The sequence below is a fragment of the Astatotilapia calliptera genome, chromosome 23, assembly GCF_964374335.1.
Source record: "Astatotilapia calliptera chromosome 23, fAstCal68.1, whole genome shotgun sequence".
Taxonomy (NCBI): Eukaryota; Metazoa; Chordata; class Actinopteri; order Cichliformes; family Cichlidae; genus Astatotilapia; species Astatotilapia calliptera.
In genome coordinates this window covers 1234109-1521692 of record NC_137443.1, presented here as the reverse complement: position 1 = coordinate 1521692, position 287584 = coordinate 1234109, and the positions used below count along the sequence as shown (strand labels likewise).

The following is a 287584-nucleotide window of genomic DNA, read 5'->3' as shown; positions in this document are numbered from 1 at the left end:
GACAGGACAAACATCGCAGACAGGTTGGACTCGATAAAAGATGACCACGAAGCTCTGGTAAAGTTCCGCGCAGAGACGGAGAAAACTCTGGCTGAGCTTAAAGAAAAACACGAGGACGAAGTCCAAGTCCTGCAAGGACTGCTGGAAACAGAGAAAGAAAAGGTGGCACGTCAGCAATTTCACAACAGCCAAGTTGTTGAATTATTATTGAAACGCCACAAAGAGGAAAAAAATCAGATGCAGCAGTTTTACCAGGAAAATACTAAAAAACTGGAAAACAAAGCAAATGCTGCAGACAGGAAGTTAGAAGAGGTGATCAACATGTATGACTCCAAAATAGAAAAGCTGCAGACGGCAGTAAAAAATAGTAGAGGTGTGACCGTCAATGCGGTTAAGGAACGCGAGGAAGAACGTCAATCCTCGCAGTGTTGGATTGACGGTGTTTTGTGGCATAATACAAAGCTACAAGACGAAAATGAATTTATGGTTAAAAACATGAAAGAATTAACAGAGGAGAAAGGTCAAATGGGCAAAGTGATAGACGACCAAAAGGCCCAGAATATGGCGATCAAGCAGAAATGCCAGAGTAATATTAGAGCTCTGGCCTTGGAAAAGAAAATGAAGGCTATGCTTGAAGACGAAGTTGATTCTTTGAAAAAGAAAATTGAAGACGTCAAAAAGGCCCTAAGCACAGAGCAGGAAAACCACAGAAAGACAGCAGTGGACCGGCACAAAGTAAAAGCGGCACACAATCAGGCACTGGCTGAAAAGGTGGCGCTGGAAGAGAAACTGCGCTCCACAAAAAAGCAACGGGAAAGATTTATATCCAAAGTGAATTGGCTGGAGAAGAAAGAGCGCTACTTCCAAGAGGAATTGTGCCAGTGCGTTTTGTCCTTTGAAAAGGCATTTCCACATGAAGGTCACTTGAGAGGAAAAGAAAAGGTGGAATTTAGGGATATGTTCCACTACTTAAAAAAGAAATACGTAGACGGAGTGGAAGGCACCCCCTTTGTTGGAACAACGGAGTTTCTTGAAAAACAGCTGAACTGTCTACGTATCAGATGCAAGGATCTAGATGCAGCTTTACTAGCTAAAACACGGGAGCTGGAATCATTTAAAAAGCAGTACAATGACATGGTAAAGTCTTCCGAGTACGCTTTATTCCGACAAAGAGAGGAGCTCATTGGACCAGTGAACCAGATTATCCAAAAGGCTGCCAATGAAGAAAAAGAGATAGGTCATCTAAAATCTAGAGTGAAAGACGCTCAACTCCAGCTTAAATTAGAAAAACAGAAAGGACAAAAGCTGGCATCGTTGGACCATAGAAGCATGATGGGGAGATGTTCTGAGGAGACTCCGTCTCAGATTAATCCTCGTCCACTTCCAGGGAAAACTACATTTATTCAGGTACGTCCAAGACACCCTGGCAGAAGTGCAGGTATGGCTTCCCCAGTGAATCCTCCTGTAGAGTCTCCATCAACACCACCTTTCCTCAATTCTGATGATGGATTACCACCAGTTGATTGTTAAAAATTAACTGCTAAAATAGGCCATTAGAAGTATACTTCATCTTGTCTCCCTATATCATGGGTGGGCATTCTCAGTCCACGAGGGCCGGTGTCCCTGCAGGTTTTAGATCTCACCTTGGCTCAACACACCTGAATCACATGATTAGTTCGTTACCAGGCCTCTGGAGAACTTCAGGACATGTTGAGGAGCTAATTTAGCCGTTTAAATCAGCTGTGTTGGTTCGAGGACACATCTAAAACCTGCAGGGACACCGGCCCTCGTGGACTGAGATTGCCCACCCACCCCCAACCGGTCGCAGCAGATGGCCGCCCCTTCTTGAGCCTGGTTCTGCCGGAGGTTTCTTCCTAAAGGGAGTTTTTCCTCCCCACTGTCGCCCAGTGCTTGCTCAAAGGGGATCATTGGATTGTTGGGGTTTTCTGGCTTTTACTGTAGTGTTTTCACCTTACAGTATAAAGCAGCTTGAGGAGACTGTTGTTTTGCCATGATGCAATATAGTATTAAATATGACTACATTTTAAAAACATCTATTATAGCATCAAAGTAAAACAAAAAAACTAAATGAAATGAATCAAAATGTCTAATCTGGCAAAACAAGAAAAGAAAAAAGGTTTCACCTTTAAATAAAAATCCAAATCACAAACACATTCTGATTTTTGTTGTGTGTGTTTTTTTGTGTATGTTGTCACGTATAAAATCGTTGCACTCTGTCTCGGTGTCTGCCCGGCCGGCTCCGCAAGGCTACATATGTTTATTGTGTTGCTGCTTTCTTCCACTCGTCATTCTGCCTGGGCGGAGCTCAGGCCCACGCACCTGTCTGCAATTACGCTGCAACGTGTCCTGTCTGTATGGAGACTGAGAGCTGCCAGAGTAATAATGTAGATACAGGCCTCTTTCTCCTTCTGCTGCTGTTCATGCTTTTATTCCATTGATGTTGCTATCATTTGTAAATATATTTATTTGCTCTTATTTTATCAATTTACTGTCGTTCATGTATTTAATCTTCTTTGTATTTAAATATGATTTTTTTTAAGTAATGCCGCGAGATGGACAGTTAAATAAAGGTTTCATTGAATTAAAAAAAAGATTTAAAGATGACTGGTGGCGGAAGCAGAGCACAGACTGTCTGTGAGAATCTATCGCCATCGTGTGGTGCAGAGATATATTGCCATTGAATTTAGACAACGAAAGCTTGGCTCACAGAGCAGCTGCAACACGAACAAAAAACATTAAATAGCAACATGATATATTATATTATATTATATTATATTATATTATATTATATTTATAGCTGTCGAAATTAACGCGTTAATTGCGATAATTAAATTTTGGAATTAATTACGTTAGAATATTTAACTATTTAGCGCAACACGCAGATAAGTCGCTCCCATAATTCCACTTGATTTGTTTACCGCGCCACTGAAAATGGAGAAGCAGGAATTGGATGGCCTTCTGGATGGGGAATTTAAATACAAGAAGAACATAGATGGGACAATAAACAAACGCGTTGTAATTTGCACTCACTGTAGTAAAGAGTTTCAATTTCACCGTTCAAATTCGACCTTAAAATACCACCTTAATGCCAAACACGCGTTTGTCGGGGCAGCAGCTTCACCCGGCCTGCGTCAGACCACTCTCAGTGAACGCAGGCCACTCGGTAAGTCTTCTTTGGACAAACTGACCGACAATATAGCCAAATGGATAGCAAAGGACTGCAGACCGCTAAGCATTGTGGAGGACAAGGGCTTTGCAGATGTTTTAAAGGTTGCATCTCAGGACGCGTCCTACAAGCCCCCAGCGAGAAGCACAATAACAATTCGAATCCACGAACTGTATGAAACGGAGAAAAAGAAAAAAGAAGAGGCTTTAGTTCACACAGAATGCGTGGCTCTGACAGGAGACCACTGGACATCATTGAGTAATGACAATTACCTGGGAGTTACTGCGCATTTAATCACTGAAGCCTGGGGTCTGACATCCTTTGCGCTGACTATAATGAAAACGGAAGAGCGGCACTTTGCGGAGGCTTGTGCAGAGCAGTTCCAGACTGTTGCTCGCAGGTGGAGAATTGAGGAGAAGGTGACAACAGTAGGCACGGACAGTGCGCGCAATATGATCGCCGCGGCTCGCATCATGCCATTCAATCACATGCCGTGTACCGCGCACATTCTACAGAGATGCATCACAGTGAGTCTCGCAGACAGTGGCTTTGTCACTGCGCTGGCCAAATGCCGCAAAATTGTTGGCCATTTTAAGCACAGCCCAGCAAACACAGCAGAGCTGAACGCAGAGCAGGTGTCACTGGGGCGCAAGCAGGAGCCGTTGGCCCAGGACGTGCCTACGCGCTGGAACTCCACGCTGGAGATGGTGAAGCGCTTGATCCGCAACCAAACTGCAGTAACCGCGACTCTGGATAAACAAAAGCATAAACTTGTCCTCCTGACGCCTCCAGAGTGGGACAAACTCCAGAGACTGGAGACACTTCTAGAGCCCTGCAGGTGAGCCTGTCATTGTGACCATAATTGTAGGTTTAGATTAAATGTATCAAACATACATCTTAAATCAGTTTTGTTATTATGAAAATGTCTTATTTAAAAAATAAATGAAATCAAATATTTTATTAATATTACCTAGTATTGAAAAGCTTTTTTTAATTTGCTGTCTTATCTGTGTGTGTGTGTGTGTGTGTGTGTGTGTGTGTGTGTGTGTGTGTGTGTGTGTGTGTGTGTGTGTGTGTGTGTGTGTGTGTATTCCACTGCAGATATGTGACTGAACTGCTGGGAGGAGAGGCCTACGTCTCCTGCTCTGTAGTTCTACCAGCCTTCTGCCACCTGCGCCGTGTCATGGAAGTAACTGATGAGGACCCTGCATATGTGGTGAGGTTTAAAGAGAAGTTTAAGGAAGACCTTGCTTCCCGCCAGGAACATACCAACTATGCATGGCTCCAGATCGCAACTGCACTGGACCCACGTTTTAAAGACCTACGCAGTGTGCCCAAGACTGACAGAGAAGCAGTGTGGACCACACTGGCAGGCATGCTGCATGAAGACTCTCCTAGAAGATCACACACTGCAGAAGAAGGTCCAGCCAAGAAGAGGCTGAGCCTGCTGCAGATGGACTCTGACTCTGAGTCAGAGGAGGAGGTACAGCAGGACAGAGCCATACAGCGCTACAGAGCAGAGCCCTGCACTGCCTTAGAGGACTGTCCCTTACAGTGGTGGGCAGCTCATGCAGGAGCCCACAGCCAGCTGGCCCGCCTTGCTCGCAGATACCTGGCCACTCCTGCCTCCACATTTTGCCTGTTGAATTAGGCCTATGTTCTGTGAACTTGAAGATGTATATGGATAAAACAATGTGCTAGATTTAAACGGGTGGAAAACATTCAGTAAAAATCCCTCACAATTATTTGAAGCCCTGTTCTGCTTGTACTGCTTGTACTCACAATTAATAATAAATAAAACAAACAAGTGTGTTAAACACCACTATCTGTCCCGATTTTTACACATATATACACACATATATACACATATATACACATATATTTCGAGTTGCGATTAATAAATTTTTAGGCTGTGATTAATTCGCTTCCAGCACAACACCCAGCCTACGTCAGACCACGCTGAGTGAACGCAGGCCACTCAGCGTGGTCTTAGCATTAAATAACACTAACAAGTGTGTAAAAATCCGCTATCTGTCCGTATGTTTGCACACATTTTGGTCATATTTCGAGTTGTGATTAATCATGATTAATTAATTTTTAGGCTGTGATTAATCTGATTAAAAATTTTAATCATTTGACAGCCCTAATTATATTATATTATATTATATTATATTATATTATATTATATTATATTATATTATATTATATTATATTATATTATATTATATTATATTATATTATAGTGCAAACAGTGCAGGCTTCAGCTCTGGGGAACAAGCTGTTCCTCAGTTTGGGTGGATTCCGTCACTCACAGCGTTGTTAGCCCTCTTGTGCGCGCAGACTGCAACCCCCCCCCCCCCCCCCCCCCCCCCCACTGTGCTTTGCCCTGATATCTGCAGTGTGAGGTTGGATCGCTCATTCTCATCCTCACACTGATGCCACTTATTTCGGTCTTTGTTTGACATAAAAGGGCATATTTGTCACTTTATTGCAACTATATTTGCACTCTTGAGCTCCTTCATTCACTGACTGATCATAAAGTTATTACTTGCGTTATGTATTCATCCGTTTGAACATAATTAATGAAGCCACATGTAATCACTAAAATTTGTATTTTGGGTACAATAAGAGAGTTTCAGATGGAATGCTGTTTTGTTTTGTTTAAATTTCACCAACTTGCTGATGCCCACGGTTGTGAGTGCGGCTTCTTGCTGTACATGGGTGGATGGTTGTAAATCACATCACAGATGCCAAAAACCTCTCAAACCAAGCCCCCTTGCCGGTGATGCTGTGCGCAACCTCGTGACGGAGTCAAGCATATTCAAAACACCCCCTCACCTCCCGTGTCAAACTCAAATGTCAGCCTATTTCATGTGTCACTTTTGGAGCAGTTGCCATCCCGACGAGCCATGGAGAAGTTCGTGTTTGTGTTATTTTACTTATTTGGTGTTCTGGTGTGTTTGGGCACCGGTCAGCACCATCGTGTTGAGCACGTGTTGGACCGTGGACACACCGGATTCAGTGGGAGAATAACGGTCAGGTGTACAGTTTACTGAGCACTGGGACTCAGTATCGTTTACCAGCACAGACACGGAGACGCGCTCAGCTTCTATTGAGAGCAAACAACCAAGTGAACCCTCCGGCTGCGTCCAGTAGACGAGACACACCGTCTGGGCCGGGAGCTTTCCGAGCATTCAAACTCTTAAACCGCTTCCTCGCATCTGCTTCATGAATATGAAGGGTTGTGGTGGGAGGAGGTGGTGTGAAATCCTCTTTTGTGTGGGGTGAGGAGGGGGGTGTTGTAAAAGTCCCCAAGAGCAATGATGAGAGAGTCCGGGAATGTCCGCTCCATGTGCAGTATCTGCTCCGCGAGTGCGCACTGAGCTGCCTGCGCATCCGCATCTGGCGGGATGTAAACAGCGGCCAAGATGAATGAAGCAAACTCCCGCGGAGAATAAAACGGTTTGCAGTGAATAAAAAGGTATTCCAGAGAGGAAGAGCAGTGCTGAGCAATCACTGTTACATCTGTGCACCAGCCACTATTAATGTAGAAGCAGACACGTCCACCTGTGGTCTTACCAGAGAGAGAGGCCTGCCGGTCCGCGCGCAGCAGATGAAAGCCCTCCAGCTTGAGCGCGCTGTCCGGGATGTCCTCACAGAGCCACGACTCCGTAAAACACAAGACACAGGAGGAGGCAACGTCTCTGTTCATGCTTCTCATCAGGGCCAGCTCGTTCATCTCATTCCTGAGTGAGCGTACGTTGGAAAGGGAGATCCCAGGAAGAGCAGTTCGCAGTCCGCGTCTCCTCAGACGCACGAGTGCGCCGGCTCGCTTTCCTCGCTTTCGGCGTCTCACTTTCCTGATCAGAGTCTGCAGTAAATCTGCCGCAGATGCGACAAATATTGGAAGTAAATCCACAGGTGTTGTAGTCCTGTAGTTAAGAAGCTCTTCTCTAGTGTAAGAATATCCAGAGGAGTGCCCAGACACAGAAGTTATGCACAAAAACAAAACAGAAGTAACGCACTGAAGCACCGGGGCATCCATACGCGGCGGCGCCATCTTGGAACAAGGGACTTGTCTTTGAAAGGTAGAGTGTTAATTACTAAAGCTGAAGGGATATCCCGATGAACATATGCTGCTCTCTCCTTACATCTGGATAAGAAAAGTAGTAAAGATATTGACCGTATGCTCTTTAATTTTATATGGAAAAACCGTACGCACTATATTAGAAAAACTGTTGTGATGAATAAGTACGAATCAGGTGGGCTTAACGTCTTAGACTTTTCTACTTTAAATAACACTTTCAAAATTAATTGGGCCAAACATTTTCTTAAAACCCTACCTCTATCTGGAACTTTATACCATACCACATTTTCTCTCGTTTTGGTGGCTTTACTTTTATTTGAAATTGTAATTACAATGTTGAGAAAGTCCCTGTAAAGCTTTCATCCTTCCATAAGCAGGTCCTCTTAGCGTGGACCCTCATTTATAAACACAACTTCTCACCTCACAAATACCTTATCTGGAACAACAGAGATATTTTATAGAAAAATAAATCACTTTTCCTGGAAACTTGGCTCCAAAATGGGATCCTATTGGTGGCTCAGCTGGTTAGTAAAGAGGGACAACTACTTACTTACAACGACTTTATTGCACTATATAATTTTCCAATCAGTGTTCCAGATATCAAGCGGAAGACAGTCTGGATGGTCCCCCATAAATATTTGATTGTAAATAAGGTGAAAGAAGTCTCTTTTAAAATTCGACATACATGTTATCCAGCCAGTCACTACATGGTCAAATTCAAAAGGGACATAAATACTAATTGTACTTTCTGTGGGGATCATCCAGAAACGGTGACACATCTTTTTTGGTACTGTTCTTTTACACAGAGATTCTGGAAGGAATTTAGCAGCTTTGTTATTGTCCATATTTTAAGGGAGTTTTCTTTACGATGGGAAAATGTTTTATTCTGTTTCTTTAAGTTCCCCAAGAAGTATGAGAAATGTTTTTTATGATAAATTTCTTAATACTTTTAGCTAAATTTTTTATCCATAAATGTAAGTTTACTAACAAAACACCATATTTCTGTCATTATTTTAAGGATGTGCACATGCACATACAATCAATATCAGACTGCACCAACAAAAAGGCTCTCACAACAATATATGTATGTGAATTTTTGCGTGTATTCTTATAATTGTTACCTTTTTCTTTCACCCTTGGCTTTTTGTGTTCATGTTCTGTTGTATACTTCATCTGTTCGTATGTTGTATACTCATTGTTTGTTAAATAAAGTTTTAAAAAAAAGACACGCTTTGTTTAGACCCCCAAAATCCTTTCCACGCCCACCCCCGTGACATCACGCTCCAAAGCCCTGTTACGTCACAGAACGTGGTGATGTCATAGTGACAGTCCTTTCATCCTTTGATGTTCAAGTCTATAAATAGAGGACAGCTGTCAAAGGGAATTCATTAAGCTATCGTTTTGTTGGAGTGATACAGCACATAAAAAAGCAGAAATGAGTTCGAAAGCTAACAAAGACAGAAATGTTAATTTCTCGAAAACAATGGTTAAAAAAAGTGAAAAAGAAAAAGAAACATATGCCAGACAGTTCGAGCAAAGACTGCAGCCAATGATCGACGAGGTTGAAAAGCTCAAAACTGAGCTTGACTACTTCAAAAACCTGCATACAGTCAATAAGAAACGGATCGAGGATCTAACAAAAGAAAACAATGAACTTTTGCAGAATAATAAGCTGCTGGGTTCGGTCTTGGATGACAGGACAAACATCGCAGACAGGTTGGACTCGATAAAAGATGACCACGAAGCTCTGGTAAAGTTCCGCGCAGAGACGGAGAAAACTCTGGCTGAGCTTAAAGAAAAACACGAGGACGAAGTCCAAGTCCTGCAAGGACTGCTGGAAACAGAGAAAGAAAAGGTGGCACGTCAGCAATTTCACAACAGCCAAGTTGTTGAATTATTATTGAAACGCCACAAAGAGGAAAAAAATCAGATGCAGCAGTTTTACCAGGAAAATACTAAAAAACTGGAAAACAAAGCAAATGCTGCAGACAGGAAGTTAGAAGAGGTGATCAACATGTATGACTCCAAAATAGAAAAGCTGCAGACGGCAGTAAAAAATAGTAGAGGTGTGACCGTCAATGCGGTTAAGGAACGCGAGGAAGAACGTCAATCCTCGCAGTGTTGGATTGACGGTGTTTTGTGGCATAATACAAAGCTACAAGACGAAAATGAATTTATGGTTAAAAACATGAAAGAATTAACAGAGGAGAAAGGTCAAATGGGCAAAGTGATAGACGACCAAAAGGCCCAGAATATGGCGATCAAGCAGAAATGCCAGAGTAATATTAGAGCTCTGGCCTTGGAAAAGAAAATGAAGGCTATGCTTGAAGACGAAGTTGATTCTTTGAAAAAGAAAATTGAAGACGTCAAAAAGGCCCTAAGCACAGAGCAGGAAAACCACAGAAAGACAGCAGTGGACCGGCACAAAGTAAAAGCGGCACACAATCAGGCACTGGCTGAAAAGGTGGCGCTGGAAGAGAAACTGCGCTCCACAAAAAAGCAACGGGAAAGATTTATATCCAAAGTGAATTGGCTGGAGAAGAAAGAGCGCTACTTCCAAGAGGAATTGTGCCAGTGCGTTTTGTCCTTTGAAAAGGCATTTCCACATGAAGGTCACTTGAGAGGAAAAGAAAAGGTGGAATTTAGGGATATGTTCCACTACTTGAAAAAGAAATACGTAGACGGAGTGGAAGGCACCCCCTTTGTTGGAACAACGGAGTTTCTTGAAAAACAGCTGAACTGTCTACGTATCAGATGCAAGGATCTAGATGCAGCTTTACTAGCTAAAACACGGGAGCTGGAATCATTTAAAAAGCAGTACAATGACATGGTAAAGTCTTCCGAGTACGCTTTATTCCGACAAAGAGAGGAGCTCATTGGACCAGTGAACCAGATTATCCAAAAGGCTGCCAATGAAGAAAAAGAGATAGGTCATCTAAAATCTAGAGTGAAAGACGCTCAACTCCAGCTTAAATTAGAAAAACAGAAAGGACAAAAGCTGGCATCGTTGGACCATAGAAGCATGATGGGGAGATGTTCTGAGGAGACTCCGTCTCAGATTAATCCTCGTCCACTTCCAGGGAAAACTACATTTATTCAGGTACGTCCAAGACACCCTGGCAGAAGTGCAGGTATGGCTTCCCCAGTGAATCCTCCTGTAGAGTCTCCATCAACACCACCTTTCCTCAATTCTGATGATGGATTACCACCAGTTGATTGTTAAAAATTAACTGCTAAAATAGGCCATTAGAAGTATACTTCATCTTGTCTCCCTATATCATGGGTGGGCATTCTCAGTCCACGAGGGCCGGTGTCCCTGCAGGTTTTAGATCTCACCTTGGCTCAACACACCTGAATCACATGATTAGTTCGTTACCAGGCCTCTGGAGAACTTCAGGACATGTTGAGGAGCTAATTTAGCCGTTTAAATCAGCTGTGTTGGTTCGAGGACACATCTAAAACCTGCAGGGACACCGGCCCTCGTGGACTGAGATTGCCCACCCACCCCCAACCGGTCGCAGCAGATGGCCGCCCCTTCTTGAGCCTGGTTCTGCCGGAGGTTTCTTCCTAAAGGGAGTTTTTCCTCCCCACTGTCGCCCAGTGCTTGCTCAAAGGGGATCATTGGATTGTTGGGGTTTTCTGGCTTTTACTGTAGTGTTTTCACCTTACAGTATAAAGCAGCTTGAGGAGACTGTTGTTTTGCCATGATGCAATATAGTATTAAATATGACTACATTTTAAAAACATCTATTATAGCATCAAAGTAAAACAAAAAAACTAAATGAAATGAATCAAAATGTCTAATCTGGCAAAACAAGAAAAGAAAAAAGGTTTCACCTTTAAATAAAAATCCAAATCACAAACACATTCTGATTTTTGTTGTGTGTGTTTTTTTGTGTATGTTGTCACGTATAAAATCGTTGCACTCTGTCTCGGTGTCTGCCCGGCCGGCTCCGCAAGGCTACATATGTTTATTGTGTTGCTGCTTTCTTCCACTCGTCATTCTGCCTGGGCGGAGCTCAGGCCCACGCACCTGTCTGCAATTACGCTGCAACGTGTCCTGTCTGTATGGAGACTGAGAGCTGCCAGAGTAATAATGTAGATACAGGCCTCTTTCTCCTTCTGCTGCTGTTCATGCTTTTATTCCATTGATGTTGCTATCATTTGTAAATATATTTATTTGCTCTTATTTTATCAATTTACTGTCGTTCATGTATTTAATCTTCTTTGTATTTAAATATGATTTTTTTTAAGTAATGCCGCGAGATGGACAGTTAAATAAAGGTTTCATTGAATTAAAAAAAAGATTTAAAGATGACTGGTGGCGGAAGCAGAGCACAGACTGTCTGTGAGAATCTATCGCCATCGTGTGGTGCAGAGATATATTGCCATTGAATTTAGACAACGAAAGCTTGGCTCACAGAGCAGCTGCAACACGAACAAAAAACATTAAATAGCAACATGATATATTATATTATATTATATTATATTATATTATATTATATTTATAGCTGTCGAAATTAACGCGTTAATTGCGATAATTAAATTTTGGAATTAATTACGTTAGAATATTTAACTATTTAGCGCAACACGCAGATAAGTCGCTCCCATAATTCCACTTGATTTGTTTACCGCGCCACTGAAAATGGAGAAGCAGGAATTGGATGGGGAATTTAAATACAAGAAGAACATAGATGGGACAATAAACAAACGCGTTGTAATTTGCACTCACTGTAGTAAAGAGTTTCAATTTCACCGTTCAAATTCGACCTTAAAATACCACCTTAATGCCAAACACGCGTTTGTCGGGGCAGCAGCTTCACCCGGCCTGCGTCAGACCACTCTCAGTGAACGCAGGCCACTCGGTAAGTCTTCTTTGGACAAACTGACCGACAATATAGCCAAATGGATAGCAAAGGACTGCAGACCGCTAAGCATTGTGGAGGACAAGGGCTTTGCAGATGTTTTAAAGGTTGCATCTCAGGACGCGTCCTACAAGCCCCCAGCGAGAAGCACAATAACAATTCGAATCCACGAACTGTATGAAACGGAGAAAAAGAAAAAAGAAGAGGCTTTAGTTCACACAGAATGCGTGGCTCTGACAGGAGACCACTGGACATCATTGAGTAATGACAATTACCTGGGAGTTACTGCGCATTTAATCACTGAAGCCTGGGGTCTGACATCCTTTGCGCTGACTATAATGAAAACGGAAGAGCGGCACTTTGCGGAGGCTTGTGCAGAGCAGTTCCAGACTGTTGCTCGCAGGTGGAGAATTGAGGAGAAGGTGACAACAGTAGGCACGGACAGTGCGCGCAATATGATCGCCGCGGCTCGCATCATGCCATTCAATCACATGCCGTGTACCGCGCACATTCTACAGAGATGCATCACAGTGAGTCTCGCAGACAGTGGCTTTGTCACTGCGCTGGCCAAATGCCGCAAAATTGTTGGCCATTTTAAGCACAGCCCAGCAAACACAGCAGAGCTGAACGCAGAGCAGGTGTCACTGGGGCGCAAGCAGGAGCCGTTGGCCCAGGACGTGCCTACGCGCTGGAACTCCACGCTGGAGATGGTGAAGCGCTTGATCCGCAACCAAACTGCAGTAACCGCGACTCTGGATAAACAAAAGCATAAACTTGTCCTCCTGACGCCTCCAGAGTGGGACAAACTCCAGAGACTGGAGACACTTCTAGAGCCCTGCAGGTGAGCCTGTCATTGTGACCATAATTGTAGGTTTAGATTAAATGTATCAAACATACATCTTAAATCAGTTTTGTTATTATGAAAATGTCTTATTTAAAAAATAAATGAAATCAAATATTTTATTAATATTACCTAGTATTGAAAAGCTTTTTTTAATTTGCTGTCTTATCTGTGTGTGTGTGTGTGTGTGTGTGTGTGTGTGTGTGTGTGTGTGTGTGTGTGTGTGTGTGTGTGTGTGTGTGTGTGTGTGTGTGTGTGTGTGTGTGTGTATTCCACTGCAGATATGTGACTGAACTGCTGGGAGGAGAGGCCTACGTCTCCTGCTCTGTAGTTCTACCAGCCTTCTGCCACCTGCGCCGTGTCATGGAAGTAACTGATGAGGACCCTGCATATGTGGTGAGGTTTAAAGAGAAGTTTAAGGAAGACCTTGCTTCCCGCCAGGAACATACCAACTATGCATGGCTCCAGATCGCAACTGCACTGGACCCACGTTTTAAAGACCTACGCAGTGTGCCCAAGACTGACAGAGAAGCAGTGTGGACCACACTGGCAGGCATGCTGCATGAAGACTCTCCTAGAAGATCACACACTGCAGAAGAAGGTCCAGCCAAGAAGAGGCTGAGCCTGCTGCAGATGGACTCTGACTCTGAGTCAGAGGAGGAGGTACAGCAGGACAGAGCCATACAGCGCTACAGAGCAGAGCCCTGCACTGCCTTAGAGGACTGTCCCTTACAGTGGTGGGCAGCTCATGCAGGAGCCCACAGCCAGCTGGCCCGCCTTGCTCGCAGATACCTGGCCACTCCTGCCTCCACATTTTGCCTGTTGAATTAGGCCTATGTTCTGTGAACTTGAAGATGTATATGGATAAAACAATGTGCTAGATTTAAACGGGTGGAAAACATTCAGTAAAAATCCCTCACAATTATTTGAAGCCCTGTTCTGCTTGTACTGCTTGTACTCACAATTAATAATAAATAAAACAAACAAGTGTGTTAAAAACCACTATCTGTCCCGATTTTTACACATATATACACACATATATACACATATATACACATATATTTCGAGTTGCGATTAATAAATTTTTAGGCTGTGATTAATTCGCTTCCAGCACAACACCCAGCCTACGTCAGACCACGCTGAGTGAACGCAGGCCACTCAGCGTGGTCTTAGCATTAAATAACACTAACAAGTGTGTAAAAATCCGCTATCTGTCCGTATGTTTGCACACATTTTGGTCATATTTCGAGTTGTGATTAATCATGATTAATTAATTTTTAGGCTGTGATTAATCTGATTAAAAATTTTAATCATTTGACAGCCCTAATTATATTATATTATATTATATTATATTATATTATATTATATTATATTATATTATATTATATTATATTATATTATATTATATTATATTATATTATAGTGCAAACAGTGCAGGCTTCAGCTCTGGGGAACAAGCTGTTCCTCAGTTTGGGTGGATTCCGTCACTCACAGCGTTGTTAGCCCTCTTGTGCGCGCAGACTGCAACCCCCCCCCCCCCCCCCCCCCCCCCCACTGTGCTTTGCCCTGATATCTGCAGTGTGAGGTTGGATCGCTCATTCTCATCCTCACACTGATGCCACTTATTTCGGTCTTTGTTTGACATAAAAGGGCATATTTGTCACTTTATTGCAACTATATTTGCACTCTTGAGCTCCTTCATTCACTGACTGATCATAAAGTTATTACTTGCGTTATGTATTCATCCGTTTGAACATAATTAATGAAGCCACATGTAATCACTAAAATTTGTATTTTGGGTACAATAAGAGAGTTTCAGATGGAATGCTGTTTTGTTTTGTTTAAATTTCACCAACTTGCTGATGCCCACGGTTGTGAGTGCGGCTTCTTGCTGTACATGGGTGGATGGTTGTAAATCACATCACAGATGCCAAAAACCTCTCAAACCAAGCCCCCTTGCCGGTGATGCTGTGCGCAACCTCGTGACGGAGTCAAGCATATTCAAAACACCCCCTCACCTCCCGTGTCAAACTCAAATGTCAGCCTATTTCATGTGTCACTTTTGGAGCAGTTGCCATCCCGACGAGCCATGGAGAAGTTCGTGTTTGTGTTATTTTACTTATTTGGTGTTCTGGTGTGTTTGGGCACCGGTCAGCACCATCGTGTTGAGCACGTGTTGGACCGTGGACACACCGGATTCAGTGGGAGAATAACGGTCAGGTGTACAGTTTACTGAGCACTGGGACTCAGTATCGTTTACCAGCACAGACACGGAGACGCGCTCAGCTTCTATTGAGAGCAAACAACCAAGTGAACCCTCCGGCTGCGTCCAGTAGACGAGACACACCGTCTGGGCCGGGAGCTTTCCGAGCATTCAAACTCTTAAACCGCTTCCTCGCATCTGCTTCATGAATATGAAGGGTTGTGGTGGGAGGAGGTGGTGTGAAATCCTCTTTTGTGTGGGGTGAGGAGGGGGGTGTTGTAAAAGTCCCCAAGAGCAATGATGAGAGAGTCCGGGAATGTCCGCTCCATGTGCAGTATCTGCTCCGCGAGTGCGCACTGAGCTGCCTGCGCATCCGCATCTGGCGGGATGTAAACAGCGGCCAAGATGAATGAAGCAAACTCCCGCGGAGAATAAAACGGTTTGCAGTGAATAAAAAGGTATTCCAGAGAGGAAGAGCAGTGCTGAGCAATCACTGTTACATCTGTGCACCAGCCACTATTAATGTAGAAGCAGACACGTCCACCTGTGGTCTTACCAGAGAGAGAGGCCTGCCGGTCCGCGCGCAGCAGATGAAAGCCCTCCAGCTTGAGCGCGCTGTCCGGGATGTCCTCACAGAGCCACGACTCCGTAAAACACAAGACACAGGAGGAGGCAACGTCTCTGTTCATGCTTCTCATCAGGGCCAGCTCGTTCATCTCATTCCTGAGTGAGCGTACGTTGGAAAGGGAGATCCCAGGAAGAGCAGTTCGCAGTCCGCGTCTCCTCAGACGCACGAGTGCGCCGGCTCGCTTTCCTCGCTTTCGGCGTCTCACTTTCCTGATCAGAGTCTGCAGTAAATCTGCCGCAGATGCGACAAATATTGGAAGTAAATCCACAGGTGTTGTAGTCCTGTAGTTAAGAAGCTCTTCTCTAGTGTAAGAATATCCAGAGGAGTGCCCAGACACAGAAGTTATGCACAAAAACAAAACAGAAGTAACGCACTGAAGCACCGGGGCATCCATACGCGGCGGCGCCATCTTGGAACAAGGGACTTGTCTTTGAAAGGTAGAGTGTTAATTACTAAAGCTGAAGGGATATCCCGATGAACATATGCTGCTCTCTCCTTACATCTGGATAAGAAAAGTAGTAAAGATATTGACCGTATGCTCTTTAATTTTATATGGAAAAACCGTACGCACTATATTAGAAAAACTGTTGTGATGAATAAGTACGAATCAGGTGGGCTTAACGTCTTAGACTTTTCTACTTTAAATAACACTTTCAAAATTAATTGGGCCAAACATTTTCTTAAAACCCTACCTCTATCTGGAACTTTATACCATACCACATTTTCTCTCGTTTTGGTGGCTTTACTTTTATTTGAAATTGTAATTACAATGTTGAGAAAGTCCCTGTAAAGCTTTCATCCTTCCATAAGCAGGTCCTCTTAGCGTGGACCCTCATTTATAAACACAACTTCTCACCTCACAAATACCTTATCTGGAACAACAGAGATATTTTATAGAAAAATAAATCACTTTTCCTGGAAACTTGGCTCCAAAATGGGATCCTATTGGTGGCTCAGCTGGTTAGTAAAGAGGGACAACTACTTACTTACAACGACTTTATTGCACTATATAATTTTCCAATCAGTGTTCCAGATATCAAGCGGAAGACAGTCTGGATGGTCCCCCATAAATATTTGATTGTAAATAAGGTGAAAGAAGTCTCTTTTAAAATTCGACATACATGTTATCCAGCCAGTCACTACATGGTCAAATTCAAAAGGGACATAAATACTAATTGTACTTTCTGTGGGGATCATCCAGAAACGGTGACACATCTTTTTTGGTACTGTTCTTTTACACAGAGATTCTGGAAGGAATTTAGCAGCTTTGTTATTGTCCATATTTTAAGGGAGTTTTCTTTACGATGGGAAAATGTTTTATTCTGTTTCTTTAAGTTCCCCAAGAAGTATGAGAAATGTTTTTTATGATAAATTTCTTAATACTTTTAGCTAAATTTTTTATCCATAAATGTAAGTTTACTAACAAAACACCATATTTCTGTCATTATTTTAAGGATGTGCACATGCACATACAATCAATATCAGACTGCACCAACAAAAAGGCTCTCACAACAATATATGTATGTGAATTTTTGCGTGTATTCTTATAATTGTTACCTTTTTCTTTCACCCTTGGCTTTTTGTGTTCATGTTCTGTTGTATACTTCATCTGTTCGTATGTTGTATACTCATTGTTTGTTAAATAAAGTTTTAAAAAAAAGACACGCTTTGTTTAGACCCCCAAAATCCTTTCCACGCCCACCCCCGTGACATCACGCTCCAAAGCCCTGTTACGTCACAGAACGTGGTGATGTCATAGTGACAGTCCTTTCATCCTTTGATGTTCAAGTCTATAAATAGAGGACAGCTGTCAAAGGGAATTCATTAAGCTATCGTTTTGTTGGAGTGATACAGCACATAAAAAAGCAGAAATGAGTTCGAAAGCTAACAAAGACAGAAATGTTAATTTCTCGAAAACAATGGTTAAAAAAAGTGAAAAAGAAAAAGAAACATATGCCAGACAGTTCGAGCAAAGACTGCAGCCAATGATCGACGAGGTTGAAAAGCTCAAAACTGAGCTTGACTACTTCAAAAACCTGCATACAGTCAATAAGAAACGGATCGAGGATCTAACAAAAGAAAACAATGAACTTTTGCAGAATAATAAGCTGCTGGGTTCGGTCTTGGATGACAGGACAAACATCGCAGACAGGTTGGACTCGATAAAAGATGACCACGAAGCTCTGGTAAAGTTCCGCGCAGAGACGGAGAAAACTCTGGCTGAGCTTAAAGAAAAACACGAGGACGAAGTCCAAGTCCTGCAAGGACTGCTGGAAACAGAGAAAGAAAAGGTGGCACGTCAGCAATTTCACAACAGCCAAGTTGTTGAATTATTATTGAAACGCCACAAAGAGGAAAAAAATCAGATGCAGCAGTTTTACCAGGAAAATACTAAAAAACTGGAAAACAAAGCAAATGCTGCAGACAGGAAGTTAGAAGAGGTGATCAACATGTATGACTCCAAAATAGAAAAGCTGCAGACGGCAGTAAAAAATAGTAGAGGTGTGACCGTCAATGCGGTTAAGGAACGCGAGGAAGAACGTCAATCCTCGCAGTGTTGGATTGACGGTGTTTTGTGGCATAATACAAAGCTACAAGACGAAAATGAATTTATGGTTAAAAACATGAAAGAATTAACAGAGGAGAAAGGTCAAATGGGCAAAGTGATAGACGACCAAAAGGCCCAGAATATGGCGATCAAGCAGAAATGCCAGAGTAATATTAGAGCTCTGGCCTTGGAAAAGAAAATGAAGGCTATGCTTGAAGACGAAGTTGATTCTTTGAAAAAGAAAATTGAAGACGTCAAAAAGGCCCTAAGCACAGAGCAGGAAAACCACAGAAAGACAGCAGTGGACCGGCACAAAGTAAAAGCGGCACACAATCAGGCACTGGCTGAAAAGGTGGCGCTGGAAGAGAAACTGCGCTCCACAAAAAAGCAACGGGAAAGATTTATATCCAAAGTGAATTGGCTGGAGAAGAAAGAGCGCTACTTCCAAGAGGAATTGTGCCAGTGCGTTTTGTCCTTTGAAAAGGCATTTCCACATGAAGGTCACTTGAGAGGAAAAGAAAAGGTGGAATTTAGGGATATGTTCCACTACTTAAAAAAGAAATACGTAGACGGAGTGGAAGGCACCCCCTTTGTTGGAACAACGGAGTTTCTTGAAAAACAGCTGAACTGTCTACGTATCAGATGCAAGGATCTAGATGCAGCTTTACTAGCTAAAACACGGGAGCTGGAATCATTTAAAAAGCAGTACAATGACATGGTAAAGTCTTCCGAGTACGCTTTATTCCGACAAAGAGAGGAGCTCATTGGACCAGTGAACCAGATTATCCAAAAGGCTGCCAATGAAGAAAAAGAGATAGGTCATCTAAAATCTAGAGTGAAAGACGCTCAACTCCAGCTTAAATTAGAAAAACAGAAAGGACAAAAGCTGGCATCGTTGGACCATAGAAGCATGATGGGGAGATGTTCTGAGGAGACTCCGTCTCAGATTAATCCTCGTCCACTTCCAGGGAAAACTACATTTATTCAGGTACGTCCAAGACACCCTGGCAGAAGTGCAGGTATGGCTTCCCCAGTGAATCCTCCTGTAGAGTCTCCATCAACACCACCTTTCCTCAATTCTGATGATGGATTACCACCAGTTGATTGTTAAAAATTAACTGCTAAAATAGGCCATTAGAAGTATACTTCATCTTGTCTCCCTATATCATGGGTGGGCATTCTCAGTCCACGAGGGCCGGTGTCCCTGCAGGTTTTAGATCTCACCTTGGCTCAACACACCTGAATCACATGATTAGTTCGTTACCAGGCCTCTGGAGAACTTCAGGACATGTTGAGGAGCTAATTTAGCCGTTTAAATCAGCTGTGTTGGTTCGAGGACACATCTAAAACCTGCAGGGACACCGGCCCTCGTGGACTGAGATTGCCCACCCACCCCCAACCGGTCGCAGCAGATGGCCGCCCCTTCTTGAGCCTGGTTCTGCCGGAGGTTTCTTCCTAAAGGGAGTTTTTCCTCCCCACTGTCGCCCAGTGCTTGCTCAAAGGGGATCATTGGATTGTTGGGGTTTTCTGGCTTTTACTGTAGTGTTTTTACCTTACAGTATAAAGCAGCTTGAGGAGACTGTTGTTTTGCCATGATGCAATATAGTATTAAATATGACTACATTTTAAAAACATCTATTATAGCATCAAAGTAAAACAAAAAAACTAAATGAAATGAATCAAAATGTCTAATCTGGCAAAACAAGAAAAGAAAAAAGGTTTCACCTTTAAATAAAAATCCAAATCACAAACACATTCTGATTTTTGTTGTGTGTGTTTTTTTGTGTATGTTGTCACGTATAAAATCGTTGCACTCTGTCTCGGTGTCTGCCCGGCCGGCTCCGCAAGGCTACATATGTTTATTGTGTTGCTGCTTTCTTCCACTCGTCATTCTGCCTGGGCGGAGCTCAGGCCCACGCACCTGTCTGCAATTACGCTGCAACGTGTCCTGTCTGTATGGAGACTGAGAGCTGCCAGAGTAATAATGTAGATACAGGCCTCTTTCTCCTTCTGCTGCTGTTCATGCTTTTATTCCATTGATGTTGCTATCATTTGTAAATATATTTATTTGCTCTTATTTTATCAATTTACTGTCGTTCATGTATTTAATCTTCTTTGTATTTAAATATGATTTTTTTTAAGTAATGCCGCGAGATGGACAGTTAAATAAAGGTTTCATTGAATTAAAAAAAAGATTTAAAGATGACTGGTGGCGGAAGCAGAGCACAGACTGTCTGTGAGAATCTATCGCCATCGTGTGGTGCAGAGATATATTGCCATTGAATTTAGACAACGAAAGCTTGGCTCACAGAGCAGCTGCAACACGAACAAAAAACATTAAATAGCAACATGATATATTATATTATATTATATTATATTATATTATATTATATTATATTATATTATATTTATAGCTGTCGAAATTAACGCGTTAATTGCGATAATTAAATTTTGGAATTAATTACGTTAGAATATTTAACTATTTAGCGCAACACGCAGATAAGTCGCTCCCATAATTCCACTTGATTTGTTTACCGCGCCACTGAAAATGGAGAAGCAGGAAGCGGATGGCCTTCTGGATGGGGAATTTAAATACAAGAAGAACATAGATGGGACAATAAACAAACGCGTTGTAATTTGCACTCACTGTAGTAAAGAGTTTCAATTTCACCGTTCAAATTCGACCTTAAAATACCACCTTAATGCCAAACACGCGTTTGTCGGGGCAGCAGCTTCACCCGGCCTGCGTCAGACCACTCTCAGTGAACGCAGGCCACTCGGTAAGTCTTCTTTGGACAAACTGACCGACAATATAGCCAAATGGATAGCAAAGGACTGCAGACCGCTAAGCATTGTGGAGGACAAGGGCTTTGCGGATGTTTTAAAGGTTGCATCTCAGGACGCGTCCTACAAGCCCCCAGCGAGAAGCACAATAACAATTCGAATCCACGAACTGTATGAAACGGAGAAAAAGAAAAAAGAAGAGGCTTTAGTTCACACAGAATGCGTGGCTCTGACAGGAGACCACTGGACATCATTGAGTAATGACAATTACCTGGGAGTTACTGCGCATTTAATCACTGAAGCCTGGGGTCTGACATCCTTTGCGCTGACTATAATGAAAACGGAAGAGCGGCACTTTGCGGAGGCTTGTGCAGAGCAGTTCCAGACTGTTGCTCGCAGGTGGAGAATTGAGGAGAAGGTGACAACAGTAGGCACGGACAGTGCGCGCAATATGATCGCCGCGGCTCGCATCATGCCATTCAATCACATGCCGTGTACCGCGCACATTCTACAGAGATGCATCACAGTGAGTCTCGCAGACAGTGGCTTTGTCACTGCGCTGGCCAAATGCCGCAAAATTGTTGGCCATTTTAAGCACAGCCCAGCAAACACAGCAGAGCTGAACGCAGAGCAGGTGTCACTGGGGCGCAAGCAGGAGCCGTTGGCCCAGGACGTGCCTACGCGCTGGAACTCCACGCTGGAGATGGTGAAGCGCTTGATCCGCAACCAAACTGCAGTAACCGCGACTCTGGATAAACAAAAGCATAAACTTGTCCTCCTGACGCCTCCAGAGTGGGACAAACTCCAGAGACTGGAGACACTTCTAGAGCCCTGCAGGTGAGCCTGTCATTGTGACCATAATTGTAGGTTTAGATTAAATGTATCAAACATACATCTTAAATCAGTTTTGTTATTATGAAAATGTCTTATTTAAAAAATAAATGAAATCAAATATTTTATTAATATTACCTAGTATTGAAAAGCTTTTTTTAATTTGCTGTCTTATCTCTCTCTGTGTGTGTGTGTGTGTGTGTGTGTGTGTGTGTGTGTGTGTGTGTGTGTGTGTGTGTGTATTCCACTGCAGATATGTGACTGAACTGCTGGGAGGAGCCTACGTCTCCTGCTCTGTAGTTCTACCAGCCTTCTGCCACCTGCGCCGTGTCATGGAAGTAACTGATGAGGACCCTGCATATGTGGTGAGGTTTAAAGAGAAGTTTAAGGAAGACCTTGCTTCCCGCCAGGAACATACCAACTATGCATGGCTCCAGATCGCAACTGCACTGGACCCACGTTTTAAAGACCTACGCAGTGTGCCCAAGACTGACAGAGAAGCAGTGTGGACCACACTGGCAGGCATGCTGCATGAAGACTCTCCTAGAAGATCACACACTGCAGAAGAAGGTCCAGCCAAGAAGACTGCAACCCCCCCAATGTGCTTTGCCCTGATATCTGCAGTGTGAGGTTGGATCGCTCATTCTCATCCTCACACTGATGCCACTTATTTCGGTCTTTGTTTGACATAAAAGGGCATATTTGTCACTTTATTGCAACTATATTTGCACTCTTGAGCTCCTTCATTCACTGACTGATCATAAAGTTATTACTTGCGTTATGTATTCATCCGTTTGAACATAATTAATGAAGCCACATGTAATCACTAAAATTTGTATTTTGGGTACAATAAGAGAGTTTCAGATGGAATGCTGTTTTGTTTTGTTTAAATTTCACCAACTTGCTGATGCCCACGGTTGTGAGTGCGGCTTCTTGCTGTACATGGGTGGATGGTTGTAAATCACATCACAGATGCCAAAAACCTCTCAAACCAAGCCCCCTTGCCGGTGATGCTGTGCGCAACCTCGTGACGGAGTCAAGCATATTCAAAACACCCCCTCACCTCCCGTGTCAAACTCAAATGTCAGCCTATTTCATGTGTCACTTTTGGAGCAGTTGCCATCCCGACGAGCCATGGAGAAGTTCGTGTTTGTGTTATTTTACTTATTTGGTGTTCTGGTGTGTTTGGGCACCGGTCAGCACCATCGTGTTGAGCACGTGTTGGACCGTGGACACACCGGATTCAGTGGGAGAATAACGGTCAGGTGTACAGTTTACTGAGCACTGGGACTCAGTATCGTTTACCAGCACAGACACGGAGACGCGCTCAGCTTCTATTGAGAGCAAACAACCAAGTGAACCCTCCGGCTGCGTCCAGTAGACGAGACACACCGTCTGGGCCGGGAGCTTTCCGAGCATTCAAACTCTTAAACCGCTTCCTCGCATCTGCTTCATGAATATGAAGGGTTGTGGTGGGAGGAGGTGGTGTGAAATCCTCTTTTGTGTGGGGTGAGGAGGGGGGTGTTGTAAAAGTCCCCAAGAGCAATGATGAGAGAGTCCGGGAATGTCCGCTCCATGTGCAGTATCTGCTCCGCGAGTGCGCACTGAGCTGCCTGCGCATCCGCATCTGGCGGGATGTAAACAGCGGCCAAGATGAATGAAGCAAACTCCCGCTGTCATGGTCCGGGTGTGTGCCAGTGTGTCTCCCTCCGAGCCGGCGTCTCCACCCCTGGGAGGGGCCTCAGTGTTTTTGCTGATCGTTGACATCTGTGGGTAATTAGCCGGGGGACTCATAAGGCCAGCGTTCTCAATCTCTCTTCGCCAGATTCTCTGCTAAACATCACTACACCTAACTGTTAAACCCCTGGCGAAGAGCTTCTACTTGGATGCTGGACTTTCTGGCAGTCCCTCAGGCTACCACCAAAACTACCTACCTGCCTCTCTGCCTCCACGCCAGGAGTTTTTGGATTTACACACCCGGATTACTCCCCCTCCATGTCATCTCCGACCTCCGTTGGCAAGTACACAGTACGAAGGAGGATTTTGAGCCAAACAACATATTCATATGCCTCCTTATCTATGTTTTGAACATTTGCATTCTGTTACAGTGACCCCGACCTTTTCCTGGACCTTTTGTGACTTGCTTTCCAGTCCAATCCCCGGACCCGGACCAGATCATTATTTAGTTAACGTCTACGCTCACCTTTTGTTTATGAATATTTTGTGTGCACATTAAACATTATTCTTAAAATATATTTACGAGCTGTTCGGCGTCTTGCGTTTGAGTCCTGTCACTCGTCTGAAACGGTCCCGGCCGTAACACCCGCGGAGAATAAAACGGTTTGCAGTGAATAAAAAGGTATTCCAGAGAGGAAGAGCAGTGCTGAGCAATCACTGTTACATCTGTGCACCAGCCACTATTAATGTAGAAGCAGACACGTCCACCTGTGGTCTTACCAGAGAGAGAGGCCTGCCGGTCCGCGCGCAGCAGATGAAAGCCCTCCAGCTTGAGCGCGCTGTCCGGGATGTCCTCACAGAGCCACGACTCCGTAAAACACAAGACACAGGAGGAGGCAACGTCTCTGTTCATGCTTCTCATCAGGGCCAGCTCGTTCATCTCATTCCTGAGTGAGCGTACGTTGGAAAGGGAGATCCCAGGAAGAGCAGTTCGCAGTCCGCGTCTCCTCAGACGCACGAGTGCGCCGGCTCGCTTTCCTCGCTTTCGGCGTCTCACTTTCCTGATCAGAGTCTGCAGTAAATCTGCCGCAGATGCGACAAATATTGGAAGTAAATCCACAGGTGTTGTAGTCCTGTAGTTAAGAAGCTCTTCTCTAGTGTAAGAATATCCAGAGGAGTGCCCAGACACAGAAGTTATGCACAAAAACAAAACAGAAGTAACGCACTGAAGCACCGGGGCATCCATACGCGGCGGCGCCATCTTGGAACAAGGGACTTGTCTTTGAAAGGTAGAGTGTTAATTACTAAAGCTGAAGGGATATCCCGATGAACATATGCTGCTCTCTCCTTACATCTGGATAAGAAAAGTAGTAAAGATATTGACCGTATGCTCTTTAATTTTATATGGAAAAACCGTACGCACTATATTAGAAAAACTGTTGTGATGAATAAGTACGAATCAGGTGGGCTTAACGTCTTAGACTTTTCTACTTTAAATAACACTTTCAAAATTAATTGGGCCAAACATTTTCTTAAAACCCTACCTCTATCTGGAACTTTATACCATACCACATTTTCTCTCGTTTTGGTGGCTTTACTTTTATTTGAAATTGTAATTACAATGTTGAGAAAGTCCCTGTAAAGCTTTCATCCTTCCATAAGCAGGTCCTCTTAGCGTGGACCCTCATTTATAAACACAACTTCTCACCTCACAAATACCTTATCTGGAACAACAGAGATATTTTATAGAAAAATAAATCACTTTTCCTGGAAACTTGGCTCCAAAATGGGATCCTATTGGTGGCTCAGCTGGTTAGTAAAGAGGGACAACTACTTACTTACAACGACTTTATTGCACTATATAATTTTCCAATCAGTGTTCCAGATATCAAGCGGAAGACAGTCTGGATGGTCCCCCATAAATATTTGATTGTAAATAAGGTGAAAGAAGTCTCTTTTAAAATTCGACATACATGTTATCCAGCCAGTCACTACATGGTCAAATTTAAAAGGGACATAAATACTAATTGTACTTTCTGTGGGGATCATCCAGAAACGGTGACACATCTTTTTTGGTACTGTTCTTTTACACAGAGATTCTGGAAGGAATTTAGCAGCTTTGTTATTGTCCATATTTTAAGGGAGTTTTCTTTACGATGGGAAAATGTTTTATTCTGTTTCTTTAAGTTCCCCAAGAAGTATGAGAAATGTTTTTTATGATAAATTTCTTAATACTTTTAGCTAAATTTTTTATCCATAAATGTAAGTTTACTAACAAAACACCATATTTCTGTCATTATTTTAAGGATGTGCACATGCACATACAATCAATATCAGACTGCACCAACAAAAAGGCTCTCACAACAATATATGTATGTGAATTTTTGCGTGTATTCTTATAATTGTTACCTTTTTCTTTCACCCTTGGCTTTTTGTGTTCATGTTCTGTTGTATACTTCATCTGTTCGTATGTTGTATACTCATTGTTTGTTAAATAAAGTTTTAAAAAAAAGACACGCTTTGTTTAGACCCCCAAAATCCTTTCCACGCCCACCCCCGTGACATCACGCTCCAAAGCCCTGTTACGTCACAGAACGTGGTGATGTCATAGTGACAGTCCTTTCATCCTTTGATGTTCAAGTCTATAAATAGAGGACAGCTGTCAAAGGGAATTCATTAAGCTATCGTTTTGTTGGAGTGATACAGCACATAAAAAAGCAGAAATGAGTTCGAAAGCTAACAAAGACAGAAATGTTAATTTCTCGAAAACAATGGTTAAAAAAAGTGAAAAAGAAAAAGAAACATATGCCAGACAGTTCGAGCAAAGACTGCAGCCAATGATCGACGAGGTTGAAAAGCTCAAAACTGAGCTTGACTACTTCAAAAACCTGCATACAGTCAATAAGAAACGGATCGAGGATCTAACAAAAGAAAACAATGAACTTTTGCAGAATAATAAGCTGCTGGGTTCGGTCTTGGATGACAGGACAAACATCGCAGACAGGTTGGACTCGATAAAAGATGACCACGAAGCTCTGGTAAAGTTCCGCGCAGAGACGGAGAAAACTCTGGCTGAGCTTAAAGAAAAACACGAGGACGAAGTCCAAGTCCTGCAAGGACTGCTGGAAACAGAGAAAGAAAAGGTGGCACGTCAGCAATTTCACAACAGCCAAGTTGTTGAATTATTATTGAAACGCCACAAAGAGGAAAAAAATCAGATGCAGCAGTTTTACCAGGAAAATACTAAAAAACTGGAAAACAAAGCAAATGCTGCAGACAGGAAGTTAGAAGAGGTGATCAACATGTATGACTCCAAAATAGAAAAGCTGCAGACGGCAGTAAAAAATAGTAGAGGTGTGACCGTCAATGCGGTTAAGGAACGCGAGGAAGAACGTCAATCCTCGCAGTGTTGGATTGACGGTGTTTTGTGGCATAATACAAAGCTACAAGACGAAAATGAATTTATGGTTAAAAACATGAAAGAATTAACAGAGGAGAAAGGTCAAATGGGCAAAGTGATAGACGACCAAAAGGCCCAGAATATGGCGATCAAGCAGAAATGCCAGAGTAATATTAGAGCTCTGGCCTTGGAAAAGAAAATGAAGGCTATGCTTGAAGACGAAGTTGATTCTTTGAAAAAGAAAATTGAAGACGTCAAAAAGGCCCTAAGCACAGAGCAGGAAAACCACAGAAAGACAGCAGTGGACCGGCACAAAGTAAAAGCGGCACACAATCAGGCACTGGCTGAAAAGGTGGCGCTGGAAGAGAAACTGCGCTCCACAAAAAAGCAACGGGAAAGATTTATATCCAAAGTGAATTGGCTGGAGAAGAAAGAGCGCTACTTCCAAGAGGAATTGTGCCAGTGCGTTTTGTCCTTTGAAAAGGCATTTCCACATGAAGGTCACTTGAGAGGAAAAGAAAAGGTGGAATTTAGGGATATGTTCCACTACTTGAAAAAGAAATACGTAGACGGAGTGGAAGGCACCCCCTTTGTTGGAACAACGGAGTTTCTTGAAAAACAGCTGAACTGTCTACGTATCAGATGCAAGGATCTAGATGCAGCTTTACTAGCTAAAACACGGGAGCTGGAATCATTTAAAAAGCAGTACAATGACATGGTAAAGTCTTCCGAGTACGCTTTATTCCGACAAAGAGAGGAGCTCATTGGACCAGTGAACCAGATTATCCAAAAGGCTGCCAATGAAGAAAAAGAGATAGGTCATCTAAAATCTAGAGTGAAAGACGCTCAACTCCAGCTTAAATTAGAAAAACAGAAAGGACAAAAGCTGGCATCGTTGGACCATAGAAGCATGATGGGGAGATGTTCTGAGGAGACTCCGTCTCAGATTAATCCTCGTCCACTTCCAGGGAAAACTACATTTATTCAGGTACGTCCAAGACACCCTGGCAGAAGTGCAGGTATGGCTTCCCCAGTGAATCCTCCTGTAGAGTCTCCATCAACACCACCTTTCCTCAATTCTGATGATGGATTACCACCAGTTGATTGTTAAAAATTAACTGCTAAAATAGGCCATTAGAAGTATACTTCATCTTGTCTCCCTATATCATGGGTGGGCATTCTCAGTCCACGAGGGCCGGTGTCCCTGCAGGTTTTAGATCTCACCTTGGCTCAACACACCTGAATCACATGATTAGTTCGTTACCAGGCCTCTGGAGAACTTCAGGACATGTTGAGGAGCTAATTTAGCCGTTTAAATCAGCTGTGTTGGTTCGAGGACACATCTAAAACCTGCAGGGACACCGGCCCTCGTGGACTGAGATTGCCCACCCACCCCCAACCGGTCGCAGCAGATGGCCGCCCCTTCTTGAGCCTGGTTCTGCCGGAGGTTTCTTCCTAAAGGGAGTTTTTCCTCCCCACTGTCGCCCAGTGCTTGCTCAAAGGGGATCATTGGATTGTTGGGGTTTTCTGGCTTTTACTGTAGTGTTTTCACCTTACAGTATAAAGCAGCTTGAGGAGACTGTTGTTTTGCCATGATGCAATATAGTATTAAATATGACTACATTTTAAAAACATCTATTATAGCATCAAAGTAAAACAAAAAAACTAAATGAAATGAATCAAAATGTCTAATCTGGCAAAACAAGAAAAGAAAAAAGGTTTCACCTTTAAATAAAAATCCAAATCACAAACACATTCTGATTTTTGTTGTGTGTGTTTTTTTGTGTATGTTGTCACGTATAAAATCGTTGCACTCTGTCTCGGTGTCTGCCCGGCCGGCTCCGCAAGGCTACATATGTTTATTGTGTTGCTGCTTTCTTCCACTCGTCATTCTGCCTGGGCGGAGCTCAGGCCCACGCACCTGTCTGCAATTACGCTGCAACGTGTCCTGTCTGTATGGAGACTGAGAGCTGCCAGAGTAATAATGTAGATACAGGCCTCTTTCTCCTTCTGCTGCTGTTCATGCTTTTATTCCATTGATGTTGCTATCATTTGTAAATATATTTATTTGCTCGTTTTTTATCAATTTACTGTCGTTCATGTATTTAATCTTCTTTGTATTTAAATATGATTTTTTTTAAGTAATGCCGCGAGATGGACAGTTAAATAAAGGTTTCATTGAATTAAAAAAAAGATTTAAAGATGACTGGTGGCGGAAGCAGAGCACAGACTGTCTGTGAGAATCTATCGCCATCGTGTGGTGCAGAGATATATTGCCATTGAATTTAGACAACGAAAGCTTGGCTCACAGAGCAGCTGCAACACGAACAAAAAACATTAAATAGCAACATGATATATTATATTATATTATATTATATTATATTATATTATATTATATTTATAGCTGTCGAAATTAACGCGTTAATTGCGATAATTAAATTTTGGAATTAATTACGTTAGAATATTTAACTATTTAGCGCAACACGCAGATAAGTCGCTCCCATAATTCCACTTGATTTGTTTACCGCGCCACTGAAAATGGAGAAGCAGGAAGCGGATGGCCTTCTGGATGGGGAATTTAAATACAAGAAGAACATAGATGGGACAATAAACAAACGCGTTGTAATTTGCACTCACTGTAGTAAAGAGTTTCAATTTCACCGTTCAAATTCGACCTTAAAATACCACCTTAATGCCAAACACGCGTTTGTCGGGGCAGCAGCTTCACCCGGCCTGCGTCAGACCACTCTTAGTGAACGCAGGCCACTCGGTAAGTCTTCTTTGGACAAACTGACCGACAATATAGCCAAATGGATAGCAAAGGACTGCAGACCGCTAAGCATTGTGGAGGACAAGGGCTTTGCAGATGTTTTAAAGGTTGCATCTCAGGACGCGTCCTACAAGCCCCCAGCGAGAAGCACAATAACAATTCGAATCCACGAACTGTATGAAACGGAGAAAAAGAAAAAAGAAGAGGCTTTAGTTCACACAGAATGCGTGGCTCTGACAGGAGACCACTGGACATCATTGAGTAATGACAATTACCTGGGAGTTACTGCGCATTTAATCACTGAAGCCTGGGGTCTGACATCCTTTGCGCTGACTATAATGAAAACGGAAGAGCGGCACTTTGCGGAGGCTTGTGCAGAGCAGTTCCAGACTGTTGCTCGCAGGTGGAGAATTGAGGAGAAGGTGACAACAGTAGGCACGGACAGTGCGCGCAATATGATCGCCGCGGCTCGCATCATGCCATTCAATCACATGCCGTGTACCGCGCACATTCTACAGAGATGCATCACAGTGAGTCTCGCAGACAGTGGCTTTGTCACTGCGCTGGCCAAATGCCGCAAAATTGTTGGCCATTTTAAGCACAGCCCAGCAAACACAGCAGAGCTGAACGCAGAGCAGGTGTCACTGGGGCGCAAGCAGGAGCCGTTGGCCCAGGACGTGCCTACGCGCTGGAACTCCACGCTGGAGATGGTGAAGCGCTTGATCCGCAACCAAACTGCAGTAACCGCGACTCTGGATAAACAAAAGCATAAACTTGTCCTCCTGACGCCTCCAGAGTGGGACAAACTCCAGAGACTGGAGACACTTCTAGAGCCCTGCAGGTGAGCCTGTCATTGTGACCATAATTGTAGGTTTAGATTAAATGTATCAAACATACATCTTAAATCAGTTTTGTTATTATGAAAATGTCTTATTTAAAAAATAAATGAAATCAAATATTTTATTAATATTACCTAGTATTGAAAAGCTTTTTTTAATTTGCTGTCTTATCTGTGTGTGTGTGTGTGTGTGTGTGTGTGTGTGTGTGTGTGTGTGTGTGTGTGTGTGTGTGTGTGTGTGTGTATTCCACTGCAGATATGTGACTGAACTGCTGGGAGGAGAGGCCTACGTCTCCTGCTCTGTAGTTCTACCAGCCTTCTGCCACCTGCGCCGTGTCATGGAAGTAACTGATGAGGACCCTGCATATGTGGTGAGGTTTAAAGAGAAGTTTAAGGAAGACCTTGCTTCCCGCCAGGAACATACCAACTATGCATGGCTCCAGATCGCAACTGCACTGGACCCACGTTTTAAAGACCTACGCAGTGTGCCCAAGACTGACAGAGAAGCAGTGTGGACCACACTGGCAGGCATGCTGCATGAAGACTCTCCTAGAAGATCACACACTGCAGAAGAAGGTCCAGCCAAGAAGAGGCTGAGCCTGCTGCAGATGGACTCTGACTCTGAGTCAGAGGAGGAGGTACAGCAGGACAGAGCCATACAGCGCTACAGAGCAGAGCCCTGCACTGCCTTAGAGGACTGTCCCTTACAGTGGTGGGCAGCTCATGCAGGAGCCCACAGCCAGCTGGCCCGCCTTGCTCGCAGATACCTGGCCACTCCTGCCTCCACATTTTGCCTGTTGAATTAGGCCTATGTTCTGTGAACTTGAAGATGTATATGGATAAAACAATGTGCTAGATTTAAACGGGTGGAAAACATTCAGTAAAAATCCCTCACAATTATTTGAAGCCCTGTTCTGCTTGTACTGCTTGTACTCACAATTAATAATAAATAAAACAAACAAGTGTGTTAAACACCACTATCTGTCCCGATTTTTACACATATATACACACATATATACACATATATACACATATATTTCGAGTTGCGATTAATAAATTTTTAGGCTGTGATTAATTCGCTTCCAGCACAACACCCAGCCTACGTCAGACCACGCTGAGTGAACGCAGGCCACTCAGCGTGGTCTTAGCATTAAATAACACTAACAAGTGTGTAAAAATCCGCTATCTGTCCGTATGTTTGCACACATTTTGGTCATATTTCGAGTTGTGATTAATCATGATTAATTAATTTTTAGGCTGTGATTAATCTGATTAAAAATTTTAATCATTTGACAGCCCTAATTATATTATATTATATTATATTATATTATATTATATTATATTATATTATATTATATTATATTATATTATATTATATTATATTATATTATAGTGCAAACAGTGCAGGCTTCAGCTCTGGGGAACAAGCTGTTCCTCAGTTTGGGTGGATTCCGTCACTCACAGCGTTGTTAGCCCTCTTGTGCGCGCAGACTGCAACCCCCCCCCCCCCCCCCCCCCCCCCCCCACTGTGCTTTGCCCTGATATCTGCAGTGTGAGGTTGGATCGCTCATTCTCATCCTCACACTGATGCCACTTATTTCGGTCTTTGTTTGACATAAAAGGGCATATTTGTCACTTTATTGCAACTATATTTGCACTCTTGAGCTCCTTCATTCACTGACTGATCATAAAGTTATTACTTGCGTTATGTATTCATCCGTTTGAACATAATTAATGAAGCCACATGTAATCACTAAAATTTGTATTTTGGGTACAATAAGAGAGTTTCAGATGGAATGCTGTTTTGTTTTGTTTAAATTTCACCAACTTGCTGATGCCCACGGTTGTGAGTGCGGCTTCTTGCTGTACATGGGTGGATGGTTGTAAATCACATCACAGATGCCAAAAACCTCTCAAACCAAGCCCCCTTGCCGGTGATGCTGTGCGCAACCTCGTGACGGAGTCAAGCATATTCAAAACACCCCCTCACCTCCCGTGTCAAACTCAAATGTCAGCCTATTTCATGTGTCACTTTTGGAGCAGTTGCCATCCCGACGAGCCATGGAGAAGTTCGTGTTTGTGTTATTTTACTTATTTGGTGTTCTGGTGTGTTTGGGCACCGGTCAGCACCATCGTGTTGAGCACGTGTTGGACCGTGGACACACCGGATTCAGTGGGAGAATAACGGTCAGGTGTACAGTTTACTGAGCACTGGGACTCAGTATCGTTTACCAGCACAGACACGGAGACGCGCTCAGCTTCTATTGAGAGCAAACAACCAAGTGAACCCTCCGGCTGCGTCCAGTAGACGAGACACACCGTCTGGGCCGGGAGCTTTCCGAGCATTCAGACTCTTAAACTGCTTCCTCGCATCTGCTTCATGAATATGAAGGGTTGTGGTGGGAGGAGGTGGTGTGAAATCCTCTTTTGTGTGGGGTGAGGAGGGGGGTGTTGTAAAAGTCCCCAAGAGCAATGATGAGAGAGTCCGGGAATGTCCGCTCCATGTGCAGTATCTGCTCCGCGAGTGCGCACTGAGCTGCCTGCGCATCCGCATCTGGCGGGATGTAAACAGCGGCCAAGATGAATGAAGCAAACTCCCGCGGAGAATAAAACGGTTTGCAGTGAATAAAAAGGTATTCCAGAGAGGAAGAGCAGTGCTGAGCAATCACTGTTACATCTGTGCACCAGCCACTATTAATGTAGAAGCAGACACGTCCACCTGTGGTCTTACCAGAGAGAGAGGCCTGCCGGTCCGCGCGCAGCAGATGAAAGCCCTCCAGCTTGAGCGCGCTGTCCGGGATGTCCTCACAGAGCCACGACTCCGTAAAACACAAGACACAGGAGGAGGCAACGTCTCTGTTCATGCTTCTCATCAGGGCCAGCTCGTTCATCTCATTCCTGAGTGAGCGTACGTTGGAAAGGGAGATCCCAGGAAGAGCAGTTCGCAGTCCGCGTCTCCTCAGACGCACGAGTGCGCCGGCTCGCTTTCCTCGCTTTCGGCGTCTCACTTTCCTGATCAGAGTCTGCAGTAAATCTGCCGCAGATGCGACAAATATTGGAAGTAAATCCACAGGTGTTGTAGTCCTGTAGTTAAGAAGCTCTTCTCTAGTGTAAGAATATCCAGAGGAGTGCCCAGACACAGAAGTTATGCACAAAAACAAAACAGAAGTAACGCACTGAAGCACCGGGGCATCCATACGCGGCGGCGCCATCTTGGAACAAGGGACTTGTCTTTGAAAGGTAGAGTGTTAATTACTAAAGCTGAAGGGATATCCCGATGAACATATGCTGCTCTCTCCTTACATCTGGATAAGAAAAGTAGTAAAGATATTGACCGTATGCTCTTTAATTTTATATGGAAAAACCGTACGCACTATATTAGAAAAACTGTTGTGATGAATAAGTACGAATCAGGTGGGCTTAACGTCTTAGACTTTTCTACTTTAAATAACACTTTCAAAATTAATTGGGCCAAACATTTTCTTAAAACCCTACCTCTATCTGGAACTTTATACCATACCACATTTTCTCTCGTTTTGGTGGCTTTACTTTTATTTGAAATTGTAATTACAATGTTGAGAAAGTCCCTGTAAAGCTTTCATCCTTCCATAAGCAGGTCCTCTTAGCGTGGACCCTCATTTATAAACACAACTTCTCACCTCACAAATACCTTATCTGGAACAACAGAGATATTTTATAGAAAAATAAATCACTTTTCCTGGAAACTTGGCTCCAAAATGGGATCCTATTGGTGGCTCAGCTGGTTAGTAAAGAGGGACAACTACTTACTTACAACGACTTTATTGCACTATATAATTTTCCAATCAGTGTTCCAGATATCAAGCGGAAGACAGTCTGGATGGTCCCCCATAAATATTTGATTGTAAATAAGGTGAAAGAAGTCTCTTTTAAAATTCGACATACATGTTATCCAGCCAGTCACTACATGGTCAAATTCAAAAGGGACATAAATACTAATTGTACTTTCTGTGGGGATCATCCAGAAACGGTGACACATCTTTTTTGGTACTGTTCTTTTACACAGAGATTCTGGAAGGAATTTAGCAGCTTTGTTATTGTCCATATTTTAAGGGAGTTTTCTTTACGATGGGAAAATGTTTTATTCTGTTTCTTTAAGTTCCCCAAGAAGTATGAGAAATGTTTTTTATGATAAATTTCTTAATACTTTTAGCTAAATTTTTTATCCATAAATGTAAGTTTACTAACAAAACACCATATTTCTGTCATTATTTTAAGGATGTGCACATGCACATACAATCAATATCAGACTGCACCAACAAAAAGGCTCTCACAACAATATATGTATGTGAATTTTTGCGTGTATTCTTATAATTGTTACCTTTTTCTTTCACCCTTGGCTTTTTGTGTTCATGTTCTGTTGTATACTTCATCTGTTCGTATGTTGTATACTCATTGTTTGTTAAATAAAGTTTTAAAAAAAAGACACGCTTTGTTTAGACCCCCAAAATCCTTTCCACGCCCACCCCCGTGACATCACGCTCCAAAGCCCTGTTACGTCACAGAACGTGGTGATGTCATAGTGACAGTCCTTTCATCCTTTGATGTTCAAGTCTATAAATAGAGGACAGCTGTCAAAGGGAATTCATTAAGCTATCGTTTTGTTGGAGTGATACAGCACATAAAAAAGCAGAAATGAGTTCGAAAGCTAACAAAGACAGAAATGTTAATTTCTCGAAAACAATGGTTAAAAAAAGTGAAAAAGAAAAAGAAACATATGCCAGACAGTTCGAGCAAAGACTGCAGCCAATGATCGACGAGGTTGAAAAGCTCAAAACTGAGCTTGACTACTTCAAAAACCTGCATACAGTCAATAAGAAACGGATCGAGGATCTAACAAAAGAAAACAATGAACTTTTGCAGAATAATAAGCTGCTGGGTTCGGTCTTGGATGACAGGACAAACATCGCAGACAGGTTGGACTCGATAAAAGATGACCACGAAGCTCTGGTAAAGTTCCGCGCAGAGACGGAGAAAACTCTGGCTGAGCTTAAAGAAAAACACGAGGACGAAGTCCAAGTCCTGCAAGGACTGCTGGAAACAGAGAAAGAAAAGGTGGCACGTCAGCAATTTCACAACAGCCAAGTTGTTGAATTATTATTGAAACGCCACAAAGAGGAAAAAAATCAGATGCAGCAGTTTTACCAGGAAAATACTAAAAAACTGGAAAACAAAGCAAATGCTGCAGACAGGAAGTTAGAAGAGGTGATCAACATGTATGACTCCAAAATAGAAAAGCTGCAGACGGCAGTAAAAAATAGTAGAGGTGTGACCGTCAATGCGGTTAAGGAACGCGAGGAAGAACGTCAATCCTCGCAGTGTTGGATTGACGGTGTTTTGTGGCATAATACAAAGCTACAAGACGAAAATGAATTTATGGTTAAAAACATGAAAGAATTAACAGAGGAGAAAGGTCAAATGGGCAAAGTGATAGACGACCAAAAGGCCCAGAATATGGCGATCAAGCAGAAATGCCAGAGTAATATTAGAGCTCTGGCCTTGGAAAAGAAAATGAAGGCTATGCTTGAAGACGAAGTTGATTCTTTGAAAAAGAAAATTGAAGACGTCAAAAAGGCCCTAAGCACAGAGCAGGAAAACCACAGAAAGACAGCAGTGGACCGGCACAAAGTAAAAGCGGCACACAATCAGGCACTGGCTGAAAAGGTGGCGCTGGAAGAGAAACTGCGCTCCACAAAAAAGCAACGGGAAAGATTTATATCCAAAGTGAATTGGCTGGAGAAGAAAGAGCGCTACTTCCAAGAGGAATTGTGCCAGTGCGTTTTGTCCTTTGAAAAGGCATTTCCACATGAAGGTCACTTGAGAGGAAAAGAAAAGGTGGAATTTAGGGATATGTTCCACTACTTGAAAAAGAAATACGTAGACGGAGTGGAAGGCACCCCCTTTGTTGGAACAACGGAGTTTCTTGAAAAACAGCTGAACTGTCTACGTATCAGATGCAAGGATCTAGATGCAGCTTTACTAGCTAAAACACGGGAGCTGGAATCATTTAAAAAGCAGTACAATGACATGGTAAAGTCTTCCGAGTACGCTTTATTCCGACAAAGAGAGGAGCTCATTGGACCAGTGAACCAGATTATCCAAAAGGCTGCCAATGAAGAAAAAGAGATAGGTCATCTAAAATCTAGAGTGAAAGACGCTCAACTCCAGCTTAAATTAGAAAAACAGAAAGGACAAAAGCTGGCATCGTTGGACCATAGAAGCATGATGGGGAGATGTTCTGAGGAGACTCCGTCTCAGATTAATCCTCGTCCACTTCCAGGGAAAACTACATTTATTCAGGTACGTCCAAGACACCCTGGCAGAAGTGCAGGTATGGCTTCCCCAGTGAATCCTCCTGTAGAGTCTCCATCAACACCACCTTTCCTCAATTCTGATGATGGATTACCACCAGTTGATTGTTAAAAATTAACTGCTAAAATAGGCCATTAGAAGTATACTTCATCTTGTCTCCCTATATCATGGGTGGGCATTCTCAGTCCACGAGGGCCGGTGTCCCTGCAGGTTTTAGATCTCACCTTGGCTCAACACACCTGAATCACATGATTAGTTCGTTACCAGGCCTCTGGAGAACTTCAGGACATGTTGAGGAGCTAATTTAGCCGTTTAAATCAGCTGTGTTGGTTCGAGGACACATCTAAAACCTGCAGGGACACCGGCCCTCGTGGACTGAGATTGCCCACCCACCCCCAACCGGTCGCAGCAGATGGCCGCCCCTTCTTGAGCCTGGTTCTGCCGGAGGTTTCTTCCTAAAGGGAGTTTTTCCTCCCCACTGTCGCCCAGTGCTTGCTCAAAGGGGATCATTGGATTGTTGGGGTTTTCTGGCTTTTACTGTAGTGTTTTCACCTTACAGTATAAAGCAGCTTGAGGAGACTGTTGTTTTGCCATGATGCAATATAGTATTAAATATGACTACATTTTAAAAACATCTATTATAGCATCAAAGTAAAACAAAAAAACTAAATGAAATGAATCAAAATGTCTAATCTGGCAAAACAAGAAAAGAAAAAAGGTTTCACCTTTAAATAAAAATCCAAATCACAAACACATTCTGATTTTTGTTGTGTGTGTTTTTTTGTGTATGTTGTCACGTATAAAATCGTTGCACTCTGTCTCGGTGTCTGCCCGGCCGGCTCCGCAAGGCTACATATGTTTATTGTGTTGCTGCTTTCTTCCACTCGTCATTCTGCCTGGGCGGAGCTCAGGCCCACGCACCTGTCTGCAATTACGCTGCAACGTGTCCTGTCTGTATGGAGACTGAGAGCTGCCAGAGTAATAATGTAGATACAGGCCTCTTTCTCCTTCTGCTGCTGTTCATGCTTTTATTCCATTGATGTTGCTATCATTTGTAAATATATTTATTTGCTCGTTTTTTATCAATTTACTGTCGTTCATGTATTTAATCTTCTTTGTATTTAAATATGATTTTTTTTAAGTAATGCCGCGAGATGGACAGTTAAATAAAGGTTTCATTGAATTAAAAAAAAGATTTAAAGATGACTGGTGGCGGAAGCAGAGCACAGACTGTCTGTGAGAATCTATCGCCATCGTGTGGTGCAGAGATATATTGCCATTGAATTTAGACAACGAAAGCTTGGCTCACAGAGCAGCTGCAACACGAACAAAAAACATTAAATAGCAACATGATATATTATATTATATTATATTATATTATATTATATTATATTATATTTATAGCTGTCGAAATTAACGCGTTAATTGCGATAATTAAATTTTGGAATTAATTACGTTAGAATATTTAACTATTTAGCGCAACACGCAGATAAGTCGCTCCCATAATTCCACTTGATTTGTTTACCGCGCCACTGAAAATGGAGAAGCAGGAAGCGGATGGCCTTCTGGATGGGGAATTTAAATACAAGAAGAACATAGATGGGACAATAAACAAACGCGTTGTAATTTGCACTCACTGTAGTAAAGAGTTTCAATTTCACCGTTCAAATTCGACCTTAAAATACCACCTTAATGCCAAACACGCGTTTGTCGGGGCAGCAGCTTCACCCGGCCTGCGTCAGACCACTCTTAGTGAACGCAGGCCACTCGGTAAGTCTTCTTTGGACAAACTGACCGACAATATAGCCAAATGGATAGCAAAGGACTGCAGACCGCTAAGCATTGTGGAGGACAAGGGCTTTGCGGATGTTTTAAAGGTTGCATCTCAGGACGCGTCCTACAAGCCCCCAGCGAGAAGCACAATAACAATTCGAATCCACGAACTGTATGAAACGGAGAAAAAGAAAAAAGAAGAGGCTTTAGTTCACACAGAATGCGTGGCTCTGACAGGAGACCACTGGACATCATTGAGTAATGACAATTACCTGGGAGTTACTGCGCATTTAATCACTGAAGCCTGGGGTCTGACATCCTTTGCGCTGACTATAATGAAAACGGAAGAGCGGCACTTTGCGGAGGCTTGTGCAGAGCAGTTCCAGACTGTTGCTCGCAGGTGGAGAATTGAGGAGAAGGTGACAACAGTAGGCACGGACAGTGCGCGCAATATGATCGCCGCGGCTCGCATCATGCCATTCAATCACATGCCGTGTACCGCGCACATTCTACAGAGATGCATCACAGTGAGTCTCGCAGACAGTGGCTTTGTCACTGCGCTGGCCAAATGCCGCAAAATTGTTGGCCATTTTAAGCACAGCCCAGCAAACACAGCAGAGCTGAACGCAGAGCAGGTGTCACTGGGGCGCAAGCAGGAGCCGTTGGCCCAGGACGTGCCTACGCGCTGGAACTCCACGCTGGAGATGGTGAAGCGCTTGATCCGCAACCAAACTGCAGTAACCGCGACTCTGGATAAACAAAAGCATAAACTTGTCCTCCTGACGCCTCCAGAGTGGGACAAACTCCAGAGACTGGAGACACTTCTAGAGCCCTGCAGGTGAGCCTGTCATTGTGACCATAATTGTAGGTTTAGATTAAATGTATCAAACATACATCTTAAATCAGTTTTGTTATTATGAAAATGTCTTATTTAAAAAATAAATGAAATCAAATATTTTATTAATATTACCTAGTATTAAAAAGCTTTTTTTAATTTGCTGTCTTATCTCTGTGTGTGTGTGTGTGTGTGTGTGTGTGTGTGTGTGTGTGTGTGTGTGTGTGTGTGTGTGTGTGTGTGTGTGTGTATTCCACTGCAGATATGTGACTGAACTGCTGGGAGGAGAGGCCTACGTCTCCTGCTCTGTAGTTCTACCAGCCTTCTGCCACCTGCGCCGTGTCATGGAAGTAACTGATGAGGACCCTGCATATGTGGTGAGGTTTAAAGAGAAGTTTAAGGAAGACCTTGCTTCCCGCCAGGAACATACCAACTATGCATGGCTCCAGATCGCAACTGCACTGGACCCACGTTTTAAAGACCTACGCAGTGTGCCCAAGACTGACAGAGAAGCAGTGTGGACCACACTGGCAGGCATGCTGCATGAAGACTCTCCTAGAAGATCACACACTGCAGAAGAAGGTCCAGCCAAGAAGACTGCAACCCCCCCACTGTGCTTTGCCCTGATATCTGCAGTGTGAGGTTGGATCGCTCATTCTCATCCTCACACTGATGCCACTTATTTCGGTCTTTGTTTGACATAAAAGGGCATATTTGTCACTTTATTGCAACTATATTTGCACTCTTGAGCTCCTTCATTCACTGACTGATCATAAAGTTATTACTTGCGTTATGTATTCATCCGTTTGAACATAATTAATGAAGCCACATGTAATCACTAAAATTTGTATTTTGGGTACAATAAGAGAGTTTCAGATGGAATGCTGTTTTGTTTTGTTTAAATTTCACCAACTTGCTGATGCCCACGGTTGTGAGTGCGGCTTCTTGCTGTACATGGGTGGATGGTTGTAAATCACATCACAGATGCCAAAAACCTCTCAAACCAAGCCCCCTTGCCGGTGATGCTGTGCGCAACCTCGTGACGGAGTCAAGCATATTCAAAACACCCCCTCACCTCCCGTGTCAAACTCAAATGTCAGCCTATTTCATGTGTCACTTTTGGAGCAGTTGCCATCCCGACGAGCCATGGAGAAGTTCGTGTTTGTGTTATTTTACTTATTTGGTGTTCTGGTGTGTTTGGGCACCGGTCAGCACCATCTGCGTGCACGTGTTGGACCGTGGACACACCGGATTCAGTGGGAGAATAACGGTCAGGTGTACAGTTTACTGAGCACTGGGACTCAGTATCGTTTACCAGCACAGACACGGAGACGCGCTCAGCTTCTATTGAGAGCAAACAACCAAGTGAACCCTCCGGCTGCGTCCAGTAGACCCACCAGAACCGGATCTTGGGAATTTAACGAACTCAACGGCCATTTTCAACAAAACGAGCGCAGTCAAGTGGATGCGTCGGTCCTTGGTGCTGATACGGATCAGTATATACTCGCCTCGGGACGACCTGGCACACGCAGTCAGTCCCCACCCCGCAGCCAAACCACCACAGAGGCTGTGGGATACTCCGGGTCCCTCCGGTCACAGTCCAGCAGCTCTTCAGCTCTTACCTCCGTCCAAGAGTTCTCCGGCAGCGGAGTCCCACGGGGAGGCCGTAGTGCACTTGGAGATGATACAGGTGTACAACGGGCCAGCGCGTCACAGGCAAGATCGCCGGATTTTACCCACAGCCGAAGCGGCAGAACCAGGTCCCAGAGCACGCATTCAACTGTTCGATCACCTGCCACATCAATATGGGTGACCACGGCAGAGGACGCTGGGAACGCACGTCATATAACCCAGGAGACCACGCTGGGAGACGCTCCCAGTGCGCGCGGTGTGCAAAGAGCGCACACTCTGACCAGAGTCACGCCAGAGTTAATTGTTTCTCCCACAGCACTGTACAGCAACGCTGTAGAATTACAATTTCCACGTAGCGGACCCGATGCCTCACGCACTACAGACGCGACTGACCCACGAGACCCGCACAGTATTCATCACAGGAACTCGGTTTTCTATAACGTTTACCCACCAGACCGCAGGAACAGGCTGAGTGCGCGCCCTCCACCAGGAGCCGGCTACGGGACCAGGTTCTTCCACAACGGTGAGACAGAAGCACCGCGGCAAAGACACCAACGTGTATTAACCCTTGTGTGGTGTTCGTATTTTTGTTACTCAGCCAGTGTTCATGGGTCTGGTGGACCCGCTAGAGTTTTGGCTTTCCAAATTAACACTATCAAACAATTTTATGTTAAATTACTCAACAGATGTTTACTTCATCCCAATTACAAGACATATGAACAGCAAACATGGTTAATTTTTTCCCTTTACCTTTGTTAGATCACATTTATGAATTAATGTGCTTCTCGTTTTTCTTTTATATAAAATGTTATAAATAAATCAGTTATAATCAAGTGGAGTGAGTGGAAAGACACAACACATTTACACGTGAAAAAATAATTAATTGTTTAATTTTTCTTTTGAAAAAAACTGAACACGGGTCTCACAGACCCGAACACCATACAAGGGTTAAAAAGTAGTTATGGAGAGGCACGCATCTTGAAGCTTTAGAGACATTATCACGCCCAATCAATCAAATTGGTTTGGCGCCGAAAGGAGTGCCGAGCCCCACATTTAAATCCCATCTAATGCAGATTTTAATGCATTTTAATGAGAACCGGAGTTAATGCCCCGTTATGACAAAACTAATGTCTCCCGTGCCAGAGCCTCTGAGCAAAGTTAAAATTAAATGCTTGATTGATAGACTTTGAGAGTCATTAGTGATTAGCCAGCAGTGATGGAGAAATTACTTCTGCAGCTTATGACAGTATATCTAAAGTTGTCCATTCATTATTCTTCCCAAGCAGATTCTTATTATGCTGATCTGTATAGATACAGGTTTTGTGACGTCTGCATAGTCAAATCAACACATGCAGCACTTTTCAATAAGGATGCAGTTTATTAGACAGTGTAGAACAGAGCTGTCAAACACAGAGGACAGACTCCATCAACAAAGCTTTATGTTTCATAAGTACAGGACAGTCTGGTCAGTGATCTAAGAGCACTTTTTCTTTTATTTTACACATTTATCATGTAGAAAAATTCAGATATTCTGTTAAAATTGCCCTTTGTTATCTTATATTCAGATATCTGAGGGATTAAATGTGGACATTTATGTGACTCTTGATGAGTAAAATGAGTTTGAAATCCCATTAGTGGAAAGTTGATGCCCCAGTTTTTGCCTTTAGGTTGTTTTAATCGTTTAAGTTTCTGATTTTTTTCCTCTGCAGGTCTTCCAGACTTGGTTCCTGACCCTTACTACATCCAAGCAGCCTCGTACATTCAGAGAGCACAGATGTATGCACTTCGCTGTGCAGCTGAGGAGAACTGTCTTTCCAGGTGCTTTATTGGGCTTTATATGAATCTGTCTGTCAAAAATAATTTAAGTTGTTCTTCACTGACATTTTACAATACAGGTTATTTTTGCTGTGCAGCAGAAACATGTGACGTCAGGCAGGACAAACACATTTACATCGAGATAATAAAAGATAGGACTTCTTTGAGCCTGCCTCACTGTGTTGGCCCACATCCCATTTGGATGCTACAGCTGAGTGACAGAATGACTGGACGCAAACCTGGCTGCTGCCTGAGATTCTCTCCTCTGATCTGAGCAGCCGCTCTGCCAAATAAAATAAACTCTGAAACGAAAGGCAAAGGATTTCTGAGGTGAATGCAAAAACTGCTGAGGCAAGACCAGAAACCACCTCTGCAGTAAATCATTGCGTCTGCCGCTCGGTGAGCAGGAAATAGAGTAAACTGTGCAGTGAGGCATGTATGTGTGGAGGACAAAGACTTAAAAAGGTGGTGCAAGTCGATTCCGGCTGCGCACTGAGTGCTTAAAACCCTCCGAGTGTCATCTCGGCACACAGTGAAGGTGCTCCAGGTATCTTGGCTCATTTCCTGTTTCCTTTTCCTTCAGCTCTGCATATCACCCGAGTGTGAGTGACCTCGACTATCGAGTTCTGCTGCGCTTCCCACAGCGAGTGAAGAACCAGGGAACAGCAGACTTCCTCCCGGTGAGACCCAGGCATGAGTGGGAGTGGCACAGCTGTCACCAGTGAGTTAGAAACACCATATATGTCCTCAAAGTCACACCCCAGTTCCTGCAGAGTGATGTGTGGACACAGGATTTATAACTAACAGATAAAACATTAAAACATGTCCGAGGGAGAAGTTAATTTTAGGAAACTGTAGTTTCTCAGCCAAAGATGCCTGAGGTGAGCGTTTTAGGAACATCCACTCTGACATCCCACAGAGCCAACAGTTCAGAAACAGCTGAGAGTAGACCAAATCTCTTCATCTGTTTTAATTGGAGTAATTACACGTTTTGTTTTTTGAAAAAGGGAAACATGAGATTTAAGAGAATGTTACGTACTGTAAATACAGCAGAAAGGACGGTTTCCTGAACACATTAGCAGAGAAGATTTCTCTCCTCTTCAGGCATTACCACAGCATGGAAGCATTTAGTAACTACGACCTGCTGGATGTCTCCACTGGACTGAAGGTTGCTGAGGGACACAAAGCCAGTTTCTGTCTAGAGGACACGTCGTGTGATGCAGGAGTACGGCGACGCTTTGCCTGCACTACTCACACACAAGTCAGTTTGCACTTTTGTATCTGTGCAGGATTTTCACTGGTTACGTCTTTCTCGTAAAAACGTAAAGATTTCCGCTTTTAAAGCATCGCAGAAGCAGGTTGTGTAAGTTTGGCGTCTTCTTAGGGTCTCAGTCCTGGATGCTATGACACGTACCACGCCAACATCGACTGCCAGTGGATCGACATCACTGATGTGCCGCCGGGGAACTACATACTCAAGGTGGGTTTGCAGGACGGATTTATATTATTTATATTATTATTCACATTTCATCTCTAAATGATTGTTGTTTATTTGATTTTCAGGTAACGGTGAACCCCTCTCACCTGGTCGAGGAGTCTGACTTCTCCAACAACGAGGCTCAGTGTGACGTCAGGTACACGGGAAGCTACGTCCAGGCGAGAAACTGCAGGATCGTTGTGTAAGTCGGGTCAAGTATTCTCGATTTTCACGAGTGACTCTGGAGGTAAAAATGTTTAAAGTATTTTTTTCTTTGCTTCACAGGAGCTGACCTGACAGCAGACTGAACATCTCACAGGCAAACATGTACTTAATCTCTTCTTACTGCTCCTAATGAGCAGCTGCTGATACCATCATCTGTTTGCTTCTAAATGAATCTGTATTTATATGATTTATTGTATCCAAAGCCAGGATGGCTCAATTTGACCTTTTACTTATTTATATGAATATTCATTTTAAGTGGATTTTGTGCTGTTGGCTGTTACTGTGAGACTGACTTGGTGCTGACTGTGGGGAAGCAGTGGTGCTCCAGCTTTCCTCCATCACATCTATTAGGATTTTGTCAGAGACCAGCAAATATACCCTGAAGTAAACAGCGTGCCGCTGCTCTTATTTAAAAAGTTCAAAAGCTGTCACGTGTGGATTATTTGCAATGCTTTGCTCCAGCAGCAGTTTATAGTTTTATGTATTCTACTGAAACAAGGCTCGACTTTTAAAAGCTTTTTACTTTATGGTAAAACTTATTTAGATTTCTGAAAACAAAGGCAACCCCGACATCTAATTATTGAATTAGTCTAATTACAATTGGGAGCAAATATTTCTCAGCCTGAACTCATCTGGCTGCCCATTAACACCAGTTAACACGAGCTGAGAGGCGGTTCAGTGTCGAGCGGTACATTTCCTAAATGCTTTAGGAATAACACACCTCAGAGAAATACCTGAAACGATCCCACTTTGCTCATTAACGTCATCAAAATAGCAGCGAGAGAACGAGAGCGCTGTGACACCAGTGTGTTTTTGCGTGCTTGTTGTGTTGTGTTATTGCTGGTGAGTGATTGGGAAAACATTTAGTCACCTGGCAGTGGCTCCATGTGAGACGCCTGCGAGTGTCTCGCTCTGTTTACACTTTGTCACCGAATTTAGTCGGGACCAACTGGGACGCTGTCTGGAGGACATAACCAGCGCAAAACACAATTCTTCCTCTTTGCTCCGTGTTTTTATTATTTTTTTTAATGAGGCCTGTTTGCCTCACAGAAGATTGGCAGAAAAACAAGCAGGAGGTATGTCCTGTATTGTACGGGCTTTTTCTTTGGCACTCGTCATTAGGCACAGCAGGACTGTCGTGGGAACCATTCCAAACCAAACATGCCCACTGCAGTAATTTGAACCTCAGCAGAAAACTTCTTGCAGTAAAATGGAAGCTTTTAGCAGCAGTAAGCCTAAATGAAAGAGGATTTTGATGAGATGCATATGCTAACAGGTGCAGAGCGGGGTCGCGGGAGTTTGTTCTAGGATCACATTCACTGAATCATTTGCAGAGTTTGTCTGTGGCAGCATCAAGTCACAGCCTGTCACCAACTTCTCCAGTTCCTCGCACAATAATAGTAAGAGTCTGTCGGTCCTGATGAGGTCACCTCTATTTGTTATGTTTTAAGGACACAGAGGAAATCAAATACACACACTGATGCAAGAGATGGAAAAACTACCAGAGATGACATGGAAAGCATGCTGCCTGCACCGCATCCTGTATAACCGCATCACACTGTGCTGAAACCCATTTCACTCATCCTCTTATCCAAACATGGACTCTGTGCTGAACCTACACCGTCTCTGGCCAGCGAACCATCTGAGTGTGAAAGAGGGTCAGGGCAGAGCCACCTCCTCCAGCGCTCCCAGCTGCTGTGTGCTAAGGGTGGGCCGGTGCACTAAGCCTGCAGGGTGTGGGCAGAGCTGCCGGTCGCTCCGGCTGGAGATGACAAGGAGGAGAGAAATTCCACAGATCCACTGACGGGCAGGAAAACCCGACTGCAAACTGCTGACATCAGCGACGGAGCCTTTCTTACTGTGGGCTGAGTGTCTGTGAGGCCGTGCCCAGACTGTCTGAGACGCCCAGTCAACAAGTGTCCGAGCCAAGAGCCCAGACCCCAGCGACACATGATGGACGTCAATATTCCTGGGTACAGACTTAGACTGGAACAGTGTCGATAAGCAGTCACAGACTAAAAATATGCACGTGTGTTAGTTTCACGCCCATATTGTTACGCTTGTCTTGTGACTTCACTAAAGCACCACACTTGTATTAAAGATGCATTGTCAGATTTTTACAGTCACTTAGTGGCAGCATAACCGCCTATGTGAGCACAACACTGATCATCCCCTGCACACAAACTCAGACATTTATGTGCAATTTAACTCTACTCTGTATTTGGTAATTGTTCTGAATTCATTTTTTCCTGCCACAGACTGTGGGTAAGAAAACACTCAAAGACACTAAAACACATCACCTTTTAAAATGCAATCAGATCACAAATGGACAGCACTAAAAGCTTGTGCGAAGTACCACAGCGGGCAGCTTGGAGGTGTGTGACAATAACAGGTGTGGACAATGACGCGCTCCACTTGTGTCCAGATCACTGAAACGCATTTTAAAAGGACGCATTAACAGGTCACAGACTCCACTTAATCACAGCTTTGTGCGCCACGATGTCAAGTGTTCTCTTTAATGCACTCCGAGAACATTATCACAGCGCTGACCAGCCACTTCATTAGGTACACCTATTCATCTGCATGTTAACACTGCAGAAAATGATGTTAATACGTATCACTAGAGACAATAAGAGATGCCTGTTAATCTGTTAAACTAAACCTTTTGAAAAGAGATCATTTTGGTTTTGGGACTGACTCAAACATACGCTCACTGGCCACTTCATTAGGTATACCTGGTGTAGTCCATCTTATTGCAAATGTCTAATCGGCTAATCACAGTGCATATAGTCATGTAGATATCATTCAGATAACCTTCTGAAGTTCGAACTGAGCATCAGAATGAGGCTACCTGAGTATTGTTGCTGACCATGTCTGTCGACTGTGTCACAAATCATCTCCAACTATCTTGTACATGACGGTACAAATGGCCTCCACAGTCAACGGATCTCAATCCAAAAGAGACCTTTGGGATGTGGTGGAACAGAAGATTCACATCATGGTTGTGCAGCCAACAAATCTGCATCAGCTGTGCAATGCGAGTATGGACCAGAATATCCCAGGAATGTTTCCAGTGAAAATCAGAGCCACGAAGAAATACGGCAGATCTGACAAAGTCTGATCAAGTCACTACATCTGCTGTTAACACCAAACACCAGTGGCCGCATCACGACATGCACAGTGTGATCTCTTCCTATATTCAGCACCTGTCAGTTAGAAACCACGATGCCCGGCCCACTGTGGGTCCAGATGTCCATAACAGCGTAAAACCATCACATATAACTCTGTTTCAGATCGATTGCAGACATCAGCACCATGAATACATAAATACCAAAACATTGCAGTTGTAGCCACAGTGATCAATCACCCAGAGGTAAGAAACAAACGATGCAGTTTTCCTGTGCTGGTTGTTTGTTTTTAACTAAGAGGAAGAAATTGGAAAGTTTTCACGCCACAGGGCGACTCAGCTCAACAGCAGCTGCTCAGAACTAATAAAAGCACCAAATTAACCCTGACGCCTGTAGAGTCACACACACACACACACCACCGACGTGCTGCTGTGTTGTTTTCCTCCCACTGTGTGAGTGTGTGTGTAAAGTCTGGAATACGAGCTTCCATCACGAGTGAAATTATTCGATGGCAACTTAATGTTCCCTTCCTCCATCCGTGCTCTGTGTTTGCTGTGAGTGAACTGTTTGTCTAAAGCAAAGAGTCGAAGCTATTTGTGCGAGCGGGGGGGAAATGACTGAATCATTTTCACGGCTCTCCCGCCGGCGGCGTCTGATGTCCCAAAAGTGGAAACAATGTTTACCTGGACTGGACGAGGGCTCTAAACTGGGCCGTTTACACACCGCTGTAGATTCAACAGCTTCCCCTGTTTGAAAGAGAAGGATCCTGTGTGTGGTTTCCCTCCTGAAGCAAACACTCGACAGCCCTGTGCAAATGCATGCTGTTTTATTTATCCTGTTATTGTATAATTTTGGGGCCGGGAGGAGGTCTGGATGAGGAGGTGCAGGGGAGAGAGGGCGGGGGGTCGCCCAGCTGAAGCCTTCCATTTCTTTCTGTTCTGAATGTTCATATTGTTTTATGGGTTTTACACTTGGCTGTCAGACGACGTTAGCGTGTCTCCTGCCGTGCCTAACATCTGTTCACGCTACACCGGGAGGACGCATGTTGGCTCCGGAGACATATAAAACACATCCACGGAGACGTGAGCAGACGTGAGACTGTGCTGCTGCCTCGTGTAAAACAAAATGTTACTGCAGTGTGAAAAAGACAGCTGTCGACATGTTTGCTATATGCAAGAGCACGAGAGTAGTGCAAAGTTTAATCGGAGGGTTGCCTCATGAATCACAGCCTGCTGAGGCAGAGCGGGCCTCAAACAGCGCCTAAAGAAATCTCGAGTAAGTCAAAAGCAATACCAAAGAAATGCAGTTTACACACGCCTAATTATTGTAGTGTGGATTTAATATGTGTGGATTACAAAACAAATAATCTTACTGGATTTATGACAAAGTTTTGAAAATGAACAGCTCGTTTATTATTATGTTAATTTGTCCAATTTGAGCCGCGGATAAATAAAATGACAGCTGTTCGTCAAGTGTTGATGCAGGATCTTTGTTCAACCCCTCGGATTAAAGCAGAGATTCTTCATTTGCATCTTAACTGACTCATTTCATCTGCTGCGGTTCTGTACAGAAGCGTGACAGCAACAGTTTCTAGGTCTAACTGTAACAGCAAGAGCTGTGTTTAAGTACTTATTCTTACTTTTGCACTGGAGGATACTCAGCGGTCACTTTGTTAGGTACACCTGCTCAACTCCTCATTAATGCAAATTTCTAATCAGCCAACCGTGTGGCAGCACGTTAGTGCATTTAGACATAGAGGCGTGGCCGAGACGACCTGCTGAAGTTCAAACTGAACATCAAAATCAGGAAAAAGGTTCTTTTAAAAGTCACTCTGAATGTGGCGTGGTCGTTGGTGCCAGACGGGCTGATCTAAGTATTTCATTCATCCCGCTTTGTATATGCTTGTGAGCATTGCCACAGTGTGTAATATACTATATTAAATATACTATACATGAAACTCTATAACAAAAGTTATAACTACAGCAGTATAGACAGTTTTAAAAGGGCTGTGGTACATATGTAGGCTGCGAGTGTGTTATTACTACAGGGATAGCTCAGTAGGTAGAATGGTGGCCCCATGATTGGAAGGTCGGGGGTTCGATTCCCCTGAACAGCTACCCTGAGGTACCCCTGAGTAAGGTACCGTCCCTACACCCTCCAATGGCTGCCCACTGCTTCACTGAGTGAATGGGTTAAATGCAGAGAGGAATTTCCCCACGGGGATCAATAAAGTACACTTTCTTTCTTTCTTAAATCCCAGACAGGAAATACAAACATTGCTAATTGTGGAGAAAATGTGGACACACTGGGGAAGTAACTGCAGCGTGCTTTATAGGAAACGTGTCCTTTTATCAGCTTTCATCTTAATGAAGGATGTTATCACGTTCAGTATCTGTGCAGCGAAAGAATAAGAACAATGAGCCAGCAGCTAATGCTCCTCTTAAACTGCTGCACGTGTTTGGAAAGACAAAATGTGCCCTTTGACCTCACCCCTTCACACCTGAATGTGACATCCTTGGCCAAACATTCAGGGCTACAGCCAGGTGGTTAAAAATAATAAATACAGATGTCAGCCTTGTTCTGATTGTTGGGCTTTTCTGTAGGATCTTTACCTTCCAGTATAAAGTGCCTTGTAATTTGCTGCTATATAAATTCAATTTAATTAAAGTTCTGGACACATCTGATTAATTTGGCCTCCACATATTAATATTTCTGAACATGAAATACTTTAAAGTAACTCAGCAGCAGAAACAGCAACATGTTGCTTAAACACTAATTGTTCTGTATAAGTAATCTAAAGGCGTTATATAAAATAACCCAGCATCAGAGCGTCAGACATTTTACCAATGATCGCACCAACTAATGACCCCTTTTTAGAAATTATAGATGACATACTGCAGGCTTAACTATTTTGCCTTCCAGGATTTCAATCAATTTGTACAAAGAATTTGTAAACTGGCAGATAAATGCAGCAGAGTGTCGAATTAAAAAGGTTGTAGTGGCGTAATCCTACAAATTAGCATATAAATAAGAACATGCTTAAATGGAAGAGCAGCACACCGGCTGCACGATGGGGGATGAGCAGCCTCTCTTGTCTGAGGAGGCTGAGATCATTCAGTGATCATTTTCTGCCACTCAGTTTGTGGTGATCACGGCATACTTTGCTGTGGTCTGCCGGGGGAGCTTCATCTGAGCTTTAGACACACACAAGCACCAATAAGCTGATGAAGGCCGACTCTGTGATGGGCTGCAAACTGCTCTTTTGCAGGTGTGGTGGAGACTCTTCAGTCATTTTGACCACCCCCTGCAACACTTACGGGACAGACAGCAGAGCACATTTCCTAACAGACTGAATTATCTCTACTGCCACAAGGACAAATATAGAAACTCTTTCACACCTCTTATCTCTCTGTTATTTATCTCTATTTTGTTACATCACTTGTATAATAACAACAAGTAAAATAAAATGCTAAAATTAAATTATTTCTTCGTGTTTAAATAATAATAATAATAATGATAATAATAATAATACCCTTAGTATCCCTTAAACATAAAGTACTATGTAAAATTGGTTAAACTACAGCGACACCGTGTGGCCAACACGGTCAGCGTCTCCATTAAAGTAACTTTATTCAGTCAACATTTAACACAGTTATTATTATTATTATTATTATTATTATTATTATTATTATTATTATTATTATTATTATTATTATTATTATTATCTGTCAGTCACGCGCGGTGATGTTACTCGTAGCCCTTTTGTCTCTGTTTTACAGCGTTCGTGACGTGGAGTGTGACGACACTCACAGTGGACGGGACACCGGAGGCGCTGCTCGCACCAGCTGCAGGTCAGAGGAGGAAAACATGGCTCGTCAAAGTAACACCTGCGCCGGTAATCTGGCGTTTCTGTTTGCGCTCGCGCTGATTGCAGCGCGTGTCCCGGCGGAGGCGTCCGAGGAGCAGGCGAAGACGGTGGAGTTCAACGTGAAACCGGGAGGAGTCGTGCACACCTTCTCCGAGGGCATTGTAAGTGCCTCCGCCGAGCGGTGTCTTTATTTCTCGCTGTAAATCTCCCGCTTTAAAACGAGCCCTCGTGCAGGGAAACACGGAGCTACCGATAAATCCTGAATCGTAAAATTTAATTTTACGTGGATTAAATTTGAATTCACCGCGCAGCTCACTGTAACCCACTCCAATGTGATTTATCAGTCAGTTATTAACACATTAATAGCTAAATTAATTATCATTGAGGAGCTGAGGTCTGCTTCTCTTATTACAGTCGGACATAATCGATGACATAATCGAAACAACAAAAGAGAAAAACTACAATCTGCTGGGCAGCTTTAGTCGCTGTCTGATGACGACACAGCCTGTGAGGGGCTGACACGTCGCTGTCACAATGGCGCTTTTGATTGGTTGAGAGCTTCTTTTCTTTTAACTTAAAGACTGCTCACTTTAAATTGTAAAAACAACTTTTGTCTGATTGTTAAACTAACGATCGAACTAATTATTTAATGAATTAATGTTTTTCTTGTTTGATTAATCAAAGAAAAGCTGACTCGTCATTGGTCACAGCAGGTAAAGCTCAGGTGTCCCTGATAGCTTCAGCGGTGACAAAGAGAACCATTACGTGTCTCTAATATTCTGACGTGGGAGGTGTTTGCAAAGTCGCAGTTTAAAAAAGTCAAAGTCATCTTACAAGCTGTTACATTAGATTATTACTTTAAATAGAAAAAGAAACTCGCTGACTCGTCCAGCTTTAGCTTGACTTATTATTTGTTATTTCCTCGTTTCGATGGCAGAGGTGTGACTCTGACTCACTTTCATGCTCTAAACCAGGAATGTCAGACTCCCTCTGCGTCGTTGGCCACAGACAGCCCACTTTAATCTCAAGTGTCCAGAGTCCAGAGCAGTGGAATTCCCCTTCTCTGTCAGTGGACCGAAGATTAGCTGCACATTTATTCCCACAGATATCTGAATATGAGAAAAAAAGGTGCAAATACAACCTTACCTCTCATTTCTTTCTACGTAATAGACAAATGCTGCTGTAGTAAATGAGAGGAATCTGTCAGTGAGATTTAAGAAATAAAGGTGTAAACTAATTCTGTACTACAAAGTGAAAAAACTGGAATTTTTCTTTCATTTCATTTTTTCAATCTGTTACTTAATTACTTTAGTATAGTATGAATGGTCCAGAGGAAGGCCTTCATCAGTAGGAAATGTTGCAGTTAGATGTCCAACATTATTGCCCTCATTCACATTTTCTAAAGCTTCATGCACATCTTATCTTCACATCAGGAAGCCCTGTTTAGCTCATTTAGGTCATTTCAGGACCAATTAAATACATTTAAAACTACTTTCAGGTTGGCTCAGTACACATTGGATTTACCAGATTCCTGAGCCAACCCCAAACAGTTTGTGATTCCTCCTGGTATCAAACCAAGGGCCTTTTTACACGTTAGGTGAATATGTTAACCACTACGTTACGGAGCCATTCAGTCTACGTGATGCTGAAAAGCTTAATATGAATGAACTATTCAAGCTGAAACTGGTGAAAGCTGTTACTAATGTGGCAGAAAATAACCACAGGCGTGTCTGTCGTGCTACGCTGAAATCTGAATAGAGAGAAATTGTTTTTTTAGCAGTACCCAGGCTAATTCTAAACATCTGTACCAGGTCACGTAGACCAGACTTTAAACGGCGTTCTTTTAAATGATGATCAACAAGCAAAAGAAACATCCAAAACCAAAAAGACCAGCGGTAATTTCTTATGGCTTTTTTAATCTGGCTCAACTCTTTCCCCCATAAACAACATCTGACACGCTCTAGCATTAAGAAAGGTTTTGAGACCTCAGTACAAAATAAAGAAATCGTTTCTGGGCTTTTCTTAGGGGAGCTGTCTGGCAGAGACCACCCTCGCTAACCTCCGATGCACAGACAGAACAGAGCTTCTTGGGTTCCTCCTAAAGAGTAACGTGTTAGTGTTCAGGGTATTATTGGAAAGGATGTGAGTTTACATGCAACCATATTCTGTCTTTATTTCTATGTAAGGTTAAACTGAAACCTGAGTGAGATCAGTGGAACACAGAGTTTCTCGTTTTACAGGAAAGTTTTGTAGGTGAATCCAAAACACGGCACTAACACCTGGTTTCATTCTCCTTCTGCAGGGGGAGTATGAATGCTCTTTCACGTACGCCTCTCAAGGAGGAACCAACGAGGTGAGCCCCTCCCTCTCTCTCACTGTGCGTCTCCAGCCTCACATCACTGATTACTGCGGTCTTTATGCTAAAATATTGTCCCTTTTTTCTGTAACGCAGCAATGGCTGATGAGTGTGGGCCTGACTGATGACAACAGACTGTTCTCCTGCTCTGTGTGGAGGTGAGACACACATTTTAGAGGACGCTGCACTGACTTGCATTGGCTTAATGGAGGCTGCACAACTACTGCTTACCTCATCTTAACCTTAAAGCCTGCCTTCACCCTAAAATGTCCCCATAAGGAAGTCGGGCCCCCGTGTTGTGATTGTGTAACCAGATTTAGGTCCCCGTAACTGCAGTTATACCAGGACAACACTCACAGGCCAATGAGCAGCCCGCGGAGGTACTCTTCTTCTTCAGTTCGGTGACCCCGATGCTAAGAGCACCCTCACCGCTAATGTGTGCGTCTGCTGAGTCACCTCATTGATTTTGCTTAATCGTGACAGTGGCGGTAGAGACTAGAAGGGGAAACAACACAGCAAACTTCTAACCTCTGATTGAAATGAATTTATGCAAACCCGTGACACTGACAGCAAATATTTCCTTTTCATTCCCGCCAGGCCTCAGGGGAAGTCGTACCTGTTTTTCACTCAGTTCAAAGCTGAACTGAAGGGAACCAAAATCGAGTATGCCAACGCGTATGTAAGTACAAAGAAACTGTTAGCTGAGCTTTTAGTGGGCCTGTGTTCATTCATTTGTTTTTGAGTTGTCAAATTATCCCAGTGCTCAACATGGACAAAGCTGAAAAACTGTGATTGCTGGGTTTTGTTTCTTTGTGCTGCTGAGTTTGTTATTTATTACTGTCAGTGGGCTGATCCCATTTCCAGAGGAGGGCTGTGCTTCAGTGATGCTTTTAAAACCAGGATCATACTTGCTGTGGACACTGCCGATAAATATTCCACATGATTCTTTAAAAAGCTGGCTGGAGTTCGCCTGCAGGTGTGTGGTTGGTTCACTGTTTTTCGGGCTGGTCCTTGAAGATGCAAACTATTGAAGGATGTCCACAAGGAGTCTCGCGTCCATCCTCTCATGGCCCAAAGCAGAACAACACCGTGTTAGCTGATTCCAGAACAGCGCTCCACTGACTTTCTGTCAGAATTACTACTAATAAATAACCTCTTTCACTAATCTAGCCCAGCCTGCATAGATGGTAACTAATGGTTACAGCCTAACAGCATATTAGAGGGCTATCCTCACTGATGGACATGCCCAAAACACTTCACCTAGGAGGCGTCCTAATCAAATGGCCGAGCCACCTCAGCTGGCTCCTTACGATGTCAGCTTGATTCTGAGCTCCTCGCAAATGACCAAGCTCCTCATCCCCTCTCCGAGCCGGAGCCCAGGCACCATCCGCAGTAATGCAGACGCTGCACCAAATCTCCTGCCAATCATGAATTTGCACCGAGAGTTTCTGCCGTCATGTTCGCTGTGTTTCTGTCTAAAGCGCCAGAGGTTTCTCAGACACGTGAATATCTCCAGTCAGGGATTCATTTTCCTGACATCGCATGAAAGCACTGTAAGCTCATTCAGCTTGGATTCATCTGGTTTCTTTTTCAAATTCAAGATGAGTCACGCTTAAAGCCAGCGGTTCAGTGCAGGTCTTTCTTCCTTGCACTGAAGTTTGCCTGTTGGTAGTCAAACTGCACCACAACCTGTGCAGCGTAGTTGTCGGTGCAACACATCATAACGCCTCACAGTTCTGCGGTTGGTTTGACAGGACAAACAAAAACTTTCTGCTTTGTATTGCCTCGCTGTTCCAGGCGCCCCTTCGGTGCAGAGATTAAAGCTTCATCAGCACAGTTGTCAGGAAAAACAAGGCGAAACTCTGTTGATGAGCATTTCTGCATAGCCTGCAAATAATAAAACATCCACCTTTATACCAGCAACACATTCATCAGCCTCTGGGACCAAATCTGAGGCAGACGTTTGTGTGCAGCAGCTTCTTATATGCTTTTTCTCCAGCACGTAGGGGCTGTAAGATCATCACAGCTGTCGCCATCTGCACTTTTATCTCGTCTCGTGCGACAAATAGAGAAAAAATCTCAGAGCTGTATTTAATTAAACAGTTTGATAATGACGCTTGCGCCTCATTCCTGGATATGTAAATGTCAGTGCGTGCCACGTCTCCACACGAACGAGGATTATTGTAAGTCTGACATTTAATGATTTGTGAACAGGATGAGCTGCCTTCAGACTTTTGTCTAATCGGACTCAAAGAGAAAGAAGCAGCAGCTTACCATTTTAATATTCATTTAGTTCATAATATCTGAAAAGTATTTAAAAAAACTTCCATCTCGCAGCCCAAGAGTACGTCTTCAAGTTCCTCGGTGTGATCGAATGGCTGTCCGAAGCATTTCACGGTTAATTTTTCAGTGATTATAAAATACAGCAAAGCTGCCAGTTCTCACATTTGAAAAGCTGGAAGCAGATAATGTTTTGCAGTGTTCTGTGATTTATCACCTATCAAATATGTTTGATTAATTGCTCAACTTTAAATGTTGGCACACGAGCCTTCTGCAAAAAGGGGCGGCACTGGGTCCCTCTACTTAGAAATCAATGAAAAGCGAATGCATAATATGTTGCTTTACTACAACGATGGCGCCCGTTACATAAGGCGTGCCCCCAGACACAAAGTCGATAAAGTTGCAGCTGCGGGATTTTGTAGCTCGAGGACTTGGATTTGTCACCCGAGTAGCAGAATGTACCCGACCATAAGCTAGACATGGGTGGGTTGGACATATCATCTTCCCTCCACTTGTATACAACAAACCCATAATGTGCCCTTGACAAACTAACACAAGTCGAGTGAGTCAAAGTAGCACGAAAACTTTATTTCTTCTTGACGTCACACTCGGAATCGAGTCTGTGCACTTTAATGTCTCGTGGAAGGTTAATGTCCGCGCCCGGTCTGAGCTCAGCCACTTTGCGCGGTCTGCCTGTCTGATGTGGTCGTCTGTGAAGTGGAGCGCACCTCGACACGCCTCCTTCCCACAGCAAGGACAGTCCTGACACTTTCTGTCATTAGTGCGAGCGCATGTTTCCTCCTCCCGCTCAGCTCCGTGCCCTGCAAGCCAAAGACGAACACACAGGGAAAAAAACACAACTTCCTTGAATGATGAGACCGAAATAACTTTGCACGCACAAACAAACACACCTGCCACCCCCGCGCAACATTTCCTTGACCTTGCCGTCACGTCCTCCTACTGTCCCGGCCCGTCTGTTCCAAACAAAATTGTTGTCATCTGTGCCGCCTCTCATCCTGTTTCCCTCTCTGTTTCATTGTTTCTTTTTTGTCTCTCTTCCCCTGCTCTCCTCCTCCTCGTCTTCATCGCGGCTGCTGTTTGCGTTTCCAGTCTCAGTCGGCAGCAGGAGGACAGAGTGACGTGCCTTTGAAGCCAGAAGAATTCACCATCGGAGAATCAACAGGTGAGAAATTTATTGTGTTTCCGAGTGTTCAATCAACTCCCTCTGCTTGTCACATCAATCCCTTGCTCTTTCTCTCCGTCTGCCTCCCTCCCTCTCCATCACGCTGCAAGTACCCTGCTGATTTCCCTCTAAAGCATATGCTCCAGCTGTGAGTGGGTTGTCATTTGTCCCTGTAGCATTATTTCTTGTTATTCCGTTTCCGCGCAAACCGAGGCTCCAGACTGTGATTAGCAGGATTTGACGAGTCGAGCCGACCAGCAATTTCCTGTGTCTTTTTCAGCATATTAAACGCTACAGTTACAGATGCTGGAAAACACTTGCAGTCTGGGTTTGTTTTGATAGACTGCTTAACAGTGGAGAGCGTATTAATTACAAACCTACGAGTAGCCTTTAGCATCTATAGGAAAGGAGAGCAACCGAGCTCAGACGTGCAGATAAAGACATGCTGACATGTCCTTATGTTTGTGCCACATGGAGGCAGTGAGTGTTACAGCTGGTGATTTATTATAAGTGCTGTTTTATTTTAGGCTGGGACGTGTTTTAAGGTTATGGTCAGGCTCTTAATTTGTAAGGCTTTAATTAAATCGCTTGAAGTCCACTTATTACACATTTTCCTTTACATTTGTTTATAAGCTAACAGCTACAACATGCATCAACTGTTCAGCTCCAAAAATGTATTTTAATGTACGACTCCATCAAAGTACAAAATAACTGATCATGTTTAAGCTTTTAGAGTAAAGGTGGGCAATTAATTTTCCCAAGGGGCCACATGATACACTGGGACTGTTGTGTAGGGCCGCACCAATAAGCTGTGGCCCCTTGGGGAAATGAATTGCCCACCCCTGCTTTATGGGAACTGCTTGCCTGGAATAAAAATATGTTTAGTTCCTGTATAAATATCTTCCCCAGTGTAATAAAGGTTAAATTATCATTTGCTTTCTTTGTAAGCTAAGCTCGCCACGCTGTGGTTTCTAGCTCTGCGTATAATAAACAGACACGAGATTCGTGTGTTTTTTTTCTTTCCACCCTTCAAAAAAGCAAATAAGCATTTTTTTTTAGTGCATGTCTGAAAAATGCTGAAATATAGACTTTTTCAAATACATAAAAGATAAAGATGCTGTTTGTGTGTGAGGTCTTTAACAGGATCAGCAACGTTGCTGTTGGGCTCACTGCCTGCAGGTAGCAGGCATGTCTCATTTACACCAGCTCACCTGCAGGTGGAGCTCATCAAACCTACAGACGTGATGTCCTGTTATTCTCCTTGTGCTTTGTTTGCAGCTGAATGATTGTTTTTGCTCTGTCGTCATCTGTGGCGGCATTTCATGCATTTCCTCTTTTTTTTAACCTCAAGTGACCCACAGGGATGGAAAGTTCAGCGCTCAACTCTCCAAACTGACCGTGATTGGACGGACACGAAAAGACGAGCTGTAGCTGGTCAGAAGTGAAGCGCTTTGACCAATCAGAGCATCCCAACGAGCTCCGACTGGAGCCTCTGCTTTTCCCTCAGTGATCGATGAAGGATGGATTTCTTCCTGAGTTACAACTAAAAATTGAAGAAGGATAAACTGGATACTGCCCTGACAGCACTTTGTGTCGCTACAAAAGTTACCTGATACTTTGTTGCTATAGTGGATCGGAGCTACACGGGACAAAAGGGATCAGCTGAGTAAACAACAACAACAACAACAACAACAACAAAATGCTTGCTCTGAGATGAAGTGCTTCCATAGTTGTTATTTTTCTTATGCTACAAGATTTACAAAGAATTGTGTCCTGATACACTGGGGATGTCTGTGATTGTATAGAGGATGTCTGGGGGCTTTGTGGAGTATAGATAACATATTTAGACTAGGGAAGGATTTATCCATCTTATGTAATCCCGAGAGAAAAGTGAGTATTCCCCAATATCGTCACTGCGCGCACATAAACAATTTCCCCCGTCTGGCTCTGCTCTGAGCCGCTGTTGAGCGAACTGCCTCCTTCTGTCTTCATCTCTCTCTGTTTATCCGTTCCAGATGATTGTAAGCACCACATTTGATCCCCAGCAACCACCAATCACTTCTTCTTGTGATAAATCTTTGTTTTGTGTTTTTGCCTGAAGCCATAATGCAGCAGATAGCAGCTTTTAAACATGTTAAGAGGACACGTGTATTCCCACTTATGTCTTCAAATCTTCATCATTCTGCAGCAGAAGATGCAAATCTTTCTCAAACAAATTCCCATTAACAAATGGATCTAATTTGAGTTTATTGCAACAAGTTTTCAGTTACATTGTTAACCACAGAATACTAAAATGTAGGGCATGCACAGACGTTTGGATGATAACACGCGAGGCAAAAGAGATGCCAGCAGGTATCTCTGAGTCCTCCTTGAACCCTTTACTTTCATCTTTCGGTGCCACATGTGTGGATCAGCGAGGATAATGTGCAGATTTCACAAGGACTTCATTATTTCGCCCCCCCCCCCCCCCCCCCCCTCCTTCGTGATGTTGCGAGAACCTTTATCCCCCCGTCATTGATCCAGCCCTCTCAGATCCACGCCAGTCTCCAGAGGACGATTGATTTCAGATTTGAGGATTTTGCTGATTTGATTGTGTGGTTGTGTTACCTGTTATCTCTCTGCCTTGTTTGGCCCGGGATCGGTTTCCCTCGTCCGTCCGGAGGTGATCCTAAGGAACTGAGGAAATGCTTAGCAGGAGCGTTTCCCCTTTTCCTCGTTGTCACCGCTGATGTCGATGCGTCGTCTGGAAATAATCACCTCCAGATCCTGGCGTGACAGATTTGAAAACAAACAAACCCAATGTTACTTATTTTGTACGTTTTCTTTTTCTACTTGTTGATTCTTCTGATTCATGATGAAATGTGATGGGCGTCTCAATAAAGACATTTTCTGGAGATAACTCAATGTTTGTGTCTTGTTAATGTCAGTCATGATCTCACTGAAGCTCCCACAGCTTGTTAGAGGGTAAACATAAAAAGAGGAAAGATTTGAGTGCCAGCATTGAGACAATAAATATTCGGAGCACTGTCAAAGCTGGGCAACAGTAAACACGGTGGAAAGCATTTTTATACCCCATCATATCCCATCCAGAACAACAGTAATTTTAGTAGCAGCACTAATGCATCCCTAATTTAGACTCAGTTTATAAGCACCATAAATACAGTGTACAGGACATCTGAGGCCCCGAGCAAAACTTGCAATTAAAATAAGCATTATAAGAAATGTTGTTTTAAAATGTATTCTGCTGGCGTAGGAAATTAACATATATTGTCCTCAGATAAATGTTGCCATGAGATAAAGAGCTTCTATTGTTTCTTCTTTATTTCTGGGAGAAAAGCTTTGGAGCGAGGCTCTTCTAAATCCACAGGCACAAATGGGAATCTATAGAGCTCTGATCTTTATGGGTTTATAGAGATAGAAAGTTGGTGGGGATTTATTCATTTTATGTTAAGCCAAAGAGAAAAATCTGTAATCTAGATTGTCGGCATATCGGCGCAAGTTTGTTTGAAGCGTAGCGTCAGAACTGTAACCAGCACGTTTAGCGCTGCTTTTACAGCCGTGACTATGAAACATCTGAAAATCTCAAGTGTGGCAGAGCTAAGATCACAACAAGCTGTGCGATGAAACTCCCACAGAGGCTCTTATTTGTAATTAAAGCATCTTATAGCAAAGCGGGGACATTTTCAGACTCTCGTTTCTAGTTTTGTGGCCTTGCAGGGGGAGAAAATGAGACACTTTGTTCTCGAGTTGGTTGTTCCATCGAGTAATAGGTCTCTGTTGCACAGTAGCTCTTTGATTATCATCATTTCACTCCGTCTATGGGACTCGGAGCTGCCTCGATGCTGTCATGCAAACCCTGAACACATATCGCTGCTGTTTACCATCTGGCAGCGGTACAGATGTTTACTTTCAACTTCTCCCTTTACAGTACAACCATCACAAAGAATTAATACACTCTCCTGCAAAGAATTGGCCTAGATTATGATGACGTCAATTAAAGAGCTTTGATCAGAACCCCCCATCCTGCCACCCCGATGCTGTCCAGACTGAAATACCTCTAACTGTTCAAATGTGGTGCAGACACACTGTAATGGTTCACAAAGCCACTGCAAGAGGGTGTGCAGGCCGACAGGAGAGAAACATGGAGCAAAATTAAATTCATGTGATTTAATTACTAACTGACAGAAAGTTGTGGGTTGAGGGGTACAACTTTCTTGGCTTCAGGAGGATGTTTGCCATCTTCTTGTGACCCCTTAAAACAAAGCTTGTACACTTGTTGCCTTAAGAGATGTTTGACCAAAAGCAAATCAGTGTGGTTCTGCAGCCACCTTTAGCAGCAATAACTTGAATTGTTTTCTGTACGACTTTATCAGTCTTCCACATCGTTGCGCAGGAATCTTGGCCCGCTGGTCTTTACAGCATTGCAGGAACTGAGGTTTGCAGGAACAAGGTCCCGGTGAGTTCTGGATAACACTCTGTCGCTGCAGCACCTTTGCAGCTATTGTGTTGTAGATTTGTGCTTTTTCTGTTGCATGAACATATTTCAGCCAAGCTGCTGCTGTTTGTGTTCGACTCAATAACTGTAAAGTGTCCAGTTTCTGTGGCTGCAAAACGAACCCAAATCATCACGCCTCCACCACTGTGCTCGACAGCTGGCGTGCTGCGTTTGGTTTCCCGCAAACGTGGTGCTGTGCGTTATTGTCGAGCATTTCCTTTTTGCTCTTGTATGTTCAAAGACACTGGCACCAAATAAGGTCTACTGTTGAGTAAAACTTGCTTGTGGAGATGAGATTACTCGCCTGTCTGTGTGTGCAGATGTTTCCCTGGGGGTCCAGTAGAGGCCAGGTCACATGAGTGTGGGGAATTCCTGTACATGGAGTGTTTTCATAATGGCGCTAATTAAGATTAAAATATATAATATTTAATTAGAAATAGAATATTAGACAGTGTGATTTGTGTTGCAGTTGGAAGGCTTGACTTGCCTTTAATTGTCCAGTTATTTTGCTTCCACCGTACTCTGCCTCAGCCTTCATCACCACTCATAGTCCAGTGGCAAAGGCCAACCTTGTGGTCTGTGGTTTGTGCAACTTTGCTTTCTAAATGTATTGTCATGAACTTTAAGGTGCTAATGGAGGCCCGTAGGGATTGGCATGCAGTCTTTGGGTTTGTTTCAATTTCCCTGACCACTGCACAGGATGACATTGGGGTCGATTTGCTGGGATGTTCACTTCTGGTACGACTGGCAGCTGTCTTGAATGTTTCCCACTTGTGAATAATCTTTCTCACGGCAGAATGATGGACCAGATTCTTTGAAAATGGACTTATGACCTTTTTCAGATTGATCGGCAGCAAGAATTGCTTTTCTTAGATCACTGCTGGTGTATTTCCTCCTGGGCATCGAGTTAACACACACCTAAATGCTTCAGACCTGCAAACTGCTAAAACTTCTGCTTATGATCAGTTGATCAAATGCATTTAATTAGCAGTGCCTGGCTGCAGCGCAGCTTCTCAGTTCCTATGGAAGCAGTAAGGATGTATGTAGTTTTTCCACAGGACTGCACTTTCATTACTTGAAAACTTGTTTTGTTTTTGCACAGCTGTAGTGTGGCATTTTTAGTGTGGACTGCTCATTATTAGGAAAACCATTCAGTTCACCTGCAACACTAACAAGATCTCCACTGACCTCAGCTGCACATAAGGTTTTAAGTCCTTAAAGTTAACAGGTTAGCAGATTACACTCAGGATGTGATTCTTTCTGAGCATCATGTTGGCGCTCCAGCTTTAAGCATGTAAGCACTGCACTTGTAGCATGATGGTAGACACCTCTGAGGGGTAGATCTGCACAAAAATGACTAATTACTAATAAAACTATCGCAAAATTTGCCTAAAAATGCTTGAATGAGTCACAGAGTATCACTGTGTGATATTCATTATGAACATAAACCCACATATACCATGCTGGTGATGGAAGCGCTCTCTGGAGCACCAGTGGTTATTCATTCCTAGCTGTTTGTGAGGCTGAGGAACCGCGCTAACGTTAACGCGCTAGCGCCGTCCAGCCCCAAGCACGGGGCGATCCGCGTTAACTCGCTATCGAAGATTTGCTGCGTTAATCCGGTTATTGCGTTAACGTCAATTTAACAAGATTAACGCTGCAGCACTAATATATATATATATATATATATATATATATATATATATATATATATATTAGGGGTGCAAGATACACAAAATTCACGGTTCGGTTCGGTTCGATACTTTGGTGTCACGGTTCGATATTTTTTCGATACAAAAAAATGTTCATGCATTTTTAATTTGTCATTTATTAAAATTATAAATATATATTTTAACTCAAAAGTACAGTTTTTAAATTTAACCCTAACCCTATACACAGTTCGCATGATTGCAAAGTGAAAGCAAAAAAACAAGCGCAAATTCAAACGCGACTTCAATATGTCACATATTGACAGTGGCTCACCGATGCCAATGACATAATTACCCAGCTACATTTCTGAAAGAATGCAAAAGCATTGACATATATTTTTCCTACAATAGCCCGACGGGCAGGGCAGAGAGATTTTTGTAGCCCGACTGGAAAAATCGCTAGCCCCAGGACGTCGGGCTAGCGATATTGCAAGCCCTGTATCTGATTGAGGAATCACTCATCTTTGGAAAAGAGAGTTTATTACAGAGAAATGGCTCTTTCCAAAATAAAAGCTATACTATCCGCTTCTTCTGGGCTATATTCTCAGCAGCATAAGGAGAATCACGTGCTAACAGCTGTCTAAATGACTCGGCTAAAGTTAGTAGCATGCTTGTTGTTTTTGTCTTTGCACTAGGATGATGTCGGCGTAAATGTGCAGTCATATTCGTTGTGTTCCCACTAGTGCTTTCAGGTTAACCTCGTTGAAATGACCTTAACGCCACAACACCGCAAATCTCCGTTAACGAGCTACCGCCGATCGCCCGTGCATGGGGCTAGACGGCCAACACGTTAACGAGCTAACTGCGCTAACACACTAGTTCACACCAATGTAATTAAGCATTGCATGGCACATCCAACATACTGTTTTACTTTAGTCCATGACTCGCTTACCTTCAGGGTCATACGTCACATGAAAACCAAAATAATTCCAAACGCCAGATCTGAATGAGGGTGGGGGAGGTCCATGTTGCAAGGAGAGCTTAACTTCTGTCTCGCTAGCTTGCCCTGCACTCTTCCTTCTGACAATGCTGTCTGTGTGGAGCGCTCAGTGGATCTGCGCTCGACAGTGCAGCCTAGGCGGAGTAGTCAACACAGATTCACTGAGCGCTCGACACAGACAGCATCGTCAGAAGGAAAATTGATAAAATAAATTACAAATGTTGTATTGTTCGATACATATGCGTACCGAACCGAAAGCACTGTATCGAACGGTTCAATATCGATACGAATATCGTTGCACCCCTAATATATATATATGTATATATATATATATATATAATGCTCTACAGTGTTTACCTATTTGGGGTAAATAGCTGAGTCTTTGTACAAAGACTGAAACTAGACGTCTGTTGAAGATGTAACCTCTGAGTGCCACAGGCAGTAACCATTAGGTCTCTCTATTGAGAAACAGGCTCTTTTTATCGGGCCTGTTGGTCATGAGAGAGAATATAAAATAACCTCAGCTTTATTCTTTGAGAAAAATAAAGAGCCAGCTGAAATAACCCAAAGCAACATTTCAGAGAGGACAACATAAGCTGACCTAAATGAATGAGCCATCGATTTGCTGTGCTGTGTTTATGTAGTTAATCCGGCTGGCATTCCCGTGTCTGCTTTTCTCTCTTTGCTCTCTCGCACCTGCCCCCTATTTCTCTCTCTCTGCATCTCCTGACATTTGGAGGGGAACAGATGGAGATTGTGGCTGGGTCGGTCAAGCCAGAGGCAGCAAAGGAGATGGGATTTTTGTATCACCAGGGGCCCGGTGAAGGGTACAACGAATGGCCAGCTGCCCCCTGTCTCCCCTGACGCGCACCCCAGTGCTAGGCTGGTGACCCAGTCGGAGCAGGGACACTGGGCTCGGGCACTTTCTTGCAAAGTTTTTCATATTATGACACGTTTTCTTGTCTCTAGCTCTGTCACAGATCTCTGACCTCACTTCCCCCGCATGTGCTCTTTAACACTGCAAGCCAAGGTAGCCTGAGCTGCAGTGAGACAGCAATTATCCACCTCAGACGATGCTGATACATGTGAGTGGACCTCTTTGGCTGCATGGGCTGAAGTGCACTAAGGTAATCACTTCTTGCTTTGCCTTGTCATTTTGCAATAATTGCAATTTCTCTCTAATTAGGCCTTTTCAGTCCCTTGCCCTTTAACTGTGCAGTTGGTGGGAGTCTGAGATCTGCAGGGCAAAGTGAACATCTGTATAGAGGCTCTTGTTACCAGAGCAGTTAACCAGACAGATGTTACGATGCCCTCTGTATGTTCAGTGTGTGAACCCGAGAGGTTTGTATAGAAGGAGAGAGTAAGAGGACATTAGCAGAAGCAAGCTGTTCCTCCTGACATACTCACCCCAAGTTGCGTCTGCGCCTTGTCACCTTGGAAACTTGGTCTCAGCTCAGCTTGGCAAGCCTTAAATCACTCTCCACTCTTGCAGACTTGTGGCTGGTGCTGTGAATATGGCTCCATTCGATCAGCCCCCCTCTCCTGCTGCATTGTCTCACACTGTGGTCGAGAGCAGCCTTCTTTTCTCAGGGTACGGAGGAGCTTTGCGGGGCTCCTTCACTTTCTTTGTGTTTTCAGAGAGTCTGTGATGTGGGTAAGGTGGAGGCTTGCGACCTCTGTGGCCTTGTGCCGCAGCGCATACGTGTGACGGTCCCGCTGAGGATGCTCGCCTCTCCGTGTTAGCGGCGAACCCGGTTTCAGTCTCTGAGTCGGTGGGTGGGCAGCTGGCAGACGGCAGCAGGTTGGACGATGGAGAGAGCGGCCCAGCAGATGGGAGATCGCTTTGTGTGGTCTGATAAGACCCCACTTTGGTCTGGATGATGACAGACGGGCTAAGAGCAGGGGGTGGGTTAGCCTTTGAAGACAGGGGAGAGGGAGGTGAGATGGGGCTGATCCTGATGGAGGAGGTAGCCCCAGGGGAGTGAGGCTGAGAACCAGAGCTACTGGGGAGATGGAAGTTTACCGTTAGAGGGGAAAGACCAGGAGTTGGAGGCCGAGCAGGGAGGCTTCTTTGGGGGGAGCGAGTGTGGTCGTGGGTCGTGAGGTTACTGGGGTATGGCAGCTTCCCACCATGTTTGGGTGAGGCCCCAACACTACCGGTGAGGTGAAGAGTCCAACTCCTCTCCGATAAAAGTCCAGAGGTTAGCGGGCGCAGCTGCACATTGGGTGGAGACTGGCTCCTGCTATGATGCTCTCCCCTCAGGGTGCCAGATAAATACCCAGTTTCTGGCTGGTTTGCAGGCTCTGACAGCCTCTGATGTGTGAAGCCCACAGTTGTTTCACTGGAGCTCGAGCCTGAACTGTAGCTGCTGTCGCTGGGAGGTTTGGTGCTTTCTCTTCCAGTTCCCTCCTCCTCCTCCTCCTCCTCATTCAGATCAATGGTTGATGTTAGATGGTCAATCTGCTGCACCACCTAGAAAATACATGATTGACAGATAAAGATAGAGTCAGTAAGTGAAGTCTTCCTCCAGTTTCTGTGATTGAAAAATGTCTTCTATAGTTTTTGTTTGCTTTGGGTTTTGGTGCCACTGCTCCAAGAAAGAGGATGCAGGACCTGATGGCGAGGTTCCCCTTTAGAGAAACACATATTAGCAGACTGATCAAAGGTTGCACACACAGAGTAAAACACTGAGCTTTTTGGGAGTTGCCACTCTGCTTGGCTGCTGGTCCAGCTCTGTGTGCTGAATGAAAAGAGAGGCGATAGATTGAGAACAGAGCTCTCCATTGTTTCCTTATACAGATCGGTTCACCTCTGGCAGTGAGTAACAGCCTGTGAAAACAGATGATGTCATGGTGATGTCATCAGAGTAATCTTAGACTAAACTCAAAGAGTTTTTGAGCTTTGTCAGAAAGCCTCTGTTACCGGGCAGAGAGGGTTTAATCAAAGACACCACGAGCTGCATTTTCACTTTAACGCTATCAGTGTAGCACCATCCTCTGTTTAACCTGTCTCTTGTGAGTCACTCGTTTTATAAAAGTGCTGCAATACATAATTTATTATAGAGATAATAACCCACTAGAAAAATAACACTTGCATCTCCAAATTGCTGCTTTTTCTTCTCCATAAATTCTGCATAATTGACCACCGAGAGTCAAACTCCTAAAGCAAATCTCTCGATAGCAGCACAAATTTGAGTGCAGCTGGAAACAGTTAATATTTGGCATTATGTATGATAGATATTTTAACAAATCACACTTAACAACTATTGGCTTAAATTTGATCATTTCCTCAGTTAGCTGACAAGAGGAAATATTCTTTGCCTGGACAGCAGCGCTGAAGCGAAGGGAAGAAGGGGAAAGATTCATAATTCCACAAAGATCTGAATTTCAGCTGGGAAACTGTGTTTAAATGCTTATCAGCTTGATCCCCTAATCCACCAGGATGTGAAACGCTAACGCCGCCGTTTCTGCTTCCTCAGGAATTAAGAGGTAAATAGCAGCCAGTACGTCTCATATACACGTCATTATTTTATCATCAGCAAGTTTGAGCACCTCTATAAATATGCACATATAGCACCTCTATATGTGTCGAACACAATGCTCCAATCTTTCCGGAAGCAGAGGTCAGACTGTGCAATGCTCAGAGAAACTGCAAAGAACCCAAGAGCTACTTCTCAGAGCCTGCAGGCCTCAGCTAGCATGTTACCACAAAACTCCGGGAACAAATTTCTTTGGACAGACAAAACCAAAGTGGAGATGTTTGACCATGGTGCACCAACCCCTCTACCATCTGTCAGCACGGTGGTGGCAGGGTGATGATTTTGGTTTTGCAGATCTGGGCACCTTGCAGTCATTGAGTCCACTGTGAACTCCTCCGTATACCAAAGTATTCTTGAGTAAATGTGAGGCCATCTGTCCGACAGCTACAGCTTGGCTGAAATCGAATCACACGAGGGGCCAGTGATCCCAAGCGCAGCGTCAAATCTGCCACAGACCTCAGATCTCATCCAAAATTGAGACACTGGCAGGAGCTTAACAGAGCTGTACAAAGATGAATTCCTGCAAACCTCAAATAAATGTTTCATAACATACAGAACTAAGTTAAAGCAGCGCAGCTCAGTCTGGTAAAACAAATCAGATTTGTCCTGCCAGTTTAGTAAAAATCAGACGAGGCACACGCGCACGTATCCAAGTGCGTGCAGAGCATCCACACACACAACCCACACAACAAGACTAGAAGAAACAGCCACACACACAGCCATACATAGATGGAAGAGATTGGAGGAAATTACTCTGGGGAAAATGCTTGACCCATCACGCCACCTGCTCAATGTGCACGGATAAATCCTCGGTCCGTGCTGGATTGTTTTGTTCGCCGTGTTCAATATCCTTGCTGATGTCAGTGGATGACCTGATTTGTCTCTCTCTGTCTTTTTTTAATGCTGGAGCTGTTTGAGCGAGGCATTTCATATTGCTTTGAAGTACAGCGTGTATATGCACATCCAGTGACTCTGGGCAGGTGCTGCTCGTTAATGTCAGAAATCAGATGAGATAAAAGTGCAGAGGACCCTGGTTTTCATGTGCTTCCCCCAAGGGTGTTTGTTAGAAGCAGTGTGGGGGGGTTGACCCTGCAGGTTCTCCTGATGAGTACCGAGAGACGTTTGTTGTGGAGCGCCGGTATTTAAGTTGCGTTTAGCTCTTTAAGTTCAATTCTGTTGTTGTTTCTCTTGAAGTTCTGAGTCATAGTTCAGTTTTTTGATCTATCAAAGCGCCTCAGCAGAGGATCGCTATCATATTCAAGTGCAAGCCCACTTTTGTGATGTCTTTTCCTCCTCCAGTGTGTGAGAGAGATCTTTAGTGTAATATTTGTTTAGCTTCAGACAAAGGCCTCCACTAATTTCTTTTCGTAGCCGTGATGAATATTAAACAAAGCTGAGGTTTGCTGCTCATGCAGCGGAATAAAAAACACGGCTTTGGAATAAATATGCGACCAGTCTTCTCTGGTACCTTATCTCCCTTTTCATCTGTTGTCTCTGTTGTGAAAATTTGGGACTTTTCTATTTCAGTGTCTGCTTACTCGCCCCCCTCTTTCCCTTCTTTGTGTGTGCAGTCGTTGGGGTTTTATTAATAAAGCTCACAGCCAGGATGATGAGGTTACTACCTCGGGTTTAGCTGTGACCCCACAGAGGCAGATCAAATGGCAAGAGGCAAGATTTATGTGTCACTTTTACTGTGTGAGGCAGAGAAACTCAGACATAAATGGATTATAAAAAGCGTCGGACGCAATCCAGCTGTGCCTGGAGCACATCTGTCCATAAGAAGAGCGAGTGGAGGGAGAGATCCTTCATCTCAACAACCTCTGAACGCATCAGGCAAATGGGGCATGACTAGTGTCTCATTCACCTTTATGAAAATGTGCACACGACTCGAGCTGAAGCGTGCAGACAGACGACAGAGGAAATTTGGGAAATTTTGGTGCTGCATTCATGCAAGCTGTGCTGCTGACTGTTTAATGCATGGCAAATTCTTGCTGAGGACGTGCATTTGGAGACCGGCTTGTTATTCGTCAGTGCACAGGCCCTCGAGCATGAACACTTTCAGAAAATGAATGTGAAAGGACGCAGTAACTTTTCTGTCCTGTTTTGTTTGGATTTCTCACTTCTCAGTCGCTCGAGTGAAATGTGATGATTGAGAGGGTGACGTGGCTGAATCTGACACTGAAAAAGCTTTCATCTCATTTTTTTAGTCATAGTCGAGAAAAATATGTCATGTTACCTCTTTCATTTCCTGATGAACATCCCTCAGGGCTTTGAGAACCTGCTCCAGGTTGACCACCACCCGTTTAATTTGGTTTCGCACCACCTTCCTCCTGCAGCCGGCCTCTTTCCTCTGTGACTCCCCTTCGCTCTTTGGTCTGTGCTGGACCCACGTCTGGTTCTGAGCCAGGAAAGCGGTGCGCTCTGAGCTCGGTCTGGGTTTCTCGGGGCCTTGTAGAGTTGTCGTACTGCTGAGCCCCCCGTGAGGAACCTCGGTGGAGAAGATAACTCCGTTTAGATCCTCCACAGGTGGCTCCCGCAGCGCTGTCAGGTCTCGTTGGCTCTGGGAGCTCCTGCTGTGTTTACTGGTGTAGCTGAAGTTGGAGCTGAATCCATGCTGCCTCTCTATTAGTCCCTGAGTGTCATAGTTCAGCCAGCTGGATGAACGGTGGTCTCTCTGACGGTGGGTGGTGTGGCTGGCGCAGTCCCACACCTTCCCCTCTTTGCCCTCCATACACATAACAACAGGCACGTTAAAGTTTGGCTCCTCAGAGAGCAGCGCAGCAACAGGAGCAGCAGGAGGTCCAAGCAGTGGCCCGTATTTCTTCACTGAGTTGCTACTGCTGTCACTCTGCGACTGATGGGGGCTCAGGTGGCTGCTGTGCTTCCTAACAAAGGTGTGGTTGCCCTGAGCAGCGGAGGAGCTGTTGGCTGGTCCCTGCGGCCCCTCCCCTGGGCTGGTCTGTGCGTTGCGGTCTGTGCCAAGCTCTTTAGTCCGGTTCCACCTGGCAGGACTGTCCTCCCTCTGCTTCCCCAGGCTCCCTGGCAGGATGTGGTGCCCCCTCAGCGCAACTGGCAGCATCCTCGCCTTCCCCACCCCATTGCACCGAAGTTCAGCCTTTTTTCCACGGCCCTTCCCCTGGATGGAGAAAAAGCCGATCCCCTTGGCTCTCTCCAGCGGGGTCAGGTTGTTTCGGGTCTCTGAGTTGGATTTGTACGGTCCGTTGAGCCCCAGGTCGCTGCTCTGGTGAGGCTTCAAGCTATTGCGCAGCCACGGGATGAAGTGAGGGGTGTGGGACTTGAAGCCTTTCTGCTCCCCAGGCGCCGGAGCCCTGCTGTCAGAGAACATGGTGATGGATGATGTCCGGCAGCCTGGCAGAATGAAGACGAAGTAAAAGGGGAACGGGAGGACTCCTGAGACACTGAGAGCTTCCTCCTCTTCTTCCACGAATCTCCTCCTACCTTTGCCATTAACGGGCTTTATCCGCTCTGATGTTCAGTCTCGTCTCCCCCTTCCCTCTCCCCTCTCTTACTCCGTCTCCAAAACTTTTATCTGCTTTTTCCCTCCTCGGCTCTCACCCCACTCCCCTTTTTCCTGGCGAAGCCTGCTTCTGATTGTATCGCCCTTCTTCTTTTCCCTCAGTTTCAGCTTCCCCTCCCACTCTTCTCTCCGCTGTAGTGCTCTTGAGCCCCTCGCCCCCTCGCTGGGCCAGCCGTGGAGATGCCGAGGGCCTCTCTCTCCCTCTGTCGTCTCTCTCTGCCTGCCTGCATCTCACTGGCTCAGTGGCAGTGGAGGCTTCCTGTCTCTACATCTCTCTCTCTCTCTCCCTTCCTGTCTCTCTCCCCCCCGCACTGCGCTGCACTGCCTCCTCTCCTCGCTCTTTCTTCCTCCCACTCCCTCTCACTGCTCTAACTCCCTTTCTCTGTTTCCCTCTTCTCTCCTCATCTGTGTCTCCTCTCCCTGCTGCTCTCATCTGAGAACCTCCGATCGTCCTCGTCTTTACAACTCTCGTCTCTTTCCCTCCTCTCTCCGTGTCACTATTTTTCTCCCCTTGCCCCACCTCCAATTTGCCAGGGAGAGCAGCCGAAGTTCAATCAAGACGCCAGTGTTATTAATCCCCCTTTAGTGAATGTGTGCCCACGTGATTCCCCCTGCCTCCGTTCTCATCTGATTACTCCTTCCTCGGCTCAGCCCTTCACAATTAAATGCTGCTTAGGACACCAGAGGGGGTTTAAAGGAAAAGAGGAGGATAACAGCAGAAAGGGATGAAGCAGGAATAGTAGGAGGCGGGGGGGTAGGGGGGGCACATAATTGCGACCTTCAAGATCTGAGATCAGCAGCGGTTTGACAGAAACTATAAGCTGCCTGGCTACAAACAACAGCCTGCCTGTGGCTCGGCTCTCCCCAGCTTATTGTAACTGTCAGCAAACAGTGTCACGTTACATCCCAGTTGTTTTCTTGTTTTTATTTTCTACCACACATCCAACTTCCATTTGTTCCAATTACGCAGAGACAGCTGCTATTTTCGGGTTTCTCATTTACATTCCAGTTCTTGGCTGTCTGGATTAGATTTCTTGTGTCTGACAAGCTCAGAAAAATGCCTCCTAGGTGCCTTTTCACTCAGCTGTGGCTGCATAGATGCGTCCCTCCCTCACTGGCAGCAGCCAAAATGAAAAGATGGCAGCAGAGCCACACAAAAGCCCTGACAAGTCTGCTGTCACTCAACAGCGAAACACTCAAAGCATCTGTCATTCTGTTAGTCAGCATTGCAATATACTCCTCCGGTAGTGCCCTGCTGAAACATGACTTCATTCGCTGACATATTTTACTATACAGGTACATGATGGGAGTGAAAATAGAGTCACGGGCTCGGCGTAATCTGCAGGCTAAGAAGATTCCTGCCTGCATGTCGACAGACGGCTGTCGGCCTCTGATGGCCATTAGCCGGGATAAAAAAACCAAAACAATAAAGCGTGCGAGCGATAGAGCCGCCGTTATTGACCTTACAGCTTCTTACTGCTCACGACATCCTGCTGCACGCAACCGAGTCCTGCTCCGCTTAACAGCTGGAGATTGCATTTTTATTGCACTGGATTTCACTGTGACACAAATGGTTAATCAGTCAGCTTTATTTGCGAACAACAAGTAATTTAAAGTGCTGTAAAGATTGATCAGAAGCACAGAGACAAACACTCACCAGCCAGTTTAGGTACGTTGGACCCTCTTTTGCCTTCGGAGGTGCCTTAACTCTTCAAAGCAAAGGTTGCTGCAGAGTTGTAGGCTCTGCATTCACCACATCCCAAAGGTGCTATATTGCTCTATTGGGTGTCACACAAAAGGCCCGGGGGCCACAATCGTCCCAGAAAAGACTCCAATCTGGCCCCCTGGGTGGCTTTGGAAAATATGAAGGGGAGCATACATTTTTGGACCTTTAACTGTATTTTTATGTGTTTTACAGCTTTTCCCACAGCCGTTCATACTACACCAAAGCAGTTCATTTAAAACTTTATGTTTTATTAATACAGTCAGGACAGGGCAAATGAAAGCACTTTTTTCTGTAATTATACACATTTCTCATGTAGAAAAACTGACACGTGCTGTTGAAATTGCACTTCTTTATCTTATATTAACACATCTCAGTGATTGAATGTGTAGTTGACCATCTTTACACTGACAGAAAGTGGAGTTTCACTCGTCCAGCCCACTTGAGATTAGAGTGGGCTTTATGTGTCCCTGGATGAGTGAAATGACTTTGACATCCCTGCTCTGTTCGACTGAGATCTGGTAGCTGTGGAGGACATTCGAGCGCCATGAAATTCACTATCGCATTATCCTGCTGAAAGCGCCCATCAGAAGATGGGTACGCTGCGATCACGAAGGGCTGGACAACAATAATACTCTGCTACTTTTCTGCTTGATACCAAGTGGCCCAAAGTGTGCCAAGAAAGTATCCCCAACACTATTACACCACCACTGGCAGCCTGAACCGCTGATACAAGGCAGGATGGATCCATGCTTTCATGTTGTTTACACCAAATTTTTCCCACCCAAATCCAAGGATTGCAGTGGAAACGGAGACTCGTCTTGTTCTGTCATGTACGAACTGTAGCCTCAGTTTCCTGCTGCATTCAGAGCTGCTTCTCTGCATAACTTGGCTGTAACAAGTGTTTTTTTAGCCATCCTATCAGCTCGAATCAGTCTGGCCAGTCTCTTTTGACCTCTGACATCAACAAGGCATCTTCACCCAGAGAACTGCCGCTCACTGGAAATTTTCTTTCTCAGATCGCACTCTGTGAACTCTACAGATGGTTGTGCAGGAAAATCCCAGCAGATCAACAGTTTCTGAAATACTCAGTCTGGCACCAACAACCAGTCGCTTAAAACACTAAATTCTTGACCGTGTCTACATGTCTAAACGCACCATGTTATTAACTTATTAACGAGCAGTTGAGGAGGTGATGTGGCTGGTAGGTGCTGGGACTGGTTCACCGAATGAATTCGTCAGCACCACTCGCGCTCAGATGACCGCAGATAATATTTCACAGTTTATTGTGCGATGATTTAAACCTATGAAAACGAGCATGACATTTCTGGGGTTTCATGTTACATGAAGTTTGCACTAGACAGTGATGAAGTGCAGAGCAGTTTACTATTGCACATTCATTCCAATAAACTCTCTGAGTGGGTTTCTGTGTGTGTTAAAGACCTTGAATTCAGGCCTCTTCAAGGTCTCAGCTTTCCTCCAATCAACCACCCACTTTGTGAGGTCCATAAATAACATGGCAGCCAAACACACAATCATCGCTCATTTTAAAGTCAATGCAGAATAAGCAGCTGTCACAGTTGCTGTCCATTTCAGGCTCGCTGGACAGCCTCTCGAGCGCGGTTGCCTTTATTCTCCCCATTATATTAATCCGCTGAATATGTGTTTGAGTGATTGAAGGACAAAAACAAAAAGGGAACGTTGTCCTTTTTTAAACAGGAGGCCTTTTTGTCACCATCGTACAGGCAGTCAGAGCATATGGTCTCCTTGTAACCTTGTCTACTGCCTCCTGCAGCGCTCCCTCGCTTGTTTTGAGTCCTGCAGCAGTCCGACTGCCCATCGAGAAGCAGCAGAGCGTGTGCGCACGGATACTTCAGCCTCCTGCATGTGTGTTTGCTAAACTTTACTGCCCCTGCACATACACCAGTGTCCTGGATGATTATTTTTTATACACACACACACTCACAGAGAGGGAGAGAGCACCAAGGAAACCTTACATAACTTGGTGGAAAAGATGGATGTAAAAGCAGTTCTTTGAAAGTCAAAGGCCCCCATGTCTGTCAAAATTTCCTGTGCAAAATGGCTTTTAGTCACAGTGTGAATGCCTCGGGGCACTTGGGAACTTTCTATAGCCACCTGGACAGCGGAAACGTGAAGTCTGGGGAGGATTAAACCTGTTCGCATGACTGTATTTGGTTCTGCATTCACACAAAGTGAAAATGAAAAGTTTCTCGAGAACACAATGTTCTTCTTTTTTTGCAGTATTAAATATGGAAGTGAGCAGATGCTGTCTTCCCTGAAGTGTCCAGTGTCGCGCTGGTGATAATCCTAAGGGGTTCCTCTTAGACTTCTGTGTGCGCATGCTCGTGTGTGTGTGTGCGTGTTTAACAGTGTCTTTCCCGTCCTCTCATGTATATTTTTGTGTTGTTTGCTTTTGGATTCCCCTCCACTGTGCTTTTCATCCTTGAACAACACGTCAGTCAGGTGCTCTCTGAGGACTAGAGCGAGAAAGGAAGAGATAGACGTGGGGACACCAAGAGAGGCAAAGAAAAGAGGCGGCAGACACGGGGAGAGGGAGGGAAAAAAGGCGAGTTTTGAAAGACTTCTAACTTCCAAGCTGACTGTCATAGTTGTGCTTGCCAGAGGGGAGAGCACCTTTAAGCATACTGGATGAGTAACGATGTGGAGGGACTACAAAAGCAAAGTAATACATAATAAGCAGCACTCGCTCGGCTCTGCTCTGCCAGCTAACCTACATGAGATTGGTGGCGAGAAAAAAATTGCAAGTGCTCAAAAGGTCAGCAAAGGCCTCGCGTAAAAGAGGCTCCTCTTTTACGAGCGTGCGCGCACTGTAATAAGATTAAGAAAGCGTGGAAGCAGTTGTTACAGTGGGATGTTGGCCTTGAGACGAAAAAGCCCCACAGATAATGTTGTGTCCAAATCAAAACACGACAAACTATCTTATCTGCCGTCCGTAAGCTCTGCTGCGGGGACAACAAACCTGCAGCAAACACACGTTTCCTCCGCTGGTTTTCTTTAAAATGACACAATAAATGCTATCATCGTAGAAATAGGCCGTTGATTCATTTTGCAGTTTTTTCTTCAGTGCCACTAATCCTTTGACTCCAGGCCCAGTCCCTTTCTCACTCATTAGGCCTGAAAGGCATTTTATTCTGGCATGGATGATAAAAGAAAATCTAAAAATACGGCCGTGTTGTTGTACGAGGGCAGAGCGTTGCCTGTTGTTTGAACACAATGCCCTTTGGTTTGTTTTGTTGCACCACCCACAACTCAAACATTAGGGTGTTTGTGCCCGCATTGACATGCGGCCAGGTTTTCGCAGTCTTGTGCCAAAACTAACTGCCTGTATCCTTGCAGGGATGGACCGTGGAAATGCTGCTCGGTTCGTCCTTCCTCGCGTTTGTACGCAGCCGAGCAGGGAAATCATCCCTTTTGTCATTTTTGATCGCAGAGAGAAGTGCGACGCCACAGCATCTCAGCTCAGCTGCGTTTAGTTCGGGTGCGAGTCTATAGCGCAAATCACAACTCGGTAATCTGGGCTCGAACACGAGCGGAAAGAGTAATGGTTCCTCTGTATGCCTCGTCGTTTCGGCTCCCTTCTTAGGATGCAGGCCGGCTCCTTTGTAGTCACTTCATTATGTAAAAATGATAATTATGCCCCAATGGAAGCCTCACCAAAATGTATCAGAGCCCTCATTCACATCCGCTGATAATCACGTCGTGACTGTCATTTGGAAATTTTCATTTTCAGAAAGTGTTTAAGCGAGACTCCCACACTGCAAATGAGAAAATAAGCAAACTTAAATTCCCTCACACCTCCTTCCCCCCGGAGACACTTTTACCTCTCAGGCAGCAACAGAAATTAATCATTTAAAGGGGCCGCACACCTCAAAATCACATTTACATATTTTCATCCTGGCCTGTAGCCTCACACGTGCATCGACATCATTTGGTGTGAGTTTCCCAGTTTTTCAGACATCAGAAACAGAGACGGCAGCTACATGGCACTTTGCTGTCAGGCTTCAAGCAACAAAAACCTCAAAGGGCTCATTCTACAGAAACATTTTGGCAAAAGGTCTTATTAAAATGTGTTTCTTTTTCTAACATCGAAGCTTAGACCAAGTTACAGATTTGTTTTTGCACATTTACTCCACGTGCTGCCTCTGCTGCTCCTTTCACAGGCCTCTGGAGTCACACACTAACAAATGAGTAAATTATCCTTCACTTTCAGTTTTGGTGACTTTATATTTGAAATGAAAATATCTGAAGGACAGTTAAAATGAGTAATGCAGCAGTCCTTTCTATCTTACACTTTACCACATCAGCCCAGCAGAGCGCTTTGCAGTCAGACTGCTGGCTTCCTTGTGGTTGTCAGAATGGGAGGCAGACCTCCAGCTTTCAGGCCTCACTCCTGTGCAACCAGCTGCCAGCTTGGATTCAGAAGGCGGACTCTCTCCACTTTTAACTCAAAGCATTTTAGTTTTGGGCTTGATCAGGTGACCCTTGTTATCAGATATCTTCAGTGTTCACTAAACGGTCTCTCTAAACCACATTGTGCCTTTCGCCCTTTCCTTCCACTCATCCCCTTGTGGTTGCAGCAGATGGACGCCTCTCCTCGAGCCTGGTTCTGCTGGATGTTTCTTCCTGTTGGGTTTTTACTTCCCACCGTCACCAAGTGGTTGCTACCAGCGGTTCACATAATTCTTGGGGTATTCAAATCTTGCTTTTGCTGTGGTGTGAGGATACAGTGTTTTAGTCACCCCACGTTTATTTTCTAAAGCAGAAGTTGTGTTAGTGAGAATAAAAACTGAATTTCACTCACCAACACTGAAGCCCTAATGTCTTGGATAGTTTATGCCACACAGAGTAATAATGTTGGTCAGATGGTCCATTAAAAGTGGTCCAACAGTGCAAACACAGTTTAATGATTCAAATTATTGGATGAAGTCTAGCAGATGCTTAACTTTGACCAACTCAATTATCCATTTAAATGAGCTGTAAAATACTATGAAACTAAAAAAACCCTAAAATTTCGACTTACCCGCAGCAGCAGAGCCAAAACTACTGATAGAGGCCAAACTGTATTTTGTACCAGGCTCTCTCTGCTGTAACGTTTAGGATCAGAGTTGGTGGGGGGGTCGACGCCCTTTTGGAGCCAGCCTCGAGTGGCTCCTAGTGGTTCTGCAGTTTTACCTTCACTGCCGAGCTCCCGAGGGCGCCGCTTAATTGACAGTCTGCAAACCTTGTTGTGAGACGTTTATGTAGGAACTACTGTGTTTCCACTCAACTCCATCCATCAAGCACAGAAAGCACTCAGCTGACTGATATTACAGCTCAGCTGATGGGTGAATCATCAGTGTTTACATCCTGTCAATCCCAAGGCTCTCCATCTCAAGCTGTCTGCACAGCGATACGGTTGGCGGGTGTATCCGAGTGGAAACTGTTTCTACAATAAACTGCTCATATGATGGTTTGTTTTGTGTTTTTTTGAGTCATCAGCCATGATTTCTGGAGCGACACTGCTGCTACATTTTTCAGATGCATTTCTGGCACTCTGAGCACCGCAAGGCGAGTTCCATCGAGATTCATTATGTTCAAGAGAGGCAGGCATCTCCAGAACCGGGCGACTCGCACCAAAACAATGTGCATGGGTAAACAGCACTAGAGGCTGGGAGCAAAATATGTAAATAGGGTTTTACTGAGAACTGTCCCTTTAACTTTAAAGATGTTTTTGTTTACTCCATATCAAAGTTACGGCTTTTAGGAACGGGAAGGAAAATAAGACGTGACTGAGTTGGTCACACATCTCTTTAGTCACATCGTAGAGCTTTGAACTCGAGGGTACACACACACACACACACACACACACACACACACACACACACACACACACACACACACACACACACACACACACACACACACACACACACACACACACACACACACACACACACACACACACACACACACACACACACACACACACACACACACACACACACACACACACACACACACACACGTTTAGATAATGACCGTATTAGAGGATAAATGGGCACTTGGTACTGCAGTAGCCTTTCAAGTGTGCTACAGGGAGGATCAGCAGACGTGCTACTGGCCAAATTATCATTCCAAAGTCTGAGAAGTAGCAAAGTCAATGACAGATTAAACTCAAACTGAGTCCACAGAGTGCTGCTCGTTGTACACTTGAAATTAAGCAGCAGCTGAGTCGAATGTTTAAACTTCCAAAAACAGAAGCACAAAGTCCTCTGGCTTACTCATTTCCTGTTCTACCTTTGACTGTGGCGTGGCCTTATAGGAAGTGGAAAGAAATGACCCCAAGTTGAATTGTTTGTCAGTCAGATGGGTTTGTTTTCATAGTTTCCTAACAATGCTGGGAGCTGGGGCGTGTGTGTGTGTGTGTGTGTGTGTGTGTGTGTGTGTGTGTCTGTCTCTCGACTAAATCCAGGTCAGCTGCAGTCAGATGACCCTCCTGATCGGGTCAGAAACATCCACCATCCAGATAAGGAGATGGGTGATTAGGACAAAAATAAAAAGACAGGAAATGTATCAGTTTTTAAAAAAAAGCATTTTGTATTAAATTTGTTGTGTCTGGATACAGAGAACGCACAAACACAATCCTATGTACACGAGTGAAAATAAAAACACTCACCACAGTCACAAGAGTGAAAATGCAACAAGAAAAGCACGTTTGAGTAAAATAAGTGCGACTGTTTCGAGGGCTCGTGCTGCTTTTTGGTGGATTTCAGAAGGAGTGAGATTGAAACTCGCCCTGAGATGAGGAGGATTTGGAGAAAATTGCATTTAAAGACAATTAAAGGATTTACTTCAAAGCCTTCCCAAAATGATGAGGCTGGTCTTAAATGAATCTAACAAATGAGAAGTCATCTCACAATTAAACCGGCGCAGGACTAAAATGACAACAGCCACCACCTCGGTCTTCATTTTCACCATTAAGGGGTTAGAACGATCACGTTCACACCATTTTCTGAAGTGTTGTCCTGGGGGGGAAAAAAAAAAAAAAAAAGAGTGCTTTTTAAGTAACAGCAGTCCCTTCTCTCCTCTCTCTTTGGCAGAGCTGCTGCAGAAGTTAAAGTTTCAGCAATCCTATCTGGGAATGCACAGCGCTTATTACACGGCTCAATTTCCAATTCTCTCACAGGTACACACACACACACACACACACACACACACACACACACACACACACAGAATACAAAATGAGGCCGCGGCACAAAACAATCTCCCAGACAGGCTCAGTGATACAAAAACACAGACAAAAAAAAGGAAAGATGCCCATTATGCAAGGTTGGAGAGGGCTGTAGTAACTACTCATATACTCCTTTGTAAGGGAGAAACACAACATCATCTTTCACTCCATTAGAAGGACTGGCATCGCGCAAACAGAGACGTTATCCCCATCTCATCACACGAGGCTGCCGTGCGGTGAAATGGAGTGGCTGCTCGACGGAGGCCGGCTCCCAGCCATTACGCCACCCTGGAGCGGGGAGCGATAATTGCAGTGGGAGAGCACAATCAGGTGCTGTGTTTGTCTCTGCTCTAATCTCCGTGCTCTGCCCGGCGCTCTTCACAGACACGGTGCTGCAGTCTTTCATCTGCCTGCTCACTTTTTAGTTGGGATCAGTCAGAATTTGAGCTGGAGTTTTAGTGCTTTTAAGGATAAACGTGAGGCTCCCCAACCTGAAACACAGCTGACCCCGGACTAACGGCATCCGTTACGGCGAGCGGTTCGACCGAGTTGGCGCTTAATTCCCTTCTGACAAAATGCCAGAGCAATCTTTGCACCTGGTGCCACATTGTGCACCGCCCTCGCCGCCCGGCCGTGATTTTTCAGGCTAGATGAGCGTCCAGGCGGCGAGACATTCGAGTCGGCGCAGAGACGATCAACAACACGCAGCACGCTCAAATTCCTTCAAGTTTACATTCCCCCCATGACCCAAATACTTTGCCTTTGTTGTGGTGGCTATAAACCAGGCTATTGGAAGCAAATGTGGGTTTATAAGTGGCTCCGAAACAAAAAGCCAGAGTTCAGTGCATGATGGCGAGAGCCGCAAAATGCTGGCTGAGCAGGATTACTGCCGTCATTCACATGGTTTCACTACAGTACAGCGCTTGTTTGGGATCGAGTGCAACACTGCTTTCAGGAAAAGCAAACAGACAGTAAAACTTCTTTTTGTCCTTGGAAATTCGCTCTCTTCTCCTCGTTTTGCTCCCAGACCCACTTTTGTCCATTTAACAGATACAGCTGGAGGCCTGTGCCTGGTTTCTTGCCTTTTTGAAGTGACAGAGAGAAAGCGAGCCCTTGGAACGAAGATAAAATATGCTATTTAAGGCACAGTTGTCAAGGCTATGGAGATAAGAGCATGAAGTTTTACATTCATTAAAAAGAAGGCTGGAAAAAGAAATATACTTTGGACAAAGTTGCCAAGCGAATTTCGATGTTACAGTAAACGCAAACACAAACAAAGGAAAAAGAAAAATGTTCACGATCGTTGTCTCAAAAAAAGGAGAAATGCTTCGTGATGATTCGAGGTAAACGAGCCTAACGCCGAGGCAGAGGTCAGAGGTTGCCTTCGTCGAGCATCTTATTGATCCCGTTACAGATCCTCTGCAGGTGGCCGCGATAAACCTCCGAGGGCCCGTACAGAGTCGCCAGGAAGTCACAGTCGGCAAAGTGATTGAAGACGTGGTTGACTCGCGAGTGGCTCTTGGCTGTCAGGTGGCGCTTGATGGCCTGGTGCAGCAGGTCGCGGCAATCATTCAAGATGGCGCTCATGACGCGCCGGTCAAAGGTGAACTCGATCTGGTGGAAACTGACCGCCGTCATGGCCAGAGTGTGGACCTTCTTCCTGCGAGGAGACAAGAGAGAGGAGACGCTGTCACTTTCTAATTCTGACCAGAGCAGCAGAAGTAAAAATAGAAAGTGCTGCCGCAGGAATTTCTCCAGAAAACTTTCACAACCCCCATATATTAGTTATAGTATTGTCCTGTGCAAAGCTCACATCTCCATGCTAATATAATAACCCGTCTCTGCACTGAGCGCTTGTGTCAGCTTTGCGTCCCTCCGAGCTCGGTTTTACTGGAAACACATAAACTGATGGAAATGTCCATTCCCTTAATTTGCTTCCATCAGCACACAGAAACATCCTTTAACTGCACTTCTCCCCAGAATCACATCTTCAATGTTTCACAAGGCTTCCAGCCTCCTGACCAACAATATAACACGACTTGTACTTCGCTCAGACACAGTCGAGTAACCGATCGTTTATTGCAGCGATGAGGACTCTGCTGTAAGAGCCGCATCGCTTCATAAGAAAGAAAAAGAAATCAAAGGTAAAATGTAGCATCGCTGTTAAAGAACCAGCAGGTTGATAAACTTCTGATTTTGTACAGATATTATTCCAGCAGGTTCGTCTCTGACAAAACATAAAATGACCTTCACATACTGTCTGTGTCCAGAACAGAGGACGATCCCCATTCATGTCCTTTAAAGAAATGCAACTGGTGCTCATCTGTAGCATACATAGGTGGTGCATCAACAGATGATGATCCCTAACATGCTTACATACATACATACGTATTTTCCGCATTATAAGTGCACTTAAAATGCTTTAATTTTCTCAAAAATCTACAGTGCGCCTTATGTATGAATTCTGTTGTGCTTACTGACCTCGAACAGATTGTATGTGCTACACGGCGCGCAAACATCTGTCAAAAATGTTTTAGTGTGACTTTGGTAAGCTACGAAGCCGCACCGCTTGATGGTTAGCTCGCTAGCTTCCACCTAAACATGATGTAGCATGTTCTGACTGAGAGATTTTGGAAACTAATTCAAACGTACAGCTCTGTTATCACTTCCAACATAAATGAAGACAGAAACTAAACAGCAGTGATGTTTGTAGGGTTACTGAAGTTGGGCTAGCTGGTATATAATGATGTGCTACGTCAGCGGTCCCCAACCTTTTTTGCACAACGGACCGGTTTATGCCCGACAATATTTTCATGGACCGGCCTTTAAGGTGTCGCGGATAAATACAACAAAATAAAACCAGTACCGGTACCGAAAAAAAAAAGATTTATTCATAACACACGTGAAAAGACCCGGTACCAAACGACTCACGGACCGGTACTGGTCCGAGGCCCGGGGGTTGGGGACCGCTGTGCTACGTGATCGCTAGCGACACAGCTATATTAGCATAGCATAAACACAGTGAAGCTGGAGGATGAACGCTAACTTTTTCCCCCTCGATAAAAGTTAACGTGAGGGTTCCTGATGGTTAGGGACAAATGCAATCGCATGGCAGGATGCTGTAAACGGACCAAACTTCAGTCAGGAGAACAGCTGAGATAATCCATCCACAATACGAGGTTAGTCATTCATATACTGCAACAACATGGGAATAGAGCCACTGGAGAGAATTCAACATTAATGAATCAACGGTACAGAAGTGGAGGAAGCGCAGTTTTTGGCTTTCTCCATATTCAAAAACGTGCCTCGTCTCTTTGCACTTACTGTCGCCCGCCATCATTTGCAGGTAAATTCATAGTTTCTACCGTATACTGTTTATACCACCCACCTCTACAGAGGATGATCCCCATTCATGTCCTTTAAATAAATATAACTGGTGCTCATCTGTAGCATACGTAGTTGGTACATCAGCCAACATGGACCCTAACATGCTCACATACCAGGAAACTATAACATGGCTTTGAAGGAGAAGCAGCAAAGTTGGGCTTCGGTCTAAACTGCCTCGTGTAGACACGAGAGCGATAAATGACGGTCGTCACCTGAAGTTCTCCACCAGGATCAGCTCCTCACTGTTGAACTGGTTGTTTCTGTAGAGCACTCCCAGCTTCACCACCATCTTGATCAAGTTCTTGATGATCTTCTGGGACTCTTTGCGGTTGCGGGTGTACTCCTTGGTGACGCGGTACAGCTCGTCCAGCACTTCGCTGCTGGTGTCGTCGATGAAGAGGCTGGCCACGCTCTTGGTAGCCATCTTGCTCATCAGCTTCTTCTGCGCCTGCAGGGCCAGGCTCTTGGTGCTGAAGGAGTCCATGGTCAAGTCTGGGTCGAGAAGAGACAGAGAGAACATGCTATCAAGCCACAGTCTTATCGATAAACCCCATCAACGTGAAAACATCTTGAAAGTTTTCTAAAATTGGCACAAATTGAGAAATAAAACAAGAACTGTTTCTTAGATGTCCTCTTTGACCTTCTCATATCAAAAGCAAAATGAGCCAAGAATACCACACTACCAACACACAATGTGTGAAGATATAGCATCGTCGAATTCTGTTTAAACTGCGGGGCCGAGAACTGTCCGCTTTATCAGATAATGAGCCGTGGCAGCTGTCAAATTAGTCCCAGCAACCCTCTGGCTCGGTGCCTGCAAGGTAGTTAGAGAAGAATGTGTCATTACACGTGTGGGAGTAAAGTCAGTTACATCCCGACCACGCAAAGCAGGCAAAGTAATCCGAACGTCTCATCAGCTGAATGCACTGACGAAACAAGGCGAGCAGGAGGCAGACAGAGCCCACTCTGCACATGTGTGGATTTATTTATGCATGTCGTTTCTGAGTGTGTGTTTGTGTGGCAAGTGGGGTGACTCAGTGAAAGGCTGCGCCCGTGATAGAGGCTCAGAAGGAGGGGGGGGGGTCATCGGGTCTGCTGGCTTTCAGAGCCTCGCTGAGGGGAGCGAGCGAGAGCGCAGCACGCCGTATCGTTTCAGCAGCCTTCTGCAGGTCACTTCTTTAGGCTTGAACAGTCTCCTTTTAAAGCAATAAAGCAACAAAAATCTATTTTCCTGAGCACTCCCTCTCTAACTTTCGCAGATCTCCAAGGATAACCTCAGAGCGCACGAGCGTAAACAGGCACCGCAGTCATTTTCCACGCCTGCCTTATAATGCAGGGGGAAGAATGAGGGTGAAGGAAGGGGCATCTGTGTTACGAGTTTCATTTTGTTCGGACATGTTCAACATTTTTAGAGGTTCGCACTCTCAGAAATATATAGAAAGGAACTCTAAATGAAACTGAATACGGTGTTTGGCTTTACTAAAACAGTAAACAGACGTAATCGTTGCAATCTGAGCTTCTCCTCTCTCTACTTTAGGTCTCATCATGCCTGCATGCTGAGTGCGTTTGAGCCTCTCTTTGAAACCGTTGGCCCTCATTGTGTTTATAAAGTGAGTATAAGTGATGGTGAGATGTACGAGCGCAGTGCAGAGTGTCCACTCAGTGCCTCAAAAACCCAAAGAAGCGTTTTATTCAAGTTACTGACCTATTTTATGGACACTAATTTAATTTCAGCAGTGTGAGAGTCTGCTGCAGTTTCTCTCCTCTGCTCGCCGTTTCACTGGGACTCGTGATGGAGGGGTTGGGCGGACGCCGCATCATGTCACATATTAACGAATCCACAAGGAAGAGGTGGGACAATGGCAGGAATTTATTTCTAAGTCTAAACCTTCATATAATAAAGATCCAGATCAGGGTTTGATTTTTTTTAGCCACTCGAGACAATAACATTACTCAGTTGCTTTTGGTGTTTAGATACCAGACATGACACGTGCTGGGCTCAGCGCTGGCTTCACTGCATCATGTCAGTGGTCTCTGCAGTTTAATAGATCGTTAGGGCTACTGGGAAGAAACCACAGCAAATCTAAGCTGTATTTACAAACAGAGAGCTACAGACTGTTAAACTGCACACCTGACGTGAATCTGAAGGGAAACCTGCCAAGAAAGAGTTTCCTCCTGTGGACTTGATCCAAACTCCAGTGTACAGTATGTTGTGTAGCAGAGATGCACGTGTCATCGTTTCCTCCGCCTGTTGGCTGGGCAGGAAGTGGTCACAGCGTGCAGTTAAAACGTGTCAATCTTTGCACGCTCGGATTAGGAGCTCTTGCAGGCGCTGTGGTCACAGTGGCGTCGTAATGTGTTTGCACCTTTGGACTGAAATCTCTCACATACCGTTTGATGGATTAATATGAAATTTGAACTAAATGCTCAAAATTCCTGGAGGTTCTTTAAAAATGTGTCTTTTTGGGAATATTCATGAAAATATGGTACAAATATTGCTGGTCCCTAAAAGATGAGTGCACAGCATTTCACAATCTAATACAGCACCGCCATCTGTACTCATTAGCAGACGTCACGTTTCCTACATCATTATGAACATATAGGCAAACTATTAGTCTTCAGATTTTCTGCCTACATCATTATGAACATATAGGCAAACTATTAGTCTTCAGATTTTCTGCCTCATAAATGTTTAATATTACTTAAATCTAAAGTCACCGATTTATTTTCAGTGTTTACTGCCGAGTATGTGCTGTGAAAACATGCAAAGAGTCTCCTTTGCTGCAATTTATTTCCTAATAATTATGTAAAATTATTCTGCCGTAAACAGAGCTCTGTAAACAAACACACAGGCCTCGGTTTTACATAAATAAATATTCTGATATACAGACAGGTGACAAACTAAACCAATAATGTGAAGCGTCACCTACGCGGGGACTGAAAACAGATATGAAATTGTTCTGAGCGATCACCTTCATCCTGATGAGTCACGGTACAGCACGAGGGGAGTCGGTGAACAGCTTGATGAGTATGAAGACGATGTTGGTCATATGCTTGGCCTTTGCAGTCGCTAGATGTCAACAAATTGAACATGTCTGGAAGATTTTGGCCCGACGTGTTAGACGGCGGTTCGGCGACCCCGTCGTCAAAACACCAAATGACAGAATATGTTTCAGAAAAGAGCCGAGGCTTTGAGAGCCGAGCTGTAGATGAAGCTGCAGCGGTGTCCTGACACGTTAATGACACACTTTCAATTTAACGTAAATCACCCAACAAAGATTTCTCCTGTACCGTCATCTAAGCTGTAGATATGCCAAAACCCAACCACAAACCCTCACATAACTACACCCGAGCGACTGACTGGGTTTCTCCTGCAGACGTTTTTTTGAATGGTCAGGAGAGGATGGAGCGACTCAAAGGCGGAAATCCCACCTTCACGCACGAGAGTAACGGTGCCAACAGCGTTTGCCACTGACGTAGGATCAGCCTGAGGCAACGTTTCAGTGCAGATGTACGAATCAAGCTGAGCTTGTAGGGTCGAGACTGAAACCTCAGCACATTCTGCTACTGAAAAGTGTCCAAAACAAAAAGCACCAAACGTTGGCACTCCACTTTTGGCTCCTTTTTACTTTTAGTTTAAACTTTAATACTTTAAATCTAAAATAAGAAAAATCATTTTGTCTCAAGAAAAACTGAAGCTAAAATCTTTTTGGAATATAATAATATCTTGGATTGTGAAGACTGCTATAGTCTGATGAAGACAAAGGTCAAGTGTCAAACTTTGACTTTTCTGGGACTAAAACAAACAAAAACAGCTAAATTTAGTTCCCATCAAACCACCTGAGAAACAGCTGATTAAAAATGCATCATAACCTTTGACCCCTGTGCTTGTAAAGCGTGAAGGTAAAAATTCTGCATGGCTTCATTAAATATACTGAAAGCGAGCTGATTCTGAAAGACTGGTGCAGGAGGCAGCGACTGGTTTGTGTCCAGCTAAAACAAATCCAGGTCGTTTTTGTCGGCTGACTAATCGGCTAATAAACTTATTTTCGTCCGATTGTGTAAACTGATCGCACAGCAAAAAAAAAAAAATGACAATGACTCAGCCAAATGCGAGGATTAGTGGAAAACAATGCGCATAGAAATGAGGCAAACAGTCACACCCTGTATAAATCCTCTGACGAGCCGCACGTCGCCGAACGCGTGGCTGCTGCACTGAAACAAATGTCCTGTTCGCATCATAAGTGATTACTCTTCACGCCATACGTCTCCACGTTAAAGAGGATTAACTGTAAACAAATACATGAATGGCAAATTGCCTCTCCGTAATAATCCGGATAACGTGCACACAAAGCGTGAGAGGTGCAATTAGTGCAGCCGACGCAGAGCGCTGACACATCCCTGCTGGGTGACTTGTGACGTTTGCCGTCGTTGGTACTGGAAGGTAGCGCATCTGCTGCCTGCTACAGTGTGTGACTTTCATTCCTCCCTTGCTCTCTCTCTGCAATGCCTCTTGAAGAATATCAATAAGACTCCTCGGAGTGAGTGTCAGCAGGATGCTTCCCAGAGAGGAGCGAGGAGAGGCAGAGCCGGGGTGGAGGTTTGTTGTACATCAACCCTGAAACATGCAGGAAATAACTGTGGGCGTTAGCACGAGGGGTCATTTATATACCGTCTCACGCCAAATCTAGTTTTCGCAGCGTCTTGTTGCAGGTGCTGGACATTTAATCGGGCCTCTCGCCGCGCTGATCAAGGATCACTGGCAGATCCCTATCGACCGCTTCGTAACTCTAAACTTGCCGTGCTACGCTTGTTACAGAAAATCCTGCTCTGATGCAACGCGTGTGAAACGGATAAGATGAGAAAGACACTAATGATCAGAGTGAGAGAAAAACCCAAACAAACAAAACCTGAACTTGGAATCTTTATTTCTATGCGAGTGACAACTGGAAGAAAAGAAACGTCACTTTGTCCTGTTGACACGAGTTAATCACAGAGGACGGCCTCCACAGGAGATGCACTTATCAGAACACGCGTCTGCATCAGCCTCCATCCTCTCGCTGCCTCCGCTGATGGATGTACGAGAGTTTCGAAAAGTGCAAATGGATAATGGGCAGACGCCATTTACAGGCTCAAGGGTGATTTCATGGCGCTCATTAAATTATACTTTTGCTGCAGATCTGAGGCGTCGTAGCTGTCGACTCTCCGAGGCCCGCCAACGAGCTGGAAGAGGAGGAAGGCAAGAAGTGGGGAAGGGTGGAGGGTTCGCCTGTCGTACAATTCAAATGTCTGGCTCTCAGCATTGTCTGCCTCTGGCTTCACTCGAGGCTTAAGAGTGACAAACAGACTCCTGACACTCTTATCTCGAGGACGGAAGGATATCCTCACTCCGGCTCTTAGTCCCCGCCCAAAGCTAAAGGTTTTGCGAAAACATGCTCTCAAGGGACAAGCGATGAAAAGGTTTTCGATTCAAATCCTATTTTTCTTCTGTGACTCTGCTGCACCAAAGCGCTTAGTGCCAAATCTAAATGGCCTGTGAAGCGCGGCGGCGTCCAGAGACAGCACGCCAACCCCAACACGGCGTCTCCGTAGTATTTAGAGGCAACATTTTAACGGATTTAAGGCAAAACAAGACATGACAACGGCAAATCCTGCTGAGTATTGTGGCAAAGTGTACGAGCCACAGTCATCAGTGCACGCAGACATCAGAGGAACAAACATCTGTTGGCTCACACACGTTACTGATAGGCCGACTTACTGAGCAGCTGAACATGAAACAAAGACAGATTGCAGCAGCCGAGAGCTCAGCACTTATAATTGCAGCAGTGAGACAAGTCACAAACTCATATACTCACTCAAAATGAGCTGCACTCGCTCATATAGACACTGAGCAAAAATCTCAAAGCAAAGATGACTCATGGGAAATGAAACCAGACCCCACAGAGTGTCGGATTGATGTCTCAAGACAATAAGGGAGCCTGGGTAATGAACCCAGGGACGCTCCCGCCTGCAGGTGCAGACAGGCCTGTCAAGCCTGCGTGGCAGCCTGGCTGAAGGATCGCGGTGACGAGAAGCTGTGATGACTTTTATAAAAATAAAAAAATAAAATAAAATGACCTTCCTGTCCCCCCCCTACTCCTCAGAGGACTATTTAAGCCGGATAGCCACCTTTATTATCTACATTTAATTTCCTTTGTTTGAGTTTCAGGGCAGGTGACAGCGCGGTCTGCGGTGGAGACGCGGCAGCTAAAAGCTTCTCCAGGTCATATGGGAAAAGAGGAATAAGTGGGATGACAACTCCTACTGGCTGTCACTTTCAGTTAGTGTTTCTGTAATGTGGCCACTGTGACCTTTTACACTGATACAGAGAAGACGAGCTGTAAAGACAGCAACAAGATCTTGATGTAGTGGCTACAGCCTCGACGCTCCCAGTTACCAAACAAATGCCACAATTTAAAATACTTTTTTGTCACTATAGTTGGATTTCATTGTATGATGACAGAAATAATAACTCATCGAGCCGAATGAATGTGTCATCACTAAAGCTCCCTTTTTTTCCCCCTTAAAGGAGGCCAAAGGTCACAAGGACTAACCCCCAAAAACATATGTAAGATGTTAGTAATCATATTAGCATCGGCTCATATCAGAGCCAATGCAAACATCTTACACGCGCTATGTCATCGTCGGCATGCCGTCGCCCATTTTTGGGGTTGCCATTGCTAGTTTTGCATTTTGAAACCAGATGTGCCGACTGAGAGATGGGTCAGACTCGCGGCACAAATTTGGCTTCCGGAAGCAAAGGACTATGGGGATGCAACCGAAGAAGGCGCGCTTGTGTGCAGCACACCAAACAAAAAGAAAACTCAAGATAACAAAACACAAGCATGCGTTACATAGGCCGAATGCTAACTGGCTGGAAAAACAGCATTATAACAATATTGGTATAACTGCCTGAAGAAGAGGAAAAACTAAAGTACGTTTGTTTGTGATGCTGCCCCCTGGTGGCAGTAAACAGTTGTAACAATGCTGGACTGAAGCATAACCACGTCACTCCTTGACCGTGAAACCGCTCATTAGCATTTGTGAGCTGTCAAAGACAAGTCGTTTACCGAGGTCGTGTAGTTGTTGGTTTTTCGCAAACACTGATATTGCCCCCTGGTGGCCATCAAAATGTACTAATTAATTTAAACTTAATTGTTGCCTTCACTTTTCAGGCCTGGAATCTGTGTCTATTTTATACCATCTATGGTTTCAGTGGCATTTTTAAAAAGAAGATCCTGAACCTTATCAGAAATCGATACTTGTAGCTGAAAAATAATGTAAAAATAATTTGTCCCAAAAATCTAATATCTGTCAGGCTCTGATTCAATGAGCCCAACGAAAAAACAACAACAACAACAAACAGTTTAAGTGTAGAATTTCAAAATATGCAACTTCCAAATTTATAAAACAAAGAAAATTTACAAAATCCTCACAGTGGAAACAATCAGTGTTTAACTTAACCTGAGGTCTGATGCATTAGTGATGGCACCCCAACCCTAAAACTATCACAAACAAGTTCTAAAGAAATTTCCATAAAGGCCCAAAAACTGGAAATCTAACCAAAACTATTTACATTTCCCCAACAAAGGGGATAGTTATTGACATTATTTCAGCATTATTTGATTTGCACGTGTTGTTTTATGGTCCACACGTGCTACTTGACACAAACATGTTTTTGGCTTCTGGCTGCTCACATGTAGGATGAAACCAACATGATACGAGCGCAGCATTGCTTTTCCAAAGGGGAGCGTTGTTCAGGATCCAGGCTGCAGCCTCAGCATCTGCTATACTCACCTGTCAATCAAACTAAAGCTGAGGTGTGACAGGTGAAAAAGAGGTGGAAATTGGATACACCTGTAGCTACCGCCCACTCTAAACCGTGGCGTTGTGCCTCACGAGGAAGAGGAGGTCACAGCTACCAAAATACCACCACTTTAATACCTGCTGCCAATCTAGACAGCTTGTTGGATGCTGATAAGAGCCAGCATAAAGAGAAAAACCAGTGAAAGATGTGTTTCTACACTGCTTGGCCACCAAAAGTTGCTAAAAAAGCTTTGGCAGAGTCTGTAGAACTTTCCATGACACTTCATCCTCTAAGTGATTGGTTGATGGCAGCAGAAAATGTCACGACTTTCATGCTCTTCAGGGATCGCTAGTCACATGGATTGGGGCACTGTGACCCTGAAAAAGACAACTCCATCAGCAGAGAAAAATCTTCACCGCTTCAGGATGGAGGCGATTACTGAAGAGACATAAATCATACTGAATTGTGCACTGCACAACAACAAAAAACAGCCCCATTATCTGCTCTCCACTGCATCACGTGTCGATAATTACCTCTGGCATTTCTCACTAACTATTTTTATCTGCTGCGAACACAAAATAATGCGTCCAGGTGAATTAAACACAGGAAGACTCTTTCCCGGTTTTAAGTCTCACCTTTCCAAAAGCATAAACCTCGGCGAGCATGCAAGTGACCTTTACCACATCCTCTACCACTCCAGATCGCTCCTCTCCTGTCATTTCCTGCTGTAGTCGTCCAAGTAAAATAACAGATACCACAAAAAGACAAAAGGTGCTGCAAACAGGATCGATATTTTTATCGGTTTTTTTATGAATAGCAATTTATTCTTAAGAGTTTTTAGTCTTATTTGCTTTTTTGGAAAAATATTTTTTGTTGCTCTCCCACTGGTTAAATAGTTCATCCATTCAGATTCAAACCAGCAATCAAAAAGCACTTGATTGCACAACTGACGGCATTCAGTTTTTAATTCAGGATTACTTACTGGTTATTTCCAGTAATCAGCAGTTAATTGCAATATTAGAGCAGCAGTGCAAGGTTAATGGCTGCCCTGCATTTTGCATTACAGTCGAGCATCAACAAAAGGAGCAGAGTCGAGACTTCTTCGACACAACAAAAAAATCTGCATGATAACAAAGCATTTATTGCACGGCTGCCGGACTGGACTGGACGACGCCCTGCTGTGTACACACTGGTGTGTTGTATTTGCTTTCTTGCTTCTGGTTAAACTTCCACAAGTTATTAAAAAAGATGCATCCAGTGTACCAGCGTTTCCATTTAAAAGCCTCGTAAAACTGCAGAGCTGTAAGAAAAACAAAGTGTCAGGTTTGGGGGGGAAAATCCCCAAAACATTAACGATGTCATTAAATTGATTTTTGTGTGGCAAACCTTGAATGAAAGGGAAAAAAACAGACTTCTCTACACATTCTCCCCAGCTGTATGATATAATCTGTCTCCACTCTGAGATACAATAGACAATCCAGGTTGTTATATAAGGTACATCCGTGCTTTGTGTTATGAGAGTAACCACTCAAATGAGCGCCAATGGAGCCACTCAACTGTTGCAGGATTTCAGGACAAGTGAACGCTGCAATTTCATCTTTCATCAACTTTTGTAGTGTTTGTCTCGCTCTTCTCTTGAGGTGTTGCATAACAGAGGAGGTGCTGACTGCTAATAGAGCCAGAGCTGGGAGCATTGTACGTGCTAACAGCTGTATGTCTGCGTAATGATGCTCTCTCTGCTCGCACTCATCCAGCTCAGCAGTGCTGACATGAAGAGCCATAATTGCACGCAGAACACGCGGATGGGGGAACATACATGCAACATGCATGCTTTGAATGGCGAGCCCTCTGCTTCCCACACAGTCATCTCTGAAGACTTGTGCAGATTTGCTACGAAAGGAAGCAATCAATGCCTTTCGCTCAGAAACCGCACTCCAACCCACCCCCCATTTTCTTTTCTTTTTAACACTTTCCTCAGATCTGCCAGAGCCCGCTCAACAATTAATAATTAACGCATTGGCACATAATGGATCGGAAATTAATAATTCAGTCTGCCGATATGGACTAAAATAGACTAAAGGCTAAGAGCAGTCTGCTGTGGAGCAACAGGTTCAGGCAGACACGTGGGATACGGATAAAGGGTGGGCCGTCAGCGCATACAGTAAGAGACAGCAACTGCGAGCTGCTGGCAATAATTTAGGAACATCAGTCAGTGTTACGCATGTGTAATAAGGCTGGGAATACAGTCGCTGCCGCGCTGCCTGGGGGCCAGCGCAGCACTCACTGACAACATTTGTTCTTGCATTAAAATGCATAAGTGGGTAGTTGTTTTAACTTAGAGCCCAGTTAATTTGGACCAACGTGCAAAGAGAAAGACTGGCAACAAATCGAGAGGGATAAACAGCCTGCTTGTTACTTCGCTTTAACTGATGTGTTTCAGTTTCAATTCTGTATTATTTATCACGTTAACACCGCTGCAAATAATGCAGGACATAGTCAAGCTGCTCGTGCTGTGACTGATGGCCGGGCCTGTGACATTTTAATTAAGGCCACCATAGGAGTACGACACATTATGACTAATTTGCCTTACCTCAGAGCCCAGAGAGCATAATTTGCTAACTTGATGTTTAATAAAAGGAGCGCGCCTGGCTGCAAGAACAGCAGGGCTGAGGATTAGTGAAAACAGAGGGGTCACCAGCACGAGAGGATATGATTGTGACATAACTGATACCGTCCCTCGCTGCCTTTATTTCAGGTAACGTCACGATATTTTCAGGTCATACAGCGCTGGCCTTTCATGCAGAATCACGGGTTTTAGCGGCCACCTGCGTGCTCGGCTGAGCGTCGCAGGCCAGTAAAAGAAAGGTCAAACACCTCTCTTGTCTTGTTAATGAGTAACCATGGCGTCTCCTCAGCAGGACCAACAGTGTCTCTGGGATTACTGCCGCAATTTCATGCACTGCCCTTAATAACACTGCATGGGGAATGTAGAGCAACGTGACTGCTTTGTCCTGCTCGACAAGACACGCAAAGGAGGAGATGCGCACAGATAGAGTTACACGGAAATACAAACAGACGAGGCTTACCAGCGTCTGCTTAATCCTGCTGGGAAAGCTTTATATATTATTGATTGTCTTTCAAAAATCATACAGTATAAAAAACAATGAACACAAAAGCCACGATTAATGAGGAAAACATATTTATAGTTCTTAAAACCTGCCATCAGTTATTCTGCGGCTGTCTGTAGCAATGGAGGCCAATATGATTACTTTACAGCTATAACTTATGATTATTCTCATTATTGATTGTTACACTGATTAACCAATTCATCTTGCATACAGCAAAACCTCAAAAATAATGATCCCACTTCCCAAACACTGGAGGTGGTTTTGCTTTGCATGACCAGTGCACAACCTGCTGCAGGCTTTCATTTAGAAAATGAAGGCAATCGCTTCAGGGATTTGTGGAAAGGTTATGACCTGTTATTGGAAAATAGTCCAGAAAAATGCCCATCGTCATTTCTAAAGAGTAAGAGGAGACAAATATAGCCAATTAAATATGCAGTTTAGGAGGATTTAAAGGCACAGCCTCCACCTTTCCCTTTTCAAAAACAGCAGGTGTTGAAATGAGGTCCTGCAGTTACTCTATTGTTCATTCTTTCTCGGCTCACTTGTTGCAGTTGCCACCAACAACGACGCTACAAAGGAAGGCTTTGCGACTAAAAGACAGCAGGTCGAAAAATGCCAAAGCAGTTTTGCTTGCGCACGGAGAGACGGACCTCCGAGTCCTAATCCAAGGCCATATTTCATTTAACATGCCTTCTGAGGCTGAGCGTGGTAATGTGTGCCACCACTGCACAGTGAAGCTATTCATCCACCCCCGGCCTTGTCATGGAGAAAAGCTTTGCAATGTAAACACAGCAATGTGTTACAAAACGTGCGTGTTAGAGGGTTTTTCCCACAGTTTTGATTTTGATAAGCTGAGGATTAGACTGTGAGGCTAATACATAACTGTTGCACATCTCTCCTGACCTCCATACGCATCTGTGTCCTTCACTGCATTGATGAAGAACCGTTATCACTGCACTTCTTGGAGTTCTTTAAAAATGACCTATTGACAGTCACTCTTCCACTGGGACAATTTCTGATGAGGCTTCAGCAAACAGTAGCTGGATCGATTGAAGGCCCAGATGCAGCTCTCCAGTCCTTTGTCAGGTATTTGCAGCCTCCCCCCTCATTATTTCTTAATACTGTAGGTAGTTTTTATTTTTAAGTCTGCCACTTCTGCTTTTGCCCTCCACGTGCCTCAGACTTTTTAAGGACTCACTGCAGACCATGTGGAGATATGGCAGGTTTTCAGCTAATCGCTCCTGCAGCATCAAAACTACCATTTTGAAACTGTTTAACAAATGATGCGTTTTTGCAACAGGCTGTTAGTAACAAAGTGCCCAAAGATACCATTTAAAATTGGTTCTCTGCCAAGTTGTCGGTCACGTGTAGACACAATACTGGTTTGTCCATCGATTTTGGTTCCTTTTTGTGGTTGTATGATTCACAAGTGGTTCAACAAAAAGGTACAAGGACTGAGCTTAAAACGCAGCCAGTATCCAAAGGAGAACTGTGAAAGATTACAAGGCACAGGTCCTTGTAAACAAAATGATCATGGACTTTTGCACAGTCCCACTGTAGTGTGTACAGTATGGTTACTAATAAACGTTAATGTCTTCCTATTAAATCCAGCAAACACGGTGTAAAGCCGCACAAGTCTGAAACATGGGCGGCTGGCAGAGTACACCACCCCCACAGTCAGAGCTTCAGCGGTGCTTTCTCATTACCAATCAATGACTAATAACAGCAGACACATGATCCTAATGATCCTCCGCGTGGAGAAGCACAAACTCGGTTTATCTTTCATTTCTCGCACCGCGTCCACATCTTATTAAACCAACAACCCGAGCGACTCTCCTTCGCTTCGGAAACGGTCCGTTAGCCGCTAAATCTCTTATCAGACGCTAAAGTATCCCAATCACGCACGAACTGATTGGCCGTTACTTCCGCTGAGCTCGAGCCAAACATGGAGGCTGTCAAACACGTAAAGAAACGCAGAAAACAAAAACAGCTCTCATCAAGTCCGTGTTTGTCCGAGGAGAGGAGGGGGAGCTGGCTTAACCACAGGCCGCTGGGAGGTTTCATTAAGAACTGGTCGGCCGTTGAGGTGGGACTCACCTTACTCAGCTTCACGGGGACACGGTCAGCCAGATGACAGCAAGTTAGTACTGTGAGCGAAAAGAGTTCATCCTGGCAGAGCAGATGAATTCACTTCACAGCATATTCAGGTTTTCTTCCACTCGTTCTGCTGCGTGTCGGCCGTGAAACGTCCTCGCTGCTGTTCAATTCAGGTTTTGTTCTGTAACCGTGTCCTCGGCACAGATGTGTAAATTATTGAACGCGTGTTTTCTTCCCTCGGCTGCTGCGATCAGTTACCACAGTTTGCTGTAACTCGATTCCTCCCACTCGTAAAAAAAGTTTCAAACTTGAGGGGCACTTGGAAATCACCAGATTGATGTGGGCTCGGACCAATGGAGGAGCAACGAGGGGGAGTGGTCCAGGCCCAATCAGGCCGAAAGAAAAGGGCCATTTACAGCCAGCGCAGTCCCTGCCCCCGTGCAGGGCTTCCAGTAATTATCCTCGTCCAGCTCCCACTCCCAAGGCTGAAAGTTTCCCAGAGGAAACGGTGTTAGGGGAACAATGAGCAGGAACTGTGGGAGCAACTTTTCTGTCAGGGTCAAAATAATAAATAGCCTATAATGTGTCTTTCTAGCCTGCGTTGGTGCTTCTGGTGACAGTTTTGCAGACAAAATGTGCTAAACGCTGCTGAGAGCAGGCTGTTGGGATAATGATCCTGATGTGAGAGAGGGGGAAACTATCAGCGGATGTTTTCGGGACAGGGGAAGTGTTTCCCCGTCTGTCTAATGAGGATACAGAAATTCCCAAGGTCATGTCCGTTTTGGATTGTTATGTTAAGACAATAGTTTATTTTATATATATGATGTAGGCCTGATACTCTTGCACTTGCAGTGCTATGTTCAGGTGTGATTATTGAGGCGTTATCTTACTGAGCTACAAGAACATTTTTGTATAATCTCATTTACTGTAAGATTTGTGTTTCTATGGGATGAGTCTGTGACAATGAGGATAACATGGAACAGTTGCAGTGGTGAGATTGATCTGGAGCGCCCCCTTGTGGTACAATGTGAGAAATTACTCTGTAAGCTGAAGACCTTTGCAGAAATACACACAAAGTAAATCGTGTGCTGTTTTTCTTCCATTAGTACTAAGTGGTGCAGAGAGTGGTCGGGATTATCTGTGATAGAAGGATCCTGGAAAGAGTCCAGGTTGCAGTTCATTCAGCTCTGATGCTGCTAGCAGACAAAGGACACTCAATCTGCATCATTTTGCTGCACACATTGAAGGATCTCAGCTTCCTTAGACGATAGGCCATGCTCATATCTTTCTTGTGTACAGCATCTATGTTGGTCTTCCAGTTCAGCCTATTGCCAGTGTGGATGCGTAGGTGCCTGTACTCCCTGCAACTCATCACCATCCTGTCCCAGGATAGACACGGGTCATGAAGTCAATCGTCATCTCTCTGGTCTTATTTACTTCCAGAAGCAGGTGATTCCCCCCAGACAATTCAGCAAAATCGTCTACTTGTGTTCAGTTGCTTGCTCATCACTAAAATACAATACATCCAACCACTGCAGAGTCATCAGAGTGTTTCTGTAGGTGGCGTGACCCGGACTTGTACTGACAATCTGAGGTGTGCGAGGTAAACAGGAATGGAGAAAGCACGATCCCCTGTGGAGCCCTGCACATCACCAAACCAGGCAGAGCACTGCCCAATCTCACAGACTGTGTCCTGTCGGGCAGTCTGTCATCCATATAGTTGGGGCTGAGAGTTCTCCATTTTTACACAGCCTTCAGCTTACATGCTGTTTGTTGTACAGCAGGGTTTTAAAACAATACTGATGCCCATTTATAATAAGTAATAATTATAAGCAGAAGAATGAGTATTTGTATAGCACTTTCTAAAACACACATTTACAAAGTGCTTAACAGTTTGGATAAAATCACACAGTGATAAGTGTTCATATTTAAACATGGAAACACACAGTGAGATATGCACATTAGAAGAACAAGGGCTAATCCTAGCCTGTAAAAATGACTCTTCAGCAGTCCTTTAAAACAAACCACAGATTCAGCTGACCTGAAGCCAAAGCTTAGGAGTTATGACTTTAAAAGCGTGATTGTCTCTGGATTTAAAATAGGTGCATGAAACAGTTAAAAGACCCTGATCAGAAGACTTGAGAGGCTGACTGCTGTTGTAAGGTCTCATATATAGACACTAGGGGTGCAACAATACACAAAATTCACGGTTCGGTTCGATATTTTTTCGATACAAAAAATGTTCGTGCCTTTTTAATTTGTCATTTATTAAAATTATAAATATATATTTTAACTCAAAAGTACAGTTTTTAAATTTAATGTTGCTGAAACAACAAAGTAATAAAAAATAAATCTGATGGAGGAATCCCTCATCTTTGGAAAAGAGTTTATTACAGAGAAATGGCTCTTTCAAAATAAAAGCTCTACTATCCGCTTCTTCTGGGCTATATTCTCAGCAGCATATTAAACATATCAGGTCCCCATAAGGAGAATCCTGTGCTAACGGCTGTCTAAATGACTCGGGTAAAGTTTGTAGCATGCTGCTTGTTGTTTTTGTCTGCTTCCACTTGTCTTTGCACTAGGATGCTGTCGGAGTAAATGTGCAGTCATATTCGTTGTGTTCCCACTAGTGCTGTCAGCGTTAATCTGAAATGACGTTAACGCCACAACACGGCAAATCTCCGTTAACGAGCTACCGCGGATCGCCCTGAGCGTGGGGCTAGACGGCTAACGTGTTAACGAGAAAACTGCGCTAACACACTAGCTCCCACCCATGTAATTGAGCATTGCATGGCACATCCAACATACTGTTTTACTTCAGTCCATGACGCGCTTACCTTCAGGGTCATACGTCACATGAAAACCAAAATAGTTCCAAAGACCAGATCTGAATGAGGGTGGGGGAGGTTCAATTTGCCATGTTGCAAGTAGAGCTTAGCTTCTGTCTCGCTAGCTTGCCCTGCGCTCTTCCTTCTGATGATGCTGTCTGTGTTGAGCGCTCATTGGATCTGCGCTCGACAGTGCAGCCTAGGTGGAGTAGTCGAACGCAGATTCACTGAGCGCTCAACACAGACAGCATCGTCAGAAGGAAAGTTGATAAAATAAATTAAAAATTTTGTATTGTTCGATACATATGCGTGGTGTAGGGTGGCTGTAGCTCAGGTGGCAGAAGGTCGGTGGTTCGATCCTGACTGCATGCCAAATATCCTTGGGCAAGATACTAACCCCACGTTTGCCTACTGGTGGTGGTCAGAGGGCCCGGTGGCGCCAGTGTCCGGCAGCCTCGCCTCTGTCAGTGCGCCCCAGGGCAGCTGTGGCTACAATGTAGCTGCCATCACCAGTGTGTGAATGTAGTGTGAAGCGCTTTGGGGTCCTTAGGGACTAGAAAAGCGCTATACAAATGCAGGCCATTTACCATTTACTGAACCGGAAGCACTGTATCAAACGGTTCAATATCGATACGAGTATCGTTGCACCCCTAATAGACAGGAGCCTGGCTATGTAGGGCTGATTTTCAGAAATCTTTAAACAAATTCTGAAAATCACTGGAAACTGAGGCGGGAAGCAAGAATAGGGGTGATGTGCGAGCACCTTCATGTAAGGAGCCTCACTGCTGCGTTCTGGACCATGAACACAGTCAAGGGAGGCGTCCGAGCAGAAAATGCAAGTGTGCACTAAAAGTGGCAAACTGTTGGGTTTCAGCGAAGGTTTGATTTTTGAGATGTTTCTTAAATGAAAGAAACACGACTGGCTGAGCTCTGAGATTCAAACTTGCTGTTCATAAATAATACCAACGGCCTTAATACATGATTTGATGTTGCCTGAGAGCAGGCTGGTGTAATAACTGACCTGCTTAGAGATGTCTTCAGGCCCGAACTAATAAAAACCTCAGTTTTAGCACAACAGAAGTTTTTAATCTCAGTGGAGCATTCACTGAGGAGAGGTTGTTTGTCTTGACAGAAAAATACAGCTGTGTGTCATCAGCAAAGAAATTCTAGGAAGTGCCTTTGAAGCTGTTTAGCAGAATGCCCAGGAAAGAAAACTGCACCAAGGATTGAGCCCTGAGGAACCCCACGTGTGAGGGGGGCCGATGAGGTCAAACAGGTAAGTATGATGAGAACCATTTGAACCAGAAATACCAACCCCTCCCATGATTACTGGTGTCAGAGGCTGCAGATACGTCAAGCAGAACTAAAGCAGAATAATCACTTTTGTCTAAATGCACAAGAATAAATCACATTGAAATAAGTAAAGGCGCATATAAATGGGTACAGTAAAAGGACTAGATGTTACAATCCCTGGTAATGCATTGCTTCAAATGGAGAAAGTCTTGAGGGATGGCTGTTATGAGGAAAGGCAGCCCAGAAACTTTACCAGCGGCACACATCGTTGTGTGCCTCAACTTCACAGGGTGTTTCGGTCTTTTACCCAGGCTAATCTGCCATTTTTTACCTTCCTTGGTTAGGTTTAGGGGTTAGAGATCTGATCTAGATTATCATATTAAAATTTGGGACACATTGTCAGTAGTGGACCTTGGATTCATCGGGTGTTTTGGCCATTATCACTAGACACCCTCATCCAAGGAGGCCCTGCCAGGGCTGATCAGGCCCCGGAGTGTGTCACTGGTTTATGTTAACTTGTTATTTCTCTTCTACTTTCTTCTGTTTAGTTTTCTACTGATCTAGTTTTCTCTTTATTTTCTTCTATCAATTCACTGCAACTGAGAAGTAATACTTACCTCTTTAATATTTATGGAGCCTCACTTCTTCAAAGAGATAGAAAAGGTGAAAGAGAGAAGTAAGACAAGACAGGAGAGAGGAGAGCTGGAAGGGCTCTTCTGTGCTATAAATGGGTACTACTCCTAACAAAGTAAGAAAGTGACGATCACAAAGTGCCTCAAAATAGAAATGTAAAAATTCAAAAAAATATAAACACATATAACCAGAGCATTAAAAAAAGAGTTGACTAAAGACAGCAAATTTTCAGCATGTATCACAGAGATATATCATAAATCTATGCTCTCAGCAGTTTGTTGTTGAACTCCATCTCCCAGAATCCTGAGCAAAACGTAAGCAGGTGACGTATATGTGCTACGTGTCCAGGAAGTTCTGTAGTCAACATGGCGGCGCAGCAGGGAGATGTTGATGAGCTGTTCGATGTGAAAAATGCGTATTACATCGGCAGCTATCAGCAGTGCATCAACGAGGCGCAGAAAGTGAAGGTAGGTGACAAACAGTTAACACCTGAATGCGTTTAAACGAAGCTGTCCCGCGGCTCTGTGTGAGCCAGCGTCCCGTTTGCGAGCAGCAGTGCTAAACCTGTTAGCTCAAACTTCTCTCGGTGCTGAAATGCTGCCTGTGTTTTGTCTTTGAAGCCGTCGTCACCAGAAAAGGAGATCGAGAGGGACATGTTTTTGTATAGAGCGTACATTGCTCAGGTGAGTGTCTCCATCAGAGCTCTGTCACTGCGCACCCACCGCTGTCACGGAGTGTCGATGAGACCCGTCCTCTTACTTTCTGTGTTATTGCAGAGGAAGTATGCTGTTGTCCTGGATGACATCAAGGCCAACTCTCCCCCCGAGCTGCAGGCTGTGAAGATGTTTGCAGAGTATTTGTCGAGTGAGAGCAAAAGGTACCATTTTTACCTCTTGATTCTGTTCATCTGGACGTAGCGTTTTGTGGGAGAAACGTTTCGTCACTCATCTTATAAACCTCCCAGCCCATTGTTCCTTCAGTGGGCTGGTTTCAGTCATTATGCAAATTTACTCTTTATAAGATGGGGAAACCTGCAGTCAGCTGACACTGAAGAAGTCACCTGGATGAGTGACGAAACGTTTCTCCCACAAAACGCTACGTCCAGATGAACAGAATCAACTTTTGGAGATTTACTTTCCTGGATGATTGAGATGCATCGAGACGTACCATTTGTACATCCACTTACACTAGTCCGCCACGGGAGGGACATAGGACTTGGCGATAGAGTAGATGGTAAATGGCCTGTATAGCGCTTTACTTAGTCCCTAAGGACCCCAAAGCGCTTTACACTACATCCAGTCATCCACCCATTCTCACACACACACACACACTGGTGATGGCAGCTACATTGTAGCCACAGCCGCCCCGGGGCGCACTGACAGAGGCGAGGCTGCCGGACACTGGCGCCACCGGGCCCTCTGACCACCACCAGTAGGCAACGGGTGAAGCGTCTTGCCCAAGGACACAACGACCGAGACTGTCCAAGCCGGGGCTCGAACCGGCAACCTTCCGATTACAAGGCGAACTCCCAACTCTTGAGCCACGATCGCCCCCGGATATGGATAAAACGTATTATTTTTCTGTAGTTAATACTAGTTGTCACTGTGGCCTTCCAGTCTGTATCAGTAGTAGGCTAAAGTTCACACAAGCAGTTCGATATGTGCTGGTCTTTGTGGCTCTGTGGAAAGCAGATTTAAGGTTGCCAAGAGAGGAACTGCAATGCTGTGTGAGGGTGTCAAGAGTTTATTTGAGGGTGGTGTATGACGACAGCGAGACTGTTGTGAGGGAGGAGTGAGAGGTGGTTTCAAGGTGGAGGTGGGATTACATCAGGCTCTGGCTCCGAGCGCCTTTTTGTTTGTGCTGGTGATGGACAGGCTGTCGGATGAGGTAAGGCAGGAGTCTCTGTGGACTCTGAGGATTGCAGACAACATTCTGAACTGTAGTGGGAGGAGAAAATGGGTGGAGGAGAGGTGGAGGTGTGTGTGTATATGTGCTAGAGAAAAGAGGAATGAATGTCAACAGAAAAAAGATGCATGTCTGTGTAAGAGTGAAAATACAAGGAGGAGAGGTAGTAAAGGACGATCATCCAAGGCAGTGGACAGAGTGGGTAGATATGAGTGTTAGGAGCAATTTGTGACAGAAGGATGGCAGCAAGCTTGAAAGGGAAGGTTTATATGATGGCAGTGACATGCTCTGATGTGTGATGTCGAAATGATGGAGCTGGAGGCCGAATGAAGATGCGCAGATCTCTCTCTGTGAAAATGAGTATATCAGACGGCTCAGGCTTCTGACTTTGAAGACAAAGTTAAAGAGGCGAAGCAGAAATGGTCTGCGTGTGCAGAGAAGAGGAGAGTGGATATACTGGACAAAGGATGTTGTAATATGGTAGGAGGAAGACCTCTGAGAAAAGCTGTGCAGAGGGTTGGTGTGATGGGCAGTTAATTGACTGTGTCATCCCCCGAGGGAGCAGCTGAAAGAAGAAGAAGAATTAGATGTGCGATGACTTTTAAAATGCAGAGATTTGGGTTCAGCAGAGACTTCTTGAGTGTTTGAGGGTCCCGGGTTTTCATTCGTTCTTGATACAGGCCTGATCAACACCAACAGGTCTTATATCTGTTGCCACTCCAAACTCCAGGTGTTCAATAATGTCCTGTGTGTCCTAAAGAAGAGAAATAAGTGTTGTGTTAATAATGCACACAAGATACAATAAATAATTCAGTTCCTCTGTGGTTAACAGATTGTATAAAAATATATATTGATGGTGGGACTTTTGTTTATTTCACTCTCATATAGTCATAGTTACAGACTGTTTCCTGTTCTCAGTGGAAACTGTGTTTTGTGATGTTACGTTTGCTTAGTTTTTATTCATGTTTTACTGCTTAACAAGCCTGACAGAATTCAGGAAGGTGTCCATGTACAAATTTGAATGAAGAAGACAGAAGATGGAAACAGCTTACTCTTCAGATGGTAGTTGTTTTTTCTTCACAGCTTTTAATTAGGCTTTGTTTTTGTTCAGGGACGTAATCGTTGCCGATTTGGACAAAAAGATGGCAAAGAGTGTGGATGCTGCCAACACCACCTTCCTACTCATGGCTGCCTCCATCTATCACCACGAGATGAATACTGATGCTGCCCTCAGGGCTCTGCACCAAGGAGAAAGCCTCGAGTGGTAAGAAGGGAGTGAAATTTTTAGCTTAACAAGGTTTGATTTATGATCCGCTCCAAACATTTCCCCCATATTTGACTAGTAATCACCACAAAAACAAGAACAGTTTAAATTTTAACGTTCATTTTTATTCATAACCAATATTTGATGGAGATGCTCAGTCATCTGCATGATTACTGGACTCACTGTGCTGCTTTGACAAATGCGCACAAGTGCCTACACAGCTAATATGTGGGAGTGTGAGATGAACTACATTTACATATACATCAATCATGTATTTTGTTTGACGTTTTTCTAAATATCACAGATGATTTCTGGGTTGTTTACAGTCTGAACTCTGTAACTCTGAGCCCTCGTAATTTGTTTTTGGGATGTGAAATGTGTCCTGTGTCATCTGTACTCAGTGGGATCTTCACTCCCTGCTGTTTAAAGAGCTCTGCATGAAACTGACCAAGCCCTACCCTTGTTGTTCTGTTTTTGTCATCAGTATGGCCATGACCATTCAGGTGCTTCTGAGCTTGGATCGTGTTGACCTGGCGAGGTATGACATTACCTGGTGTTTTCATCCAAGAGAAAAATGAACATGACACTAGAGAATTTCCACTAGAATTGGTTGATCAGCTTCTGGAAGCGCACATCTACAGTTCTGCACAAAAATCTTCAACCAGCTTTCAGGCGTTCTTATGATTTATTTTGATGCGGTGTCAAACAATAGTTCTCCAGGTTCTTCTCTGGATATTGGCTCATTTTTAACCCTTTATGGCCGGTCGGAGTGGGCACGCTCCGTTTTGCGTAACTATTTTAAAAGCCTGGTAGAACTGGAAGCACATAAGCTAGCGCAATCGTTTTTTGTGCACATGATACCAGAAGAGTTGTACTTACATCTTATGCATTCAGCTTGTCCGAGGTCACGGTTTCCTTCCACACATGGCTTTGCAAAAATTGCTTTAAAAGCATTTGCAGCAACAAAACCAAAATATTCCAGAAACACGCTTTGCCGATCTGATCAGCTGTTCATGACACTTCCTACGTTGGAATAGACGTCAGTGCGATTTATCTGATGTCCGCCATCACCTGCCCGAAACCAGAAGTGACGTCATTTTTGCGGAAAATATCGTTGTTTTTTTTCTATAGCGCATTTACAAAGCTATGCTGGTGTTATTAAAATTCATGTTTACACTGCTGGAAACAGTTTATTTTGATGCACACGCCGTTTTTTGTTTGTTTTTCCAAATTTGCATTATAATATTTTCGTTTTCCCTGCAGTATATAAAAAGTATAGAGAGAAGTATATAAAAACGAGTGTCTTCATAAAACTATGAAGACACTCAAAATAAATTTCCTGTGGTTGGAAACTATTTTGTGCAACTTTTTTGCATTTACGGTTTTGAGGGATAAACCTCTGAAATTTCTCTGACTGCAAATATGTGTAAAGAACCAAAAATGATTTTCTTTTTTGTAGTTTATTGCACTTTTTTGCTATTTATGTAGTTACTATGGACTTAAAGCATACATATTATTAAAATTTGGGATATAACCGCTGTATTGATGTATAGCAACTTGAAATGCTCCCAAAAATGGCGCTACAGCATGTAAAACTATAAAGATAGCTCAGGCGGACTTGGTTCTATGGTAGGTCCTAAAGGGTTAATCCAGCTCTTGTACCCGACCATTGTCAAAGGAGTTTAGCCTAAAAAAGGAGGACACAGTGCTGTATCTACACATAATGAACAACTTGTCAAACAAGCGTCTTACACAGACTGGGGGATTTTCAAAGAGCGTTTAGCCAAAAACACAGCTATCTCTGCAGGGTGTGCAGTGTATCCCAAACACAGCCGGTGTGATGAAATCCCCCAGAGTGTGGGATCGTCTTGACAGAGAACAAAAAAAAAAAAGGAGGCCAGCATCCAAAGACGAGCTTTGAATATCCTTCAAGAAGCCTGGAGAACTATTCGTGAAGTCTGCTTACAGAAATTACAAGATTATGGCAGCAGACACACACCCAGTCTCAGGGGTCACATGCTAGCCTACTCCTAGTGCCGGATAAAAATGGGAGGGTGGCGTCAGGAAAGGGCATCGTGTGTAAAATCAGCATGCGCGTACATCCGCTGTGGTGACCTCTTGGGAAATAAGAGAGCAGCTACTTTCTATCGTATGTTTGCATGTTTCAATAATAATAGCATAATACAGAGAAATGAGGGGGAGCTCAAGACTTTTGCACAGCACTCTATCAAACAGTTAAACTCAGCAGACCTGCAGTGTGTGTTACTAATTCTGTGAATTAGAAAAGCTTGCATTAACAAAAACAGACTGTAAATTGGGGCAGTCATCCTCTCATCACATTTTCTTTTTTCATAGGAAAGAACTGAAGAAGATGCAGGAGCAGGATGAAGACGCCACCCTAACCCAGCTAGCAACAGCCTGGGTTAACATTGCTGTGGTGAGGGGACAAACCTTCATTAATGTCCCTCTGTGCTAACCCTCAGTGCACAATACAGGAGTTGGTGTAGCTGCATTGAAACGAACTGAAGCAGCAGGAAATATTGGTGCAGTGTAAAGCTAACCTAGCCAGAGTGTGACAGGTGGTGAATGGACTGTTCTGCTTCTTAAACAGCTCATATCTTCAGGAGCTCTGCACCCCCGTCCTCATTAGAAAAACAATACGATGCATATAAAGCAGCTGCGACTGACTTTTCAGAATCATCACTGACTCACAGTCTGTTTGTTATTCCAGGGTGGAGAGAAGCTGCAGGATGCCTACTACATTTTCCAAGAGATGTCTGACAAGTACTCTTCTACACTGTTGCTCCTCAATGGCCAGGCGGCCTGCTACATGGCTCAGAACAAGTGGGAGGAGGCTGAAGGAGTGCTGCAGGAGGCGCTTGATAAGGTTGGAGGACCACAGGAGTTGGCTTTTTTGGTTTTTGTGTGTCTGTCTGGTCTCTGCATTTATGCACAATTCACTTAATGCTTTATTAACTTGTTTCTAAGGCAGCTTTTAGATCCACGGTCTTAGAGCTGAGAGTAGTGCCACTTTTTACGTAATGAATAAACTCATGTTAAGGAACATCTTCCTCCTTGTCGTGATCTCAGCCAATATGTGTGATAGTCAGTCAGATGCTTGTGTTACATGTACAGCCTGCACAGAAGCTTATTTTTGAACCCCATATTAATTCGTTTTCTGCACTGCTCTGGGGATGAAGAACTCCTAAAGCATAATTTATGGTCGTACAACTTAGTTGGTACGCTGCCAGACGGGCCGTCCTCGGACCTGAGCGGACTGCAAACGCGCCGCTTCTGCCGCACCATCAATTCTGCTTAACACAAGTTTAGTTAGAAAACCTGGGAATTTCTTCACACTGACTCCACGTTCGTGCATCCTGACCACCAGTGAGTGGTTCAACACAGATAAAAATGACAATTGTTGCTGATCCTCTTGTTTGTGACAGCAGCTGTTACATTTTGCGTCACGCTCAGTGAACGTGATTGGTCGTGTGTTTGGGTGGGAGGCGGGGTTCGTTTTAGTGTGAACCATATTATAACTGCTGAATCCAGACGACCTGAAGAATAAAGCATCTTAGTGTATAACTGAAGAAGTAAATGATCTGAGTGTGACAGCAGGGGGCAGCACATGCACACTTCCTGCACTTGATCTCTAACAGGATTTGGTTGGACTGTAGTTTTTATTCCTCCAGTCAACAAATGTTATTTATCCGTGTTCATTATTTAAACTATTGAATATAATCTGTTGTAAATAAAAACTACAGGTCACTTTATAAATCAAAGTCATCTGCATTTTGAATCCATCTGTGAGTGCAGATCGCTTTGATGCCAGTGGTTATTATAGTTTTTATTTGATTTTGCCTTTTTGATTCAGTTTGGTTTCCTGGGTGTATTTTCTCACTTGAGTTAACATCTTTGTTTTAAAATGTTAAGCTTTAGCTTAGCTTGTATTAGTTTCGGGGTTAATTTGAGTCCAGATTCTCAATAAACACATCAGGTAAACTGTTAGGAAATCTTAACCAAACTAACAGATACTAACGATTTGCCTGGAATAACCTTGGTTGGTGATGCCTGCTGTGAGTCTGGTCTTATCATGTTTGCAGGTATTGATTTTAGAGAGCATTGGTTCATGTTGCTGTAAGCACACATGTTTTTGCTGTGATTCATTTAAAGCAGGGTGACATTAAACTGGATCACTGCGACCTGCAGCAGGTCAATCTGAGTCTTTCAGTAAGAAACTTTAAACCTGCTGACAGTAAAGCGTCTTCCTCTCTCTTATCCCTATCAGGACAGCAGCCACCCTGAGACACTGATCAACCTCATCGTGCTGACCCAGCACTTGGGCAAAGCTCCCGAGGTGAGACTTTGAACCCAAAGCCGTCTGTGATTTAACCATTGGTTTTATCAATATCCTATAGATTAAGTCACCATCTTTCAAAGAGGTTTGAAGCAGCTTTGCGCCCTCACCCTTCATGCCTACATCGAGGATTAAAAATAAGATGCACTTCTTGTTTTGTTTTGAACCAGACAAATCCTTTCTGCCATAGAGGAGTTGCACAATCTGAAGATCAGAGTTCATGAGATAACGCTCACTTATCTTCCTTACATTATAAGGACTTCAGAGCACACAGATAGCAGCACATTGCTGACATAAAGCTACAAGTCATCATTAGATTGTTTCCACCTGCAGTAACTGCTGATTAGCACATCTCACTCAAGGTTTCCTGGAGTTGTGAGGAAATGTATTTGCAAACTATACGAAACACAGGGTCTTAATATCTGGTATTATAGAAAGGAGTACACAGGTGGAGCATTTAGAGGTTTTATGGCATTACTCTGATATTCTTTACCAGTGTAACATGTTACAGTTTGTTTGCAGACATTTTGGAAAAGTTGTTTCTCTGTTGGTAACCCTGTGTCACCTTTCGTCTGTAAACCTGCTTTTTGTGGACTTTTAAACTTTGTTTTTGGCCAACGTTACCTGTTTTTGGTACTGTGTGTCTGATGAGTTTATGATGTCCCCAGGTAACCAGTCGATACCTCTCCCAGCTGAAAGATGCACACAGAGCCCACCCGTTCCTCAAAGACTATTTAGCTAAGGTAACATTCTTGTCGTTAAGCATTCTGACAAATATAACGATTTAATGGATGTTATGAAAGTTTTAGTGCCAGGTGTCCTTTGGAGCGAAGCCACTGTGGGTCTTTAGCCCTTGTCCCACACTGGTGTCATTACATAAGAGTGCAGATGTACATAAACATGCTTAAAGTGGGTTACAGTGCTCCTGTGGTGCTGAACTGTTCCCTCTGCTCTTTGTTCTCTTGCAGGAGAACGAGTTTGACAGACTAGCCATGCAGTACGCTCCCACAGCTACAGCGTAGAGCATCTGCTCGTACCGAGGAGGCGCTCTAACAATGGATGGAGTTCACTTTAACACCACAGACCCAGCTTCTCCCTTTCATTTAAACGTGTACTGTGCTTTGGTATTTTTTGCTCTGAAACTTTGGCTGTAATATTTAAACCACACTGGATGTCACAACTCCCCGTGGGGACAGCCCAACGCGTCTTTCTTTTGCTATCCACTCTTGAAAATTGCATTTGTTTTACAACACATCTGTGTAATGCGAGCATTCCTTTGAAATGATAATAAACGTGTGACCCGGCTGTGTGATGGTGTGTGGATTTGTGTGCCTGAATGTATTAGAGACCGGAAATTCAGACATGAACGCGCTTTCTGAATTATCTGTGATGCAAATCGTGCACATGACGCTTTTTTCTTTCAAACACAAAGACAACGGTAATTACGTCACAGCCCCTCTGCTTTTTCCCCCCCTTTCTATTTTTCTTCCATTTATTTATTTTACCCGGTTTCTTTTAAGCGTAGCTGGGTTGTCTGTGCGTCTTTGAACGCACCAGTGAGCGCGGCTCGTCAAACCCTCGGACACGTTTAGTAGCCAGACGAGGAGGAGGAGAATAAGAGGAGGCGACGGGGCTCCTGGTGGGATGAGAACATCCTCATTCATCCGTTTTCTGAAGCTGGAGTAACTTGTGTTCGTCTGAGACTCGGCCGTGTGACGGGAAGCTGCAGGTTAAACTCAGGAGACGTTATATAAGGCGAATAACGGACCCCGATGAGAGCGCGCGTGTGACAGCGCAGCAGGGTTTGCCACCATCACCGGAGAAGCGACAGGAGCTTTGGACCTCTTTTTTCACCCCCCCTCCCTCTGTGTTTGTGCGCTCAAAGGCGATAAATGCTAATTCATTCAAGTCGCTAGCTAGCTTGGAAGCCCCTGCCAATGCTGCTCCATTCACTGCGGTGTGCGCTGCGATTTCATTTAGCTAGGCGGCTAACCGGGGCGCAGATGAGCTGAGTGCGTAGCGGAATGATTAACAGAAGAAACCTCCTCCAGACTGCCGCTGATGGCTCACATTAATTGTCTGTACTGGCTTCGTAATTTTTCTGCGTGATTCTCGAATCCAGCCGCGCAGTCCGCCGTGTCTGCTCTCATACCTGGCGGGGGCCCTGTATCATTCATAAACTGTCCTGGACGCAAAAGAATGGGCCCCGGTCTTAATTTGGAAAACAAAGAATTAGGCTACTGAAGAGGTTAAGCTGGTTAGAGAGGCTTGCTCTGGCTTCTTTTTTTAAGCACAGCTAGCAAGCTGTTGAACCAGTCAGTCGCCGCGTCTGGACCGCACTGCTCGCTGGTGTCTTTGCCCATATTTTTCTTGCGTGCTGGTTTTTGCGCCTCACCACAATGGATAGTCTTGCCGGGAGCGCCGGGGCGGTTGAAGTGGAGCCCATGCCGGGCTACATAGAGTTCATCACCAGATCCGCCATCGTCATGCTGGACGCATGGAGAGACTGTAGCAGCTGCGGTCTGGAGCTCAGCAAACGGACTTTCCTGGATAACGCTTACATTACCTGGACCGAAATCGCCCTGTTTTTCTTTTGCGCCTATTTGTGGACGAAGGTCAGGAGGGGACTGACAGAAAGTCTGTTTAAGGTGGGTGCCATGCAGTCCCTAATACGCTCGGCTTAGGGATTCTTTCTTCTAATTGAAACAAGTGTGGCCTCCCATCTGTCAGTAGTTATAACGGGAGGCGCACGATGCTCTGTGCAGGCAGGTGGGAGTTTAAGAAGAACTGTCTGGAACCTGTTGCAGGTTTAATACAAAGGAACAAGTTAGAGGAAGGGGCACCTTAAATCCTTCTCAGATAGCCTAACCACAGTGTCAGAAAATATTAACCTGACTCTCAGGCTACCACAAACACAGCTGCAGCGGCGCGCGCAGCTTCCCGTACCGCAGGTTCTCATTTTAGTGCCGTTCAAGTAGGGGACGAAACTGTCCGTATGCTCTCGCAGATGCACACGGTAGCTGCCGCACAGCTTCACAGCGCACGCTCTGAATGTGCACGCTGTGTGCAGAGGAAGACAGGGGGACTCCCAGGGGAAGAAATGTGTGCGTGTTAGATAGCCTTATCTACACGTGCTGGGTGAACAGGTCCAATGGATGCTTGTTAGAAAAATTATTCTAGTTTCACTTTATTTTGGAGTATTTTATTAATGCTGCACGCCTTGTTTCTGCAAGTTTATTATTATTGTTATCCATCCATCCATTCTCTTCCTTTTATCCTTCATCATCATCATCACGGTTATTATTATTATGTAAATCTTGACTCGTCGTGTTTCTGGTAATTAGTCACAGATTACAACTGTTGTGTTTTAAGGGCAACTAACCTATTAGAAACGATATAATTTCATATTATTAGCAAGTGATGCGGATTTCCTGCCTGCGCCTCCCCTCGCTTCTTTCTTTATCACACACACACACACACACACACACACACACACACACACACACACACACACACACACACACACACACACACACACACACACACACACACCAATCTGCTTTCATAGAGTAGAAATGGTGATTTTTTTAATGTGTGTAACCATGTGCACAGAGTGTCTCTGAGAGCAGCCTGGCAGCATGTGTTTTACCTCTGCGTGTCTCCTGCTGGTCACATACTCAGACTATTCTTTTACTCATCTGAGGCCTGAGCATTTCCATCCGGCCGGCGTTGCCAGGGAGGGGCTCTCTGACCACAGACTGGGCATGTGGTCTCTGGCCAGTTAATCTGCCCGGTGGTGGGGGCGGGGTGTCTACACACATAGATGTTGTGATGAGGATGATTCGGCCAGAGTTGCACACAGGAGCTGAAAGCACTGTGTGCAGAGCCAGATGCTGCCTGTGAATGTAAAGAAGGAGGCCTGTTTTCATTTTTACATTATGCATGTGTGTCAGCGTATGTATGTTTGACTCAATGAAACATATGTGCTACATAATGGGGTGGGGGGGTGGGGTGGGGGGGGGGGGCTGTAGATGCTGAGTCAAAGCTCAGTTCACTTTTCGAGTTCTTATCAGGGATGAAGAGGATGGGCTCAGTGTTCGTTCAGCCATGTGACTGCTACTCATCAGAAAAGCTCAGCTGGCTGCCAGAGGAGCCCGACGTCCTTGTGCGATGTCTTTCTTAGCAGAATGGGAACAAGCCTCCCTCTCCTGAACTTGGATTTGAAGTAAACGACAGAGCATTTAACCTCGACCTGTTCATAGTTACTCACTCTGTGCTGTTGCTGTGGTTTCTGATTTGGAGTAAAGTGGCTAAACTGTTATACATAAACACACGTCATTAACTTCAGAGCTGATGAGACCCTACGTGCATCAGATACTAGCACAGATGTTAGATGTTTCCTGGTGCTTTTCTGATCGATTAAATTTTATATCTGCAAGGAATAAAGTCACACAAATGAACAGTGCCAAAGCTACATGTAAATGTTAATATACAGAACTGTAGACATATCCGCACATCATTACCAGACAGCAGCGCTTACATTCCTGCACTCTGTGATACTGGCTCATATCGAATACTGTATTTCATACCAGCTTTGCTGCTATTGGGCCAATCAAACGCTACAAAAGAGCAATGAAGATATTAGATAAGAAACCTTTTTCATATCACCATTGTCAAATTTAAATTAAAAGTTTCTACATTTTACTAATTTCTAATTGTTTAAATCTGCCTGTCTAATATACAAAGGTCTACATGGTCCGGTGCCTCCACCAATGAGTGATTTTATTAAACAAAAGTCCAGCAGTGTTGCCGGGTCCCGCCTGACTGGAGCCACTGTTAGAGGTGACTGAACTGGCATTCAGACGGAGCACCTTTTCACAGATGCTCTGTCACATCAGGGAGTGCGTACACTAAAAAGGGTTAGTGTATTACAAAAAGGGAAACAACTATTAGTGTAACTGGTCAGTGCAACATCAGGGCAGTCGGGGCATGTGCAATACTGGGGTTTGCAATATAATTGACGTGTTTCCGTTATGGTCATCTATACTGTCCTCTGTTGTCCACTCTTCTTGTCATTGTTTCTTCTAATATGATGTGATCACTGTTTTCGTCTTGTGTTTAACACCAACCTGCCAGAAGGTCTGCGGATGGAAGTTAGCCCAAGGCTGTAATCTGGCATATTTACATTTGTTAAAATCTTAATTAATATGTATTGCCCCTCTTTCTAAATAAAATAAATAAATAAGAAATAAATTAGGTACTGCAAATATTCCCGTGGCAACAACTGAGTGAACATGGTAAAGATGACGTGCTGAGCATCAGAAAGAGGAAGAATTGTGATTTAAGAGACTTTAAGGTTGTTGCTGATGTGATCAGAGGTCAGAGGTCAGAGGGTGGTGAGACTGCTTCGAGCTGATAGGAAGGCAAGTGACTGATATAACCACTCATTAAGACCAAAGTATGCAGCAGAGCGGTGCTGCGAGTGGTGGTGTAATTGTGGGGGATATTTTCCTGTCACACGTTGTGTCCCTTATTACCAGCAGAGGAGCATTGACATGCAACACAATTCAACACAAAGGCTTCACATGAAAGAACAGAATTGACTGAATTGTTTTCAGTGGAAGATTTTGTGATCTTGTTGCTTTTACATTGCATCAACTAATATTTTGTTTCGTGGACATTTAAAGGTATCGCCTGGTACTCAAGGACATTTTAATGGCTGTTTTATCTTTGCAAAGTAAATCATGGTTAATTGCAGCCCTGCTTTCGCCTCTAACATTAACACCTGTAGATGATGCTTTGACGGATAAAAATAATTAGTTTCCTGTTTTGTTACTTACAGCGCTCCCAGTCCCTTTTGAAGAATGAAAGTTGACCCACTTTACAAGTCTACAGTTACCGGGGTTTGCATTTTTTCACTGTGGAAATCCCAATTATGAAAGCAGAGCAGAATACTGGATTTTGATTGGTGTTTGGCCAGCTTGCCTTGTAACAAAAGCCGAACCTTGTTCCACTTGGATGACTGATAGAAGCACAGAGACACATTCAAAGTTAAAAAGAGGCATCACGCTTTCTGGGAGGCTTTATATTCACAACCTGGCAGTCCGGAGACATTTAGATGCAGCGGCTATTCAGGCACGCGGACAAGCGCATATCTTTTTATGGTGCGTGAACTTTGTGCCTCAAAAGCAAGGAAATTAGGTCAAGGTTGCAAACCTGGCAACAATCCTACGGTGTTGCGTTTGGTGTTTGTGTGAACCAGAAAGATACCAAAGCAGCCTGCACACACGCTACTATCACTTCACGTCACCGAGCCCTTGGGGAGGGTTAGCCGAGCGCAGTGGGGGTGGCACCGAAGCGCATGTGTGGTCGAGTGTTTTTCAGAATGTTTCACATTCGGTTTGGTGTCTGAGGCACAGCAGCACCTTATTAGGTTAAATACAACTTGTTTATAAGGCACTTGAGGTCTGCTGTTGCACAAGATGCTGTAGCGCATCATTAGCACCACGACACCGTTTCAAAGGTGCACAAGACCTGCAAGTGCTGGAAGACTTTTCTTCTGAGGAAAATGTGACACAGAATAATTACACACGACAGCTTTCTGTTTGCACAAACATCTTTGGTTCTGTGTTTACGTGGTTTACACGGATGCTTGTTGTTAGAGTGTGCATTACACTTATCAGGGCGTGTGCTTGTGTTTATGAGAACGTAAGACTTTAAAAACATTTGTTTATGTTTGCATGCATTTTGTCTGTCATTAAGTCCAATTTCAAAACGGGCCACTCCCGACTCCCGGCAGCAAAGGAATGACGACCGGTGTGTGAAATCAGTGAGGAGAGAGAGGAAGGGCGATAGAGGAGTGAGCAGAAGAGAGAAGCGGTGATTAGAGGGAATAATAATAAAAACAATAATCAAGAAATTAATGAAGAAGGAGGCAGGGGAAGGAAGGAAGGAGAGGGGGAAGTGAGCTGAAGGGTGTCATGGCTGGGGCCGAGCCTGCTGACTCAGCAGGCAGCGGCCAATCGCTAACACAAATGTGCGTACACACCCGCACGCACGCACATGTTTGTAAAAGCACATGTACCTGCTGTTCACCATCTAAATGCTGCATTAGGCTGCATAGTGTCTGTGTTTTAAAAGTGGTAGTACTAAGTGCTCAGTGGTCAAACTGGGAGCAGGAACATTTGTCTTACACACACACACACACACACACACACACACACACACACACACACACACACACACACACACACACACACACACACACACACACACACACACACACACACACACACAGCTTGCCAGCTTCAGCCTTGTTGCAGAGGTTGTCTCCCGTTATCGAGCTGAATGGTTCCTCATCCTCGGCCGCTCTAAATGTGAAAGCAGCCTGAGGTTTGACAAGGTTCCCAACCACAGATCCCAGATCACTTTCCACTAAGCCTCTGCTCATTGTTTTGCATTAGAGCCACAGTGAGAAACCTGAAACTGGACTTGAGGTTGAGGGGAAGCGATATCTATTCAGCCAAAAGTGCCCACTCAGGTGAAACTTGTAGGAAGTGTGTAATTTTGACACTGATTACAAGCAATCGTTATTTGTCGAGAAGTTTTCCTCTCCTCTCCTCTCCTCTCCTCTCCTCTCCTCTCCTCTCCTCTCCTCTCCTCTCCTCTCCTCTCCTCTCCTCCCCTCCCCTCTAATATATCATCACTTTGCATTTAGACAGGCAGCACCTCCTCCATCACCTGTCACACGATCTTTCTCTCCTGTGTGCTCCAGTGTGTCAGACATCATAAATACACAGCACTTACAGGTGCATTAAAGTGCCAGGCTATCCCCGCTGTGTTCTCCACAGAGCATGGCTGCGATTAATCATCATTTGTCACTGCGCTGGATCAGTACGGATGTTATACGTTATACGTGCACATGTACATTTTAGTCTGAATAATACCAGCGTAGCGTGTTCCTGACAGTGCTCACACATAGTTGAATGTCTGCTCATAGCTCATGTGCTAATAATGGGCTTCACGCACTTGCAGACTTGGTCCCACACTGGTCCGTTTCAGCCTAGCGTGCACTCGGCTTCATGCCGACTAGCGCAGATTTTATTTCCTTTGCTTTCTAGATGTTTTCACCTGCTGAGTTTCGTATACCTGCATATGTGTTTTTTTGTTTTGTTTTTTGTCAAGATACTAAAATCATTTGGAACTCCCACACAGCTCCCACACGCTGCCTATCCATCAGTGCCACGCTAACTTCATTTCAGAAACCGAAGCAGAGTTTCTGAAATTAAACCAGCGCAAACCAGCGCAAACCGCTCTGGTCACCACTTCCCAAAAATTGGCCTTTTTCTGCAGACAGATTCATCACATGTTTGACATTTCATAGCCTGAATTATATAAATAAGTGTCAAATAGATTATTAATGAGTTGTCATTAATTGAGTCCTTAATGTTAACCTCCAGCAGGCTTCAGATTTCTGCAGACTTTCTTCACATTTACTGAATCATCTTGCAGACGACTCTTTCATATCCCAGGATTTAGTGCGACCGTGAGTCTCTGTGACTCCAGACAGAAAAGCACAGCAGATCGTTCATTTGATTTGCAGATAAAACTGAGAGTCGTGTGCAGCTTTTAACAGCGTGCACCAGCAGCTACAGAGCGGGGTCATGCATCAGCTCTGTTTGGTGAGTGTCACGGCGTTCCCTCCGGTTGCCTGGCATGTGTCGTGCGGCCTTGACCGCAGCAGAGTTGCCGTGCCGCTGGCCAGCTTTTTTCTCTTCCCCTTGTTTTCCTCCAGACTGACACAGTGGACAGGCCGCCACTGTGCAATAACACGCTGTCACTCAAGTTTTCACACTTGGCAGATGTCCTTCCTCTAACAAGGACACTTGAGGACTCAGCAGTCATGAGAAACCCCAGTTCATTCGGTCTGCTCATCACTTCGCACGCATTGTTTTTCAGAGCCATCTCTGCAGCACTTGCGTGCTTCATTTGTTCAGTGTAGTTAGGGGGAATCTAAGATCCAGGCATTCTTTGGAGCAGTTTTGAGATGCAATTAGATCAGTTTCTTTACCCCAGTCTCTCTCTCTCTCTGTGGGAAACAAACACAGACACAGTCTGTGCTAAATGCGTCCAGAATAGTTTCCTTCTTTAGTCTTTGTCATCCTCTCTTTCAAAATCTCTTCCTCTCCATCCCTCTGTTGCACTCGCCCTTGGATATCTTCTTCTCTGTCTCACCACCCACCGTGTGCTGTTGGATTTTATAGCTACACATAGCAAAACTGGAGTTTAGAGCTGGACCTTTATAGGTTCTCACTGACATCTGGCAGTGATTATAGAGGCTGTTCTTACAGGAATAGCCAAGGTGAGTGAGTCAGAGACAGCATGCAGACACCGGCATGTCACGCTTCACCATCCTCTCCAAGACAAATTGTAGCATTACAAACAATATGAACATTAGTGTGTGATAATATTTTTTAAAGTGGATCCATCATGCTAAAGTTTGGCTGCATGGTTTTATTCTTGGACTAACCTTCGAATGACTTACAGCTCAAATTAAGACTTATTTATCTCTCGCGAGGCTTCAGTGGAGCCCATCAGTTCATGCGCTCCTTTTAAGCCAATTTTCTTCTGATTGGCTGCCACGTGCAAATAGAATATTTGAGCAGCAGGTGGGTGGGGCTTCTGCGATGGCCTGAGAAGACCATATAAGAATATTCAATTTCCTTAACATCATACAGAGCCAAGAGCAGAAAAAAAGTTTCTAACCAACCATTTAAGGAGCTTTGAGCTCTTAGTGATCCCGGGCACAAACTGTGGTCGTGTTTGATATGAACATCTGTGTTTAGAACAGACCTGTTGTGTATTTGTCATTACTCGAGAGTCTAATAAAAGACCATGATGCGTTTAGTATCGTGCCCAAGCATACTTCAACATGCAATCCAATTCAGTTTTATTGATACAGCGCCAAATCACAACAACAGTCGCCTCAAGGCGCTTTATATTGTAAGGTAGACCCTACAATAATACATACAGAGAAAAACCCAACAATCATATGACCCCCTATGAACAAGCACTCTGGTGACAGTGGGAAGGAAAAACTCCCTTTTAACAGGAAGAAACCTCCAGCAGAACCAGGTTCAGGGAGGGGCGGGGCCATCTGCTGCGATTGGTTGGGGTGAGAGAAGGAAGACCAGAGTAGGCGGGGACTTGCTCCAACCAGCCTTCTGATTCACAGATGATCCGCTCTTTCTGGCTGCGATCATTTACTGTGACTATAAAATGTGGGAAATTACAAAAAATAAATAAATATGGAAAACTATCAACAGAAAACGTTATTAACTACTGAAGCATTTGAAAGCTAAAGTGGGTGTCTGCACAGGTGTGAGTGGAGTCATATCACAGGTTCTGTCCAAACTAACAATTCAACTAAAGTCGTTATTTCATTTCAACTCCATCATTTATGTAATGAGGTCTCTCTGTGGTAGCTATAAGAATTAATAGTGTCTTTATCTTTCTCAATATCTCGGTGCCACTTTGAAGTACTCCATCCAAGTGTTCTCAGAATGGTTTTTTCAATGACTTCTGTTCATTTTTAATACGCCTGGCCTTTGTGTAGAAGCTGTTTGATATGTTTACGGTGCTTGCATCATAAATTAATCTTAAATAAAAAGGACGAAGTTAGATTTCCACACCGCTCTGGTGCGATTCTTCCTTTGGGGGTTTTGACGCACTTGTGTCTTTTTGTCAGTTGCATGGTTGCAATATGTGGCTTGCAAACAACAACTCTTTTCATTACATCCTGGATACATTAAAGCAGCTACATGAGGGATTAGCACCAGAGCTAGGCTAAACATTAGCAGCTGAGCTTGGGTATCTTTATGCTGCACACTTGCTTTCACTGCGAATCATTTTACACGTCTCAGACGTGACAACAATCAGTGGTTATAATATGCAGACTGCATAAATAAACTATAAAAGTTCATCAAATGTAAAGTTATGGTAAGTCACCATATGACCTTTCCATTGTAGCAGTTAGCTTTCCTCTGTATTTGCTTAATGATGGTTTAGACCATCATGAGTAAATTGCTGTGATGCACTAACGAACGCCACCTGCAGTGCAGCTACGTAACGAACCATGACAGATACGTTCACGTCCACCTAGAACCACCTGAGGCAAAGACTCTGCAAGACCTCTGGCACCGCAGGAAAGAGTCCCATCTTTCTATTTGCAACGCATCAAACTTGTTCCTCTGTATGGCTGCATGACGCCAATAAGCTCGTATCCAGTGGGCTCACAACCATATAAAACAACATAACTTCCATGTCTGCTAAGTCCTTTGAACCTAGATTCTCTTTTTAATGAGTTAAAAGCGTCGTATAAAAGTCTTTACGACAACAGCCTTGAGTTCCTGATTGCTTTATGGTCTCAATCATTAGTTTCAGGTCAGGTTAAATAGAATATTTACATCAGTTACTAACAAATTAGTAGGTCGTTTCACACTCATACATACACCAAAGTGTGCTCAGCTCGAGGACTGTAATTGGACTTCACACTGGCTACAACCGTCAGTGTTCACAGCAAGAATCAACTGTTTACTTACCATCGAACATATTTAATCCAGCCGGGTGTGCTGCTGATACATAATCAATGTTGCTCACTTAACCTCTGAATAAAGCTTTGTCTGATCAGAGTAAATTATTCCATTGAAGACACACACACGCACACATGCATTTTACTATTACAGTCCTTGTGCTGTCACAATATGGTCCATACTGCATTATGAACGACAGCCATATGTCTTCTAGCTGTTAGTTGGAGTATCTCAGCTCTTTGAGTGTGTATGTTGCTTTCTTTGGTCCTTCTGCAGAAGATTCTTGTCCTGTGTTACATCTAAAGGAGAAAAGTGCCTGGAGGTCAAAGTTTATAGAACAATGTCACAATGTGGGTTTCACTACTGTTACCATAAATCATATTACAGAGACATATAGTATAATACTATGGCATTAAATCATTAGACACAAATGATAACCATGTGACCATCACAGGCTTTATGTTGCTGTTGCCTGTGACAGAACTAATGAAGTAGACTGTATGACACTTATGAAACTGTATTTCTGGGTAGCAGTGTTACATGTTGTTCCTGCTATCGGACAGATCCATAGTGCTTTGTCATTTTTACCAGTTGGATGGACACAGTCCTCTGGTCTATATCAGCTTAGAAACTTTGCTGTAACCTGCTTAAACCTGCTGGTCTGATTGCAAACAGCAAATATGAAACTTGAACCAGCTCCATCTACACTAGAAACGATACTTAATTGTGCAAAACTGCAGAAGCGGTTATATAATTGTCTACTTGTCATTAGGAACCAGGTAGATGAGGGTCAGTGTCATGCAGGACGTAAACACTTCACTTGCTCGGCTTTGTTTTTCTGAGGCAGGTGTAAAAATAGGACTAACGGATGAGTAAAAACTTGGTTATATAAACATAACAACTGTATAATACAAAAAAGAAACTGTTCAGTCCTCTTCCAGTTGAACGTTAGGTCTCAGTCAGCATAGCTGCTAATCTGTTAGTTAGGAAACATAATGCTGCTTCACATATGTAATGATAAGTTAATGATCATTTGTCAGTTAATCTGAGAACAAGCGTCGGCTTATTGGCTCCACTAACAGGCTACACCTCCTCCTAATAGGAGCGGCTGCCTTTTCTCTCCCCATGTCATGTTAAGTTTGACACATTACAATATGTGCTGGAATATAAAACACATACCCTGCCTTACCCATGTCTTATGTCAATGAAATAATAAATTTACTCAGCAGGAAGTGAAACTACAGGTTTATTTTTGCCTCCGAAGTCTCTGGTAGAACACGCTGAACAGATTCAGAGAGTTCCTCATGTTTTATTGTGCCGTTTATAGTATGTATGGCATGCAAACCTTTGTTTAAATAACCAAATCAAGTTGATAATCAGTCAAATTCTGTTCATCCTGAAGTTGTTTCCATTTTTCTGTGTTGAGTGCACCTAAAAACAATAATCATGATTGTGGCGTACTGAAGCCAGCAGAGTCAAATCTTCAGAAATGGCTTTTCCATGCCACACTAATGCACTTCTGCAGCTGTCAGTCACGATTTCTGTTCATTCGCTCAGCTGGAGATGCTGATGGGTTATCAGCGCTCGTCCAATCACGTTCTGGCATGCAAATTAGTTGTTTCACTAGACAGAGCCCTGTCTAATCGTGTGTCTTTAATCAAATCAAGTTGAAATGTTCAGCAGTTTAGGAACCTTCACATGAAAGTTTAAAAACCCATCAGATGCTGTTTGGTCCTGTTAGGCTCACTTCCTACAGATGTATTTAGAATTACAGTATATGTTGTTTCCCTTGAAACAGGAAAATATTTCTGGTGTCCTTCAAAGCCCACATTTGACCTTTCATTTATGGGGCTGAATTCTGAGTTATTTAGTCGGGTCTTTAGGATTTTCTGTAAATTAAAAAGTGAAAGTTTTGTGTTCTACAGTATGCAAACAGCAGTTAAAAGCTTCTGGCCATAGGCTGTAGTGTAGGTGTGAAAACCAGCATAAAAGTACCAAATCAAATGTATGTTTGTAAAACATCTGACTGCCGTAGTGGGAATTGTTCATGTGTGCATCAAGACACATATGTTCCTTCCCTTTGTGATTAATCATCCAGTTTTTTTCCATAAAGTCATTCATGCCGTGGTGAGCTGATTCATCCAAGGCTCAGAGAGAACTGAAATCCATCTCTTTCTGTTTAGTCACATACAAATTAGCAGTTGACTCATTTCCCAGCATCCACGGCTCGCCGTCGGCCTCAGCAGACCTCTGAGTAGGCAGGATATGAATGCATGCCTACAACATACCAACTGGAGAGATTAGAAGACGAGTCAGGGCGCGTCTGTCGCTGTCCGTAGAGAATAGGAGGAGAGAAGGAAGGAAGTGTGAGATGCTCCAACAGTGCAGTGCTAGAAACAAATCAGTGACGTTAGTGGTGTTTGTCTTTATCTCCTTGTTGGCCCACAACACTTCAACACATCTTTGATATGACTCGACTTTCACATTACTGGTATTTCCTTTGTTGCTGCTTCACATTAAAGGCCAGCCACTCTTGAACTACCCAGAAGCTTCTAATGAGAACAATAGAGACTGCTAATAATATAAACGGGTCACATTTGCTACACAGTCTCCACTGATTCACTGAGCTTGTCCAATATTTCTTACAAATACTTGTTACATTGTAAAGTTAGTGGGTACATGATGCATCTTAGATTAGAGTCTGTGAAGATTCTCAGTCATCCAGGTCATCGTAGTCTAAGGAGCTTGCAAAGAAAAGCGTCTGGACTTCTTTAAGTTGCTTGAAGACGTTTCACCTCTCATCCGAGAAGCTTCTTCAGTTCTAAGGTCAAATGGTGGAGAGTCCCAGATTTAAACCCAGTGGGAGTAACCCCCCACAGAGGGACAAAAGGACCCCCTGATGATCCTCTAATCGCCTGAGCCAAGGTGTGAAACTGGGTGTGGGTCCCAATCAGCCAGAGTTTCGGGTGAGTTCATTGTGAAACCTGGCCCCACCTTATCATGCGAATTCCTGAGGTCAGATGGCCCAGGATGTGAGTGGGCGTTAAGGCGTCTGGGAAGGGATCTCAAAACTGGATTATAGATGGCAGAGAGTTGGTGTCGTAAACCCCCGCCTCTGTGGGGCCAGGTTTCACAATGAACAAACCCGAAACTCTGGCTGATTGGGACCCACGCCCAGTTTCCCACCTTGGCTCAGGCGATTAGAGGATCATCAGGGGGTCCTTTTGTCCCTCTGTGGGGGGTCACTCCCACTAGGTTTATATCTGGGACTCTCCACCATTTGACCTTAGAACTGAAGAAGCTTCTCGGATGAGAGGTGAAACGTCTTCAAGCAACTTAAAGAAGTCCAGACGCTTTTCTTTCCAAGCTCCTTTGACTCTTAGATTAGAGATTAGAATACGCTGTTGACATGAAATTCACTGAAACGGTTTGAATCTTATCTGTCTGATAGAGTTTGTTCTTGTACGTGTGGAGCCTTCCTTACATATGGAAGCGAGTCCTGGAGTTCCACAGGGTTCTGTGCTGGGACCAGTACGTTTTACATTACACATGCTTCCTTTAAGCAATATGATTAGAAAACCCTACATATATTTTCATTGCTATGCAGATGATGCCCAGATAGAAATCAATTATTTAAACTACAGGCGTCTTAAAGACATAAAGACCTGGACGTCTTGTCATTTTGTGACGTTATTATATTCGCCCTAAAAAAAGAAACATTGTATCTAACTACATACTTACTCTGGTTAGTGTTGCGGTGGCCTCCAGCAACACTGCGTGTCCTTCAGTGCAGACATTTAGCTACATTACTTCTAGGCTGGACTATTTTAATTAATCTTCTCTTTGCCTTACAGTGTTAAGTGTCTTTAGGTGGCTGTTGTTGTGATTTTACGTGATATAATTGAATAACTGCATCGCTGTGTAAACTTCAGTTATGTGTAAAGTCCTTATTGCTGTGGTCACTTTTAGATGGTATGAAAAACAAGAAAATGAAGCTCTGTGAGGTCCGTCTAACTTTATGAAATGGTGTTTTGATCTAAGCTGATCCAGTTTAAGGACTCCAAGCAGTGGTTGCTTGATTTTCTACATCCATGGAAAACAAGATGAGCGCAAGATCAACTCACCACAAATATCAAAGACAGGAACAGGAAGTGTAAGCATGCAGAGTGTTCTTAACTAATCAAATCAGCTATACAGGTCAGGCTTTCTAAACAATGCAATAAGTGGAGTGTTTCCAGCTCCTTCTGTCTCTCTGGGCGATAATCTTTATCCCCACTGACAGCTGTCCCCTCTTCACCTTGTTAGGAACAAGCAATGACATGGATGGAGTGAGCGAGATGATTTTGTCTTTAGAGAGCCAAATAACCCGAATCAGGTGAGGAGGTGGGCTGGAAGTGTAATGAAAAGGATATTTGGTAATTTCGCATTAAGGTCAAGCCAGTGGATTCTAACCTACTTAACGGCACGAGAAACTTCTACGAGATGGGGTTGCGTAAATGGTTAATCACAGATAAACAGGCTGTCTTTACTTGCATATATATATATAGTGTAAAAATCTGGCCATCCCTTGGATTAGCCTTTGCAAATCCTATTTGGCCTCGGTGTGGAAAAAAGATGTAAAGAGCACAGAGGGAATGTGTTACAGAATCCAGTTTAAAGGTGACACTGAGACGGACGCAGTGACGTCAGACTCGCTGAGAGGAATCGAAGCCAGGCTGAAGCAAAGGAATGAAAGAGGTTTAGAGAGAGAGTGCAACCCTTATTGAACAGAGCCACGCATGAGCCAGCATCCTGACTCACTGGCCCAGTTTATCTCCTTATGCAACAGGCCACAGTCCATTCACCTTCTCTCATCACTCGCTTCCAGGAAGTGCAGGGGGAGGGAGAGTGAAGAGGGTAATAAGGGGGTCCTGCTACACTTAAGCTGGGAAAGAGTGGGGAGAAAACCGATAAGGAAGTGGAAGCATAATGGAAAGAGATCGTAAGCCACACTGCAGGGCCTTGCCAGCATCCCTGCATGGTTGCTATGGGAACCAGCCATTTGTCATCAAGTCCCTCTCACACTTCCTCCATATACACTTGTACACTATACGTTTTTCTCCTTCTGTTTTAAAGGCCGGCCTCTCTCTGTGGCAGGGAGAGAAACCACAGAAGGGGACAGAGAGATGAAGCCTCCGGCTAGAGAACGAGTTCAGCCAGAGTCTGTCTGTCAGAGCGAGAGAGGAAGAGGGGGGGGGGAGCTGTTGAGTGGTCGTAGGTCCCAGCTGAGTGTAACTCAAGGCCCTGTCATTTATCCGACAGAGGACGAGCGGATTATCTCAGTGTCCTTGACCCACTATACCCCCGCTCTGTAGGCTGGCACAGAAAACCGAAGGGTAGATGGATGGAGTGGGCGGAGAGGACCCAAAGAGATGGTGGGCTGGGTGGCACGCAGCGAGACAAGAAGGGAGCCGTTGGCAGACTGTTACATAATCTCACAATCTGCATTTGAAACAAATGTTGTGGGGTTTGGGATACTCGAAGGCCAGAAGACCAGAGTATAGAGAGCGCACCTTTCCCAGAATGAATCTTTGGTATTCCCCAAAAACACCAGTGACTCAGTCATAAATCTGCTAACAGCCACTCGATGCTGTTGGGTCATATCACTTTGTTGAGAGTGGCATTGTCAAAAAATAGCCAGCACAGGGGGGCTGCCTTGCTGTGTGCATGTTACAACAAGTACTGAAACCTAATACAAACCAGGAAGGCCAAAGTAATAGATCCCTGCCTGCACGTCTACAAAGAAGCCAATGTTTTGTGGTTGTCATTGTAATCTTGCAGGGATTATACACACTCACCAAAAAATATAACAACTTGGTTTATTATTGGACTTAATACTCAGGATGTAAGGAGCACCAATACACAAAAGGGTATAAAAAAGTAACAACCATCGATTTGCTGTACTGTGAGTTAGAGCCTGAGTCATACAGGAGCTCGCTCTCTCTCTCTCTGTCTATATATATATGTCAGGTGTAGGAGACCAGCTACTATGGAGGCAGAGCTTGACTCTGCACTGCATTAGCTGTGATGTGTACGCTGCTGTATGTGTTGATATTATATTGTATACACAAATATATATATAGGTGAATATCTGTATATCTGAGAAATACCTTCTAGCTATGCTTTGCATTCTGGGATGCAGCAGAGTACACAAGCTGTAGTAACTAGCTGTAAAATGACCCGAGGACTCATTTGGATGAGCGGCGATGTTTGGTCAGATGACCACATTTGTCTTTCGTTTATTTACTTTTGTTGCTCTCGCTGCAGACACATCTGGCCAATAAGCAGACTGAATGTTTGGTTTGTAGCAGCACATTTGGGTTGCTACGAGTGCAGATTTCTTTGTGTGAACAGAAACCAAACCAGACGAAAAAGCTAAAAGTCGTGCAAACTCGTGCATGATTTGGATCAGAGTAAACAAACTATTAGAAGTCAAAAGTTTAAAAGCGTTCAGCTCTTTTTTTAGACTTCCTCTGTAAATAGTTTTGGCTGCTATCAGTTTTTTCTCTTCTCAGCCTGAACAAGAATAGCAGAAAGAATGAAAAGTACTCAAATCCATAGACTCCAAACACAAGATGGACTCTACTCATCAAACTGTGGGACACTTTTCACTCATTGGCTAGCTACATGTTACTGTAATTTTAAAAAAGGACCACGATGTCTTATTTAATACAGTTTTAAAGGACAGATTCAACCATAAACTGAGGCCATAAATCAGGGAAGCACTTCTACGATAGTTTACTCTTCACACCCAGACGTCTGTCTTCCATAAACAGTCTATGCTCGTGTTAGACAGTTTTGGTACAGTCCACAGAAACACATGGTAGTGTTTGTCACTACACGACTGGGACAGACCTTTGGTTGTGTAACCCAGTGCAGAGTCGCTGCAGTGGAAACACAGTGACAGAAATACTGCAGATGACTCAAAACACATGTAATGCATGTGATGTGTGTGTATATATTTATGTAGTGTAGTGACAGACAAGTCTGGGCGAAACAGCCAGAGGTGAATATAACAGATAGGATCCATATTTTTTAACTTTACTTGGAGATGGATCCGGAATGAGGGCGACTAACCAGTGAGATATGAGCTGGTGCTTTTGCTGCAGCCTGTAGCAGACTCGAGTGTTTCTTTTTTGTTATTCTCTTTTTATTAAACAACCTATATAAACACAAATAATCCAAAATAAACATATAATCAAGAACAGACGTAAATAAAAATAAAAATAAGAAAAACAGACGGGTGTACCCTCTAGTGTGTATGTACTCGCACACACATATTCACTCACACACCCATATTCTTAAGCATACATACACATACCTACTTACATATGTGTTCACTTGTAGTCTCATACATACTAACATATACATATAAACACATAACGATTCAGAAATGTGGCATATATAGTTACAGAGATTCAAACAAGATCGGGTCTCCTTAACCGGATGTAGTGTTTCCATTTACCCCAAATTTCACTAAATATATCAAACTGGAGTCTTTTAATGAAGGTAATTCTTTCCATTTTAAACATCCCATGTACAGTCTCATGCCAATCACCCAGTGATGGAATTTTCACACTAAGCCATTTCTTGGTAATAATTTTACGGGCAGCCAAACTCAGGATACCATACAACTGCTTAGACATTTTATCTACATTTACTGAGTATAAATATCCAAACAAAAGTTCGTCCCAATTAAAGGGAAGCTGCATACCAAAAATAATCTGCAACTCAGAGTGGATCAATACCCAAAAAATGTTGATCCTTGGGCAAGACCAGAACAGATGAAAATGTTTTACTCCTTGGGCCCCACAATTTCTCCAGCAATTAGAGTGATTGAAATAATGTTTACTTTGTGCAGGGGTAATAAAAAACCTACAGATACTCTTCCAACCGTAACATCTCCATATATTAGAACTAGAAATTCTCCACTGAAAAGCGCACTGCTCATACCAAATGTTATCTGATATTGCTATATTTGTTTCATTTTCCCATTTTTTTTTGATGTAGGTAGTATTCCACTTCTTAACCTCTTGTATACCCTTGTACAATCTTGAAATCACCTTAAGGCCTGTGTCAGCCTGATAAGCCTTGACAAATATACTCAGAACAGGTAAAGAAAAAAGATCTGTTCTCTTAGGTATAAAATTATATAGATGATGCCTAATTTGTAAGAACCTAAAAAAGTCCGTTTTACTTAACTGGTATTGATCTTTTATTGATTGGAAGTCCCTAAGAATTCCCTTATCGTAAAACATACAATATGCCGTTAAACCTTGTCCAGACCATTTTTTATATCTTACGTCTAATTCATTAGGTAAAAAATCACTGTCAAAAGCGCACCATCTTAAAATCCTAACCTCTTCAATCCAATCATTCTTATTAAGAAATTGTAACCAGAGTTTTAAAGGTAGGTTAATCCATTGGTTTCCTTGATGAATTTGTTTTTTAATAAGTGTCACATCCCCTAGAATTGCCTGAATTGGAGAATCTTTTAAGGTCACTGTTTCTAGTTCTTTCCATCTCGCTTGATAATCTACATTACACCAACACACTAATGTCCTCAATTGAGCAGAAATATAATAGTCTTTCAAACATGGGAACCCCAACCCTCCTTTGTCTTTAGCCAACTGAATAGTTTGGTACTTAATCCGTGGTTTTTTCCCCTGCCATATAAACATAGAGATTATTTTGTCCCATTCCCGAAATTGTTTGTCAGTTATTTCTACAGGGAGTGTTTGGAACAGGTAGAGCATCCTGGGCAAGATATTCATTTTAACTGTATCTATACGTGATTCAAAATTAAAAAATGGTAATAAATTCCATCTTTTAATATCCTCATTTATTTTATAACTTAAAGGATTAAAGTTTGCATTGTATATCTTAGACAGATCTTTAGTAATATTTACTCCAAGATACTTCATCTGCTCCGTTTCCCATTTCAAATTGGCTTTAGCCTTAATTTCATAATTGGGCTCATAGTTAAAAGTTAATATCTGAGTCTTCGGACTCGAGTGTTTCAGCCACTGTGAACGTGGGAAAGCTTATTTTTTTGAGTGAATCGAGGGGGGTGTGTGTTAAAAGAGTGTGGGAGGGGGGCTGTGTGCTGACAGCTGGCTTCTATAAATAAATGTCGCAGGCAGGAGGGAGACGAGGGTAGTGAGAGAGAGCTGGGGGTGAGGGGAGGAGACGGATGGGAGGGCTGATGGAGATGTACTGGAGACTTAAAAGAACGTGGACAGTGTCATGACTTACTCAGCACGCACCGTGTCTCAACCAGTCAGCAGCCCCGGCTGGGGATCGTGTGCCCCGCCCCCCGCGTGCTGCCTGTTCTTCTGAACATGTAACACATAATCTCACATCTGTGTTGCTCCATCAGCTTCTCGTCCTGTTTTGACTCGTGCGTGTGACGCAGACAGACGTCAGACCCAGAAAACAGCAGAGACACAAAAAAGCAGGAGAAGAAGGATAAAAAACCTAAAAACGGGAGTAAAAGTTAGAAACAGCAGCGTCATGCAGGAAAAGCAGAAACCAGAACGCTTTCTAATCTGCAGCCACGCTCGCTCCATTAATTTGTCATGTATGTAAAAGGATCACGGAGCCGTAGACCAGCAGCTCGGTAACAACTGATTGAGATGCAGCGTATCACTGACACAGCCAGCTTTCACTCTGCTGCCTCCTGTTACCGTTTCATTGCTTTCCAGCGCGTGTGCGTGTCGTTTGTGTACGAGGCGGTGAGCTGACTCTGGTTTCCTGTCTTGGCGCAGCTGTGCAACACTAAGCACTTGCCTGTCTGATTAATTTACCTGGTGCACTACTTCACCTACGTGCTGTGCCTTTGTCCACGTCTCTATTAGTTCGACGGTCACAAGTGATTCCTCCCTTTCATTCAAAATTAATCAATTATGCTCATTTTTAAGAGTTTCTGCTGCCGCGACAACAAAAGGCCTCACAAAGTGGTGGAAGTGAGTTTGGGGGAGGGCAACCAAGAAGATAACACAGGCTCAACGTGAGTGGGTGGGTCGGTTAGGTACCGCCTACACGTGTTTGTCTGATGAGGAGCCTCTTCACCAACTTCCTCTATTTCTGCTTGAAAGCAAAGCATTAGCAGACTTTTCTGGGGACTGGCGGTCATGTGCTGCTACTGTAGTCTGCAGAGGCGTGCTGAAGCTCGCGAGCTTCACAGACTGCAGGACGTCGTTGTTCTCCAAACCGTGCAGCTGACCTCTCTTATTTAACAAAGGGCATTTCGACCCCTGCACATTTTTTAGTGTCTGTTCAGTTGTTTGTACTTTGGTTTCATTCTGCACTCAGTTGCCAGATTATTAGGAACAATTAAACAAGCATATGATAGCCTGGCTGTAAACTGCAGTGGAATGAATCCTCAACATGCTGGTTTTACTTTTCAGTCTAGTTTTGAAGTGCAGAAGTTAAACAGATGTTTTATTACACTGTATACAAATGTGAGTAAATTTAGCACTGGCTGTGTTCGTTTCATGCCGTCCATTCAAGCATAAAAAAGGAACCAAACTATTTACAGACAACTTAACAACTAACTAATTGTGTGTTTGTATTTTTTTTTTCAAAAAAATGGCATGATGTGCAGTGTGTCCTTAAAGTTGTGGTAACTGTTTGTGGACGTCGTGTGTAGAAATGGGGAGCAAAGACCTGATGCAGTCGGTCACGGTCAGTGGATAGTTGCTGTCAAGAAGCCATTCTTAAGATAAGGAAACAGGCAGAAAAGGCTGAGGTTTGCCAGATTACAGCAGAACTGGAGTGAAAATGAGTGGAAATAATAATAATGGAGTGATGAAACCAAATTTGAGATTCTTCGGCTCAAATCATCATCAGTATGTACGGACGAGGTGAGGAGAGATGCACACATCTGTAAAACATTTCAGTAAGAGGTGCTGGGGATCCAAATTATGGACGTAGAAAAGTGCCATCAGATTTTGGTCCACCTGACTGGCAGCAGCTTCAGTGTCAACATTGCAGTCATGCCAAACACGCTGCCAGTGCAGCGAAAGCAACCAGTGGAAGAGGATCAGTCATGGATTGGCCTCATCCGGTCAGAGAAGATGCCTAACAGACTTCAGACGCTGTTAGGAACAAAGCTGGTCACACCAAATATTGGCTTTCAAGCAAATTGCATTTTTGCCTTGCATACTGCATTTCCATATACTATTGCACATTTCAATAAATCGCTGTACCTACTACTTATTCACAGCTCGAGACTTTTGCACAGCACTGCACCTGCAAAACTCTCAAAGCTTCATGAAGCTTCATGCATGAACTGTTTAGCTTACTGGCAATAAACTTGCAACTCTGTGCAAAATATTTGAAATTAATTATTAATGATCTTTCTCAGTACTTGCAGTGCAGCGCAAGACAAGATCGATTCTCTAAAATGAATTATGGGCAACTAAACGACTTCCTCAGCTCTGCAGCCTCAACGTGTATCAGCCGACCGTGAGCAGAGCGAGCAGCCATGTTTGCCTTCCCAGACTCTCACTGCATGTAGAATAGATTTTTTAAAAAGCGTCAGTTTCCAAGGATCTACCCAAAAGTCTAGAAACAGCTCATTTAATTCTCAGCTCGACTTCCTCTGGTGTTTTTTTCTCACCGTCTCTCTCTCTGCTCTCTCTGCAGCCTCTCGGACAGTGGTGTAGGCTGCTGCCCAAAGATGCTGCCAAGATGCCAGAGAGCGCGTGGAAGCTGGTCTTCTACACCATGTCCTGGTCCTACAGCACCTACCTGCTCTTCTTCACCTCCTACTCCTATTTCCATGACCCGCCCTCTGTCTTCTACGGTACGATACACAACACTGATCACGTCTTCTGTAGCCTGTGCTAACTGAATCCTAAGCTCTTCATCATACAGGATGCTACAAAACCCGAACAGGCGATTTTTAAGTCACAATTCTCTCAGCACTTTAACTTACACAGATACCGAACCTCTCAGCTCAGAAGCTGAAGCCATTTTAATCTAATGAAACAGCAGGAGCGCTGCCTAATCCTGTGGAGACACTGTGGGGGTAAAATGCCACCTTGAGTCCTCAAATAGGCAGATATTTATAGCAGCGCATGCAGGATGTGGTTCTGGTTTATGCATATTTGCAGCTTTTAACTGGTCACCTTTTATGGTTCTTTAGGATTTATTGTAGTTTTTTTATACAATGCAAAAAGCATATTTATTTACTTGTTTATACAGACCAGTATTTGTTAAAATAAAGCTATCTATTAATAATTTATTCATGTTTTCCGAGTTCTGCCCCACCGTTTACAATAAATCAGCGGCAAATTGTACTTCATGGAGAGCAGCGCCGCGGCTGAGACCCTGTGTAGTGCTCATCATTGCATTGCTAATAGAGGATAGATGCACACTGGGGATTTCACATATAATTCAGTGGTGCCTTTCATAGACTCTCAGCCTCTTCTATCAGACACAGAGTTGTCAAGGCTCCTGCGCCGAGCTCACAAAGGCTAGCTGACGGCGCCAGGTTCGTGTTTAATCGCTGCTTCGCTTTTAATAGCTGTCAGCCTGAGATGTGTGCAGAAGCTTTATTCCTCTACAAGGCTGGACTGTTACTAATGGAGGGAGGAAGGGAAAGAGAGATACAGCTACTGTGAGAATTTAGGAAATTAGTCGAAATCAAAGTGCAGTGACGGGACTGAGGAGGAGGAGTGTATCGCTGCCCCAAAGAGATGAGAAAAGCTTTGGTCCCCAGTAGAGGGGAAAAAAGGCTCCAGTTCCCATGCCTCCCCCTTGGCAGCTCCTCTGTTGTGATGCAGCTAGCGGCCCTCCTCTCAATGTTTAATGACGGACGGTCCAATCAATGAACATTACACAAGGCCCCAACGTAACCCCATATCACTGGAGACGAGCCTTACTCAAACACAGGAGGAGAAAGTTTCCGTCCAACATCCGATAGGTTTCAGTGATATAAGCCAGGCTACATGCATTTAGCTCGTTTCTCACAGCACTTTAAAAACCCTCTGTAAAGCTCTCGGGGATAAACGCGATCGCTCCAGCTTCCTCCCATCCTGACTACCACAGCTGACCCTTCACTTCTGGTATCCCCTGGAAGTTATTGTCCATTTGCAGCGGGTTTCTTGCATATGTGTCACACTTAAATGTTGTTGAGCATCAAATATTAGCCAAAGATAACCATTTTTAAATGATGATTTCATTTATTAAGGGAAAAAAATCTTACCTGACCCTGAATAAAGTAATTGGCCACTTTTGTTAAGTCATGAATTAACTGTGAATGAACCATTAGCCACTGCCAGACCTGATAAATCAAGAACTCACTTAAATAAAACCTGCTGACTGAGTCAATTTAGCTAAAAGAGCTCAAAAAGCAACACGTCAACATGAGTCATTGACATCTATCAGTCTGAAAAGAGTTACAAAGCCATTACTAAGGCTTTGGACTCCAGAGACCCCCAGTCAGAGCCGTTATTAGTCACAGTCACAGCTACAGTCATAGTTAGAGTTTAAAAAAAAAGCCTCCACAGTCGTCTGTTTCATGAAATACACATATATATATATATATATATATATATATATATATATATATTAAATATATATAAAATTGTAGGTTGTGTATCCTTCAGGTGTTAATGGGGTTATTGAAAATGTGTATATGTGCGTATGTGTGTATATACGTAGGTATGGATAGATAGAAACATATATGTGTATATATTAAAAAAAAATAAAAATAAAAATTACACATAACATATAATGTAATTACAAGGAGGTATTTCTGTAGTCTATTGATACTAGATAGTGGAAAAGGGGTGGGATTAAATAAGCTTATGCTTCTTCCTGCTCCTTTTTGAACATGGACGTTATTTGGAGTTGTGGTTGCTCGTTTTCCTTTTGTTTGCTTTGTTCATTTGTCTCTTTTAATTCTATTTTTTTTTAATACTTTTTCAACATGTTCAAAATAAAGATTCAATCAATCAATCAAATGTGTCACAAACAGTGTGGCTGAGTCATTCTTCACTCAGTCACCAGCAGATGCTGATGGTGTTTGACTGTAAATGTTTCTGAGATCTAGACGCCACCACAATCTGATCTGACAGATACTGTGACTCTATTTTTGGCCACAAATGGTCGACAGTGCGTTAAACCACATTTTGGCAGAGACAAACATGTGCCTCCATCACGTGAGCTGGGGGCCTGATGTGAAAGGCACGCCTCTGTTCCACCGCAGTGACAAATGCAACGCAGTCGCCTCTTCGCCTTTTATCTTGTGAGAAATTGTGCAAAGAGCAGAAGCTGTCTTATGAGAAGAAGGATGTAGATAGGATGCATGTGAGGAAGTTCAGAGGTGAACTTCTTCAAGAGGCTGCATGACTCGTGTTTATTGGAAGATGTTCTGATTTCACTGCGCGTCTCGATCCAAACCGAGGTCATCGTGCATTTATCGATTAACAAAGATGTTGATGAGCGGCAGGTAGTCATGTGTTTTAGAGGCTTTAAGAAGTGCACACATGATTGACTTGTGCACGGATGTTAATGAGCTCTGGATTTGAATCTCACTGTCAGCTGAGGCCTTTCTGCATGTTTGGTTGACCACAGTTTAATGGCTTAAAATTACAAAGTATTACAAAAAAGTATTACCAAAAAAACCCCCCACAAAAGCTCGTTAAGACTAGAAACCCGTATCGCCCAGTGTGTGGTGTTGCTGCCCTGTAAACAGAGTATCTTTGTTATTTATGGTCGTGTTAAAGACGGCGTTGGCGACAGGAAGGGAAACAGTGAAGTCCAGAATAAAAACAAAATGCTTTACTGTACATCATTCATTATCTACATTCACAAGCGTGTTCTTAAAACACCTTCTTATGCAAGCAGGATAAAATTTCCCATCTGTCCCTGCAGACTGGAAGAGCGGTATGTCAGTGCCTACAGACATCGCCATCGCCTACCTGATCCAGGGCAGCTTCTACGGCCACTCCATTTATGCTACCATCTATATGGACGCATGGAGGAAGGACTCTGCTGTCATGGTGGTGCACCACATCATCACGCTGGCGCTCATCAGCTTCTCCTACGCATTCAGGTACTTTTTGTTTTTCAGCTCATTTTCTAACACAGAAGCACAAAATCACAGTTCATGAATGATTGTATAGTTTTGGTTGGTTAGTCGAAACACCAGTTTGACTGGAGGGTAGGAGGCAGAGTTTAGTGGAAACTAGAGCAGATGTGTTCGTTCACTGCCTTAAGTAAAATGCAAATTATCAGAAAAAAGTAAATCTGTAAATACGATTGCTGACAACATCGAGGGAATGACATTTATCACGTTACAGATGGCCCCGCCCCTCCCTGAGGCTGGCTCTGTCGGAGGCTTCTTCCTGTTAAAAGGGAGTTTTTCCTTCCCACTGTCGCCAGAGCTCTTGCTCTTAGGGGCTCATATGATTACTGTGGCTTTCTCTGTGTTGTTGTAGGCCATACAAAATGCTTTTGGGCAACTTTTGTTGTGATTTGGAGCTATATATATATAAGACTGAATTGTAATTGGACCGCTGACCTCTTCAGTGTTTTGAGGTAAAAAGGATAAAAAGCTATGTGGTGTGTCTAAATATCACATTGTACCGACCCAAAGAACAAAGACAACAGAGTGAATGTATAGAAAATGTAAAAGTCAAGTCTGCTTTCTTCTTGTCACCGAGCTCAGCATCTATCAGGATCCTCGTGCCACAGTCTGTGCTCTCTGCCCTCCAGATACCACAACATCGGGATTCTAGTGTTATTCCTGCACGACATCAACGACATCCAGCTGGAGTTCACCAAGCTCAACGTCTACCTGAAGTCCAGAGGAGGAGGCTATTACCTGCTAAACGACGTGCTGTCCAACTTGGGCTCTGTCAGCTTCAGCATCACTTGGTGAGAGATTTAACATCGGCTTATTTTCCTCAGCTGCTTGTTCTCCATTTGTTCTCCATCACGGTGAAGCGTTTTGTAGTCTTGACAGCATTATAATTATTCTGTCTGGAAGACGCTGAAGACGAGCGGATATGTAATACATTGTGTTCCCGTTTTCGTCTCTCTCAGGTTCTGGTTCCGTCTGTACTGGTTCCCCCTCAAAGTCATGTATGCCACATGTGTGTCCAGCCTCCAGTCCGTCCCCCACATCCCCTTTTACTTCTTCTTCAATGCGCTTCTCTTCGCCCTGCTTCTCATGAACATCTACTGGTTCTTGGTGAGGACACTGGTTTTGTCAAATGTTTCATTCAAACCCTGAAAGTCTTTCATTTTTGGACACGCCGTCTGATTTCTTTGCATTTCCTGTTTTCCTCCCCTGTTGTGTGCAGTTCATTGTGATGTTTGTAGTGAAGCTGCTGAAAGTAAAGGAGGTGAACGATGTTAGGGAGTACGAGGACGAGGACAGCAGGAAGGAGCCTCCAGCAGAAAACAGCACTGATGATGCTGGACATCACAACTCTGCACAGGGGTGAGCCCAACCTTCAGCATGTGTACTTTGGGTCATGTAATGTAGATCTTATTTTAGAGGAAACCAAAGCAGCTGTGCTGATGTTCAGTGGCAGAATTTCCACATTAATAAATTATTAGATTTAACACATTAGACTGTAAACGGTCCTGTTTCAACCATCCTCTCTGAGCGCTGCCTGACAGTACAAGACATCCAGACGTTACCAAAATACACATTTAATGATGAAACACATTTCTATAGCCAAGCCTTACTGGAATATGTCGAGTATACTAAACAAACAAACAAAACGGCGAGCCCAAAGCCATGCGAGCAGCTCTTTGATGCTGCGCTTTGTGCTTTGAGCTGACCGATTCATCAGCGAGAGGCTGAATCATCAGTGACAGCTTGAGTGGGAAGCAGACAGCAGAAAGCTATACAACATCGAAGCATCAGGTAAACGTGGCCTCAGAAAGATGACATCATATTTACAAGGCTAACGCCGGGACATTCAGGCTGGCGAGTGGATTGGAGCTAGCAGAGAAACTCAGTGGGTTCCTGGAGCCTGCACTGCATGTGCTCGTGGGTTCCCGTGTGACTGGGTCAAAGGAGAATTTGGGAAACTGGACATTAGACAGATTTCCCTTTATAATGCTGTTTGATGGGACACAAACACAGAACGCTACCCACTCAGTGGGATGCCAAACACTGCACTGATGTACAACACCAGTGGGAGGCAGCAATGTGCTAAGCTGTGAGACAAACTGAGGACACTGGACGCTTAAATTGTTGTGGGTGTAAGTAGCCGTGCCCTAAAGAATTTCCTGCTGTTCCACTTTAAGTGGGAACAAAGAATAATGTTATACTAAGGAAGACTTGAGACTACAAGGTCAATCAAGAAAGATGTAGGATCGTTTTCTGGTAGACTTAATAGACAATGCTCAGGAGATCGCCCCCTACTGGCCAATAGAAAGACTGCCACGCTGAAAGCTGTGTTCCTCTCCTACATGCAGTTGACTGGAAATAATTGAGGAAAGAAAAGAATTAAGGTCAAAGTTCCTTCCCATTACTTCACGTTAATGCTGGTAAAGGTGGTTCTGTCGGTCTGCATAGCGTCTATTAGCTTGATGCTAATGATCCATTGCAAACAGCATGTATGACTGCATTAATCTTAGCATGCTAATGTTTAGCTAATTTAGCATGTTAGCAAGCTGACACTACAATTAGCGTTTAACGTAGCACTGCTAGCATTAAGGTAAGATGTGATGCTGTATATTTAAGCCTTTGTAGGCTACATTGTACAGCTGCTTAGACAAAGAGGAAGCTTTAATGCAGAGATAGTAAATTAATTTGACATTGTGGGACACCGGATGCTGGAGCAGTGACACTCCGCTTTCTGTCAGTGTAAAGACATTTAGCTAAACATGTTCTCAAGATAAGAAAAAGAAGTTCAGTTTCAACAGTAGTCTCAGTTTTTCTACATGACCAATGTGTAAAGTTACAGAAAAAGTTCTGGTACCTCAAATTACATTTGTTTATAACTGAAATATTACATTTTAAAATCCCTTTCACAGCCCGTGAAAGGGATTTTAAAATTTTGAAACCTCTGTTTTCACCTGGGTCCCGCTGTGTAAACTTGGTTTGCTACATGCTGTAATACATATTTGCCTGCAGAGCTCCACAGTCCCACAGCTCACCAACAGCTGGTTAAGCAGAAGAAATGCACTTTCATAACCTGTGGAAGCAGTTAGCTTACATCAAAAGTCACCACATGATATGATAGTCACAAGCTGTTTCTCTGTGAATCCTGTGTAATCTGTATTTGCAGCAGTGAGCTTTAAACTAAGAAGTGCTGACAAAAAGCAAAGTGTACTTTTAGCTGAGGTTATAGGTTCATGTCGTTATCTGAGGGGCTGCCATGTGCATCCCTGCTGTGCTGTGTCTAAAACTAGCCTCATTTTGAATACTAACTCAGGTAGGCTGAGTTATCAGATGTGCGCTCCTGTCCCAAAGGCAAATGAGTTTGTGTAAGAAAGCCCCGGACGTGCTGTTTGGTCCTTATCTGCCTGGCCTTGAACACTTCTGATATGCCCCGTGTCTGCTGATGTCTCACTTCTGCTGATCACCTCAGGATTCTCACTCCTTTCTCTCCCATCTGGCTTTCTTTCCAGGAAACACGTGCAGAACGGGATCACAAAGGAGAAGCATTTATAACAGGCCCTCCGTCGCCACCACCTGGCACTAGGCTGCTGGTACATGCAAGACAAAGACGCCCTCCTTCAGCGTGGAGCATGTTTTAAAGGAAGAGCATCTTGAAAGGGAAACATCGCGTCTGATGACTTTTTACTCTCTGTATTTGTTTTTAGAACATTTCAAATCATCGCTGTCATTTTGTTTCCAGATTGGTTTAATTGGAGCACTGTGAATGTTATTTCAGCCGACTTTTTGTCTTACTCTTGTTAACTTTACATTTGACAGATTCAGTAGAAACGAGCAGTTTGAATGAGAGCTGGACTGTGATTGTCGCGTACAGTTGTGCGGGGCCTACAGCACCCTGCGCAGCACCGTGCACAGCACCGCAGCGCCCAGGCAAGGAAAGGTTTTGGCCAGTAAATGGTTCTGTAGACATTTAGATATTTAGTAATTCCTAATGAATCGCTTCCTCCGTCTTACACCTCCGCCCGTCCTCTCTGACCTATGATATGAGGAGGAAGGGTAAAAAGCAAACATGGCGCAGTGGTGTGAGAAAGGCTGCCTGGCCTTATGGCCGCTTCACCATGTATTGATTTTCATATCATCGCACAAGTCGGTGGCTGGGACCAGGCGGCTCTGGCTGCCTGCTTTCAATTATCTTGATTTCAAAAAACCAGGCTGTGTGTGTGTAAAGTGGATGTTTTTTAATCTTTTGTTTCTCTTGTACTGACCATCGCAGGCATTAGGAATATCCACCTGTCATTCCTGTACGGAAAGTTCATTTGCTTTGTTTTTTAAATTATTTGTTCTCGTGTGTGTGTGTGTGTGTGTGTCGCAGAGCATCTGTCGCTGACATGAAGGCGTACAAGCTGGTTTAATGACAGCAAATAGCTGGACTTGATTGACTGGGTTTCAGAATCAAAAGATTTCAGGTGGTGGCGGCTAAAAAAAGGAGCCAATAATAATCATGGAAAGACTGAACGATGACAAACAAAACGTTATGTATGCGCAGATTATGGAATTCAGAAATGCATGACATCGGAATGATTTTGGAACTGCTATGAAATGATCACGAAACATCCTACAGCTGTGTAATCATGAAGTTTTTACTAACTCGTCCTAAAAGCGATCTGTTTGTTTTCTCTATGTTTTTGGCGCAGCGAGGCCACCAAACACAAATATCCCAGAAACGTTTCCCCCAGCCCAAGGGAAGATTTTTCTATGATTTCTAATTTGAGCATATTAATAACTTGAACTCGAGTGAAAGGGAACTGTTCCCTCGGTTTTCCCTCGCTGGTTTCCAGCTCGCACTTTAGTGGGAACGGCCGCTGTCGAAAATAAGGGATATTTCAGTTTCTCCACCTTCTCGATCAAATTCAAGCGCTTGTTTGGATGAACAGCATGCTTGTGCTGCTGGAGCAGGCTGCAGATGTCGTCTGTCCCTACGAGACGATCCGCTTTGCTTTGTGTGTCTTCCACGCTGCTCGCATCGTGTTTGGGGGGGGGGGGGGGTTAGAGCTAACTTATTTCCTTTTCCTTAGTATCTGTTGGTGCAGATTATCTGCATTGATTTATTTTAATTTGCTGCTGTTATTTTTCCTGAGAGAGAGCAGTTTGTATGTCAGATGTGTCGTTGTTTTTCCTGCTGCGTGTGAGTCGCTGATCGTGATCTGACAGCCCAGGTCGGATATTTTCAGGGACCGGGGGGGGGGCTTGTCCATCTACGTGGCAAACATCTGGATCTAGTCTCCGACCTCTTCCATTTAATCTGAATGTGGGCTTGCGCTCGTTTTACTGTAGTGGTGACACATCTGTACTGTAGGTGACACGGTTGATCCGACATGTTGCTGTGAGGCGAGACGATCCGTAGTTTGCCGATGAGCTCAGAATGAAGTCTGCAGTAAACCCTCAAAAATCCACGTCCTGGATCGGGTGTGACTCGCCCCTAAAGCCTGACGTGGCGCTCTCAGAAACGTCTCGTACAACTGCGCTGATGTCTGTACAAGTAACTGTTCGTGGGGTGGGCAGTATGGTTATGCGTAACACTAGCCAATGTGCTAACTGCTTCCACCCTGGTTACTGTCCTTCAGAACCTCATTGTGTTTTTAATCAGCAAGTACAAATTATGAATATTAAAAATGATCATTATGACAGATTTCACCCACATCGCCCACCCCCGGCTCAGAGTTGACTAAAACCATCCTGTCAACACTGGCTTACAGCTGAGGTCGTGTGAACTTGACCTCATCGCTCCCCATCAGCGCACACTAAGAACATCGGGGCGCGATGTTAAAGTGCACAAACAGGACCGAGACGTTAGCGGCAGAGCCCACTGTGCGCTCTCACCTCATCACCCCCACTCCCTTATGTTTAGGGGAGTGATGATGAATGAATGAAGGACTCACAGGACCTCCTGTTGCAGGTGATGGAAAGTAAAATGAGGATGTATTTGGTCCCTGTATGCATACAGTCGCCAAAGCTTCATAACTGACAGGGTGACCTTACTGATGAGGTCCAATCAGGTGTTTTTGTTGTTCAGGTATGTTGGCTGGTTCGCAGTTACTAAAAATGTTTTAGGGAGTGACGACACAAAGGGAACTTTCCACAGACTCATCGGTGTAACGGCATCTTTGAGAAGTCACCTTATTTAAGAGGCTGCAGTAAGCGGATTATTACACGTTGATCTCGGCACCTCAGCTTCGTCCTCGCCCAATAAACAAACAACAAAAATGGCGTTCAGATTGTTTCTGGTCAACATGGAAGCTTTTTTTCCACCACTGAAAAACAAAGGCAAGTAGAGTTAATCAAAATTTCAATTGCAAAAAGATGAAATAAGAAATTCAGTGGCAGAAACAAACTTTCAGAGACTGCCTCAAAGTTTTTGACCCAAAGCTTTGTCATGATTTGATTGTGCCAAAATTTCCACCCGAGCTGATGAGGCGAGTGTCTGTGGGAGCAAAGAGGAGCGCTAACAGAGCGACAGGGCCAGAAAAAGCCCTGCAGGTATTTTTACGCATTGCACTGTAATTTATTAATATTATTTTTATTGTTCATCAGTAGATCAAAATTAAAAGGTGGATTTAGCAACTGAAGGATGAATAATTAAATCTCTTAATTTCAAATGTGTTTTAACTTGTTTTGGACCCTTGATGCACAAAGATGTACAAATGACCCCCGAGGTTGAACTGAATCTGGCCACTTTCTGAAACACGACTACTTGATAAAAACAAACCTCATACTTGCTTTTTTGTAATACGATTTTAATACCATTCAGCCAATGTTATCGTTTCTTTTTTCTCATGAAATAAAACATGTGGGTAAAGAACGATTTGAGTGTTTTTCATGTGTCATTTATTTTTAATCACAACCGTTTTCACTTTCATTGCAAAGATCAAGTGTTGCAGATGAAGCAGATTCAGTGCACGAAACAAAAACAAAGCCATTTAATAAATTATAACTCATATTCCCCCTCCACGAGTCTGCTGATTGGGAGGGGGAGGGGTCACAGGTCATGTGGTAACAGAAAATACATTTTTTAAAAAAGCAAATTAACACTTTTCACCCAAAGCAAAGACGAGGGCAAGGATTTAAAAATATCTGATTTGGTCAAATCATATTTTTGCAAGTCAGCAAAAGGTCCCATCTACTGATTAGAAAAGGGGTGAAAGGGGAGGGGCTCATTTTATTGATTAGATAAGGAAGAAAAACAAAACATGGCTCCATGTGACATTTTGAAACAAGCTCTCCGAGCAGCTGGTGCCACCAGCGTGACCGTTTCTCTAAATCAGTTTGGAGATTTAAAAAAAGGCAAATCAGACAAAGACGACACGTCACAGGAAACAAACAAATGGCACGAAAAGCAAACAGAAACGCCAAAGTGAAAACTATCACTGCACAACTACATTAATGATGTGACGGGGTTTGTATTAAAGGCATGGAGATACGATCTAAAGACTACTTCACATTTCATTTAGACAGATCGACGTCATGTCCGTAAACAGTACTCGTGTTTGAGGGTTTCACTCAAAGGAAACGCTCCAGTCGCTCTCGACACAACACTAGACGATTTCAGACACAGCGAACCGTCAGCGGCTGATCGTGCGAGCGTTATATTTAAAGAGACTCCCTGGTGATCAGCCCTCCTGACAAAAGGAAATTCTGGGATAAACTGTGCGGTCAGCTTCTCCCTCTAGCTGCCTGAGACAACACGTGATGTCACGACGTTTGGCTCGTGAAGTACGCCGAGAAGAGGGACGGGGAGCGATCGGTGCAGCCACGTGACATCTCAACCAATCTCATCACGACCTGTGACATTAACCCCCGTCATTAGAGGTTAAAAACAACATGGGTGACCACGCTGAATGAATGACAGAGACATCTGTGGAGACTGAAATGATTCCTGATTATTCTGGTCCATGAGACCAAACGGGTCAAAGTTGGCAGCAAGACAGGATCTGACATCATTGTTTGTGCATTACGGACGAAGGAAACGGAAGTGATTCTGCTGGTTTGGAAACCATCGTGACAACAGCAGCTCGGTCCAGCCTCAGTGTCTTATTGGCTAGAGTTTATTGAATTTGAGGAAAAAGGGTACAGTAGGGTCCGGGGCAGTAAACGCTGCTGCACGCCTTAGTGGGCCTTGGCCTTGGGTTGAGTGATTCTACGGACAACACTGTACAGGACTCCAAAGTTCTGCAAAGAGACAAAAGAAACAGGGTTAGTCTCATGAGCCCAACACACTCTGCAGACCTCTGCAGCTCCGCAGTGGACTCGTCTTCAGGTACTGCCCGACTAACTACACCTGGTGAGGTGTGGGTTAGGTCCCCAACCCCCGGGCCTCGGACCGGTACGTGGCGCAAAAAAGGTTGGAGACCGCTGGGTTAGGGTATTCTGAAGCTGGCCTTGGGGCTAATCTAGCTGCTCTTGTAGTCGGTACCTGACTAATTGTTTTCCATTTCAATTGATGCTTAAAGCCGCTAAGTTGTTGTATTCTGAAGGTTATGCAGCAGTCTGCCACCAGATGGCGCTGCATTGTTGAGAAGTGCAATAAATCTGTTAATCTAGGCCTGATCTCTTTGTTAACACTGTTAGTGTTTGCTTTTAAAAAGGCGAAAGAATAAGATGGTGTGTCCTATACAAAAAGAGGCCTTGACAGAAAATTAACAGAGATCCTCAGAGTGTGGAGGAGACACCAGGGAACATGAGAGGAGCTGGACGGGGCCACAGGAGGACGCCGTTTTCTTCACCAGCCGTTCACACAGAGTAAATGTGAGAGATGTGAAAGTCTCTGCTGTGGTGAACTTTATTCCACCTGCAACACAATCCAGTATAACTGGGGGAGCATATTTGTAACCCGCTGGGTACCAGGATGAAAGACCAGCTGTTGGGCCTCACGTGGGTACAGCGCCCAGAGCGTCTCTGCAGGTCCTGGATGACAAAGACACTGACGGGCCCACGCAGTCGTTTTAGGACATTATGCAACACTGTGTTCAAATCCACCAAACAGCACCACAGCAGTGATCCAAATCTGAACGCGTTCATCTCCAGACTGTCAGGAGTGCAAACAGCAACATCCTGATTCAGCCTGTGATTCTAAACTGTGACTGTGAATCAAATCAAGCCCTTATGGTTAATTTAATTTTCATCTCCGCTGATGTTCGTTACATCATTTTGTGCTCAGTGAATTACCCGACTGGAGTATTTGGTTCCCTGGATCTGATGTGAGAGTTAAGTGTCCCCTAATGAGTCGAAACGATGCCATCATGAATAAAGTGACACTTACCTGGATAGCCAAATACACCATCCCCAGGTAGGCTGCGATGCAGACAGCCAGCAGCAGGTCAAAGATAGCGGGCTTCACTCTGAGTGAGGAGAAAGAAAAGTTTAACATGGGGCAGAGAGCGTTACTACATCATGTTTTATTTATGAATTTGATCTCATATGCAACAAAGTTTCAAAATAATTATGACATCACAGCTGTGAGCTGCAGAGGTACGAGGAGCCTTAAAGCCCCTCTGTGCAGAGAAAACCAGCTCCCTGAAGCCGTACCTGTAAGCATTCATCGTCTGCTTCAGCTGGTCATAAAACACAAACTCTGGATCCCTGAAGAGGAGAGAATGAAGAGCTGACATGCTGACGAGGACACCGATCAAAACCTACGAAATACATCAAATAAACCTCCCTCCCATCGCTGCGGGTGTGGATTTTTTCCTTTTTTTTACCTCTTGTCAGCTTTGACGTAGTGTCTTTTGACATCCTTGAGGTAGCGTCCCAGGTGATACTCCAGGGTGGACACCACGGTGCTGTCTTTGTCCACCAGCTGAGCAGCTCTGGGCTGCGCCGTGAGCCAGTCCACCACGGCTGACAGCTGCTCGTCCTGCACCTGCTGGTAGGAGACCGACCATATTACAAAAGACACGTGAGCTCAACACCTGTGATCGCTGAGAGACTGAAGATGTAACGAATCCAGATTCAGAACTAAAAATCAAGTTATCTGCTGCACTGTGTATGTTTTAGGAAAATAAAATGAATCAGGTTCCAGGGAGGCGTGCGACTCGGATGATGATGTAACAGGACAGACAGGTGACGTACCATCTGCTCAGTGAAAATCTGCAGGTCTCCAGGTGCTGCCTTTAAGTTTAAAGAAACAGGTCACATTAGCATCACAGTGCCTACAATCTTCATCGGTTTAAACCTTTTTAAAAATTGCTGTTTAGACCTTTTCTGTGAGGTTGTAGACGACCCTCGCCAGAGCCTCTGCTACCAGCTTGGTGTTCCTGCTGAGCTTCTTCACATCTACGTGAGGCCTGTAAGACACAAATACGAGTTTGCAGACAGTTAGACGACAGGAAGTCGTCCGAGGCGAAGAGCAGAAACCAGGGAGCTGATCACAGAGCGTCTGTTTTCACACACAGACAGGCTGAGACGTAGGAAGTCTGAGAAGATGCTCGCTCACAGAGAAAAGACAAATCGACAGCTACAGGAGAGGAAACGACTCTCCTGACTCCTTACAACCTCGTTTAGATTAAACATCATAAACATTATTGACAGCATGGAAAAGTCCTGCCTGTCTGCAGAGTAAAAAAGACCATCTAGATGATGCCTTTGCTAAGATTTTCCTGAATCTTGGTGGAAAATATCATCAAATAAAGCAAATGGAGTAAAAACAAAAAAGAAATACAGGTTATGTAGACGGTGCATCGATGTTAACGGCAGTTTAAAGAACATGACCATCTCATCATAACGACCATTTCAGTCACAACCTTCCTGAGCAAAAACATCAACAAAACAAGAATCTGACCACAGCTCATGACCGGCAGCTGGAATGGAAACACTATTTTTTGGTGATTCAAGAAACTGCAGTAATGAACCCACCCAGCAGGGGGCTCTCCCGCTCCGTGGCGAGAGGAGGGGGACACTGACCGCACGTCCATGATGCTGGAGCGCTGAGCCAGCCGGTGCGAGGGCAGGTGGGACAGAGTGAAGGCGGGCAGGCGGCGGATCCCAAAACGTTCGTGCTCCCACGCCAGCATGTCGTCAGCCAGGTTGATTTTCTTGTGGACCATGGAGAACTTGACCTCTGGATACTGACTCGCAACCACCTGGGAGGAAGACAGAAGAATGTAACCTCTGCTTTGGGTGTAAGAAGAAAGGTGATCCGTCTAAGCTGCTCCAAGACTCATCGAGTCTGTGACTTCTTACCGCCTCCAGCTCTTTCAGAAGGGAATACTGAGGGGTTCCCTCTTTGGGAGGTTTGGACACATGGAGGTGCAGAGAGTCTCCGTTCCCCAAAGTATCCAGACACAACACAAAGGCTACGTTATCCTGCAGCAGACTGGAGTCTGACGGGAAGAAGAGACAACAGATGTAACCAGCTTTTAAACACATTACTACTAAAAATACTACAAACTACATTCAATAATTATAAAATATGTTTTTATTAACTTGCTGTTGAAATGTGGATTATGGACGCATGAATGCTGCAGGGTTTGTGTGAGACTGCTGAACGATACCTGTGTGGTCTAAATTGTCCTCCAGCCAGCGTTTGGTGCCCTGGTAGTTAAACTTTCCTCCGCCGGACAGAAAGAACAGCAGGTTGTACCTGAACACAGCACGATTCACACATGAGAGGTTTCTGCAATATTGGTATATGCACTCACTGCAAACATCTAAACAGCCAATCACATGGCAACAAATCAATCCAATCAGAGATGGGAGCCCAGAGGGGAATGTCCAAAATGCTTCAAGCTGATGTGACATGAAAGAATGGATCTGCCCTGCCTTTGTGTGATTGGTGGTGATGTGATGGTGTGGGCGGTGCCTTCTAAGCACACTTTTAAGCTTTGAGACATGGCGTCTTATCCGGCTGGAAGCAGCCATCACTGTGGTTGTAAACACATGGTCAGCAACAGAATGTGGTGTTTAAATGATGCAGCCTGTAATTATGGCGCCTACGGAAAATAAAAAACAAGGTTTTTCTAAAATGACGCAAATGTCCAACGAGTTTTATCTAAAGTGCAACGACCACAACTTGAAATTGAGGCTAAAGTGGAAGAAGCACAAATAACAACGAACAAACTAAATCAATCTCTCCTCCACTGCATGTCTGAACGTCCCTCCCTGAGCCTGTGCCGAAGGTTTCTTCCTGTTTCTTTTCCATTGTTGCCGAGTGATTGTTCAGAGTGGGTAAATTGATTGTTATGAAGCGCCGTGAGGCAGCTGTTGTTGTGATTCGGGGCTATAGAAATAACAATCGATCAAATCTAAATCTCCTGAGTGCTTGTGGTCGTTCAACAAATGGTCAAAATAACAGAGAAATTCACAGATTTTCAATAAAACAAGACAACACAGATTACCAGTCATGTGTCACCCTCGTTTCCATAATATCCATAAATAGGAATAAAATTAGACTGACAGTATATGTGGCTTGGACTGACTACAGTGATGTCAAGAGGGTCCTTAAATTCAAATCTATACTGTGTTTGTGTAAATTACTTTGAGGAGGCATTACCCAATCAGCTGAAGTGAGATGCTCAGCACATCTCTTTTACTGTAAATAAGCATCTGATGGAGTTTAGTTGGAGCTAAGCGCAGCCCTGCAGTCACATCGTTTTGATTTGGTTGTTGTGTAATAACACAGCTTCCCATGTTTGATCGCACTTGGCTCCAGCAGGGAAAAAATGATGATGAAGCCAATCTCTAGGCTTCAGTTCAGCTCCAATTAAAAACCATTGACGGATGCCATCACTTACTACATCCATCTTATATAAGACCTACAGCAGTGCCAACGCTGCACTTATGGTAAAGTCCACTTTCACAGTCTTTAACAAGTGATTTCTTTCACTTCCTCTGCTGTTAAGTACTTTCAGACACACCATATCAGGATATTAGTGACCACTCTGAGTGTTTAACACGGTCAGATGTGCTCGTTATCTCAGCCGAGTGCAAAGATAATTCAATACAGTCCTCAAGAAGCAGCCTGACCATAACAAATGAGACAGACGTAACAAACAGACTCTGGCTTATGTTCACATGAACTACTGAGGTCAGCGATCAATGCTACGTCTGTTTTCTCATATACACTTTGCTGCAGATGTATTCACTGACCCATCCAAGTCACTGGACTCAGGCGTTCACATCACTTTCATGGCCACAGGTGTATAAAGTCATGCAGACCGCTCCTACAAACGTGTGAAAGGATCTCAGTGAACTCCAGCGTTGCACCGAGACAGCTGAAGTGAAGCAGAAGTGATTTGGAACGACAATCATAGAGCGCAGACGTCCACACTGATATGTTTTTGTTTGAAAACCCGTCTTCTTCTCTCCGTTTTGGCCTTCCAGCCACACTGAGACGGCGTTTTTTGAAAACGCTCTTCAAAGTGGATAAATTGGAAAGCGCCGGTTTCGCGTCGCGGTGTGGACAGCGTAAACGGAGGCTTTCAAAAGCATTTTAGTCATTTGATGCAGTCATGTGACCAATTCAACTAAGCCAGCAGAGAGCATTGTACAGCAGTGGTTTTGGTTTCCTCTCAATTTTGACAGTTATTAAAGATTAATATCAGTGGTACAAGCTTCAGATAAAACTCGGCACTTTTCCTCGACATTTTGCCACAAAGTAAATAAACGGCAGACAGAAGTGACGCAGCTCAATCATCTTACTTTTCATCACCAAGCACAATGCAAAGTGTTGGCGTGAAGCAAAGCACCGCTGGACTCTGGAGCAGCGGACACTTGTTCTCTGGAGTGGGAAAAGGGAAAAGGGCTCGCCCTTTATGTAAGATGTGAGAAGTTCCTGTGAAAGGAATTCTTAATGCTTCAGCATACTTTGGACCATTTCATGCTCCCAACTTTGTGGAAACAGTTCGGGGACGACCCCTTCCTGTTCCAACATGACTGCACACCAGTGCACAAAGACACGGATGAGCGAGCGTGGAGTCCTGACCTCAACCCGACAGAACACCTTTGGGATGAATTAGAGCGGAGCCAACATCAGTGTCTGACCTCACAAAAATGCTTCTGAAAGAACAGTTTGGGGGATTCTTGACAAAACTCTTAAACCCCGTGGAAAGCTTTGCCAGAAGAGCGGAAGCTGTTATAGCTGACATCATATTAAACCGTATGGATTACGAATGTCACTCGAGTTCATGCGTTTGTGAACGCAGGGGCAGAACAGACCTTCAGCGCGACGTCTAGCTTAAAGACATCGCACCACGGTGCTACCTGAGGCACAAATGATCAGAAAGAATCGTAACGTGATCGTTGTTACTCACGCAGCGTGCGTCCTCTTGTAGGTGTAGAGTTTGGAGAAGAGTCGGGCCAGTTCCAGTAACATGGACACTCCACTGCCGTTTGAGTCTGCTCCGTATGACAGCCACTACACAACAGAGCACAGGCTGATTACTTTGCTGCCCTATTTTCTCTTTTTTGACCAGCTCTCCACAAATATAACCTCTCCTACTTCAGCAAATCCTGGAGATATTTCCTGACAAACCCCCTGACTGTGTCCAAGTTGTCAGTGATGACCGAGTTAGGAAAAAAGAAGCATACCGGAGCAACACCAAAGGAGTCGTAATGAGCCACCACCACGATGGTGGGGAGGTCCTCTCCTCCAACTCCAGCCAGACGGCCCTGTGAGCAAACAGATTCAGCCGTTATATCACGCTGAGAATAAAAGAGGAACAGAAAACAATCTCACTGTGTTCAGTTAATTCCACTCTTCTGCTAATCTGCTGATCCTCTGCAGTCAGACTGAAGCGCTTTTTTAACACAAAGCTCAAAATGACTGTTTTTAGTCAATATAATGTACTTAAAGGCTGCATCAGCTCTAATCTTCACCTTTCACCAGCAGGGCCGCGCCTACATTTATTATAAGAGAGCAGAGGATGGAGTGACATGTGCTCCTGAAATTCACATAAATTATCTCCAATTAGAGTAAAGCGAGTTCAGAGATAAGCATCCCCTACAGAGGTTTCATTAAATATGAGTACACACTAACTGCAGTCATTCTGTTCAAGATCATAAACAACTAATATTTTTCTTTCTTTTAACAAAGGGGTGAGTTTGTGGTACTGAGATAGTCCATGAAACTCTCAGGCAAACACAGCTTCTGTCCATTTGGACATCACAACATCAACGCGCTCGTCTGATACAGTTCAAAGGTTACTCTAATGTAAAGTCTTGCTCCCATCAGTGTCCCGACTTTACAGACTAAGAGTCAAGGACAAACTAACCTTGTTGTTTCATTAAAATCTGACGATCACTCTCGGAGGAGGAGAGATTCTTGTGAACTGTGCAGGACAGATGACAAAGCCTTCAGATTCATTTTCAGCGTGTAAATTTTAAATAACATGAATTGTTATTCATTCATTTATGTTTTTTGTTCTGTATTCTTTTATTTATATTTACATGTTTAAAAGAAAACAATTCAATTTTATTTATACGTATTTATTTTATTATTTTATGAATATTTTATTAATTTAGAGTGTTGATTCTCAACAACAGTCCAGCAATCACATGACCACTTATGCGCCAACACCTGGCAACAGCGGGCAGGAAAAACAGGAAGAAACCTGAAAAAAATGTAATGACTAAAACACATGCAGCCTTTAATCAAAGTGTTTTTATTAGAATATTTATTTATGCTAACAGTCAAAATCAATGACTTTGTTCATTGCGTTCAGTCTATTTTGGCAAATTAATGTGCTGAGAGCAAAAGATATGATCATGTGTTTTAGCAGTTTTTAGCAGTGTTACAGTTATTCTTCTTCATCATCACCTATTTACACATGAGTAGGGCTGTTCGATATAACCATATATATCTGATGACGATATAAAAGCGTCTGTCGTTTCATTTCACGCTGTCGTTTGTTTCGTGGTGTCACAAAATAAACTGTTTACAGCAATATTTGTTCATGGTTCTGATGTCGCTGTAGTGTTTATATTAATTTCTTAAAGTTCTCTCTTTCTCTTATATTTGATATAACCACACCACGGACAGACAAGCGCCTGTTTTTATGCGTTGTCATTAGCAACAACGACGGTAACGCCATCGCGTATCCGCTTGTTTATGTTCCACATAAACCTTTCACAATAAAGCTCAAGATCCTGTTGAGACTTTTCAAAATAAACTGAATCACATGAAAGATGCAGATTATTTACAGATGAGAAGTAAAAAAGAGCCGCCAGGTGCTAAAAAATAGATCTTAGACTCAAACGTTAGAACAGGCTTTTCCCCGCAGCACGCCGTGTAATAAATACTCACAAAGAAAACGGCGCCGTTACAACTTATGTCTAAAAATGTATCGTTTCATGCATCGGTTAAAACACTCGACTCCAGCTACACGACGCACAGCTGGAAACACTTCACGCAAGTCGAGCTGCCCGAGATTCACGAGTTTACAGAAAATGTTACATTTTTGTGATTTACATCGTTATCGGACGACAGATGTCTGATATCGGGAGATGAGGTTTTGGTCATATCGCTCTACACACAAGTACCTAAAGTCAAACAGCGCCAAGCAGTTTAAAACTGCAGTTTATTGTAAGAACTCTTTGAATTATTTCCCATCCAGAAACACTGAGTCAGAGTAATCCCTGCTGAGTAAATCCACAGCTTTTGACCTGCTCGACTGTTTCTCGTTCAGGAGTTTAAGCCCACCCACATATTCAGAAGTCGCACACAAAACACTAAACCAACAGTCAGAGCTTCAGGCAGCAGCAGGTTCCACCTCAAAGCAGAGAGAAAATCCTCTGAATAGGTTTTTGTTATGTATTAGTGTTTTTTATGAAAACAAAAATACTAATTAACACAACTCGCCTTGGCAACATTTAAGAGACCAATGAGTAGAATCAAGCACCATGTTCCCAATGAGTAAATTAAACCGCGTTTCATTTCACTCAGTTGATTTTCCTCGTGTTCACCGTAGGACGAAAACGCCTTCAAAAGCTCTCAGAGAAACGATCCAAACAAAACTGTGACCCTTCATTATGTAAAACATAGTCGTAACCACCGTACTGCTTTGGCTGTAGACAAAAAAATTATCTTCCAAAAAGGCTGTAATATTCTAACATACATGAAGCTACTTTTCCTTATTCACAAAGGACTGCCAAAGGGATCCGTCTCTTCTCCCGGGAGCGACATTTGTAAAACAAGAGTGTAAACAGCGACACTGTGGAGCCACCTAATACTTTACATCTACCTGACATGAACATGCAGGTATCCTACACAGAGTTTACAATAGTGACTAAGATACAACAGCAATGACAACAATGACAACTGACCATGTGGTGGAAGTGTTACTGGAAGTAACACACACGTAGCAAACATGGAAACTGTAATCTTACACTGGAGGTCCCTGCAATCTAAATATTAGAGGTGGGGGGGAAAACACGATACAGCATAGTATTGCAGTATTTTGTGTGGTAATATTGTATTTACACAGGGGACATTAAATATTTTATGAATTAAAACACAAGAACAAGAGGACCCACCTCATGCACCACAGAGGAACGTTGCTGGGTGCAAATGTAACAGTTAAACATGAATCTGGAAACTTTCTGCATTTGTGTCTTTGTGATGATCAGAAGCAAATCGAATGACCGTATTCGATCGCAAACTGATTTCAGTTATGGTTGGATTTAATGACAGCGTTTGTGTGCTCGATGATCTCATTTTGCATAAATAATTTTTGAGTTATTTGTTTTATCCAGTAAGATAAAAGTTATTGATAAAGTTTACCTTTAAGCACATCGTTTGCAGTTGAAAAAAGCTGATAACTCACATATATGTTATTGCAATATTCAGCATAACAAAATATAAAAAATAATAGTGTATTATGGGATGTTCCCACCTCTAGTAATGGTGTCATATCTGCTACATGAGCTTTTTAGACTTCTACATCAACGTGACTTTTTTAAACCCCAACCTCCCCAAATATATATTTTTATATAAACTAACTGTGAGCAACAAACTAAAACATAAAGCAAATTAAAATGCATATAACTGATATCTAATTTCTCCTTTTTTTATTTGTCATAAGGCGCAGTAAACACTCTGGCAATTATCTCATGGATCAGTTGTTACAGAGGTAAGTATGGTTAACATATGGCTGTAAAGCAGGAGCATTATCCACCGCCAAAGTCTGGCAAGGAACAACACAAGGATGAAATCAGAAAAGATAAATGAACATCCAATCAGTTTGTAATGTGGCTCACCTCTAAACTGGTGATGGCCCAGTCACTGACGGCTTTGCTCTGAGCTCCACTGGTCACCATCTGAAAGCCGTTGGCTGTGGCCGTATGCAGCAGGACTAGAGAAAGCACAAAAAACATTATAAAAATCTAAAACGTGACGTTTAAAATCATACACATCATCAGCAGGTTCTCTACCTTCGGCCGCTGATAAGGAGCCCTGTGAGGATGAGGAGGTCAGGGTCTGTGTGTAGATAGACAGCAGCTCGTCATCCTCCATGGCGAAGTAGACGGGGACGATGGTCTCAGTAGCCAACATCTCAGGCTCCAACTCCATGAACTGCTACCGGGAGACACGGTCGAGGACAGCAGAGTTAATAAAAGGGAAGGAAATGTGACTCAACCGCTTCATCTCTGCCAGCGCCGAGAAGAACAAATGATGGGCGGAAGCAGCAAACTGCTTTACACATTTACAGAGCTGTGTAACAAAAATCTGTGCAGATAACAATTCACCAGACATGTTAATTAGTTTAACATAACACATCAAATGCCTACTACTACTATACGTCCCTCCTTTTCCAGAAGATTCCCACGCGTGAAGTGGGAGGTTTAATTAGTCACAAGATGTAGAGCATGAACACAGGAACACAGCACACGCTCAGGCTTATATGGTGCAAAGAAACCCATCAAAAACAGCTCAAAGGGGTGGTGCTGTCAAAAAAACAACTGCCTTCCTGTTCCTATCACAACTGAGGTGCCCTCGAGCATGGCACTTACTGCTGTAAAATTATGCTTTAGTTTTATCTCTGTGCAGACTATTAGCAGCAGAAAGGGAAAAAATATACTATGCATAAAAAAATGTCAACACTGGGTGTGTCTGCATTTGTGCCTTCCTGCGATGTAAACGTGTAAGCCACACGTTCTGAAATGTCTTAATACAACCATCAAGAGCACATTTTTCTCTCAAGACCTGATGCCTTACTTGGTCATATCTTCTGCAAATTATAAATATAAACTAAAGCTGTGAGCACAAAGTAGCTTACCTGCTGTTGTAATGCAATAAATTATAGCGCACACTAACGAAATCAGTGATGACTCACTCAATGGTAGCAGAGCTTTTATTAGGACAGGGTAGGCTTATACATTTCTCTTTGCTTTAGTGAATTTTCATTTAAAAAATGGCCGACGATTATGTAAAAACAAACACCAGAGTTACTAAAATAAGCCAATAATATACAAATCAGACGGGCTTGTCATAAATGTGACTGCGACCTGCCCTGATTGAAACAAAAGCACTCTGGCCAGCAAAACCACAGCTTCACTAAATTAAAAAGAATGATGGGCCAAAAGGTGCTACGGTGCAAACGCAATCCCAAAACTTCAGCCTTTGAAGTCTGATCGTGTGGCCTTGACTGGATTCAAACCTAACACAGTACCTTTAATATGAAAGAACAATCAACCTGGAAACAGTCAAAGGAACATGCGCTGAACCTCATGCAGAGTGTATATTTTGCATAACCTGTGGAGCAATTGGGTCAACTTGTTTAAAATGTGCTATAGAAATAAACTCTGACTTCACTATATACTAAACCCACCGTGGAAACCAACACAGCACTGAACTGAAAATGAAGAAGCATGCGATAGTGGATTGTGGTGTTACAGACTGGCACGCTACCTGCACTATGTCTTGCGGCATAGCAGACATGTTCCTTGGCAGGATGATGACCACAGCCCCCGCTGACTGGCGCAGGGCTTTCTGGTACTTGTCATAGGAGAAGTCCGCCAGCCGCATGATTACACAGCGACGACTTAGCACCTCTGCCTCCACAGTACGGGCCTCCGTGTTCAGGATGGCATTCCTGGTACCTGAGGACACAAGACACAAGGTTTGGAGCAGCACTGAGTGAGACCTGAAACTAATCTTTCAACACAGGGATGCTGAGGGTGAAAAAAGCTGCCCGGCACAGACCTTGGAGTGGTGAACTATTTGTCAAGGCTGACAGCTGCTATTTACTTATTTCTGCCACAGATACTAGACAGAGGAATCCCTTTAAGACACCCTTCATCTCCTCAGTCACTCTTCAGTGTACATGTTATACAGCCCTACAGGTCATTCACTCATCCAGCTAGTTATCAATTTGAGGAGCAACGGCCTGCCAGGGTTTTGCGCCTCTCACATTTAAGTTAAAATCATTAAACGTACTAAATGAGGATACGTCTTCAGCTCTGAGCTCTGGTTGCATTATTTAAAGGAGCCTGGCTCCTGCTTGGGCCATGGGGAAATGAGCTAGCTTATGCTAAGCTACATTAGCAGCCTGTTGTCATTGAAACTCCGCTTCAGGAAATTGGGCGCTTACTGTGTATGACAGCAAGGCTAACTGGTGTCGGACACTGAGCCCAGTCTCACCAACTTCACGCAGGGACGTATGCTTTTTTGTGACAAGCAGGCTAAAGAAGCAGCCACCTTACCGTACGGCTGTCCCTGTAGGTCGTACTGCTGCATGCGGTACACCGTGAACTCGTGCGACGCCTCGGCCGGGAGCGGAGACACCAGGATCAGCACCGCCGGGATGAAGACGATGAAGGTGAGGGGAAACGAAGATTTAAACATGTTATCGAACACCTCGCTGGCTTCCTCAAACATTGTGGCGACTGTATTGGGCACAAAGCTAAAGATAAAACGACCCGTTGAGCTGTCACCGCTCCCACAGACTGACAGCCAGCCAACCGCAACCGAAGCCACTTCTGATCAGGCGGGCAGTTGGACGACCTCTGGACGGGAAACCGACGAGTCTGACGCTGCTGTTTTTTGTTTTTTCATTAAACCGATTTGCTAAAGTGCCCAGTAAACAATAAGAGACATGTTATTTTTTATTTACAATAGTCAATCGATAATTTCTTATTTTAGACTGAGTTAAATTATGGGTCTTTCAGGGATCGTGTAGGACAACCATAACGGAAGAACTGTAAATTATTTACTACCACCAGATGGCGCTATGCACCATGGAAACCAGAAGAATCCCTGCGTGATCATGCTGAAGCATGCAAAAGCACTAACTCGAGAATCAGTGTTGTGTCTACACATAACACAAAACTTAGCAAAGAGCCGACTTTAAATTGTATCTTTAAGCACTTCAAATCATTTGTTTCCATTTCTTTCGTTGAATCCACAAAAAAAGGCCAAAGACAGTTTGACTGACATAAAATTGTATTTTTGTATCAACAAAGTCATTCCCAAAGACCTTTTAGCTGACAACTTGGCATACCTCAGCATTGTGTGCAGTGTTTCCTTAAAAAAACAGCCATGAAAACTGTACAAATGGAGAAGAAAAGAAGGAGTGGGCCTAAAAACTATTTGCAGAAGAAATGAAAGTCATGTCTTTGAAATGGAAAAAAGAAATCCAACCAAGACCTGATACAGGACCTGAATGATGCATCTGCTCATTCATTTGATACTCTTCACTGAAGCCCCGTCAGAAATGGTAAATGGACCTGTGAACTGAGCACTCGAAGCATTTTTTACTACAAGCCTCATTCACCCATTCACACACATTCATACAAAGGCTAACATTCGCACACATACTCAGATGGAAGCAACACAGGGTTATAATTTATTTATGTTTGATATATTAAAATGATTTCCCATCCTTTGATATGCAGACTGGGGAATCAAATCACTGACCTTTTAGAGGACCAGTGCTACTTCCTGAGCCACTGATGTCCATGTCCGTGGTCACAGAACTTACGGAGTAATGAACCCAAAGTCTGGGATCATCTTGACAGAGAACAGAACTAAAGGCAGCCAACATCCAAAGAAGCGCTTTGAATTACCTTCAAGAAGCCTTATATACTGTATTTTAGTATACGCAAGCAATACATTTCTGCAGCTTTTTCCCATTTTTCTACCAAAGTATTAAGAAATATGGGGTAGCTCAAGAATTTTGCACTGAACTGTAAGTCAAATTTGACTGGAAATTCATTTTATAGATTTTGTATGACTTTTCGCCTCTGTCAGTGCGCCCCAGGGCAGCTGTGGCTACAATGTAGCTGCCATCACCAGTGTGTGAATGTGTGTGTGTGGATGGGTGGACCACTGAATGTAGTGTGAAGCGCTTTGGGACTAAGTAAAGCGCTATATAAATACAGGCCATTTACCATTTATGACTAATTTGAGTATTTCAACTATTTCTCCTGAGGTGTTCATGCCTACAAACAAGCTCAGATGTGTATAGTTATAGTGAGGCCTACATTATTGGAGTTTTTGTCCAGTTTTATGGAAAACCAGAAGACTTCCTCTGAGGACCCCCCCCCCCCCCCCCCAAAAAAAAAAAAAAGAAAAACATGTAAACGAAATAAATATTTTAGCAAGCTTTTTTTTTTGTTACTTCACAGGAAGGTATAATACATTTATTTAATTCATTAACAACCTGCTGTTCACAGGATCTTACAGACTGCTAATAATTACCCTCCCCCTGATTTCCCTCAGAGTGACGCCTGATCGTGTATTGTTTCTCTTTGCAAACAGATTCTATGATTCGATTATGCACAGCAGTAACGAACATTTTATAATATTTAAATCAAATGAAGGCATCCAGTCAAATCGAATTGTCTATTTTGACTAAAGTTCGATTCAAAAGTCTCTTCATGTTGAGTATTAAATCATTGGTGTTCATGTTTGGGTGCAGATTTGACAAATCAAAAAGATATTTCTAATGAAGTTTTATATAATTAAAAAAAGAAAAACAATAAAAATTAAAGGCCCCAGTACAATAGGGAAAGGCTATATTCTCCCTCTCTCATCTCCCCTCCATCGCTCTCTCCTTTTCTCCCGGGGCTTCTCTGCTAAGTGGGAGATTAATGCTGATATGATGTCCTGCCATCCCACTTAATGGACCTTGGCGTCATTATTTCCTGTTGTATGAGTAATCCATGCCCAGGCTGGTGAGAGGGCAGGCAGCAAACAAAGCACAAAACCAATTTAGTGTGGATGTTGAAACTCTCATTGTAATGATTTCGCATTATTGAGAAATGATCATCTGGAGATCCGCTAACACGGCCCGCCGCCTGCTTGAAGGAAAACAAACCGCTGTAGACAAAAGTAGAAAAGGAGAATTGTTCGTGGAGGAAAGTGATGTTCTTGTGTGGCTGGAGCGTGAGCGGCATGGCAGCAGCTGCATCACATGAGTCCAATCGCTCAAAATTCATAACATTCTGTTATCGCGCGGTCACCCGACACACTGGCGCACAGAAATGTGTGCGGTCACGTTTTTCTCTTGATGTCGCCTTGGCAAAAACTTAAAAAATAATAATAATCATTTTCCTCTACTGAAGCCTGAGCGATACAACAACAGCCCAACACACCCTGCATGAACTGCTCAGTGTCCTCATTTCCTTCCAGTGCTCCTGGGAATGTCCTGAATCAGTCTGGCCCCTGCTCCCGACCCCGAGCCACAGAGAAACACTTTCTCTGTGAAACCACACAAAAGATGCAGTCAGTGTGTGTGTCGGGGTAAGTACGGTGGATTAACGAAAGATTATCTACCGAGCTGTAAGTAAGCAACTTCTGTGTAGCATGCCTGTGTACGTAGCAGCCCCCCCGTCCCATTCTCAGAGGATGCTGTCATTTTCTCACCACATGGTCACACTGAAGTGCTTCAACGACAAGGTCAGCACTGCAGAATGCCAAAGATACACTGTAAGGGGGAGCGCTCTCGGGCCAGAGTTCCCCACACAGACACCACTATTACGGCACAATGGTGGTCTGTCTGACTAAACCCTCGGAGCAGCTCGTCTGGGTACATTCAACCCTTAAAACACCACCGGCTGTAATCCCCTTGTTAATGAGCAGAAGCCTGGAAAACAACAAGATCCCATCCGATGGATAAATGTGAGAATAAGTGCAGAGGTCCATGATATGACAGCCCATTGTGAGCCTCATGGAGCTTTAAGAGTAGCTAAAGTCCATCTTCCTTTATTAGTCTTACTGATATGTGCAGTCACACTGTCTACAACCCAACTTTATTCAATATATATATTCAATGTCTAATCACATTACCTTCTTTATACACCAAGAGGAGGCTTAACTGAGGAGGGACTTCTCGTTAGTCTGCATATTGAGCACTTAGAGTTTTATTATGGAAATACGGCCTTCTTCTAATGTAGCACCCAGGAATACACTTGTACAGGCGTTAATCCTAAATATTCTTGATTATGGTGAAATCATTTACACACATTGTCTAACTGTGCATCACACGTCTTTATTTTTCATGTCAAACTAGTTGTCCAGTCATCACTGTGTACTTTGGCTGGTTTCTTGGCTGTCAGGAAGCATAAAGAGACGCCCTTCTTAGCCCTGCAAACGCTCACAGACTGCTGCTGTGATTGGCCTCACATTAGACGGCTCCTCTTTGGCTGATCGATTGATCGCTTGATTTTGAACATGTAATAAAAAATAGGCAGAAAATTTACATTGTTGAAAAGGAGCAGCACATGAATTATGAACTAAGCAGCTCACGTATGCATACATAAGCATACACAAGTCTATACACACACATACATCCAACATGCAGTTCACAAACTAACCTGATTGGACACCTGTGTGTCTCCTTACCTGGTAACAATAATATCATTGTATTTCTATTCAGCTGTTTAACGTTTGTTTCCAAGCTTCGTTTTTACTTTATTTTATTCTGTTGTTTGTGTGGTTTTGAATTTTACAGTTTTTGACTGTAACAACAGAAAATTAGTGTGTTCAACAAATCCAACAATATCAGCAGTTCACAGCTGTTTTTCTCACTTTTACAACATTTCAAACTGCAGTCATAAAGGAGTTATAAAGCGGAAGCACCAGTAAAGAATGTGAATGATTTCTCATTTATTACGTGCTTTGCTCGTTAACATGTCCCACTTCTGACTAAATAAATTCACGTTCTACGTTGACACTATGTTTTACTATAGCAGCATTTTTGTCTTATTCCGATTTAACGCTGACTTATTTTTTTCAAACCATAAAATATTTTATTAATCTCTGAGGTGAACGAATTCAAAGGTTGCTGTAAATTCTAATCAGATCCAAGATATTTGTATTGTTGGCAAATCAGACACTTAACATAAATCATTTATGTGCATAATAAATGCCTTTGGCCCCAACACGGACCCCTGTGGGACGCCACCCACAACCTCTAAATATTCACATTTCTCTTCTCCCATCTTCACAAATTGTTGCCCGATTGTTCAGTAATTTCTGAATGCTTTCACTTATTTTAAATATCTCCAATTTATTTAATAATATTTCATTATTAATTATAACAAATGATCATGGAATAACCTTCAGAACAAGCTGAAGCTACATGCTTCAGTTCACAGCTCTGATAAAGACGTCTTGTAATATTATATTCACCCAATGTATATACTATATATATATATATATATATAATGTTCTTCCTCTACACCCCCCCCCCCCCCCCCCCACCTCACCCCCATTTTTGCACATGTCGAGGAGCGTGTCAGGCTACATTTCACTGTGTGTTATACTTGTATAACTATGCATGTGACAAATAAAGAACCTTGAACCTTGAATAAAAGCTTAAACCAAACAAACACACAAACTCGGTTGAAAACAGATAAATAAATCAGTAAAATGAAATCTTACGAACATAAATTAATAAGATTAAACAAATACCAGGATTCACAGAGCACCTGAATCTAAAATAAAACACTTAATAACCACCAGTGCTGGCAGGGCCGTGCCATAGGTGCCGCATTTACTGTGACATCATATATTTGACTATAAAGACCTCGTGGTTCTACTACATGTAGAAAACAGGCCATCCTTCTCTTTTCTCCTCCTGCTGATTTACAGTGATTTGTGGCCTGGTGGATGCAATAATACCCTGTTTTCTTTATGTAACAGGCAATTGACTATTGGTCATTTTCATTAGGACCAGTGGAAATAAGACAGGAAAAAGGAGAAAATGGTGTATGACAGCTGAGTTGCAGCCACCCAGACCCTGAGCCTCTTCGGTTGCGCAGGGCAACAGTCAGATAATGGATGACGAGGCCTCTCGGAGCCAGCCGTTCCATTAGGTTTCGTTAATGCAGTCAGAGGAGGTTGGCGTGGCTCATCCGCCTTCATATCCACTTTCAGAGACGCTCACTCTTGCTGGCTGGTTGCTTCAACCAATCTCCCCGTCTCTCTCTCTCTCTTTCTTCCCATCGTCTCCGTTTCTGCAGTTAACTTCCTCTTAAGTCTTTCAGCAGATCAGAGTGTTTGCTTTCTCCTTTCTTCTCTCAGAGTTTCTGCCTTTTTTTAGCCTTTGTTTCCTTCTCTGAGTCTCAGACGATCACGGGCATTGCTGTTTCAGATTAGCTGATCTTGCAGCATCATTGCACAAGGCGAAGGGGTACATATTGTCTCTGATTTACTACTCTGAGGGATTTGTGGCTGATTCACACTTTTGTAATCCAGATTCTTAGAATATTATTTTTAGATTTGTGCGCCTCCCAAATACTATGCAACCGTGTGGGTGCAACATGCGTGTGTGGCAAACTGGGAACTCTGGGCTTGAGCAAGAGGCGCGTGTAATGTGAACTACTATCTGTACAGTGTAAACTTTACATTTTGGGAGGCGGAACAAAGAGAAATTCATGAATGGAGACATGGGTGTGTCTTTTTGCATATGCTGCATGTGGCAATCACCCTTGTGTGTAACGATGGAAATGTATTGTGTAGAGTGGGGTTTGTTTCTGCCACATTAGAGGCCGCTGTGGAATTATCTCCCACGACCATCTGTCCACTTTGCAGTGGTCACACAAAATTTTGAGGGGAGGATGTATTTTGTAATTTTCGTGGGTCATGTAATTTTTTTCTTTTGTTATTCTTTTTGTATTTAAAGCTTACACAATATGAGTCGTTCATTCCTTTTTGTTTGGATGGATTCATTTGACTTGAATCAGTTTTTCACTAACAAGCTAAAAATAAAGACGTCAGTTGGGGATGTGTGTCTCACTCATACTCAGGTCAAGTGGGAAATGTTTTTGCAGCTTTCCATGTAAAGGTAGTCGTAGTTTTGTTTCTTTTAAGAATAGTTTGTGTTGAACCACAGATCAATAGCTGGACCAAGCCGATGTGTTGTCTGCCAACACTGATCTGTGATGTGTGACCGAGAAGCCTGATCTCAGAAACCTGGAGGATCGAGCGTCAAAGACACTCAGAGTTGCTTCCATGTTGATGTACTTTGTTTTTTGTGGCCCATCTTTACTGACTTGATCACTTTTTGTCAAATCTTGCATAAAATCAACTTTAAAAGTTGAAGCGACTCAATGATACATCAGTCAAAAATACAGTCATGGTATGTGGACTCAATAAAGGGCTTTAATAAAGGCCACAATATTAAAGTAAATTCCTTAATTTCACTGATTAAATTCAAAATAATTAATTATTAATGAAGTCGTGGTTATTAAAAGGTGTTTCAGTGATCAGTGGTTCATGCAAGAGTGAAAACTGTCGACTCGCTCTGTCCGACATCAGGACGGGAAAGCATCTATCTGGCTGCTCTGTTTTAGTCTCGTTCAACAATTTGCTAGAAATAAATAATACATTTTTAAAATAATAATCAGCAGAAACAATATCTAGCTCGCGTGAACTCTGCACAGTAACAGTTCAGAACATCGCTCTCACAGCAGGAAATATGTTGCATCAGCCGAGCTGTACTGAGATGACTTTCTTTGGTTTAACTAAAGGTGCTGCGTGTAGCAATCAGGATGCATGAAGAAAACTTAAAAACTGCCAAAATTAGCACAAAGAGAGATTACACAGACTCTCTGCTTGGAAGCTAGCAGCTTAAAAAATGAATATTCACCTGTTGTTTAGTGTTTGGTCAAACGAGTCTTAAACATGCGAGAGTCGTACGTGTTTTTACTGTAATGCCCTTTATGATCGTATAAATCAGGCCTTCCTTTGAACACCTTCAGCTGGTCCAAAATGCTGCTGCTCACCTTCTTACTAGAAGTTCCCTCATTACACACGACGTAACTCATTTCACAACGTATGGAAGTACCTTTGCATGTTAGGCTGCTCCGCACTGAGCACATTTTTGAAGTACGCCTTAAAACTCGTTTTTATTCTCTGACTTTTAACAAAGCAGGAGATCGTAGGTAATTTAGACTGCTGTTGTGTTTGTCGATATGAGTTTGTGTATGTATGACGTCTCTTATTTTACTGTGTAACTGTTCGTTTAAAGCGCAGCACTTCTTTAAAAATGTGTTTTATAAGTTGGGATTTGGTTTTTTAGAGCTTCGATCTGCTTAGAAAACTGCCTGCTGTTTAAAATTAGCTTCTATCGGTAGCGACAGTGAACCAAATCTGTAAAGCTAAAGTCTTTCCGAGCTGCTTCACGTTTATCACCAGTGTTGGTCAAGTTACTTGAAAAAACTAATTAGTAACTAATTATAGATTACTTCCCCCAAAAAGTAATCCCGTTACTTTACTGATTACTTATTTTCAAAAGTAATTAATTACTTAGTTACTTTTTAAAAACACGATTTACAACCTGAGTAGGTGATAAAGCGATAGATCTTTCAGCCCAATTCTACTTTTTCTGCATAATCCATCATACAAAATGTAATCAGATGGAAAAGTCTCTTTTTAAAACTTGTTTTATTAGTTTTAATCTTTTAACTTTATGCATCAAGCAAACATTTAATTATATGCAACATTCTCTGACTGGAAGAAATTAGTTTAACATTTAAACCTATTTTCTGCACATTCCAGCTCATAAAATAAAATATTTTTTGTGTTTACACTCAGTCTTTCAAATAGATGCAAGTAAAACACAGCAGAAAATAAATAAAGTCAAAGACTCAGCGGTCCTGTTGCTCTATTTTCACCTGTAAAGCAGGAGTGGGGCAGGCGGAGGTTTACCCTGGTGCAGGTGTGCTGCGGTCAGTGGAAGAATCCGCGAGTTTCTCTGTGAGTTTCCCATTACGTCGTAGCTACTCGGTGCTTGTTGGAAGTTTAGGGGTTTTTCGCTGTAAAAAGAAGTTTTCTTCCCACGCACAGCGGACACTAATGTTTTTGTCCCTTTTTATGGAATCAAACTCAAAGTAAGGTCAGTACTTCCACGCTGTAAACGCTGCACGCTCATACTCTCTCTGCACTCGATATATGATCCATTGTTGATCTGCACACAGCTGTTGTCACTAACGTCGCACTCGCTTACGTCACTGTCATGAGACATTCTCGCAAAAAATCACGGTTTTAGTAACGCAGTAACGCAGCGTTCCTACGGGAAAGTAACGGTAATCTAATTACCGTTTTTGCAATAGTAATCCCTTACTTTACTCGTTACTTGAAAAAAGTAATCGGATTACAGTAACGCGTTACTGTCCATCTCTGTTTATCACTTAAAGTTGTCCCATTAATATTATACACTGGCCGGCCGCTTAATTAGGTACATTAAAGCATCGGAACAGGGAAGAAAGGTGATTTAATTCACTTTGAATGTGTTGGTTTGAGTATTTCAGAAACAGCTGATTTGGTGTGATTTTCCCACACAGCCATCTCTAAAGTTTAGAATGAGCAGCAGTTATCTGGGTCAAGTGATCCTGTTGATGCCACAGGTCAGAGGAGAATTGCCAGACTGCTTTCAACTGATAGGAGGACAACAGTAAGTGGAATAACCACGTGGTACCACCAAGATTTGCAGAAGAGCATCTCTGAGTACACAGTGCTTTGGAGGAGTCGGGCTACAGCAGCAGAAGACCACATGACATGAGTTCACTGTATATAAAAGGCCTCCACAGTCTGCAGATCTCCATTGAGTAAAGCACCTTTTGGGATGTGGTGGAACAGGAGATTTGTTGGCTTGTGTCCCTGATGTGAAGCCAACAAAGCTGCAGCAACTATGTGATGCTATCATGTCAATATGGACCAAAATCTGTGAGGAATGCTTCTGTGCTACGAAGCATTAAGGCAGCTCTGAAGGCAAATGGGGGTCCAATGTAATATTCCCTAATGATGTGGCTGCTTGGCTGGCTGAGGCAAATAAAACCTCTGCAGGTTTATCACTGTAATTTCTAACCATCATTAACATTACAATACATATAATCAGCTCATTTATTGTCAATAGTCATCGTGCAAATGAAGCGATTCATTCAAGTGACAGAAATAATCCTGTAGTGGTTGACGTATTAGGAAGATTACAGTCGGGATAAAAGTTTTCTCTGCTTTGTTTACCTGTTTATACCGCTGACAATTTATTCGGGAAGTGTCCTCCACCCCCCCTAAAACTGATGTTTACACTTGGAGATAGCACTGCCTCCGACCTTCCCCTCCTCGTTCCTTCGCTGCTTCGTGCTTTTGCATCTCGAACAGAGCGGCCCTGATCTCCTCCTCGCTCGCGTCTCCGTCATGTTTTCATCTGCCTGGCTGGTGCATCACAATGGATGCCTGCGCCTGCCGAGCGCCCTCTGACCTTCTCCCTCACCCATCCGTAATTTCGTTGCGTCGCCCAGCTGAGCGGGAAGCTGCCTGTCTGCCAGCCTAATAAATACAAAAACAAATTGCAGCAGGTTGAAAGTATGCAGCGTGGGTCGGAGCTGTTAATGTAATGAACTTGGTTTCATGGAAAATACGAAGCAATTAAACTCCCACGGTGCCTCCCTCCAGACGGACAGACTGAAGGGGGGTTGGAGACCCTTGAGGGAGAGAGAGGAAGGGAGAGAGCAGGGAGAATAGAGCCATTTAGACGACCCACAGGAGTAGGAAGTGTGCTGGCTGTGATTGATCTCAAACACCAATTAGTCATGAGGCCGCCCCATCCAGAGGTCCCATCAGGCCTGTGGGAGCACTGTCCGACCATTGCTCACCCTCCCGCTGTTTGCTTTGGCTGATTGCCGTCTGATTGCCGGCGAGGTTTAGGCTGTTTGGATGTCGGGAGAGAAGCAGGAATCAGGACTGGGATCAGAGTGGCATGCGCTCAGTGTCTGGTCATACGTTATCATTACAGTGGGCTGTTGTTTCTTCCAGCAGACACACTGTCACGTGAAGCAGTGTGTCATGGAAAACACTTATTATACTTCTATTACTATCCTTAGGTTTTCTTTTTTTGGAGTGGCAGAGGGGGGCAATTTGAGTCATGCTGCATATAGAGAACTACAGGCCTGGACAAACAACTTAAAGAAATATGTGTATGTGAGGTGAAGGTTTCGGGTCCAAGCAAAGGGGAAGTGAAGCAATCTCAAACAGTTGTGCAAGACACTGAAGAATTCCACAGTGTTATTGTCTGATACAGACACATTATTTTCTTCCCAATTAAGAGCCTGAGTGAACAGTTCATGCTGAGACTTTATTGATTAAGTTTGATATCATTTACTAGCCAAACCTCACACCTGATGTTTAAGGTTCACGTAGCTTACCGTTGTCACGATCCTGGGTCTTTGACCCAGCGTTTTAAGTTTTAGGTAATGTTTGATGTTTATGGTTCATTTTCAAGTTCATTAGATTACCTAAGCTCGTTTGTCTATTTCGAATCCTCTTGTATTTTCTTCCCCTGTACTTACGTTTCCCTCACCCTTTGTCTGTGAGGCTGCTTTGACTGCATGTCTTATGTTATCAAGTTTGTCTTCTTCACATGTTTCCTGTTTTATTTTGGAAGAGTCTGGTGTCCTTTGTTCATTGTAGTTAGTGTTACTCTCTCCTGTATGTTTCATTCTAGTCAGCTGTGTTCTCGTGTGTCTCCACCTCCCCTGATCACCTCGTGTGTGTATTTAAGTCCTCAGTCTTCCTTTGTTCGTCGTCAGGTCGTCTGTTTTTCTCGCCATAGTCAGAGTCACAGCCATAGTTAGCTTTCACAGTTTGTTTAGGTTTCTGTTTAGTTATTGCTCTTCTGCTGCCCTCATTCTTGTTTGTTTCTTTCGTGATCATCAGCCACAATAACAGGCTCGCTTTTGTTTAAGTTCACTCCCGTATCCTCACTTGTGTTTGCACCTGGGTCCACCACACACATCTCCGCACGGTCTGTCTCCACAAACCGTGACAACCGTAAAGACTAAAAGCAAAGAGCAGCTGTATTAAATCAGTCCAACTATGGTCGGATTTATAGCTGCAATGAGCACCTTCTCTGAAATGACGCGTCAAAGCAACAAAGTTGTTTTGGTAGTAATGTGCAATTTAAAATCAGTATATTGATTAACACTATATTTACTATTACTATTTTAAATACTGTTTATATAAAACGTAACCAGGTATCCATCCCTGATTTATTCCAACATCTTTGGCGCTTCGTTGTTGTTCTTGTATGTGTCAAACTGCTAATCTCTGCTTTTGTGGTTGTCTGTTCTGTTAAGTGCATTGAGAACAAATAAAAAACATGTGTACACATATAAGGTTGGTTCAGATTATGAACACAAGGACAATATCAGTATCTAGCGTGTGTTAGCGTGATGCTTTTTCTCATTTTTGCAGCTTGGACAATTATTGTAGTTGTCAAACCTTCTGTTCCCTGCATTTATTTAAAATAGCAACTGTTCAATATTCTTTAGATCCAAGTTCATATGCAGAAAAAAAAAGACAAGAAACAAAAGGCTGTTATTGTGAATAGGCTGCCTTTGTAACTCAAAATATTTTTAGTGAGTGGATACAGTGAACGACAAAAAGAAAAGAAAAGGGAAACACAGAATCTGGTTACACTGAATACAAAACAGAACTTCTCATGTTAGAACACAGGTGAAGAAAAAAGAAAACAAACAAAGAAATTAACACAAAAAACACAACCCAGGAGCGCCGATTGATACTAACAAACCCTTTCCTTACAAAGCACAGAGTCAGCTGCAGCATCACTGAGCTTCATGTTCCTGTTAACACAGACACACATCAGGCCTCTGTGGAATAAGCAGAGTCAGCAGGAACATCCTTAAATCGAAGGTTAGAGAAGTTTGACAGTAAATGACCCCAGATTTGATCAAATGTGCCCTTTTGGTTCTGGATGAAGCAGTGGATCTTTTCCAGACTGAGGCACGACATGAGATCAACCACTGAACGTGGGTGGATGGGGCAGTGGCCTTCCACCTCATCAAAATGGCACGCCTAGGTAATATTCTCATCATCCTCACCCACTGTACCAAAGAGAGCAAGTAGGGGGTTGAGAGCCTTGTTCAGAGTGCAGAAAACCTCCCAAAGATTTGCCAGGGCAGAGAAAGTCCAAAACATGTGGGTAAGATTGGCACCATCAGACCTGTTACAGCGAGGGTCTAAGCCAAGATAAATCTTACTCATACTCGTACCTGCTCTGGTACTCGTAGCACAGGGGTTATATCCAGTAACCACCGTTTTCTAGCAGAGCAGTTTTAACCCAATTAAAATGTAATTAGCTTCTGGGCTTTGTCAGCAATTAAACAAAATGTTTAAGATGCAAAAAGGCTTTTTATACACGAGTCCTCACAGTGGCTCTCGTGCCTGCACATGAAAATGATAGAGGGAGGAAAATATTTACGATATGGCCTACAGCTATTTGCCATGCACTGCGTCTGCACATCCTCATGTAAGTAATGGTTTCAGTCTGGCCATCTCTATAAATACTGCCCGCCTCCACCACTCAAGACAGGGTGACACAGAGTTAGCCCTCAGATCAGCTCAGCAGAACTTCAATCAAAAGCCCGACTCAAACGTGAGACGTTAATTTGCTCCAATCAGGAAGCCCTGATCTCTGAGCTTTTGCTGCATCTGGTTTGTAATTGGGCGTGCTACTGTAAGGATGATACGAGGGGCTGAGTGGACTGCTGGAGGCTTTGTTGTCTTCTCTTCAGCTTGCCAGTGAAGGTTTATGAGGTTTATAAGTCCAATATCTGCCAGCAGCCCATCACAGCATGGCTGCTACAGCGGGGTATCTGCTTCCCGAGCCACACTCCCTGAGTTATTCTGCATCATTTTCTCCTTTGCTCTCAGAGTCATTGTTTGTTATGAATATAAATATTGGCTGGTGTTTGACAGATGCAAGAATGTGAGGGAGGAAGAAGGAAGTAATGTGGACCAGCGCACGCAGCTGAGCACGAATGGTTTCCTTCTGCTTTTATTCGCACTTTCACTGACTTTTGTGTGAAATAAGACTCGCCTCCCTCTGACTCTATCTCTCTCAGTGGATATCTCAGCACTGACCCGCAGATTATCGATCTAGCTGCTTACACGATATCAGCACGGCGCGCTAACCTGATCTCCCCACGCAAACACGAAACATCTGTGCTGCTGACTCTCATAAAGCCAGCTGACCACCTCAGTGGGAAACAGCACTCAGGATAACAGTGAGACTCTGTGGTCTGAAAGAGCTCAAAATCTGCTGGCTTTGAAGCCCTTCTCTCACTCAGCACAGATAACACCCAGGCCCCAGCCAAAACTCACATCCATCTACTTACTGCACACAGGAAATGAAGAAAATGTGATGAAATGAGTGAGGAAAGCGGAGAAAGATGAGGTTCAAACAGTAAAGTCGAAGCTGATCCTTCATGTGAGCCAAGTTAGCTGTCATATCATTTTATATATGACACACTCACCAGCCACCACACGAACTGATTATCTGCAGTATAATATTAATGAAGAAAGGTTTTATCTAACTCTGCAGCTTTACCAAACATGACATCCACCAGCCACATTATTAGGCACACCTCGCTCAGACTGGGTTGGCCCTGTTGGCTCCAGCACTGCTTTAGCTCTTCCCGACACAGATTCAAGAAGCACGCCTCGGAGATTTTGGTCCATATTGATACAATAGCATCACACAGTTGCTGCAGATCTGCTGGCTTCGCATCAATGATCCATGATCCTGTTACGCCACATCCCAAAGGTGCTGTACTGGAATGAGATGACAGTAAAGTCATCGTTATGTTCAAGAAACCAGTCTGAGATTATTTAACTTTGCTGTGTTATCCTGCTGGAAGCAGAGGATGGGTGCACTGTGGTCATAAAGGAACAAATATGCTCATCAACAATACCCAAAGTGTGCAGAGAAAATATCCCCATATCATGTTTATGCCAAATTCTGACGCCACCATCTGACTGCTGCAGCAGAAATGGAGATTCATCAGATGAGGCGACCTTGTGCCAATTTTCCGTCCTTTCATTTCCATGAGCCTCAGCTTCCTGCTCCTTGCTGACTGGAGCGGTGCTCATTGTGGTCTTCTGCTTCTGCTGCAGCACATCTGGGTCCATGTTTACTTGTTGTGTGTTCAGAGATGCTCTTCTCCATGCCTCGACTATAATGAGTGGTTATTTCACTTACTGTTGGATTGAAGAGGTTTGGCTGTTTTCCTCTGAGGCGTTTTCACTAAAAGGATATTTTCTCTTTTCCCATCAGTCTCTGTGGACCTTAGTGTGGAAAAATCCCAGCAGATCAGCAGTTTCTGAAATACTCAGACCAGCCCATCTGGCACCAACAACCATGCCACATTCAAAGTCACTCAAAACACCTTTTTTTCCTGATGCTCAGTTTCAGCTTTCATGTCTAGAAGCCTAAATTCACTGACATGTGATTTGGATGATTAGAACTTTGCTTCACTGAGCAGTTGAACTGGTATACCTAATAAAAGGGCCAGAGACGTATAATATCTATGAACAGGTTTCTGAATATGCAGAATCAATGCTACTTTCCTGGTTTCTCCTGCAGTTCCAGTACTGCTGACGCATCATGCATGTTGCATTACAGAGGCTTGGACACCAGACGGGCTGACGAGTTAAAGCATGTAATGTGTAGTGTAAGTGTGAGGTAGGTACTTTCTTGGTGGTTAGGATGAGGCGCTGCAAAGGTATTGTTTCCACAAAGAGCGGGTTAAATGTGTTTGTAATTTCTCCGGGGTTGAAACTGTATCGCACGGTCAATTTTTTTTCAACCCAGTATTTCAGTTCAGCTGCCGTCATTAAGAGCAACAACCTCGCATCAGCATTTACACACATTATTCCCGCGCAGCCTCGTGATGCAGTGTGTCAGTGATCGTTTTGTCTCAAGGCGAAGCTGCATTTTAAAGTACAATGCAGGGTGATGGTGGTGTTGCTGCTCTCTCCTTATGGCTGAATCCCAGATGAGGATGTGTTGAGGACCTGACAGGAGCCGATTCATCATCCCTCACAGCCCATCCATCACCGGCGGCAGGCAGAGGAGCAGCGCCGGGCCGGGGGTGGGGGGGACCTGGGAATGTCTGTCTGGGGAACGCTCTGCTCCGAGTACCCCACTGGGTGCTCAGTCCAACATGTGCTTCGGAGAGCCTCCTGTAGCGTAGCGCAGTGATTAGTTTAACCTGTGCAGCATCCACGTGTTGAAGTGATAGATTGGGAAAAGCAGAAAATAGGCAGAGGTTACAGAAAATCTATTAATGTCATCACACCCGCAGAAAGAGCCGGTACAATCAGAACCCAGGAAGGACTCATTCTTTACTTTCCAAAGCTCCCTAACTTTTGATTTAACAAAACGAAAAGATGTTGAGGCATTGGAGGAGGGCCCAGGTGGGGAGTTTCTGACCCATCAATGGCAGGTCAAGTCTGTTTTACTATCAAAGCTTTGTTTTATTTCTTTGCTTTTCCGATGTCATGAAACTTTTTATTGCTCCAACATACAAATAAAATACTAGATGCTCACTCAAAGAACTGGACCACAAGACCAGCCTTAAAACCAGCTCACTATTTTGGTCATGTTTAATGAAGCACTGTAAAATGTTACTATGAAACATTTTGAAATGTTACTCAAAGTACAGTGGGATGAATAAAACTGACAGCGGTTTTTAAGCCTTTATAACTGCACTACAGGTGACGGCTACGTTACATTTTTAGGGCTAAAAGACACATTTGAGCTCTGTGTCTGGCTACAGCTGTGTGAAAGAAACACAGCTGTAGCCAGACTTCAGAAATGAGTCCGTCTGTGATGTAGCATAACAAAAAAAGCATTGATCCCTCGGATCTTTGATCTGTGTTGATTTTCTGATACTTTAATGGAGAAAACTTGGAAAAGTGGTGGAGTGGGAAAATGGTTGCTAAAGCTGCAGTCACAGAGAGCTGCAGACCAGTCAGTGCCCCCCTCTGTCCTCCTCTGGCAGCTAGAGAAAAACATTTGTTCCCCACGCGGTTACCAAAAACCTGCTACGATTGTAGCTTGAATGGACTTGTCTACAAACACTGTCCAGTGAAACTGGAAAGCATGGCACAAACTAGAAATTGAGGTTTTTTGCCTTTCAAAATAAAAGGCAAAGCTTTTACTTTGAAGGCAAACCTTCTCTATTTCTGGTTTGCGGTACACTTTTCCAAGTTTTCCTGCCTCTCAGTTAGCAGTTGGCAAGTGTTTGCTGGCAGCAGTGTGGCATCTTTTGGTGCAGCACCTTCTTTGCCAACCAGTCAGAGAATAAATGTTTTGCCTGATGGCCTCTCACGTTTTATAGCCAGCCTCAAGTGGCCATTCTAGGAACTGCGGTTTTTGCATTAGCTTCATTTTCCAGGCACAGAGGCTGCTGCTTGACTGAACCACCCTTCTTATGTATTTATTTAATGGCATCCACCTTCGTGTTTCACTAACTCTTCTCTTTTGTGCTCGTCTGAAGGATAAACAGGTGCAGAAGGTCGTCACATCCCATTAGAATAAAAATGTAGTGTCTGGCACAAAATTAAAAAGCTGGCAGCGTTTGTACATAAGTGTGCATGTGTACTGTATCTATATCTGTGTACAGTATGTGTGGCACACTCTTCCAGCACCTGTCTAGCTGTCCACCGCGTCCTTTCCTTTGATGCTGGGCAGTGGTGTGTCATCCAGATGTGGCGGCAGAAGAGCAAATAGTTCAGTTAGTCCCTGAGGATTTTCCCCCCTGAGCCCCTCATACAGGCAGGGCCGCTGGGAAGAGCCATGCAGCTTTTTCTCATCTGTTTCCCTGCCTGCTCACTCCTCCCTACATGGCACTTTGCTGTACACCTTTACTTCACACTATAACTACCTTTATCTCACCTCCCATTTCCTACCTCCTTCTAGTTTTTACCCTTGTCCCTTATATCTCAGTTTTTCTTTGCCCTTTCAGAGGCCTCTTAAATTCCCAACTGCTGCCGATTTATAGCTGGATCGCTAATAGAACGAGCGTATTGGTTGAAGGGTACAGAAAAGCCTCTGTGATCTGTCCCAGTGGCTAATCTGCCTCACTTCACTGCCTCTCTGTTCATTAATTTTACATGTTTACATCATCACGGAGCTCACTGTGATGACTCACTGTCATGGATAAACTGAGATGCTTAAATTTAACTGAGCCATTGTTATTGTTCTTGGTTTCACCTGTGTTTTTGCTACCATGACAAATGAAAATGTCTGTTGGCAAAAAGACAAATGAAGAAAACAGAAAAAGGTCAAAGTAAACAGAAAGTAAGTGAGGGCATTGGAAACATACACACATATGGCTGCGGTGTCTCTTATAAACTGAGCTACAGATGACCTCCTGCCTGAGAAGTATGGGAAAGAACAGAGTGAGAGGTCTGACAGCAAGCCCTCCGGGCAGCATGCATCACACACAATCCCTCTCTTTAAAGGCTTACAGCAAGAAGTCCCTGAGCTTTGGGGAACACATGTGTCGATTTTCACTCGAAACAGTTATCAGCCTCTTTCTGTTTGTGCGTGTGTGTGTGTGTGTGTGTGTGTGTGTGTGTGTGTGTGTGTGTGTGTGTGTTGGCCTCTATTCCAGTTACTTTCACTGTATCTGGCTAACAATAGAGTACAGCTGCAGAAAAGGTGCTTTAACGGTCAGTGAAATAACTGTTGCTGCAAACTGGAGCTGCACCGTGCAATATGGCCGCCTTTAACTAAACGATGTCCGTCCGATTAAAGCAAGCCTCCGCCATGCTTGAAACAACCCCAACACTCTTAGAGGTTCTGAACATCTTTAAGTTTGTACAGCCAGAAACATGCACAGGAACATACATCAACTGAAAGAGATCTGGCACAGAAGCAGAGATGATAGACTCTTTTTTAAAAATTTGATATTTCAGAGTCATTTTTCTCATGTGCTGCTGCTGCTGCCCTGGGTGAGGAGGCGAGGTCTGGTTTGGTCTGGAAACAGGATGTGGGCTGGAGAACTGGGCATCTGCCACATGCCATGGAGCCTCTGGAGCTTATTTGCATAGGTTATGTGTGTGTGTGTGTGTGTGTGTGTGTGTGTGTGTGTGTGTGTGTGTGTGTGTGTGTGTGTGTGTGTGTGTGTGTGTGTGTGTGTGTGTGTGTGCGCGTGTGTGTGTGCGCGCGCGTTCAGTGTGTAGCTGGGCGTCCACTGAAATCCTTGTATGCATGTGCCTGTTCAGTTTTTGCATTTATGCTTGCAAATTTTTGGTTCATGCCTCTGTTCAGTGAAAAGCCAGTGCGTGCATAAATATGTGTCTGTGCATGCAAGCTTGTTTCCCTCCCACGTTTCTTGCGTAGGCTTCTTTTCCTGGCACAGCAGCCTGCATGGCATCCCGGCTGGCACGTCTTCAGCCCACCCTGCTGCTGCCTGTCTCCTCTGGCCTTTCATCAGCCTCACCTCATGATCTTTCTGCCCTAAAACTGAGCAGTTCTATATCAAACCACGAAGGCAGGAAAAAACAGAAGCAAGACAATATTTTCCCTGACAAGTGAACAAATTTAAATGATGTGTCATATTTATTTTCAGCATTTGCTCAGTCACAAAACATCATAGAAAACTTGGATGTGACCTATAATTAAAATGGATTTTCCTCATTTTTAGGGATGTATGACTTGATATCTGCTACTTTATGTATTTCTTTGAAAGCAAAGACCTTAAATATTTGCTTAATTACTTAAAATAATTGTTGTTATTAACCTCTGTCTCTCTTCCACAGCATGCCTTTATCCTGTCTTCCTTCTCTCACTCCATCCAATCACAGCAGATGGCCCCGCCCCTCCCTGAGCCTGGTTCTGCTGGACGTTTCTTCCTGTTAAAAGGGAGTTTTTCCTTCCCACTGTCGCCAAAGTGCTGCTCATAGGGGGTCATATGATTGTTGGGTTTTCTCTGTATCTATTATTGTACGATCTGCTGTACAATATAAAGCACCTCGACGCGACTGTGATTTGGTGCTGTATGAATAAAATTGAATTAAATTGTCCCACAAGGGGAAATTTGGTTGTAACAGCAGCAAAGAAAAAAGCACAAATACAAACAAACACACACAGTGTTTACAGAAACAAATATTTACATCGTGGACAACAGTTATAAAAACAGAGTACTGAACAGTTATTAAGATTAAAGTACAAATAAACAAGCCCGGGTCGTAGTGTGCAGACAGAGCAGGGTACTGGAAGATGTTTAAATAATTAAGAACATTTAGAAAAAGTACAGGTTGTGTTTTGTACCTGTGCATTAAATTTGTACCTGTGTCACATTTTAGTTAAAACATTTCTGTGTTTAATACCTTTAGTCTGGCATTACGGCCGTCTCCATTGTGGACTCTTGAATCTGAAGGAAACCCACAAAAGGTGGAGCACTACGTTCAATTAGGTAATGCAAGCAAGCTTGATTATTATTTTTGTTTTTCTTTATTTACATGTTTTGTTTACTGTCTGGCACACAAGCTGTGTGGAAAGTAAAGAAGCTTTGAGGGTTACTTGGAGATTCAAAACTGACCATAAGTGTGAGCATGTCTGCCTGTCTGTTATTGAGTCAGCAGAGTGTTTTACTCACTGTGGAGCCTCAGTACTCAGTAGCCCCGTTTTAATTGGTCTGACACTTAATGACTGATGTTGTGCTCGCTGAATGCTTCCTCTTTGCAAACACTATATTCATGAATGGACTCGTGGCGTCCCATTGCAGTGCCACTCTCAGGGGGCTGCTTACTTGCTCAGTCCTCTTTTACACCTTGAGGAGCACACCTTCAACGGTTGGTCTCCACTTCTGTTACTGTGGCCGTCGCCCAGCAGCTCCCATCCATGTCTGTCTGCGGCATCCTCTTCTTCGCTTTCCTCGTGGATTACAGTCAACTGATTGTTGAGTGACCTTTGACTGGTTCGTCCACGTCTGTGCGATCAGCTGCCTTTGGTCCTTCTAGTCCCCGACTGCCATAAGTTCCTACTCTGCCGTCTCGCACGGATCTGTCGAATCGCTGAACGTGGAGGATCTGAGACGTGTGTTAGTGACGGTCGGTATCCTCAGGGGGTTAAACCACTCCAATTTTCAGCCAATAATGTCATCTTTGCATTAGCAGAAGTTTCTTTAAAGGCCTTAAATCTCCACAAAGAAGAGATGTGACCAAAGATTGAGTTGGGAGATTGCCACCAACAATAAAATAAACAAAGCCCCGAGTTTTTCAGTGAAAAATTACCTTTGGAAAGAACATATCTTGATTTAAGTCACATGGGAAAACAAGAAAACTCAACTGCTTGGCACCGTGTCGTTAGCGCCCTGATATGCACGAATGTTGGTTCATGGCGTAAAAGGAAAACATTACCGTCCAATGACTTTCTTTCTAAAAGAAAACGAGACCTCATCATACAAACAATGTGAAACGTTGTGTATATACTGTAACATGGCCATGTGCAGCTAAGTGCTGCAAATCCACTCTGCTTGGTATTTCAGTAAATGTTTGGTTTCAGACTCTGAAAAAGAGATTCTGATCCCGGTCGTTCACCCTGCATCTTTGTTTTATCCTGGCTCAGTCTGCTGGAAACTCTGAATGCTTCACGTCAGTTTCAACAAACAAATAAGTCCAGTGGGAAAATATGAAACACAGAGACGACATCGGCACCTTGGCTTGAGTAACGAGCATCCATTTGTGCCCCGAAACATGTCGTTTTACGCAGAGACGTTATCGCTTCATGTATTTGTGCCACGTCTGCTTTCATCCAGTGAAGCTTTTTTCCTCAGAAATCACGATGAATGCTTCTAGTTTTCAGGCTAGATGATAATAAACTGCAGTCAGGCTTCATTTGACTTTGTCTTATAAACATTTGTACATTTTTGCCTTCACCTCAACACAGAGATTTTGTTTTACTTTTACTTTCTTTGAGCCAGTGTTTTCTTCCCTCTGAGTATCTGAAGAAAACGCTGTCCGCAGTTTGTCACCGCAGCCAGTCCTAGAGCACAGTTGGCGGCTCCTTGAATCTCTGCCCACGTGCCCTCTGATTTTACTGAAGACTGTTTCCAAATAAGAAAATCAGCTGAGCCAAGACATTTGTAGGCAGGCATGAGGATGCAATGATCTTCCTATACTTTTGTCAGAAAGATGGAAACAGAAAAACATGCTTATCCATCTTAGGGTCACAGGGGGCTGGATGCTCTCCCAGCTGTCAAAGGGCACGATTATAGTAATAATGATGCTTAAATTGAAATATTTCTACAAGCATGATCAAGTTTTCCTGTTTACGAAAAATATCATCTGAAGGCTGAAAGGCTGTGTTACTGGACTAGACTTAAATGACAACCTAAAAAAAATGAACCAGTGTGATGAGGGTCACAATAGCATGTGAGCACAATTCCCAAACATCTCTCATGCACTTTATTGCCAGAGGTCACTCACCCATCCAAATCGTGAATTTGGGTGTTTCAGTCAATTCCATGGAGGTGGAAGTGACTGGCATTCATTCAATGCCAAGCTGCTTGAATGAAGTCAAGCAGCTTGGCATGCAGATATTTTAGCAGAAAGTTAAACTGCTAATAGATGTTTGTTGGTATTTTCGGTCACATGAGGGCAGCGAACAAAGTGATGTATTTTTTAAGTTATAGACTTGACATACTGACCTCGTTAGCAAATGCAGAGAATGACAGGCAGGCTGAGTTAACCCAGAGAAAGCCTTTATTTTGGCCGAGAAACGTCCACAATGCAAAAGTCCAACAGAAGGTAAACAGAACAGGCAGGTCAGCAGATGCTGCAACTTTCATCTGAATGCAAACCACCTCCATTAGCTTCATGTTTTCCTGTTGCTCAGCAAGTATTTGCAGACAAACATGAACAACTACAGGGAAAAACCACTTCTGTAGCAACCAGTGCTTGTATAACATGTGGTGGACAATGTGCACATCAAGTGATGTCATGTAAGAAACACACTGAGGGCTAATCAGTGTGTGTGTGCCATGAGACACAGGAAACAGGGTGAAACCAATCCCTGACAGTGAGACAAAGGACCTCCAAATTAAAACAGGAAGTAGTTTAACAGGGAAACACAGAGATGACGACTTTACAACAAGAGCACAAACTCATGAGAAAAATCTCTTTGTTCCAGCTGCTAAACACTGCGGCCCCCTGTGGTTAAATGGTAAATGGCCTGTATTTGTATAGCTTTACTAGTCCCTAAGGACCCCAAAGCGCTTTACACATCCAGTCATCCACCCATTCACACACACATTCACACACTGGTGATGGCAGCTACAACCACCTCCAGTAGGCAACGGGTGAAGTGTCTTGCCCAAGGACACAACGACCAAGACTGTCCAAGCCAGGGCTCAAACCGGGAACCTTCCAAGTACAAGGTGGCTGCCCAACTCTTGAGCCACGTTCGCCCCTTACTAGCTTACTACTACTTACTAGCTGGTCAAAGATTAATATGGAAAAGTGTTGTATCAATGCAGGACTCACCTCAGGACGCCTCGTGGTGCTGCAGGTCAATTAAACCCTTGTTTATAGGCACCAATCACTTCAGAGTAATGTATCTCTGAAGCTAACACTGATGCACTGAAAGCCAGAAAAACATTAAAACAGCTCAGCATGTTCCTCCCATCATCGTTCAGCAGCCTTGTCTCGGGGTGCCCAAAGCCAGCGAGCAGTAGCCATTTACAGCATCGACTGTCGCAGGCCACAGAATGACAAAACGAATCACTGGTGCTCACAGATAAAATACAGACTATACTTCAATTATGAGATTGTCTCATTTTCATTGTTTCACAAAGAAAACCCAAAGTGAAGGAGTTCACGTATCTGGTGTACTTATTTCTGAGTGAGGGAGGAGGGCAGGGGGAGATGGACAGACAGATTAGAGCGATGCCCTCAGTTGTTGTACCGGTCTGTTAAGGTAAAGAGAGAGCTTTTGATTTACCTGTTAATCTACATTCCTGTTGTCACCTATGGCCCCATGGGCTGTGACACAAAGAATGAGATGGGAGATAGAAGCAGTGGGAATGTTTCCTTCCAAGGCTGGGCTCTCACTTAGATCATTTTGACATCTAACATGTCCTGGATTCCTTCTACTTGAGGTGTTTTGGGCAAGATTTGCTGGGAGGACACCCAAAGATGACCCAGGATACAGTGGAGAGATTAGGTCTCTCGACTGTCTTGGGAATACCTTAATGTTTCTCTGGAAGAGCTGAAGCAGGTGGCTGAGAAGAAGGAAGTCTTCTCCCCACAACCTGGATAAGTGGCAGAAGATGGATGGATGGCATTGTTTGGTTACTAATACAACCTTTCATAAAATTAAACGTAGAACAAAAAGTAATCCTCTACCAACTGCAACATTTCCTTGATTACTACTGTTGACTGTCCTTACGTGCTCTGCAACAGTAACGACAGCAGCCAAACCTTTGCTCGTGTCTATTTCTGATGGTGAGGGACTCCTACTGGATCACCCTGCACCAAGCACAGGTTTGATTGTGTCCTGAGGCAATTCCATGAGTGTCTTCCTAGTTTTCCTGTCGTATCCCAATAAAGGCTAAAAACGTCAGTCTGTGACAGCTTGAGTCAGAACATTGGTGGCGCGCACTCGAACAGCTTTACGAACCACAAACCAAATTGTTGTGTGGACGCCTGTGCAAATAAAACCTACAATGTGTGGACAGCGAGGTACAGCTGGAGGTAAATAAGAAAATATGTCTTTATGTAATTTTGAGTGACTGTCGCAGAAAACGCCATTTGGAGAAACAGAGTGCACCAGTATCCTCCTCTGCTATCAGGTCAGCACTTAGAAAAGTGAGGACTGAAAACCCCCAAACTCTGGAGTCTAATTTTGTGCAGTGAAATGACAGATTGCACTGATAAAGTATGAAATTGTGAGTTATTGTAGGAAACAGGAGAACATTGCAGGGGCTGTTCTCGTCCTCCAAACTGCTGCTGTAAGATATTATCTAACTTCAAAGGGAACACAAGAGTTTAATTAATAAATGTTATGTCTGGACACGTAATACCCTCTGAAATACTGTCTAATCTTTGCTGCTGCCCTCTAATCATTTTAGATTTACACAGGGAGCAGTTGGAGCCACTGCAAGCTGCTTCCAGCTCGGAGGGGCATCATTAGTATGTCCTTGCTGCATTTTATACAAAACGTGTTCCTTATATCTTCTTCTCAGTGGCATTAAATCCTACGTTTTAACAAAGTTGAACTATTTTGTCAAAACCTACTTTTTATGGCAGTGACTGTGCTGTAAAAACACTTCAATAAGGACAGGAAAGTTGTTTTGGACTCACTGTTTTGGGGATAAAAGTCGTGACTTTCTACTTACAAGATCTGCAGGGCCTCCTGTCACTCTGCGGTGTCAGACTGAAAGGCCACGTCCCAAACTGCTGCATCGTGCCTGCTGATGAAACACTGCCGACCCTCCGCCGGCTGAGCTGACAGAGTGATTTACTGGGTTGGACACAGAGATGCCTGGACTATAAGTGGAGGTCGTTCATTTTTTCCATGATTCTAAGTTACAAAATCGGAGATTAATTGCACATTACACATTGATTTAGGTGGATAAAGTAAACTTTGGTTTAGAGTTGGCTAGTTGTTAAATCTTTCCCTCTCAACCAATGAAAAGCTTTGTTTTCTCTGGTAGCACTTTCTATTACAGCTTGATAATAAAGGGGTAATAGTTGGGTAACAAGGTGGAAACAAGAGCGTAATAATGTGGTAATATCTAAGCAGCTGGACTCAAACCAGGAACCACTACACTATGGAGGCATCGCCTACAGCGGTAAACAAGCATTACTTTAAAAGCTAAGGGAAGGACTGTCTAAGTCACACTTTGCACAGATTCGCTCAGAGAGCAGTTAGCAGGCAAGTTGGCATCTCCTGTGGATGTGGCCACTAATCTGAAATTTGGTGGTTTGATCCCTGGATGTGCAGCAAAGGTTCGTTTTAGTTGCGTTCGTTCAGAGCGCGCAATTAGACATAGAAAGTGCTTATTTAAATGCATGTATAAGACGTGCTACATAAAGATCTTTGAGTGCTCAAGGCCCTACACATGAACTGGTCCATTCCCAAGAGAAGAAATAGCCCCGTATGCAAGAGGAGAGGCCTGACATCAAACCCATCGCTTGCTCACTACCAGTGGTTGCTGGGCCGGTGTGTAGGTGTGTGTAACAAGTTGATTTCAGTTGCAAAGCCTCAAAACCCTGTCGTTCAAGCATCTTCATATCTGGCTTCAAAGCAGCAGCCTATAACGGATTTTTTTAAAAACGTGGTCTAAAGAACTCACATTTTCACACTGTAGACTGTACGCATGCCATCAAAGCACAGTAATTGACTTCATTTTTAAATAAAATGACTTAGCATAGTCCCATTATCGAGTGAAATGAGTGGGAACAACTCATCTGATCTTTCCTTTAGAATTTGTGAAAATTTGCTTCTTAATGTTTGCGACCATAAGTGGTTAAATGGCTTTTCTGCCCATTGCTGTTTCATTGATTCAACAGACTTATCTCCTGCAAAGGCACATTAGACCATTAGTCCCGTAATAGCGGGTAAACATTGGAGACAATCGCAAGGCAAACAGAGAAACACAATCGATGCCTCTCAGCTTCCAGAAACATAATCCTGCACCTGGACTCCCTCAGAGTACCCAAGCACCTGTGTGAGGAAAAAGGAAGGAAAGAAAGACTGTGTCCCTTTAAGGGATAACTCACAGAGGAAGAAGGAAAGGCTGCAAAGAAGGAAGGAGAGGAGGTGTCTATGCATACGTGTACATGTCAAAGTGATAGACACTTGGGCGAGAGATGGAGAAGGAGAGAGAGGGGGGAGAAAGATAAGCAGAGAGATAAAGAAGGGGAGACACAACATTGCATTAGACACTAAAAGCCATACATCGCTCACTAAAGGCTAATGCAATTGCCACACAATAAGAGCGTCTCAGCGGAGGCTGTAAAAAGAAAAAAACTAGAGAGGGGAATGTAAGAGGAGAGGCAGGGAGGGAGGGGAGGAAGGAGGAGATCTGGCAGCTCTGCCTCCAGACTCTCATATGGATCTCCTGGGACAATGGTTGAAAGTCTCTCTCTACTGTAACTCCTGACTGTGTGTGTGTGTGAGCGGCTGAGTGGCTCGCTGTTCTTGCTGTGTCTCCAGAGTGATTTATCAGGTTTGCAGGGAGGAGAGACAGAGGGAGAGAGGGGGAGGGAGACAACTCCAGTAGCAGGCAGGCAGCAGTTACCAACCAGCTGGCCGGGTGTGTTAACTCCACATCTGACCTCTATGGGAACAGAGCGATCTCCTCTCCTCTCCTGGCTGACTGTGGGAACGAGGAGAGATCTTCATTTCCCCCACTCTCGCTGCTCCTGGCTGGGCCATCGAGCTCGGGGACAGAGGAGGACATGACAGGACAGGACAGCTTTGGGAGCGAGATCTCAAGTGGGAGAGCCGAGCTCTGAGGATTTCACCGCCGAGCAGTGACTGGACCTCGCTGGCACCGCCTGGCTGTCGGTCAGGCAGCGATGCAGTTGTCTAGTCAGTCATTAGCCAGTCAGAGGGTTAGTTAGTCAGCCGGGGAATCGGTCAGTGGGGTCCTTCCCAAAGAGTCAACTCTTAGTGCATACCCTCATCTGAACTCTGAGGTGACTCAGACTTGCCATGTAGCTAGAGCGGACCTGTGGGCATGGTGAGTGGCAAACACCCCTCTCTGTCTCTCACACACTTTTTGTCTTCCTTCCGTGACTTCGGTGCTCCTTTTCCAAATGATATTAGTTGTGCTCTCTTTGTGTTTTTCCTTCCATGCATCTTCCTTTGGCAGCTGACTTTTCACAAACGCGAGATAACACGTTTGATCAAAGCCATCGGTGTGATGTTACGGCGTTTATCCTGCCACGGTTTGATCTTTTAGGGAAGACGGTGCATCTGTCTGTGTGACAAACAAGTAGTTGGTTTTTCAGCTGGAGAGATCTCACACGGGCGGTTTAATCTGGCTGCTTGTTTCGGCTTAAATGGAAACTATCATCTCCCTTTAGTCGAGGCTACTTTAAAGCGCAACACTGTGGATTTTATGATGCTAAATCAATAAAGGCTTTTATAAAAGTTGAATAAACCTGGGTTTTATTTTTGATCCCTGCAAAGAGAAGAACAGATATTTCACACATACCTGCGTGCAGACACACACACACACCTGCATGACTTCAGGCTGCTGTAACAGCACTTTTTCTCAGAAAACTCATGACTGAGGGAGGTTTTGTACAACGCCATAATCTCAGCACTATTTGGAGAAGGAGTTTGATTTGATAAACTATCCCTAAAGCCAAGTGCACAGAACATTTTTGGACAAATAGTTCAAATATTTGAACCTGCTCCAAGGCTTTATCTGGGTCTGCTAAATCAGTCAGTTGTTCCCATGTGCAAGAGACATGTTACACAAGGGCAAGGCTAACGTGCTCAGAGAAGCTGTTTAAATGGAAATGTATAGTATTTAAATTAAATTCTGCAGTATATATGTGCGATATTGTCTTAAGTTCTTTATGGTTGATCGAGCTAATAGAAAAGAAATGAATAGAGTTTAAAGTTAATGGAGCACTTGCAACGTTAATCGGAGCATGAATTAATACCCGACTCTGCAGCTGTAAGCATCTTTTTGTGACTTTGTGCCATTAGTTTTGTTTTCCTGCCCAGCTGAGGCGTATAATTGAGTCTCGCAGCTCTCATCAGCCCTCCAGTATAAAACCAGCGACTATTTATCCAAACCAAGTGAGCAACACAGAGCCACCTGCCCAGCACGAAACAGAATATAACAACCCGGATAAATGAACATCTGGGAGAAAAAAAACACTTAAAAAATAGAAATGTCTGGGAAAATGATCTCACACCAAATATTACAGATATTACAGATTTCTCACCCCCTCCGCCCGGAAACACGATCTGCTTTATGAAAGCCAAACGTTGGAAATGTATCAGGCCAGCTGTGTTGTTGCAAAAGAGTTAACTCTTAAAGCCTGCGTGACCTAAACCCGGTCAGACACAATCAAGATGCAGACGTTTTATTTTTACATGCGACGCATGGTTAAATTAAAGGACTTAAAGGGGAACCTGCTCTTATTCACAGCTCATCATTTCTTGGAAACCATCAGAGTCATCCTGATTATTCTGGGCCCTGTTCCTCCTCCTCCTCAGACATAGCCGCTAGAAAAGATGGACGTAGCTACCGTGATGTCACCCGCTGGTTTCTGGAGCCTTGAGATTGTTTTCACCATCATCATCATCTTGTTGTTTTGAAACCAGATGTGACGAGCGAGGGGCGGGACTGACAATGAAACCGCACGCTCATTTGCTAATGACTTGTCAGTCAGACGTTGTAAGGCAGCGCACGTTCCCTGAATAAAACTTTCTAAAGCAGGACTAAAACTGACCAAATGACCTCAACGTTTTATTCATTCTGCCCAAAATGAGCGACTGAGCTCATAAACCCAGCAGGAAAGTTGAAGTCTGCAGACTTTTATACGCTTTTTGAAACCGACGCGGTCGCTCAGTTCCCACCTTGGCTTCACTTTTCAGCCCTCTCCTTCTTGCGTCCTTTTTTTGTAAAGTCTGTCGACTCAAACAGGTTTCAGCTCCTCTTTTTCTAAGACCCGCCCTCCTTTTATGCCAACTTTCTTCTGATTGGTTGCACCTCAGAAACAAAAGATCGTGAACAATAAAGGGGTGGGGCTTCTGTCGTCACTGCCATAGCTGTGCCCTGAGATTACCATATTGAGGTTATCGCCTCTTTGTGATGTTAGGCCATGTTTACTCTGAGCAGCCACCTTTAACAGCTGTTTGTATACTATACATATAATTTGTATGTGTGTGATTTTAAATCCGGCCTTCAAACTCATTATCTGACTTTCATCTCCACAGACAAACGTGTCAGTAAATATTTTCATTCATCGGAGTCAGATGTGTGAGCAGATGTGTGAGTGCTCACTTAACGTTTGAGCAGCAGGAAATTAGGAGAAACTACTTGAACTGAAATTACATGCAAAATAATCGGGACTGAGATTTTTACAAAAATGCAATCAGCGCATTATCCTCTCGTCTCTGCCTCTGAGCGCGGTTTGTGACTCATTGCCAGAATAAGGACAGAGAAGTCTGAATGATCCACGGCTCCTGGCAACATTTGGACCATATTTCTATGCTGTATTGTTCCAAATATTTCACTAGAAGCATCAAGTAAACGCCGTCCGATTGCCTTGAATGACAACTCTTGGCTTAATGTATCCATAGCATGAATTAGTATTTGTTAAAGTGCTCTGATGGGATGACGCAGAGACGCGTCAGAGATGATTGTTGGGATTGAGCCATAAAATGAAGTTATTGCTGTGAATCATCAAAAACTAGGCTAAACGTTGTATAACCTTATATTAGGCCAAGTCACCGACCTTTTAACCATTTTTATTACATTCAAACAAGCGTCTGTGTGTGTGTTATGCATGCAGCTTTACCGTTGTTCCTGCTCTTTACTTGAACATCGGCCTGGCCTGGTTAGCTGGTAACTCCCCAGGGGTGTTACAAAGGTGGCCGCTTGGTAGCCAGACTTGCCTTTGAGGTCTTAGACGGCGACGCTGTAACTCGAAAAAGGCCGAACAGCTCAGATTCCTGCTCGAGGCAGATGTTGACATGGGCGTTGTCTCCTGAACAATGAGCAGATGTTTGTTATTTGGGCTCAGCTGCTAATTTTGTTGTCGTTTGATAGAGTCTGTGTGGGAGTGGGAACACGCGTGTGTGCGTGTGGTGTGTTTTCCCCTGCAAATGCACTCTGGTGTGATTCCACAGTAGTTTGTTGTGCACATGTGTGTGTGTCCGTGTGTGCAGCCACATGGTCCTTCTCTCTTCTCTGATGGTTTCCCTGCACTTTGTGTGCCCGCTGCTTCCCCTCAGATCAACTGCAGAATTTTAGAACGTACAGGACAGCATGGTTTCCCTCAGCTCTTTCAGCGCAGCCGTTCGCCACCACAGAGAATTTCTGTCTGAACCGAGGCAATTACAGCGCACATCCAAAGCCATCTTAGCCAGGAACCAAATGAAGGAGCCTTTGATAGCACTCCGACTGATGCATATTTACATTTTATGACCAACCAAGTAGTAAACAGCTTGCCTTGTTGGCGCTGGAGCGAGACTTTAAATGCAGGCCTGTTTGCACACAAGCGCACACATCGGCGCGGATACATCAGCGCGCACACGCGTCCTTAAAAGCTTGTGCACAAACTGACAAAGACTTTTCAAAATATCAATTCAGCCATTTCCTCTTCTGCCCAACGACTTGGCGACAGCGCCAGCTCCATTTGTTTGCTGGTCACTGATTTCATAATCAGTTTTGTTGTGCTATGCCTGGCTGCTGCTGCTGCTGTTTTTTTTTCAGAGCTGCAGGCGCAGCAGCAGCGGCAGCAGTAGCCTTCAATTGAAGCCATGTGTGGTGGAAAAACAGGCCTCGGTTTGTGGAGGGATCGCATGCTTGGAGTGGGAGGGAGCTTGTCGGTTACAGAGGTCACAATCCAAACACGCCAACTCCTCCTGGCCTTCTCACACGCCATGCTGACGGATGCATCTCAGTAGTCAGTCGGGGCTCGCTCCCAAGCCTCCTTCGCAGTCGCACAAGCAGCTAGGTCAGGATTTTATTCTTCGAGCTGTCTAAAAGTACAGCGAGACCACTTCTAGGGTGTGGCACAAATTAAAATAGTGAGTGGTTTAGCTCGGAGCAGTAAGAGGCTTTATTAGAGTTAGCTTTATTAATTGCAGCGATGATAAATCCCGCCGTCCTCAGACGAACCCGGCAATCTAATGTCACCATGTCTGCGTTTATCTCCCCGAGTGCTGCGTCACCTGGCCTCTCTTCTTCCTCGAGCACCACACTGTGCCATCATTTGTGCGTCATTTTTTGTCTCAGTTTGCACCGATGCCTCCCCCAGGCTTCAGCTCCTCTCAGGTTCTTGCTGAGAGTCTTTCCCTTCCAGTCAAAATGTTATCAGTGCAGCCACAGCTATTAGCTAATAGCTGAAATAGCCACTACTATCAGATTCAGAGAGGCTTTAATGCAGCCGTGCCATTTCCGTTCATGCATTATAATCGATCATGTTCCTTTCAGAGCAGAGGACCAGATCTTTTGTCTTTTTCATTTCTGCTGTGTTCTTATGAGGTGAGTGAGCTCCTCTTTAAAGACAGCACTCATGTGCTTTAGCACCAGGTACTTTTTAACGTATAACTCCCAAATCTGTTTAGTCTCTGTCCTTTTTTGTTGCTTTTCCAAGAAAATGTCGGTAGTGATTGATTTTGCATGAAATTACATCTCTGCCAAATTGCATTAACGCTATGCAAAGTGGATTATTGTTAATGGGACATGTGAAAAAGCTCCAGCTTGATGTCTGCTCCTTTCATCAGTCACATGTGAGGGCTGGTTTATTGAGAATGAGTGATCTAATGAGCTAAATAATGAAGCCCAGACCCAACGAACACTGGTAATGACTTTTTAATGCCCGTGGGGTCTTTAGTTACCTACAGACGATAGATTGGTTGAGCTCGGAGGGGGGGTTACCTGTCAGCTGTGTCCTATATGTAAAAAGGGGTTGGAGATAATGGTGGTGGAGACTAAAAGCCAGCGGTTACTGAGAAGGACAAGTTGCGATAGGTGTTGAAACGCAAGATTAACAGCGATCTTTCCTCAGAGGCGTTCACAGGATGTGGCTCTTGTTTGTACACAAAAAATGACACCGTTTCTTTTAAAGACGGGAAAAAACCTTTGGAAAGATTTCACAGCCCGAAGCTGCTTTGCTCAGCGACGTTGACCAGTTCCTGAGTAAAACGAGGAAAGTTACCGACACCTCTAAAGCAGAGGCATACTTGAAAGGAAGTGTAACATGTCAGATTACAAGTATTTGTTCCAAACAGCGACACTTGAAAGGAGAGGGTGAAAAGCTTCGTCTCAATGTTGTCGAAAGGCGGGAGCAGCGGCATCGTTTCAATATGCTGACAGTGATACATATTTAGGTCAAGTCACTCCTTGAAGACAATGGCAGCGTTTCTCTTGGTTGCTCACACGTGAAGTCGTGTGAGGAATCGAAAAAAGAAGCTGAAATCTGTGACTGAGTGAGCTCGGTGTGGTCGTCAGTTCTGTAAAGTTGCACAAGTTTTAGATGGGGGGGCACACAGCACGCACTTTAATCATAGCTTAGTGGAGACAACAGTCACATTATAGACTGCTGCATCAAAAAGAGCAAGGGTGGAGCTTGAGCCTGACTATATGGCATCCATAAACCAAAACGTTTCTAATGCAATCTGTTTTATTTGCTTGTATAGAGAAAGCTTTGTAACATGAAGCATCCCAACACACCGCAGCCATTAGAGCCTGAGCAATGCTTGGGAAGCCTGTCTGCAGATGGGCTGCTAAAATATGCCTTCAACACTTATGCAAAGGTTAGTTAATCTGTAGAGAGCACAGATTGAAGAGTCCTGGGAGAAACTGTAAGTGCACGACTGCATGACTGGTCTAAAACGACCCCACTCAGTTCATGTTGTGTGGCTGAATTAAAAAAGCTCTAAGAGGAAGAATGAAGTCACCGAGTACTCGGTAAAGGTGATCATGCAGGCAGTCTTTTCAGAAAATGTCAGTTACTGGCCTTCTGTCCAGCATTTTATTTGCTTGGTCGTCCACCACATGGTGCTGGATTGTTGCAGATGCTACTTGTGACCGAGTGGTTACACGATAAGGAAACTGGCAGTTTGAAGCTGTTTGCAAAATGAAATGACAGACAGTCAAAATTTAAAGCTGTTCAGCTGCTTGTTAAGAAATATCTAATCAGCCAATCACACGGCAGCAGCTCAGGAATTTGTAGACTGAGCGTCAGAATGAGGGAAAAAAGTGACTTGGAACGTGGCACAGTCGTTGGTGTCAGACGGGCTGGTTTGAGTGTTTGATGAGCTGCTGCGATTTCCCCAAACTAAGGTCTGGAGGGTTCATGGAGGACGGTCGTAGCTCTCTGGGTAAAAAGACCTTCCTGGAGTCAGAGACAGAAGAATGTCCAGACTGCTTCAAGGCCAAAGAAAGGCGACAGTAACTCAAATAACCACAAGTGACAACCAAGACACGAAGAAGAGTATTACTGAACGCAAAACACGTCCTGCCATGAAGCAGATGGGCTACAGCAGCAGAAGACCACACTGGGATATTTTCAGGCACTTTTAAAAACTTTTTTCCAGCAGTTCGAGTCTCATGGTGAAAAGTGAGCATTGTTTAAATGCCGGAGCCTTCCTGAGTATTGTTGCTGACCATCTTTATCCCTTCTTCTACTGGACAACATGCCTTTTCACAAGGCTCAGGTCATTTTAACCTGGATTCATGAACAGGACATGAGTTCAGTGCACGCTAACGCCCTCCACATTCACCAGATCTCAATAGAGAAGTGGTTGAATTAGAGATTCAAAACATGGAATCAAGAAATCTTTTTCAAACCATGTCGATATGGACCTGAAGAACGTTTCTAATAAAGGGGCAAATGTAAGTCTAATTATAAATAAAGTCACCACTATGCTGAAAGAAACAGCGATATCCAACGCTGCACTTTCTCACACGATTCTTTCTTTCTTGTTTCCATGTTTCGCTCTCAGCACTTTGTCTGCGTTTTATAAGAGAAGGCTGACAGATGACAGCGGCACCAGCGTGTGAGATGCTGGGTGACGTCAGCTCAGCGTTCACGTGTGAAACTTACACCTTTGGTCACCACATGCATCACGACATCTCCCCTGCAAAAACAAAGCCAACCGACAGAGTAGAATTACCCAACAAAGTGATTGTTTTTAGCAGATGCTGTGGATTTTTTCATGTCATGTTATAGATAAAGTGTGTGTGTGTTCCTGTCTAGCTATCTTTGTGAGGACCAACAGTCACTTGTGAGGACACACAACCTGGTCCTCACAAATTTGGAGACATTTAAAGGCCTTTTTGAGGCTCAAAATGTGGTTTTAGTGTCAGGGTTACAATTTGGTTATGGTTATGGTTAGGCATTCATTTTTAATGGTTAGGGTAGGGTTAGGGGAAGCATTATGTCAATGAAGGTCCTCACTAAGATAGCTGAACGGGGTTGTGTGTGTGTGTGTCCTCACCTGGCTCTCGAGCTCAGCGTTGCCTCCTTCAGCCTTTCGCCCAACAAGCAGATCGTCTAAACTGCGTGAATGAGGTCAGTTTGTTCGGCTGAGAGTGCACACCTTGCGCTTTCTAAATGCGGTGACTGGTTCACACCTCCAGCCTCACGCACAACGAGAAGCTCCTTGAGGCTGTGAATTATGTTTGTGGACACTCACACAACGTGGAGGCATCACATTTACACAACAACGACGATGGAAAGCAGCTGTTTTTGAGCACCTTCTAATGATTATTTTTGAGGTGACATTTTATTTTCACCATTATCGCGTCTAACTTCCGCGTGCCACCCTGTGATTCGGCCCGCTTGTCAGAAAATATATCACCAGTAATTTAAAGCTGACAGTAACGTCGACAGCTATTCTCACAACTCGAGCTTCACACCCTGCAAACAAACTGTGACTCACATTTGTTAGAGGACGTGACCACTCCCTTCATTCACTCGCACTCACTGTTTTCTCCTTTTCTCTCACACAGATGCACGCAGACACACACAGACACACGCAGACACACACAGACACACACAGACACACACAGATGCACGCAGACACACACAGACACACACAGACACACACAGATGCACGCAGACACACACAGACACACACAGATGCACGCAGACACACACAGATGCACGCAGACACACACAGATGCACGCAGACACACAGACACACACAGACGCGCTGCAGCTCATGCATGCAAATGAACGGCGCGCGCGCACGCACGTGCAGAAAGACAATCCCTCATTCCACTTTACTGTTCAGTGAAGCACAACTTTATGTTCAACGTCTCACAAGCTCGACAAACATATTTATTCATGATTCCTTAGCAGGGAGGGGCAGAGTGTTAACTCTGCCTGACAGGGCAGACATATTTCTCTGTCTGGAAGGATTCGACACGCCTTCGTTAGCTGCACAGCGTGTACTCGGGCTCCGCAGGCCATTTTTAAAAATGTGTACAGAGGCCTTTGGGGTCCTGTAATGTCTTTTGTTAGCCGTGGGGTCATTCTGAGACTTGTGGCGCAGATATTTTTAACCTCTGGTTAGGCTGAGCCATTAAAACAAGTACAAAGTGCTAAAAAGTGTTGCCAGGGGGGGCAGGTAGGGCATTAACAGGGAGAGGGGGGCACAAAGAAATACTTTCTTATTCTCATTTAAAATGTCTAGCTTTTGTTAAATAATTATCTGAATCTTACAAACAAAGTTTTTATCTGATGTAAAATGAAAAATTTACCGAGTGTATTCAGTAAATATTAAGTCTAGTATATATCCTAGTAAGTTATAGTATTCTTTCCTTTGGGAACGTACCATCTGTGCAGGCTGCGATTCTGCTGAAGAAAGATGTTGAATCTATTTAATTGCTGGAGAAAAATAATCGATTTCTTTGCATTTGTTTTATAAGTGCGTTAAATTAAAAACATTTTTGTCAGTTAAGCATCTCGAGGCAGAGGTGGGGGAGTGGTTCCCTATTTTTTTTCTTTTCTTTTTTTGCTGGGAGTTGGCAACCCTATTAGTGAGGTATATGTAATTATAAATTAGGTTGTTTTATAGTTTTGCTAAGTACTGTTTAGAATACCAGAATAGGGAGGATGGTGTAGGTTTAAGTTTATTATAAAGGCTTTATGGCTTTAATACCATGGTGGGCTGGTCACTAGTCAAAATGCTCGGGCTGATCTTTTGTCCCAGTCCAGCCCTGCCTGTGGGCTCATCATTTATTTATTTATTTATTTATGTAGCACAAACTCACAAAACTCACCTGAAGGTGCTTTATATTCTAACATAAAGAGCCTACAATATCAGGAAGAAACCCCAACAATCACACCCCCCTCCTATGAGCAGCACTTTGGCGACAGTGGGAAGGAAAAACTCCCTTTTAACAGGAAGAAACCTCCAGCAAAACCAGGCTCAGGGAGGGGCGGGGCCATCTGCTGCGACCAGTTTCGGGTAAAGTTGAATAATTATAACTGATTAAATACAGTGGTGACGTATGAACGCAGAGTGAAGAAACGCAGTGCATCATGGGAATCACTCCGCAGCCTGAGCCTGTGATGGCGTGCCTGATCTTAAATGTAGAGAAAGTGTCCGAGGCTCTGTCTCTCATTCTGCTTTCATTGTGTTTCATACTGAGACTTATATTACACAATGTGTACTCAGCAGTGCAGGTTATCATCATCTCCAATCAAACACTGCAGCTTGTGCCCTTATCTAAACGGCGATTGCAGCATCTGACTGCGGGTGTTTTGCAAAGATTTAGAGCTTGCTGAGTGTCTGACCCCGCCTCCTCTACACAGAACAGTTTGTCTCCATACTCCATGCCAAACAAACAGTAACCTCATGCACCAGTGGCATGTGATTTCATTTAAAATACTTGTGTTTATTAGTTGAAAGCACCTTGATTGGTAACTTTGGTAACACTTTTTTCTTGGTTTACCGGAGGCGGTTGGGGTTTGGGTGGGTCGCCTAGCAGGATTGAGTAAAACATGTTCCACTTTTGAGTGAAGGAAGAATTAGAGACTGTAATGATTTACTTTTTTATTTCTTTTGACTCATCGCTTGTTTATTTAGTTATTTCAGAGTAACGAATTACTTAATTTGTTAGTGTTTCTTTCCCCCGCGTGTCTCTTTTGGTCTGATCAGTCACTTTATTGGTAAGTTTTACTCTGTTTCTTACTTCTTCAGCTTTTTGTCTCCATTTCACATTCGAGTTCTGCTTACCTGCTTTTACTTAAACATCCATTTAACCAGGAAGTGAAACTCCTGGTTAAACAATCTCTTTTCATCAGCTGCGTTAACCTATCGTGTCGTGTCCCTGTGGTGGGAGAAAGTGGTTGGCGTGGTGCTATCATCATTTGTCATCACTGGGTAAAAGAAAACCTGCGTTTAAAAAACCCAGCAGTCCCTCAACAGTCCGCCTACTGTGAGGGAGAAATTTCCAAGAATTTTCTCCCTGAGAAAATTAATTGGACGGCAACTGTTGAAGGTGTGAAGTGTGCACTGTTCCACACTCAGGCTTTGGATCGTTACGGGTAAACCACACAGGTTCTTGTGGTGACCTTTGTGCAGCTGTGCTTGCAGTGTGCGCACATAATGGTACACAATTTGAGGCACAGCAAGTGTCTTTTATGTACCTGTGTTGGACTATTTTTCTTTTTGTGGCTCACCCTTTCACCCACCAGGTACTCCAAGAAGTTGCCAAGATGTAGTCTGACCGTAAAAGTGAGATTTAACAAACCAGCCATAACACGTTAATCAGCGAGGCTTAGAAATGCCTCTCCGTGAACTCGCTGCTTTCTTTAGCCTGAGAGTTAACGATCAGACACGAGGAGTGGCTTCAAGCTTCTCATCCAGCTAACAAAGGGAATGAGCATGAGACAATTGGGTTATATCGCTCATCTGATCTGGATTAGCATGATGGAGAAAAGTCTCCATGGTTTCGGCTCTAAAACTGAGGGAGAGGAGACGGCGGCGACGTACGAAAAGCAATAAAGGCGAAACTGTTGAGACTCTGCCCTAACCTCCCCCTCAGTGCTGCTCAACAATCCTGTCATTATTTCTTCCCCACCAGGGTGGGCCTGGAATTTTCCCTGAAAAACAGCATAAACAAGAACAACAAAGGATAATAATACACGGTGACGTTATCATTTTGCAAGAATAATAAAAAAAATGTTAAAAAAACAAGACAAAAAAACTTTTTTCTTCTCCTTTGTCTCGTAATCTGCACTTGGGGGGGGGGGGGGGGACCAAACCCTCCAGTTTAATTGGACACAAAGCAGAACCGAGTCCCTTTGCTGTACTTGTTGTTGTTCTGTTTAAAAAGGAGCAGATTTCCTTCTGGTGCCTGTTATCCTGAGCTGACATTTCACGGTGTGTATACTGACTCCAGGAGGACCAAACGCTCTGCGCTGCCTTTGCCATTTCAAACAAGCGATGTTTTATTTTTGCCCTCCAGTTCCTTTAAACAAACTGACCAGGTAGCTGGCTCTGCATGTTCCGACTAGTCTCCACATCTGCTGCTTCCTGCTGATCTGTGCAGCAGAAAGTCTGCAGAGTCATTCCTCTCACCCCGCAAATGTAATCTTTATTTCTTTGTCACAGATAAGCTGCATCATCTGTCACTCCAGGGTTACAAAAGCGAGATGAAGCGAATCACAGATTATCAGATCAGTTCAAGCTCTGATATACAGCTTTTATTCCCCAGGAGTATCTCAAATCTTCTTTTTCCCTTTCTCCACCTTTCTTTTAGGTCACAGGTGCTTCACAGCTGCTGTGGGAAAAAGGCATCTGGAGCCCACGAGGACGTAACCTTACAAAGGGCAGGGGAGGGCGGATGCAGCCTCTCTATCTCGGCTGTGGTGGGGAGGGTTCCTGGCACCGTGATTTGATGCACAAAGAGAAACAAAAATCACATTGCCAGGGATTTCCACTCCTTCACAGCTCAGCTGGTGACCCACCGCACTGTTTCCATCGCGGGTTGCTTTTGTGTAGCCGTCCTAGCTGCTCTGATTGGATTCAGTTGATTTCTGATGCTGGATGTTGCTATGGAGTCAAATATGGGTGAAGTTAGATACGGCGATCAACTCTCAGCAGACTTCTCACAAGGAGAGCTGTGACATAGCACAGAAAGTGTCGAAACGCTCACGAGGCTGCCGTTAAACGTGCAGCTGTCTGAAATTCAAACTCTTCACACGTCTCGTCTTTCAAATACGACAGGAAGTTGATGTAAATGCACGTGAGGGCCGTGCAGCTTTACGTGATAGAACTAACTTTTGGAGTCAGCTCACGTTTCAGCTCTCGGATTTTAGATTTAAACACACAGGGAAGCGGCCCTGATCCTACACCGGCAGCACGCTCCGAAACACAAAAGCGAACCTCAACATCCGAAGCACCGCAGGCGCTAAAGCCACCAACTTTACCGGTGAGCAGTCACGTAAAGGTCTGCGTGAGGCTCTGGTCCCTCGAAAGCCTGCCACCCACTTGCTAAAGGCACAGAGCTTAGCTAATTGGTGAGCATTGATCCCTGCTATGTGTTGTTCACAGTGGCTAAGTTCAGTGCCTGAGGTGAAATAGTGGATTCGACGTTGGGGGATTTGTTCCGCTGAATGGAAAGAACCTGATGATCTCGGATATGAGGAAAGAAGGAGGGAGGAGAAGGGGGGAGAGATTAGGTGGGAAAGGGAGAAGCTCGGCTCACGGCTCTAATGTGGGCTCACCTGCTTCTGTGGACCAAAGGCAGCGTGCTTGTGCAATATGGTCCAGAGGTGAGACAAGCTGTACTGTTTCTTCATTTGCCTGCAGCAACAACTGTCTTCTTACCTCTAACATCTGGCAAGAATCATGGTGCATGCCAAATATATTTGAAATTGTTTGAGCGAGGCCATGTGACCCAGGTTTAATGTGTTCTTGCAAATGCCTCAGATTGCATCTGGATTAGGAATGTGGTGCTAAATGTCAACTGTACCTGGGCGTGCCACTTCACGTCCAACTGAGGTAGCTTAGGACGTCAGTGCCAGTGTTTAGCACTAACCTTCCCACACTTTATCACCCTTAGCTGAAAGTCTCCCAGCTTTTCCTACGATAAACTAGCTGATTGATTTCATGTTGGTCTGAGCTGTCGCTTAATTTTTCTTGGGTGGATTTTTAGCAAATTAACACCAGTGCAAACTAAGAAGTAAAACCCTTTTTTCCTGAAATAAAAGTGTCTTAAGTGATCACAAATTCTCCTGCTGCTCACTGTGAGCTGCGTGACTGCAGTAAATTTGCCTATTGCTGCGTAATTCACCCCGAACTTGGTGCTGCTGTTCTAACGCTGCGTGCTGCTATGATGTGAGCAAAAATAAGCTGCAGCACTCAGTTGTTTCTGGGCTTTGCCCTCCTGTGCCTACTGAACTGGTATCAGTGTTATACCTGAAAACTGGCTCAGTTCAGCAGGAACAGGAGTGGAGCCTACAGACATGCGACAGCTTCGAGCGACAGCAGCGAGACCGAGATTCAGCTGTTGTTGGTTGCTGTGTCAAACTGACGTGATGCTCGCCTCGAGTCAAAGGCGGTGATGAAATCCAAACCAGAGTCCCCGAACCTGTCAGACTGAAGCTTGACGTCTCCGTGGAAGTGCGTCCCGACTTAGACGACTGTGCTTTCCTTCGTCGACGTGTAAATGTTTCATGAGCCGATGGGTTGGTGTTTGTGAATACTCGTACATGCTAATGAACCCAGTCCTGTTGTTCTGTTCAACCTTCATCTTTCTCCTGCATTCTCCTCCTGAGACGCCTGCAGACACGCCCCTCGAGCTTCACCTGTGTCGTCTCTCTGTCTGTGCCGTCAAAGGCCAGACTGAGACTAGGGCTCATTGTGAGCTAATCCCAGTGAAATGTCTGCTATGTCTGTGTAATGGATTTCAACCAGCAGCCCCACATTGTGAGCGAATGGGAGTGTGTGCAACTTGGAGCCACAAAAGGAAAAGTGCTTGAAAATTTCATATCCAGAGGAAAGTGGAAGCTCATCAGTAAGCATGATGAATTTGCTCTTATCCGGCACCTCCACTGATCCTGGCTGCCGCCATAAAATTATGTTTCCATTACTTGAAATTTCTGCAGATAAATGTTCCATTCAGACCTGGAGGAGATTACCCAGTGAAAAGGTTAGAGAGGGGTTTCTCTCTATCGGTGATGCCGACTTCAGGGCATTGTTTCAGCCCGGTGGTACCACTGACAAGTTGGCTATGATTTGTGTAAGTGTTCAATTGAACAAAGTGTTGAGTAGAAATGGTGCATGAAGTGCATTCTTCTAAATGTCAGCATGTTCATTTAATGCATGATTTATTCTGATGTTGCAGGTGTTTCGTTCCAGCACAAACCCAGCACTGACTGAATGCAATAAAGTTTAAATGAGCCTGAGAAAGAATTCTGGCATTGCTTTATTTCTATTCAGTGTCAAAAGATAACATCGCTTATCCCCGGGTACAAAAAGCATGTTGCAGCAGGAAAGAACAAAGACGAAGACAATAGCGGCAATCGGGAAGGAGACGAGGCGAGACCTAAGCCTAACGGATGACAAGAAGAGGTTAATGGAAGATAATTACAGAGTTTTTAAAACAAAGAAAATAAAAAAGACGCACAATGTTTGGATCAAAGTTATTTCTGAATGACTGTGAATATGAAAGATATCATAGTCACGCTGATGCTTCTGAGCATTTTAACCACGTTGGGTTTTATAGAGAGAAAAGTGACCAAATTCTAGCAAGATGGCGAATTTTTAAGTTATTAGCTGATGATAGCATCACATGGATATCTGCTACTTAGTCCTGAGTAACGTACAAATATAACACAAGCATAAAAAGTGCAGTATGGGCTTCAGCACAGCAAAGCACCGACACCACAAACACGGTGATAATGCCTCTGGCTCCAGCCTCCTGTGTCAGCGTCGACCTGTCAGTCAAAGCAGGCCTTCCCTCAGTAATGCATGCCTTTAAAGCTTAAAAGTGTAGATCATAAAAAATATAGCTGGTCTTGTATCAGGCTGTAAGACATTTGAGTTTCCTTTCAGCCTCAAGCGGTTGTTGGAGGAACTTTTTGCCACTTCAGCACAGATATTATTTTTGTTGACACCCGGCCTTAATCTTACGCTGCTGAGTCTCCCACTCGTTCTTCTTCCTCATCAAATTGCCATGCCAGCATTAACCCACAACGCACCTCCACCACTCACAGCTCCCAGAAAGCAACGGGCCGAAAGCAGACCACATCTGCTGCTCGCTTAAGAGCCACATATGGCCTTGACTCATGGGCTGGACTCGGGGTGAGTGTAGCTGTGTCACATAAACCACAGCTTCACCTTATGTGGTCCAGATGTCAGGTGTGTCCTGACATTTGAGCCACATCTGTCCCACGCAACATTTTCCATCGTCGTGACGGCGTAGCGAGTGCCAGAAGTCACACGAACGTGTCTGCTGATTCAGTCAGAGGGTCAGAAATGTTATTCCTGTGGTGGAGCCATGAGTCGCACGCCTGAAGCAGAGATGTGTTAGTGCTCACCGAGGCCTGTGAATGAATCCACCTTTAGTGATTCAACGCTGTGTTTAGGTTGTGAATACAAACGTCGTCAGTAATCATTTTTAAACAGTACCGAGCTTTTAAACAGAGGAGAGATTCTTGATTTCGCCGTCTCAGGAAACACAATTTAAATGTAAAGTTGACTTAATAAATAACATGCTGTAAAAACAACAGTTTACATTTTAGCTCATCTTCTGTTACAACTTCCAGGCTTTTTACATTTCACATCAGTCCAGGTTCAACTTTCCGTCTGAATTAAAGCGAGTTAAAACGGCTGCTTCAAAATGAAAAACATGAAAACACACAGGAAGTCTCAGGCACCCAGACCGAAGCCGCCAGCTCTCCTCTTAGTCTCCATAGCAATGTCAATATCCCTTTTATCTTCCCTCAAAGGCTGACCAGATTTCATGATGTGGCTGCTTTATTGAGCCTGATCTACTTTTCTTGCCCCCTTCGCCATTCAATCAGCGTCTGTGTGGTTCTGGCCCATGGCTGCGAGCGCGGCTGGGTAATTTGGTTTAAAGCTGAGCAGGAACATCTGTTCTACAAAGCTTTAGCTCCTTCCGTTCCTCGGGCCTCATGGAAACAAACGACGCCAGCGGTCAGCTCGCTGCTACGTAACATCAAACCTGCAAGTCACCGCTCCGAGCCTCAACCTTCTCGTGAGATGAGAGAGTGACGATTCTTTGAAACACGACACCCAAATCTATGAAGTCGCGTAGGATTTATTGTTCGACTGACTAAAAACGCTTCATTGTTTTCACATGTGCCACAGACAAAGTGACACTCAGAACACGTCTATTATGGAGCTGCAGCGCGTGCACGGTTACAAACATGTTTATCACGGATGTAAGTCCATAAAAATGAGCATACTTGTGCAGGACGTCAGCCACCTTACAACCAGTGCTGGGGTTGTTAACGCAGGATGTTTCTCGATTACTCAGCGCAGAGAATCGTTTGCTGCACTACTCGTTACATTTCGTTTGACGTTACTCCATAAACCGGCCTTTGCGTTAGCGTGCAGTTTGTGTGGACGCTTGTAAAGTTGCGTTAGCAGCATAGCATGGCTGCTTATTAATTTCACCATTGTACTTTTGTCCTTTCATGCACTAAAACCAAAGTAATGCTCATATCTCCACTTGTCAAAGCTGTCGACCACTAAACCATTTCCTTCTTCGTGTGCACCAGACTGACTCTGTTTTATTTCCATTTTTTAATCCCCGTCCAGTCAGCTGACTGCAAGTTTTCACAGATCTTCAAAGCAGCCAAGGCAACAAGTTCACTGCACGTGTGCTTTCCACCATTTTCCTCAGTCTGACTGTAGTCCTAGTCTAAAAGTAAGCTTTGCTGTCAGGAAGCCAGATATACAGAAACGTTGTGTACAAGTGGTTTATGTAACTGTAACTGACCTCTGACCCTAAGTAGCGATCCTCCTCTCACAGTCGTCACATATGCACCTTTGTTTAAGGCATTAAACTCTGCACACGATTAACTCTGTAGTATCGTGTGCAGAGTTAATATTGTAAAGGAGGGGTGTTGTGAGCCAACCACAACATTTTCCTAAACCAAACCAAACAGCAGGACAGCAGAAGTTAATGTCACGTACGAGAAGGGCGACACAAAACTCAACATGAGCAACTTGCGACTCGCACGTCTGTGCATCTACGTAAGGTTCTCGTGTCAGCCTGTCAGAAGCTAAAGATTAGGATAAGGTTGCCTCCCTTCACAAGATTAATCCATGCTTACCTAGTTCTTTAAGTGTGAGCCTTTGTGAGCGTCTATATGCGACAAGTTGGTTGCTGTGAGAAACTCACAGAGAAACTCAAAGCCTGTGAAACCACTTTGGCATAACAGCAGTATCTGTGCCAGCGTGTAGCTCATATCCAAGGTTTTTGGATGGTGTTTGGAGTACCACGATATGTAGATCACACACTGATGAGGAGGAGGAATTGCAAGCCTCATCATCAAATCAGTATTTGCCTAAATCTGCTGCATTAGAGCAAAAATGGTAGCTATTCAGCGATGGATCGCTAAGGTTACCTACTCGACATCGACATGTTGAGCACGTTAGCCTCACTAAGCCTCAGATTGTTTTCCACATTTCCAAAGGAGTCTCCCGCAGAGCCCTCTTCACGTCCTCTCTTTGGAAACTTTAGGAAACCGAAGCCAAATCATCACCCTTGGAACATCTTGCACAGCACAATTAGTTAAGTGGTCACGCTACTCCGCCACAGCACAGCGAGGCCGAGAGAGAGGATTAAGAAAAGGGAGTAAACACGCTCACATATATTCCCAAGGTTGACGACAAAGTCAGCGCAGATGGCCGACATCCAGCACCTGAAGAGAGAACGGTTGTCTTTGGTCATTTTATTCCACACTAAACAAAGAAGGAAATTTTTGTCTGAAATTATCAAATTAAAAAGAAAAAAGTTGCTTAATAATTGCCTCTGTGTTGTCAGTGTGTGTGTCTGCATTCATTCATATCTCATAACCTGGAGCCAGTCTCCTTTGTGTCCGCTGTCCAGCTATCCAGAGTCTGATAAAGAGGAAACAGCTGGTCTCGGAGCGCCGTCCACATGTTGCCCATATTGGCATCAGATTAGATCTCTCCACAATGGCCTTTTCTCTTACTTATTATTTTGTTATGATACAGCGGAAAATGCAGAATGAAGACAACATGCAGCGCATTCCCCTATAATTAGGAAGCAACTGAACACAATTTGTTGTTTAGGCGTCTCTTTGTTCTCCCTTGTTCCTCTTCGTCTGCTTTCTTTCCCAGTTTATAGTGTGTGGATGAGCTACAGTATGTTTGTGCACAGCTACAGACATGATTCATTAACAAAAGAAAGAAAGTTGAGCGCATTATCATTGCAAGATCCAAAAGTGTTCCCGGATTCCTCCGAAAAGAATTCCTCAGCCAGGTGGAGTCAACAGAAACCACCATGTGAGGATAAAGAGGGCTGTATGCAAATGTTTGAGTTTTCCATCCGGACATGCAAAGAATACGCCCGTCGTCTTTGTTCTACTTGTTGACATGCCAAAAGGAAAATGGCAAGCACCACTGATTGATTGGGTGTAATTATAACCCCGACACTGGATATTTGCACAGCCATTGTTGATGTCTGGCTGCTGAATTGTAAGCAAAATTCTAAATAAATGGGATTCTTACTCCTATAGGGAGGCGTTTATCCCTATAGGAAAGGGCCTAAAGTTCCCTATTGCTGCCAGGTGTGTGTGTGTGTGTGTGTGTGTGTGTGTGTGTGTGTGTGTGTGTGTGTGTGTGTGTGTGTGTGTGTGTGTGAAGACGACCAGATACCGACTGTCTGGCCATTACTGATGTCAGCTCCGCTCTAAGAACTATACATGAATGTTCTCGCGTGCACGAGCACCTGCTTTGGCAGAGTGATATTTCCATAGTGCACGCTTGCACACAAAAGAGACGTGCTGCATAAAATAAATGCCGGGATCGTGCTGTGTGTCGGTTTATCAAAGGTTACTTAAACAGCAGCCACGTCTGTTACATGAAGTAATTATTACATTCATGTATAACACAGTTATACGTCTAACAGTTCCTGACTCATACTGAACGTTACTGAAGTCGATGTAGTTTTATGATCTTATTGCAGCTACATTGTAACCAGTGTTGGGAAGGTTACTTTTAAAATCTATTCCATTACAGATTACAAATTACATGCCCCAAAATGTATTCTGTAACGTATTCCGTTACGTTACTCAATGACAGTAACGTATTCTGAATACTTTGGATTACTTAATATATTATCATGTTTTTTACAACAACGTGAATGTACTATTGCTGTGTGATTTATTACTATTACTGAAGGTCCGCGACTCCGAACTGTAGTAAAGGGACCTCTGACTAATACGGCGGGGTCCCTGTCGGCTCGTAGCCGAAAAATAGCTTTACTTTGTTGTGTGGGTCAACTTTTCTTGCGAGAGACAGAGAGAGGCGTTGAAAGGCTGCTCCAACAGAACTTATTGTTTTCGGAGGAAAACACGAACACGGTGTACAGTCGAGTCTTAATAGCTTACTTACAGCTGGGCTCGTCAGGCACTCTTCTTGGCTGCAGTGGTTATTATTATATTTACATGCTTCCAGCTCCCGTTTCTGCTCGATGACAACTCGTACCTTTCCACTCCCCTTTTTCTCCCTCCTCGCGCTCACAGACACATAACGTGTATGGCAGTCCATTCTCCCTGCAACACGGACTACACTGCCCATGATGCTACATTCTTTAGAGCTATGCTTGTAGCATTCAGCCTGTTAGCTTAGCACAACAACAACAACAACGAAAAGGCCTCTCTCACCCAGGAATCACACAGTCGCAGAGAGAGAGAGAGCGTCGCCCTGTAACCATGGCAACCGTAACGCTGCCGCCTGGAACAACAGCACGTAGCTGTCAAACAAACCCAAACAGTCCTGACCCGCGACAAAATGAAACAGGAAAGTACCGCAGTGTAATCCATTTATTTCAACAAAGTAACTGTATTCTGAATACCACCTTTTTAAACGGTAACTGTAACTGACTTTGGCAGCGCTGCTTCGCTTCATTGAGGTTTGTGGGCATTTGCACAGCTCATTTCAACCTGGCTGCTGTCAGGACTTTGACAGGGTCATTGCAGCACCTCGATTCTTCTTTTTTCAGTTATTCTGGTGTCGATTTGCTGCTGTGATGATCATTGTCCTGTTGTGTGACCCAAATTTGGGCTAAGCTTTAGCTGTCGGACCGATGACCTCACATGCGATGTACTTTGCTGTATAAAGGAGTTTATGGTTAACTCAGTGATTGTAAGGTGGCCAGCTCCTCCACCCTCCTCCTTTGGACATCCCATTTCATTAGGAGCAGCTGACTGAAGCAGTCAGGGTGTGTTTAGTTTATCCTGTAAAAACTTTCTTTTCACAGTGCAAATACATGCACTTTGACAATCCATCAAGCACAGCAGACAGGCATGCTGCTTTCAGGGATGCTGTGTTTGTAGCTGAATATCTCCTTTGTACTGGTTGGTGTGTGGATGCGGAGCTGGGAGCTTTCAGACCGTGTGGCACAGAGATCCAGTGGAACGAACATAGAAACTCTTTTGAATCATAAAAATTATTGAAGCCATAATAAATGATAAGAATATTTTAGAAAGTGTGTCACAGATAAAGGAAACGCTATAGGCACCATAAACCCAGATAGAGCCATTAAAAAGTATTCCTCTATAAAGTATAATGGGCACATAAATGATTTCGGTGCAGCATGTGCGATACTCCAGCCACTGTCTCCTGTTCTAAAATGACTTACAGTTTATTTGTCAGCAATACAGCTCAAACTGCTCTGATGTGAGTACAGAAGTGGGTTAAAAAAGCTGAACGTGTTCTGCTGCTTAAATCGACTGCCAGGTTGCGATTATGCAAATGTGTTACGATAGCAAAACAATGAGACAGTTTGACCGTCTCCAACTGGATTATCTCGAGTATTCTGATGTGATTTCCCTCCATATTCAGCCAGAAGGAAACAGAACAAGATTTTGTGGGTGTGCATGACAACATATCAGCACAACAGGAATGATAATCCTTCCCCCTCTCAACAGTGAGTCAGTTCGTTCCTGTAATTTCAGACATTTATTACATTAGAGGCGGATCCCACCCTGTCTTTAAACAATGTGCAGTGCTTACATGCTGCTGTCTGGACCGAAGCATCAATACGTCCTCATGTTTCTCTGAACAGCAGTGAAATCATATCTCTGAAGATCCTTTTCTGTAGCTTTGAAACAGCTGCTACACGTTTTTTTTATCCATTATGGGCTGAAATACTTTGTGGTCAGTTTGTTCACAGTGATAAAAAGCTTTAGACACACTCCTGGAATTATCTGTGTCCCAACAACATATCGTTTATCGTTCTCCTTCAGCCTCAGAGCAGATCATTTGTTTGTGCCCTTAGTGAAATGCATCCTAAGATGTTTACTGAGTTGAAGGAAGGCAGAAAATTGACCTGGCCCTCAACTGATCACTTCCTTAAATCTTCTGAAAGCACCATCTGGTTTTAAACTCCAAACGAACGCGGCTGTAGGACGACAGAGAGAAACCGGACGGTGCAGAATGTGAACCTAAACTCTGACTTCATGTACAGATTGGGTTCGTCGCACGAACACAAAGACCACCTCTGTTTCAGTCACACTCACTGATCACTCTATTAGGTGCACCTTGCATGCGTTTGAGGACGGTGAACTCATCGTCATGTTCAAGAAACCAGTCACATGGTGTGTTGTCCTGCAGGAAGCAGGTAAACATATCTTACATATCTATACTATTGCTAATATATATTGTAATATATCTATATCACTAAAGCACTTCTGGATGCATGCAAACTGCATTTCGTTGCCCTGTACCTGTGCATGTGCAATGACAATAAAGTTGAATTCTAATTCTAATTCTAATTCTAATTCTAATTCTAAACAGGTGAACACCAGCAAAGTTACACAGGAAGGCTGTGACATTTAAACCATGCTCAGCTGATACTAAAGGGGTCCAGAAGTGTTGCTACAGACATGGATCCTTGCCTTTGTTACCTGGGCCAGCATGCACGCAGCTCTATCATCACTAGCTTAGCGTTAGCATGCTGTCAGAACAGATGCTTGCAAAGAGTTGCATTCACTGTATAATGCAGTTATTTCTGTCCTGGGTGCAGTTTGCACTTTACCATCGTGCTCGTGTCCTTTTGTGAAATAAAAATAACAGTAACATCCACATTTCCTCCCCTCAAAAGCTGCACCACTCCACCAGTTTATTTTTATTTATTATTATTATCATTATTTGTTTTTATTTGTTTGGCATGGACTTGCTGCCATGTCATTGGCCGATAGTGTATGCTGCTGTTTTTCAGGACTGAACTAAACTCCAAACTTTGTCTTGCTGGGGCAGAATGCATGAACTGTGCATTTCATCATATTTGGGCAAAAATGCAGGACTGGTTTAAGAGTCGATAAAGATATTTTGGATAATATGAAACTGGACTGATCTGCAACGTATCTTAAAAAGCGCTGACCTAGTGGTTGCATGCTGCACACTTCTTAGATCCACCCTTGAATTCTATATATGACCTGTGACTCACTTTCAGAAGACGGGCCTTTGGGTGGAGTATTCCTTGATATTGATTTCTGTATTAGTCAGCCACGCATCTCTGCAAGGAAACTAGAAACGTGTCACAGAAATGACGTCAAGGCTGAAAATGAAAGACAGTTTATAAAACGGTGTCATTTCCCTTCAGCAGTACGGCTGTACGGACATGTAGCAGGATTGTCTTTACGAGCACATCCCGAGTGAGTTCCTGTTTTTCTTTTCTTTTCTGGGCTCTTCTTACACCCAGTCCTTCTGCACCACATGTGCCACCGAGTTGTCGCAGTGCTGATAGCAACCAATCACAAGCTCCCCCGTGTAGCTTTTTTGCCTCACCCGCTGCCTTCCCCTCTCCTCAGACAGTACATCATTAGCTGTCTGCTGAACACCTGGAGGCAAAGCCAGCAAGGTAATTATTGAGGGCATAGCCACGTCTGCACGCAACCGTCATTAACCCATCGTACCTCATTTAGAAGAGTGAAAAGGCCTTGTTGTTGTAAGAGGAGAACGAGAGAGCAGCAGCATGGATTGGTGATCAGCCCGTGACACGTTACAGAAATGATACAACAAATGTCTCTCAGGCTCGAGCTAATAAAGCCTGGAATTTGCTGTTGCTTTTTCATCAGGCAGCCAGACCTGGAGCCATGCCAGGACCAAGGATGAGGGAGTTTTATCCCCTGCACTTAACGGCAGAGATGCAGGATTTCATGAAGAGGGGGGAATCACACAGACACACACACACAACTAGCTATAACTTGCTCGGTTCCCCAGCCACAAAAACAAAGCAGACGAGAGAGCTTAGGGTATCTGTGCATGTTTAACCTTGAGCGTGTGCACGTGCATCTTTTATGTGCACGACTACATGTCATTATTGGTCATTTTACATTGATTTAACGCTGAATAATGAGCGTGTGTGTGTGTGTGTGTGTGCATGCTTCCTGCATATTTTGCCACAACACAATCACCTCAAGCTCTGCGTGGGCGAAAGCAGGATTCTTCCTTCCTCACCTTCACCACTACATTTCCAGTCGACGCTGACGAGCCCGTGCAGCTTTCAGATGTCATGAACGGGAATGCCTGCATGACAGACTGCCAGGAGCCTGGAACATCTCTGAAATCGTTATTGATAAGCAAATGTTTTTAACTTCAGGAAGTCGTGCCAGGTGTGTGAAACAAAGAAAGACGAGGCAATAACTCCTGATCGGCCTAATATCATGTGTTATAAGACTGAAGTCTCACCCAGCATGAAATGTCTTTGAAAGACCGTGTGCTGGTGCAGTAACTACTTCAGGTCATTATTAGACAATAGACAGAAAATCCCAGTATCATGTTTGAGCTTTTAAACACACTTCCTGGGGAGCCTAATGGAACTGAGGCTAACTCTCGGGGTATAAGGCTTTATTGCTCTGGCCTACGGGGACACTTTGAGGCATTTAATGTCTGCAAAATCTAGCTTGGAAATTCTAGGAAAGGGATTAAGCCTATTTGCCATCTTGCCTAATCTTTTTTTTATCGCCAACACGGGTTTGTGACTCACTTACCACACTGGCTCTTATCAGTGCACCAATCCACTTGCAGTAATTTGTAATAATCCATCGTTCCTACTGTTTCAATAAGTCGTTCACTTTCTAACGCTGTACCCGTTTCATTTTTAAAGAGGTTTTTTAAATGCAATTTTCGTTTTAGCGTTGCAGGCAGACGGGACATGCTTCCCAGCTGCACCAAGAATGTCATTTTCGTGCAACAGTTGAGTCACAGCGTGATGACTGCATGTAGTCTGTGCCTGCTCAAACAACACCAGCCTTCAAACGATTAGCAGAGAATTGCTTGATAAATAATAACTGGAGATGCTTCTTTCCTGGTCATTAACTTTAAGAGGACTTATCATGTAAACAGGTCTTTCTTTTAGGATATACTTCAAAAACCTGAGAGAATTAACCATGATCTTATATTAAGAGTGGGAACTTCCAAATCTTTTGAACCACAGATCGCTTTGAGTTTTACAGCTAGTGAGAAACCCCCTGTCGCTTGGAGTGATTGCACTGATTCTTTTGTAAAAACAAATAAAGCACTTGCTGGCATGCTGCGCCTTTGCAGGACGGCAGACGACTACTTTTGATTTGTAAAAATACTTTCCTCCATCTCAGATCAGTGTGCGTCAGCAGGAGAAATACAGTACAGTACAGTAGCCTGTATAATTTAAGGGTACATACTATCTGCTGAACCTTATCTCCTCGTGCTGCCAGACAGTCATAATGAATTTATCAATTAGCCCTGGCTGCGTATGCCCTTGGGGCTGCAGTCCCAGCCCTCACCTCCTCCACTGAACTCCAATCAGTCATCCTGTCAGAAACGCAGGAAATGGCGAGCAGGCTGGAAATGGCCTCTTGAAAAGCCTGTTAGGAAAAGCTTTTGAAACTACAGAAAGAAGCATTACATGTACAGCGACATGCCTGCAGAATACAGATTAAGCCTTCTTTAGGCAGACTAAAATAATCATTTAAACGAGCTGGAATTTGTATATTTGGTATATTTAGTAAATCTAGAATTGATATTAAGGTCTGTATAATGTCCGCTTTCAGTCTATGAAGGTTTAAGTGATACTGAATCATCTGATCATTTGCAGGAGGGGGTCAAAGCTCTGATGAGGTGCCTCCCTCCAGAGGTAAGCAGAGGTACTATCCTACTGAAAAGAGCAGGCACGCATGGATAAAGCAAAATAAACTTTATTTATATTTCTTACACAGAAGAAGTACAAAAAACAACTTAAACATACATATTTTATATTCACATAAACAATAAGTGCAATAATAGAAAAGTACGGTGAATGTAAAATATCATTTACAGTTACAAAAGAATGCATTGTTATGCAAAAAAAATAAAATTTCTTGTAACATTGTTGCAAACTGGAATATTTTGAGGATATTACTGGAGCGTTTAGTCAGCAGTGCATGTGCATTTCATGAAGCAGTGAACATTCAAACCAAAACTGTGAGGAAACGGTTAGATGTGTATCAGTGCACACAGGTTGGTTTACTTGGGAGGGGAACGTTGTGGTTTAACCACTTGAAACTGACAGGCAGCTGGTGGTGGTGCTCAGCCTATATTTTCTAGGTGCCCTGCGAGTTTTGCTTGGGGTGGATGGCGGGGAGGCCACACTCAGGTTCCTGACCTTATTAAAACTGTTCCTCAGACTGTCCCTCCTGCTCTCTGAGGTGCTGCTGGTCTCCTTTGATGTGAATGTGTCTGGGTGGCAGAAGCCAACCCTCAGGCAGCAGCAGCAGAGCAGCTCAGCGATGGCTTTTCTCATCTCGCTGCTGCCCAGGGCGTAGATGATGGGGTTCAGGCCCGAGTTGAAGACGGCCAGGGAGATGCAAAATTCAGCGCTGAACAGCAGTGCGCACTGGCGGGAGACACAGAAGAAATCTACCAGTAACAGCATGAAGAGCGGCCCCCAGCAGAGCATAAAGACCCCGACAATGGTGATAACAGTCTTCAGCAGAGCTAAGGAGCGCTTCCGACTGCGCTGGGGCGCTAGCTGAGCACTCTTGTGCACGTGGCAGTAGATGGCACCATACAGCACACCGATAGCCAGAAGGATGAGGAAAAAAATAATGAGAGAAAATAAGATGTAAGTCTTGGAGTAGAGAGGAAGCAGGGTGGAGCATCCATCCAGGCTGCACACACAGTTCCAGCCCAGCAAGGGGAGAAAGCCAATAACCAGCGCCAAACCCCAACAAAGCGCCACCAAGCCATAGATTCGATAGTAGGTCTTTCTGGTTGACTTCTGGGGAAGTGGCTTCATCATAGTGGTGTAACGCTCCACAGCAATCAGCAGCAAACTGAATATGGAGGCTGCCAGGGCCACAAACAGCATGCCCTCTCTGAAGAGCCACAGAGCAGGCGTCAGGCGAAAGGTCTGGCTGCCAGACAAGCAGATGTTCACCAGGTAAGCGGCTCCGGTGAGGAGATCGCTGAGTGTGATGTTGGCAATGCAAACATATACCCAACGACGGCTGCGGCGGATGCGGGAGATGACGGCCACCAGCACCAGGAGATTCTCCAGGATGATGATAATGCTGAAGAACAGGAAGACGGCCACGGAGGCACTGATCTGGTTCTGGGAGTTCGCGATGGTCCTGTTCTGCAGACGGCCGGTGTAGTTGTAATGCCTCAGGATCACGTGGTTGATCCCAGTTGCAGCGCTGGTGGCATTTGGTGCCGTGCTGTTGCTCTGGTAGGTGGGGATGTTGTACATGTGAGGGCAGGAGGAAGGGGACGTGAGGGAGGCCAAGGCACACATGATGGGAAAACTGAGCCGGCCGGTCGGATGAAGGTTTTGGGTGAGAACAGGCTGAACCGAGCTGCACGGGAATTAGTGCGAAACTCCTGTGAATAAACAGGCTATGGGCGCACTCTAACCACTGGAGCTCGCTGCCTGTGAGCAACAAACACCTGAGAATAAAAGCAGAAGAAAACAAAGAAACAATAGTGATTTCTGTATGAAAATCAAAGCCATGAACGAAATTTCCCTCACTCTCAGTACTGCACTCTGAGACGCTTCATTGCAAAGTTTCAGTCAGTTTAAAAGGCCTCATTTAAATGTCTCCCGAACGCTACAGTCTCCACCTATCTGCGGTTAACACAGGATGAGTGAGAAATGGGGGCATTTAAATCACCACATGAAGGAAAAACATGGTTTTTCTTATCAAGAATGCAAAACAATAATTGCTTAAAATTCCCACGTTTAAAATTAGCGAAATTATAATAAATAATTACCAACAAAAAAAAAGTTTTTTTCTTTATATATATATATATGTGAATATATTCAAAAATATTTGAAGAAATGCAGCTTTGCCGTTGTGTTGAAATTGTATTCAATAATATCTGAGTGGAAAAAATATATATTTGAACATTTTACACCAAGTTTAATCTTTATAGCAAATGTTATAATTAATTAATTGACTGGCGTTTAATTGGAATTAATGTTTAAAAGTTATGGGTGTAAATTGATTTTTTTTCCTGTTATAATATAAATTTGATTCGATTTGAATTTGACTTCACTGCAGAGCTGCAGTGAGGTGAAGGTGCAGTGGTGAGTGCTTACCTCTGGCCGTTCTTGGTGATGCTGAGTGTGTGATAGTGCAGCTGCTGTCGCTGACTAAAGAGTTTTTTGCAGTACAGTCTTACTTACATGGGGAAGTAAGCCCGACACACCCAACACACACACACACACACACACACACACACACACACACACACACACACACACACACACACACACACACACACACACACACACACATTCACACACACACACACACATTCACACACACATTCACACATGCATAACAGAGAGGCTGCACATGTTCCATCACTGTGTAATGAGAAAAAACAAGTGATCATTTACTCGTCTCCAACATTTTTTTCTGGTTTATTAACCTTCTTATTTATTGTTTCCCAGGACGTCGCACATTGTTACCGCTACTGCCAATCAAATCTATTGCTTAAGTCGCTCTATGGCCTCTAACGGGAAAGACGGTTTCAAAACCCGTGCCAGTTGTAAACTAGTTGTAAATTTTTGCTATGCAATAAGGATATGGGGAAAGACCCACTTGCACTGGCCTCTTGCTGAGTTATGACAATTTCTTTTCTCAAATATAAGTAAGTAAAATAAAAGGGAAAATACAAGAGAAAAACAGGAACTCAGGTGCCCCTCCCTGTAGATAGTGAGGTTTCATACTATATATCTTCTCTTGCAGCTGGGGCTGTTGGCTTGGGTGTGCAGGCCGCACTTGCATTGTTCACACATAGCCACCACGCATGAAACCCTTGTCTTCAGCAAACCCCCTACCATGCACCAGTGGGCCCCCAACCACATGCCACGAGGCAGACATTACTGCTGAAGCTGTGACCATTTTCAAACCATAAACACACAAACACAAGAGACGCCCTGCAAGAAGCAGAAAGCAGAGGCAGACCCCAGAATTAAGAAACCAAATTTCAGATATGAGCAAAACCAGAGCTCGTGGCCGAACACGAGTGACGTTTTCAAAGAGCTGTTGTTGTACATTTAATGCTCCAGAGCCAAGCAGGCTGTAATTGTGCTGCCAAAAAAAGTCAAATGATACCAATCATACTGGCGCCCAATTATTCTTATAAGCAGATATCTCTTTTCATTCTCGCAGTCGCCTGCGTCTGCATGAATTATTCCAGTTTGCACGGTTTCTTTAACAAACGGCGAGACAAGGTCGCCCATGCATATATATTTGACCTACATTGTGTGTACTGTAATTAACTACATCATTTCTGTGCTGTCCCCCTGCGAGACTAACACAATTTCTCCTTTTTTAGTGTTGAAGACATGTCCTCCATCATGGTGGATAGAGGACTTGTGTTACTCTGTATAGATCTAAAGGTGGTGGCGAAACTGTTATTGTGAATAAACTGAGGAAAAAGAAAAACACCCGGAAAATGTACAACAAGCTACAACATCCTGAGGTGTCAACAACACCCACGACTGTTGAAAACGCCCTTACTCTGAAAATACAACTTCAAAGCACTCCATAACCACAATGTGCGTATCTGGCCACAACTGCATGAGTGTGTGTTTTTTCTTCTTCACTCATAAGCAGTCCAGCTCTGCAGGTCTCCACTTCAAGGGATTTAAACAAAAGTGCGTCCTCAACTATGACCAGCGATATTACTGTGTTTCCAGTGACAGCCACCAAATTACTGCCAAGCATCTTTTACTTGTGTGTGTGCTGCCTGTGCAGCAGACTCAGGCCTGCAGAGGAAAACCTATACCAGCATGCAAACTAAAGCTAAGGTGAAAATGCATGAATGCAGAGGAGAGCAGCTGATAGGGAATCAGTTATTCTAAAGAACAAGTCACCATGTTGCTACAATATCGTACTCACGAAATTTGTTCTTGCCAGGTCTTTGTTTACGGATTTCAGACTTCCTCTCTTTCTTCATGAGAAAATATAATCGACGCACTTTCATGCCTTAAACACTTTGCAGAGTTAGGAAATCCACAACGTCCTGAAGGCCTATTTTTCTATGGTGAACTTTTGTGCATTTTTCAAGTTTTCTGTTGAAATTAACACAAATGTGGAGTTGTGCACTTTGGCTTGTTTTTGTTGTTGTTTTTTTCCTGCAGTGGTTAACCAATGAAAGATTAAAAAACCCAGAAAATTGCTGTTGTGCCAGTTTTTACATCAGATTATTGACTGTTTTCACCACAGCCAGTGTCACTGACATCACTAACCTTTGATGAGTGATACGAGTGATTGAAAACACCTGCGCTTTCTTTGCTGAAGGCGTCATCACACGTGAAGCATTCTTAAAAGCAAAGTAGTGATAACAGCAGTATTCGTTAGTAAGATGCAAGTTCACCCAAGGAAGGACTTGGAGTGCAGTTTCACGACAAGCAATGCAGTGTTTCCATTTTATTTAAGTCCAAGTTCCTTTGACAGAAACCGACAGTAGAAAAGTCGTTTATAGAGTCACTGCACAAAGGAAGACAGACTGGTCCACAACACGGACCCTGTGAAAGATGTTTCTGTAACCGGCTGACGTCACCTGCTGATTTGAGAACACCTGTTGTGAAAGCTCGAGCTGAACATTTTACCATCAACATTTCGGTATTTCTAAAGTGGACCTGATGAGGAAGGAGCACATCTGCCTGTGAAAGCAGTGACACTCCATGCTTATTGGCTAACAACTTCTAATCAACAAGTCACAGCTGATGGACGAAGCCTTGACAGTCTCCCGTTTTGACTCCATTTATAACCAGAATATAAAAACTTATATTCACTGTTCCCTGAAACTAGTGACAGAGTCCAGCAATACATCAGGTTTATTGAAGTCACGGGTGGAGGGGTGGGGGCTCCCATCGATTCCTGTGCAACTACTAATCTTTTTGCAACCAGTCGCTCGCCTGCTGACCATTTAATAGAATGCAGGGGAAACGGGCAGTGCACACAGGAAGAGATTCACAGTGACGTGACCACCAGACACTATAGTGAGTCGATGACACTCGGCAGCTAAAATAACCACCTGTGATACAAACTGGGCAGGTTCCAAGTTAAGTGGATAGACAGTCTGTTGTCTAGCTGTTTATGTCACCCATCTCATTAAGTCCTGATTTGACCCTGATATTTGCTTCATCACCATTTTGGCTGTAAAAAAAAAAAGGGGGGGGGGGGGTGTAAATGACCCAGATTATTTGTTTATTTGATATTTTTCAAACAGTTAAATCCCTGAACGAATTATACTTTATAATATAGATTAAACTCTTATTTTGAAATTTGTAACGGGCAACTTCCGGGAAGGAAGTTCGTACCGCAACTGCTTGCCGCAGAAAGGATTAAATGAGAAGGTTATCGTTTTCCATCCATCTTAAAATTAGCATCTAGCTGGAAGGCGAACAGGTATGTTTGTGTGTTGTACTTGTTGTTTACATTTCGGACAATTTGTAAATGTATTACTTGATTGTTAATAAGTTTATGAGCGATCTAGCAGGCTGATGCTAGCACCTCCTGTGCCTTTTCTGTGAATTGATTAGCATAACAGAAACGTGGTTATATCAAGTGAATGTTTATTTGTTTTATGTTATGATTACAGCTCTTACGATGTGTCTATGGCAATTTGTGAATAAATGGGTTGGAATACCCCACCATGGTCCATCCGTAATGATCATTGAGTGCATCGTCTGAATAAAGTCCGGCTGGAATGCTACAGTAAGAGCTGATCCCCCGCATCATCCTGCTGCCATCCTGCACCACGGAACCACGAGGACGAGTCACGGAGCTGTGTTGCTATTCGTCTGGGATTGACAAGACATTTCACGGAGCAACTCAGTGCCATTCTATGGGTCTTCTAGACAGAGACTTTATAATCATCATGCAGCTGGCTTAATGGTTTGATGTGACGGTCAGAAAAGGTATGGAACATTTCATTCTAATCGACAAGGAAAGGACATTCATTCTCATCAGTGGTGGTTAAAGGGAGAGAGAAGGTCGTCAACTACTGTGGACATCTGCTGCATTAAGACACAACGGACATGAAGTAATAACAAGTGAAGTAATTTTGTTTATTGGTATTTACCACCACTACTGTATATCATTATCATTCTTTCTACTGACCCAAAAGGGGGTGAAAGAGGGGCATTTAGTTCAATTTGTAACTGTACAATAGTAATGGTGTATTGATCTGTGTTTAGCATAAGAGGTTTACTTTACCACATCAGTTTGCAACAGCTAGCAGGTTGCATTTATTATTTTATACATTTCTTCTCAATGTTGTGTTGGTTATCCGCTTCTATTTCAACTTGGTTTAAAGTGCAGAGATTCTCCTCCCATCTGTTAATGCAGCCTTTAAGTTATAGTAACCACAAGCAGCTCATTAACTAAAGCCTGCAAATTAGATAAGTAAATAACATAAACATGAAGGAAATGGAGACTCCCTCCTCACAAACAGAACTAGAGCATCAGATAGTCGACCTGCAGAATAAAATCAAAGGGCTTAAGGCGTCTCTTGAAGACACATCAGAAACTACGGAAATAGAACTTTTGGAGAAGGAAATTCAACGCAGAGAAGAAACGTTGAACAACTTACAAGGTGAGCTTAAGGAAGGCCTCCGACGTTCCACTCGAACAAAAATCCCAACTCCAAAGGCGCTCGAAATGCAGCAGGAGGAAGCAAGAAAAAGGGAAAGAAAGTTCATCTCAACGTACGAAAGATGGAAGATTCGAGCCCGAGAGTCAAGAGAGCAGCTCAAGTCAGACATTAGTAAAGGCGAGCTGGCATCTTTGATGGATTCTTTGGAGAAAGAGAAAGAAACTGTGTTAAACACTTACCTTGAAATACGAAGTCACATTACACCTTCTCCAGAATTAAGACGTCACGTTGACAGTTGTGAGGCAGTTACAGCCGAAATTATGAAAGTTACCTACGAGAGAATGTCAGATCTCGATGGTGATTATGATGCAGAACAAGTACATTGCCGTCTCAGGGAGCTGCTTAAGAACAGCTACGCACGCTCCATCTATGGATCCACTGCATCTAGAGTGACAAAGACAATCCGTAGTCACAAAAGCACTACTCTAACACTCAAACAGGCGGATGCAGCAGCAGAGCTAGCTGCTAAGGAAGTCGAATTTGAAGGGTTGCTGGAAGAAGAGAGACAAATGGAGAAGATAGAGGAACAGCACAGAAAAATGGAAGTAGAAAAACGCAGACTTGAACGCCTTCAAGCAGAAAAGAATTTGAGGGCTGCTCGGGCCAAACTGCAAGTCTACAGCCAGGTAGCCTCGCAGGAAGGCAGTCTCCATTCCTCTAATAGTTCAGTGGGAAATCATCATGTTCCCCCTGCTATCAACCCTCCAACTCCCACCGTCACAGCATCGCCACCCGACCTAAACGTGTCATCCCTTGCCCAAGCCCTACAAGACAGTATGGCTCTAAATAGACTTCCAGTTCCAGAGCCGTCTGTATTTAGTGGGGACCCCATTCAGTTCATCGAGTGGAAAACTTCATTCATGTCACTTATTGACAAAAAGGCCATCTCCCCAGCAGACAAACTTTATTACTTGAGGAAGTATGTAGGCGGCCCAGCTCGTAAAACATTAGAAGGAACTTTCTATAGGAATGACAGCGACGCTTATAAGGATGCGTGGAACAAACTGGATAACAGATATGGCCAAACCTTTATTATACAGAAAGCCTTCAGAGATAAGCTCACAGATTGGCCAAAGATCCAACCAAGAGATGCAGAAGGATTAAGAGACTTCTCAGATTTCTTAAACGCTTGCCAAGATGCAATGACACATGTGAAGAGCCTCGAAATACTGAACGACTGTGAAGAGAATAAGAAGCTAATCCTTAAACTACCAGAGTGGATAGCATCTCACTGGAACAGGAAGGTTACTGAAGCCTTAAAGGGCAATAAGGAATTCCCCAGTTTTAAGGACTTCGCCGCATTTATGGCGACAGAGGCAGAGATTGCTTGCAATCCAATCACCTCAGCTTATGCCCTCCGCAGCTCTGAGTCGAGCACTGCAAAACAAGGCAGCAGAGACCCTAAGAGGAACAAGGCAAGCGTTCTAAACACACAGACTGAGGCTGACACCGAGAGGCTCAAGCCAGTTAAAGGAAAGGAAAGGTCTCCTTGTGCCTTCTGTCAAAATAATCAACACAGACTACATGGATGTCCCAAGTTTATTGCTAAAACTCTGGAGGAGCGTCGAGATTTTGTCAGAGAACATAAGCTCTGCTATGGCTGCACCAAACCTGGACATAGTGCAAAAGACTGTCGACATCGACACTCATGCAACACGTGCAAGGGTAAACATCCCACTTGTTTACACGATGACAACTATTTAAAGAAGGAAAGAGTTCTGCCACAGGAAACCACTATCCTGAGCAATGCCGGCCAAACGGAGGCTGCTGCAACTTCAATGTCAGTGATTACCGGACAGCCAACTAACACATCAATGATTGTGCCTGTGTGGGTGTCAAAAAAGGATACAGGAACTGAGAAACTGGTTTACGCCTTGCTGGACACGCAAAGCGACACGACGTTTGTTGACCAGGAACTGAGTGATGTATTAAAGGCAGATTCCTGTCCAGTTAAGCTGAAGTTAACTACGATGATTGGACGCGACGTGATCGTAAAGAGCCAAAGAGTCTCAGGGCTTTGTGTTCGGGGTTATCGCTCTTCCCTCCTCATCGACCTTCCTCCTGCTTATGCCAAGGATTGCATACCAGTAAACAGAGCCCATATCCCAACATGCGAGACAGCTAAAAGGTGGAATCATCTCTCCAAGGTCATAGAAGAGATTCCACCTCTACAGGACTGTGAGGTTGGTTTATTGATAGGCTATAACTGCGCACGAGCAATGGCACCAAGAGACGTCATAACGGGAGGAGACGATGAGCCTTATGCAATTCGTACCGACTTAGGATGGAGCATAGTTGGTGGTACGTCGACATGCCCCGACACCTCAAGTACGGCGGGACAGTGCTTCCGAGTTGCAGTCAGGGAGCTCCCACCAGTCACTCCGGCAGATGCCATTCGCATTCTAGAGTCTGACTTTAAGGATGCTAAGGAAGACGGCAAACCAGTGTCTCAGGAGGACATCCTGTTCCTGGACAAACTCAAGAACCACATCGAAAAGAACAGTCTAGGTCACTACGAGATGCCGTTGCCCTTTAAGGAGAGACCTACCTTACCTGACAACAAACAGCTTGCAGTCATACGTCTGAGCCATCTAAAGAGGAAGCTGTTAAAGGATGAAGGGTACAAAGAACAGTATATCAAGTTCATGGAGGAGGTCATAGAAAGGGGTGATGCAGAGGAAGTCCACGATGATGGGAAAGAGGGCGAAAAATGGTACATACCTCATCACGGTGTATTCCACGACAAGAAGCCAGGCAAACTGCGCGTGGTGTTCGACTGCTCTGCCAAGTACAAGGGAACCAGTTTGAATGATCATCTGCTCACTGGTCCTGACCTGATGAACAATCTCAACGGTGTACTTCTTCGCTTCCGGTTGCACTCCACTGCATTGATGTGCGACATAGAGAAAATGTTTCACCAATTTCATGTGAAGAAGTCAGACCAGGATTACCTGCGCTTCCTTTGGTGGAAGAAAGGAGATCTCGGTGCACAGCCCCAAGAATACCGTATGAGGGTGCATATCTTTGGCGCAGCGTCATCGCCTGGCTGTGCAAACTACGGATTGAAGCATTTGGCTACAGAAAATAAAGACCGGTACCCATTAGGCTCTCAGTTCATTCTGAGAAATTTCTATGTCGACGATGGAGTCACAAGTACAGACAGCTCAGAGAAGGCTATCAAGTTAGCAGAAGAAGCCAGAAAACTTTGTGCCCTGGGTGGTCTTAGGCTCCACAAGTTTGTGTCCAATGACAAAGCTGTCCTGGTAAGCATACCAGCAACTGAACGTGCATCAGACATTAAAGACCTCAACCTTGCCTTTGATAACTTACCTTCAGAGAGAGCGTTGGGTATCCAATGGCACGTCGAATCAGACTGCCTGAAGATCAGCACCAACCTTAAGGAACAGCCTGCAACACGTCGAGGCATATTGTCCATTGTTGCATCCCTGTACGATCCCTTGGGTCTCATAGCCCCCTTTTTGCTCATTGGAAAGGAAGTGCTGCAGCAGATGTGCTGCCATGGAACAGGTTGGGACGACCCTCTAACCAACGAACTTCGTCCACGGTGGGAGAAATGGAAAAACGACCTCAACAACTTGGAGAGGATAAATATACCCCGAAGTTATGCCCCGGCAGATTTCGGAAGGGTTATTAAACGTGAGTTACATCACTTCTCCGACGCAAGCACTACTGGCTATGGACAGTGTTCATATCTGAGGCTTAGCAATGAAGAAGGAGACATCCACTGTGCTTTAGTCATGGCCAAATCTCGCGTCGCCCCAACAAAGGTCACCACGATCCCAAGATTAGAGTTGACGGCTGCAGTCATCTCTGTGAAAACCAGCAATGTTTTGAAGGAAGAACTTGGATATGCGGACATTGAAGAGCATTTTTGGACCGATTCCAAGGTTGTACTAGGGTACATCAATAATGAGGCTCGACGTTTTCATACATTCGTAGCCAACCGTATCCAGAAGATACATCTCTACACGAATCAAAGGCAATGGAGATACGTCCCTACTGACCAGAATCCTGCGGATCGTGCTTCTAGAGGTTGTTTTGTCCATGAGCTAATATCATCGGACTGGTTTACCGGCCCTGCATTTCTATGGGAAAAGGGAGTTGACCTCTCAGAAGAGGTGGCTCCGGAACTGTCAGTCGGAGATCCAGAAGTTAAGGAAACACGGACTCTAAACACGGAAACTGTAGAACAAGATTCTCTTACTTATCGGCTGGCAAAGTTCTCATCCTGGACTCGTGCCATCTGTGCAGTGGCTCGCATTCTTCGAAGGATCAACAAGGATAAGTCAATCGGCCTCTCTACAGTGCAGGAAAGAGAAGAAGCCGAGCGCCTCATCATCAAAGATCTGCAGAGACAAACATATTCGGAGGAAGTGCGGCTACTGAAGAAAGGTTGTCAGCTGCCACCTCATAACAAGCTACATCACCTCAACCCCTTCTTGGACAACAATGGTGTGATTAAGGTGGGAGGTCGACTCCGTGATTCAAACCTTCCTCTCTCAGTTAAACACCCTACCATCATTCCAAAGGAACATCATGTTACAAGGATGATCATAGCATACTGTCATGAAGAAGTCAAACATCAAGGCAAGGGGATGACTCTCAGTGCAATTAGGACAAGAGGTTACTGGATACCAGGAATTGGCAGGACGGTTGCATCCTATCTTCGCCGATGTGTAGTTTGTCGGAAGCTTCGGAGACGGACTGAAGAACAGAAAATGGCCGATCTCCCTCCAGAGCGAGTAAATCCATCTCCACCCTTTACCTACTGTGGAATGGATTGCTTTGGACCCTTCTATAGCAAGCAAGGACGTAGTGTGCGAAAACGATATGGTCTCCTTTTCACCTGCTTCTCCTCCAGAGCCATCCATATTGAAATGCTGGAGGATCTATCTACAGACTCATTCATAATTGGACTGCGCTGCTTCATTGCTATACGTGGAGCCGTACGCCAGATCAAATCTGACCAAGGCAGTAACTTCCTAGGAGCCAAGAATGAACTGCAGGAAGCCCTCACGGAATTAGATGGTGATAAACTGACGAACTTCCTTTCTAAGAAGCAGTGTGACTTCATCCTAAATGCTCCTGGATCAAGTCATGTTGGTGGATTGTGGGAGCGTCAAATTAGAACAGTCAGGAGTGTTCTCAACGCGACCCTTGGACTCTCACCTGGAAACCTACCTGATGCTTCCCTCCGAGCATTCTTCTATGAAGCAATGACGATAGTTAATAGTCGTCCTCTCACTATTGAAAACCTACATGATCCCAACAGTCTTGAGCCACTGACACCAAACCACTTACTTACCCTGAAGTCTACCATGGCCCTTCCTCCCCCCGGCAAGTTCATAAGGGAAGATATGTATGCGAGAAAGAGATGGCGCCATGTACAATATTTGGCCGAGCAGTTCTGGAGCCGTTGGCAGAAAGAGTACTTAGCCAACATTGCCTTTAGACAACGCTGGCACACCCCAAAGAGAAACCTGCAGATTGGGGATATAGTCATAATGAAGGATGAAGACTTGCCCAGAAATGAATGGAGGTTGGGAAGAGTCGTAGAGACTACAATGGACAGAGATGGACTGGTTAGGAGAGTGAAGCTCTGTCTAGGTGACAGGAAACTTGGCAAAAATGGTGAACGTCTTACTAAGCGGTCAGTGCTCGAACGGCCAGTTCAAAAACTAGTCTTATTGTTGGAAGGTGACTAGTCCATTCCTTGCATACTATGCTTCTGTTGTTTGGTCATTATTTGTATTATGAAATCATTGTGTTCTTTCTTCCTATGTTTATGGAGTTATGTTTTTGAACACTAATGATTTGGTGGGAGTGTAAATGACCCAGATTATTTGTTTATTTGATATTTTTCAAACAGTTAAATCCCTGAACGAATTATACTTTATAATATAGATTAAACTCTTATTTTGAAATTTGTAACGGGCAACTTCCGGGAAGGAAGATCGTACCGCAACTGCTTGCCGCAGAAAGGATTAAATGAGAAGGTTATCGTTTTCCATCCATCTTAAAATTAGCATCTAGCTGGAAGGCGAACAGGTATGTTTGTGTGTTGTACTTGTTGTTTACATTTCGGACAATTTGTAAATGTATTACTTGATTGTTAATAAGTTTATGAGCGATCTAGCAGGCTGATGCTAGCACCTCCTGTGCCTTTTCTGTGAATTGATTAGCATAACAGAAACGTGGTTATATCAAGTGAATGTTTATTTGTTTTATGTTATGATTACAGCTCTTACGATGTGTCTATGGCAATTTGTGAATAAATGGGTTGGAATACCCCACCATGGTCCATCCGTAATGATCATTGAGTGCATCGTCTGAATAAAGTCCGGCTGGAATGCTACAGGGGGGGGGCATTTCTTTATATTTTGCTAGGAAATAATAAAACCTGTTCTTTTATAGCACTTTTCTACTCATCTGAGCACTCACAGCACAACTTGTTCATTCACCCATTTGCACAAGCACTTTGTCCTAACTAACATTCACACATCATTCATACTACGATGGATATTTGGCAGGTAGACTGGAGCAGACTAGGATCAGACCACCAGCAGTAGGTGAGCTGATCGACCACCTGAGCTACAGCCACCCCACAATGGGAAACAGGTGCAAAAATACATGGAAATGCAGTGTATGAGGCAAAAATATAGTGTGAACACTTCGACTGATCTTGAAAGTCAGTGGATTGGGTCAACTGCAGGGCTAGATGCACGTCTCAGGTAGAGATGGAACGATCCGATATTACGTATCGGTATCGGTCTGATACTGACCTAAATCACTGGATCGGATATCGGGGAGAAATAAAAAATGTAATCCGATCCATTAAATATCAGAAAAGCACCTCACAAAACTTGCAACACGGCGTAACTCGGCTCATAACCGTAGCACGTTGGAGCAGTGTGGTCACGTGATAGAGCGGCTGTGTGTATTTGTAGTCTCGCTACCAAACCAGCATTTCATCTCTGAGGAAGTGATCCCAGAGAGAAGTAAAGCAAGTGTGCAAGTTCATCTCTGAATGTTTGTAAAGCCCCACGTTAAGCTTAACAACCGATATATGGAGTGACTGCCTCTCTCTCTCTCCAGCTGCTACTTCAATCATGAAACTGATCTGTGATCAGCTGATCGGCTTTTCTGTCGCGAGTCCGTCTCTCTTCTTTGTTTTTGGCCCACTTTGCACCAGAAAGAGGAAACCAGCGGCTGAACAACAGCAGCACGTTTAAGCTTGATCAGCTGTTGTTAGAATGTATTTAATATTACTTTCTACTCGAGGATCTTTTTCTACAGCTGACGGCTGTAACTGTGCAGGGGCGGATCTAGCAAAGTTTAGCCAGGGGGGCTGATAGGGCATTAACAGGGAAAAGGGGGCACAAAGACATACTTTTCTTTCTTATTCTCATTTAAAATGTCTCGCTTTTAATCAATAATTATCTGAATCTTACACCCAAAGTTTTAATCTGATGTATAGAAGTCCATTACTGTATATAAGTCTAATATACCCTAGTAAGCTATAGTACTTTTTCCTTTGGGAACCATCTGTGCAGTCTGCAGTTCTGTTGAAAAAAGATGTTGAATCTATTTAATTATTCTTGAAAAATAATTTATTTCTGTGCATTTTTTTCACACTGCATCAAATTAAAGTTGATTACGTCGAGTAAGCATCATGAGGTGGAGGGAGGTTCCCTATTTTTTTTGCTGGGAGTTTGCAACCCTATTAGTTAGGTTGCTTAATATTTCTGCTAAGTACTCTTTAAAATACCAGAATAGGGAGGATGGAGCAGGTTTAAGTTTATTAGATTGATCAGTTTTGCTGAACTATGAAATATTTTGTTGTATTTTTTGCATACAGGTATAACAGAATAGCTTTAGTGTTGTTGTTTATTTAAACTTGAGTATGAACTTATACAAAATGCAGCAAGATAAAAAAAACAGTTTTATTGATTAAAAAACACCATATCATATCGGTATCGGCAGATATCAAAATTTATGATATCGGTATCGGACATAAAAAAGTGGTATCGTGCCATCTCTAGTCTCAGGTCCCGCGTCAGGTCTTTTTCATACTTCCTTGGAACACGACTCTCATGTGCTGTTTTCTGCCTCTGTAAAGCACTTTGTGGTTTTATCTTGAAAGGTGCTATATAAATAAAATTTTACTTCACTTTTACTTTATCTGCTGTTGATCATTTTTAGGGCTGACACCTCTTTTCTTCTCCACTTGTCCTGTTTCCTCAGTTTCTGTAAGAACACACTGCATCAACATATGCTGAGTTTTCAGCAAACAGCTGATTGGGAATCACCTTGTTGGTGCAAAAATACCATTTTGCGCCTGTCAGACTGTTTTGGCATTTTCCATAGATTCAGCCAGAGAAATGGAGACACATCATGTGTTTTTGCAATAAACAGTCTAAACATTTTAAAATGTGTTCTTTGCAAAGTTGTCTGTTATGTGCACTCACAACACTGATTTATCCCTTCAGTTAGGTATTCACAGTTACTCACGGCAAACATTTCTTTGAAGATAGTCAGGTCCAAAGACTGTCTAAAGAAAACTTCTCCAGAAAGCTGAAGAGCACTGTAAAAAGATTAGCAAAATATAAAGACATTAGGTGGCTCAAGACTTTTGCACATTAGTGTAAATCTGCACAAGATAAAGCGCCTTGAGGCGACTGCTGTTGTGATTTGGCGCTGTGTAAATTAAATTGAAGTGACTTGAACACGAAAACTTCACACCGTACTGCAAATTTGGATTAGCTTAGATATTGGTTAACACTTGCCTGTAACCTGTAGCACTCCACCAGCTAGTTCAGATCACATACTTGAATCATTGTTAGACTCTACAAACTGACTGAGACCTGCCATCCTTCTAATTGTTGGGTCTTTGATGTCACCTTTGACATCTACGAGATAAACGTAGAAACAGCTTGATGGTGCAAAGAGCCTGAAGGAGCAGAACGGTGAGTGTAATGACTCATGGCCTTTATTTGTCACCATAGATTATGAAGGTGACACCAGCTGGTGTCACAACAGATGTTTCAGAAGGTGAACATGACTGTTTGGTGTTGAGAGAGCAACATCTGGTGGTGGAAAAGCAATGTTCCTGCTAAGAATAAAAGAATCCAGGAAACGGCTGGACTGTGTGAAGAACTCTTATCTTAAAATCTAATTTTATCATCTCAGTTTTGAGTAAGTTATCTCAGAATTTTGACTTACTTACTCAAACATCTGAGAAAAAAAACTCAAAACTGAGAAAATAACAGAAAAGTTTGAATTACCAAGTTCAAATTTTCAGATAATGAGCCACAAATTTGGCTTTTTGTTGTTGACAGAAGCAGGTTGGCACTGGACTTTTTTAGGATGCTGGAGTTATTTAAGCTGTGGATGGCAGATTTGGTTTTGTTTTTTAAAAAGGTCAATTTTAACTCACAGTTTCACATCTGTATATTTGGAGCAGTGGTTTCATAGTAAACTCAGCACACTTTCTATCACACTGTGGGAAAATCCCCCCACAAACCGCCACACTCTGACAAATAAAACAAAAAAACAATTAAAACAAATGCACAATAGAGCTATGCTAAGCATATTCCCCCATAAAGACTTAAGGTTTGTGTTTAAAATCTTTGTTAGAGACAGCGATAAAATGGTAAAAGAAAGGATGGTCACAAGTTTGAACAAGTTCAAAATGGGCCTGTGGAACGGGGACAATACATCTGCTTTACCTTACTCAAACGAAGTCTGTGCATTTTTCATTTTGTCATTTAAGTGAGGAAAACGTGTATTTTGTGCTTTTTTTTTCTCGTGTGCATTTTTATTCTGGTGATTTTCCTTAATCTGGAAAATCTCTGTGCTAATAAGAATGAGGTGCCTGCCAAGTAAGCTAAAGCAATGAATAAAGGAAAATAAAAATAAATGAGTTTTGTTGTCCCTCCTACCAGGAAGTAGCAAGCAGAACAGAACGTACACAACACTGTGTTTAATGTCAGTCTGTTGTGAGTTGGGTTTTCAAGCTCTTCTCTAAGTCTTCTCCAGCTTCTGGTGTTCCTTCTTCCTGATGTTGCTATCACTTGGTATAGCTGCACCTTGGTAGATCCCACACTTGATGGTGACGTCTGCTATTGGCTTGAAGTCTGAACAATTGCTCTACCAGCAGCTGGTTTTGGCCCCTCTGGTATTCCTGCAAATTCCTTTCTGTGCTGAGAACTGAGCCACGTCCGTCTTAGCTCGGGTCCTATGCAGAATACAGTGAACCTGGGCTCTCAAACATTAGGCCTGGGAGCCTGTGTCATTAGACTCAAAATGTGTTTTTCAAGAGATATCTGGCCAAGAGAGCAGCAGGAGCTGAAACAAATATAGCATAACAGTTTATTAAAGATCACTTAAGTGGACTGGACACAGAGTAGGTACAATAACCTACATGTGATAATCTAAAAATAAATTTATTATAGCCACTTAGCCATGTTGTCCTGTTCAGCCCTCTTATCACTTTTAATTAAATAGTCATAAAAGTTTTTCTTAACTCACAAGAATTGAATACAGCACCTTTGCATAAGTGTGAATTATTATATGAATAGTGTATTTGGGCAAATATATGAAAATAATTTTTTAAAACTAAAGTGTGTGGTTATTGAAAAGATAGAGTTTAATATTTAAAGTAAAATGTAATATAGAATAAAGAAATTGTATTATTTATGTTTTATTTTTATTTTATTTTCTCATTTTGTAACCGGAAGGTCGCCGGTTCGATCCCCCGGCTCTCTGTCCTGGTCGTTGTGTCCTTGGGCAAGACACTTCACCTACCACCTGGTGATGGCCAGAGGGGCCGATGGCGCAATATGGCAGCTTCGCTTCTGTCAGTCTGCCCCAGGGCAGCTGTGGCTACAACTGTAGCTGCCTCCACCAGTGTGTGAATGTGAGAGTGGATGAATAGTGGCATTGTAAAGCGCTTTGAGGGTCTCAAAAAGCGCTATATAAATGCAATCCATTATTATTATTATTATTATTATTATTATTTAACATTGATATTATCCTATCTCTCTCCATATATGTTTATATATATGTTTGATGGATTTATCATTAAAATTATAAAATAGAGGCTCAGTTCAATTGTATTACTATTATTTATTTATTTAAATAAATAATAGTTCTATGCTATTCTATGCTGTTGCATGCTGGGGGAGCAGGCTGAGGGTCGCAGATGCCAACAGACTTAATAAACTGATCCGTAAGGCCAGCAATGTTGTGGGGATGGAGCTGGACTCCCTCAAGGTGGTGTCGGAGAGGCGGATGCTGTCCAAGATAAAGACAATGTTGGATAACACCTCCCACCCACTCCATGACATGTTGGTCAGTCACAGGAGCTCGTTCAGTGAGAGACTGAGATTACCGAAAAGCACCACTGAACGACACAGGAAATCATTCCTGCCTGTGGCCATCTCCCTGTACAACGCATCCACTTAACACACTGTTTACTGCAACAGCTACACATGTTTCTTTTCCAAATATTTATTTATAAGTGACTTATTTATTTATGTATGTATGTATGTATATATATGTATATATTGTACTATTCTTAGTTAGTGTATTGTCTGTCTTGTCTTAATGTTGGTTTAAAATGGAGCACTGTAACAAAAAATAATTTCCCCCAGGGATCAATAAAGTATTCTGATTCTGATTCTGATTTAATAAAATTTTTGAAGCCTAAATTGTCCTCTTGATCCTTGAAAGGTTCTGCTATGTGAGCAGTGGCGGTCCTAGCCTGTTTGGCGCCCCGGGCAAATAAAATAAAATAAAATTCAATAAAATTCAAATAAAAATAAATAAATAATTTTTTTTTAAAAATCAGTTAAAATGACAATCAATCTAATTGAAACAGTTGCATGTTATGGACTTGGCCTCAAGGATTCGTAGTTTAGATTTAAAAGCACTTAATGAAATAAATTCAGTCATTTTCCTTCTGCAGTTTGTTCCAAGCCGAGGGTGCTAAATGGACAAAAGCTCTTTTACCAAATGGAACAGAAAGCAACAAGCAACCATGCGGACGAAGAGAATACCGACCAGCATGTTTCATTACAAGCAGGGAACATAGATAAGAAGGCAGCGACCCAAGAATCGCCTTATATTTAAAACTGTATAAATGAGAGTTCCTCCGACTTACCAAAGCAGACCGTCCTACCTGAGAGTATAACTCACAGTGGTGAGTCTGAAATTTACGGTTAGTGATGAACGTCAGAGAAGCCGTGATGCCGCCCCCCACCACGACCGTGTCGCCCCTATCAAAACCCGCTACTGTATGTGAGGCCAGGTGTAAAGGTTTTGGAATAATAGTAAACGAAAGATCACCCAGCAGCAGATACATACGGACTGTACAGAGATGACGTCCAAAGAATCCCGAGTATATTTATTGGGTAAAAAAAATCAGACGCTGTTGCTAGGACAACGGAACGCTCCACTAAAACTAGTGGTGTCAGAATACAAATAATACAAAACAAAGTGGAGATTAGCTATTTTAGCTGCTATTTAGCTGCTATTTGCTATATAGCTGCTATTTTATGTAGCTTACGTGAACTAGTCAATTGTGCCTCCTCCCACTGAGGCGGAAAAAACAAACAAACAACAAGAAAACGCGGGTGAAACACAAAGCCTTTGTGTGACACCTGTAGTACCACCGCTAACCCAGCAGGGGGCGCTGCTCTCCTACAAACCCCTGTGAGCAACAGGGTGTCTTTATTGTATAGAATCTGGTGTGTGTGCCTTTTCCCTCAACTTTTTCAGCTCAGCCTGCCGCTGCTGTTATTTAGGCACAGAGAAAGGAAGTAGCGACAGGCTAGCTGGTTAGCCGGTCTGAAATCACACCGCCTGCGAGGAAGGAGGAATTTTTATCCCCCCAAACGATTCTTTGCTGTTTAATGAGCGCGTTTAAGTGGTCTTCGCGTTCCCCTCTCTTTCATTTCAGGTTCTTTTCTCCTCGGATTGAAACCTTCAAACTGATTGAGCTTTGTCTGTTTGGGACTTCACCGTTCTTAGCCTGCGTGCTGTAAATCAGCCTTATTTTCACCAGAGGAGAAAGGAGAGGGGGAAGAAGAGTAGATTATTATTTTGTTTTATTATTATTATTTGTCAGCAGTTGGTTGAATCGCGGGGAATGCTTTTGAGGATTACACCGCGACGATGAGAAAAACAGACGGCAAAGGTACGTTAAAGTCAGTTTGCTTGAGCTCGTAGCTTTTTACGAGCTCCTTCTTTCATTTTGTTTAATGAGAACGTTTTTACAGTAAAGTCCTAAATGTGTTGTAGTGTTTTTACTTTAGTTGCTGTTGCTATGTGTTTTATTTTTAGGGTTACCAGGAACATCATTGACGGAGCTGTTATAGGAAGTTAATGTGAGGCGGCTCATAATGCGTTAACCCTTTCACCGTCCCCCTTCAAAGCCCCATTTTAAGACACGATATCAGGCAGTATTCCCAGTTTTTGGACCGGTTGTGGTGATAGCAGCATGTCTGTTTGTCAAAGCATGTCAGTGACACCCAGTAGCGGAGCTGCATCCGTTGTGTGAACGTCCGAGAATCGAGGCAGACTCGTTGCAGTGCAGTGTCCGCGGGCCCGGTTAGGTTTCTGTCACCGGGCTTCTCACAATGAAAGGATCCCACTTGTTTTGTGTTGGGTGACATAAATCCAGCCAGAATTATCCAGGAAGTGTCAGCTGTTGTTGCAAACTGTCGTGCATGTGGCACATGAAGACATGAGAGATTGTAGCCCTAATTCATTATTGTTGCACAATCAAAGGTGACGTCTACTCGTACACAGAGCTGTGCTAAAGCTCGAGTCGACCCTCGTTTCTTGTATTTTGGTAGGAAAACGAAGGAAAAGTTGCAGCGATTTATGGAAAAGTGCAACTGTAAATCTAAGTCCGTTATACAGGGCAAACCACAGATGGCCCAATTTTCTAATGAGCCTGAAAACCAGTGTTTGGTATGATTTCTTTAAAGTAGTTTCAGGAATAGTTCTCCAGGCTTGTTCAGAGTTCGTCCTTGGATGCTGATCGCTTTTTATTCCGTTTTTGTCCCGCGGTGTTTCAGTAATGTTCAGGTTCGGGCTCTGGGGTGGTGATAGTGGTTTTTGTGACTCACCTTGTTGGTACAAAAATACTACTTCATGCTTGAAGAAATGGGACCAAATGACATGTTTTTGCAACAGGCTGCTATCAACAAGTGCCTAAAGACACAAACGGCTTCTTTGCCAGGTTTGCTGTGTGGGGATGATACTGATTCATCTTTTGAGTTATGTACCTTTTTTATGCTTTAGTGATTCATAGGTCAGTGACACAACAAAGAAACAATAAGAAGATGGTCTGGTATGAAGGCTGCAGGCAGCTCCAGAAAACGTTTATTTATTTATTTATTTAGAAATTGAAAGTCTAGCTCCTTGGAGACAAAATATAAAGAAATGGGAGATGACCGCATACTTTTTCTGTAGTATTAAAGTATTCTGTGGTACTTTTATTTTCATATCAAGCTTAAATATTGCCTTTATCTCAGGACTGCATTGCAGCGAGCCAAGATTCAAACAGTTAACTGACTGTCTGGCTTAGTAATATCACTAATCACAACCCCTGCATAACTTTCCCACCTCTCATTTGCATCTGCTTTGGGGAACTACTGTTAACTCAGTTTAAAGGAAATGCCTGGTGGTGTTATCTGGGTAACATTTATAAAGAGGTTTCCCAGTATTGTTTAAGTATAGTCATGTCCAAATGTGTGCAGAACCTTAATGAATCCTTTCAGATCACTGCCTCTGTGACGACTGCTACCGTCTCAGTGGTGGGAAAAAGTAATCATACAGCGCAGTATTTACTCCCTCCTTGTTTCTGTCTTTCCATTTCTCATTTACTGAATTGTGGTTTAACTAGAAAGTCCTTTGCTGCAATTTTGCATTCACACTTCCTTTTGACACGCTGGTAATCACATGCTCAGGAATGGGTTGAAATAAGGGGACAGACCAGAAAGTGGAAAATTATAGCTGTCAGCTGGTGTAGGGGTGCGCAGCTTCAAGTTGTTACCTTGTGACCCAGGCGTTATAGAAGTGGGTGGGGGAAAAACTTGTTGACAGGAGGCTTTCAGTGTTTTCATTGCATGAGCAGGTGTGTCACAATTTTCACATGTTGTTAATTAAAAGGTTTAGTATAGAAATATTAATAATGTTGCTGTACGTGTTAAATGACACATTTGGAAACGGTCCCAATGACATGTGTGAGTAGCTTTTACTCGCTTGTATAGTATCATTAGTATAGAAGTATGAAGCTTCTGCATGCAAAAAGAAAGTGTCAGAACAGCTCTTGGACCCTTTAAGAATAGACTTTATATTTATTATTAGTTTTATTATTTAGATAAATATCTGTCTGAAGTACAGACTGTGTGGGAACTGCGGGGTCTTGGATCATTATATTTGAAAATTATTTGGGGATAGAAGGAATCATGACTGGAAGATGAGCTTTGTATGAACATGTGGATTTAAAAAGAGAAATGGAGCCCTTTCTTTATCTCGTATTGGCTGATCCCACATAGACCTGTGACATTATCTCCAGTGAATTATTAAAACAGGTCCAACATGCAGGGGACTAGTGCTTGTTTGTGTTAGTCTGCATCACCTGGTTAGCTGAAAATATAAACTATAATATTGAAGCTCAAAATTGATTACAGTGCAGTTTTTTAACCCTGTAAATTTCATCTGGTTAGGTCCTTTACGAGGCCACAAAAATGCTTTAGTGACAGCCTGTAACCAGTTTTCAGAGTAAGATTACAACAATGTGCACGACTTCATTAGATTTAATGTTGTTTATTGTGCCGCTCAGCCGATAAACATCACCTCATAATTTTATTCTGTGCACAGTCACTGCATGTGTAATATTTTGCTGAAACAAGGTGTTAACCACATTCTCCAGCTGTAATGGGAAGCTTTTGTGGGTGTGTACAGCAGATCTGATTATATGGGACCTGCTGACCGCGCAGCGATGCCAGTTAAACATCAGGATATCGTCGGTGTCCCCGTCTGTCGCGTTCAAAATTAAATGAACCCCCCGATCCCCGAGAGAAAGCTCAAAGATTCGATTTGCATTTATTAAAAATGCTTCCTGTTTTATAGCTATTGATAGAAATGTTGGCTATTTCCAGAAATGGGATGAATGCCACTGTGACTCAGATGTGAACACACCGTGCTCTTTATTCTCACATAAATCCAAAGCAGAGATGCAGTATTACTCGGACTCTTCCCCCACTTTACCCAAATTCCCACCAACTTAAATTTTTGCAAACGGCCAAACCCCCCAAAATTATACAGACCTCCTTAAAATGCATGTAAACGTTCAGCCAGTCCACAGAATGGCCCTCTGCCATCCTTTGAAAGAAAAGAGCCATATGGCCCCCACTAATGGTTTGTTGTCTCCAAACCCCGCTGCAGATCTGACAGTGGTTCAAAGATGGGGGAGGGGACCTAAAGCCAGCCACATCTCCAGATCAGCCTTCAATTTTAATTGTCTAAACATCCTGTTGGATGTAATTGCGTAAAATTGTGAATGTAAAAGATTTGCTTCTATATCGCTGAGCTGTTATTTCTCACGGACTGCGGGAGAGCTAGCTTTCATATTCGGCTTTGACTGATTAAATGTCACTCGGTGTGTTAGTTCTTCCCACAGATATCAGTTTGTAAACCGATAGAGCTGTACAAAGCCATTGGCCTACTTATTTTAAATGTATGTAAAATAAATGCAGAGCTGTGGCTGATTGGGATCATTAAAGTGAACCACATTACAGGAACTTTTGTTGTTTCTAAACGCTGCGCTTATCAAGCTGTTTTCTGCAGCGACACCACAGCCAGGAAGTTGTTTTTCAAGGTTACGAAGGGGTAGAAAGCAAATACAAATATACTGGTATATTTTTACATTGATGTGATGTAAGATTACTTGTGGTTAGCTAGTTACTCATAATCATCTTATTTTGAACTGGTGACTTGAGACGTGTGAGGCTATTTTCTCTTGGCACTCGGCTAAAGCGGCAGTGTAGCTTGAAGAGGATCGGCCAGCACCTCTGCCTAGTATATCTTATCTCAACTGTTTTCATGGTCACATGTTTTGGGGGAGGGTTTCTAAAAGTGAATTACTCAGAAGCTATTTGGTTTCTCACACTACTCATGATCAGAGTGAGAAATTGGGTTAAAATGGCCACTGCATCCACTGCGTTTTCAGTTTTTCAGAGTGTGTCTGCATCCTTCTTTTACTTTTAAAGTTTTCTGACAGAATGAGGACAGGAGAACAGGTTGAGCTATAGCGGGCTGTGGTACCGCTGTGTTTGCTAACAAGTCACTGTTGCAGCATGCGTCGTCTGTACATGCAGCTGGTGTACTGGCATATACAGGCTACCTGTGAAATGATGCAGACACCTGCAGTCCCGTGACACTGCAGAGCAGCCTCAGTAGGTCGAATAGATCAGCCACCGCGGCGATCTCTATATCCTGTAAGCAGTGGGCAAACTTGAATTGAACCGAAAGAATCACAGATTTATTTTGGGGACTTTTACTGTGGATAATAAAACTGTACTGTACAAACTGTGATTATATATAGAGGAAGTTGTTGCACCCACAGCAGATGTTCCTCACAGGAAAATCCCTTACTCTCTCCTCATAAGTCGTAATCAAATCTCATTACTGGTTTTGTTAGCAGGGATTTGATTTGTTTGAGTATAATATCTGTTCATCAACAGGTCATGAATAAAAGGAAAATGCACAGATTTCTGTTAAATGCGCTCACACAATCACTCTTATTCTCTAGCTGTTGAACATGCTCGTGCTGTGTGTTGTCACCCGGTCTACATACTGCAGCATAGTCACGCAGTATAAAACCTGAATGTTTTATACTGCGTGAGGTGTAGAAGGCACTGGTAAGGGCTTGGCCAGGAGAGCCTGACATGTAGAGACGTGCGTGCGCGGGCGTGCGTGCGTGCACATACAATGCTACTGAAGAGGACGGGCTTCACTCTGACTCTTTGTGGGCTCAGGCAGTTTTATAGCATCATCACTCAAAGATGACATACCAATCAGCTGATTGTGATGAGTCCGACTTTCTGATTCCCTTTAGTGTTACTTTTTCACTTGGTAAAGCAAACTGGGAGTACGAATCCATGCAGAAAGAAGAACTGGGACACCAGCATGCGCCCATGTTTGTGCTTTCTGTGCATTGCAGTCTGTTACAGAAAAGCTCCGGCCTCTCTGTGGCAAACATCAGGCAAAAAGCTTTGCTTTCTGCAGAAACTGTTAGCTGACATTTGTAGCATGCAGTCATGGTTTTGTTGAGACTGAACTAGGGAGTGAGTGAACAAGTTGGTTTATGTAAGCAGCCGAAGAGACGCAAAATGAAGGCGAGTGGTGGAGTGTTTCAATTCCAAAAAGTCCTTGGTAACTCTCCTAGTCTGCTCTTTCAATGTGGTAAGCTCAATTTATGGGCTTTATAAATAGTCCCAGCTGTAATGATAGGGTACAAGTGAGGAAAAGGCAGGCTGATCGTTTATGGATGGCCTACTTACAGTGCATTTGTTTGCTGAGACTTATTCTTCTCTCAGTCATCACTGCAGCTGTCAAACACATCACGTCAAGATGAGAAGTCTAATTTGGATTATTATGATTATGACGAATGTGCCAGTTTATGTTCTAAGTGTAGGCGCAGTAATAATCTGTTGGTTTATCCAAAATATACAAATCAATAATTTTCCATAGTAAAAGTGCAAATTGGTCTAAAAGGTGCACTTAAACCTCCAGCAGTTCAAGTACAGTGATTTCGTATGCCATTGGGTTCAAGTCAATGTGCTGCATCACGATTGTTTACATTCAGAGACTGTTTGCGTCACCATGGCAACCATGCGAACAGGCTTTTAGAGACGCGGCAGCTTTTTAGCCCAAACCCGGATCGTTGTCTTAACAAACTTCGTAAATTTTAATGACAATTTGTTAAGTTCATAAGGTGATAAAAGTGATGCAACTAAGGAAAATAAAACCCTGTGGCTTCTGGTGTGAGCAGAGAAATGATTCATGCCATCAAATGTGGATCTTTTCACTCTCTGAGTAGAAAACATACAAATCAATAGATTAGAGGCTGTGTTTCTCTCACAAACTGCTGTGAGGCTGTTTTGTTATATTAGCCGGCTTTCTGATTTCCAGTCTGACATGTCTGGCTGGAGTCTTTCTGTCACTCCTTCCTGTGTAGGAGGTTACTGTCAGCCTGACTGGTTGATGGCTGCGGCGAGCTGTAACCTCTCCCTCCATCCTCTGCGTGGTCACTGATCCCGTCCCTTGGCTCTGGATTATGGGCGACAGGGACACACCCTGAGGCTTTATTTGCTGTTGCTCTGCGCCTGAGTGTCAAATGTTATGGTTAAGCACGGTTAATAAAAGCCAGTCGCATTCTGTGTTGACTGAATCTATGGTGTGTTCACAGTAGGGCCGCCACAAACGATTATTCTGATAGTCGACTAGTCACCGATTATTCGACTAATCAGATCATCATCCATTGGACGTACAGCATACACCAGCAGCATCTGCTCTTATCTAACTATCATTAGCTTACAGCTTTAAGTGTTTACGGTGCTAACTAACAATAAAGACAAGATGATAGTTTATTAAATTTTAATGAAATTTGCAGATTGTTTCGGTGAAGTTTAATAAACTCCTTGCTATCTAAACTATAACAGGACACTGGAGTAAATTCTCGAGCATCTCACACTTCTGATAATCAGCTGTCTGCTTGACGTTTATTCAGCTGTGTAAAAACTATAACTTTAATCTCAGCCAAACTGATTTACTCAGGAACAAATAAAATTTTAAAAAAAGCCAAACAACAACATTTTAAAGTTATCTAAGTGACTCATATGTCATGTTTAACCTGAATAGCGAAAGACGGCGGTGGGTTTGAAAACGATTTGCCGGGAGTCCGGTGTTCTCACGGCTCTAGTTAGCCTAGCCCCCGGCTAGCTATCGAGCTAGTGGGTAACAGACGTCTCAGAAAACGTCGGAGCGCTTTTGAAAATATGCGGTGTCTTGATAAACTGAGCAGATATTTGAGGTTTACACAGCTACATTCTCGCCTGAAAATATGTTAAACGTTTATTTTGTGACCCAGAAAGAATAATAAGAGTAATATTAAAACTAACTAGCTGCCGCCATTGTTGGAAACTAAGCTGGGCTGCGCTATGAATTCTGGGACACAGCTTCTTCTTCTTCTTCGGGGTTTAACGGCAGCTGGCATCCTTGTACATGCAGTGCTGCCATCTTCTGTTTCAGTCCGTTATTACACTCTTAAATCCTGCTATTATTCCTGCGTCTTTTGTGATCTTACAAAGCTTCAAACGACGCGTCGACTATTAAATCAGTCGTCGACGATTTTGATAGTCGACATAATCGTGACTAGTCGACTAATCGTGGCAGCCCTAGTTCACAAGGTGAAATCTTAGTTTTTCTACCCGTTTGGTTCTCCTGTATGCTCACCAGCAGGATCACCTTTGTCACAGATACATTTGACTTAAAAATAATACTTAAATAATCTTAATTGCTGTTTCCAAAAAGCACGTTTGTCCCTTATCTCAAGTGCTAAATGTGTGTCTATTGCCCCTGTTGTACTGAAGGCACCTCTGTAGTTTAGCTACCACGAAAGGTCAGTTTAAATTGTTTTTCTTTTAGTTTACCATTTTAAAAAAAGCTCATTTTAAACAACTTCACTCAGATTCTTCAAGTTTCAAAGAGCAAAAAGCAGAAACTGGGTTGGACTTGTTTATATGTTGGTGGAAGAGGACGTTAGCATCATTCCTTAGTCATTCCTTTTGGAATGACCTGAGGGGAAAAAGAAAAGGATTATTTCATCCAGGCTGGGCAGTCTAGGTGACAAATCATTCCTGTTGCCTGTGCCAGGGTAGAAAGAAGCCAGTGTTACAGAGGACATTGGGAAAAGTGGCACAGATTGAGACTTTTGCTTACAGCTTTCCTTACAGCACCAGGTGAAGCACGGGGAATTTTACACAAGTAAAATCCCGTTTGTTCAGTTTGAGCAGATGTCCATTTAAACATGACGTAGTTTGATCTTTGGAAAATGCAATACCACATATCAGAACTGCATTTATTTTTTGGTACAGCTTTTCTTACGTTTGTTAGCTTTTTATTTCATTTTCGTGTGTGTAGCGTGGACGTGTTGGCACAGCTTTGTAGTTTAAGGGTTGAACTGTGTGTCCCATTGTGCCGACTGCAGCTTAGTCTCACCACTGGATGCCTGAAGGGCTGTGGAGAGTAACAAGAGAGGGGAAAGAGAAAAAACCAAAGACAGAAGAGCACAGACGAGGGAGGCATAGAAGAGCCAAGAGATGGAAAGAAAGAGCCGAGCCGAGGGCAGGAACAGTAGACCTCGGCTACGCTATTGGCTGAACTCCAGTCTGCCGTGTTTGTTTTTGCTCTATTTTTACCGTGCAGTCTGACACTGGTCACTGATGAATGGCTCTATATGTAAGTTGCATTTCATCTCACAGAAATCATTCAGGATGTCTGGCTCAGGTGGGAGTGTTAGGAGACATGATGCGGTCCATTAAGGATGGAAGACGAGGACTGGAGAAGAACATGTGCTGTTTGGAAAATAGCTTTAGTGTCTCGTCAGTTGAGCGTAATCCGGGGTTCTTGTGGCAGTGGTCATAAATTTATGTCGTTTTGCTCTTACGTTTGTGTTCGTTAAGCTTTGCGGAAATGTACGTGGGTTGTGTTTGAACAACACGATTCTCGAAGTTGAAACTGAGGTCAAAGCGTGTACGAGACACTGGATGAGTACTGTTAGTGGCTTTAAGGTGCATCCAAATGGTTTAAACATGCTGTTGTGAACCACAGACACTACATCTCACTTTCTTTCCTGCTGTGTTGTTTCTACTATGATCAGCTTTGTAGTACGTGGCATTGTTCCCACCTGTCTGGCTGTTTAAATTTCACCTGATGAACAAAGGCATGCGTCTTGAGTGTGGCATGTGAACTGGCTGTGGGAGTAAGGGATTGTACATATAGTTGGTGCAGAGCAGCGACTATTCTGGTGTTACAATGGAGTCATGTGTTTGGGAGGTGTTTTTAGTGCTGGTAGCCCACATGAGTGAGCGTGTACAATAATCCCCTCTGTTTGCCGCCTTCCCTTTGCTTCCTTTTCTCTCCTTCCTGATTTCTGTCTGCAGCTGCCCCACATCTCCAGATGACATACTGTAGGTTTGTGCTTGCGATAGCAGTTTATTGCGCTAAGAAGGGGCGAAGCGTTTCCTATCTAATAAACACAAGCGAAATGGGCTTGTGTAAACCAGGTTGCATCCAGAAGGTGGACACAGCAACACAAAGCAGCATATTTCACACCAGAAAGCCCCTCAGAAAGATGCTAATGATGACTTCCTATTTTAAATGCGGAAAAAGTCCAAATAGAAACTTTTATTGTGAACTCTGGTGAACTCGGGGTTTTTCCAAGTAAATCTCATTAAATGCTCAAACCTTATAAACCGGTCCATGACATGGGACACAGTACAGTAAATTCATGGAGGTCAGCAGATATTTTCATGAATGATTTGGAGTAATCAGATTATTAATCACTTGGTGATTCAAATGTCAGCAAATGGTGAATAATAGCTTCTGAAATCAAAGTTGCATCTGATCAAATGAAGCGAGTGTTTGTTTTTTAATAAATCACTAAAAATGTAACAGAGTGGAAACATTTTAGCGCGATCTTACTTCATTATTAGTTATTGACCATTTTGTCAAATGTAGAATATATTCAAGGATTAAAGGAGGTTATGCTGGTATTTGTTGTTCTGTTCACCGTAATAAACTTTTTTAGTCTAGGAAGGAGAAACAGCCAGCATCCTGGAAGAGTTCACTGCCGACCAAAACTGGTTTATTAGTCGTACGTGGCTCCAATGACTTGTCCGGAAAGCCCTCCGGAGTAACGTGTCGCCACCAGCCAGCGTGGTTCCCACAGCAAGCCAATCGCACCGAGCAGCAGCTCCTGGGTTGCATTATGTCAGACATGCAACAGCCTCATTGCAGTGCACACGTCGAAAGCTGGGATACTCTTTGCATGTTTATTTGCATTAAGATCACGTTTTCGCTGTTGCAGGTTTGAAAAATAAAAAACACTCCTAATATTTTGTGTTACATTCGTAACTGTTTTGTTGACCTTTCTGCTTCACTCGCTGGTGCTTGCCCTCTGGTCTGACCCGCCCGGGTTACAGACTAGTAAAGAGGCATTACATGTAAATCAGAAACACCTGAACACGGGCTTTTTATAGTCCGGAGCGCTTCCTCAAGCTCGTCCGCTCTCCTCTACTCGAGGAGACTTTGCATCTGGACCGAGTTAAACCAGCAGCACCAAATGTTAGACGGTGGGGAGCAGAGGGGGTGACCAGCAGGGGGTCGAATGGGAGGAGCTGGAGGTAACTCTCTGACAGACAATGATAGGACGGAGGCAAAGGGGCACAGCAAAGGGAGCGGTTACAAACCCAGCAGTGCAGATCAGGCTGACGGTTGGTGAGACGAGGGGGAGTGTAAGGCCGTGGCCTGGGCCTCCTGGATTATTGCGGCGCTGTGAAATGTACATGAAGTAATAGTTTACAAATGTCAGCTCTCCTCCACAGCACAGGACGAGAGACGAGGAACACAGCAAAGACTGTAACGTTGTTTTTAAACCTCTGTGGGGGATTTGGGGTCATACCTTCCTCCGAGGGATGTCAAATGAACAGCTGCCCGTTTGTCAATACATGACTCAGACACATGATATTGGGAGTAGCAGATCAATGCGGTGCACTCAGATGACCATGTTATAATTGATTAGCACCGTCCATCACAGCTGTGGACTGCTGGCTAACTCTCATTTGGTTATGGTTTTGAAGAACTGGGCGCTCGCTGTCATGTTAAATATTTATCATCTCTCAGCGGAGTTTGAGTTTATCATCTCTAATAATGTCTTCCTCTTCTCTTCCGTGTAGCGGGGAAGATGACTGTGACCGTGAGCTCTGTTGAATGAATGGGATAATATCATGAAGTCAAAGACTGGATCCCTGTGGCTCCTCTCTCCTTTATCCTCCTCTTTAGACGAGCAGCAGATGCTCCTCGGCTCTGGTTTTATTGTTTGTGGCTGGCCAGCCTGGGAGCTTAAAGACGGAGGGGGAGGAGATGAGCTTTCAGTGCCCTTTTCTTCTTCTTCCTCCACTCTCTCCACAGTTCTCTCTCTATATCTGTGCTTGTCTTATTCAGCCCAGTTGGTGACTGTTGGATGAGTTAATTCCCTGATTGAGGTTTTTGGTCCCTTTAAACAAAAGGCTGTGTCTTTGAATAGACCACATGGCTCTAATAGGAGCCATTCACTGCCATTTTGGGTGCAACTGCACCTCCTATAGAGCCTCAGCCCTGAGGCTGATTTACCACCACTCAGCAGCAGCAGGAGCAATCTCTGTCTGTCTTTCTGAGTGCGTCTGTCAGCATTAGCCAGAAACCACATTCAAAGTTACAAACGCACACACACACAGTGAATCTGAGCTTCCTTTTCGTCGGTGTCACAGAGCACAATGCTGCCTCGCTTTGGCAAAGAGCCAGATCCTCTCATCCCCGTTAGGTCATGCAGAGACAGCGTAGCGGTGATGGATACCTCGGCGGCCCCAGCTCCGCTTTCCCTCGGGACAGCAAAGGCACTTTTCTCGACAGCATGGAGGCCAGCCGCGCAGATGCTCCCCGTAACGGCTGCATGTAGACTCGAGAAGATAAAGTCATTAGAAAATCATCGTAAAACTAATGATTACATTTAAGTTCAACTAGAGCTGGGCGATAGAACGATAACGATATGTATCGCGATATAACTTTTACTCGATAGAGAAATTAAGCTATCGCGATAGACCTCGCCGCTCTTGTCCTCTTTAACAAAAAAAAAAAAAAAAAAAAAGGTCAGCCAATCCAAATTCAGTAGCGCAGAGCCGAACCAATCACAGCCGCAGCGTCACGTCGCGTGACTTGCTACGTACAGCACAAGTGCCAAGCCGCACGTGTGTTTGTTTGGGAAGCAGCCAGCGGGTAATGGAGGAAATGAGTGTGCCGACTAGAAAAATCAACCGAGCGTGACCGAAGAGAAAACAGATGATGGTTCCAATGAGATTGTCGAACGGAAGAGCCAAAGAAGTTCCGTAGTGTGAAGGTATTTCGGCTATTTCAAGTCTGACAAAAAACAGAGTAGCGTGCACTGTAAATTGTGCCGAAAGCAAGTCTGGAAATACAATAAACTGGTGCATGCGTCACACTGTGCGCCACGTTATTGTTTCGGTGAAATGAATTTCTACAATACTGTTAATTCTACTCTCTGCAGTGTTTAAATGCTCACATATACACACAGTTACTGTCCCTCCACACATACGACTCGGTTCTGCTTCTATGCCCCAGCTTTGTTTACTTTTTCCCACCGAGGCTTCTAGACTTCTGATTGGCCAACATTTCTGCACGGTTAGGAATCTAGCGCCACCTGCTGCTTTGGCATGTTCATAGCAGCGTTTTCCTTCATTTCTGCCTTTATGTGTGGACGGGATTATTTTTTAAAACGAAAACGGAAAATCTCTGTTTTCAAAAATACCCGTGTACGTGTGGACGTAGCCTCAGTCTCTGACTGGAAGCGCTAATTCGTCATTCGGCTTTTGTCAGACTAAAGTAACTGTTAAAACTGTTTGAAAAGCTAAGCTATACAACAAGGAGAGATTGAGAATTTCCTTTTAGTTCTCAGTTTATTTGATATTGACAAAAGTTAGTCAGTTTTGTCTGTTCTTCTGTAAAACAAACTAAGATTTATTTTTAGAATTAATATTTTGTTTCTAAGTGGAATTGACAGTTTAGTCTGTTTCGTTTGTTCTATTTTGAAACTTAAACGCTTTAGCGGCTGCCTTTTGTGTAGTTTGCAATATTTGCCTTTATTTATCTGAAAAAGTCTCATGTTCCTTAAGTACATCTACCCTGTTGAACTTATTATGGGAAATAAATATTTAAATAAAAACAAGCTGCTGATTATTTCACATTTTACTTGTGAGCAACGGCACATTTAAATCTTACAAATATAGTTATTTGGCTGATATCGTGATAGATATCGTTATCGCCTGAAATGAAAAAAACATATCGTGATATGAAAAAATCTCATATCGCCCAGCTCCAAGTTCAACACAGATGTTCAGATTGTTCAACAATTTCCTCCACTTCACAAACACATCTAAAAAAAACAAAACAAAATGCAAAGCTTTATTTAACGTTTTGTCGAGGTTTGGGGATTGTCAGGATATCTGTATCAGAATTATAGATGTCAAAAATAAAGTGGTTGAAGTAAGAAATCAATGAACCTGAAAGGAGAAAAAAACTCCCACCAGCAAACTATACAAACCTAAAGTACACAGTCACGGTTTTGTGGAGGGGGTGTAAACGTGTGCAGAGCTGTATGCAACGTTTTTACAAAACTGCAGAAAACGTTTCATTGTGCTTTGATTGTTTGAACCTCTCCGACCTTTCATGAGTTTGGTTCCACTCTGAAACGTAGACGTATGAATCTGCCAAAGTCTCGTTACACTGTCACTTGGTGAGTCACATCCACAAGCGTCTGCTTTTGACACTCACGATGAGCAGTGTAATCTTCGCTCATTGCAACAATCACTCAGTACGTTTTATGAAGTCAGTAGGTGTAGTGTGAGCAGCTCATGGGTCTGCACACGGTGCGTTCGAGCGCAGCACTGAGCTGTAGGTCTCGTATGTTCTGGTCATCATACATATAAGATGTATGGAGTGCAAATCTGTTACAGCGCCACTGAAGCGTGGCGTCACTACATCTGTATAAGAAGATGCTAAATCTCATGGTTGTGTGTGTGTGTGTGTGTGTGTGTGTGTGTGTGTGTGTATTTAAAAAAACAAAAATCCCAGATATGTAAAGCAAATATCTTCTCAACAAACAAGAATAGCAATAGTAAAGTGCTATGTGTGATAGACCAGCATAAAAAAGATAACGGAGACGATGTATATAATGTAAACTACCTGGTTGTTCCAGCTCTGAAAAAGAATCCTAAGGCTCAGCTTCAGTTCAGTCTCCTCTAACGGTCATGTCCGTGGAGCGTCATGTCTGAGGTGGGAGCTGCTTGCAGCTATGACTCATGGGAAGCATCAGGCATCTTCTCATGGCGCTGCAGAGGAATGTTGGGAGTCCACACACACACACTGCTGACATCATAGCCTGCGTCCTTGTGAGTCCCATAGTATTTGAAGTTCATGAGCCTTCTGCCTCATCATATGTGTCATTAAACCATTCACTTCCTGTCAGCTCGTGTGTTGTTACTAATTGGCTGAGATGTGTGTGTCCTGTGAGGGTGTGTGTTGGTGTTTGGAGCTCCATTAGGGGTCAGGTTTACCGTCTGTAGCGCAAAGAGCACAATGTCCACAAGTTTCCAAGTAGGATTATAAAGGCTACACTAACTTTCCATATAAAGGCAAAATATTTATTTTCTCTCTTCACTAATCAGCGTCGTTCCTCGTCTTCTCTGGGTGGACCTTTCTTTGAATGTGGCTGAAGTGGATGGAGGCAGGCGAGGGACTAAGACCTGGATGGCTTACTTCACTTTTCCAGCAAAAATTCTTGTTTTACTGCCAAGTCTTGCTTCTGTTATGATGAAGTGCTTGTTTTATTAAGCTATTTGGTCTCTGTGCAGTCTGTCACAGGGGTAATCGACTTCTTCTGTACTCTTTCCTGGATCGAGTTTATCATCGCTCTTTTAAAATCGTCTGAAACATGACGTATTAGAAGAACCGAAATATTTAGTATAAACAGCGTAGCTCAATGAAATGTTAACCACACAACTGACTTGAATAGTTGTGCAAGCTGTGCATGAACATGTAATGAGTGGGCGAGGAAAATAAATATATCAACATTAGAAAGCCTCTTGGCTTGAGATACTGTAATATCTGCAGGAGGTGGTTTATTAAATAGATGTTCCCCTGGATGTCCAAACCTTTGCACCTGCTACAATTACTTATGAATTTCTATTTGTTATTTTCCCATGAAATGAAGATTATTGGGCTCCTTCAGTTTTTAATATGATACTGATACCTTGGCTGTGAGTATCTGCAGATACCAGGGTTAAATGAATGACTTAACCACTGCTTTCATAATCTTTGTTTAAAATTAAACAAAAGATAAATGCATTGAAAATTAGAAAATGTAGAGTTGTTTCATTATTTAGATTTATTTGCATTGGTCTAGTCATAAGGCGGTTGAGTACTGCTGTCATTTACAGACATGATAGCTTCTGCTTTTGGATGTGACAAGAGATGGCTGAGGTGAAATCCTTTTAATCGTCTTGACAACCGAGGCTTCGATTCCACTTATGTTACCATAAGTGGAATCGAAGCTTCCTGAAAAGCATGTAAAGGAGCAATTGAGCAAGAGAGAAGTGTTTTTGAGTACAAAGCTGCTGCAAACAACCAAAGAGCTCTTTGTGTAGCAGCCTGAAATGTCTGCTTTGCTGTTGGCTTCCTCCGCTGCTACTGTAGCTCCTGCTAACACCCGAGGTAGTAACCACAGGGCCCACGTTAGCCTGCCTAGCCTTCTGAGTCAGGAGGGCTGCATCCCTATTATCAACATTTGATGCGAGCCTCCACTTAAATGTCTGCCGGCTTCTTTTCACTAAAAAAATGGGTCACTTCTCCTGGGTTTCTCATGCTTTTGCATGCAAACAAATCAGCTCAGTCACATTTTGCTCGTGCAGCTGAGTCAATTTACTGCAAGCCCATTTTCAAATTTTATTTGTGACATACACAGTCATACACAGTACTGTATGCAGTGAAATGCTTACACTTAAAGTTAAAAATAAAATAACTGTACAACAAAATACACAATATAGAAATATATAAGAATATATGAAGAAATATAGAACAATAACAGCAGCTGTACGAGTAATAAATGGAAATGAAGAAATATACTGTCCAGGGTTGTGCAGTCCACATGTGTGTCTTGTGCAGTGCAAATATGCTTAAAGTGATTTATTTAAGTGACTTAAGTGATAAAGGGATTCAATCAGATGACCACGCAGTGTAGTTGTGCAGCAGCCACTAGTGTAAACAAAGTCCAGAAAGTCCAGTGTGTGTGTAAGAACCATATGTGTGGGTCAGTACTGTGTGGGGGTGTGATTGAGAGACCGTATCGCCTGCGGGAAGAAGCTCCTCCTCAGTCTCTCTGTGTTGGTCTTTCCTGACCTCAGCAGAGAGAACAGTCTGTTGTTGGGATGGCTGAGGTCCTTCACCATCTTCCTGGCCTTGGTCCAGCACCGCCTGCTGTAGATTGAGTGCAGGTCAGGGAGCTCGGAGCGGATGGTGCGCTCAGCTGACCGCACAACCCTCTGTAGAGCTCGTCTGTCCTGCATGGTGCTGTTCCCGAACCAGGTTGAGATGTTTCCCGCCAGGATGCTCTCTATGGTGCACGAGTAAAAGTTCCTGAGCACCTTGGAGGGCAGTTGGAAGTCTCTCAAGCGTCTGAGGTGGTAGAGACGCTGTCGGGCCTTTTTCATGTTGATGTGACAGGACCATGACAGGTCCTGCGTGATGTGAACTCCGAGGTATTTGAAGCTGTATTTGGTATTTGGCTGGACAATGCAGAGGTGGGGGTGAGCGGTGTCTGATTTTAATTAGCAGCAGAGCTTGTTATTACTGTGTTCTGCTGCCCACAGTAAGCAGGTAAAAAGCCCCTCTCTATCAGCCCCTCGTAAGCAGCTGAAGTGCCAGGCTAAGCCTACGCAAAGCAGACGCCCCACAGTCTTATCTGAGGAATGCGTGGCATCGTCACCGAGGATCTCCTCTGCAGGGAGGAAGCTTTATTATCTCAAAGCCTCTTTCTCCTTTGATTGTCCCCTGAGACCACTCGTAGATGTTTACTTTTTCCTGCCTGTGTCTGCAGATTTTTTTCTTCTCTTTTTTCTGTCACTACCTTTTTATTTTAAGATATATTTGATTTTCCTTCTGTGCACTGCTGCTCAAATTGAGCTGCAAATCTTCGTGCCTTGCATACGGATACTGTAGCCGTGTGCTTTCTCTGTTAAAGCTAGCGTAGAGAGAGCCGCTCAGGAGTTATTGAAAGATTCAAACCAGACGGAGCTCATGATGGAGGATAATGATTGTGCTGTCCTTTGTGGTCTCTAAAGTTTTGCATGCCTTGGCATTTTACAGGCTTGCATGTTTTTGGGACTGTGGTCAGCAAGCCTGGCAGAGCCACAAGCTCATGAGTCTGAAGTTGCTCTCCTTTTCCTCTAATTCTCAACTGTGGCCTCGATAATTACAGACTTGGCTTCATGAAGATGTCTTTGTTGTTGCATTTTTGTATTTCTCCATTTTATATTATGTAGTTTCTTTTGTACGCCTTATAGAGTTAATCCCTGCTGTATGTTTTTTTTCCAGTTAAACTTAAAGTGAACAGATGATGCTCATTTATCACAGAGGCAAAAGAAAACTGCAGGAAACACAAACGACCAATGAAGGCTCCAGATTAACTGGTTAGAACACATCAGTTGCTGGGTAGCCTCGTGTGGTTTGCTTTGCTTTCTTAGTTAATCCAAAACATGAATTTCTTCATGAGATGCTAATTGTTGTGTAATTATTCTTTCTTCAGCAGATACTCCTGCAATTAACGAGTCAGGGAAAAGCCAGAACATTGGCTTTGCTACCGTTGCACAACTGGATTTTTGTGCACATGAAATGCGATGTCATCTTATCTGAGCTAGCCAACTATCTGCAGACTGACTCTGTATTCACGATTTTTGTCATTCACCAAAGAGTTTAATTGAAAACAAACTTTATGATGGGGAAATTAATCATTCATAATTGAGAAACCGCATGTGTCAGTGCCTCCTTTCTGTAGCGGTGCTTAATTTGGGGATTTCTGTGAGTAAAACTTTCCCTTTTTTTGCGTCTGCTTCAATGACAGAAATGATAAACTATCCGTCTTGGTACTTACAGGACTCGAGCCAGGATCGGTTTACCAAAGCCGGCTGTTCACCCTGCAGCGATTTAAGCCAGGTTCACGTTTCCCCAAGAGGGGGCTCGCAGCGAGCGCAGCGTGCATTACTGATGCACAGCCACGCTACGTGATCCATCACTAGCAAACTTTACCCAGCTGCTTCTCCTGTGATTCACACTCAGCTGACCTGTAGATCACTGTTCTGCATTACGTTTGTGATAGACAGCATTAACTTGGATTATATTCTTTGGCTGTGACCCAGCTGGATGTTACAGTGAATCAGTGCTCAGCACTACTTCAGTTCTGCTCCAGGTGACTTCTAATGAATCTGCAATAACAGCCAGACTTTGAGTCAGTGATGTAAAGCTGTCATCGTGCCAGCCTGAGATACTCATTCATCTCCAGAGTTGTTTTAGTCTAAAGTAAACAGATTCAAAGAAGTGACACTTTACAATGATTCGGATGCAGTTAGGCTCTGCATGAGTCTGTAACGATGCTGTTGGGGCGTGGGCGCTGTTGACTTTAACAGGGGAACCGCCAATAGAAAACCCGGGTGGCAGCACGTGTGGTCCACCAACTGGAGAAGTGCTTAACTTGGGGGTGGGGTTAAAATAATGTCCCAGCTGATGTCATACAATTCACTTCAAGATACAGCTAAACACACACAAACCGATTTAAAGCCATACAAAGTTTATTTAAAAGACATCAAGGAACCAATAAAAACTCTGACTGAAAACCTCAAACTTTAAAGAAACTTTATTTCTGAGAGAATTCAGATCACCATCTTTTCTTTTCTTTTTTTTTTATGATGGTCACAGCGATGTTTGTCTCCAGCAGCAGGAGTAATAATGTTGTTTTTCTCCTGTTCCTGTTTGCAGTCACGCCTCCCTTCATATAGTCTCACACATGGACACTATGTCACTTAAATAGTATTTCTTTGCTTTACGGGCGATAAAGCCCATGATGGAGACAGAGTTTCCATTAAAAGACTTAAACTGCCAGAGCACTAAAATCATCATCATCATCACTTCATGGTGCAACAAGAAGTTGCAGAAAGTTCCTCTCAGGGTCTGCTGTGTGGGCAAAGCTGTTGCTTTTAAATAGATTTTAGATTGAAACATGTTAATGCAGGTAATAACCTACCTCCCATACTTACAGCCTAAATACACATATCTTCTGCTGTGATAAAAATAGGCAGGTTTCACTGGTTAATATACTGGTAACCTGAAATGAGAGCGTGGTTTCTTCTTTTCTTTTTAAATAAACCTTTGGAACGATGAGATGATGCTGTTGAACTGCAATATTACATCTAAACGGTTTAGCCGATGCTTTGAAAGAGCCGGTGTCTGACTGTGTTGCAGTTTAACTGCAGTAAATGTTACTGCAGTTGTGCCAATCATGTGATTCGTCATGAAGACGTTTGTCCCTTACAGCATGAGGGCGAGTCTGGGAGCTTCCCCGTGGTGATGAAGTCAGTCAAGTCCATAGTAAGGAGTGAACAGCTCTCGGTGATCTGCTGGAAGTTGTGCAAAGACTGTTTTGTGTTGGCAACATGTCAGCAGTGAAAATCAAGTCATTGGCAGATAGAGATGAGTCGTTGTGGTCCAGAGTTGCTTAACATAATTAGACCTGAACCAAGTGGTGCAGCATACATTACTGTAGTTGTTTTTTAAGACTGAATCATGTGCAGTCATTAGCCCAGTTGTGGCTTGCCCTAAGTGCTCTCAGCATTTGTGTCTTTGTTGCTATCACTAAGCGGAAGGGTTGAATTCCTGTGCAGCGTCTGCAGCTGCAACTTATGGTTTCCCTAGCAAGGCCGTGTGACGTAAGTGATGTGACAATAATATGCATCTGATGCTTGACAAACGCGTCGTTTTCTCTCTCGTTGAAATGGATGTGTCTGACCTACTTAGATGACTGAGCTGTTTTTAAAGACCGCAAACATGGAAGGGCTTTTTTTTTCAGTCAAATATATTTAAATCAACATATATTGACCTACCAAACTCTTACATTTACTTATATAGAGCTGTCTGCTAGGTTAATCAGCAGGATACTTGGAGTGAAATTCTGTGGGTGAAATTCCACAGATGAAATCTGATACTGAAGAGAAACTATTTCACTTTGTGCTTGATTCATTGTTTAGACCTGTGAAACGCTAAAACGATTTATATTGGAATTCAAAAAGTCATGTTCGTAAATAAGCTCTGGACAATGTGAGAAGAGTTTTTATTTTAACATGTCACGTGTGGGAGGAGGTGGCCTCTTTCACATACTTTGTGACTATACTGGAAATACTTTGACTCCTGTGTGAAGGTGTGCAGGAGGCAAACTGAAGATATTTGCCTGCCACACTCAGATTGAGGCAAATGGATGTGTGCAGTTGTGACCATATGATTGGGTTGGACACATGCACCATCACCTGTTAATGTCTGCAAAGGTAGTGTCACTCCTTTCATCCTTGCACTGGAACATGCCTCAGCTGCACAAGTGTAGTCTTATTCTGTGGGAAACTCAGCACTGTCTTCTTTAGGCTTGACACCAATGTTTATCTGTAATCTGTCTTCTTCAGGTGCTGCGTAGTGAGAGAGAAGCGGTGTGTGCGGCATGCTGAGGCCACACCCCCTGGCTCAGAATGAGTGTCAGAGATGGCGCTGCCAACATGGCAACGACTGCAGGTGGGGGAGGCGGGGGAGGCGGGCAAGCTAACCCTGTCGATCAGGATGGCCGCTCATACACGCTCCAGATCTATCCGAGGTTGGCTGCTTACCCATCCACCTGCTGCAACCTCAAGTGAGTATCTCACCTGGAAAATAAACATCAGCATCAACGGTTTAGTTAGTTTGTCGTTGCTTCATTTATTTTTATGCGCACAAACTTATTGCACAACTTATTTATAGTTGTTTTTTTTAATCTGCCCTGCTTCTATCAGAGTGCAGAAGGATGCAACGGCTGCTTCGGTGATCTCGGACGCCGCTACGGCACTGGGGCTGGACCCCAGACGCCTGTACGTGCTGGCAGAGGTGAAGGAATGTGGTGGGGAAGAGTGGGTGCTGGAGGCCGGAGACCTGCCGGTACAGAGGTTCCTGCTGTGGCCTCGAAAAGCACAGGAGCAACACCCTCAGAGCCTTGGCTTTTACTTCTTACTACAGGTAGAGTTGACAGCACACGACACGTTACAGTCAGCTCAGTCAACGTGCTTCTACTCTCTGTTTCTCCTTTAGTGAGAAAAAACAGCAAGTTGTTAAACCCTAGATACAAGTTTGCAGACTATTTATGGAAAATGTAACAGAAAAGGCGAGAAAATCATTTTTCCAGCACATGTAACAGCAGCATGTGTGAGACGAGTGCTGTTTGGCCCTGGCCTTGATGATTTTGGCCGGTTTGAAGGAATGCAAACAGCCCGGAATATTTTTAACAGTCTCAAGAAATCAGTGTGTCAGTTTGACGAGTAGACGGCTAATACGTGCTGTTTTTGTCTTTATAATTTAATCCAGGAGAGGAATCGTGATGGCTCAATCCGTTATGTCCACCTCCCGATGTTGTCCAAGGAACAGGAGGCACAACGGCTCGCTGCCAGGGGCTTCCTTCCCCCTCCCCAGGATGATTTTGCAGACCTCTGCAACCTCCCCGTCCTCAATGAGGACAGCATATTAAACAACTTGCGCACACGGTTTCACAAGAAAAAGATCTATACCTATGCAGGGAGCATCCTCATCGCCATCAACCCCTTTAAGTTCCTGCCCATCTACAACCCTAAGTACGTCAAGATGTACGAGAACCACCAGCTGGGCAAACTGGAGCCTCATATTTTTGCTATCGCAGATGTGGCCTACTATGCTATGCTCAGGAAGAAGGTCAACCAATGCATTGTCATCTCTGGGGAGAGTGGCTCAGGCAAGACCCAAAGTACCAACTTCCTGATCCACTGTCTGACTGCTCTCAGCCAGAAGGGCTACGCCAGCGGGGTGGAGAGGACCATCCTGGGTGCTGGACCAGTTCTGGAGGTAAGATGCTATGTGTGATGGCTGGGTCTGTCTCTACTCCAGTGGACAATTTAATTGAACTGTAGCTCAGCTAATTTGAATTAGCCTAGCCTTGCCATGCCTTAAACCTTAGCTGATCCAGCTGCAGGGACTAAAGAAAGTATATTAAAAATGTTTACATAGACCCACGGGTGCAGAAAAAAGATGGTTTGGACTGAGAGCTGAAGTCCACACAGGTTGCCACATCATTAGGCATACGCTTCTTTGTCATTTTTTAATCTATATTGGACCATAATTTACAAAATGAGCATCAGTCTGTATTGAAGAAGACCTGAAATTAGTAATCGAGACTATAAACTCGTTAGGAAAGTGTTTACCGAAGTAATGGGTCACATAAGTTTTCCCATAGACTTCTACACGATCTCACTTCCACTTCCTTAGAACCACTGCAGGTTTAAGGTGCCTCCACATGGGCGTCGCTCCTCAGAGTGCCATACTTATTTACTGCACTGGTTTCAGTCAGTTGCTCTCTTGATTAGGTCACATCGAGTGGTGAGAGCACTTCCTCAGAAGTGACTCATGATTTTGCTTAGATGTACAAAAGCACAGACACGAGATGAAAAAACTGCAGCGAGCTACATTTGGAGATATTTCACAGGTTTATATGTCTGTAGTTATGAATGGTGAAAACATCTGAGCTCATGTCGAACTGAGGAAATCTATTTTCAGGCTGCTGCGTGGGCTAACATGACAGAGCCTGTTTTTGTACAGTGTAAATGTCTGTGGCATAAAGAAAGAAGCAGGTAAAGAAAGAAGAAATGAAAAAAAGGGAAGTTGCTTTATTAACACCATCATGTTGCTTCATTGCCTTTGAAAATGCTGTGGGAAGCCAGGCAAGATAAAAGGCTTTGTATTGGTTTCCTATCTGCTTTTGAGCGCACAGATGATTTTGATTACATTTGCAGTGCTGGTTTACGTAGCTGAAGGTAAAACACAGCTTTTCTCTGACTTCTGTCTTTGACAGGAGAAATATGTGCCCGTTTAATTTGGACCTAAACATTTAACCAAACGGACTTTTGTCAAAGTTTCGGTCAGGTGACCGTACGTGTTCCTGCTTTCTGCTGTGAGAAACTGGATACTTGTACTGACTCGCTCTACAACCGCTGACAGCTGAGACTGAACCAAAACGATAAACAAAGTGAAACGTAGCACTTGGTGTAAGTCGCTGGTGGGTAATTACGAATGATTAAAAAAAAGAATTTTCCATAGTATAAAAACAGCACAGAGGCGTGGCCGGGTCTTTGAACAGCGCGTCTCAGGACAGGAAAGGGCGGTGCTAATCAGATGAACTGCACGACATGCATGCACATATTCAAATGTCCACTTTGGAGCTCATTACACGAAGTCTTCTGTCCGTCAGGCTGCTATCACAGTTTAAAAAACAACATAAAAAACATAAATCGTGCAAATATGTAGGTAAACGCTAACAGCTGCCTACTTTTACATTGTTTTAACAAAGCGCTGCAGCATAACGTGCAGCTGTTGCCTCTGCTCGAGCTGAAACTCGGAGCTACGTGGCAAAGAACAGAGTCGACTTGGTTTTGTTTATTTTTCATCGGCGTAATGAGAAACGGGGTCTCCTCCACTTTCACATATGGAAGAATTTACCTCTGGTCAGACCTCGAGCAGCATTATTATTGTCAAGTCATTTTCAGCATTCACATCATCGTCTCTTTGTACTCTCTTATAAGCAGTGAGTGTTGTCTTACATTGTATTTTGTAGATTAAGTCAGCTTTGAATATTTTCCACAGTGTGTTAGCCCTGCAGCATCGACTGAATTCACCATGATGCTGTGTGCAGATGATGACAGATAAAAAGCTTCTGTCTGCGGCTGCAATGAGATTTCAGGCTGGAAAGCCCTGCTGCACATTCACCTAAATGCCAAGTAGACAAAAAGCAGAAATCCCACTACTTGTTTTTAGTTTGATAGCCTTCGTCAGAGTGGGGAAGCGATTACTCTCGGTCCTGATTTGGAAGTAAATCTCTACATATTTTTCAGTTTTAATGTTGCAGAAGTGGGGCTAAAAATAAACCTCTAGTCAGAACAGCCGCATGTGGAATGTGGTTTATTCAGAGCACAAAATGGTGCAGAGAAGCGAACCCCCCACCCCGATCTCTGAAAGTAAGTCTGTAGAGCACGCACTGCTTGGAAACAGAACTAAGTAAAAAAAGAAGTTTAACAAGAACTGGCCACAAGCTGTTGGCTGAATGGCAAGAACAGAGGGTTTGCCATAACTTGCAGTAACTCAGTGTGTTCATCTATCATCTGTCCCATCTCTGACGCCGCCCCTGACTCAGTATTCGAGCTCTTCCTCACAGAACTGCTGCTGCTTTATTCAGATGCATTTGAATGAGCGCAGCCTGGGTCCCTTGATGTGTGTCACTCTGTCAGAGTCTTTGGTTCTGGATGGCAGGTTGAGGGAAGAAGGGGAGGAGGCAGCAGAGGCTTTTCCCCTTCAATCAGCAGAGTTCTGGTCCCTCTGGCAAACACAGTGCCTCTCTGCCGTTTACTCCCAGAATGCAATGGGTGTGTGCTATGTCAGTCCAGAGCTGTGGTTGCAGGGCCAGACAGGGAGACGAGTTTGGCCTTTACTGGCCTGGTCAGCGGAGGAAATGGCGATCGGGTTGGGTTGCATCTGGGACCGGTCACGCAATCGCCCGGGATATTGACCAGCTGTGCATTTCCTCTTGGCATCATTACAGCAGCTAAAGATGGGTTTTACTTAGAGACGTGGAAACTTTAGTGTTTTTAAGGTTTGCTCCTTAGCGTTAGCCTGCTGAAAGACTCTTCATGTGAAAACAGCTGAGATGGCTGACATGAGGCAAATGTTCTTTACTCAGAAATCAAATGTTCCCTGTATACCAATACCACACAAATGTAATGGGAACCCTTTGAATTTCTGCAGTATTTACTTATTAAATATGGGCCAAATGCCATGCATCCATTTTTCTCCTGCTTATCAAATTCAGGGCAGGTGGCAGGATATGAGGCTAATAGAGGAAGGCGGCCAGTTTCAGATCACCTGTTACCTTAATGTGTGCGTCTATAGGTTGCAGGCGTACCAGGCACATGGCGAACATGCAGTCCAGGCTGAATTGTTGAGTTGATCTCTGTGCTAACGACTTCTCTAAAAGCTTCTTGTAGTTGTTTGTTCCAATTAAGGACATGAGGTTGAATGTGTGAGGTGTGCTGGCGCAACAACTTAGGAAGGGTCTTAGAAAAAGTGTTACAACGATAGCTGAAACCTTTCTGTAGAAAATACAGTTAATTTGTAAGAAGGTGTTCTTTAAACATGAAAAACCTCATGAATAAAAATATCTGCAGCTTGCTGAAATACTTGTTGGTCTGGCCAGTATGAAAAAAACACTGGTGTTAGGAGACCACAAAGGAAACTACCGTGGCACAAACGGCCACCTGGCTGTCCCGCATCACAATTCTCTTTGGACAGATGAGACAAAAGTCGAACTTGTGGTAAAAATGTACAAAGATGTTTGGAGGATCTCACCCAGCTGTGAAGCACGGCGGAGGCAGCATCGTGGTTTGGCTACTCGGGCTCTCCTTCTACAGACTTGATGTCTCGCCGTCTTTCAAGGAATAAGTATTAAAAATTGCATCCAAATAGAGCTGGGCGATATATCGAGTTTTTAAAACATATCGATATATTTTTATATGAGATATAAGATGTGACAATATCCTTTATATCGATATAGTCTATGTTACGTTATAATTATAGTTGTGGAGCCGCAAGTTTGCCTCTCTTTCGTCCACTTTTGTCTCTACGCAACGTTACTCCGCCTCGCCTTCACTGAAGACAACTCCCCCTCCTCCCCCATCGCTTCACATGCAGGCAGCGACAAGACGGACACGGCAAATCTCCGTTAACGAGTTACTGCGCATCACCCCATGCGTGGGGCTGGACGGCGTCAACGTGCTAACGAGCTAAACATGCTAACGAGCTAACAGCGCTAACGAGCTAACAGCGCTAACCCTAAAATCCTTTCATTCTCTCAAAAGGTGATAGCGCGCCTTATGTATGAATTCTGGTTGTGCTTGATGGCCGCGAACCGATTTTATGTGGAACACGGCGCTCAGCAATCTGTCACAAATGTTTGAGTACGACTTTGGTAAGCTACGGAGCTGCACCGCTTGATAGATTGTCGGCGCATTACGGCTACCGAGGAGCTTCGCGGAGTGATATGTACTGTGCATCAACGTAATATTACCGTATTGTGTGTGTATAAGGACCATAAATGGCACCTGTAAGAGACGTGGTTATGAAGCGGATTTCAAACTCCAGGCTATCAGTCACACAGTAAAACTTGGGAACAGAGCAGCTGTGAAATCTGTCTTTGTTATTATGCTCAGCGTCTTTTAGTTTACATTTTGACTGCACAATTGTGAGCTCTTTGTTTAGCACAAAAACAACCTTGTTTTCTTTTATTTATGGAGCATTATTATTTAATGAATGCTCATAATTTAATTTTGAGTAATTTTTCATGTACATCTGTGCTGTATGTTAATAAAAGTGCCTGTGTGACATCTGGGACACAGCTTTGACTAAGAACTCTCTTTTTGTTCTTACTTTATGGCTTAAAAAAAAAATCGAGATATATATCTTATATCGCCATCCAGCTAAAAAATATCGAGATATGAATTTTGGGTCATATCGCCCAGCACTACATCCAAACTAGAGCTGGGCGATATGAGATTTTTTCATATCGCGATATGTTTTTTTCATTTCAGGCGATAACGATATCTATCACGATATCAGCCAAATAACTATATTTGTAAGATTTAAATGTGCCGTTGCTCACAAGTAAAATGTGAAATAACCAGCAGCTTGTTTTTATTAAAATATTTATTTCCCATAATAAGTTCAACAGGGTAGATGTACTTAAGGAACATGAGACTTTTTCAGATAAATAAAGGCAAATATTGCAAACTACACAAAAGGCAGCCGCTAAAGCGTTTAAGTTTCAAAATAGAACAAACGAAACAGACTAAACTGTCAATTCCACTTAGAAACAAAATATTAATTCTAAAAATAAATCTTAGTTTGTTTTACAGAAGAACAGACAAAACTGACTAACTTTTGTCAATATCAAATAAACTGAGAACTAAAAGGAAATTCTCGACCTCTCCTTGTTGTATAGCTGAGCTTTTCAAACAGTTTTAACAGTTACTTTAGTCTGACAAAAGCCGAATGACGAATCAGCGCTTCCAGTCAGAGACTGAGCTGCACCGCTTTATTGTATTTCCAGACTTGCTTTCGGCACATTTACAGTGCAGCTACTCTGTTTTTTGTCAGACTTGAAATAGCCGAAACACCTTCACACTACGGGACTTCTGTGGCTCTTCCGTTCGACAATCTCTCCGGCGTTGGAACCATCATCTGTTTTCTCTTCGGTAACCTTAAATCAACCGAGAGCGTGACCGTTCTCTAGTCGGCGCACTCGTTTCCTCCATTACCCGGACGCCACGGTGGCTGGCTGCTTCCCAAACAAATACGCATGTGCGGCTTGGCACTTGTCCTGTACGTAACAAGTCACGTGACGTGACGCTGCGGCTGTGATTGGTTCGGCTCTGCGCTACTTAATTTGGATTGGCTGTTCTTCTTTTTAAGAGGACAAGAGCGATGAGGCCTATCGCAATAGTTACATTTTTCTATCGAGAAAAAGTTATTTCGCAATACATATCGTTATCGTTCTATCGCCCAGCTCTAATCCAAACATTTACAGATTGTCAGAGCAGCAGTCCAAACCCAGAAGCTTAGGAGTGTTTGGGTGAGTCACCAACATAATGACACAAAGCACAGAAGTAAATCAATAAGGTGATTTTTGACAAAGAAGGCGACCCAAAGACGACCGTTCATCCAAGAATTCTTAATAACTAAACTGTCATAGCGTAATAGTTCCTCCTCTTTATTGTTTTACAAGAAGAATCTGGCCTCAGTAATCCCTTTCAGCCTGAGTGATTATTCATCATCTCTTTTACTTTAGTCAGGTTGTGTTTGAGCTGGATGAACCTCCTAAGTAATGAGTGTAGAAGTTCTGGTCGTTTTAAGGTTCGTAGCGCTCACGGCTCTGTCGACGTCGTTAGAGGGTTCTATACTATTTTTAGTGTTTTTGCCCAAATGGAGGAATTTTTACAAAAGGATTTAATTTGGTTCCTTTTTTGGAGGCTGGTCAGGTTACAGCAGTGGAAAGTGTGTGACTGTGTATCTGAACACGTGTGTGTCATCGAGCTATAGGGGAGGCCTAAAGGTCCGGCCCACATTTTGACGAGGTGAGATCATCATGTGTGGTGCTGGCTGCGTGCTGTTGCTGGCAGAATGAATGGCCACAACCTGAAACCATCTGCAAAGCTCCTGTCCTACTTAGCGCCCCCCTTTTTCTATATGCTGCTCTGTTCTTTAATTTTTCAGCCTCTGTCCTGAAAATAATGGAACAAATAAAAGCTTCAAGCTGCAGAAAAGCAATAAAGCTGTGCTTCCACTCGTGAACCGGTTCGACTGGTTGAGCCTCTCTTACGTGGTTCTTTTGGCTTCTTTGTTTTCTTTTGCCAGACTTTAAAGCCATCTTTTTCTTTTTTTGCCAGTAGGGCCTGGCTCTGTTTAAGCAAGATGGCTTTCATATAGGAGAACTGTGCGTTTGAAAGCTGTGGTTAAGAATGATCTTATACTCCTGAGAGGGTGAAATATGCAGCTTTAAACTTTAGAACAGACAAAATATTTTGATTATATTCTGGTGCAGATTCATGCATGCTGGAAAGAGAATTAAAGTCTCTCAGTTATTTAAAAAAAAGTGATAATACAAACAGTTTCTAGTCCATTGCAACACTTTGCTGAATACTTTTCATTTCAACAACACAAGCATATTAGCAGTTAAGCAGCTTGCTCAGGATAAAAGCATGATTGAGTCAATCGTGGTCCCGCAGACGGATGCAGAGAAAGCCAGGCAACGCTGTGCAAACAGTTTGTTTTCTCATGCAGATGAAAGCTCCTGATATGAGAGACTCCATTATTCCTTAGTTATGTCATAAATGTTGTTTCTCTAATGGTCAGTCCACTAGTGAGTGCAAGATCCTAATTTTTAATGCTAAAATAGAATTGTTGCCATCTGTGAATTTATAGAAAAATAGTAAAGCACATTGTTATTTTTAGATACCAAATCAGTTATTTACTTGCATTCCTAAACAGAAAAATGTGTTTTTATGGCAGGTGGTCTAATGAATATGTTCAGCACTGTAAGTAGCAACAGGATGTGTGCCTGCTGTAACACACAATGGATAATGAAACCAGCAGAACTTCAGTTCTTCTAATTGAAGCTGCCTCTGAAAGTGAGTGAATTCCTACAGACGCACAATGCTGCACCGCTCTGTCATCACACTAATAATCATACAGTTATTATCGTGGAATATGTGCTGGCTTAGCTTGTATTGGACCGTACGGTGTGGACAACAACTGGCAGTTATGGCAAATAGCTGTCTTTTTGTGGCCTCGGTGTCTTTTGATGCAATTATGTGATGAGTAATGTGGGTCGTTGTGCGATTAATCGCACAATCAGCCCGTCTAAGAAGGGCACAGATCGGCGTTCGAGTGGAATTCTAGTTTTTTATTTATTTTAAGTGAAAGTACCAGCTGAACGTTTCACCTGTCACTCTGTCTTCTAAATGTGGTCGTTTTAAAATGTGACACATATTCAAAGAAATTAGTTGAGAAATGTTGAACAGTTTGAATAAAGGCGTGAATATAGGTGGCCTGTTGGTTATGTAATATAAAGCTCTGTGCTGGAAGCTTAACATCTTACTCAAGCACATATGCCTTTTTCAGATCCTAAGCCTCCTCCTGCCACGCTCACTCTTTCAGACAGGAAGTTCCTGTTATCCCGAAGCACCAAACAGGAAGTCGCTACGACATGGGAAGTAGCAGCAGTAACTCTGTCTACTGTTAGCTCAGAGTCTTGAGGGGTGTGGGCAGGCCAGAGTATTGTATTGTAGTTCAGGAAGTGCAGAGGAGGCCATAGCATCTGCTGATCCATTGTTTATCTCTTGCTTATGAGTAGTTATTCAGGCTGGGTGGCATTGTGTGTGAGTCTGGGGAAAGCTGGCATTACTGTGATTAAGTCACAGTGCCAGCCCATGAGTCAGCCGTCCTATAAACGCACACGTATGCAGAGGCCTCCTGTAATCATACCGTTCAGCATCTTACTGAAAAGCAGAACATGCTTCGCCCTGCAGTCCGCACACAGCTGACATGTAGCAGTACATGTCAGCTGTGCCACTTCAGGGTCTATTCGTGTGTTGTGACCACACCACAGGCTGGGGTTTGATGTGGTCCCCATCTAGACATGGGTGGAGTGGCTTAAAATGACTCCAATCTGGTAAAACACCAAACCACAAGAGGAGCAAAACTGGTGCATGAAAACTTTAACATACCTCTTGAACCTTTTCACTTCATGTCCTGCTTAATGTTACTTTTCAGTCCGATGAATCAGCCTTGCCGACTCACATCTATTGTTTTAGATGGACCCAAAAAGGCTCTGAGGTGGGAGCAGCACTTTGGCTTTAGCAACATTTTTTTTCTGCAGAGTGCAACACTGGAAAAAGTTTTATGACCATCAAAGATGATCATCAAAAATTATTCAGCCTGAAAAAATAAGGCATGTCAGAAATCTGATGGCTGCAGTGGGAGGTTCCTCTTGAACTCGGCGCCGAGGCTCTGGACCAAAGGCCTTCCTTCAGAAGCTGCAGATGCGTTATCAGTTATGACAGCAGGCTTGATACCTTCTGTGCAAGGTCATCACACAGACTGGACTGACTGTGGCATATCGGCCGTGATTATCAGAATGAACTGCTGTGGGTTTAGATTGTCTCGTTAAATAAAAGAGGAAATAGTTCTGAAGTCTGTGAACCCTAAAAGCGCTTTAACTTACATCCTGGATCCAGGATCCGGCTCTGTGCAGATCTTTGCGTCTGCCGTCCAGGACTGTAGCTCTGTGATGGTGGAGCTGTCATGGATTTCAATATAACCTTCTGCAAAGGGCTGATAGGTTTCTGTGCTCATCAGTCATTGTACCCTTCAGAGGTTTGAGAACCTTAATTAGGTTCTCCAGTATCCTTGACATAGTTTCTGTGCATGAGACTCTCCTGCTGTTCTACATAGCGCTCCAGCATGTCACGTGCTTGTGAACAGGCCATTCCAGCTTCTCCTGCTCGGTTTTCAGGGCACGGCTGGCTGCTGTGCTTCAGTGGACAAACAGGAGCCTGTTTTACTGAGACACACAATCCGACGCCCCAGTTCAGCTGCTGCATTGATTGCATTTGTTGTGTTGTTGTTTCGTCTGTAATAACAGGGATGTGCTTTTGCCCTTCATTTCCATTCCGTCACCGTTTGTCGGCGCGTCAGCGAGACGCTAACGTGTGTGGCCGAGCCTGCAGAGTGACACGGTCCATCTCCGCTGCGATGTAAACAGAAAACTCAGTGGTTCTGCAGGTTAGGGTCAGAGGTTGCTTTAGTAAGAGCTCCACGTGGTGTGGTAAAAATTCCTCATTGTGTCTTTTCTGAAGCGTCATCTGGAGGGGATATTGTTACTTCATTGATACCCTGAATGCTTTGCAGCAGCTTTAGGCTGCATCCTCAGCTGTGAAACCTCCCACACTCCTGCTTTGGTTGTAGCTTTTAGCCCTGACTGTTTAAAAGCTGCAGGGAGTAGACGTTGTTCTTTCCTACCCGGCTGTCTTCCTTGCGCTGCCAGTAAACACACCGTGGCGATGTCTCCGTAGGTGCCGTGCCGCCGATAGCATGAGCCCCACGTGTTGCACAGTGGTAGCGCGCTCAGTTTATCCGCCGTCATCTTTGGAGAGCACAAAATGCTCCCGCGCAGCAGACTGAAACGATGTTCCTGCTGATGCATCCTTTAACTCTGCGCCTCCTTCATCATCACCGCTTGTTGCCGTTTCCACGACCGACTCGGCAGCTGCGCTCGTCACTTAACCCTAGTTCAGACTAAACACACTTCACAAAGATCAGAATTGCTGACATTCTTGCACTAAATGAGAATCGGAGAAAAAGTCGTGTGTGCCCGTTTCCTCCTTCATGGATTGTGCAGAATGACTCCTCGTGACCCCGCCGGTTGGTTCCTCTCGTGGTAGCTGTTCCTGCTTGCAGATTCAGTATGCCTGTGCTTCTGCGGAGGTGCCAGTATTTTTAGATCCTGTTCCTAAAATATAGACAATTGTGCAGTTTATTGTGAAACTTAAGTTGGGCGCAGATGGTTTAGAGTTAAAAACGACTTTTTACACCAGAGCAAAACTCCATCATTTAGCTTTTAAGTTGGTTTCTGTCAGTTTCTGATTTGCTTTCCAGGCTTTGCTAATAATAGGGAGAATTTGTTACAATCAGCCTTTGCATACTGAAGCGATTACTTTTTCCCCTCGACCACGACTACCACCACCGCTTTATTACCACCATGCATCCAGGAATTGATTTAGTGCTGTGTAGCTGCCAGGTGATAATTGCCCTACTTTTTAAAAGCATAAGTTGCCATTTCTGTGTGTGATTGTTGTAATAATCAATAAATCTAATTAGAAAACTCCCCAAAAATTACTTCTACAACTTTTCTCTGTCCAAACCGGCATCATTGTGTTTGTTTTGTCTAGAAAGATTACAGGAGATGGAAGTATTTGTTTCTGACGTCGACGGCGTTGTGATGCTTGAAAGAATCCGTTCGTTGTCGGCGGTTCAGACGAGCTCGAAGGGTTTAAGCGTAGTCAGTGGGATATATTGGCAGCCTGAAGCCAAGCTTAGAGCAAGAACTGTGCAGAGATGTGGTTGGATTCAATCGCTGCCAACATCATGTGATCTCTCCAAAGCATTTCTCACATTCATGTCAACAACAAAGCGATTATTTTGTCTCTAAGCACCGATCAGCCTCGCCTCAGCGTTATGCCAGCGATGATATAGATCCCTGCTGCTTGGTTTTCCAATGTAACCGGTAATAGATGAGTGTGTCTAAGGCTTCAAAAACATGACAGATATAGTTTTTAGTTTAAACTTTCTGCTGCCAAACGAGTAAACATGTCCACCTAGCACTTTGAGTCATTTCTGCATGAGTGACTGCCGTTGTCCGCTGTGAATGTGGGAACTGGCAGTTGCTGTAGCGAGGTGTCGGTGTCAGGGCCTTGGCAGCGCCTGTGGAAACTTTAACTGAAGCTCTTTTGAACTGTAAAACCTGAAAGGATGCAGCGATGCTCCGGGACACATCTTCACTGATTACAAAGTTGTCTTAACGTTCCGCTTTGGCGTCAGTGTGCACGCTAAAACTATGCAGAAAATGGGGAAATACAACAACTTTCAGGGCAGCAAAGTCACAAAACATCCAATCTTGTGCAAAATCAAACTTTCCCTCCACGCTGGGTTTTCTTTTGTTTTGGTTTCTTCATGTTTATGCAGGCTTTCACTACATCTCATGTTTAAGCTGTGTTTAAATTATATCATGTCACACTCGCTTGTTGAGACAAACTGCTCATAAACTGCACAGTGAAAGACACTCCCCCAGTGTTCTTTGTAAGTGTGTGTGTGTGTGTGTGTGTGTGTGTGTGTGTGTGTGTGTGTGTGTGTGTGTGTGTGTGTGTGTGTGTGTGTGTGTGTGTGTGTGTGTGTGTGTGGGACGAGCTTGTCTAAATAGGGATGTGAGTCTTCAGACTGGTAGGTCTGGCTCTCTGATAAAGTGGGAATGTACGGGGAGTTGGATACCAGTGAAACCGGCTCTCTGCAGGTCGAAATCAGTGAGAAATGTGCGCTGTGTGATGACACGGTCTCCCGCGTATGTTTTTCATTTTTGAGGGACTGTTTTAAAATTCCATTCCTTATGGAGCTGATTAACCTTTAAAGGTACCTGTCTGGCTCTGCTGAAGCTAACATAGGATAAGTCCCAAAGATATTTGATGTCCAGTCACTGACAGCAGATTTTGCGGCCTGTCGAAACCACATGTTTTTAAACGGTTCATATCAGGTGGATCGTTTCACCAATATTAAAGCTTGAATGTGAGAAAGGACAAAAACACATCACAACCACTCTGAATGCTTATCTAAATGTCTGTCTGCTTCGTCTATTCACATTTGGAGTTCATACTTTGCATGTGGGCTCATTTAAAATAAATGACTAAACACACAGAAGTGGGCTGAAAGCTCTCTGTATGCAGCGCATGCACTCGCTGTAGATTGCCAAGGTCCCTTTCACCTAGTTGTGCCTTTTTTCCGCCTCGTTCTTTTTCTGCTTCTTTTATGAACTTGTTGAGGGCAAACCATATTGCGTAAGAGTTCCTATTAGGCCTCGTCTTTCCATAGACAACGTGCAGCGAAACGGCTGCTGTATTTCCTCATACCTGCTGCGCTTCAAACCAATCAGACGAGCTGATGAAGGGCATGTTTGAATACGAATGATGCTGCAACATGTTTAGAATTCCCTCCGTGCAGCAGCCTGGGTCCTGCACAGATTTCCCAGGGTTTGGTGCTGGACACCGAACACATTTACTGACCTTCATATAGGGAATAGAAGAAATAGAAAGAAAACCATTTAAGCAAACAGAATAAAAACAACTGCATGGTTGATCTGAACAAGCAGACAGCTTGGATAAATTGTGTGCAGAAAAAAAGGGGAAAAACCTTCGTGAGTGGGTGAGTGGAGGCCCCGTCTGAGCAAGTTCAGAGCTGCAGACTGTTCTGGTCTCTCACACACACACACACACTCACGTGCACACACACACACACACACACACGCACGTGCACACACACACACACACACGCACGTGCACACACACACACACACACACCTCATGTGAGCATCTTTCATCATCCATCAACAAGTAACAACTCTTCCCTCACTTCCTTCAAGGCAATATTAAAATCACATTTTGAGTTCTTTTTTTGCACTAAAACATAAAAATTGATCAAAGTTGTTCTTGCTTAAAGAACAAAAAAGAGCAGATGAGCGTGCACGGACAGAGCTGAAGCACAAGGGGTGTAAATATGCAGGAGAAAAGAAAATGGGTCAACGGTTCATCCTAAGGAATCTCAGTCGTGTTTGTGTGTGCGTGCGTGTGTGCGTGTGCGTGCGTGCGTGCGTGCGTGCGTGCGTGTGTGCGTGCGTGTGTGTGTGTGCGTGCGTGCGTGCGTGCGTGTGTGTGTGTGCACTTGCAGTCTTTTTTCCAATCTTCCCCGACACCAGTGTATCAAATTCACCCTGCGACCGCCTTACAAAACAGAATGTACTTCCTATTTAACATGCATTGAGTCAACTTCCCCTGTGGTGGCCTTGTTTTGTGTTTGTGTGTGACCATGTGAACATCTCATCATGAAGAGGGGGAAAACGTGCTATTCTCGTAACGTATCCGTGCAATAAACAAGGCGCCTCAGAGAGGCTGGGTGAGCCTGGGGTCGTTGCGCCTCTGGCTGGGTTGCAATTGGCCCGAGACCTGGAGAGAAACGTTGGTGTGACACGGCCGTACAGAGGGTCTGCCCCAGCCTCATTTATCATTTCTGACCTAAGCTTTCTCACACACATTGACCCCGAGGAGGTGCAAAGAGCGATTCAATGAGAGTAAGAAAAGGGCAAATTCAGATGAGTTGCAGATGCTTACCCCACTCACTCCCACCCGCTTCTACAGTTTCAGCTTCAAAACAAGGTTTAACCCAGGACTGTGCAGCCTCTTTGTAGTTACGGAGGGTTGTTGTGACTTCAGCAAAGGTCCTGATTCCACTGATGGCTTGAAGGTTAACAGTTTAAAGAAAAGCTGCAGAGGTTTAAATGACTTTGGTAGTGCTGTGTGTTCTGATGTCTTCTCCTGTACACAAGCCCGACTGCAGTTTTAACCACTTAAATTCATTTTTTCTCATTATTTGACCAGAACATTGGGCTAAATTGTTGATTGGTTAGATCGATGCGCTCTGTGTAGTTGACTTTAATCCTCTTCTCTCTTCCAGGCCTTTGGGAACGCCAAGACAGCCCACAACAACAACTCCAGCCGCTTTGGCAAATTCATCCAGGTTAATTATCTGGAGAGCGGCGTGGTCAGAGGGTAAGTAACACCGTGTGTGTGTGTGTGTGTGTGTGTGTGTGTGTGTGTGTGTGTGTGCGTGTGTGTTCTCTACAGCGCTGCGTCTTCCTCTTTACTTTTCTACCGCGTCACATGGGCCTTCCTATGTTCACTGTGTATATATGGACTGAAACTTGCAACCACTAGCATGTCCTTCCTTTTTCTCAGCAGCCAGACTCTGGTTAGGAGCTGCATCAAAGTCTGGTCAGCCGTGTCACTTCCTCATTTCCTCATCAAGGCAGAGGAACAGATGCTCAGCGTCTTTAAAAAAAAAAGGCAACACGTCGAGCTTTAACAGGGCTCTAGACTAACTTTTTGCCATGGGCATGCCGGTACGCCTAACTTTTTAAAGTTAGGCGTACCGGCACAAAAGTTAGGCGCACACAAATTTTCTAATAATTTATGTAATATAATGTGTTTGTCTGGATACACTGGGCTTTTTCAGCATTCAAAGATTGATGACACCGTGTCAGAGCACTGGCTATGAATTTCAGAAGGATCAGGCCTTAACAGAAAAGTTAGCAATAGTTCTTTTCCTATTACAGCTACATCCACGTCTGTCGTGCCTAGGCTGCTCACTAGGGCTGGGTATCATCACTGATTTCTATAATCCACTCGATTCTGGTTTTCAAAGTCCCGATTCGATTCAACTTAGCCAGAAGAGTCAGAAATATTATAATTCTGATCATTTATCAGTACTGACTTCATCAGAATTGTGAACATCACAGCAGATGCCTTTGTGTGAAAGTAACTGAGAATAAAACAGAAAAACATGAAGGAGATTTTCCTGGTCTGGCTTTTTATAGCAGAAAACCTTAAAAATATTCTACAATGTTCTGCATATAAAGTTTAAATTTCTTCAGTATTGAACAACAGAAAAAAATAGGCTTTCTTGTCCGAGGACATTTAAGTGAAAAAGAAAAGAAAAAGACAGCAGCCACAGCCTGTAAACAACGGTAGACTGGTGGGTAATAAGCGAATGAATAACACAGAAAACAGAGATTGGAGACGGAAACTGTTCTTGAAGTACAGAGAGAGAGAGAGAGAGAGAGAGAGCTAGCTGTGCATGAAGTGTGATTTTAATAGTCGTGGAAGCAAAACAGCAAAATTCATGACGACATTGATCAAATGTGAAGCGCAGTTTGCTGCTTCTTTTGCTGCTGGCTCGGTGGATTTTGGTTGGAGAGACAAAACCTGCAGCTCAAAATCAGCGCAAAAAGACGTAATCACAGCGCGGACCGGACGCATCAGGATCGCTGAGCTCCGACAGCGTGTCCGTCTGCGGGCCGTCGGGCGAGAAAGCCGAGAAAGACAAAGCTGATTCTGATGCGTCGGTCTGTGTTTACGTCTTTGTGTGGAGTCCGTGTACCTGCTCTCATCTGCTGTTTGGTTGTTGTTGAAATGGTTTTGTGAGCTTTAATCTGAGAATCTGGCGTTTCTGGCAAAACACAGTTATATTTAAAAGTCAGGATTTAATGAATTGATATCGCTTTATTCAAGCTACTCACCTCCCACTTCCACCTGCACTTTCAACTGGACCACGGCCAATCAGAGAGGTCCCGCCCCTTACTATCTCTGATTGGTTTAGTCCACAATAGGGGCAAAATGTGTGTCTGTTGACCACAGGGAAGGTTACAGATTTTTATTTATTTATTTATTTTTTGCTACCCGAACATTTGGTCGCACAGGTGCAACCAAATATTTTTTTTTTAGTCGCACCACTGAAAAATTTGGTCGCATTTGCGACCAAATTGGTCGCACTCTAGAGCCCTGTTTAACTGCAGCGAACATTTAGTACAGTGTTCAGACTAATGACTGACACAGTGATTAATTCTCTGGTCCTAAAAATAGGCGGTGAATAAACACGTTGATGCCTGTGCTGACGATGTTCAGCTCCACACTAGGTGGGTATCCCCAGCCTGATAGCACCAGCTCTCGTTGCTCAGCCTCAGCTCTGTAATTCGATCCGAGGAGTCGATTTTAGCAGGCTGAGGCTTTTCTGTGATTCCCACCAAAGATCGTTATCTTGCAGAACATATCATATCTACTCAAAGCACACCGCCCAGCATATTTCACCACCATTATTCTTTCTAGTGTAGGCTCTTCTAGGCGGTTAAGGACTCAGGAGGCCACCACAGCTCTGCTCTGTAGACTTGACAAAGGCTGTGTGTCTCTCCGTCTCCAGTGGAGTGGATCAGCAAAGAGGAAGCTGCTGCTCGCCTCGGCTCTCTGAACTGACCGACAGTCTGCATGTTTTTATGCTCTCCGTCTCTCAACCTTCTTCAGCTCACGTTCAGCAAACATCAGCTGTTCTCAGATCAGCTAATGAGTAGGGATTGTTATTGATGCACCATCTGTTGTATTGCTTGGACACCCCTGCATGCCTGTGCACATTCAGACGTTTGCAGAAGCCTCTAACAGGTTCAAGTGCAACTTACCTCAGTATCTGTGGGCAGCGTGATCAGGATTCCCGTCAGACGATCTTGTTTGTTACAATAATAATGATAAACAGCATTTTGTGGGTGTTTTTGTGGTCATGATGGGCACAACTGATTACACCCCGACGTCACAGAGCACGTAAGCTAGCGTTTGAACTTTACGTTGTCTGTCTCTAGTCGAAGCTGCAAGCCGGTTTCTCACAGCACAGCTCTATTCTTAGTGTCAGGACTGGCGTCAGTGCTGTTTTTGCTTGGCTACTGAAAAACCAACTTTGACTTATAAAATCTGATTTGGCAAACTTTATGGCCTTGGCCTGGTGCAGCAGGTAAATAAAGCTGCGTATCTGTCGACTGCAGTGAAAACACAGCCTGCTTTTTCACTGCCCTCCGTCTCCTATTCAGTCAAATACATGAATCCTAAGCTGTCTGCGGCTGGCGTGTTGCTGTGTGATGACACACGTCCAACCATATCTGAGAGCTTTGTTCCCTCTTTGATTGTTCTGACCATCTGCCCTCACTTCCCCTGCTCCTCCCCTCTGTCTTTATTAGCAGCCCACTTTCACAAGTGACCTGGGAGACACAGACACAGCCGAGTGACCTTTTTTAGATCAGATGATTCATCCTCCTTCTGCTTTTTCTCATCCTTCCCCCCTCACTGTGTTTTTCTCCATCTTGCAGGGCAGTGGTGGAGAAGTACCTCCTGGAGAAGTCTCGTCTGGTCTCTAGGGAGAAGAATGAGAGGTGAGGAATGACGGGGTCTTGACCCTCATGAGGTCGTCTTATATAACCAGGACCTGCAGTTGTGTTTATTTGCAGATAATAAACACTGAAAAGCAAGTTTTGACCAACAGTTAAGAAGATTCGTTGCTGCACATTGAAACCAACTCGTCGCCTTGACGCTGCCTCTCGTGTTGCTCACTGCACTGTTTCCTACCAACTAGACTGCTAGTCTGTCGCTGCTTGTGTGACTAATATGCAAACAGTTATTTCACTTTGGTAACTTAGAAACGCAGTCAGAGCGACGTAATCCTGCTTCATCATTCTGTTTTCTCTGTGGGATCTATCAGTGAGTCAAAGGAAGAGGCCGACTGTCACAGATAAACTGACATTAACATCAGTGGTTCCTGCTGAATGCTGATGATGATCTTTAAAAGAAACACAAGATTAAAAGAGTATAATCTAAAAAGTGGGACTGACACTAGTTTATCCTTTGTGTATATGTGTGTCTGCCACATGGAGGTGTGCGTATCTGTCCTTAAAAACACACTTTAAACTCTGGAGCTCAGCTGATGCTTCGTGTGTGTAGAAAAGCCTCCAGTAGCTGTTTTTAGGTGGGAGACGAGCTTCCTGTCGAGGTTTTCACAGCTAGTTTTGGAAAATCTGTTCACCTACTGCTGCCGATTACGTCACGTTACCCCCCGCCCACTGCCGCCTGCTCCGTGTGCGCCGTTAATCACATAGTTGCAGTTGCAGTTGACGGTGCGTCTGCTGGGTGGTGTTATTGTTTCTTAGTGATAAGTGTGGAAACTCATTACTCCCGTGTGCTCATACAACAAAGCTACCTGCTCGCTGATAGCGCCAGTGGAAAACTTCTGTAAACAGCACCGAGCTTCAGACTTTATAAAGTGTGTTGACTCAGTCTGTTTGTGGCCATAAGCTCGTACATCTACTAATGAACAGCAATGGTATAAAAATGAAGGGAACTTTTTCCCTCAGTAATAACTTGGTGTAAAGTTCATGTTTTTTTTTCCTTTTCCAGGAACTATCACGTGTTTTACTACCTGCTGCTGGGCGCTTCAGAGGAAGAACGAAAGGAGTTCAAATTGCTGCCGCCTGAAGACTATTTCTACCTCAAGCAGGTACAGAGTCGCTGCTCCGGCGCCACAGGGGCCTCAGTCGCCCTCCTCCAGGGCCGCCTGTGACAAATGTGATAAATATGGAAATGAACAACATTTATTTATTTAAAATATTTGTCTGGTGTTTTGGCCCACAGCATCTGCTCGATCTGCAGCTGGGCTTTAGCTAAGATAACATTTAAAGCAGGTTTTATTTAGGAAGCTGCCTGCATCATTTTAATGTTTCATAGCAGGCTCACGTTTTGCTTTTGGTTTTTTCCACCAGCAATGGAAATGTTTCTTAAGCATTAAGGAATCAGATTTGAGTTACACTCATCAGGACGGCTGATGAGCTCATTTATACCTAAAATGAAGCATTTTCAGATAAAGTGTGACGTCTCTTTTGATAGATCAGGAATCAGCAAGCTTTCCTATCTAAACTATTTTCTCCATTTAATTTCAGTCTCCTGTTTTCGGCCCACCAAATAACTTTCCTGTTGATTTTTAACCTTTGAACCTGGTCATGGGCGTGGCCTTTACAGCAGGGGTCGGCCACCCTGAGCACTCGAGTTAATCTGAGAAGGTGCATCAAAAATAAATGGCCGGGCCAGCGGTGCACATCGCAGATTAGCTCGCGTAGACACGTTAGTTGTGCCGCTTCTTAATGACGCTATCTCAGCTAACAACCCCAACTACCAGATTCAGCTTGTAATTGGCTAAAAATCACTCCGCCTACCGGTGACAGAGGCGTTGCTAGCTGGCAGTTTTTACGCTTCAAACGCATCAGGGATCTGTCTGCTCAGCATCAGCACCATGGAAATACACACAAACACAACCACTGAGCGTTATTACATGTATTGCTAATGCCACGGTTGCTATGGCGCAGTGACGTCTGAGGGAACTTTAGACGCCACTCGTCATCAGAAAGGTGGCCGACCCCTGCACTACAGTCACACCGTGCTTCCCTTTGAGTGACCTGATATATTCATGAATGCAGCCAAGCTGCAGTCCGTGTGTCCTGCATGTTAATGAGCCGCTCTTTGTTCTCTCTCGTTGTTATTCCCCTCTCCTCCACCTGCTTTTCACACGCCTCCGTCCTTCACCCGTGTGTCCGTTTTGCGCTTCACCTTTTTATTTCCATCTCCAAACACTCGATAACTGCCTCGTTCTTGTTCTTCGCAGCAAAATTTTAAGATTGAAGATGAGGAAGATTTGCGTCACGATTTTGAACGGCTGCAGCAGGCGATGGAAATGGTCGGCTTCCTTCCCGCCACCAAGAAACAGTAAGTGAAGTGAAAGCCTCGCTGTTCCACGCAGAAGCATCTTTGCCTTCAGTCCTGTAAACACGAGTTATGTTAGTGTGAGCACTGAGTCACATTACCAGCCCCAGATTACAACAAAGATACTTTTCAGAGCCTGGCAGTCTCTGCAGCTAATGAGCCAATCAGCCAGTTTATTAGAGACGGCGTGCAGCTACTACAATGGCTCTATTCAGTTCACAGCTCAAAGGGACGCTCGGGCTGAAGACCAGCACCACACGTGTCTCATGTTTGTCTTCTTTCTAAAGTGTGTCATTGTTATTATTGTGTCGCAGGATCTTTTCTGTGCTCTCCGCCATCCTGTACCTTGGCAACGTGACCTACACGAAGAAGGCAACGGGCCGAGATGAAGGCTTGGACGTGGGCCCACCAGAGGTCCTGGCAACCCTCTCTGACCTACTAAAGGTAACTTGAATGTGTGTTTGTGACTCCGTGCTTCAGTTTGTGTAGGTGTGTGCGGCTGCCACTGTTAAACTGCTGATGTCACTCAGGTTAAAGAGGAGCTGCTGGTGGAGGCGCTGACTAAGAGGAAGACGGTGACGGTCAACGACAAGCTGATCCTGCCCTACAGACACTCTGAGGTGGGCTCAGGAGCATCAGTGCAGTCTCTCATTAGCGTCTACTTCCTCTTTATTCGTGCTTTGGATTTCTTCTTCCTGTTGGTGTGTTCTGGGTTTTTCTGCCTCTAACGCTCTGTGCATCGCCCCCTCTTTTATCTCCTATCAGGCCATCACAGCACGAGACTCTATGGCCAAATCTCTGTACAGCGCCTTATTTGACTGGATTGTCCTGCGCATCAATCACGCACTGCTCAATAAGAAAGACATGGAGGAGTCTGTTCCAGTAAGAAACACACACATCAGAAAGTGCAAAGACATGAAAAGTCCAGTTAGGTCGCCTCCCTTTGTTCGCTTGGCGCTGGCGTTCACTTGGCGTTCTGGTTGTTTTCCAGTGCTTATCCATCGGTGTCCTGGACATTTTTGGCTTCGAGGACTTTGAGACCAACAGCTTCGAGCAGTTTTGCATCAACTATGCAAACGAGCAGCTGCAGTATTACTTCAACCATCACATCTTCAATCTGGAGCAGGTGAGACGTGCAGTGGACGCTGCACTGTCAGGAGGTTTGCCTTCGAGCGCCTCAGACTCTCTGTTTATAATAACGAGCGTGTGAAGGATGACTCATCCAAACATTACCCGATCTCCGCGGAGGAGAACCGTTATGTGGGAGTTCGTGCTGGTTTATAAATCAAGTTATTGTAATAATATTGCATTTTTGTAGTCAAACATAACTTTGCAGTCACACGATGGTGCAGTTTGTTTCTTTTTGAGACTAAAAATCCAGATATTTGGGTTAAAAGAGCAGCGGTGACACGTTTAACCTCTTAATGCTCTGTCCTGTCGCATCCAGGAGGAGTACCAAGCAGAGGGCATCACCTGGCACAACATCGACTACATAGACAACGTGGGCTGCATCCATCTCATCAGCAAGAAACCCACTGGCCTGCTCTACCTCCTGGATGAGGAGAGCAAGTAAGAAAAGTTTATTTTAATCGACGTCGATTTATCCTGATTTTCTTTTTCCCTAATCTGTGCTTCTCTCATCGTTCCTTCTTCTCTGTGTCTGTGACCCAGCTTTCCACATGCCACAGATGAGACTTTATTAGCCAAATTCAAGCAGCAGCACCAGTGCAACAAATACTTTGTCCCCACGCCGGTCATGGAGCCCGCCTTCGTCATCCAGCACTTTGCTGGGAAAGTAAAATATCACATCAAGGTAGGGAGTGGAGACAAAAGGACGATTGGACCTCGGTTTGAGTGCGAGGGTTTGTGTCTCACTCGTAACTGCCTCTCACCTCACCAGGATTTCCGGGAGAAGAACACAGACCACATGCGCCCGGACATTGTGGCGCTGCTGCGGAGCAGCGACAGAGCGTACGTGCGGCAGCTCATAGGCATGGACCCGGTGGCCATGTTTCGATGGGGCATCCTGAGAGCTACGATCAGGGGCCTCGCTGCTTTCAACGAGGCCGGTCGCACCTGGGCAGCAAAAACTGCAGGTGTGTTATTAGTGTGAAGACATGCCAGATTAATTATTTAGCACATGATTAATCTTAATAACTGAAATGAATCGTCTGCAAAATAATCTGAATTCTGCAGATGAATTAATTGTTAAGCTGATAATTATAAAAGACTGCATTGGTTTCAGTGAAAGTAAGCGATCTGATGACTTTCACTGCTGCAGTGTCTCTGCTCCGTCATTGTGCACATAGAAGTAATGCAGCCTGCAGAGTTGAGGCTAAAGTTTCTCCAAAACTGTTCCCACAAGTCTGATTTGCTGCCTTTTTATTTGCATTATCAGGATTAAATATACTAAACACACAAAAAAGAGTCATGTGACTTTGATAACACCTTTTTCCTGCCAGAAACTTTGAAATCGAACGGCTTTCCCGATGTTAATAATGATTTTTCTCTCTTGTGTTTGTTCGGGGTGTCAGGTGTTATCCGTCCAGTCAACAGAACTCCTTTAGGAGAGCTTCAGCGGTGCAATACCGCAATAGAAAGAATGTACAAGTAAGTAACGTAATTCAACACGAAACTATGAAACTCGCCTTCTGGGTGTCGTGCTCGGGCTGGTTTTTTAACCTTCAGGCTCTTCTGGAGGAAATCTGTGCCTGTGGACGTGGCAGCTAATAACGGTGTTATTGTCACGAAGCACAGACTGATTATTTTAAACGGGATCAACATAATGTTCACCCTTCATGAAGCTGCCACACACACACACCAGCTTCCTGTTGGAGGTGAAAGATCTGGACCTCCACATTGATCCTTTCTGCTTTGTTACTGTCTAATTTGAATTGAATCCTCAGCACTGGCACAGACGCATCTCTCACCAGCGCCACTAAAGATAAATCCTCCTTCACTTTACCTCCGTCACCCATATCCTCTGTGTGTGCGGTTCTCTCCTCTCCGTTTCCCCTCCACAGACGAGCTTCTATGCTCGATTTCTACTTTGATCACTCAGAGGAGCGCCCTCTAGAGGCCTTTGAAGACATCTTTGCTAGCTTTGACAGTAAGAAGTAAGTGAATTTGTTTGGCCAGGGGAGAGACGTGAGACACCAGAGAGCACGAGGCCAAACACGAAGGAACTGCGTTTTGTTTTGTGCCGTTTTCTGAGTTTGCTCTCGTTTACAAACAAAGCGATCATCCGAGCTGTCCAACCACAGCACTCGGATACGTTACATGCTAAAATGTCTGCTCCCTTAAATATGGAGTCAGCCCAGCACAGCAGCCGAACTGAGCTCAGCAGAGTCGTGCTTCGTCTTCCCTCACTGTAAACCCCCAGCTGCAATAATCCCTCTTCCTCGTATTTATTCTTGCTGTAGAGCGCAGGACAGTGTTTGAGCTGGTCCGCTCTGATTAGCCACCTGGATTACTTGCATCAGGAAGCGCTCGCAGACACTGGTGCAGGTGCCGACAGCCCTGCTCTCACACACAAAGACGACTGAGAGCTTTCAGAGACTGGAACAAAACCATAACAGATATTTTGGTCTGCTGAGACCTCTGCCTCCTGCTTGCAGGTCTGAAATTATGTTTCAAAAACACCCTAAATTCAGTTTTCACCAACATTCAATCGCCCGACGCTTTCCAGATGTGCAGCAGTGAGCTGCAGAGGTTATGTTTCACTGGCACATTAATTGTTGTTCCTTCACTGTCTGACCTCCTGTTCTCATGTCCAGTCGTGGTAAGTACTGCAAAAGTAATGCATGGACTAGATCTGAGGCACGGAAAAGCCCCGTGTACCATTAACCTCACCGGCCTCTGTTGAAGTACCAGAGGACGTCCAGCAGCCACACAGCCAGTAACAGCCGCAGCATGGAGACAGAGGGAACAGCAGCTCTGCATGTGATCTCACCACAGTGTGTGTCCCCGTGTGTTTGTGCGTGCGTGCATGTGCATGCGTGAGTGTGTGTGTCTCTGTGTGTGTGTCTGTGTGTGTCTCCATGTGTGTGTCTGTGTGTGTGTGCGTGTGTGTGTGTCCGTGTGTGTGTGTCCGTGTGTCTGTGTGTGTGTGTGCGTGTGTCTGTGTGTGTGTGCGTGTGTCTGTGCGTGCATGTGTGTCTGTGCGTGCATGTGTGTGTGTGCGTGCGCGTGTGTGTGTGTGTGCGTGCGCGTGTGTGTGTGTGTGCGTGCGTGCGTGCGTGTGTGTGTGTGTGCGCGTGTGCGTGTGTGTGTGTGTGCGTGCGTGCGTGCGTGTCCGTGTGTGTGTGTGCGTGCGTGCGTGCGTGTGCGTGTGTCTGTGTGTGCGTGCGTGCGTGTGCGTGCGTGCGTGTGTGTGTGCGTGTGTCTGTGTGCGTGTGTGTGCGTGTGTGTGTGTGTGTGTGTGTCTGCGTGCGTGCGTGTGTGTGTGTGTGCGTGTGTGTCTGTGTCTGTGTGTGTGTGCATGCGTGCGTGTGTGTCTGTGTGTGTGTGTGCGTGTGTCTGTGTGCGTGTGTCTGTGTGCGTGTGTGTGTGTGTGTGTGTGTGTGTGTGTGCGTGTGTGCGTGTGTGTCTGTGTGCGTGCGTGTGTCTGTGCGTGCGTGCGTGTGTGTGCGTGCGTGCGTGTGTGTGCGTGCGTGTGTGTGCGTGTGTGTGTGCGTCCGACCCTGTATCTCCCGTCCTCTGTGTCCTTTTTTTTGCTCTTATAGGGCTTCATAGCTTCCTGGTTGTGTGTCTGTGTGTTGTGGTTTCCTTCTACATGAACACTAAAGGTTTTGTGGGTCATTCTTCACAGTGTGAAAGCTGACGTTTCTCCTGAGTGTGTGTTTTTGGTGGTTTGTTTTCCTAACAGAGATGTTTTGTCACACCCCGCTTTACTTCTTTTCCTTCCCTCCTTCTTTGCCCCTTCTCTGTTTCCCCCCCACCTCTCCTGCTTCCCCTCCCTCCCCCCTGTTTACGCCGATTGTGCGTGTGCGTGCGGTGTGATCAGAAACATGCATGCAGAGATCATCAGCTCCATTAAGAACTTGCAGCTGGATGGTGAGGACCCTCGCAAACTGCTGCAGTCCTGGGGTCGCCTCCGCTTCCCGCGACACGTCCTTCAGTGAGTCTGCAGACAGACCTGGCATCAGCTCCTGCTCAGATCAGTGCAGCTCAGGCAGACCATGCTCATGTTAAACTTTATTTAAATAATAAAGTAGATCACACGTGTTTGGAGCTGGAGTCGATATTTCCAGCAGTGACTAGTTCCCGCGGTCACCTCTGGTGTGTAGGTGCCGAGGTCTCTTGAAGGCTGAAACGCCATGAATACTTTTGCTGCTGCATGAATTTCTAGACTGTTGGCATGCAAGGTCCTTCAGAGCATCTTGTGACGTAATGGCCCAGCAGCCTTGCAGCATGTTACATTTTACAGCAGAAGCAGCGGCGAGGATTTGAAGTTTAGGGTTTTGTTTTTATGCAGTGATGAAAGAGAGAGTACGTCTGAGTACGAGCCTCTGCTGGGCTCATTGTGTAGAGTTACATCCCGTCTCCTGCAGCATACATCCTCTTCCTCTGTCTGTCGTCCTTCCCTCGTCACTCACCTTCTCATCAGTCTTGCTTCTCGCGCTCGTCATTCATCTGATTCAGGTCCAAGCCTAATGTTCATCACTGTCTGCGCATGAAGGAGTCACCCATCCATACTAACCTGGCCTTCACGTACATCATCCGCTTCCTCATTAAGTCGTCAGGCGTTCAGCACTTCTGTCCGTCAGACTCAAAGTTTGTTTCTTCACTTTTTGCAGGAAAAACAAGGGCATCAAAATAAGGCAACCCATCCCAAAGGTAAAGTGTAAAGGCAGATAAACCTGAGATTGTGCTCTTCCTCAGTTTGAAGATTGCAAGCAAAGGAATTCATCTTCCATTTATTGCTCTGCAGAGTTTGCTGGATTCTCGATCTCTAAAGTTCATCGTGAGCCTGACGTTGCAGGATCGCACTACCAAGTCTCTGCTCCACCTGCACAAGAAGAAGAAGCCTCCCAGCATCAGTGCCCAGTTCCAGGTAACTTTACCTGTAACCTTATCTGCACATTGTGCTTGCAAACAATCGCCTCTGCGAAGCTTCGGCAAACCGCTGTTTTTGTTGTCCTCAGACTTCTCTGACCAAACTCTTAGAGACTCTAAACAGAGCCGAGCCTTTCTTCATTCGGTGTATCCGCTCCAATGCTGAGAAGGTAAGCGCGATTCTTTAGTCGTTGATGTTTTCTTTCCTTTTAAATGCAATAACAGCGTAAATTCTTGGTGCTTTTAATAACAAGAACTCGTCACATTGTTACCACTTTGTAAATGAGGATCGTGGGTATTTATGTCAAACTGAGCAGAAGGAGATGCATCTGGATGAAGCCTTGGTGCTGCAGCAGCTGCGATACACGGGTATGCTGGAGACCGTTCGCATCAGGAGGTCCGGCTACGGAGCCAAGTACACATTCCAGGTATTGCAAACGTGCCCTTCCTTTGGGAAATTTACTTCAGGCGCGGAGTTCATATTTTCATGTTGATTAGATGTTAATATTCTGGTCTGCGTCAGGGCACATGTGAAAAACAGAAGTGGAAACTGCTCCACCTGCTGTATTCATATGCTTTTCTGTTCCTGCAGGACTTCATGGAGCAGTTCAGGGTTTTGCTGCCAAAGAACGCGACTGCCTGCAAAGAGGACATCTCAGCGCTGCTTGAGAAGAAGATGGGCCTCAACCCGACCACATACCAGATAGGCAAAACAAAGGTACAACCTGTTACGCTCCTATAAACGTGGTCCTGCAGACACCAGCATCCACATTCGTGATGCCACCCTGGTGTGTTTTGTCCTTTCAGGTGTTCTTGAAAGAGCTCGAGCGACAGCAGCTGCAGGACGTGCTGCACAAGGACGTAATGCGCAAGATCATCTTCCTGCAGCGCTGGGTCAGAGCTCACCTGCAGAGGAAAGAGTTTCTAGAAATGAGGCAGGCGGCCGTCACGATCCAGGTAAACACAGACCCGATTCCAAACTCTGGGAGGTATTTTAAGAACGGTGCTGATTGTTTTCACCGTCGCCCTCTCTCTCAGCGTTCATGGCGTCGGTACCGCAGAGAGGAGCAAAGACGGCAGGCGGCCACTCTGATCCAGGCGGTGTGGAGAGGCCACAGACAGAGATCGGCGTACGCCAAGCAAAGAAGAGGCGCTACCAAAATCCAGGCCCTGGTCAGAGGACACTCTGCACGCAGAAGGTAGAAAACACACTCGGCAGGGCTGCCTGTGTAATCTGCTGCGTGAGAGGTGACGCTGACAGTCTGGTGTCGCATTATCTGCTGTGCATTTCAGGTGCCTTTCAATCCGTGAGGAGAAACGGAAGAAAGAGGAGGAGGAAGAAGAGGCTCGGAGGAGGGGTGCAGAAGAAGAGAGGATGCGAAGGGAAGAGGAGGAAGAGGCAAGAAGAAAAGCAGAAGAGGAGCAAAGGCGAAGAATGGAAGAAGCAGCAAGGAGAAGGGCAGAAGAGGCAGCCAGGAAAGCAAAGGAGCAACGACTTGCAGAGGAACCTCAAACGAGAGAGGACTCGGATATAGAGCTGGTCACTGAGGAGATGCTGGATAAAAACCTCAATGCACAGGGTTTAGAGGAGGAAGAGGAGGGTGAAGATGTTAATAGAAGTTCAAATTCAGAGGAAGAACGTGGCAAAGAGAAAGAGCTGGAGCGTGAGGCAATGCATTCGGAAGCTTGCAGTAACCAAGCTGAGGCTGGACCCCAGCTGGATGAGGAGGAGGAGGATCTGGAGAGCCAAACACTAGAAGAGTCAAAGGCTGATCTGCCCTCTGATAGGCTCATCTCCAGTGCACTTACGCCCACATCTCCAGCTGAGGGCGAGGATAAAGAAGCTAGCACAACCTCCACACCTCCAAACGCTGAACAAAAGAGACCACAATCTTCGACTGTTAACAGGGGCCTGTCAACCAGGAGCCAGGAGAAGAGGGAGCAGAGGAGGCAAAGAGGGCTGGAACACAGCCGCAGAGAGTCCGAGCGAGTCGCCTCGTCTTCATCCACCAACAAGGATCCCACGACCACGCCGAAGAGCAAAAACCAGGAGCCATCGAAGCTAAAAGAGCGCTCAGACAGCAAGGAGCTGGACCAGTACACCTTTGTGAACTGGAAAGTGAAGGAAGACAAGGGAGCGAAGAAGGAGGCAAAAAGTTCTCCTCCCTCCGCCGGTCCTGTCCGTCCGTCTTCATTACCTCTGGCGCCCGCCGACTCTTTGTCGGAGAGAAACGGCCTCAGCGAGAATGTCGGCGCGGTAAATCTGCAGCGTCGGCCTGGGGCGATAAAGGAGAAGCCGGAAAAGTGGAGGGGGAGGAGGAGTAACGGGGAGCTCTCTGAGAACATCAGCCCTTCTCCACCTCAAAGCAGAGAACAGACCAAAAAGCTGTACGTCTCATTCTGCTGGCTGAAGCTACTTTACAACAGTTGGTTCAGTTCGGCTTTTCTTTAATCGATCTTCCTCTTCTGTCTGCGTTTCAGGAATGAAACATTCTCGTCGATCGACAGCTTGTCTCCCGGCTCTGATGCCGGCGCTTCCATCAAAGAGGTATTTTCCGTCGATTCAATGTAAAGTGACCGTTATAGAGAAACGTTTGTCAGTTTGTGGAAACATCTGCGCTCTGATGTCGTGTAAGTAACTGGATATTCTCTGCTGAACAGCTTTCCCCGACTGACAGCTCTGGTGATGTTTCAAAGGGAGGCTCCGTGAGAAAGAGACAGCAGGAGGCTGCCGGGTACCAGGATTCAGCCCACTCAGTCGCATCCACACCTGACAGGTACCACAGCTGCTGATGGAGTGCAAACACATGTTCTGGTTGCATAAAAAGAAACGAATGAATGTCAGGCGTGTCTGTGACGTGAACTAATGTGTGGTCGTTCTTATGTGTTTTGCTTCTGTGGATCGCAGGCCCAGCGGTTTCTTCAGCAAAATCTTTAAAAAAGGCAAAGATGCCCAGACTCCAGACAACGGGGAGCTGACCTTCGCTCAGACTCTCAACGAGAAGTCGACCGCATGGGAAGGTAAATCGCACAAGAGGAGTAGCTGAAGCTGCTTTGCTCACCTGCTGTAGTTTCTGGCCTTAACGACTCGGGACGCATTCTCTCTTTCAGCCCCGATATCCGGACACGCGCCCCGATCTCAATCCGGTGACCGCGGCGGCAAAGCTATAGGCAGAAATCCCAGCATTAAAATCAGCCGAGCCACACGAGTCTCTGAACAGTGGAACGCCTCGCTGGATCGAGAAATCACCAACGCCAACGAGCTGCGGCACCTCGACGAGTTTCTGGGCAACCAGGTGAGCGAAAGGCGACAAGATGACGGACTCGATGAAGGAAATGAGATTCGCACGTTTCTAAAAGGGTTTTATTCCTCTGCAGGTGAACGATTTCCGCTCCAGGAGCAAGACGCTGTCAGAGACGGAAAACATCTTTGTGACAGCCACCATGCAGTTCAGAGAGAACATCAAAGCCATGTATTCTCTTCCTGTAAGTCTCTGAGCTGCCATCAAAGCAGCTTCATCACACGATCAACGTTCACCCTCACCATCGTCTCTTCTTCCTCGTTTTCCCTCCCGTCTCCTAACAGAAACCCACCATCGGCTACAAAGGTCTAATGTCAGGCTACCAGAACAAAGTGATGCACCTGGCAGGGAGCAAAAGGAAGGAAGAAGTCCAACTGGTGGTGAACCTGTTCCAGTCGGTGCTGGATGGTTTCATCAGAGGAGAGATGAAGAAGGAGGAGGCTGAACCTGCAAAGGTAAAAACAAAGCAACTCGACTTGTTCAGCCTCGTCACTGCGAATAAGAAAAACAGTGTTCACACCTGTGATTTGTGCCTGTCTGTCGTCAGCCCGCCAAAGCGAGAAAGAAGAGGAGGAAGAAAGACAAAAGTGTAAGTGATGCAGCGTTTGACGTCTTTTATCACAGTAATGATTTTGTCTTTAATTGATTGGTTGTCTTTTCAGGTGGAAAATCCGCTGGATCACATTTTCAGTAACTATCAGGTCAACATTATGCAGTCATGTGACCAGTGTACTTCCTACATCTGGGGCATGGAGAAGGCCTACATGTGCAGCAGTGAGTGAGCCCGACGAAGCGTTTTCAGCACAGCATGCTGTAAAAGACTCAAGTTCAGCTTCGACTGAGTTCAATTCTTAATCTTTTCTCACAGATTGTAAAATGGTGTGCCACAAGAAGTGCATCTCCAAGATAAACATCGACTGCTCCACCTTCTCTGCCAAAAAGGTGGGTTTTCATCATATACTGTAAGTAAAGGATGGCTGGTTTGCATTTGCCCACCAAAGGTTAGACCTGCACACTCCTGCAGCATGTCGGTGCAGTGGTTCTCCTCCTCCCACCGTCTGCTAACATTCACATCTGGTTAATCCGTGATTTGAAGTCGTGGATGAGAGGAAGACGAAGTGTTTAAAGTTTGTGGAATACTGTAAACGAGTTAATCCAGTGTTTTAAATGATTCTCATCTACTTAAAATTACCTGCTGTTCCTGTTAACTCAATTTAAAAAACACAAACATAATAAAAATGATGTGCTAGTTGACATTGTGTGTAAATGTATGTTCAAAGGTGGTGTGTAGTCTAACCTGCACGGAGAGGTCAGGAAGACTACGAAATGTCACTCCCTTTCATGTCATAGCCACAAAGTAGCCACGCCCAGAATCAAACCTCACTTTGTTTTTAAATGTAACCATAATTTCCTATCATCATGAAGAAGTTTGAAACTCATGTTTGGGACCATGAACTCATCACGAGACGTTCACTGAACTAAAGTCGAGTCATTTTTCTCTCCAGTTGAGGTTTGTTACCATCAGCGTTGCCCTCTACTGGCCATTGGAGAGAATGCAGTTTTAAGAACATTGGCTTCGATTTGCAGTGGTATCCATCTTTTATATACAGTCTGTGTTGTGCATTAAATAAAATACAGGGCTGGGTTAGTGATTAGTCATAAACACTGCATAAAAAGTTTTCTAATCCAGCCCCTGTTCCACTAGCTTTGAATAAAAAATAAAATTTTCTAATCAAGTCATTTTTTTTCTGCTGGTCTTTTTAAGAAGCATTTTTGCACTGTCGCCGTCGGCTGCATATTTATCTTTGATCATAGACACGCAGTGTTTGAAAACGTTAATGAAAGTTAATGAAAGCGGCCCTTCGGGAGGAAGCAGCTGCCTGGGAAGCACGCTTCCACGTGTTCAATAATATTTGGGAACATGTTTTTATATATAACAGCGCAGTGAAGTTTGTAGTGAAGAATGTGATTCGGATGTTGTGGGTGGATCATGGCGAGGTCCGACTGACCGCTGCCGTCTGGTGACTCCACAGAATGATGACGAGTTTACCGGGCAGCACTTCGGGGTGCGTGTGTGTCACCTGCTCAATGAAAAGAATCCGGTACCGATGGTGCTGGAAATGATGCTGGAGCACGTGGAGATGCACGGCCTCTACACGGAGGGCATCTATCGCAAATCGGGCTCTGCCAACCGGATGAAAGAGCTTCACCAGAAACTGGACACAGGTCAGACATCAACTTGGTTTCTGCTTTTTCTGACTCCTAAAACGACATCGCTGAGCTGACGACGACTTTGTGTTTAGACCCCAACTCGGCCTGCCTCGAAGACTATCCCATCCACACAGTGACAGGCTTGGTAAAGCAGTGGCTGAGGGAGCTGCCAGACCCACTGATGACCTTCACACATTACAACGACTTCCTGCATGCAGTCGGTGAGGAGGACGTTTCTCACTAGTGCGCTCGTGTCTTTGCATTTTTGTCTGTTTTTGAAGAATTGATTTTTGTTGCATTTTCCTCTCGTCAGACCTTCCAGAGAAGCAGGAGCAGCTTCATGCCATCTATAAAGTGCTGGACGAGCTCCCGACTGCAAATTACAACACCTTGGAGAGGCTCGTCTTCCACCTCGTCAGGCAGGGATCCTCGTTTGTTTGATTCTGATCACTTCTCCTGCGCTGAGATGGCTCATTGCGTCCCGTCTTATTTGTTATGCGTGTATTCAGTTAAACGGCGAGGTGATCATTTACAGCAGTGTGTGATTCTCCTGCAGGGTGTGCAAAGAAGAGGCTCACAACCGCATGTCTCCCAACTCACTGGCCATAGTGTTTGCACCGTGCATCCTCCGCTGCCCGGACAGCGCAGACCCACTGCTCAGCATGAAAGACGTTGCCAAGACAACCACGTAAGACCGCCAAGAAATCTCATGAATGTAATATGAGGGTTGAATTGGGTGGGTGTGGGGTCTTTGTGTTCACTTGGACTCTGAAAGAGGAAATATTTACATTTTAATTTGTTCGGTTAAGTCAGTTTATTTTATATAGAACCAATCCTCACGATGCTTTGTATTGTAATGTTAAGCCGCTAAAATAGTAGAAAGAAGCCCCACCAATCACATGAGCCCCTCCCGTGAGCCGTCTAATCGGTCCAAAACCTCCCAAAGGCTGGAAGGAGTGTGGGTCCTGATCGCTCTTTTGTTTGCAGATGTGTGGAGATGCTCATCAACGAGCAGATCCGGCGCTACAACGAGAAGATGGAGGAAATCGAGCAGCTGGAGTACGCCGAGGCTCTAGCCGTTAACCAGCTGAAGCTCAAGAGGCAGAACACGGTGAGGAAGAGAGCGCCGCTCGCCTCTGTCCGCGTCCTTGTCCATTTAGACAAATTAAGTCGACACTAAGAAGCTGGATGAAGGTCACGTAATAAAGTCGACCCCACTGTCAGAATCTGATATCTTTAGCTTCCGTGCGTAACGTGTCCAATGTTCCTTGTCTCTCTTTAGCACTACTGGCGTTTACCGCTCAGGCTACCAGCTCCTTACAAAGGAGCGGTGGTACGTATCATCGATTTCTCTTGGTAGAGTCGACCCTGTAGTTGTAGTTTGTAGTGGTCTGCCATGTCGAGGCGCCTGTGCATGGCATGTAAGATGTGGGTCAAACTTTGGCTGTCGTGTGTGTGTTTGGGGGTTTTTCTTTCCTTAATACTGTTTATTCTTCCATACTAACTGGGAATAGACTGCATGTTGCTGTTAACTGGTTTGTGCCCTGCTTGTGATGTGAGAGCACACCGTGGTTCTGGGTTTGAAGGACTGTTACTACCTAAGAACAGCTGTTTTGTGACTGATTTGTTCAACCTTAAGAGGAAAGAAGGCCACAGAGCTCTGAAGGTGGTGTTGTCTACAGAGCAATCACTCGGCAGCACATTTTGGTGAAAAGAGTAAAAGTGTGTATTCACTTGGATCTCTTTGAATACTTTCTGTAAGAATTCATATGCAGGTGCATGAAAACCTCCCCATCGACCTCACTAACACCTTTTGGTTCAGTTTCAGGTTTGGGTTAAAGTCATGTGTGTCTGTTTCTTTAGCGTTTGTTATACTGTGGACGTTTTCAGTTTGGGTGAAGGTGTGATCCTCTGTCTTGTGCAGATGCACGAGAAGGTCAGCACTGATCTGAGCGTGGTCCCCGAGAACGAGCCTCTGGATTCGGACACGGAGGCCGAGAAGAACCTGATGGAACGTATCAAGTCCATCAAACAGGAGAAGTAAGATTGCGCTCTCAGCACTTTTCAGTTCCTCAGGTGTGCTGTCTTCATTGTCCAGTTCCTAATGCATGTGATTTCCTCTTCATCTCACCTTCAGAGAGGATCTTGCCTGTCGCCTGCCAGAGATGGAGCAGCCTGGTTCAGACCAGGAGAATCTCGACTCCGAAGCCTCGCTGAGCTCTGAGAGCCTCTTGGACGAGCAGCAGCGCTCGGCTCACAGCTCGGAGCCTGAAGGTCAGTAGTAAGGTACAGTCTGGACTTCCTACCTGTTTCTGTCTCCTGCGGGTTTCTGACCAGACCGCGGGGCCTGCTGGGCGGGGCCCTTCCTGTCTTTTGTGGCACAGGTCTGGACCAGTGATGGTGAAGGTGGGCGGTGACGTCTGCTCTGTAGCAAAGCAGGTCGGAGGAACGGCAACCGTGTTTTTGTGTGTTTGTGTGCATGTAAATGCATGTGTGGCACGGCTACATGCTCACGTTTCACCCAAAGTTGATTTGCTGAACATTTGGCGTCCACATCAGATCAGATGCTTGTAATTGTAACTCACTGGGTGCATTTTGATTTTTCTTCTTGCCTAACATGGTTGCATGATCTTCCTTTTGGCTTTCACTCTGCTGTGAGCCTCTTGGTTAAATATTCCTCATCCTTCCTCTATCCTCTTCTCTTCCAGGACGCGGTGCTCATCAGCTGAGGAGATCCAAAGCGCTTTGTCTTCCCAAACCTTCAGATCTGACCCAGAGGCCTAAAGTCCCCGGTGGACGCATCTCTGTGTCGACCCTCACCCCTGCTAGCTCCACCTCTTCTTTGGCTAGCTGCACTTCTTCAACTTCTGAATCCTCCAACGCCTCCTTCAGGCATCCGCTTCAGCGTCGCAACCCCATCATCCCAAACACGGTTAAACTCCCGCAGGGAGTCTGCTCCCAGGCGCCAACCTCGAGTCCACCTCAGTCTCACGCCCCTCCCGGAAGCCGAGCGCCTGCCTTCTCGGCCAAGAGACGAGAGCAGCCTGGCCGCCGTAAAGACAGCACCCAGTCCCTTTACCTCGACGGGTCAGAGTGCGACTTGCTGCTGCGTTTTTCTTCCTGTCCTCCTTCAGCCGCCTCTTCCTCTTCTTCCGTCTCCACGGCTGCGCCCACTCCTCAGCTCCAGCACAGCGACATGAAAGTCTCAAACGTCCACAGACGGTTTTCTGACCCAGACATCCCGTACATGGATGATGAAGTCTGAGCGGGAAGGAGCACAAACGACTGGAACGGTGAAGAGGATTAAGGACGGCGACCCGCAAGCAGACAAACAAAAGGAATTCAACCGCTCTCGGATTCGACGCAGCAGAGCGCTCGGACAGGCTGGAACTTGATGTGTGTAAAGGAAAGGAGAGACGCGACGCAGGCGCAGCTGCTGCGGCTCCACATGCATGAACCCAGCTCGCACAAACTGCAGCTGCTGCTGTCTGAGGGAACTAACGTGTCGTTAGTCAAAAGGACTGGACCACATGTTGCCAAGCACCTTTTCAATCTTTTTAATATGTTGTCCTCACTGTTGATTACTTCAGTGGGACCAGAGGCAGTTTCCTCCCGTAGCCTCATAATGATTTTTTTATTAATTTGTGCTAATTCAAGAAAATATTGCAGGTTTCAGTCGCACTTTTCATTTCTTAGTTCTCCCAGTGAGTGAAACCCGCTCGCTGAAACGTTAGCTAGTGCCTTGATGTTGTACATTGACTTGTTAAAAAGCTCATTCTCATGTCACGATGATGGAACGGTGCTCGCAGAGGGAGGGATGTGTTTGTCGTGGAAAACAAGGACCTAAACCTGCACATTGTGACTGTTGCACACACACAGCATTCTCTGTTCGCCTTCATGTTTTACCCGCCGCACAACACACCAAATAGGAAGTCATTGCATTCACGCAGCAAAGGGAACGGGAGCAGCACACGCCACTTTCTCCACGGAAACCCACACAAACCCAGCCACGATCCAAGAGCGGTGCCACCGCGTGTCCTTGAACTTCCCCTCCTCTAAAATCACTCGGTCCCATTATTAGAAAAGTCTGCTGAAGCACAGCTCCGGCCAACTTTGTATGAGATGTAATACTAATGTTCCTCTCTGACTGCTGATGATGATGATGTTAGTTCGTCTGGATTATGAGGAAGATGTTCTGATGTGTAACAGAGTGCATGGTGACTTTGACTGAATGAGCTGTAATGTTTCTTAGTATTAACATGAAAATACAGTACATGATGCTTGTAACGTGCGCTGCTCTGTGTTTCCATCACGCACAATTAGAACGATTTTCTTTTACGCTGGAAACAGAAGCTGGTGATAAACAAGAGTTATTAAAATAAAACTGTAGGACGTTTATAAACTCTCCAGGAGTTAGTCTGCTCCAAATTAGGTTCATAGGTTGACTTGGACCTTCAGCACAGACAATATGTAGTAACATGAAACTAGAAATACTGCACATCATGGCATTACATTAGGTACATGTTGCTAGTACTGGGTACAGACCACCTGGTGTGGTCTCCTGCTGGTGTAGCTCATCTGCTTCAGGGTTTAACATGTTCAGAGATGATCTTCTGCACTCCTATAAGCTCCAAGCCGTCGGGCCAGCCTCTGATCTTTAGCATCAAA

General features: G+C 44.0%; 10 protein-coding genes and 5 long non-coding RNA genes across 28 annotated transcripts; 10 read left to right on the top strand and 5 right to left on the bottom strand.

Moving 5' to 3' along the window:
- The first annotated feature begins 21477 nt into the window (after positions 1–21477).
- On the top strand, positions 21478–22603 carry LOC113029806 (E3 SUMO-protein ligase ZBED1-like). Its single transcript, XM_080297078.1, has 2 exons — positions 21478–21980; positions 22228–22603. The coding sequence occupies exons 1-2, from the start codon at positions 21478–21480 to the stop codon at positions 22601–22603; spliced, it is 879 nt and encodes a 292-aa protein (XP_080153204.1).
- A 1050-nt stretch (positions 22604–23653) lies between these two features.
- Positions 23654–24229, top strand: LOC145424477 (uncharacterized). Its single transcript, XR_013905569.1, has 2 exons — positions 23654–23991; positions 24083–24229. It is a non-coding gene; the product is annotated as an uncharacterized LOC145424477 (long non-coding RNA).
- A 16440-nt stretch (positions 24230–40669) lies between these two features.
- On the top strand, positions 40670–45191 carry loxl5a (lysyl oxidase-like 5a). The gene is made up of 7 exons (XM_026160017.2): positions 40670–41773; positions 42960–43068; positions 43649–43786; positions 44170–44326; positions 44450–44545; positions 44629–44744; positions 44828–45191. Exons 1-7 carry the CDS (start codon positions 40765–40767, stop codon positions 44832–44834), a joined length of 1632 nt encoding a protein of 543 aa, XP_026015802.2. The 5' UTR covers positions 40670–40764; the 3' UTR covers positions 44835–45191.
- A 6447-nt stretch (positions 45192–51638) lies between these two features.
- mydgf (myeloid-derived growth factor) lies at positions 51639–60481 on the top strand. The gene is made up of 6 exons (XM_026158630.2): positions 51639–51924; positions 54066–54116; positions 54216–54277; positions 54717–54798; positions 57510–57582; positions 58934–60481. Exons 1-6 carry the CDS (start codon positions 51640–51642, stop codon positions 59011–59013), a joined length of 633 nt encoding a protein of 210 aa, XP_026014415.1. The 5' UTR covers position 51639; the 3' UTR covers positions 59014–60481.
- Positions 56967–71826, bottom strand: LOC113016093 (uncharacterized). The gene is made up of 4 exons (XM_026158628.2): positions 70502–71826; positions 66134–67199; positions 60190–60348; positions 56967–57220 (listed from the first exon to the last, which is right to left on the bottom strand). Exons 1-2 carry the CDS (start codon positions 71609–71611, stop codon positions 66282–66284), a joined length of 2028 nt encoding a protein of 675 aa, XP_026014413.2. The 5' UTR covers positions 71612–71826; the 3' UTR covers positions 56967–57220; positions 60190–60348; positions 66134–66281.
- Positions 71827–80120: 8294 nt separating this feature from the next.
- On the bottom strand, positions 80121–97575 carry tnfaip8l1 (tumor necrosis factor, alpha-induced protein 8-like 1). Its single transcript, XM_026158627.2, has 3 exons — positions 97240–97575; positions 84381–84660; positions 80121–82441 (listed from the first exon to the last, which is right to left on the bottom strand). The coding sequence occupies exons 2-3, from the start codon at positions 84650–84652 to the stop codon at positions 82153–82155; spliced, it is 561 nt and encodes a 186-aa protein (XP_026014412.1). The 5' UTR covers positions 84653–84660; positions 97240–97575; the 3' UTR covers positions 80121–82152.
- On the top strand, positions 96091–110824 carry cope (COPI coat complex subunit epsilon). The gene is made up of 12 exons (XM_026158626.2): positions 96091–96228; positions 101200–101343; positions 102293–102460; positions 102614–102676; positions 102770–102870; positions 105010–105162; positions 105647–105700; positions 107518–107599; positions 107894–108049; positions 109451–109519; positions 110188–110262; positions 110488–110824. The coding sequence occupies exons 3-12, from the start codon at positions 102359–102361 to the stop codon at positions 110539–110541; spliced, it is 909 nt and encodes a 302-aa protein (XP_026014411.1). The 5' UTR covers positions 96091–96228; positions 101200–101343; positions 102293–102358; the 3' UTR covers positions 110542–110824.
- A 613-nt stretch (positions 110825–111437) lies between these two features.
- On the top strand, positions 111438–140015 carry cers1 (ceramide synthase 1). Its single transcript, XM_026158625.2, has 7 exons — positions 111438–112167; positions 132799–132958; positions 136036–136216; positions 136879–137040; positions 137209–137356; positions 137469–137608; positions 139756–140015. Exons 1-7 carry the CDS (start codon positions 111919–111921, stop codon positions 139796–139798), a joined length of 1083 nt encoding a protein of 360 aa, XP_026014410.1. The 5' UTR covers positions 111438–111918; the 3' UTR covers positions 139799–140015.
- Positions 140016–142850: 2835 nt separating this feature from the next.
- Positions 142851–157232, bottom strand: ncln (nicalin). Of its 6 annotated transcripts, none has more exons than XM_026158620.2 (15): positions 156935–157232; positions 156141–156331; positions 154664–154808; positions 154490–154584; positions 150824–150904; positions 150547–150650; positions 147790–147878; positions 147479–147618; positions 147152–147378; positions 146496–146583; positions 146369–146407; positions 145999–146162; positions 145826–145879; positions 145560–145638; positions 142851–144469 (listed from the first exon to the last, which is right to left on the bottom strand). In XM_026158620.2, the coding sequence occupies exons 1-15, from the start codon at positions 157107–157109 to the stop codon at positions 144407–144409; spliced, it is 1734 nt and encodes a 577-aa protein (XP_026014405.1). In that variant the 5' UTR covers positions 157110–157232; the 3' UTR covers positions 142851–144406. The 6 variants fall into 6 exon arrangements, with proteins under 6 accessions (XP_026014405.1, XP_026014406.1, XP_026014408.1 ...); XM_026158621.2 differs by having other exon boundaries at positions 145999–146159; XM_026158623.2 differs by having other exon boundaries at positions 147200–147378.
- A 3353-nt stretch (positions 157233–160585) lies between these two features.
- On the bottom strand, positions 160586–181310 carry LOC145424257 (uncharacterized). Its single transcript, XR_013905277.1, has 3 exons — positions 180033–181310; positions 166701–167006; positions 160586–160891 (listed from the first exon to the last, which is right to left on the bottom strand). It is a non-coding gene; the product is annotated as an uncharacterized LOC145424257 (long non-coding RNA).
- Positions 181311–182023: 713 nt separating this feature from the next.
- On the top strand, positions 182024–185968 carry LOC145424256 (uncharacterized). The gene is made up of 2 exons (XR_013905276.1): positions 182024–184237; positions 185666–185968. It is a non-coding gene; the product is annotated as an uncharacterized LOC145424256 (long non-coding RNA).
- An 11689-nt stretch (positions 185969–197657) lies between these two features.
- On the top strand, positions 197658–198621 carry LOC113016567 (uncharacterized). Its single transcript, XR_013905275.1, has 3 exons — positions 197658–198226; positions 198318–198451; positions 198557–198621. It is a non-coding gene; the product is annotated as an uncharacterized LOC113016567 (long non-coding RNA).
- Positions 198622–209596: 10975 nt separating this feature from the next.
- On the bottom strand, positions 209597–212122 carry s1pr4 (sphingosine-1-phosphate receptor 4). The gene is made up of 2 exons (XM_026159052.2): positions 211994–212122; positions 209597–211341 (listed from the first exon to the last, which is right to left on the bottom strand). The coding sequence occupies exon 2, from the start codon at positions 211187–211189 to the stop codon at positions 209945–209947; it is 1245 nt and encodes a 414-aa protein (XP_026014837.1). The 5' UTR covers positions 211190–211341; positions 211994–212122; the 3' UTR covers positions 209597–209944.
- Positions 212123–215216: 3094 nt separating this feature from the next.
- LOC113030839 (uncharacterized) lies at positions 215217–215571 on the top strand. The gene is made up of 2 exons (XR_013905196.1): positions 215217–215321; positions 215515–215571. It is a non-coding gene; the product is annotated as an uncharacterized LOC113030839 (long non-coding RNA).
- A 13798-nt stretch (positions 215572–229369) lies between these two features.
- On the top strand, positions 229370–287203 carry myo9bl (myosin IXb-like). Of its 9 annotated transcripts, XM_080297895.1 has the most exons (45): positions 229370–229789; positions 250221–250441; positions 250581–250800; positions 251146–251655; positions 265681–265775; positions 268910–268972; positions 269991–270090; positions 271249–271349; positions 271661–271790; positions 271877–271966; positions 272112–272228; positions 272338–272472; positions 272794–272915; positions 273018–273159; positions 273247–273442; positions 273881–273956; positions 274370–274462; positions 276352–276465; positions 277145–277184; positions 277279–277401; positions 277493–277573; positions 277721–277831; positions 277996–278121; positions 278211–278360; positions 278442–278602; positions 278697–279791; positions 279885–279951; positions 280065–280180; positions 280312–280424; positions 280515–280699; positions 280782–280889; positions 280990–281160; positions 281253–281294; positions 281368–281479; positions 281574–281647; positions 282739–282931; positions 283009–283137; positions 283230–283335; positions 283473–283604; positions 283904–284027; positions 284199–284249; positions 284841–284956; positions 285054–285190; positions 285301–285355; positions 285625–287203. In XM_080297895.1, the coding sequence occupies exons 2-44, from the start codon at positions 250284–250286 to the stop codon at positions 285312–285314; spliced, it is 6339 nt and encodes a 2112-aa protein (XP_080154021.1). In that variant the 5' UTR covers positions 229370–229789; positions 250221–250283; the 3' UTR covers positions 285315–285355; positions 285625–287203. The 9 variants fall into 9 exon arrangements, with proteins under 9 accessions (XP_080154021.1, XP_080154023.1, XP_080154015.1 ...); XM_080297897.1 differs by lacking the exon at positions 284199–284249; XM_080297889.1 differs by lacking the exon at positions 285301–285355.
- The last annotated feature ends 381 nt before the right edge of the window (positions 287204–287584 follow it).

Coding starts and splice junctions, on each gene's coding strand:
- LOC113029806 (XM_080297078.1), top strand. CDS start 21,478: ATGAAAACGGAAGAGCGGCACTTTGCGGAGGCTTGTGCAGAGCAGTTC. Junction 21,981..22,227: donor ACACTTCTAGAGCCCTGCAG/GTGAGCCTGTCA, acceptor ATTCCACTGCAG/ATATGTGACTGAACTGCTGG.
- loxl5a (XM_026160017.2), top strand. CDS start 40,765: ATGGAGAAGTTCGTGTTTGTGTTATTTTACTTATTTGGTGTTCTGGTG. Junction 43,069..43,648: donor GAGGAGAACTGTCTTTCCAG/GTGCTTTATTGG, acceptor CTTTTCCTTCAG/CTCTGCATATCACCCGAGTG. Junction 44,546..44,628: donor CGGGGAACTACATACTCAAG/GTGGGTTTGCAG, acceptor TTTGATTTTCAG/GTAACGGTGAACCCCTCTCA.
- mydgf (XM_026158630.2), top strand. CDS start 51,640: ATGTTACTCGTAGCCCTTTTGTCTCTGTTTTACAGCGTTCGTGACGTG. Junction 51,925..54,065: donor ACACCTTCTCCGAGGGCATT/GTAAGTGCCTCC, acceptor CTCCTTCTGCAG/GGGGAGTATGAATGCTCTTT. Junction 54,117..54,215: donor CTCAAGGAGGAACCAACGAG/GTGAGCCCCTCC, acceptor TCTGTAACGCAG/CAATGGCTGATGAGTGTGGG.
- LOC113016093 (XM_026158628.2), bottom strand. CDS start 71,611: ATGTTCTCTGACAGCAGGGCTCCGGCGCCTGGGGAGCAGAAAGGCTTC. Junction 67,200..70,501: donor TTCATCAGGAAATGAAAGAG/GTAACATGACAT, acceptor TGTATTTTCTAG/GTGGTGCAGCAGATTGACCA.
- tnfaip8l1 (XM_026158627.2), bottom strand. CDS start 84,652: ATGGACTCCTTCAGCACCAAGAGCCTGGCCCTGCAGGCGCAGAAGAAG. Junction 82,442..84,380: donor ATCCTGGTGGAGAACTTCAG/GTGACGACCGTC, acceptor GTCTCCTCGCAG/GAAGAAGGTCCACACTCTGG.
- cope (XM_026158626.2), top strand. CDS start 102,359: ATGGCGGCGCAGCAGGGAGATGTTGATGAGCTGTTCGATGTGAAAAAT. Junction 102,461..102,613: donor ACGAGGCGCAGAAAGTGAAG/GTAGGTGACAAA, acceptor TTGTCTTTGAAG/CCGTCGTCACCAGAAAAGGA. Junction 102,677..102,769: donor ATAGAGCGTACATTGCTCAG/GTGAGTGTCTCC, acceptor GTGTTATTGCAG/AGGAAGTATGCTGTTGTCCT.
- cers1 (XM_026158625.2), top strand. CDS start 111,919: ATGGATAGTCTTGCCGGGAGCGCCGGGGCGGTTGAAGTGGAGCCCATG. Junction 112,168..132,798: donor TGACAGAAAGTCTGTTTAAG/GTGGGTGCCATG, acceptor CTCTCTCTGCAG/CCTCTCGGACAGTGGTGTAG. Junction 137,357..137,468: donor TGAACATCTACTGGTTCTTG/GTGAGGACACTG, acceptor TGTTGTGTGCAG/TTCATTGTGATGTTTGTAGT.
- ncln (XM_026158620.2), bottom strand. CDS start 157,109: ATGTTTGAGGAAGCCAGCGAGGTGTTCGATAACATGTTTAAATCTTCG. Junction 154,809..156,140: donor TGCCGCAAGACATAGTGCAG/GTAGCGTGCCAG, acceptor GTCTCCCGGTAG/CAGTTCATGGAGTTGGAGCC. Junction 144,470..145,559: donor TGGTGTATTTGGCTATCCAG/GTAAGTGTCACT, acceptor GTCTCTTTGCAG/AACTTTGGAGTCCTGTACAG.
- s1pr4 (XM_026159052.2), bottom strand. CDS start 211,189: ATGTGTGCCTTGGCCTCCCTCACGTCCCCTTCCTCCTGCCCTCACATG.
- myo9bl (XM_080297889.1), top strand. CDS start 250,284: ATGAGTGTCAGAGATGGCGCTGCCAACATGGCAACGACTGCAGGTGGG. Junction 272,229..272,337: donor ACATGGAGGAGTCTGTTCCA/GTAAGAAACACA, acceptor GTTGTTTTCCAG/TGCTTATCCATCGGTGTCCT. Junction 273,443..273,880: donor CTGGGCAGCAAAAACTGCAG/GTGTGTTATTAG, acceptor TCGGGGTGTCAG/GTGTTATCCGTCCAGTCAAC.